Raw genomic sequence first — 264,638 nt, forward strand, 5'->3', positions numbered from 1 at the left:
CTTTCTACTGGTTCTTAGTGTTGTTTATTGATGATAGTGAGATTCATTTTTTGCACCCAGTCTCATTCGAGACTCCCTGGGAGACTCTGGCTTGATGGGTGGTGGAATTATCTGCTGAGAGACAACATTCTGCAAGATTGGGATGCTTGTCCTACAAGACACAATATGTCCCTTAAACCAGTGGCCACCATGTGGTGCCATATGCAGTCCAAGAACCATGGGGTGGAGGTAAGAATGGGCTCTTTCACTACTATTCCTAATAACCCACTAGAAAAATGTTTGCCTCCTATCTCCCCACAACCTTGAAACTGGTGAGCTAAAGATTCTGGTACCCAAAGAGGAAAAGTTGTTACCAGGGAATACAGTCATGATTCTGATGAAATCAGAATCTTAAATGGCCCTAGCTCATTTGGGGCTCTGTATGCCACTGAGTCATCATGAAAAGAAAGGAGTTCAAAAGAAAGAAAGGTACCAGGGTGAAACTGGGTGGGAGTGTTGATCCTGGTACCAAGGTGAAACAGGGTTGCTGCTACTGAATGAGGGGAAGGAGGACAGTGTCTAAAATGAGGGGCCTCGGGCAGCCCTGGTGGTGCAGTGGTTAACGCCACCTGCAGCCCAGGGCGTGATCTTGGAGACCCTGGATCGAGTCCCACGTCAGGCTCTCTGCATGGAGCCTGCTTCTCCCTCTGCCTGTGTCTCTGCCTCTGTGTGTGTGTGTGTGTGTGTGTGTCTCTACGAATAAATAAATAAATAATTTTTTAAAATCTTAAAATGAGGGGCCTCACTTGAGTACCCCTGCATCCAATTGTCCTCATCAATGGAAAACTGGGATAACCCCAAAAATGAGGTAACCAAGGACTCATATCCTGCAAGAATAAAGATTCAGGTCATCCCACTTGATAAAGAACCCTGTCCAAAAAAGTGCCAGCAGAGGCAAAAGAGAACAGAGAATGGGAGCTATAAGAAGGCATTTAGGATTACCTTAGCCTTGGTGGGGCGATTGTCATGGCCATATTTCTTTTTCTCCCTTTCACTCATTACTGGAGTGTCTGAGGAACCAGTGTTTTCAGCTGGAAGTATGACCAGTTAACATTATCCCCTGATAATATGATCACTAGTGGGACAGTGTGGGTCCCCTGTGTTGGAGAGACAATATTTTCACCTAGAAAAAAGGTCTAAGGTGGATGCTGGGGGGTTACTCCTACTAAGGAGTAGACTTTGCCACTGACCTTTTTTTTTTTTTAAGATTTTGTTTATTTATTTATGAGAGACACAGAGAGACAGGCAGAAACATAGGCAGAGGGAGAAGCAGGTTCCCTGCAGAGAGCCCGAAGTGGGACTCGATCCCAGGACCCTGGGATCACGATCTGAGCCATAGGCAGATGCTCAACCACTGAGCCACTCAGGTGCCCCTTATTGACCTCTTCTTTGCCCTCGAGATCCACCCTGATCCCTGTCACCTTCTCCACTCTGTTCTCTGCTCCAGGAGCCCGACCCGTGTGGTCCACATCCAATGTCTTCTGTGTCCTGGGAGAGCCCACAGGAGACAGGAGAGAGTGTGTGTGTGTGTGTGAGGGGATCAGGTTGTTTATACACATGGCCTTGCATGGGCCCTGTCCCTCAACCAAGGTCACGTCTTCTCTCACGGGCCTTGTGGTGCAGCTCCCTCCCTGTGGAGGCTGGTGGCCATCCCCTCCCTCGTCCCTTCCAGCCTCACCATGGCAATACTTGGCCACTACTGAACTTGGGCTGCTGCCCTTTCCCTTGTGGTTCCCTGACACCCACATCGTTTTTGTAAATAAACCCTCCTCATTATCCTATTTTGAATGTGCCATCTGTTTCCTGTTGGGAGACTGACTGATGCGGTGGGTCTTATGCCAAAATTACTCTGCTAACAGTTTCATATTTAAACTTCAACTTGTGGTGTCCTGGCATTTCCCCCTGCTGCCATATCTGGGGGCTGTTTGAGCCCCATAGGAGGGTCTGCCCCATGCCGAGCTAAAGGGTGAAATAAGACAATGTAAGACCTCAGCACAGCCCCTGTACAGACTCCGAAAATGCTAGAAGGAGCCCCCCACCCTACTGCCCCATCGCTGTCTTCAGTGTGCCAGCCTCCGTACTGCACACGAGGCTGTGGGGGTGGGGGGTTGACATATTTTGTGACCTATCATGCGTGTTAACAATTTGAGTAGGAAGGGTTAACCTTGAGAAATTTGGCCAAAAATGACTATCTTATCGAATGATTATTTTGCTCAATTCTTAAATTTTCAGACACTTGCAAAAGGCAAGAAGGGAAAACATATATTTTTTTAAAGATTTTATTTATTTATTCAAGAGGCAGAGAGAGGCAGAGACACAGGCAGAGGGAGAAGCAAGCTCCCTGTGGGGAGCCTGATGCGGACTCGATCCCAGGACCCCGGGATCACACCCTGAGCCAAAGGCAAATGCTCAGCCGCTAAGCCACCCAGGCGTCCTGGAAAATACATATTTTAATACATTTGGAAACAAAGTGGGCTCTAGGCAGGGTGGACCCAGTCCTGGCAGCAAGCAGGGGCAGATTTCCCATGAAGTTAACAACGCTTCAGCCCCAGAGCCCCTCCTGCACGTGAAGCCCCTCTAAGGTCCCATACCTAACTTCCCATTCGTAATTTGATTCTTCTGTCTTAAAGAGAGCTCCTTCCCCAAATTGTTTAAGCTTCTGGCCCCACAAATCTTGGGGACCCACCCTTCAGGGAAGTTATGACATTTAGTGGCCTCTCCAGGACACAGTGAAGTTCTATTTGGCCTTCTCGGCTGCCAGCTCACACCAACAGAAGTCACATGTATTCTGGATGAATCTGAACAAAATAGGGGCCTCTGGCAGATGTGTGCCATGCTATAGGACAGGCAGGGCCACAGCCTCACACGTGACCGCCCTCAGTCTCTCCACAATCAAGAACGTGTGGGATTACAGATGCAGACTCTTGCCTACCTTCCGCAGTGGAAGGGCACGGGCACAGGCACATACTTTCCAGAGCACCTGCAGTTAGCTGACCTGCCCCCCGCCACATCATGACAACCATTACCCACGACCTCTGACCTCTGCTGCTTTACTTCACGGCAGGAGAGTTGTCCTCAGCTACTCAGTGCCAGGGCCAAAAGCCTAAACTTTCTGTTATTCAGAAAGAATGTCATCTAATTTGTATCAAAAGCCTAACATTTGTGAATCCTTTGACTTTGTGATTCTAAGCCTAGGAATCATACTCAGCCATAAGAAAGAATGAAATCTTGGCATTTGTGACCACCTGGATAGACTTAGAGGCTTTGTGCTCAGTGAAATAAGCCAGACACAAAAAAGACAAATACTGTGTAATTCCACTTATATAAAGAATCATAGAGGCATCTGGGTGGCTCAGTGGGTTAAGCCTTCCATTCTTGGTTTCAGCTCAGGTCATGATCTCAGGGTCCTGAGATCTAGTCCTGCATTGGACTCCATGCTTAAGAGAGAGTCTGCTTGGGATTCTCTCTCTCCCTCTCCCTCTGCCTCCCCACTCCTCTCGCATTCTCTCTCTAATAAGTGAATAAATCATTTTAAAAAAAAAAGAACCAAGGGCGCCTAGGTGGCTCAGTGGTTGAGCGTCTGCCTTTGGCTCAGGTCATGACCTAGGGGTCCTGGGACCGAGTCCCTCATCAGGCTCCCCGCAGGGAGCCTGCTTCTCCCTCTGCCTCTCACTCTGTGTCTCTCATGAATAAATGAATAAAATCTTAAAAAGAAAAAAAAAAAACACATAAATTCCCAGAGACAGAAAGTAGAATGGAATGATGGTTGCCAGGGGCTGTGGGGAGGAGGATCAGAGTTATTGATTAATGGGCATAGAGTTTTAGTTTGGAAAGATGAAAAAGTTCTATGGATGGATGGTGGTGATGGCCGCACAGCACTGTGAATGTAACTTGATACCACTGAACCATATGCTTAAAAATGGTGAAAATGGTAAACTTTGTATTATGTATATTTTACCACAATAAAAATAACATGCAAAGCAATACTATACATAGTTTGTAGGTGTATACAGCAAAAGCAGAAAGACACATATGAGAATGGTAAACTGTAAAATCAGGAAAGCAGTTACACAGAGGCGGCAGGAATGCTGGTAGGCATGAGCAGACAGGATGCAGTAGTTGCACCTGGGTGTTTCCATTCTAAAAACAAGTTATGAAGAAAATAGGACAAAGCTAGGTGGTAGGCATACATGTTTCCCATTATCATACTCCAAATTATTTATTTATTTATTTATTTATTTATTTATTTATTTATTTTCAAAGATTTTATTTATTTATTCATGAGAGACAAGAGAGAGAGGCAGAGACATAAGCAGAAGGAGGAAGCAGAAGGAGGAGCAGGTTCCCTGGGGGAGCCCAATGCGGAACTTGATCCCAGAACCCCGGGATCACAATCGGAGCCGAATGCAGATGCTCAACTACTGAGCCACCCAGGCGTCCCACTCTAATTTTTTTTTAAAGATTAATTTTAATTGTTTTTTGGGTGGAGGAGAGGGAGAGAGAGACTCTTCAAGCAGACTCCCCACTGAGTGCAGAGCCCTACCTGGAGATCAACCATGACCCTGAACCCTGAGATCACGACCTGAACCTAAACCAAGGGTCACTCAACCAACTAAGCCATCCAGGCACCCCAATATGCTCTAAAATTTTTAATATGCTTTGAGTTTTTCATAATCTGAAGGGACAAGATATCACATATGCCGGGTGAGTAGGAGTCATGCCGCAGCCCTGTCTGCACTATGCGCACCGATGGCCTCTTTGGAGACCTGACCCTAGAACGAGCACCCACCCTCCTCATGTCATCTGAGTGGCCTCCACTTATCCGCCAAGTCTGGAGCAGAGCCCAGAAGTCATGACGTTGGAACCTCCTTCCAGGCCCAACCTCCGCAGGCTGAGCAAAGCACATCCTTCTTGCAGGAATCCCCGGGAGTGGGAGGACAGGGAAACTACCCTAGGAATCCAAGCTACCGACTGGCCTCGTGTGGGAGCCAAGGGCACTGGGGGCTGCCTTCCATGGGGAAATGGGCCACCATTCCTGTCCCACAGGCAGCCGGGCTCTCGTTATGCCAGCCTCACTGCACCAGGGGCTTGTAGGGACAAAGTCAGGGCATCTAGAGAGGATTTCCATGCTGACAGGGCTGTTAGAGCCCCATGTCACCTGCCAAGCACCACTCCTGGCCCATGAGCCTGAGACAGGCCTATAGCCTGGAACCAACCCTCGTGCTCCTGACAGGGTCTCCCCTGCTGCGCGCAGCCAAGGGCCACTGTGGGTGGGCTTGCTCAGCGCATCGCCCTTGTCCCTCCTCACTTCCAAGCAGGTGGCCAAGCCCAGAGGCTCGCCTGGACTCCAGCCGAGGACAGTCTTACCTCGTTGCCACAAGGCCTGCCTTGACGCTGATCTTTGCCTCTCTGACCACCAGTTAATCTCAGGAGTCATGCTCAGGTGGTTGTCCGCTGTCCTACCTCAGGCTGCACGTCTCTGTCATACACACTTCAGAGCACAAAGGCCGCTGACCCAACAGCCCTGTGGTGACTGGCTGACAGGCAGCTCCCCCAGTGTAGGCCTGGCCTCAAACACAGCTTCTCTGGAGCCCTCGGAGCGTGGGTCAGCTCCGCCACGTGAGGCCTGCACGGTGGAATGAAGGGGACGGTCATTCTCCCGGCCTCGAGCTGCTGGGATGGAGTCAAGTGGGACGTCTCTGCCCATGAACAGAACAGGTGCACCCCTTGCCTGGCTACCTGCACGCCCAAAACTCATCATCCCTAGTTCTTCCAGCAGCCTCTGGAAGACATCCTGTCCCCCACGCACAAACGAAGAAGCTCAAAGAGTTGACATGAGTTGCCCACACTCCTGGAGACCAGATGTGGCAGGACCGCGGCAGGTTGGGGGGAGTGTGTGTCCCTGAGAACCCCCTGCTCCCAAGCAGCCTCAGTCGGCGGGCCCAGAGAGCGGGTCCGGGGGTGGGGGGCGCCCCCGTGGTGCCGGGCTCAGGGCCGGGGAGCAGGTGTCCGAGGCTGGCTGGCAGGCGGCGCCCAGCGAGCCCGGGAGTGGGCGGTGTTCTGTTCAAGGTGGCAGAGGTGCACAGCTGGGACCCGGCCTGCGCCTTACACACCAGATTGTTCCTCGCCTGCCCTTTTGTTTTTTTAAAGCCTCACCACAATAGAAACTGCTTATCTGCAGGTGGGCGGCTATTCTGAGAGCTCCAACAGGCAGCAGCGACAGCGACAGCGACCGGTGGCTGGTGGCTTTGAGTCGGGGAGTCAGAGCAGATCACTCAGCCGCCTGTCGCCCGGCCCACCTGCTCTGGTCTGAAGCCACATCGTGTCTGCTGCTGCTGCTGCTACTGTTGCTACTGCTACAGTCCCAGCCCCGGCCGCCCCAGGCCCTTTCCCCTCCAGTAACCAGATGGGCCACACCAAGCAGATTGATGGACTCTCACTTAAGCTTCCAAATGATCTTATTATGAACTGAAGCACAACACAGGAAAGTGCATAAACCCCGTCTGGCAGTGTACAGATTGTTGTAAAGCAAACAGCTGGTCACTGGGGCACTAAATGGAGCCTTACCAGCACCCCATAGGCTGGACATGTTACTTTCCAGCCACCAGCCACACCTCATGCTGGCCTCCTTGCCTCTGGAGACTCCAGGAATTGTTTTCGTGCACGATGTTGAGGAGTCCAGGGATCTGCAACCATCTCTGTGACACAAGGCTGTGAGGGAGGTGATCGATGCACCAGCTCGGCATCACCTGATATGGATGGATATACGGATCCAGGGAGGGAGGGAGGGAGACAGACAGATGGACCTGTCTGCTCCTCACACCTGAGATTAGGCCAAGCAGGCGGGAGCCCCACGAGACTGCTGGGACATGAGGACGCGGCTGGTTGTGTGATGGGAGTGAAGGAATACAGTGTACTGACAGGAAGGCCTCAGCAGAAGGAACTGGTAGAGACTTTATTTGGCCAGGAGTGATGAAAAACTGAAAACGAGTGGCTTCAACAACTAAGGGGTTTGTTTTCCTCGTATAACGGGGCGCTGCAGGCTGTCATGACTCAAAGGTGCCACTGATGGGCAGCCTGGGTGGCTCAGCGGTTTAGCGCCTGCCTTCAGTCGGAAGTGTGATCCTGGGGACCCAGGGTCGAGTCCCACATCGGGCTCCCTGCGTGGAGCCTGCTTCTCCCTATGCCTGTGTCTCTGCCTCTCTCTCTCTCTCTCTCTCTCTCTTTCTCTGTCTCTCATGAATAAATAAATAAAAATCTTAAAAACAAAAACAAAGGTGCCACTGACAGCCCAGTCTCTCTCCAACTTTCTGCTCTGCACCTTAAGCGTATGGTTCAGCCTCAGGTTTATGCTTCATGGTTGCACGGTGGCTTCTGCCCTTCCTGGGACCTCATCTGTGCTCAAGGCAGGCAGGCAGGAAGGGGAAGAGCAAAGGGCAAAGCCAAGGACTCTTTCCCCTTTCAAGAAGCCCCTTCCTTCCAGTGACCTCCGCTTGCCTCTCTTTTGTCAGAAATGTGTCCTTGGCCACCTCTCCCCGCAGGGGAGCCTGGGAAACCAACTTTTTAAAAAAAGAGTTGGTCACATTGCTACCCCAGAACAGACAGTGAAGTGGGAACTCGTAGTGTTCTTCCTCAAAGACATACTTGGGAGTCGGGGCAGTGAGAACCACCCCCTGCCTCCCCAGTTTGGTGGGTCCAGTAAGTAGCCACAGGGCTCCTGTTCAGTGGGGCTGTGGAAGTCTGGGCCCAGAGCTGGATTATGGAGGATGTGGGAAAAGTCTGAGCCATCTTTTGGGGCTGCTTCTCAATCCTTCTACCATGCAGCCTGCAACCTTACTGCAAAATCGAAGCCGAGTAAATATTTTAAGGTGTTGTCCCCGCCCCATGATGACGCTCCTGCTTGTCTATGTGTTAAGATGAGCTAAGTGTTAAGACCTGAGTGAGGGCATCCAAGAAGTACAGGGCACAGACATCCCGAGAGCAGCCAGGAAGTGCATCCTCGTGGGCTGAGGCCCAAACCAGATCTAGAGAAGAACAGTCAGGGCATTATGCTCATCCACCACCCAGAGTTATTCGATAGAATATTTTTCTTTTTTTTTTTTAAGATTTTATTTATTTATTCATGAGACACACAGAGAGAGAGGCAGAGACACGGGCAGAGACACGGGCAGAGGGAGAAGCAAACTCCATGCAGGGAGCCTGATGCGGGACACGATCCCGGAACTCCAGGATCACGCCCTGGGCCAAAGGCAGGTGCTAAATTGCTGAGCCACCCAAGGATCCCTAAATAAATTAAATAAATAAATATGTAAAACATCTCTCATGGACATTTGCAAATATTGCTAACCCCACTGCTCACAGGGCATCTGAATTTTGCTGCCACCTTGTCTGTGGTTGCGGAATCCCTAGCCAGGCAGGGTGGTGCCCAGGAGTCTGGGTGCGGTGGGAGCCCCTGACCCTGTGCCCTGTTCCCACAGAGAGCGGAAGTCCCAGTGGTTGAGGTGAGAACGTGAGGCTGCCCTGGGTGGGCAGAGGCAGCCACAGGCAGCTGCAACAGACTAGTGCCTGGCCCCGATGCACCCTTATCGCTGTTTCTGCAAAAATTGCTGCCATGTGCAGAAATATAGAAACGTGCAAAGTCTGAGAGCCAGTGCTCAGGAGTCATCCCCAACCCTCCCATGTAGGCAAACGGCCCTAGTGACTCAGCCCCAGCCGAACCATGCACATCTTTCAGGCAACTCAGGGTTAAAGAGAGAGAGAGAGAGAGAGAGGCGTTTTTGATGCACAGATGGCTGTGGTTTGAGCAGGCGAGCAGTGGGAGGGGTCTCGAGGCTCCTTGTCTCCTCTAGGCCTTGGCCCGCAGGTAGGTCTTGCCTTGGGAGGACCAGGGGGTGCTGCCGGCTGGTGGCCAAGCTGCAAAGCAGCAAAGCCCCCGCGGTGGTCTTCCTGGTCTGCTGTTCTCCGGGTCCTCACTGTGCCAGCCCCCCCCTCCTCTTCCCAGGACAGAGCTCTCCCACCGCTGCCATCCCCACAGGCCCCAGCCCCCAGTCCTGGTGTCTCTGTGTTCTGGGGCCTCTCCTGCCCCAGGGATGGCCTAGGACAGGAGGGCCGCAGCAACTGCCTCGCCAATACCTCGGGACAAGTTTCTTCAGCAGCCTTCCTGTGTCCTTATGCAGCCTTGCTGGGGAGCAGGGAGCCAGGAGACACCTGTGCCAGCGTGGGGCCACCCTGCCCCCAGGGCTTCCATGGGCACCCACCTCCTCAGCATCAGCCTCTGAGAGCCGGGGTCCGTCCCTGGCCCTCAAACCAGGTGAACAGCAGGAGCCTGAGAGGCTGGCAGGCAGCTCCTTACCTGGGTCCCCCATAAGGGACGGCGTAGTGATTCAGGACGTAGCTCTTCCCCCCCGAGCTCACAGAGACAGTCCTGTTCTGCGTCCAGAAGTCCAATTCCAAGGCCAGGGTCCCGATGTTGTCCCTGGGACAGGAGCCAGGCCCCACCTCAGCCCAGGCCCACGCCCTGAGGCCCGCCCTGGGAGGTCCTGGGTAGGGGGCGTGCGGGGCGGCGGGGGGACGGGGCGCCCACCGGAGGAAGGCCGTGTCGTTGGTGTGGCTCACGTAGCGGTCCATCATGAGGGTCAGGAGCGGGGGCTGGCTCCGCTGCAGGTAGTACACGCGGGCCCCGTTCGGGACGTGGCCGTAGCTGCCAACAAAGGGGCCTGCTGGGTGCCTCTGCCCCGCGGCCGAGGCCAAGGCCCACCCAGGGCCACGCCCGTGGCCCCGGCTCCTCTGCCCCCAGCCTTGGGGTGCCCGCCCCCTCTTACATTCGCACCAGCTCCAGGAAGTTCTGCAGCATGCCCTTCACCGTCCGGGGCATCTCGGAGAGGAGCAGCCCCTCCATCACCCAGTAGGAGTCCCTGGGGAAAGGGACAGCTCAGCCGCCCCCCGCCACCCCCGCCCTGCACCCCCGGGGCCAGTCAGGGTGCCCCCCCCTGCTCAGGACAGCCTGCTGGCCCCGGGCTCCCCCCTGCAGCCCTGGTCTCTCACCAGTAGTAGAATTCAGTGAAGCGCCCCCCAGGCACGATGAAGGGGTGTGCCGCGTAGATGAGAGAGAACTGCTCCGGGTGGCTGAGGACCTCGGGCTTCACCTGCAGTCAGGGGAGAGGGCACAGGGTGCCCGCGGCCCCCACGGTGTCGAGGCTGGAGGAGGCCGGGCCGTGGAGGCCCTGGCAGCTCTGGGCTCTGGAGCCAGGCAGCCGGGGCATGGGTGCTGGCTCTGGGACGGGTCAGCCGTGTGGCTTTGGCCAAGGCCTGAGCCCCTGGGAGCCCGGTCTGCTCGGCCCCCCATGCTGGCCTCTGGGGTCCCTGCTAACTCAGCCTGGCACTGGCAGGTGCTCACCAAGCAGTGGCTATCATTAGGACCAGGTAGGGGGACCGTGTCCTCCACTGCCATTCCCCATCTCTGCTGACACTGCCAAGCCAGGCCCCAGAGACCCAGGGCCCCCACCCTCCATCTGAGGTGTTGAGTGTGAAAAAGACATTTTTTTAAAGATTTTATTTATTTATTTATTCATTAGAGACAGACAGAGACATAGGCAGAGGGAGAGGCAGGCTCCCGGTAGAGAACCCAGGGCAGGACCCGATCCCAGGACCCCAGAATAACGACCCGAGCCAAACGCAGATGCTCAACCACTACAGCCACCCAGGCGCCCCTGGAGTATGAAAATTAAAAAAAGGACTCAGGAGGCCAGCAGGTGAAACTCTCCACCCTAACACTCCTTTTCAATTGCAGACCTCAACTCACAGGTGGATGCTGCCTTATGATCCCAGCAAGAGGGTAAGGTTTCTTCTGCCCCAGCAACAGCCCAGCCAGTGAGAGACAGCCACAACTGAGCCAATGAAAAGCTACCACACTCAGAATTCCCAGTTTCCTCCAATAGGCTTTTTATTTATAACAACATTCCCAGCATCCCTCTTTCCTCCATAAAAGAGCCCGATTCTCCTGTGTTGTGCTAAGTTGCTCATGGTTTTCATGTAGCTTACTCATCCCAGATCACAGATGTTTGCTATTCCTAAATTAACCCATTTTTGCTGGTGAAATAATCGGCAGTTTTATTTGTAAGGTTATTTTTTTTAAAGATTTTATTTATTTATTCATGAAGTAGGGGGAGGGAGGGAGGCAGAGACACAGGCAGAGGGAGAAGCAGGCTCCATGCAGGGAGCCAGACGTGGGACTCCATCCTGGGTCTCCAGGATCAGGCCCTGGGCTGAAGGTGGTGCTAAACCGCTGAGCCACCCGGGCTGCCCAGTAAGGTTATTTTTAACAGGAGGAAACCCCACGCCTTTTCCCCGGGGAAGCAGACATACCTGATTGTGGCCTTGGGAGAACAACTGTAGGACCAGGATGAGGGGCTTGCTGGGTGCCTCTGCCAGGTATTTTCTCTGTTGGTTGCCTCTTGGTTCTGTACCAGTGAGTGTGGTTTCAGTGAGAGAGGGGTCGGCTCTGTTATTTGGGGGCGGGGGGCAGTAGAACAGAGCCTGGGTTTGTTCCTGTGGGGCTGGGTAAGGAAGGAGCCCAGAGCACCACTCTGTGCCACAGGTGTCACGGCCCTGGGGCTGGCCAGGAGGACAGATGCTGTGCAGCCTTGGGCACACCACTGCCCTCTCTGAGCCTCAGACAAAGGAGAGAAAGAGTCTAACAGACTGTGCTGACCACAGGCCACAATCATCAGTGGCAAGTATTCCTGAGCAGGGACTTGGTCTGACTAGCTCAGGGAAGGAAGAGCCCAGCTGAGGAGGAAATAATTAGGCATGAAAGGTAGGGGGTAGCCAGGAGGTGGCAAGACAACTTAGGTTGGCCTGGGGAGAGGCTGGTGAGGATTTCAGGAAAGAGGTGAAGAGTTAGAAGTAGACTTTGCTCTTTTATCCCCCTGCCACTGCCCATCCCAAATTTCTTTCTAGAGAGCTGCCATAGGGTACAAGGGTTGGGACCTTCTATCTAAACCTAGTTTCACCCCCAGAATACGCCTCCAAAGCCATGAATCACTGAAATTTGCAGAAATTGCGCTGGGCTGTTTTGAAGGCCATTCTATGAAATGAGGAGAAAGGTCCCTGATTTCACTATGACCTTGAACATGGAAGGACGTAGGACTTGACCCATTCAGACACACCTCATTCTGAACAGCTGCTTCTCTGTTCTGGATGTCACGGACAAGGCTCTGAAATATCTGAGGTGAGGGGGGCAGCAGGGCGGGCTGGTACACTGCGGGCAGGACCACCTGCTCTCTCCTTGACTCTGAGCTAGTGACCTCTGGCAAGGGGCAGCCACCCCCTCCTGCTCCACCCCTCGGTCTGAGCCTGCGGGTCCCACTGGAGCCACCAGGGGGCAGCTGCGAGCCAAGAGAAAAGCCCAAGAAGGGGGACACCTGGCTTTAGGGGGGCCCAGCCAGCCTCTTGGCTCCTCATCCAGACCACACCCAGTCATAGAAATGTCTGGAACCTTTCAGGACAGCCAGATCTTGACCTACCAGTACGGGATCCCGACCTCTCTCCAGAACACAGGCCAGCAGTGGGACTTCCCCAACGCCTGGGCCCCCCTGCAGGACCTGGTCATCAGAGGTAGGGAGGCAGGGATGGGGCATAGCCCAGGGCCTTACCCCTTGCACCTTGCTGACCCCTTGGGTCAGCCTCCCGGTGCTGGGGAGGTGTGAACAAAAGCCGTGGGGGCCTTTCTCTGGCTCTTCTGTTCTCTGGTTTCCCACCCAGCAGACATTTGTGTCCACCCTCACCTGTCAGGGGAACCAGCCCTCCTTCCTCCCTCCAAACTCAGGCCCTGGGTGAGGAACACATTGGCTTTTCACAGGGCTCACAAGGGAGGTTTTAGGGCCCGGGCCTCTTTCTCTCTCCTTGGAGAGAGGAAGGCTCAGGCCTCAGCTGCTCCTGGGATGGGGACTCAGGAGATTCAGGGTCCTGCCTGGGGTGGGGTCCAGGTCTGGCCAAGTCTCCCTCACCTCGGGCCCAGGAAGTGGCTTTCCAGCTGGCTCAGAACTGGGTCCGAACCAACTTTGAGGTCTACTCCAGAGACTCAGCCATGTATGAGAAGGTGAGCTGCTCCTGAGCCCAGACCCTCCTGGGGCTCCTCCCCCTGGGGAGCAGGGGTGGGGAAGTGGGGGGCGGGGATCGCCAGGCTTTGCAAAGCCCAGGGACAGTGGTGACGCCCGGTGGTCATTCTCAGGCACTGCAGAGGTGGGAGCTGCAGGCCAGAGCCCCTTCTCCCAAGGAGGCTCACGTGTTGCTCCCCCTGGAGGGCTGGGATGGGGAGCCTGGGGGCCTTGCCGACCTTACAGCCTGTCCTGTTCCCAGTATGACATCAGCAATGGTGGTCAGCCAGGTGGTGGAGGGGAGTACGAGGTTCAGGTGAGTGGCCCACACCCTACAGGGGACTTTGTCCCCACAGCAGGCCATGACCCCCTCCAACCCCCATCTGGGCCTCTGATTCCTCCCATTATGTGGGTCCACTGGGAGGAGGCCAACTGGAGCTCCTTTGTACCCCTGGGGCTAGGCAGTTCCAGGGTGTGTGGGTGGGGATCTCACAGCCCCTGAAGGACACCACTGGCTCTGTCTCTCCAGGAGGGCTTTGGCTGGACCAATGGAGTGGTCCTGATGCTCCTGGAGCGCTATGGTGACCAGCTGAGCTCGGGCAGCCAGACAGTTTTCCTGCAGCCCCACTGCCTCACGGCTGCCCTTCTGCTCAGCCTCCTGTTCGGCCTCCTGCCACAGTGTTGGGCCTCCTTGCCCCATAGGCCTCATCAAACTTCTGTGTGATTCCCTACCTTCTCCTGCCTCTTCATCCTCCACCCTTCATCCTTCATCCCCAGCCAGTCCTGGGGTGGGATCAGGGGAGGGGCCCAGAAGTCATGGGTTGGACCCGTTTCTCTCCTGGGACATTAATAAGGAGGAAATCCTGTTCTGTGGGGACACAGCCCCATACCCCATGCAACCTGGCTTCCCAAATATGTACTCCAAATTCTTTATTGTTCTGTTGAGATGCTTACAAATGCTGAAAATCACCCAGCCCTGGTTTCCCAGCTGCAATGGGCCCCAAGTGCTGTGAAGGAGGGCAAGGAGATAGGATCAGAAAAAGTATTAAATACTGTCTCCCTGAACTATCCTTTCAAAAGAGTCCAAATTTGAATGCATTAGTCTAGATCATTTTATAACCCTGGGCACTTTTGAAAACAATACAGGAATACTGGCCTTTATTTTATCAGCTTTGTGTGCTCAGAGAGGAAGAGAGCCCTGCTACGACCACAGTCACCCCAGGGTGACAGTGTGTGTAAAAGTTGACAGAATTGAAGGGAGTAATAGTTCTATGTTAAGAGTTGGAGCCTTAGGGCAGCCTGGGTGGCTCAGCGGTTTAGCGCTGCCTTCACACCCAGGGCGTGATCCTGGAGACCTGGGATCGAGTCCCATGTCGGGCTCCCTGCATGGAGCCTACTTCTCCCTCTGCCTGTGTTTCTGCCTCTCTCTTTCTATGTGTCTCTCATGAATAAATAAATAAAATCTTTAAAAAATACAAAAAAAGAGTTGGAGCCTTCAGTGCCACTTTAATGGATAGAATGTCTAGATAGAAGATCATAAAGGAGATAGAAGGCCACACCATGAAACAGTTAGACCTGATATATATAGAACTCTGTACCCAACAATAGAATACATATTCTTTTTAAGTGCACATGGAATGTTCTCCAGGATAGATTATATGTTAGGCCACAAAACAAGTCTCAGTAAATTTTAAGAGATTGAAATTATAGAAAGAATCTTCTCCAACTATAATAGAATGAAGCTAGTCATAAATAACATAAGGAAAACTGGAAAATGCACAGATGTGGAAATTGACACACTTAACCTAAGAGTCAAAGAAGAAATCACAAAGAAGGGACATTAGAAAATACTTAACAGATGAATGAAAACAAGGAGACATACTAAAATTTATGGGATGCAGCAGTTTTTAGAGAGAAATTTACAACAACAAGTTTCTGCAAAAGATCTTAAATCAATAACCTGTCTTCATATGTTGAGGAATTACAGGAAAGCAAACTAAACCCAAAGCTAGCAGAAGAGAGTAAATGAAAAGTGGGCATAGAGAAATAATATAGAGAATAGAAAATCAAGAGAGAAAATTGGGGTACCTGGGTGGCTCAGTAGGTTAAGAATCTACCTTCAGCTCAGAACATGATCCCGGAGTGCAGAGTAAAGCAAGTGGTTCTCTATAAAAAAAAAAAAAAAAAAAAAAACCAACAACAACAACAACAACAAAAACATGATCCCAGGATCCTAAGATGGAGCCTCACATGGGCTTCTTTATAGCTACTGAAAAAAAATTGACAAAGACTAAAAGAAGATACAAATAACTAAAATCAGAAATGAAAATGGAGGCAGCCTGGGTGGCTCAGCAGTTTAGTGCTGCCTTTGGCCCAGGGTGTAATCCTAGAGACCCGGGATTGAGTCCCACATCAGGAGCCTGCTTCTGCCTCTGCCTGTGTCTCTGCCTCTCTCTCTGTTTCTCATGAATAAATAAATAAAATCTTTAAAAAGAATAAAATGGCAATACTATTATGACTTTACAAAATAAAACTGAACATTGTATGCCAACAAATTGGATAACCACTACAAAATGGTCAGATTCCTAGAAACCCACAAATTACCCAAACTGATGCATGAAGAAATAGAAAATTTCAATGGATTTATAACAAGTAAAGAGATTGTAATAAAAAACCACCCAACAATGAAACCTCCCCGTGATGGTTAATTTTCTGTATCTACTTGACTAGATGGAGGTAGCACAATATTTAGTCAAAAATTATTCTAGATATTTCTATGAAGGTATTTTTTAGATGAGATTAAATCAGGAGACTTTTGAGTAAATTAGCCTGGTCAACCTTAATAAAAATAGCCAATTCATTTATAGGAAAATGCGTTGATTTGGAAATAGAGGAATTGCAATTCAGGGCATGTAAACCATAGGCAAGTCCAGACAACAAAGGAAAGGAGTGTTATTTTATAGAGGAAAGAAAGATGTTGGGAGGGGCTGTTTGGAATGAAACTCCATTCCAAACAGAGCAGAAATTCAGGGTTGTAGGGAGTTTTCATCAACTGAGTTGTGGTGGTTCTCGTTGGCTGGTTTGTTGCTGGGCAAAGAGAGAACTTTTTCTCCTGCTGAGATATGTAAAGTTAGCTTTGAATTGTGGTACCTCTGTGAGCATGTGCCTTTCAGGACTTCCTTACTGTATCTTGGGGTTTTTTTGTTTGTTTGTTTGTTTGTTTGTTTTCAAATATTTTATTTATTTGTGAGACAGAGAAAGAGAAGCAGAGACATGGGCAGAGGGAAAAGCAGGCTCCATGCAGGGAGAGCAACATAGGACCCAATCCCAGGACTCCAGGATCACCACCTGAGCCAAAGGCAGACACTTAACAACTTAGCCACCCAGGTCCCCCATCCTGACTGTATTTTGAATGAGATTTTCCTTTATTATTTCATACCCTCCATATTGTGAGTGGACCTCATCTGATCAGTTGAAGGCCTTAATAGAAGGCCTTAAACACTGACCTCCCCAGAAGAAGAGGGAATTCTGTCAAGAGACTGCCTTTAGACTTTGCTGTGTATCCAGCCTGCTGACCTATCTTACAGATTTTGGACTTGCCAACCTCCACAATCATATAAGCAAAAAATTTAAAGATAAATCTCATTCTTTCTCTCCACATGCACATGTATTCTCTAGTTTCTGTTTCTCTGGAAAATCCTAATATAGTCCAAGACCAACATCTTCCTTGGCTAACTCTACCACGCACCTAAAGAAAACTTAACGCCAACCCTTCTCAAACTTCCAAAATAGAAGAGGAGGACACACTTCCTAACTCCTCCTATGAGACCAGCAACACTTGAGTCTTGTGCTGTATAAAGATACCACAAGAAAATTACAGTCCAATCTTTTATACATGTAATGCAAAAATCCTCAACAAAATACTAGCAAACCAGATTCAACAGCATATTAAAAGGATTACACACTGTGCAAGTGAGATTTTTCCAAGAATGCAAGGATGGTTCAACATAAGAAAACCAATGTAATGTACTGCATTAACAGAACAAAGGAAAAAAACCCAACATAATTATTAATGCAGAAAAGGCATTTGACAAACCCAACACCCTCCTATGATTTAAAAAAAATTCTAAAAATTAGGAATAGAAGGGAAGTTCTTCAGAGAAATATAAAGAACTTATGAAAAACTCACATGTACTATTACACTCAGTGGCAAAAGACTGAGAGCTTTTCTTTAAAATCAGGAGTGAGATAAGGATGTCTATCTACTTTCACCTCTGCTATTCAGCTAGCCAAAGGAACAAGACAAGAAAAGTGTTCAAATGGAAAAGAAGAATATATCTATTTACAGGTGACATGATTCTATATATAGAAAATCCCAAAGGATCCACAGGAAAGCAGCTGAGTCTGGTAAAAAGATTCAGTAAAGCTGAAGATAGAAGATTAATACTCAAAAATCAGTTGCATTTCTATACACCTGCCAAGAACAACCTGAAAAGGAAATTTAAGAAGCCATCCCGTATGCAATAACATTTAAAAAATAAAATACCTAGGACTAAACTTATGCAAGGAGATAAAAGACTTCTACACTGAATAATGCAAAAGTCACAGAAGGACATGAATTGTATGATTCCACTTCCATGAAATATCTAGAATACATAAATTCATAGTCACAGGAGATAGAATAGTGGTTTCCAGGGGCTCTGGGGAGAGAGAACTGAGGACTTACTGCTCAATGGTTATAGAATGTATCTTTGGGGGACGCCTGGATGGCTCAATTGTTTAGCATCTGCCTTTGGCTCAGGGCATGATCCCAGGGTCCTGGGACCGAATCCTGCATCAGGTTCCCCACAGGGAGCCTGCTTCTCCCTCTGCCTGTGTCTCTGCCTCTCTCTCTGTGTGTCTCTCATGAATAAATAAATAAAATCTCTTTAAAAAAAAAAAAAAAAGAATACATCTTTGGGATGATAAAAAAGTTTTGATGGAGTGCCTGGATGCTACAGTAGGTTAAGCATCTGACTCTTGGTTTTGGCTCAGATTGTGATCTCAGAAAATAAATAAGTCTTTTTTTTTTTTAATTGAAAATAGTGGCAATAGTTGCAAAATACTGTAAATAAAATGTAAATTGAATTCTTCACTTTAAAATGCCAGATTTTATGTGGTATCTATTTAACCATAAGAAAAATATATTTAAGGAGCACCTGGGTGGCTCAATTGGTTGGGCATCTGCTTTCAGTTCAGGTCGTGATCCCAGGGACCTGGGATTGGCCCTGTGTTGGGCCCCTGCTCAGCAGGGAGCCTACTTCTCTCTCTCTCTCTCTGCTATGCGCCCCCCTTGTGCTCTCTGGCTCTCTCTGTGTGTCAGATAAATAAATAAAAAAATTTTTAAATATTTTTTTAAAAGGAAGGAAAGATGCTTATGGATTAGAAGAACAAATATTGTTAAAATGTCTGTACTACCCAGAGAAATCTACACATTCAATGCAATCCTTATCAAAATACCATGAACATTTTTCACAGAGCTGGAACAAATAATCCTAAAATTTGTATGGAACCAGAAAAGACCTCTAAATAGCCAGAGGAATGTTGAAAAAGAAAACCAGGGCACCTGAGTGGCTTAGTCGGTTAATTGTCTGCCTTTGGTCCTGGGATGAAGCTTCATATCCCTGCTCCCTGCTCAGCGAAGAGCCTACTTCTCCCTCTCCTTCTGCATGTCTCTCCCTCTGCTTGTGCTCTCTCTTTGTGTCAAATAAATAAATAAATCTTAAAAAAGAAAAGAAAACCAAAACTGGAGGCCTCACAATTTTGGACTTCAAGCTGTATTACAAAGCTGTAATTATTAAAATGGTGTGGTACTAACACAGAAACAGATACATAGATCAATGGAACAGAATAAAGAACCCAGATATGGACCCTCAACTCTGTGGTCAACTAATCTTCGACAAAGCAAGGAAGAACATCCATGGAAAAAAGACAGTCTCTTCCACAAATGTTGTTGGGAATTGGACAGCCACATGCAGAAGAACAAAACTAGACCACTTTTTTACACCAGACACAAAAATAAACTCAAAATGGATGAAAGACCTAAATGCAAGACACAGGAATCCACCAAAATCCTAGAGGAGAAGAACACAGGCAGTAACCTCTTTGACCTCAGCCACAGCAACTTCTTGCTAGACACATCTCCAAAGGCAAGGAAAACAAAAGCAAAAATGAACTATTGGGACCTCATTAAGACAAAAAGCTTTTGCACAGCAAAGGAAACAGTTGACAAAATCAAAAGACAACCTATAGAATAAGAGCAGATATTTGCAAATGTCCTATCAGATTAAAGGCCTAGTATCCAAGATCTATAAAGAGCCTATCAAACAACACCTAAAAAACAATCTGATCAAGAAATGGGTGGAAGACAGGAACAGATATTTCTCCAAAGAAGACATACACACAGCTAACAGACACATGAGAAAATGTTCAACATCACTTGGCATCAGGGAAATACGGATCAAATCACAATGAGATACCACCTCACACCAGTCAGCATGGCTAAAATGAACAAGTCAGGAGAGGAGACAACACGTAGTGACAAGGATGCGAGGAAAGGGTTCACTGTCTAAGACTGTTGGTGGGAATGCAAACTGGTGCAGCCACTCTGGGAAACAGTATGGAGGTTCCTCAAAAAGTTAAAAATAGAGCTACTCTACGACCCAGTAAATGTATTACTAGGTATTTACCCAAAGGATACATAGTGACTTGAAGGGGCACCTGCACCCCAGTTTATAGCCAATGTCCACAAGAGCCAAACTATGGAAAGAGCCCAGATGTTTGTTGACAGATGAATGGATAAAGAAGACATATATAGATATAGATAGATAGATAGATAGATAGATAGATAGATAGATATAGATATATACACAAAATGGAATACTATATACATACACACACAATGGAATACTACTCAGCCATCAAAAAAAATGAAATCTTGGACAGCCCGGATGGCTCAGTGGTTTAACACCACCTTCAGCCCAGGGCCTGATCCTGGAGACCTGGGATCGAGTCCCATGTCAGGCTCCCTGCATGGAGCCTGCTTCTCCCTCTGCCTGTGTCTCTGCCCCAGTGTGTGTGTGTGTGTGTGTGTGTGTGTGTGTGTGTGTGTGTGTGTGATAAATAAAATCTTTTTAAAAAAATGAAATCTTACCATTTGCAAAAACATGGTTGGAACTAGAGAATATGTGCTAAGCAAAATAAGTCAGAAAAAGATAATGAAATGATTTCACTCATGTGGAATTTAAGAAACAAAACAGGATCATAGGGGGAGAGAGAGAAAAATAAAATATGAAATCAGAGACAAACCATAAAAGACTCTCAATCATAGGAAACAAACTGAGGGTAGCTGGAGTGGGGGAGGGGGTGGCTGGGTGATGGACATAAGGAAGGCATGTGATGGATGAGCACTGGGTGTTATACAAGATGGATGAATCACTGACCTCTACCTCAAACTAATAATGCACTATATATTAATTGAATTTAAATTTAAAAAATAATATATATAAAGAAAAACAAAGGAAGGAAGTATGTAGCATCTGGAGGCAGAGGTGGCTTCCCAGGAGGTGGGCAAACTAACAGGACAGAGGTGGGGAGGGATGGGCCATCTTGTCTGTGGCAGACAAGGCACCACAACCGACACCCTAGACTACAAGCCTGAGTCCTAAGGAAAGGTCACATGGTCACTGATCTCAGACGGTGACCGGCTTATAGCGCACACCTTGCCATGCACAGTTCCTCCCCGCAGCCCTGTGTCATCTCAGGCCTGAGCCATCCGTCCTCCAGCACAAGCACCGAGCACCGCTGAGCCTCCTCATGGGCCCCTGCCTCACGTTGCACCTGGGACAGAATCTGGAGCCACTGTGTCTGAAACATAAAAGGAAAAGGTAACTCTCTGCAGTGGTGATCTTGGGGCCAACGGAGCAACTGGCATCTGGTCCCAGATGTGTGACCTAATTATGCCCCTGACATTCATGTGCCTGGAGCCCCACAGCCACCCCACCATGTGACTCAGGGAAGGGCCCATGCAGTGGCACCTGCCAAGACTAAAAAGACATGGGAGAGGGGATCCCTGGGTGGCACAGCGGTTTGGCGCCTGCCTTTGGCCCAGGGCGCAATCCTGGAGACCCAGGATCGAATCCCACGTCGGGCTCCCGGTGCATGGAGCCTGCTTCTCCCTCTGCCTGTGTCTCTGCCTCTCTCTCTCTCTCTCTGTGACTATCATAAAAAAAAAAAAAAAAAAAAAACAAAGACATGGGAGAAAAAGTACAAGGTTGGGGGGCAGGGGTTGGCCTCTGTGACCTGAGCGCAGGAGTGCAAGCCACTGTGCACTGTGCGTAGACCTGGCCTGGCGTAGACCTGGCATCCGGTCCCTCTGGCAGCCACGCCTCAAACGTGGACTTTGGCTGCCTTGAGTAGGCAGGTGAATCAGGCTGCACCCCAGCAAGCGAGAGGTGTCAGGGATTACTCCACGGCCACAGCCACAGCCACCACCATGCATAGGAAGTCCTGGGAGCTGGGCCTGCTGCTTCTGTTGGGGCTGGGGTCCCAGGGCGCCCTGCCCCCACCCTGTGACAGGTAGGAGTGGAGAAGTCGGAGGGAGGGGGCAGGCAGGAAGGCCAGGGCCAGAGATTGAGATGAGCTCTCCAGCACTGGAGGTCAGCTCTTGGGAGAGAAGGGGAGGGAAGGAAATTAGCTTTCCTTGTGTGGCAGGCTCTGTGCTGGACACCAGGCACCAGACCTCCAGCGCTCGGGAAAGAGCGGGCTGCTGGCTGGCCAGTGTCCTCCCTCCCTCCGCCCCTCACTCTAGCCTCCTCCTCAAACTCTGCAGGGCTCTCCTCTTAGGAAACTTTCTGCCAGTTTTCTGGCTTCTCCAGCCTGTAGGTGAGAGGCAGTATAAGGGCCTGAAAAGCGCTCCTGAGTTTCACCTCTAGGACCAAGAGCAAGCCAAACCTCTTTCAGACCCATAGTTCCCATCTCCAAATGAGACAGATAAATGACCCTGCCCTGCCTCTGAGGCTTACAGGGCATCATCCCTTTCTCACTTAAATGGATTTCTTGAGCTCTCTTGGGCTGCAGGAGCGAACAAGAGAAATGAGGACCCTATCTTCGTGGGCCTTACATAAGTGGTAAGGAAAGTCCTGATAGAAGCATACCCAAAAGTAAAAGGAAGTGAGGGAGCTGCTGGGGTGAGCAGAGGGTGTTTCAGAGAGGACGGCGAGGGAGGGCGTGTGTGTGGAGAAGATGTTTGAGCAGAACTGTGGAGGCAACCGTCTCTCGCACATCTGGAAGACAGTCCAGAAAAGGAAACTGCAATGCAAAGGCTCTGAGGTCATTATTCAAGGGAGGCCTCCATGGCTGGGACAAAGGTAGGAGCAGGCCAGGCAAGAGAGAAGGACCAGGGCTGGGGCGCCGGTGGTAGGACCAGAAAGGTGAGAAGGGGTTCAGTATGGGATATATTTTGAAGGTGGAGCTGATAGGACTTGCTGATGGTTGTGGAATATAAAGGGGAAAGGATTACCTGGAGTGATTCATAGATTTGGTTCTGAGCGATTGTAATAAGGATTTTCAGAGAGGCTGATCACACGATCGGGAGTTTTGTCAAGCATGAGGTTGGTTGCCAAAAGTATAGAAAAACTGTGTCTGGGGTCTGTAACACCACTGCAGCTCCAGTGATTTAGTACTCCCCAGATAGTTACATCCGTGGTGACGTTTATTCCAGTGAAGGATAGTGGTTAAAATCAGGAATGGTAAAATGCTCATAGGGCAGAGTCCAGGAGGGAAGAAACACAAGTTCCATTCATCTGTATGAATAGCACTTAATTTTTCTTTCTTTTTTTTTTTTTTAAGATTTTATTTATTTATTTTTGAGAGAGAGACAGAGAGAGAGGCAGAGACACAGGCAGAGGGAGAAGCAGGCTCCCTGTGGCGAGCCTGATATGGGACTCGATTCTAGGACCCTGGGATCACGCCCTGAGCCGAAGGCAGATGCTCAAACACTGAGCCACCGGGGCATCCCTAATTTTTTCAGCAACGTATGTGACAATATGCATGAAAGATGGCCAACCAGGAAGCTTACCTGAGCCTCACACTCAGGGTTTTCACTGGGACTCAGTGACAGAGGCGTGGAGCATCTGTATGCCCTATCTTACTTAGTCTCTAGGTCTTCAAGTCAGAGTGATATTGGGTGGCCCTCAGTCCCTACCATACATCACATTAGTAGCATAAAATATCTGGCATGGCCCAAGACCTCAGATAAAGCTTTGTCTGGCAGGGCTCCAGCAGATTAGTGCTTATCGCTCAGGAGCTGGGCCCACACCAGACTCTCTCTGAAATGTGTAGGGTTGGAACACAGCAGGCCCACTAAGTTAATCCTTTATGGCACAAGTTACTTGTTGTATAATGAAGCATTTTGTCTGGTTTTCATCCTGGGCTCCTGGGACATAATCTCTAACCTCTTGGAATTTCCCAAGTGATAGAGTTTTGGGTATCCGTGGTGGCACTGATAGTTTATATTAATGGGGTGACTCATGGGAGCCCCTACATGATCATGCTAATAGGATGTCTCAGGATGGGCAAGGCCATACCAGAAAGACTGTGTGAGTAGAGGATTGATGCCTTGGGCCACAGGATGCCAACCCGACCTCCTGACTTCTGGGGCAGAGGGAGCTGAAGACAGCTCAGTCACATGACCAGTGATTCAACCAACCATGTGAATGAGACCCCAGTGCCAAAACTCTTCACACCAAAACTCAGGGGAGCATCCTGTTTGGTGAGCACTTTGACTTACCACGAAGGTGATGTATCCTGATTCTTTGGGAAGAAGATAGGGAAACTTTGCATTCGGGACTGTCCCAGACCTCCTCCTTTGTGTGTCTTTGGCTGGTCCTTATAATAAACTATAATCGTAAGTATAGTGCTTTCCTGGGTTCTGGGAGTCTGCACATTATTGAACCTGATGGGTTGATTGCAACCTCCAAATTTGTAGCCAGTTGGTCAGAAATGGGCGTAGCCTGGGGACCAGGGAACTGGCAGTGCTAGCTGGAGTGAGGCCTGTCTTGTTGTGGACTGTGCCCATGGCCTGAGCTAATTGGTACCAAGATTGGATTGTAGTATTGCAGATGATATCAGAAAATGTGTGATTTGCTAGAATGACCTTGATTGGCTGGAACATGTGGCTCAGGGAAAGCAAGATGAAAGAACAATGGATGAGCATGCTTTGGTTCCTGGATGGCTGTAGGGTCGCCCATGGTTTGGAACAGCAGCTATGTTGTGATCGGTTCCTGGAGGTGAAAGTTATCAATGGAATTTGGAGATGACGGATCCAACTCCCAGAGTGTTGGCTCACTAGGTGCTTAAGAAAATGAAAAATAATAAGAAAAAATTTAAAAATGCAATCCCTGGATTATTATTATCCTATAATAGCAAACATGGAAGCGAGAGATGGGCCAAACTTTGACTCTGACGGGTCCAAACCTCAGCCTCTCATCTCAGGGCCCCTGCCTAAGGAATGTGAGGGGGAGGATCCCACTTCTGGCTGGCCTGAGGTGCAGCCACAGCCTCAGAGCTGTTTGCAAAGGGGAAAAAATGAATCTAAAACAACAATAATGAAGCAAGCTAGACTGATTTCCAAGAGAATAGAATAGACGGGGAGGGAGCCAATGGACTCGTCCCAGCAGGGTGGAATCTTTAAATAGTTACTGAGAAATGGGGTGAATAAAGCAGCTGTGGGTAGAAATGTTAATGCAGCACTTCTTCGAAATTGAGTGGACCAATGGGAGCCCTGGAGGCCCCCAAGATGCAAGGGACCTAAACAAATCTGTTTTAATCACCCTACTTTGAAGGAAATAGGAAAAAACTTTGCAAGGCAAATATGATAATGAGAAACCTGACCTCCCACCTCCTGAGGCAATGGCCCTGCAATTTAATCAAAATTAAGATTGATGAAAAGGTTAGGGTCCCCTAGCTTTGTCTCCTGCTGGGGAGGCAAAGTGTTACACATATGAGCAGGCAAAATGGTCAGAGGGTAGAAAAGATTCTGGACTCTCTGCCCTGGGGTCCCATGTACTATATACCAAAAGCACCAGTGAAGCCATGAAAGGGGCTACAGTCAGACTGATAGGACATAAAAACACAAGAGTTGGTGGGATTAAGGTGAATGTTGGGATGGAAATCGGAATGTTTAGACAGACTATGTGTCAAGGGGTTGTTTCTCCTTCTGCTGAATGCTTTTGAGGAGTGGCTATCACGTCTGGCCCGGGGTGGCACCTACCTCTCCTAGTACTGTAAAACCCAAACTGTCATGGTTAGGAACACCAGGGTCAAAGGGACTGAGGTGAAAGCTTATTTGGTGTTTGAACACTTTTCACGTGAAGTGATTGCCTCTTTTGCTGGATGAGTTACAGGGGCGGACGTTGTGTCCAGAGAGGAATGTTTCCAGTCTCTAGTATTATAAAACAAAAGGCATGTAAATCTACCCATCATGCTATTGCTTCTTGTAATGGATAGGACATTCCAACAGGCACCAGTAAGATTGCCTGAGGTCACCCAGATCACATCCTTCCGCAGAGCCTAGAGGGCACCTTGGGGCCCCTCCCAACACGCCTGCCAGACTTTGGACTAGAAAAACGTCCATTTAAGAGGCAATTACTAGCTTGTTATCAGGCATTAATTGAGACTGCCCCTCTGAAGGACAGATAATTTTTTTTTTTTAAGATTTTATTTATTTGGGGCAACCCAGGTGGCTCAGCGGTTTAGCACCGACTTCGGCACAGGGTGTGGTCCTGGAGACCCGGATCAAGTCCCATGTCAGGCTCCCTGCATGGAGCCTGCTTCTCCCTCTGCCTATGTCTCTGCCTTCTCTCTCTCCCTGTCTCTCATGAATAAATAAATAAAAGCTTTTTTTAAAAAAAATATTTTATTTATTTGACAGAGAGCAAGTGAGAAAGCACAAGCAGAGGAGCAGCAGAGGGAAAGGGAGAAGCAGACTCCCTGCTGAGCAGGGAGCCCCATGTGGGGCTCCATCTCAGGACCCTGGGATTATAACCTGAGTCAGAGGCAGATGCCCAACAACTGAGCCACTCAGGCGCCCCAACATAAGATAATCTTAAAGCCTGAAACACCCACAGTATCTTGGGTGATGTTGGAGAAACGATCTAAGCGGAAGAGCAGTGCCTGGAAGAGTTCCATAATGCAGGGGACATGGCCTATGCAGGGGCATGCTGCTGGGGGAATGTAGAACTAACCCCATACTTTTCCTCTAGAACTGACTTTGGAACCAAGTGAGGAGTGCTGGATTCTACTGCCACTTGGATAGTGCCCTATAGACAGCTCTTGGTTCATGGATAGTCATTTCTCTCTTTTTTTTTTTTCATTTGTTCATGAGAGACAGAGAGAGAAAGAGGCAGAGACACAGGCAGAGGGAGAAGCAGGTTCCTTGCAGGGAGTCCGATGTGGGACTTGATCCCAGGACCCCGGGATCATGCCCTGGGCTGAAGGCGGCACTAAACCACTGAGCCACCCAGGCATCCCTGGATGGTCCTTCCAAGGAACAGACAGCACAGGAAGCCTGCCACCCTGACCAAAGATGATAAAACCAGGGGCGCCTGGGTAGCTCAGTGGGTTAAGCATCCAACTCTTGATTTTGGCTGAGGTCATGATCTCAGGGTCATGAGATCCAGCTCCATGTCGGGCTCCATGCTGAGTGTGGAGTCTGCTCCTTCCTTTCCCTCCATTCATTCGCTCTTTATCTCTCTCAAATAAATAATTAAGATCTTTAAAAAAAAAAAAAAGAAAACAACAACAGATCAGCTTGGTGGGCTGAACTGCGTACTATTTGTCACTGTGCTTCTACCTACTTTTAGTGGTCACCATCCTGGCCATATGGTCAGGCGGAAGGACCATGGAAAGTGGTCCACAGCAACAATGCCTGTGCGTGGCACCGGCCTATGGAAGTCCCTGGAAATTTAAGGGGTTCGTTAAAATAGAACACATTGATGCCTATGAGAAGGACCCCCTTCTCAGCCTGGAAAATAATTAGGGCCAGCAAGTGGGAATCCCCGTGTGTTCACATGAGGTGGCCACTCATATTCACAAACCAATGGGACATCGAGAGGTTACAGACATGCAGAGGTGGGCTGAATCTGGATATACAGCACTTGCCACCTCTGAGGCACAAAATGCCAATAAGAGCTGTCCTGTAAACAAAGGAGATGGGCTACAGGGCAGATTCCCTGGTGAGGATGGCCAGTGAGATTGATGCTGGCAGGAACAGTCACTCGGTGCCAGGTGTAGCAATACATGCCCAAAATACCATAAAAGGACCAGATCAGAAAATACGGCGCCAATTTGGACACTGAGTTACATTTTCCAGACCAGGGAATACTTTCGTCCTCCGATTAATGGTATAATAGAAAGCTGGAATAGACCATTTTTTAAAAAGATTTTATTTATTTATTCATTAGAGACACACAGAGGCAGAGACATAGGCAGAGGGAGAAGCAGGCTCCTTGCCAGGAGCCTGATGTGGGACTCGATCCCCAGCTCTGGGATCACTCCCTAAGACAAAGGCAGATGCTCAACCGTGGAGCCACCCAGACATCCCTGGAATGGACAAATAAAACACTGGTTGTCTGAAGCGGGGAGATGCAGGCATGAAGGGCTGGCTGGCACAACTTCACAGGTGTGTGAGGGGGTCCCACTGGATAGATTCCTCTGCTTTTCTGGGGGAATCTAGGCGAGAAGAGGTAGACAGGAGGCTTGTATGGCCATGAAATTCTTCCCACATGGGAGGAAGACAATGATATGACCATTATTTTCTCTCTTCCCCACGTCACTTCAACCTTCTTTTTTCTACCCCATGCAGAAGGGCCAGGCCCAAGGCAGCAGCTACACGTGTCAGAAGCAGGGATGGTTCCTAGGTAAGAAAATGTAACTTTACCCTTAAACTGCTATATCCGGATTCCTATATAAACTGCTATATCCGGATATCACTGCTGATGCAGTGCGTTGCACCTTCACCCCATCTGGCTAAATGGGAGCGTCACTGGAAGCGGCTGTATTTGGGCCTCACTCAGGCCTATGGGTAGGAAGTAAACCCATGTAACACCATGTGAGTGGGAGGGGACCATGGGGGGCACCTGCCAGACTAGCACTGCTGCCCACAATCTGGGCCAGCGGCCGGACCCAATGTCCTTTCCAAAGGTAGAAAAGTTTGGATATAAATGAAGAGAAGGAGAAACAGTAGCTGAAGGTAAAGAAATGAGTAGTGGAGGAAATCCACTGTTAAACACTTTAAAAGAGGCCCAGAGCAAGAAGTGAAGCGGCCTCATGGTTCAGCTACACCTGACGCCTGAAAGGGTGAACACATGTATTGCCGAGACCACTCCTGCTTTGGAACCTGACGAGAGAAAGCGGAAGCCTGCAAACCTGAGTTGGCCTTGTTAGGAGACATTCTCATCATATGATGTGATACTGGACTAGACTAATCATGATTGTATGAGAGTCTAGTAATGTGCCAACATCTTCTGACTCCTTTTCCAGCTCACATCTACCATAGCGTGATACGGTAAAACACCGGCCTTGTTGGTTAGATTATAATATTAATATTGACGGTCAAATGTATTGGGAAACTTAGTTAAAAGCTTCCTATCCCTACCCTAGCTCTGAATGTTTGGTATATTCTTGTGGATACTATTGCTTTATCTGTTATATAAATGCTACAGGAAATGTAGATGCTCAAGGGATGAATGTTTTGCTAAAAGGGACTGTTTGCCACAGATCAGGGGTAACCTGTTGTATAACAAAGAACATGTCAGTCCTTTGACCCAGTTTCCTGGAATGTAACCTCTGAGCTCTTGAAACTTCCCAAGTGATAGGAGAGCCTTGTGCCTTCCGGTAGGCTCTGCTAGTTTTACGTTAATGAGGTGACTCATGGTGAGTCCTTAGCCGGTCATGCGAATGAGACGTCTCAGGATAGGACCACTCTGTGCCTGAAAGACTGGCCGTGTGATTAGAGGGTTGGTGTTTGGGCCACATGATATCAGCCCAACCTCCAGGGAGGAGAAGATAGCTGAAGATTGAGTTCAATCACATGGCCAATGATTCAATCAATCATACCCATGCAGTGGAACTCTGATTTTAAAAAAAACTCTGCACACCAAGGCTCAGTGAAGTGTCCTATTTGGCGAACACATCAAAGTCCTAGGAGGGTGACAGACATGTCCCGATTTCACCAGGGGGAAGACAAAGAAGCTCTATGTTCAGGACCCTCTCAGACCTCACCCTATATGTCTTGTGGAAATGAACTGAGTGCAAGGGCAGTTTTATTAGAGACTCAGCTCTTAAGCCTACAGAGTCTACACTAACTTGGGGGTGGTTAGCATCAGAACTTGTCAGTCCACCAGCCCACTGGCTTTGGCCTGTGCTCTCTTTCAGCAAAATCATCATATTCAAGCATCTGCATTGAGTATAGTAAATTATGTAATAGATGGATCAGTATATCAGTCTGATTAGGCCCAACCATTGGAGGAGCCAGAGCAGACCAGGAACAGATTGAAACAGCTACTCTAATAAGTAGCCTACAAAGCCTTTATATACATTTTTGTATATTTACACTGATTTGATTATTCACTTCCTTCCTTCATTCTTTTTTATTTTATTTATTTATTTTTTTTTAAGATTTTATTTATTTATTCATAGAGACAGAGAGAGAGACAGAGGGAGAAGCAGGCTCCATGCAGAGAGCCTGATGTGGGACTCGATCCCAGGTCCCCAGGATCACACCCCAGGCTGCAGGCGGCGCCAAACCACTATGCCACCAGGGCTGCCCCCTTCATTCTTTTTTTAAAGATTTTATTTATTTTGAGAGAGTGAGAGAGAGCATGCAAATGAGCGGGGGAGGGACAAACAGAAAGGGAGAGAGAGAGAATCTCCATGGTGTGGAGCCTGATGTGGGGTTGATCCCAGGACCCTGAGATCATGATCTCAGCTGAAATCAAGAGTCAGACGCTCAACCGTCTGAGCCATCCAGGCACCCCCACTGTTTGTATCTTAATGATAAACTTGTGCAGAACTATATAGCACAGAAATTAGCTAAATCCACTTCTTCCTTGGGCCAGTCATTTCCCATTGCTCTTTCATTCTGAGGAGGCTTTAACTCCCTCTTCAAACATATTCAAGCATCAATATCATAATTATCATATGGATTATTTACATAAGGTGGTTGAAGCATACTGATAATACCAGTACTATAGCATATCCTGGCGTGGTCATAGTACAATGGGGTTCCATTACAGAACAAACTGCAAGAGTTACACAGGTACTCTAGGGCCTTCTCTGGATTCAAGCCTTGCCCTTATACCGAATATTATTATGGACAGGCATCATTAGCCATGATCTTATTATTTATTATAGCAAATTATTATTTGTTATTTCTGGGTTCTGAGTCAGTTGGAGGCGAAGGTGGTCACCCTGTCTCAGTTTACAGGCTGGCACTGAGACTGGTCTCCATCATATGCTGTTACACGGCAGGGCAGGCCTCCTTCCTAGGGCAGGACACAGATGGTATTCAGAATAGTTTCTATCCCTGCTAACTGTATGACAGGGCATGTCTTCTTCTGCTCTATTCCTGGAACAAGGGCAGTCAGAGCACATTGGGGTAAAGTAAAAATGTCCAGAGAACTAGATTTGCAGGACTAGAAGATTCCCATAAGCATGGCTCTTGAGCCTCAGTAGCCAGTATAGAAGGCCATTGCCTCATGGCTACTCTGGCTTCAATCCACATTAACAGTCAGGAGGCTCTGGGGTGAGGGTGCAGGCCCCTTCCTGGTGCTGGACCTTGGCATTATCCAGCATTTTCTGTTGCCATGGCCTGACCCATTTCACCAAAGCCTCATTGTCTATCCAGCCTGACTCCAGGCCTTTGCTTTCGTTTTGGACAGAACTTCTAATCTGCTTATTCTAGCTAATATTTTTGCTTCTGAATGCCTCTCCTCATTAAAAGTAAATTCAGTTTGTTCCATAATGGGGGACCTATCTCCCCTAAACCCTTTCCAAGCTTGGTGCAGAGCCTGACACAGGGCTGGATCTCACAACCGTGAGATCATGACCTGAGCCAAAATCAAGAGTCGGACACTTAACCAACTCAGCCACCCAGGTACGCCCCCCACCCCCAGATTTTTCATGTCTCACAGTCCAGTGTTGTTTAATCTACCATGTATGTTGTTGCCATTAGATACTAAGAGCCTGAGTGCAGCTTGGAGACATGTTTGGTACCCAGAAATGGTGGGTCCCCCATATGAGGATGAAATGAGTGATAGTCATGCCTAGATGCAATTTATTTTGAGTATGCCGTAAGGCCTCCCATGGCCTTCCTCATCTCAGGATGAGGCTTTTCCCCAGAGGGATTTGGATGTACTATATGATACCTACTGTTTTCATCCCACAAGAAATCCATGTTTCCCTTTCTGTTTAGTAGTATTCTATTCACAAAAACAAGGGTGATCTACATTTGTGCATATAGCACATGGCACATGCTGCTATGTTTTGTCCATTAAAATCAAGGGATTTTATTTTTTTTATTTTTATTATTTTTTAAGATTTTATTTATTTATTCACGATAGACATAGAGAAAGAAGCAGAGATACATGCTGGGAGCCTGACACGGGACTCGATTCTGGGACTCCAGGATCGCGCCCTGGGCCAAAGGCAGGCGCCAAACCGCTGAGCCACCCAGGGATCCTCGGGAGATTTTTTTTTGGTGTGGAGCCCAGCACAGGGCTTGAACTCATGACCCTGAGATCAAAACCGGAGCTGAAATCAAGAGTCAGATGCTTGGTCCACCTGGGTGGCTCAGTTGGCTAAGCATCTAACTCTTGATTTCAGCTCAGGTCATGATCTCAGGGTCAGGAGATTGAGCCCTGCATCAGGCTCCACACACCACACAGAATCTGCTTGATATCCTTTCTCTCTCTCCCTCCACCCCTCCCTGTGCACACTCACTCTCTCCCTTTATCTCTGAATTAAAAAAAAAAAAAAAAGATGCTAGATGCTCAGCTGACTGAGCCACCCAGACACCCCCCATATCAGCAGCCTTTCTAAGTATTTGATTTTCAAAGTTTATAGTTACACAGCAATCTGCCAAGAGTTATAAACTACCCAGTGAGAGTAGTTCCAGGAAGTTCCTTCCCAAATGATACCTTTGTAGTAGGTGTAGTCTAAAAATTTGATGTCGAAAGACACTGGCCAGTCACTAGGGTTGCCTTTGGTCATCAACAGCGCAGTTCAACATCACATCCTCAGCCGGAATGTCTCCCAGAGCCATGCCAGTCGTGTTCGCAGGCTTCCATTCAACGTCAGCAGGCTCCAAAGGCAGGGTGAACATGGCAGGCACAGGGCATGCCCATGCATTTCAGGCATCCGCTATGATTGTCCTAAGGACCATGGTAACCTCTTGCTCTCCCCAGGCACCCGTGGCATGCTCAATTACCCATTTTCATTGAACACCCACTTATTCATCTCTTTGCCTTCAGCTGCATTTCCTCCTCTCCGTTTGGCATTGATTTTTCACTCCACCTTTCCCCCTTTGGAAGGGACATCAGCTTCGGCCACCCTACCCATCCAGATCTCCAGCAGCACAGCCAGCCTTGCGAGTGTCGCCCCTAGTCCTCGTGCGTCCATATAGGATAGAGTTATGCAGCCCGGAACAAGTGGCTGTTCCCCGCTCCCCCAGGCGGGTACAGCTGAGTTCACTGTTAGCACGGGGCGGGCACAACCCGCCCCATTAGGCCCTTGGGAATTCTGGCACAAGGATTTGAAAAGAGAACTATAGTCTTGCTTGGGGATCATTCATGCTTCTGGCACCGCAGTGGCAGTCAGGTCCTTGGAGGCTAAAGGTAAGTTGAGATGCAGTGGGAAGGAATTGTATAGTCCTGCCACCAGCCTCTCTTCCTGTCCCCCAGAAAAGTAGCCGAATCTATCCAGTAGATAGCCTCCTTTGGTCCCCATCCCATGTTCAGTGTGAGCACCTACTTGTGACATTGTGTAAGTCTGCCCTTCAAGCTTTTCTCTCTCCCTGTTTCAGAGAACAGGTGTTTCTTTTTAAATTTTTTAAAGATTTTTAAAAAGATTTTTAAAATTTATTTATTCATGAGAGACGCAGAGAGAAAGAGAGGCAGAGACACAGGTAGAGGGAGAAGCAAGCTCCACGCAGGAAGCCCGACGTGGGACTCGATCCCAGGTCTCCAGAATCAGGCCCTGGGCTGAAGGCTGCGCTGAACCTCTGAGCCACCCTAAATAAAATAAAGATTTTATTTATTTGAGCAAGAGCAGGGATCCCTGGGTAGCGCAGCGGTTTAGCGCCTGCCTTTGGCCCAGGGCGCGATCCTGGAGACACGGGATCGAATCCCACATCAGGCTCCCGGTGCATGGAGCCTGCTTCTCCCTCTGCCTATGTCTCTGCCTCTCTCTCTCTCTCTCCCTCTCTCTGTGACCATCATAAGTAAATAAAAAAAAAATTATTTGAGCAAGAGCAGGAGCAGGGGGTAGTGGGAGAAGGAAAGGGAAAAGCAGACTCCCCGCTGACTGGGGAGCCTGATGTGGGCTCGATCCCAGGACCCTGGGATCATGACATGGCTGAAGGCAGGTGCTTCACTGACTGAGCTGCCCAGGTCCCCCCCAGGCAACAAATGTTTCAGTTGCCTGTTCTGGTTGTGTATCAAGCCAGCGCTCTGAGGGTGACACCCAGCACACTGTGTCCATTTGGTGTGATATCTCTTAGCCAGAGTGGGAACTACTGACCAGATCGGCACAGTATCTTCTGTTCCGATACAGTATTGTAAGCATATTTGTCTACAATGAAGTAAGCAAAGCTACTTTAATGGGCCCCTTGAATTTGCAGAGTGATTTCCTGAGGCTCATGCCCCATGCGGGCATCTCCTTTCCCAGCCCAGGTTTTCCCTGCCCGAGAGTCAATAAATACCCCAACACAGGGGTGCTTGCGGGGCTCAGTGGGTTAAGTGTTCAACTCTTGATCTTGGCTCAGGTCCTGATCTCAGGGTCATCGGTTCAAGCCCTCTGTTGGGCTCCATGCTGGGCATGGAATCTATTTAAAACAGAATCAACATAGGAGCTTTTTGCTTTCAATTTTCCATCGCTGCAAGGGAAAGAGCATGCAGTGTAGCCCCCTGAGCTGATTTGTTCTTGCAGAGATTCCCAGGAGTCGGTCAGAGTGCAGTGGCCTTGCAGACGAGATACGGTCCGTCCGCCTCGCACTGCCATTGGTAGCAAAGCAGCTTTCTTTTGGTCACGGAGAGCTGCCACAGCGGCTCCTCGGGTGCTTCCCGCAGCCCTGCAGAGGGTGGGGGGAAGAAGGCCACCTGCCCATGTGGTCCCCACGTAGCACCGTCCCGTGTAAACCCTTACCATGTACTAAGGAACTCTTGGGGGAACCGCCTTCTTTACCAGAGTGTTTCTCTGACATCACCCGGGACACCATTCAGGATTATCTGCTGTTCTCCAGTCACAGAAGTGGTTTCCATAAACACCCAATAGCAGGCTAGTGATTGTCTCCACAGTGATTTGTATCATACGCCGCATTCAAGAATTTTCTGGGCCAAGGGCTCAGCAATTGCCCCTGGGTGTAACTTACAGGATTTTGCCTTAAGCCCTCCGGTCAGGTTCACAGGGGCCAGGCTGGCCGAGGCTGTACAGAGTTGGCCTCACCCCTCCTAACGTGTCACCAATTAAAGGGCTCTTGTCCTTTGTCCATTGGGTCTCCCACACAGTTCCCAGTTACCAACCAGTAAGTGGGCTCAGGCACTTGTTCAGGTCCTTTACTGCAGGGGGCGCTCCTCGTTTCTCTCAGCTGGGTAGGTCACCACCACCCACAAACCCCTCCCACACCTGGGCACACACATGCACGGGCACACTCACGCATGGACCCAGTCCGGGCCAGCAATGTGCCCAGGCTCCAGCCTTCCTACTCTCCTCCCCGGCACCGCCTGCAGCCAGATTTACTGCCACGGGGAGCTCTTGCACCAAGTTCAGATGGCCAAGCTCTACCAGGATGACAAGCAATTTGTGGACATGCCGCTGAACTCGGCTCCAGGTGAGGCACCCAGGGGGCACCCGACTTCCTGAACCTTCTACATCAAAGATGACAGAGGACAAGAGCAGGCAGAGAGGGAGCCTCTCCATCAGGGAGGGGCTCCTGGGGTCCAACTGATCCGTCCTTGCCCCCGTACCCCAGACCAGGTTCTGCAGCACTTCCGCGAGCTGGCCGCCACCCACAACCAGAGCATCCCCCCAGAGCAGCTGCGGGCCTTCATCCAGGAGCACTTCCAGGCCGGGGAGCAGGAGCTGCAGCCCTGGACTCCCGAGGACTGGAAAGACAGGTACCACCTAGATGGAAAAACAGGAGGGGACCCTTCAGATAGGCCTGCCTCCCTCAACCCCATGGGGTCTGTGTTCTCCCAGCCCCCAGTTCCTGCAGAAGATCTCGGACCCCAAGCTGCGAGCCTGGGGAGGGCAGCTACACGAGCTCTGGAAGAGACTGGGAAAGAAGGTATCAACATCCTGGGCCTTAGCCGGGGGATGGAGTAAGGAGGGACAGGGAGATGCCAGCTTGGGGCCCACGTTGTCCTTTGAGCACAGACTGGGACCCCACCATCGAGTCCTTGAATGGAACTCTCTGGAAAGAATTTCTGGAGAGGGAGACATGAACATCTACTTCTAACTTCTCATTTCCTCCTGAAGCCCTCACTGTCCTCCCCTCTAGGCAAACCTAGTCTGTCTGCCTCCTCCAGGCTGCCCAGCTAGGCACACTCTTCCTGAGGAAATCAGGTCAGGCCTGTGCTCTGGAAATTGTCGTTGCTGAATGTGGCTTGCGGTCAGCACAGTCTGTTAGATGCTTCTCTCCTTTGAGGCTCAGGGAGGGCAGTGGTTTGCCCAAGGCTTCACAGCATCTGTCCTCCCAGAGGATGGGGGCCCTGGGTCTCTGGGGCCTGGCTTGGTAGTGGCAGCAGAGATGGGGAAGGGCAGTGGAGGACACGGTCCCCCTACCTGGTCCTAATGCTTGGTGAGCACCTGCCAGTGCCAGGCTGAGTTAGCAGGGACCCCAGAGGCCAGCATGGGGGGCCGAGCAGACCAGGCTCCCAGGGGCTCAGGCCTTGGCCAAAGCCACACGGCTGACCCGCCCCAGAGCCAGCACCCATGCCCCGGCTGCCTGGCTCCAGAGCCCAGAGCTGCCAGGGCCTCCACGGCCCGGCCTCCTCCAGCCTCGACACCGTGGGGGCCGCGGGCACCCTGTGCCCTCTCCCCTGACTGCAGGTGAAGCCCGAGGTCCTCAGCCACCCGGAGCAGTTCTCTCTCATCTACGCGGCACACCCCTTCATCGTGCCTGGGGGGCGCTTCACTGAATTCTACTACTGGTGAGAGATCAGGGCTGCAGGGGGGAGCCCGGGGCCAGCAGGCCGTCCTGAGCAGGGGGGGGCACCCTGACTGGCCCCGGGGGTGCAGGGCGGGGGTGGCGGGGGGCGGCTGAGCTGTCCCTTTCCCCAGGGACTCCTACTGGGTGATGGAGGGGCTGCTCCTCTCCGAGATGCCCCGGACGGTGAAGGGCATGCTGCAGAACTTCCTGGAGCTGGTGCGAATGTAAGAGGGGGCGGGCACCCCAAGGCTGGGGGCAGAGGAGCCGGGGCCACGGGCGTGGCCCTGGGTGGGCCTTGGCCTCGGCCGCGGGGCAGAGGCACCCAGCAGGCCCCTTTGTTGGCAGCTACGGCCACGTCCCGAACGGGGCCCGCGTGTACTACCTGCAGCGGAGCCAGCCCCCGCTCCTGACCCTCATGATGGACCGCTACGTGAGCCACACCAACGACACGGCCTTCCTCCGGTGGGCGCCCCGTCCCCCCGCCGCCCCGCACGCCCCCTACCCAGGACCTCCCAGGGCGGGCCTCAGGGCGTGGGCCTGGGCTGAGGTGGGGCCTGGCTCCTGTCCCAGGGACAACATCGGGACCCTGGCCTTGGAATTGGACTTCTGGACGCAGAACAGGACTGTCTCTGTGAGCTCGGGGGGGAAGAGCTACGTCCTGAATCACTACGCCGTCCCTTATGGGGGACCCAGGTAAGGAGCTGCCTGCCAGCCTCTCAGGCTCCTGCTGTTCACCTGGTTTGAGGGCCAAGGACGGACCCCGGCTCTCAGAGGCTGATGCTGAAAGCCCTGGGCGATCCAGGACCCACGAAGGGCGATCCAAGGGCAGGTGAGGCAGCAGGGCTCAGCCTCCAGCTTGGGCTCAGAGCCTCCAAGCACTGGGATGCCCACTTTCCTCTTCCAGGCCAGAGTCCTACAGCAAAGATGCTGAGCTGGCAAACACGTTGCCCGAAGGTGAGCAGCAACAAGGGCAGGGATCGGGGTGGGGCTGGCGCCTGGTGTGGTGTGTCAGGACCTGGGCCCCCTCCCCGGCTGCCTTGTCCTCACAGGGGACCGGGAGACCCTGTGGGCTGAGCTCAAGGCTGGAGCTGAGTCTGGCTGGGACTTCTCTTCACGGTGGCTCGTTGGAGGCCCAAACCCCAAATTGCTCAGCAGCACCCGGACCAGCAAATTTGTGCCTGTTGACCTCAATGCCTTCCTGTGCCAGGCAGAGGAGCTGATGAGCAACTTCTATTCCAGCCTGGGTGAGGGCGCCAGTGGGAGGAGGGAGCAGGGGGTGCTCGTCCAGCTTGGGTCCTGCCTCAGCCTCAGCCATGGGGGAAGGGCCTCCAGCCTCCCAGCCTGCTCTGTACCTCACCCCTAGGGCAGGAGCACAAAGGAAGCCCACTCCCTCCTCGCCCTCCCTTTCTGACTGGGAGGGACTTCTTGGGTCTGAGAGGACACCTGAGTCCACACATTCAAACTCCCTCCATTCTTTCTCCCTAAACAATTGCCCTTGGACTTGTCAGAGCTGGGGGGATACACGTGGCCAGTGCCCTCCTAGGACTGACCTGGGAACTGGCCACAGCAGCAACTGGGACCCCTATGGGGTCACGTGCTCAGGAAATCCTAAGTCCTAGAGGCCAGAAATGTGGGTTCCAAGTACACATGTCCCCTTGGTGTCAGGACTTCTAGCCCTTGGGGAGGACAACAGGAGGAGGCCACAGTACACTTCTCTTGAAGGCATGGGACCCAAGCTCAGCCACCCTGGTTGGTTGCTCAGCCTAAAGACAGTGTCACCTCAGGGAACAGCGTCCAAGCCACAAAGTACAGAAATCTGTGGCAACAGCGCTTGACTGCCATGAAGGCCATCCTGTGGGATGAGGAGAAAGGTGCCTGGTTTGACTATGACCTTGAGAACAGAAAGAAGAACCTAGAGTTTTACCCATCCAACCTCACTCCTCTCTGGTCTGGCTGTTTCTCTGACCCAAACGTCGTGGACAAGGTTCTGAAATATCTGGAGGTGAGGGGGGCAGCAGGGCGGGCTGGTACACTGCGGGCAGGACCACCTGCTCTCTCCTTGACTCTGAGCTAGTGACCTCTGGCAAGGGGCAGCCACCCCCTCCTGCTCCACCCCTCGGTCTGAGCCTGCGGGTCCCACTGGAGCCACCAGGGGGCAGCTGCGAGCCAAGAGAAAAGCCCAAGAAGGGGGACACCTGGCTTTAGGGGGGCCCAGCCAGCCTCTTGGCTCCTCATCCAGACCACACCCAGTCATAGAAATGTCTGGAACCTTTCAGGACAGCCAGATCTTGACCTACCAGTACGGGATCCCGACCTCTCTCCAGAACACAGGCCAGCAGTGGGACTTCCCCAACGCCTGGGCCCCCCTGCAGGACCTGGTCATCAGAGGTAGGGAGGCAGGGATGGGGCATAGCCCAGGGCCTTACCCCTTGCACCTTGCTGACCCCTTGGGTCAGCCTCCCGGTGCTGGGGAGGTGTGAACAAAAGCCGTGGGGGCCTTTCTCTGGCTCTTCTGTTCTCTGGTTTCCCACCCAGCAGACATTTGTGTCCACCCTCACCTGTCAGGGGAACCAGCCCTCCTTCCTCCCTCCAAACTCAGGCCCTGGGTGAGGAACACATTGGCTTTTCACAGGGCTCACAAGGGAGGTTTTAGGGCCCGGGCCTCTTTCTCTCTCCTTGGAGAGAGGAAGGCTCAGGCCTCAGCTGCTCCTGGGATGGGGACTCAGGAGATTCAGGGTCCTGCCTGGGGTGGGGTCCAGGTCTGGCCAAGTCTCCCTCACCTCGGGCCCAGGAAGTGGCTTTCCAGCTGGCTCAGAACTGGGTCCGAACCAACTTTGAGGTCTACTCCAGAGACTCAGCCATGTATGAGAAGGTGAGCTGCTCCTGAGCCCAGACCCTCCTGGGGCTCCTCCCCCTGGGGAGCAGGGGTGGGGAAGTGGGGGGCGGGGATCGCCAGGCTTTGCAAAGCCCAGGGACAGTGGTGACGCCCGGTGGTCATTCTCAGGCACTGCAGGGGTGGGAGCTGCAGGCCAGAGCCCCTTCTCCCAAGGAGGCTCACGTGTTGCTCCCCCTGGAGGGCTGGGATGGGGAGCCTGGGGGCCTTGCCGACCTTACAGCCTGTCCTGTTCCCAGTATGACATCAGCAATGGTGGTCAGCCAGGTGGTGGAGGGGAGTACGAGGTTCAGGTGAGTGGCCCACACCCTACAGGGGACTTTGTCCCCACAGCAGGCCATGACCCCCTCCAACCCCCATCTGGGCCTCTGATTCCTCCCATTATGTGGGTCCACTGGGAGGAGGCCAACTGGAGCTCCTTTGTACCCCTGGGGCTAGGCAGTTCCAGGGTGTGTGGGTGGGGATCTCACAGACCCTGAAGGACCCCACTGGCTCTGTCTCTCCAGGAGGGCTTTGGCTGGACCAATGGAGTGGTCCTGATGCTCCTGGAGCGCTATGGTGACCGGCTGAGCTCGGGCAGCCAGACAGTTTTCCTGCAGCCCCACTGCCTCACGGCTGCCCTTCTGCTCAGCCTCCTGCTCGGCCTCCTGCCACAGTGATGGGCCTCCTTGCCCCGTGGGCCTCATTAAACTTCTGTGTGATTCCCTACCTTCTCCTGCCTCTTCATCGTCCATCCCCCAGCCAGTCCTGGGGAGGGTCCCAGAAGTCATGGGTTAGACCCGTGTCCCTCCTGGAACAATAAGGAGGAAATCCTGTTCTGTGGGGACACAGCCCCATACCCCATGCAACCTGGCTTCCCAAACACGTACTCCAAATGCTTTATTGTTCTGTTGAGATGCTTACAAATACTGAAAGTCACCCAGCCTGGGGCCCAGCAGCCACGGCCCAGTGGTGGGCAGGGAGGTGGGCTTAGTGTTAAGGCGTGAAGGGCCAAAGCCAGGCAGCTGGTGGCCTGGTCCTCTGCTCTCCATTTCTGTCACCCTTCTGATGCTGAAGGGAGGGCAGCCACACCTCAGGATCCTCTCCCTCTGCTGCCTCCTCTCCTGCTCAGGTTCTCCCTGGAGTGTCTGAGCAGCCCTCCAACCCTGTTAGAAACCCAGCCTGTACAGAACCCGTGTAGCCGCCGTTCCCATCAGCTCCCCTCCTCTTCCAGTCTCTGGATGTAGGAGCTTCGTCCCTTCTGGCTCTAAGCAAGGCACGAGTGGAAGGGAGAGGGCTGGGCTGGGGGGCCACAGGCTGTGCATCGGGGCCTGGAGACACAGGTGGAGGGCGAAGAGGGGGTGTCTGGTCCCTTCCCCCGCTCCCAGCGTGAGATGCACAAGGTCCTGGGCTGGAGAGATGGCAGGACGTACCCTCAGGTGGGCCCACAGTAGAAGCATGGGCAGAACCACAGAGCCCAGGCAATGAGTATGTAACCATGGCGGTGAAGCAGTCACTATGGAGATCAGAGTTTGGGATCTGCAAAAAGGGGGTGGGGCTGGGACCTCAAGGATGACACCCTTGAACAAAGTAATAAAATGCAGGAGAGCAGGGTGGAGCAGGGTTTGACAAGTGCACCGCCTGAGCTGGTTCCCCACTCTGGATGTGGCTCTCCTCAGCCCCCGAGGCCCCTGCAAAGGGGGGCTGAGGCAGGAGGGGATCTTTGGCAGATTCTGGTACCATAATTTGTCCTTTGCAAAAGAGAACACAGGCTGGGGAGCGCAGGGCCCGGTCAGAGCTCGAGGCCCCCTCTGCACCGGCTCCTCAGCCCGGGCAGGCCTGGGCCAGGACCCCGAAGGGTTATTGCAAATTCTGAGTTCCCAGGAGCCTCCCCACTTTTTATCCATTGGCCGGTACGTTAGGGGCCCGAGCTCCTTACAGAAGAGCACGCAGTCTGGTACAGGAGCCCCGGTGGCGGCGCTCCGCCCTCCTAGGGCCCCGGGGAGCGCTCCCGCGTGGCCTAGGGCCCAGGGTGCGGCTCTGTCTCCGGGGGCAGCAGGTGGGCTGGCCCCAGGGTCCGGGAGGCCCGCCCACCACAGTCAGTTCATGAACTGAGTGTAGCCCTCCGCTCCCGTGACGATGACGTCCATCCAGATGCGCATGGCCTCTGCAGACGGGGCCACCATGTAATACAGCCGGTCGTGGGTCTTCACACAGAAGGTGAGGGCTGGGTTCGGGCTCTGCCCAGGGCGAGAGGAAGGGCTGAGACGGGGCTCACCTCTGACGCTCCATCTGCCCTTTCCCTCCCCATCTCCAGGGTGCCCCGGCGCTCGAGCCTGAGTCCCAGACAGGCCTCAAACCTGGTCCCCACCAGGAGGCCCCAGGCGGAGTGTTCCCCTCCTCACACCCAAGGCGTCCTGGGACCTTGTCAGAGCCATACTCCGCCCCGGGGGACCCTGTCGTGGGGCACCCCACCCCCCACCTCAGGCAAAAGATTATCAGAGAATGAGACACAAAGGGTTATTGCAGTGAGAACCAGAGCGTCCTCCGGTCACCAGAGGGGCAGATGGAGAAAGCTGCCAGTGGGATGCTGGGCCCAGGGCCCCAGAGGAGCAGAGGTCAGGGCTGCGGCGGCAGAGGCTTGGGGAGAGGCTGATTTCAGGAGGGCAGAGGGCCCGGGCCTCAAACATGTCCACTTTATCGGTCCCCTCTGCCCAAGCCCATCCCTGGAACCCCTTCCCCCCCTCTTTGCCTTCCCTCTACGCTGCCTGCCTCCCCACAGGGGCTCCCGGCAGCCCCCGCTGCTCCTCCCTCAGGCCCAGGGAAGGAGGCTGGGTCAGGGGAGAGTAGAGGGTCAGGGACCAGGAGGGGACAGGAGGCATGAATGTACAGTAGTTCTGGTTACAGGTAGGTGGGGGGAGGGTACCTCAGTCACCACAGAAAAGCTGAAAAACCTCTTCTGGGAAGGGGAGAGGGAGAGAGGAAGAGAGAGTTTACAAAGAGGCCAAGGAATGGGTCCAGGACTCGAGAAGACAGGCTGGAGGCTGTTGTTCCCAGAAGCCTACTGGGTGCGCCCCCCTTCCGCCCTCAGCCCACCTCACCTTGGCTGCACTGCGCAGGTGATCGTAGTACACTTCCTCGATGGCCTGGAAGTAGATGACCCCCTTCAGCTTCGTCTCATGCTTGTCTGCAGAGAAAACAGGGCCGGGCTGAGGAGGCCTGCCCTCCCGCCACTGCTGGAGCCTCCCCGTCTGGGAAATGGGGTGATTCCCAGGCTCCAAACAGAGCCCAACGTGGAGCGCTGAAGAGAGGGTCAGTGCCCAGCCTTGCCCAGAGTCAGGGACGACGAATTAGAACTTCACTCCGATGCCACTTCTCACCGACCAAACAGCACACCGTGGGCAAGTCTGGGGAGAGGTGATCTCACAGGGCACAGGCGGCGTGTATACTGGGGAGCCCTGAGGGCAGATGTGGCCGCGTCCACCCGAACGAGAAAGGCATTTGCCCTTGGAGCCAATGATTACACTTATGACCAACGTTTACCTCAGACATAACAAATTTACGTGGTTCTTCACCACAACAGTATTTATAGTCTGGAAACAAACCATGCGTCCATCAAGTAGAGCCTGGTTAATAAATTAGAGTTTAGCTCACGATGCGATACTACACCTCTGTTAAACGATACGGAAATATCTCACGGGGTGGGGTGAGAAAGAAAAGAAACCTACATAGATTCAGAAATACACCTTCCAAATGAATCAGATATATTTCCTATAGAAAGACCTGACCTATTAGCTGTACAACAAGGAGGGTGTCATATGCCATTTTTTTTGTGTGTGTAAGTAAAGGGGTGAGTAAAGGGGTTTGCATTTCTTTACGTTCTAAAGAAACTACAAGGATACACAAGAGATTAATAAAAACGGTTATCTGTTGTGAGGAGGGGCATAATCCTCAATTTAAACCCTTTTACGTGTTTTGATTTTTGAACCCTATGAGTGCATTTACCTATTCAAGTCTAAGAGTGAAAAACAGAAGGCAGCATGCAGCATCTGGAGGCCGAGAGGACAGGAAGGAGCAGGCCAAAGGCTGAGGTGACTGTGCCAGCGGGGAGCGACAGGGCGCTGCCAAGGGGAAGCGCGGGGCCTGGGCCATCTCGTCGCGTGGCAGACCCTGCCCAAACCCACAGGCAAAAGGCCACAGAGTCACTAGGCTCAGGTGGTGACGGTGAACAGCCTGCCCCTTGCGGCGCACCTTCCCCGCGCGCCTGTCATTGTAGGCCTGGGTCCCGACCAGGAGCTCTGCTGCAGCCTCCTCCAGTGCCCGCCCCCCTGCCCCTTCGACTCCTCTTCCCTAAGGACAAGGGGCTGAGTGAATCGCACCCTGCTGCCTCAGCCTGCCAGCCTCACTGCTGTTTCCCTCACGGGGACCCTGCCACCATCTTGGCTTGGCAAAGGCTATTGAGGGGCCGCTGCCACCCCGTCCCTCCAGGCTGGTCTCACATCCTTCCCCTGCACCGACTCAGTTCTATCTGGCCAGGTGGAGCTTCTCACAGGTGCTTAACCCTACACCCTATCTACACTGGAGTGGTCTCCAGCCCATTCCCTTGGCAAACTCCTAGGTGGGCTTCAAGACCACTAGGAATGTCAACACTGTGGTGCCTGCTGGCGCTCTCCTATGCTCCTACAATACGGATGTTCCTCTACAGCACTTACCCTGCTGAATCTGAACCCTCCTTTACACGTGTCCTAGGTCTCCCTCCTCCAACAACAACTATATTCCTAGCACACAGTAGGGGCACAGTGTTGAATAAATGAGTCCTAGGCCCTGGAATCACCAGCAATCAGAGCTCCTTCCCATAGGAATCTACCATCTAGCGGGGAAGAAAGTGCAGACGTATGGGTATTTATTAGCTATGCGACCCTGGGCATGGCTGGGAACATGACAAGAGCATCTAGACATCACAGGTGGCCAAGGGTGTTAGGTGGGAGCACACAAAGTGTCCAGCACGGCGTCTGGCACCTTATATGGCGTCTGTTACATCATATGCCCTTGGGCTGATGTTACACGGCAGACAGCCCCTGTGTAATACTGTGTAACACAAGGGTTATATATAGCAGCAGGCAGGACTCATTCCCAGTAAGGTGGGGCCAGGGCAGGCGTCACAGAGGTCATATCTGATCTGGACCCTGCAGAATAGAGGAGCTCCACCAAGTCAGTGGGAGGAGGTTCCAGGATTGGGAGATGGCAAATTCAAGGCAAGAGCGGGCACGTCACACCCAGGACCCAGATCAGGCCCCAGGCCCATCTTCCTCTGACTCTTCCCTCTTGGGACAAGGACACAGCCCCACCCTGGCCCCTAGGCCTGGCCATCCCTCCAGTGGTGGTCTGTTCCCACCTCTTCCTTCACTGGCAACAGTATCGGCTCCAGCCTCCACTTCCTTACCACCCACCTCGCCTCATCTTGTGCAATCAGGCTCCTGCCCAGCTCCAATCCCTGAATGGAAGGGCTTTTGGGTCCACATTATTTTCGGCCTTTCTGCAGTGCCCCTCATCACTGGCGACACTCCATGTCTCCAAATGTCTGCTCCTTTGGCTGGCTTCCCTCCCTGCTTCCGCCCCTCATCTGAATCTTCCTTCATTTCACAGACATTAAGGAAGGTCAGGAAAGCCAAGCGCCAGCCCAGCCCCTGGCCTGTGGCCTTGGGCCTCCCGCCCCCTCCCCCTCTGCCAGACCTTCCCCTGGGTACAGGCCTTTGCCTCTTCTCTGCTCTGAGGTCCAACCGCCCGGGGTTCAGTTTTAGCTCTGCCACTTGGCAGCTGTGGGTCCTTCGGGAATTTACTTAACCTCTCTGAACCTCTGACCTCTGTTCCTGGTCCATAAAATGGGTATCAAACAGTGCTTCCCGCACAAGATGATGATGAAAGGTAAACGGGATGATGCATTTGCGGTGCTTAGCACAGCACTGGGTCCATGCAGTGCTAAGTATGATCTGCTATTGCTAGGACTCCAGCACACTCAACTTAAACCCTGACCTTTCTCCTAAACTCAGATGTCTCAGAGGTACTTCATCCTCAACATGCCTAAAATGGAGCTCCTCTCCCCAGGCCTGTTTCTCTCAAATCCCCACAAAGTCCCAGCCCAGCCCAGGTGGAAACATGGGGACACATGCACCTCTGCCTCTCCTGCCTCCCCTTCTCAGGAAGGCTTCTTGGAGGAGGTGGCACTTGGTTAGGGACCAGAAGTTAGAAGAAATGCAGGCACTCCAGGCCTGGGTATCGTTGGCACCAGACACTCAAGCCCTCTCCTTCCAGCCTCTGAACGGGATTGCTCTTCGTGGCTTTACACTTGGGTGGGGCTGGGTGACTGGCTGAGAAGACAGGGCATTTAATGTCAATGTGAGGTGCAATTAGGCTTCTCTTTACACTCTGCCACTGTGGCCAGCCATACTCTAAAAATGCATGCTCTCAAAAGGAACACTGATACGGAGGGGAGCAGAGCCCCCCTGCCCAACCCACAATGTACAAGGACATGTATCGGGTAAGAAAGGAAACTGTGGTTTTGAGGCACGAGGATCTCAGGACTGCTTGTTCCCCCACTCACCCCAGCTTCTCCCAACTTGCATGCCACACAGCCTCCTGCATCTCAAGTGGGAACCATCCACGGGGAACTCCAGGGTGGAGGGAGCAGAGGGAGCGGGCCGCGCCAGTGAGCCTGTCCCCAGGGCTATCCTGAGCGCTCCCTGGCACGCTCAGCTGCTTGTCTTAGAGTCTCCGAGGGAACTTGCCCAAGGCGGCATCCACAGGACTCCACATGCCCACAGAGCCTGCGTGTCCCCTACAGCATGACCCATGATGCATTGCTTTCACAATTTTCTTCACAATCTGCCTCCCTGACAACAGGCTCCAAGGGACAGAGCTGTAGCCACCCTGCTCCTCACCAAGGCCTAGAACAGTGCCCAGAACTTACTCTGTGCTCAGAAATACTGCCAAATGCGTGAATGAACAAAAAACGAAGGCGGACCAAGTACACTCTGTACACTGTCAGGAGGGGAGAACAAGACCCAGCTCAAGCCCTGCCCCCCCCACCCCCCCACTAGTAAGCTTGGCCTCCTTCCAGAAGACCGGCTATCCTGGGTGACAGTCCAAGGGTTATGGGAACTCACCCACATAATAGGAAAGGGTGCGCTTGAGCCGGTCAAAGACAAACCAGCGCTTCTTCCATGATTTAATCTTGCCGCCCATCTTGACCAAGTAGCCGCGGCAGACCTGGTGAGAAGCAGGAGTGAGGAAGGACCCAATCTGCAGCCCCCAACCTCTATTCCCAGAGCAGCATAAAAGCTGTCACCTGTGCCTGTATTGTGGGGGGCTGTGCCCCACACCTCTTCTGGCCTGGACACCACGTCCCGGGACAGAGACCTCTGGTTTAGGCAGGAACTGGGGCCACTATTCCGAGGGCCTAGGAGTTGCCCAGACTACGGGGTCCTCTCCCCAGCACCATACACCCACCCCGTACCTTGCTGCTAAGCACCACGTGCAGGCAGGTATCAACACCATGGCCGGACGACTCGATGTGGGTCTTCAGGTCAAAGTCCTCCTTCCGGATTGGCAGGTAGCGGGTCAGGGGTCGTGCCTGGGAGCAGAGGGCAGGGTCTGCAGAGTCGCCTCTCTTTCCCCATCATTTCCCTGACCAGGTCTGTTGGCTTCAGTGTGGAACCCCCATTCCTGCATCACTCTCTCCCACCCCCAGGGCTGTCACTCTGGTTTCACAGGGTTTGTGGAAAAGCAGAGACCGGGCAGCCCTGGTGGCTCGGCAGTTTAGCGCCGCCTGCAGCCCGGGGTGTAATCCTGGAGACCCGGAATCGAGTCCCACGTCAGGCTCCCTGCATGGGGCCTGCTTCTCCCTCTGCCTGTGTCTCGGCCATTCTCTCTCTCTCATAAATGAATAAATGAAATCTTTAAAAAAATAAAATAAAAAAGAAAAGAAAAGCAGAGACCTAGTGGGCTAGCAATGCAACCTTGGCCCAGGCAAACTGCTGAGTGGCACCATGCCTCGGTTTCCCCACCTAGGACCAAGACACAGCCATCCCTGTCTTATCTCTGCCCCTTGGCTCTTTCCTGGGCTGAACAGAATAAAGCAAGAGGCCAGATGTGAGCACACTTTGGAAAGAAAAGCCCAATCAGCAATCCAGCCTCTGACTTCCCATGTCACAAGGCCTCTCTGGGCCTTGCTTTCTTTATATGTAAAACAAGGGCTTTGAACTAGATAATCACAAAAGCCTGTTCCATCTCAAAAATTCTGATGCTAACTAGAACTCTCAGCTGACTGGATGTTTTTTTCTACTCTTCCTTTCCCGGAAGAATGCTAGAATTGCAAGAAAAGAAAACATCATAAATTATTTAGAGAAAAAAACAAAATGTACAGCTTTCAGGAGGTGCCCTGAGGATGGGCTGGCTCGCCCACACCCACAGCGGACACCGGTGGCCCCTCAGTGATGCCTGAGCCCCTGGACAGGGGGCTGGGGGACAGAGGAGCACAGGGGCCACTGACTGGGCAGCAAAGGAGCTAAACTGAAGTTTCTGATTATTTTTTTCATGTTTATTTTTGAGAGAGAGAGAGAAAGTGTGCTTGAGCGGGCAGAGGGAAAGGAGAAGCCCAAGCAGGCTCCGCTCTCAGCACAGAGCCCGATGTGGGGCTCAATCTCACGGCCTCAAGATCATGACCTGAGCTGAAATCAAGAGTCAGACGCTTAGCTGACTGAGGCACCCAGGCACCCCCTGGTTATTTCTTAATCCCCAAACCCAATTCAGGTGGCCCACCCCTTAGAATTCATGTTGCATCATAAGACATCAGGGAGCTGTGGTCACCAGTCCCTGCTGAGGAAGATCCTAAAGGACCCCCTCCCTGGGAGGGGGTGGGGAGTCTAGAAGATCCAGTAGGAAGGGACAGCCTGTCTGAGTCCCCTAGGCTCTCAGAGTTGGGGGGTGGCCAGGATCTGAGACCAGAGACACAGGTAGAGCTCCTTATACAACCTAACTTCAATTTGCACCTTCAACTATCCTGCTCCAATCTTCTGCGTCAGGAAAAAGCTCAGGATTCCTGTCTCAGAACTAGTACAGTTCTCTCTTGGAGATGCCAACCATCAGTCAGAGCGACACCACCTGCTGGTGGGGGGACTGGAGCTGCAAGTCTGGTGGAGTGAGGGCCACCGGGAAGGCCCTAACACACACACACACACACACACACACACACAGGTCTCCGTTCCTGGGGCTGAATGAGTCCCAAGCAGTCTTTTCTGGAGGAGAACAGGCTTTACAGCCCCACAGGGCTACCCTGGGCTACCCCGAGCCCTCCACGGCCCCACCCTCAAGGACACCCCCAGCACCCGCTTACCTGGGAAAACTGTTTCTCTCGCATCTTGACCTCCTTCTCCACCAGCTGCTGCCTCCTGGCGCTCTCGCTCTGTAGCCTCCGTTCCACCTGTTCTCGCCTCCTCCGTTCCTCCTCCAGGGCCTGCCGCCGGAGCTCCATCTCCCGCTCCTGCCCCCAAAGCAAGGGGTCAGCGCCCACAGCTGCCTTCCTCCTCCCCTTCCCCAAGGCTGGGGCGGGGCTGCAGGACACACCCACTTCAGAGGGGAGCCCGGCCAGCCAGAGGGAGCATCACCCTCAAAACCCACGCTCTGCAAGCACCCTCCCAGTAAGGTTAAATGCTTTGGAGTGACGCCATGCGGGCTTCAGATCCGGGCTCTGCGGCCAGGATGAGGTGTGTGAGCCTGACAAAATCATTTAAACCCCCTGGGCCTCTGCTGTCTCATCTGCAAAATGGGGCCAAGAGTGCCTCCCTACAGGGATTATAGAGAAAATGACATGAGGTCGTGTATGCAAACGCCCATCACTGATCCCAGCAGCGAAAAATACACGGGCTCCTACGCTTTTTACCTGAATGCCTAGACCCGGATCACCTAAGTGACTTATCCTGATACTGAATATATTCAGTAGCTGTTCCCTAATCACTGGGGCCCTATGAAACCAAGTTACAAACATTCGTAGTCAAACTTTAAATTTTAGGGGTTAGAAATGAACTTACAGAAGCCCTTCTTAAAAAACTTTAAAAGTTAAAAAAAAAAAAAAAAACACTTTAAAAGTCATTAGAACAAATCATCAAACACAAAGCACGTCAGTGATGTTTTGTGTCCTCATCAGCAGTAACCTACACCGTCAGCTCCGGTTTGCCATTTCTTCCCAGCTCAAAACTTAGCCGAATCTCCTTTCTCCCTGTTTGCCAAGAGCTGCTTGTGCATTTGCCCTCCTTTGATGGCGGTACGTACAACTGAGAGGCCTTCTTCTCTGGGTGGCCTGGCCACTGCCTCCTGCTCCCCAGGTCTCTCCCTCATCTCCAGAGACGCAAAGCGCCAGAGGGTGGAGACAGAACAGCCCCTGCAGGCCCCCCACCCCTCATCCTCTTCCCCAGGCCTATGCTCCTCAGCCTGGCGGTGCCCAGATCCCCCACTGGTCCCCACTGTGGGCCCGTGGGCAGCAGGCAGGGCCTCCCTCAACCCTTCATCCTCCCTGCATCCTCTCTACCAACATCTCTGCACCAGCCTAGACACCTGCCTGCTCTTCTAGCCCTACACCTCGAGCCCTCCATTCCCACTTTTCCTTACCACCCCCAAGAGGAATGACTGGCCACTCGGGTGGACAAGAATCAGAATTCCTATGGCGGCCAAAACACCCACAGAGGCAAACCTAAGAAGGCTGGGAGTCATCATATGGGGGATTCGTCGTGGACAGCGATTGCAGTGCTGCCTCTCTTCCTAAGAGCCGTGAGACCTGCCACATCAGCAGGCCTCCTCCGCTTGAGAACGCAAACTTTAGAACACTTTCTTCCGGGGCGCCTGGGTGGTTCAGTGGTTGAGCATCTGCCTTTGGCTCAGGTCCTGGGATCGAGTCCCACAATGTGCTCCCCGCAGGGACCCTGCTTCTCCCTCTGCCTGTGTCTCTGCCTCTCCGTCTCTCATGAATATATAAATAAAATCATTAAATAAATAAACAAAACACTTTGTCCCTCGAGGGAAGGTCTCTTGGAGACTAGGGGTGGGACCCAGGCCCCCGGGCAGCTCAGGCCTGCCTCACCCTGGACTCCATGAGCCGGCTCTTCTCGGCGTGTGCCTCTTTCAGCATCTTCTCCATCTCCTCGATTTTGCCCACATCCAGGCCGCTCGCACTGGGGGAGTGGAAGAGTGGTGGCATCAAGGGGCAGGGAGGCGGCTGGCAGAGGCCGAGCAGGACCCCCGCGGGGGCGGGTACCTGGACATGTTGTCGGGCGAGCAGGCCGAGTTGCCGCCTGTGGAGATGCTGGTCTCCATGCTGTCGGAGCTCTCCAGGCTCAGGGTGTCGTAGGCGTGCTCGCCCTCCTCCCCGCGCTCCCGGCCAGCCGGCAGGTGGTGCAAGATGGAGTGGTGCATGAGCGGGGGGAAGCCCGAGGGGCCCGGGGGGAAGGGGGCCGCCCCATGCAGGGCGTCCCACTGGCACTGCGCCTCGGCCGCAGCCTTCTGCTTCAGCTCGGCCAGGCGCCGCCGCTGCTCCTCGATCACCTGCTGTCCTGCAGGAGGGACGGGGTAGGGGATCACAGCGGGCCCTCTGGGAGACACTGGCAGCATCACAGAGGGAAAATGTGAGCAGGGAAAGGTCGGCCGCAGGGCCCACCCCTCAGCACGCCCCCCAGCTTCCCTAAAGCCCCCCCGCCCAGCTCCAGGTCTGGCTGCCCCGCCAGCGTTTCGGTCCCCTGCACAACTGGCCACAGCCACGTAGTCTGGCTTCCAGGCTCCTTCTGCACCCTGAGCCTCATGGGGCACTGACCCTGCCAGGGCAGTGCCTCCGGCTCACAACCAGGCTCACAACCATCGCCTGAATAGCAGGGCAGGATGCATGCACCAACCTGCCTGCCGGGGGAGCGGGGAAGGGAGGAGGGGGCAAGGTCTGTGAGCAGGATGTCCATGCAGCCCCAGCTGTGATGCAGAAGCAAAAGCAACACCAGCAGGAAAGAAGGGGAGACAAGGCAAAGCACAGCTGAGGCAGGAGCCGGCTAGGCTCGAGGGGCAAGGCCAGCCGGACACCCCATCCCTGCTCAGCCGGGGAGCCTGCCGGGGAGGTGTGAAGATCTGAGCAGGATATGTCATGCGGACGCCCAGGCGGGGCTGCCTGACCAAAGCAATGCCCCCAGTGACTAACGCTCTACCTGCTGGGTCGTCTGCTGGGGGGGGCTCTGCAGGAAGCGACTCGCCTGGTGTGGGGGCCCCGGGCAGAGGGTAGGGTGGAGAGACACAGAGGGGATGAGACGAGAGAGAGGCACAGACACAGGCTTTCAAAACAACCAAAATGCACACAGGCAACAAGGACTCAGGGAACCACTTCAGGAGGCCGTCGGGTGCATCCCCTGCCTCCAGACAGGGAGGGCAAGGTCCATCCAAACTCAGGCCAACAGGCATCTCCCTTCTTTGCTGGGCTCTCTGGGGAAGATCGCACGCCCCCAACCCTTAGTCTCTTGATAAATATCCAGGAAGCTCTTCTTCAGATATTGAATCTAAATGCTTTCTGCTCTTGCCTAGAACTCAATTAAAGCAAAAACACCCTGCAAAAGGTGTGGCATCGGGGGTGGAGGTGGTGGTGGCAGATATCCAGGGCCCCCCCGGGAGAGCAGGCGGGCTGGCATGGCAGCCACTCACCCTTCTGCTGCAGGGCCAGCTGGCGCTTGGTCTCAATGTCCTGCAGCGTGGCCGCCAGGTTGCGAGGAAGGCTGCCTGTGCCGTTCTGGGCAAGTAGGGCACTCTGGTGGGGAGGGGGGTAATGGAGCACTTGGACCTAGGGCTTGGAAGACACCCCCCCTTCCCGTCCCAAGGCTTTCCTGGGCAGCTTTGACCTCTCCCCAGTGTCACAGTCTCCAACGCCCTACCACCGCCATGCCACATGCACAGCCCACCCACTGTCCTCAGACCTTTGGGGAGGGGCTCCGGCCCAGAGTAGCCACGCTGAGCTGCGAAGAAGAGGAAGAAGAGCCAGAGGAGGAGGGGAGGGGGCCACTGCGGGTCCGGGGCAGGGGGCTGGTGGCCTCACCATCCATCTTGGAGCGGTAAACCTGGAGGGAAGAGACCCCACCTGGTGAGCTGCGGCTCCCCCACTAGCCGCCACCCCCATGTCACCTAGGCTGGCTGTGATCCAGGTACTGCCCAGGCACCAGGACCTCCAGGGCCATTTCTAGCAGACAACAGCATTCAGCTTCTCAGGCCAGCCCAACAGATGGGTGTTATTGGCAGCTGCCAAGCCTCTTTCCCAGGCAATTCTTCTCCGGGTCCCACCCAAGGTCTCAGAAAAGGTCATGCAAATCGACATTCACATCAGTTGGGCAGAGTCATGCAGGAGACCAACTGAAAGCCAACTGAAGGGTTCCTTCTGATCCCACCTCGGCCACTACCAGGCTGTGTGACCCTGGGCTATGTACCTCCCAGCTCTGGGCCCTGGCTTCCTTATCTGCAAAAGGACGGAGCAGGGCTAGACAAAGTAACTGTCAAGCTCCCTCACAGTCTTCTGTTTGCTGAAATATGGGGTCTGGAGTCAAGAACCCCGGCTCTTGGCACAGGCTCTGGTACTTCCTAGTCATGTGGCCTTGGGGACATGACTTATCTTCTCGGGGCCCCAGTGTTTACTCTGTAAAATCAGAGTTAACTGTGCTGATGATGACGTGAATCAAGGTATGTAAAAATTTCTAACCAGTTGGACCCAAAGTAAAGGTGCCTCATGTGCTGGAGGAATCAAACTCCTCCCAAAGGCAGCAGGGAATTTGAGCTGAGACGACAAACTTAGAGGTGCAGTGCCTGCACACCAGGAGGGGATCTTGAACACTGGGGTTCTGGGCACACCCACAGGCCAGTGGAATGTGCCCTGACACCTGTCCCCACATCATGTCCGCAGCTTGCTACAGGGTCAGGTAGGCCTGTACCCTCCACAGAAATACCAGGGAGGCCTGGATGTGTCCTCAGGGCTGTTACTTCACCCCTGGGTAGACCTGGAGAGCAAAATGCTGGCAGTTCTCCTCGGACACACTAGTTCTGGTTATAACAGGCCCAAAAATGTGTCAGGCCCCCCAAACTGAGTAAGAAACTCCGAGGTTGAGGGCTGCCAGGGACAGAGCAGAGCTACAGTCCGCTGGAGCACGAGGCACCAAACCCATCCCAACCTGACTGCTATTCCTGAACCCCCTTCCACCAGACAGGCAAGCCTGGCTGTCACCCTTAGACTCGGGGGGGTGGGGGACCCTAGCTGCTCAATGTGCTAGGATGGCTGCCCATGAGGAAATCTCGGAGGCCAGAGGCCCCCCTGCTGCCCTGACTCAACTGACCCCCACCATCTCTGGTGGTGCTGTGAGGCTGCTGGACGGACAGGAGGTGCCCAGGGCAGAGAGAGCAGGGCTCGGGGAGGGATGGGCAGTGAGATAGGGCGTTACCTGAAGCTGCCGGGAAGCTTTGGCGGGCAGAGGCGGGGGGGAGGAGCGTGGGGAGGCTGCAGCGGGGCCGGTCCCCAGCCCGGCCATCAGCTCCTGGTACCACTGCTCTAAGTCTACAGCAGGGAGCAGCAGCTCCTCCATCTGGAGTGAGGCGTGGGGAGGGGGCGTGGGGAACAGGTGAGGAGGGGAAGGAAGGGGAAGGGTGGAGGATGAGTAAAGGCCACGATTGGTACCAGGAAGGTAAAGGGAGGAAGGGAAGAAGGACAGCATAAAGAGAAGGAGGAGAAAAACAGTGAGAGAACAGTTGCCATGAACACACCAAAGGCAAAGAGGAACAGTCAGGACACCACTCCCAGACCAGAGACTCGTGCTGTGTCAACCACGACGCCAGCCGGCCAGCGCCCACAGGCACTGAGCACTCCCCGGGGCTGGCCTGGAGCTCAGACGCTGGGAAGCAGCGGTGGCACACGCACGCACAAGCACACACACAGAGCCACGCCAGCAGCGGGCTGAGGGTGGCACAACACAGAGACCACCAACCTTGGGTGAAGGCGTGAGAGAAGCAGAGGAGGAGGAAGAGGGCAGCACGGGAGGAAGGCAGGTGGTGGGAACCAGGTCCCGGGAGGCAGAGGCCCAGAAAGGCAGGCCCGTCGCGGGGGCTGTGGGCACGGGTGAGGTGCCCCACATCACCTTTAGCTGCTCAAGCGTCACGTACTTGGGGGGAGGCCAGGATGCAGGAGGGAATACAAGAGGTTAATGGAACTGCAAACCAGGAGATGGCCCTGCCCATGGACAAGGGAAAGGTAACCATCACAGAAAGCACACAGCAGCAGAGGCTTGCAGAGCCCAGGAAGGCGAATCCTCTCAGGATGACGCCCTCAAGCCAGAGCAGAAGGCCTGCCCCACCTTGAGACCATCAGGAGCTGAAGCTCCCAAGGCCCCAGAGAAGAGAGGGAAGCACTCCCAACCCCCCTTATGCTAGCTGCACTTCCCCCTCACCGCTGAAGACACACCCTATCATCCCCCAAACCCCACCCCAGCCTGAGGGACGAGATGGGCATCCATGAGGCACAGGTGGGCTCACTCAGTGGCTGGTACCTCACTGTCGGGCAGGGGCTGGGCAAACACGCTGGGGGAGGTGGCGGAAGCATGGGGGTCCAAGCGGAAGCACAGCTGGAGAACCTCTGCCAGGCTCACATACTCCTAGGGTGCCCGGTGGGAGGGGCAGGGATGGGCAGAGAAGAGGTTAACAGGGTACAGCCGGGTACCCAACACCTACACTCCATGCCTCGGGGCCATCACTCCATTCAATCAAGATCCAAAGCAGGGGTGGGGAGCCCAGCTGCCTCCTGTGACTGGAGACAAGCAGGCGGTGGGGGGAGAAAAACGCAGCCAGAACTGTCCAAAGGCTCTTCGTGACCTCTACTTCTGAGGTTGCCTGGGTATCCAGGCCCTGCCCCAGGCAGACCCTGAAGGCCTACCCCTGGGTTTGCTCTGGGCTAGGGACAGGAGAAGCCTAGGTAAGGCCTTCCAAGGGCCCACAGAAGATCAAGACCCAGCTCCCAGAGAACCTTCTGTCTCCAACACATCAGGCATCCGCAATGGGGCACGCACACACAGCACAGAACACCAGCTAATGTTTCCAGAGTGTCTCCTCACACCCCATCTGCTGGGGCAGGAGCTGGAAGGGTTGGGAGTAGAGACACCACTAGGGGGTGAGCTAGACGGGCTCCGCGAGAGAGACCCTAGCAGGGAACGGCTCAAAGCCCAAGTGGAAAAATGGGCCTGCTGCCCAAGGGTTAGTACTTGGAAAGACATTAGCACATTAGACTGTGGGGCGGGAGGGCAGGGCCTGTCACATTCCCTGAGCTTACCGAGGTGCTGGGGGCAAGGCAGGCATCCAACATGCACACTGGGTGCACAGGACCCTAAGCCTGCCCCATCCAGGGGGAGCCCCAGCCTGGCCTAGCTGCAGAGAGCGACTGTCCTCCAGGGGTTAAGGAAAAGGAAAACAAGCTGGAGGATCCAGTGGGTTGTGAGAATTGATGAACAGCATGCAGAATACATGCACGTTAATATGCAGATTGGTGCTGATTTTGCACGGGCTGCTCAGGCCCTCTCTGGAACAGCAGGATGGCACACTCACTCAAACTCTCACAAACTCTGGCCAAGGGGTTACGGCCCACACACCCTGCAGCTGGGCCCATGGGAGAAGCTGTAGGCAGAGGCTCAGCAAGCAAGCAGACAGGCAGTGGGCACAGCAGGGCGGGCAGTCGGCTGGGATTACCTCTTGTGCTTTGGGGCAGAGCTGAGTGGAAGCAGGTTGGGTTAGGGGGACAGAGAAGGCCCCGGGCTGAGAAGACCCTGGGAAAGGGACCAGAGTCGCCGACCCCAGCCCCACCTCTGAGGACTCGGAGATGAGCAGTTCAGCCTACAGAGAGGGTACAGGGTGAAGGGCCTCACCCCTCTCGCAGCCCAACCACCCCACCCCAGGCCTCAGTTGCTTGTGCAGTGAGGCAGGGAGGAAGGGAAAGAGCTCAGGAAGCAGGTCACGTCCTGGTTGGACCTTATGCCCCACGGATGCAAAGACTCCAGAAAGACGCTTAAGGGATGTCAGCGCCCACCTCTCAGCCAAGAGCCTAGCTCCAGACTGAAGCCCAAGGAGCTCCGAGCTCAGGACCCTGAGTTTCCTGTGCTCCCCCTCGAGGGGAGTCTGCCCAGCCCTGGCCCTCTCCAAACCTCCGAGCTGCCCATCCTCCCCACTCATGCCGCCTGAATCCCCCAGGTGGATTTAATCACTCAAAATGGCAAGATCTGTAAGCTCCTGGGAGCCAGAAAGGCAAATGAAAAGCAGCAGCTAGTAGCCACAGAAGGTCAAATCCCAGAAGTCAGAGCCACTCCAGCTCAGGAAAACGTCCCCATACTCCACCTCAGCTACTGCGCTGCAGGTGCCCCATGCTGCTCCAGAGCCTCCCGAGAGACCCACTGGGTTGAAGTAGGGCTGAGCCCCACACGTTACCTCTTTGAGGGTGGACGTGGTCTTCGGGAAGGGCCTGCCTCCTGTGAGTGAGTGGTATCTTCCCTCCAACATAGTCAGTCTCTCCTTCTCCTGCGAGCCACAAGTGGCCGGGTCAGAACAGAGTGGGGGCAACGGCATAGGAGATGACCAAGTGAAGGGGGTCCTGTGTGGCCGGGAAAGCGCACCCCCACCCCGCCCGAGCCTCTCTGCACTGTCTCCTGCTTCCCCATCCTGCCCCAACCCTGAGCCCCCCAGCCCACTGGGACTGGGGCCTACCTTCTGCAGCAGCTGCAGGGAAGCATTCTTGTCCCTCGCTAGGCGCTCGGACTCCTGCACGGCCTGGGCCCGGATCTGCCCCGCCTGACTGTCCAGGACTGCCAGGCGCTCCTGGAGGGGAGGGGGATGGTCCGTCAGGCCTGGGAGACCACAGGGCTGAGCCCGCAGTGAGACCCTTAGCTTGGGTGAAGGGAATCAACCAGCTCTTCTGCTTGGCTTCAACTCACTCCAGGAAAACAGGCAACTATGGTCAGCTCCTGCCCTCGGCCCTCCCTGTACCAGTGACTCCGAAGCCAACAGGCACACCAGCCAGAACCCAAGGCCCCAGATGTCCCCTCCCCACTGTCAACAAGTCTAGAACCTCGGACACACTGAAGAGTTCTCCGCCTGCCCCACCCCCACTGCCACCCCCAAGTCCAGGGGGCGCCTTCCCGCTGCCTTCTAGCCTGTACCTTTCATCAGCCTCCTGCTGCCGACTCTTGACTTTCTGATGCACCGCAACAAACACCTTCTTAAAATGGCCTTGGAGTTTTGTTTTTGTTTGCTTACCTGAATTTTCTAACCCACATACATATATGGATTCGAAAAAATACACACACACACACACACACACACACACATATAATTTGAATAATTTTTTAAAAATCCACAGTGAGGTTAAATCACTCCTCTTCTCAAACCCTTTGAGTGACTCACTACTCACAGGCCAGAGCACAGACTCCTAAGCCAGCATTTGAGGGCTCCTGGAACTGGGCCTACACTCTTCCACCTCCCAAGTCCCCCAGGTGCCCCCAGCCTGGCCGTGGGGTACACTAAGCTGCAACCTGCATGCTCTCAGGCCTAACACTGCCCCCTTAGTCCAGGAGAGCTGGCCCTATCTTTCCACTACCCGGAAAGGAGCTCCTTATCCTCCAAGATCAGATGGAGCACTACCTTTTCTCCAACATCTTCCTCAATCACCAATTTCTCTGCTCCTTCCTCTGTGCTCAATTATTCTGTAGCACATCTGCCTCATATTACTGGTACTTCTGACCATGAATCTCCATCATCACCCCACCCAGGCTGTCAGATCCAAGATCAGGGTCAGTGTCTTTTCTATCTCCATAACCCCAGTAGGGCTTGTGAGAAAGAAGGAGGGGGGGGGGGTGTTGGGGGGGGGTTGGGGAAAATGGGCTGGGTTAATCCCAGGAGGGCTTCCTGAAAGAAGTGGCCTTAAACCACCACCTTTAAGAGAAATATGTGAGTGAGGAGGGAGGAAAGAAGGGAGCTGTCCAGAATGTGGGGTCAGCCCAAGGAGTAAACTCTGCTAAATAAATAGCAAGATCTGCTCTTTATTAAGAAACTGTCCCAGAAACTCCATTAAATGCTTTGCATGTTATCTCATTTAATCCTCTTTTGAGGTAGGTGCCTTTATGCCCATTTTACAAGAACACTGACAAAGGGGCAAGCTGGGTGGCTCAGTTGGTTAAGCATCTGACTTCGGTTCAGGTCGTGATCTCTGGGTCCTGCCTGTAATCAAGTCCCCCTCTGCCCACCCTGTGGGGCTCCCTGCTCAGCTGGTAGTCTGCTTCTCCCTGTCTCTTTGCCCCTCCCCCCACTTGAAGGCACTTGCACACACACACACTCTCTCTCAAATAAATAAACAAAATCTTAAAAACAAAAAAACAAAAAACAAAAAAACACTGACACTTAGAAGCTAGTAAGTGCTAGAGTTGGGATTAGAACCCAATCTGGGGATCCCTGGGTAGCGCAGCGGTTTAGCGCCTGCCTTTGGCCCAGGGCGCAATCCTGGAGACCCTGGATCGAATCCCACGTCAGGCTCCCGGTGCATGGAGCCTGCTTCTCCCTCTGCCTATGTCTCTGCCTCTCTCTCTCTCTGTGTGTGACTATCATAAAAAATAAATAAATAAATAAATAAATAAATAAATAAATAAATAAATAAATAAATAAATAAAATAAAAAAGAACCCAATCTGTTGGGACTCCAAAGGCAGTACTCTGAAGCACTCTGAATCACAGTGGAGGCAACAGGGGAGCACCGGGCACCAGGGCAGATAGAGCCTGTGATAGGTGGGATACTGGGAGCCGATGGAAGGGAGGCTAAGCAAGGCTCATGAGAAGGGGAAGAATGTGACTCCCGGGGTCCTGGGGACTGAGCTGGGTTCCTAGAAGCCAGGGTGAGCGTTGGGAGGAGAGAACAGGAGTGCAATACCACTGACCCCTCCCAAACTCCCTGGAGCTTACACCCACCAGGACCTCAAAGGGATGGGATTAGCTGATCAAGGGCTCCCTGATGCATTCTCTCCAAAGGGAAGAGGAGGAAGCTGCAGGAGTGCCAGTGCCCCATGAAGTACAGTGTAAGGAACAGATACTTTGGAGCCAGGCAGGCCTGGGGTCCAATTCTGACTCTGAAGCTTGTAAGCTAAGAGGTTTGGGGCAGATGTGCGGCTTCTCTGAGACCTCATTTTCCTGTCTATATAAAGTGAGGATAAGAGAACTGGCCTGTGACCCCCTCGTTAAGGTTGGCAAAAGACAACCCAAGAAAGCCTCCTGGCACACACGAACACACGAACACACGTGCCAGGGAAATAGCAGCTTGCTCCTTCCTTCTGTCTGTCTCTCATCCTCTGGATGCATTTGCAAAGCAAAGGCAAGCGGATGCATTTGCAAGGCAAAAGCAAGGGATCCAGACACAGGGGGAGGTCGAGGAGCTCCCCACATACCACCAGCCTCAGCCTAGACCCCAGTCACCCCTATTTGATGCCCCTCTGCTGATCTCACTGCCCTCACCTCCCACCCAGTCACTCTACCAGGCAAACTGCGCACGTACCCGTGTGTGTGAACGAACATGCCAGTCTCACTCACCAGCATGTGAGCTGCCTGGACCATCCTCCTCATTCTCCCCCTCCTCCCCAGATTTACTCCCCATACACACACACACACACACACACACACACACACACACACACATCCCTGCCCCAACACCCTGTCCTGGTCGGGCTGAGATCAGGAGCAGAAGATCACAGCATCTGAGCTCCAGGACCGGTGAGGATTCGATCAATACACCTTGTTTTATGGCTCAGGAGGTAGGGCTGAGCTACCCCTGGAACCCAGGGGATGCCCTTTCCAGGACCCCTGGTTGGCTCAAATATCCAGATCTCAGGACCTTACGTGTTTCCTAGCACGTCCACCAGCCAGAGAGCTCTACAAGGGCAGCAGCAGGCCTCTCCCCCAGCTTCCTCCTCCCCCATCTCCACCTTCCATTTCTCTGCCCAGCCAGGGCCAGCTCCAAATGTGAGCCCAGTCCACGCTCCACTGGAGCCCGTGCTAACAGCTCCTTTCTGCCCAGTGCTCCCTACAATCAGAGCCCAAGCTGTCCTCACATGTACCATCTTGCTTCATTCTCTCGACAGACTGTTCTCGTTTTGCAGATAAGGAAACTGAGGCTCAGAAAGGTAAAGTTAGCTTTTATGGGGTCATCAGCTGGGAGCCAAACCTAGCTGGGATGCAATTCATTGGCCTCCAACCACCCTCTTGGCCCTGAGGAACCCCTCACCCCGGAACCCGGCAAGGGGACGCCAGGGTGAGACACACCTTCCTCTTGGTGATGCTGCGGAGCAGCTCTGCCTGGCTCCGGAGCAGCCCCTGGCCTGCCAGCTCCCGCTCCTCCTCCACGCGGCTCTCCCGCTCCAGTTGCTGGAACTCTAAGTCCTCAAACAGCTTTGTCTCCGTCTCCAGGGCCTCGGCCTCCTTGAACGACAGCGACAAAGGGGGTCGGGTGGTGCTCGGGGTGCCCCTCTGGGCCTGAAAGGCCAGGCCACAGAGGCAGGAGTTCCGAGGGCCGGCCCCAGGGAAACTGGGGAAGGGACCTGCCCCACCCAACCCCCTTGCCTCTGCTTGGCTTTGCCCCTTGCACGGGCATCACGGCCTGGAGTAGCAGAAAGGAGAAAATCACTCCCCCCACCATCCTTCCCTGTCCCCTCCAAGCCACAGCACCGACCCTGGTGTCCGGGTCCGGCAGGTACTGCAGGGCCCGGGGTGGTCCCGTCCCACTGCTCTCCTCTCTTCTGGGTGGGTGGCCCTCGGGGGCCAGGGAAGGGGGGCTGGTGAAACTGACCCTTCTCAGCTGCTCCTGTAACTGTTCCCGCACTGACTCGGGGCAGTTATCGAGCTGCGTCTGGAGCTCGGCGTAGAGCGCCTGGCGGGCCTCCAGGTGCCTCCGTCCCGCGGCCAGCTCCGCCCTCTCCTGGTCGGCGGGAGGGGGGGGGAGGGCGGGCACAGGGGAGAAACAGAACACACACTCCTCAACTCCGGCCCGGGGCACTGCGGAGGCCGTGGGGGGCGGGGGGAGGCGGCCAGGGTGGGAGAGAGAGAGCTGGGGAGCACAGGGGGGGTGGGCAGAGAAGCCAAAGCTGAGGAGTCACAGAGGAAGCTAAGCGAGAGAGGAGAGAGGGGGAGATCACGGGGAAGAGGTGAGGAGCTGCGGCGCAGACAGGACACTGGACACTCGCAGGTGCAGGGGGCGGTGTGAGGCGGGCAGAGGTGTGGCTCTCGGGGCAGAAATTTTGGTCTCTCTGGAGTCCCCTGGACTAGAAACATTCGGGGAGGTCCTAAGAAAAGCCCTCTGTTTTCTCCCGCAAAGCAGTCAAGGCCAAAGCTGGTTCCCCATTGCAAACGCAGAGCAGAGGCTCCCATTACTCCCACCTCTTCTGCTGCCTAGAGACCAAAATTTAACCCTGGGGCAAAGGGAAGAAGAGCTGATGAAGGTAAGTCCAGGGGCTGCGTGACTCAAAGCTGGAGATGTTACAGCTATGGCAGGGCAGGGCAGCGGAGGGGACCCCAGCCCAACTCCCTGGGCCTCCCTCCCTCCTGCCCAGGGTGGAGGTGGGGTGCTGGCGCTGTAGGCTGAACTTCAGCAGGATGAGGGTTGCAATTAGTTCGGCCGTTGCCATGGCAATAGGAGCCCCAGAGTGGGTACAGAGAGGCGGTGGATAGCTCTGTCTGGGGCGAGATGACACCTCTGAGGGCGGGAAGGGGGATGAGGGGAGGAGCTGGTGAGTCACCCCTCCAAAGGACAGGCAGAGGAGAAACTATGATTACTGATTCCAAAATCAGAGTGGGGCCATGGGCTGCGGAGGAAAGCCGAGTGAATCTTCCCCATGGCCACCACCTCCCTCCCCCACCCCACCAGCACCTCAAATAACTGAGCCCAAAGAGAAGGCCAAGTCCTGGCCTCTAGGCGATGCCAGGCAGTGAGGTTGGGCAGCTTCCTTCTGAAATGCTGAGCCTACTTGAAGTAAGTCCCTATGCCAAATCCTACCCTGCCTCCCTGACCCCCTCGCCTCCCATCCCAAGAGAGAAGGACCCAACCAGGCCAGTTCCTGTGGTCCAGGAACATCCCCCTCCTTGGACTCAGCCTTTACAACACCCTAGGTTCTCGATGGCTCGGGGTGGGAGAAGAGGACAGGCCTGCTCATTCCCATCCTCTGGCTGGGGTATCTGAATTTGGGGAGCCCCAGGGGGGAAGCAAAGAGAGCAGCCACCGTGTGGCAGAGAGAACCTGTCCAAGCCCTCCACGGGCCATGCCTCCACAGCAGCACCTCCTGACCTCTCCGCTCCAGAAGGGAGAGAGAAGGCCAGCGGATGGCTTGCTGCCTCTCCCTGCTGTGCGGGGAAATGACCAACAGGCTATGGAGGCAGCGCCCCAGGCTTTTCCAAATAGGGGATGCTCTTCAGGCCGAGAAGCTCCTCAGCAAAGCATTTCCCCCAACCTTTACCCTTCCTGCCAATGCACCATTGAGTAAAGTTGATCTGTGCCCCCTGCCCGTTCCTTTCTGATCAAAACCCTGGAGCCCCACGCCAAGAAAGGAAGGAGGCAGAATTAGAGGGGTGGAGCACCCCCTGAGTTAGTGCAAAAGCAGGCGTGGCTCAGCCCTGCCTGGGTGGCACTGGCAGTTAGGGGCATGCGGAGAGCCCAGGACAGTGATTAGAGGGGGCGTTAGTGCAGGCCTGGTTGGGAAGCGTGGAGTTAATTTGGCACAGAATTCGGGAGTGTGGTTTTGGGGGCCAGAGCCAAAGCTCCAAAAAAAAAAAAAAAGGGTGGGGGGTGTCAAAGAATTTTAAGAGTTTCAAAATTGGGACAGGAGGAAGACACTCTCAACAAATTCAGAAGGAAAATTAATTCTTGGAAAAATACTGTCAAGTCCAGAAAGAGATGGCCCCGCTCCACACTTCAGAGCTTTTGGCACGCTGTTGGGCACCTGGACCTGGCTGGCACGGCCCCTGTGGATGGAGCGACCCCTGCAGGCTGGCACGAAATCTGAAAGGGGTGGGGGCAGGAGCTGGGACCACCTGGGATGGGAGGCTGCAGATCCTGAAAGGCTCAGGGGAAGCAGAGACCTGAGGGCCGTCTCCCCAAGATCACATCCTGAGCACACGAGGCATGCTGGAGGGCAACGTTCTCTAGATGGAGGGACCCAAACCCGAATCACTTCCCAACACCAGTCACTCAGGCTGTGCTCAATGCCCAAGGAGAGGCTCTGACACTTCCTAGAAGGGCCATGAAGGATGGGGAATGGCAGGCACCCAGAGATAGCACAGAGACCCAGACAGAGGACATCCCAGACTCCAGGCCCGCGCCTGACATTGCCCTTCAAGCTTGTACCCAACACAGAGGACAGAGCCCCCTGCCCCTGGGGGACACAGACACCACCAGGTCTGCAGGATGGCTAGCGAGCTAAGGGGTAAGAGGCCTAGAGGAGGGATCTCTCCTCTCACAGGCCACAGGCAGCCAGCGCCGGCCAGGCCAGCTGTGGGTTACCTTGTCCCTCTCCTTCTGGATGCCAGTCTCCAAGGTCACTAACTTCTCCTGCAGCTGGTCCACTGCCTTCTGCTCCTTCTGCAGCAGTGCCCGCTCCGCCTCCCTCTCCCCCTGCAGCAACGCCCGTTCCATCTCAGCCTGGGGGCGACACCGAGGTCCACGTCAAGGCCAGTCACAGTGGACAGACTGAGGCCCCTCGGGAGGCTTGCGCTCTGCCTGGGGAAGAGTGAAGCCAGGGCCCTCGGCTCACCTCTCGGGCTGACTCCTGCAGCTGCTGCTCCAGCTCCTTCACGCGGACTTTGAGCTGCTCCACACGCCCCAGCACCTGAGCCCGCTCCTCTTCCAGAGCCAGCACCTCTCCTTGAAGCTTGGTGCTAGGGGCATCTTCGTGCTGGTGGGGAGAGTAGCCATCAGCTGGGGAAGCCTTCCCCTGATCAGACTCAGTGAATGCATCCCCACTCCTCAGGGCACTTGGTGGCTAGACTGAGGGAGGAGGCAAATTCCCTCCCTGCAAGGGAAGCAACACCAGCTCAGAGAAAGGGCCTGGAGGTTCGCCACTGAGCGCCAGGCCTAGAGGAGGCCACAAAGAAAGGCAGGTCCGAAAGCGTATCGATAGCCCAGGAAACGCATCCACATCTCCTCCTCTCACTTCTACACCTCTTATCCCCAATCTCTTCCCTTGCCTGCCCCTTTGGTTGGTTACCTCCCCCTCACCGGGTCCTAGCCTCCACCACACTGGCCTCCTCTGCCTCTGCCCCCCCAGCAGGTAAGACAGGGGAGACCCAGGCCCTCTCACCAGGTGCCCCTCCAGCCCACCTCCTGCTGGGTGCTCTCTGTGCTGCTGCACTCCTCCTTCAGGTTCTCCTCATCTGAGCGCTCCACACACTCCCACAGGCGTGGGGTAGCACCCCCAGGCTCTTCAGTGCTCCGCCCAGAGGCTCCAGGGGCCCCAGAAAGGCCTCGTGAGGGCCTGCGGCCAGCCAGCGCCAATGCCGCAGCGGCCTCCCCGATGCTGGGCAGCTCCCCTGCCTCAAGGCCCCCATCAGCACGGCTGTACTCCGCGCACAGGTTCAGGATGGTCTCCAGGCGCTGGCGCTCCTGGGGAGGAAGGCAGGGCAGGGCATGAGGGGGGCGGAAGGTCGGGTCCTGGTGGAGTTAGAACCAGGCCCGGGGGGCCAGAAGAAAGAACTAGGGCACTAGGGTAAATGGGGCTCAGAAGGAAGTCAGGAGAGCCCCAACCCCGAGGCCTGAGGAGGCAGAGGGAAGGAAGGTGTCCCAGAAGTCAGGAGGAGGAACCAGGCCACTGTGCCACCTGCCTACATGGCGAGCCCCTCCCATCTTCCTGTTTCCTTTCCCTTTGCCGCAGAAGGGCCTTCCTTGTGGACACACAGGCACCCAAACTGGCGATCCAGGTAAAGACCACAACAAGACACAGGTAAACTCTCAGATGCTCATGCTGACGCAGATCCAGAGAGATCTACAGAACCAAGGGTACACCAACCCCCTGCACATATACACACACACACACCGGTCCTCACACACGACACAAGTGCTCTGCGTTTGCGCTAACAGACAGGTACACACACAGACACCAGCCCTGGCATGCACGGATACACACTGGCACACACTCAGCATAAACACAGTCTAGCATACAGACAGGTGGGCCCGGACACAGACAGGGCCTGCCAACAGACCCACAGGCAGAGGGGGATCTCAGGCTCATGCAAAGTTACGCTCAGCATGTCTACACCAGGCCAGCCAGAGCTGGGACACGGTCCTCCCCATGCCCACCCTGGCTCTAAAGTCACTCTCGGGCAGCCCTCCACACCTTTCCAGCCAGGTGAGCTGCTGCCCGCCCTGGAGTGTCCAGGCCCATGTGAGTACTCTAAGGGACAGCCACTTCATCCACCTTCCTCCCCACAAACAGCTCCAGCCAGAAATCTCTCAGGGGCCCATGAGGTGAGGACGGATAAGACGATCATGCTCTCGATCTGGGATCTGGGTCCCCCTCTCTCATTCATAGCCCTCCAGCCTTGAAGCCCCCCTCCCCAGGCTCCCATCCATGGCTCTGCAGGGTACCATTAACCTCAGGTGTCTCTCACTGCCCAGTTTGGCCATCACCCGGGGACACATACCCAGCTTCCCTCCTGCTGCTTGCTCAGTTCCATGTCCAAAAAAAAAAAAACACCAACCAGGAACAGAGTCTCAGCACTCAGGAGGCTGGGCCAGTGCCCCCGCCCCTGCCCCAGGACCCAGATAAGCAGCCTGCTGAAGGTGGGAGGAGCAGGGCAAGCAGCCTTCAATATTTAAAGTGGCAGGTGGGGCAGGTCAGGGCTGGCGTGAGTGTGCCTACGCCTAGGGGTGCGGAGGCTGAAAGGAGTTGAGGGAGGCTGGGCCCATCACGCTGCCTCTGCCAGACTCACTGCTCCCTCTCCAGGATGAGACCCCAGGGTGGTCCAAGCTCGCTCCTCTAGCCAAGGTAACAACAGGGAAGAGAAAATGTAGCAACAGGAAACACCAGGCATCCTGCCTCAGCTCTCCCCAACCCGCAAGAATACACTGGCCTGCACCCTCACCTCACCCAAAGCTGTCCATCCCAACCTCTTCTGAAAAGCTCTCCAGACAAACCTCCTCATTTCTGGATCTCCTCAAACCAATCCCAGGGTCCCTGGGCCTCCCAGCAACCCTGTTCAGCTCACAAGCCATCCTCCCATATGTGTGCTCAGAGTGTCTGCTCACCAGCCGGAGCCCTGTGAGCTCCCTGCGCTATCCGGGGAATCCTGGCCCCCACCCAGCTCAGATGCCGTCTCCAGGACAGCTGCCCAGAGCCACACCCAGGCCCCCCGAATGCAGCCACATGCATGCACGCCAATGCACATAATCACATGGTCCAGCCCCGGGTCAGGCCAGGGGCTGCCCATCTTGTTCTCTTTCTCTTCCCTGCCACCCACATTCCCAGATGATCCCACCTGGGACAAGGTGAGCAGCTCCCACCCATATGGAAAAGACCAAAAAGAAAGCAAGAAAGAAAGACCTTTCCTAAAAAACAAGGTTTGGAAAGACGGACTTGGATTCCCATTCCAGCTCTGCCGGAACTTGCTGTGTGACCTTGGACACGCCCAATCTCCTCTCTAGGCCCTCAGCCCTCTCATCATTAGGACATGCTTCTCAAACCGAGAGGCACAAGGCCTCACCAGAAACTTGGTGCGACTTCCTATAGCTTTGCTATATTTGGGTAAATAATGCAAAATTTAACTTTTACGTTAAAGCAAATGCTGTGCTATAGAATGAAAGCAAAATTAATATGCATTTAAAATAAAGCCTTAGAGACTTCAAAGTTCCTCAGGGCACCAGACCACTGATATGGCTAAGGTGCATCCTGGAAGTAGACAAGCTTGAGAAGCCCAGCCTTCCAAGGGCCCCTGTCACTCTGCCAGCTGGCCTGCCCACGCCCTGGCAGGGACCCCGCTGGGGATGGTGGCAGCCTCCCTGGCATCCGCTCACCAGCCTCTCCATCTCCTGCTCCCAGAGCCGTTCTTGGCGCTGCCGCCGGTGGTACTCCAGGAGGTCGTCCTCATTGTCGCTGATCTCCGTAATGCTATTTTTCCGCTCCCGAGTGACAGGCACCCGCAGGTCCCCACTGGACAGCTTCCTCTGGGCGCGGGGGCTCTGGCGGGGCGAAGCCCCTGTCAGAGAGCCCAGACTGTAGGCCGGGCTCAGCCTGCCACTGAAGCTGCCCTTGCGGGGCGCCAGGGACTCCCCAAGTGTGGGTGAGGGACTCCGAGTCCTACGGCCCCGCGCCCCCAGGGTCAGTGAGAAGTCCTCTGGTGATGCCCCGTGGGCTGCCCAGCGCCGGGGCCGGGGACTCTCAGCCACTTCTCTGGTTAGCTTGGGATCTGGAGTAGTCCTGGTGGGCATCGGGGACAGTGCCCGTCGGGACAGTGATGGGCTCAATGGGGGCAATTCCCGCATACTGTCCAGGCCCCGCCGGCCCAGGCGGGGGCTCTCGGGGGGCTGCAGAGTGCGGGCAACTGACCCATCTGAAAATGTCCGGCCCACCAGCTGGCGTGAGGGGCTGGTCGTCAGCACCCGCTCAGTGCTGGGTAGCTCACGGAAAGGGCTGGGAGGACGGTCCTGGAGGGTGCCAATCTTGTTTCGGGGAGCGGGGACTGGAGGCTGGAACTTGGGGCTGCCAGGAATGCTGGTGGGTTGGCTTCGGGCACCGGAAGCCGGGTACTCACTCAGGCTGATGGCCACCACGGGCAGCTGTCCACCCAGCCGGGGGCTCTCAGTGGCTCTGCGGGCCTCAGCCAAGACCGTGGCTGCAGGGCTGTCTGTCAGCAGACCTCGGAGGCCAGGACTGGGAGGCCTCTCGTGACCCCCTTTCCTGCCCAACCGGGGGCTCTCAGAGGGGCGGGCACCACTCGGTCGGGGCTGTGGGGGCTGCAGAGCCAGATGGTAGCTGGAGGAACGGGCAGGGACCAGCGGGGGCATGGAAGGTGCTGGCTCCTGCCCGCTGGGTGAGTGGCTGGCGCAGCTTCCACTGCTGGCTGGTGAGGAGAGTGGAGAGAAGGCTGGAGAGGTGTTCTCATAGCTGGAGCCCACAGACATGGCACCAGGGCTGGTCGGCGGGGACAGCAAGTAGCGCCCACCGTTAGCCATCGGCGACAGTGGGGAAGTCGCAGCAGGCTTCTTGCCTGCCGCCCCAGGCTCCTCTAGCACCAGTGAGTCCATGATTTCCTGCAGGTCCTTCTCAATAGAGCTCACCAGGGAGCTGTGGCTGGCACAAGCGGAGGGTCCCCGGGTGGCAGGCTGTGGGGTGTGGTTCCCGTTCACCAGGCTTTCTGATTCTGCTGGTGGGAAACACAAAGATGCCTCAGGCCCTGGTCTTCGACTTGGGGAGCTGTGTGTGCACGAGAATGAAAGTGCTCTCTGGCCTTCTCCAGGCAGAGGCTGGGAGATCTGGGTTCCAGTGCTGGCTCTGCCACCAGCCTGCCAGGCAACCTTAAATCACTTGTCCTTGGTTGTCCTTTCTGTAAATGGAAGGGGGTGGGTTCTGCTCTTCTGGCTCTAACATTTTCTGACTGAGGACAGGGTTGGTAACAATGCCAGGCACTTCTAGGCCTAGTGGCTGGGAGCTCACCCCAAGATTAGGTTCCTCCCGCCTTGGTTTCCCCAATGTCCTATACCTCTCCTTTAGGAAGGGCAAGCGGGCATTCTGTGAAGGAGCCAGAGTGGAGCATGCTGCCGTGGAGCTGGCCAGAAGTTCAGGGGCTAGGAGGTGGGTCCTAATAGGACATCAGGGCCTCCCAGCACAGCAAAGCAGACCCAGAGGAAAACACAAACGTAACCTCCAGGGATGGGCAAGAGGCAGGTATTGTGCCACTCTGCAGGGAGAGGCAGGGAGGGCCCGGAACTGATGGGTAGCTGCAGGAAGCCAGGCTGCCCAGCAACGCGGTGCCACTCGGTGCCTCCAATTATTAGCCCATTAGGCCACGCCAGCAAGAGCCTGCCCTTGCCCTGCCCCAGGCCTTGTTGACCAACCAGACGTCCCAGGAACCACTGCCCCAACAGCTAAGGGAGTGGCATGACGAGGCGAGGGTGAGAGCAGGGTAAAGTCAGTCAGGAAGCAGACCAGGAACCCAGGCATCTGAGGAGCTCACCTGACATCCACGTCCACCTGCCCCCGTACCACACAGACACCTGTCATCGCACAACCATCTGAATGCCCATACAGAGTCTCAGCTGGGAGGTTCACTGGCAGCCTCCTGGTCTACACCCTACCCCACCCCCTAGGCAGCTGGGTTGAGGGGGACTGTGCTGGTTCCCTAGAACAATCACCAACTCTCTTCTGGGGATCAATAATTCACATACAAACTGCAGCTGCTCCACTGAGTAATCGGCTGGCATAGTCTCAGGGAGGGGGAGGGCCTGAGGACCCAATCACTAGCAGGTGGGACCCATCAGCACTTGCAGTGGTTAGACTTAATGCTTCCTTCTGCCCTCTAAGGCCACCGTCAAGGGTGATGTTTGCTGGTGGTGACACAAGAGGGTTAGGGTCCCAGACACCGAGGTGGCATCTTCCAGGGCAGTGGGGCTGGCACAGCTCTCTGTCCCTTGGGCACATGATTCCTCTATTCCAGCCAAGCAGCACTTCTTGGATCTCTCCCAGTAGCCAGACTGCCTGGCATTCTCCACCAGTGGCCCATGGCAGGTGGCAGCAAGCCCAGATCATGGACATTGTCCTGCCCTGACACCGTGAGCGTGGCTGGAATGGGTGAGGAGGAGGACTGTCCAGGAGTACCACCAACCCAATCCCCTGCCCCAACTGGGCATCTCTACCTGAGCCAGGACTGTAGGGGGGCCCTGGGGCCCGGCCCCCTGCTGGAATCATGCTCTTCATCCACTTGGCTTCAGCTGGGTGGTTAAAACGGAGGAAGGTGGACTGACCCAGGCACACCATACAGCCTACAGAGAGAGCAAATGCTGAGAAGGGCCGATAGGGCTGAGGCAGCCCTCACCCTAAAGTATTAACAGGTTCACTCCAAGTTCCAAAAAGCCTTCCCCACCTGTACTCAGTGTCTACATAGACAATGCCTAACCCTGCCTGTGCTTGAGACAGGCACCAGCAGGGCTCCAAAGCACAGGGCAGAGTAGAAAGAGCACAGGTTTTTGAGTCCCAAGATCTGAATCTTAGTCCTAACCCTTGTTACTAGTGGTGAGATCTTCAGGTGAAGTCACTTGACCTCTGAGTCCAGTTCTTGCAGTACAAAAATGAGAACGATATTACAGATCTTACAGAGTTAATAAGATAATGTATGTGAAGGTGTCCTGAGAACAGAGTTTCTTCAAAGAACCTATGTCCTCCCAACCTGTACCAGTGATCCATCTATCTGCCCTTTGGGTGGAAAAGTCAGTTTGAGACGCAACAACTTCCAGGATGAAAATAGCTCTGAGAAAGGGGACAGGGGAAAGCCATTAATCAGTTAGATGCCCCCGGAGGAACCAGAATTTGCTTCCTGGCTCCAACTCCTTATCATCACGTGGCTTAGGGAGAACCACCACCCTCTTTCTCTCTGACAACGTACCCTCTGGTCTGACATCTTGCTCCTTGGTCTTCCCTGGAATCTAGCCAAGCCTAGGGCCAATGGGCCCAGCCTCAGCCAAGCACATTCCCAGGCAGCAAACACAAGCCCAGTCCTGCCCAGTAAGTGTGACTACACAGAGGGGAGAGTATGTGGGAGCCAGAAATATAGCCAGAGGCACCAAAAGTCTGCACAGCTGCAGGTGTGCCCACAGGCGCCTGCACCTGGCTAGCAGCACTCCTCCTCCTGGCCACACTACGGGAATCCTGCAAAAGATGCTATGTTGGGAGAAGCCAGAGCCCTGGTGCTCTCTATAACCACCCTCCCAATTTGTCCACACCCCTGCCCCAGCCTATCTACCCAATCTGGTGCCACTTGGCATCCCCAAGCTCCATACCAGTCTGAGCTAAGACTGGCAGGGAAGTCTACATTCCTGGACGCTGAGACAGTTCAGCTCAGGCAAGCCACAAGGGCAAGGGGCATCCAGGCCACGTGGATACCGTGGGAGGGCCCCCCACTGAGCAGCCCAGGAGCCTGTTGCTGGGACCTTACGCACTGCAGTGGCAGGTGGGGAAGGGGCCAGCGGGCTGAGAAGCCCACAGCAAATAACCATAGTGGACAAAGCTACCCATTTCTCTGGCACACCCAGAGATCCTCCGAAGCAGGCGGGCACCAACAATTCTGAAGACTGATGGGTGGTTAGGAGAAAGGGAAGCCTTCCCCGCCAAGCCGCCAATCAGAGGAGCTGATACCAGAGTAATCATAACCGAGTAATAGCCAACCACACTTCCATCTAATTACAACCACAGCTGTTTCAGAAAGAGCCCTGCTGGCCCCTCCCCCTCCTTACAGCCCTTTAACAAGCTAATTAATGATGAGTTCGCAGGGTCTAGACAGACCCACTCAATCCTAGATTGATGGGGGTAGGGTGGGGTGGAGTGGGGGGAGGACCGGAGCCTTATCACACCACCCGGTCTGGGACGACAGAGGTGGGGAATCTGAGTGGATTCCAGCCCATCGTGTCAGGCCCACCCAAGGAGGCTGTGGGCACCCAGGGACCCTTGGCCCTGTCTTCTCCTGCTGGGAGTTCCCTGCCCCCAGCCTCCTCCACAGAGGGGGTGTGGCCTTGCTGCCTCTGGGCTATAAATAGGTGATGCCAGGCAGCAGAGCTGGATCTGTATTAATAGAGCGGGCAGGAGGGCAACAGGAGGAAGAACAGCTCAGTCCTGCCCAAATTAACTTTCTATTTGCACTCAGGGGCCCCAGGCGTTGCCCCAACTCCCGCTCCTACAGCCCCAGGAGCCTGGCTAGCCCGTTTCTGGGAGGAAACCTCCTCTCTGTCCACTCCTGCCCCACACCTCCAAAGGTCAGGCCACTCGGGACACCCAAGAACCTCTTCTCATCTGGACAGTTGTGGTCCGTGCCCCACCCCCTCCCCAGAGGGGCAGAGGGCCCAGCTGTGTGTGTGCAGGTGGGTGGAGAAGCTGCACATCTGGAGGGAAAAACACACACACGGGGCAAAGGAGAGGGTGGATCCTATGTGTGAGAGACACAGGGGAAACACCACACGCACACGCACCCCACACTCTCCTCCAAGCTCACACACAGCCGCTCCCAGAAGCACACACAGCCATACCTGCTCACGCCCTCACGGAGCGACTGTCACCGCTCGGCTGGCCACACAAACAGAATGCACTGGCCAAGGGGAGGCTGGGGTGCGGGCAAGATGGGAGGGAGGGTCCCCGCCCTGCCGCCAGAGACCCCCCTCAGCACCGAGCCCGGCCTCCCCACCCTCATCAGGACCCCAACCCCTTCCGGAGGCGGGCCCACCGAGGGGACTTCCGAGCGCCCGGGAGGATGCGGTCGCCCCGGCCGGCCGCGAGTGGCCGCAGCCCAGACCTCCCACTCACAAATGTGCAGGACACGCGGCCCACCGAGTCTCCCGGCGCCCCGAGCCCCCGAGCCCGCGGAGGGCCCCTCCCAGCCTCCCCCGCCCGGGCCGGCCCCTCGGCGCCCGCTGCCCCGGGCAGACGACTCACCGCCCAGCCGGACCTCCGCAGCGCCGGCCCCCTAGCTCGGCCCGCCCGCCCCCTGCGCCCCGCGCCCCCGCTCCCCGCCCCGGCCCGGCCCGGCCCGCGAGGGGCCGCCGACCTCCCGCGCCGCGGCCCCGGGCTCGGAGCACTCGCCGCCAGGCAGCCAGCAGCCGCCAGGGCCCGGGGAGGGGCGGGCCGGCCACCGGCGGGGGGAAGGGAGCCAGGGAGGGAGGGACAAAGGAGAGGAGGAGGGGAAGAGGAAGTGATGGAGGAGAGGAGAGGGGAGCGGGATGGAGAGGGCGGGGCGGGAGGATGCGGGCGGCCTCGGGGGCGGCCGGAGCAGAAGTGGGGCCGGGGAAGCAAGGTTGGGGAGATGAGGGAAGGAAAGGTCAGAGGTAAGCGGAGGCCGCAGGGCGCAGGTCGGGAGGCAGGAGCCAGGAGCAGCAGGGTCTCGCTGAGCCCTCCCGGGATCGGGGCCCTGGACCTGGACCGGCTGCCTGTTCACCTCGGGCCTTCACACCCTCTGGCCTCAGATCCCTTATCTCCAGAATGAGGAGGTTGTCCTCAATGACAGCAGAGGTTAAGCTCTGACATTCCAAGGCTCCCCGGGTTGCAGCTAGGTCACTAGGTCCAGCAACAGCCCTCCCAGAGCCATCGTGACAAGGTCACTCACTCCTGGGCTGGGAGTTCAGGCCAAGGCAGTGCTCTGTGCAGTGTCAGCATCACTGAGCCCAGCTCCCATCTCCATCCCAAACACCTCCTCCTCTGCCCCTGCTTCCCACACTCCCAGCAGCTCAGTTCAGCTCACCCCACAACTCAGCCTGGACTGAGGCATTGCCCCTTCCAAGCCAGCCCACTTCCCTGGGGCTCTGGAAGCCAACCCCACCTCCTCCCAACAACCACCACCAGTTGTGCCAGTCTCAGCAAAGAGCTGTCCCACAACCCCAGTGAGGCACCTTCCCATCTGGAAAACACAGTGCCACCTGTCTCCAGAGCCCCCAGGGGCTGGCCGAGCTTCTGGGCCAGGTAAGTACCTACCACCTAGCCTGGGCCCCACACAGTTCCTCTTGTTCCAGGGACCTCCCCAGAACTTAAAGGGCCACACTGTGTTCTCTCAGATATTCTATAGGCTCCGAGATCACACGCCTTACCCACTTTCTCAGATACACACCAACATCTGCCCCAGTCACACAGACACCACCTTGGCTGTGACACCGAGTCACATAAACACTCCAGGTGAAAATACCCTCTCTCACACATACTGATTCTCACCCACACAGCACCCCTCTTAGTTACACACTCATTCAGGCACAGACATCTTTTCACTCAGTCCCCGGAAAGACTCTGAAATCAAAAGCCTGTCTCCTTAGAGAAATAAATTATTTCTCCACCCTTGCTAAACACCTACCCAAACTGCGATATTCCACACACGCTCACACACATACATGCACACGTGCATCTCACTCCCCTTCTGAAGGGAAATGGAAGAACCTTATAGGGTCAAATGCAAAATAGGGGGAGGTTTTAAAAGAAAAAAAAAAAGAAAGAAAAATCTCAGGAAGAATGATTCATCAGTCTGGAAACTGTGACGGCCAGCTGGACAGACCCAGACAGACACGGAGGATGCCCGCCAGAGAGAAATAGGGCAGGACACAGGCCCAGAGAAGGGAGCAGCTAGGAGCCTTTGTTTTTTTCCCTCTCCTTCCTGTGATCTTTCTAACAGAGGACAGTTGGAAGCTTCACTCCCATTTTACAGAAGGAATAACTGATAACTGGATAGGAAAGGAAGAGGCTCAGTGTCCTGGATCCAGACAGTTGGATTACCCAGGAATGCCAGCTCCCCAGCCACATGCCAGGGAGCCCCCCACCTTCTGGCCTTCACACAAGCCCCAATGAGTGAAGGGAGTGAAGGAGACGTGGAGATAGGGCTGGCAGCGAATGCTGGAAATGGATGGGGACCTACTGTCTAGACAGCCCGGGCCCTAAGCTGTGTGGCTTTCTGGGTCCTTCCCTGGTTAGTCCCCTCCCGAAGCTTTCATGTGGTCTGGCGCTGTGGTCCCGGGGTGGGGCAGCCTAGACCCGACTGAGATTCCTTGTTTCCTTGGTCACATTCCCAGCTCCACCTCTTGCTCCTTAGAGAAGAGGGCAACGTGAGCTATGCCAGAACACCCATATGGAGTTGGAATCAGGCTCATCCCTGGCTCCATCACCTCACGCTGCCGTGTCCACAGCTTTAGCAAAGGGCTGGCATCTGCGTTCTGCTGCCCCTTCCCCCAACCCCGGCCCAGGCATAGTCCTGCTGGAAGAGCCTGTCACTGCCATCTCTACTCATCATGACGTGTGCCTCTCCAAGTTGGCTATGGCTGGGCACAGTGCCCAGAATGATGCATCTATGTAAGGCCTAGCCCAGACAGAACGGGCTCCTTGTTATTTGTAGGGTGGCCCTCTGTTTTTCAAAGAGGAGGATCCCCCTCTCTCTAAGGCTGGATCTGGGGAACAAGACAGGGGAAATGATCCCCCTGTATGTATGCTCACAGATAGGCCCTTGGCCAGTGACTTCTCAAATACACCTAGGAGTGCACACGTGGACCCTTTGATACCATCAGTCCTGAGTTCACCCCGTCCCCCATGTGAACACGCTGATCCATAAACACAAGGAAAGACACAAACAGAGAGAGACACAAGCCCAGAGTCACAAACACATCCGGAGATATATAAACACACTCCAATTACACAGACACACAGAGATAGCACATGCACCCCCGAGCCACCCAGTTTCCAGGGAAACGTACTCCCAAGAATGTCCGGAGTGGGGCCAGGCAGGGCTGGGCTTGGTGCCTTGCTCCAGAGATGAGACAAGGAAAGCCTCAGCTCCCAGAGCCCAGGGGAGGGGGAGTGCTAGGGAGAACACCCGTTCCTTTGTGCCTCTGCCTACCCCTCCCCAGGCTGCCAAGCTTCTGAGACAGGCAAGCCCAGACTAGAAGGCTATGGGAGTGGGAGGGAGCAAAAGGGAAGGGGGTTTGGGGTCAGAAGAGAGTGGGAGGGTACATACTTGGCAGGGTGGGCTCTTGGCTAGGGAAGAGTTAGGGGTCACTGGGGCCACAGGAAATGCCTAAGAATTCCATCTTGACCTAGGCCCTCCCTCTTCTCAGGGAGCTAAATGATGCTCTGGGAAGACTTGAGCTAGAAGTGTCTTACAGAGCATCCCTTCCCCCACCCTGCTCACTACACACAGGTTCTTGCCCATGAATGCGAGGGATCTGGGGCTGGGGGAGTAAGGGCTGGGCTCTTTCTCTAGCCTTCTTTGAACTCTGCCCGCCCTTCTCCTTACTGCTTTACGATCTCTCTTACACACACCCAAATCTTGGGAAAGATGTTCTCTTTGAGATCGAACGGGACCATCAGGAACCAGATGGCATCACAGCCAAAGCTCCAACTTACAAGAGTGCCTCCCATCATCTCATCTGGAGTCAGAGAACTCCAAGCCCTGGAGAGCCAAGGGCCTGCCTACTGCTGCTGGTGGACCTGCCACTCTGAAGCCAAGTGTCCTCCTCAGTCCCCAAGGCAGGAGGAAAGGAGGAGGGAAAGGCTGGGTCTCCTGGGTCAGCTGTGAAGGGAGTGGCATCTAAAGAGACCCTCAGGGATGTTAACAGAAGGAGAGGAGACAAAGGAATGAGTGGGATTTCCACTGCAAAGGAGCTTCCGGCCAGTAAGAGGCGAGTGTCCCCAGAAAACAAGGGCAGGACCTTACTCCTGCTCAGGGCCAGGCTTGGCCCAAGGCTCCTATCCTCAGGTCAACCCCACCTCTACCCTCTACCCCAAGTCACTTTTCTCAGTCCCCTAACCTGATGATTCACGGGATCAATGAATGCCCGAGGCAAACACACCTAGGCCAACCCCATGACCCCATAACACTGGGTCATGGTCACCATATTACCTAGGGGCCCAGTTTTCAGAACTGCCTAACACAACAGAATGGCCTGTGGCTTTGGGGAACAGGGTGCTAACCATATCACAACCCCAAAGCTACAGTCAACGGTATTTTAACAGGAGTGAGCAGCATCCTCAGCTCTCACCTTTGCTCCATCCCCATCAGAGGGTATTAGGGTTAGTCCTACCTTCCCACCTCTAGGTCTTCTCAGAGCCGCTCCTTCTTGGCCTCATGAAACAATGACAGTTCTCCTCGCTGCTGTTCCAATTGCTCTCCCTTAACCATCACTAATGACCACTGCACGGCTTCCCCTGCCCTTGGAATGCGCTCATCAGAACCTCTCTCTCTCTCCCCCCACCCGCACCCCTGAAGAGGTGACCACAGAAGAAAAGCAGGTTGAAGACAAATCTGGATGCTAGAGGAGTTTGGGATGATGTTGAGGCACCCAAGCAGCCCACCAAGGCTATATGGCCACTCAGGCGGTTACCATGGCAACCACCACAGCAGGCTCCCCTGCCCCCATCACAGGCTTGTAAAGCTTGTAAAGCGGAGGGCAAACCTTACCCTGAGTGAGCCTGGTGGGCTGCCGGATGGGGAGCCCGTCAATACTGCAGGCATTGCCACAAGGGTAGAGGGTGAGGGTGCCCCGCACGTTCTCGATGTAGCAGTGCTCCGGAGCCAAGCCTGGGCCCTGCAGGGAGATGTCCCTGGCTGCGGAGCCAATCACCGTCTTCCCTGAAGACAGAGAGCAAACTGAGTCAGAGGTTGAGGAGGCAGGGCCAGGGCCAGGGGGGTCGGCAAAGGGAATGTAATTCCACCTCCCACTTTGCAGAGGATCCTGCCTGCCTGCCACTGGCCACCCCTTTGGGCCCCAGAGGCTGGTGGAGATGGTCAGCGATAGAAGCTCTGGGCAGGCAGCGAACACTCTGGCTCACAGATGGGAGGACCCAGGGGGCACAGAGCACCCAGCCTCCACAGACGGGAGGAAAGTTCTTGTCCCAGTCCTCCCTTCAATCCTTCCAACTCCTCGTCCCCAAGTCCTCCATCATGTTCCCTCTCTCTGCTCCTCTGAACCTGCCATCTCTCCTTCTTCTCGCCTCCCCCCCTCAGCTTCTCACCTGCAGCCTCTGCCCTCCCTCACCCCGTCTCCTCTCCGCTGCCTCGCCCCACCCGGCTGCAGCTTGCACAGCTCCCCCTGGCAGCGCCCCCGGGACTGGTATTTGGAGAATGTGGGGAATGTAGAATCACCCAGGCAACAAGTGCAGCCAGGAGAGAAGAGAGCGGGCAGAAGCTGTGCGGGGAAGGGGGGCTGTGGCAGGACCTTATCTTGGGAGGTCTGTGCTTCCTCCCACTGCTGCCTTGTCCACAGGTACCTGCTCCCATGCCAGGCATCACCCTGGAAGGGGGCCCCTTTCTTCTCAGCCACACCGGTTGCTAAGAGCAATGTGCTCTCCTGTTTCAGTGCTCTCTTCCTCACCTCTAAACTGATCTTTAATCCCAGTCATGGAGCCAGATTATCTACCAAAGACGGCAGGCAGTCCAGGGGGGACAAGGGAAGCAAGCTGGTAGAATCTGGGGGCCAGCAATTTGGGGGAGGCAAATGTTGCAGACAAATGGCAGGAGGGAGCAGCCTGGGTGGCTCAGCGGTTTAGCGCTGCCTTCAGCCAGGGGCATGATCCTGGAGACCCTGGATCGAGTCCCACGTCAGGCTCCCTGCGTGGAGCCTGCTTCTCCCTCTACCTGTGTCTCTGCCTCTCTCTCTCTCTCTCTCTCATGGATAAATAAATTTTTAAAAAAATAAAATGAAATGAATCAAAAGTGTGATCATTTCAATTAAAAAAAAAAATGGCAGGAGGGCCCCAACACACGCCTGGAAGCCAGGGCAGGAATGCCTGTAAGGATGGAGGGGTGGCACGTGGGCCGCGCCTCCAGACTCACCTTCCTCCAGAGGCAGAGGGAGATAGCCGGGCTGGGAGCCTGCAGGAAGTGCCGGGTCCCTGCAGGAGCCTGCTTCTCCCTCTGCCTGTGTCTCTTGCCTCTCTCTGTGTCTCATGAATAAATAAATAAAATCTTAACAGAAAAAAATAAAGAACAATAAGTCCACTTCACCTTTATCTGTCAAATTTGTCACTATCACCCAGTGAGGCAGTTTTGGGTGTGTTCATTAATTTACACCAAAGAGGACACCGTGGTGGCTCAGTGGTTGAGCGTCTGCTTTTGGCTTGGGTCATGATCCGGGGTCCTGGGAGCCTGCAGAAGTGCCGGGTCCCTGCAGGAGCCTGCTTCTCCCTCTGCCTGTGTCTCTTGCCTCTCTCTGTGTCTCATGAATAAATAAATAAAATCTTAACAGAAAAAAATAAAGAACAATAAGTCCACTTCACCTTTATCTGTCAAATTTGTCACTATCACCCAGTGAGGCAGTTTTGGGTGTGTTCATTAATTTACACCAAAGAGGACACCGTGGTGGCTCAGTGGTTGAGCGTCTGCTTTTGGCTTGGGTCATGATCCGGGGTCCTGGGAGCCTGCAGGAAGTGCCGGGTCCCTGCAGGAGCCTGCTTCTCCCTCTGCCTGTGTCTCTTGCCTCTCTCTGTGTCTCATGAATAAATAAATAAAATCTTAACAGAAAAAAATAAAGAACAATAAGTCCACTTCACCTTTATCTGTCAAATTTGTCACTATCACCCAGTGAGGCAGTTTTGGGTGTGTTCATTAATTTACACCAAAGAGGACACCGTGGTGGCTCAGTGGTTGAGCGTCTGCTTTTGGCTTGGGTCATGATCCGGGGTCCTGGGAGCCTGCAGGAAGTGCCGGGTCCCTGCAGGAGCCTGCTTCTCCCTCTGCCTGTGTCTCTTGCCTCTCTCTGTGTCTCATGAATAAATAAATAAAATCTTAACAGAAAAAAATAAAGAACAATAAGTCCACTTCACCTTTATCTGTCAAATTTGTCACTATCACCCAGTGAGGCAGTTTTGGGTGTGTTCATTAATTTACACCAAAGAGGACACCGTGGTGGCTCAGTGGTTGAGCGTCTGCTTTTGGCTTGGGTCATGATCCGGGGTCCTGGGAGCCTGCAGGAAGGTGCCGGGTCCCTGCAGGGAGCCTGCTTCTCCCTCTGCCTGTGTCTCTTGCCTCTCTCTGTGTCTCATGAATAAATAAATAAAATCTTAACAGAAAAAAATAAAGATCTAGAACAAGTAAGTCACTTCACCTTTATCTGTCAAATTTGTCACTATCACCCAGTGAGGCAGTTTTGGGTGTGTTCATTAATTTACACCAAAGAGGACACCGTGGTGGCTCAGTGGTTGAGCGTCTGCTTTTGGCTTGGGTCATGATCCCGGGGTCCTGGGAGCCTGCAGGAAGGTGCCGGGTCCCTGCAGGGAGCCTGCTTCTCCCTCTGCCTGTGTCTCTTGCCTCTCTCTGTGTCTCATGAATAAATAAATAAAATCTTAACAGAAAAAAATAAAGAACAATAAGTCCACTTCACCTTTATCTGTCAAATTTGTCACTATCACCCAGTGAGGCAGTTTTGGGTGTGTTCATTAATTTACACCAAAGAGGACACCGTGGTGGCTCAGTGGTTGAGCGTCTGCTTTTGGCTTGGGTCATGATCCGGGGTCCTGGGAGCCTGCAGGAAGGTGCCGGGTCCCTGCAGGGAGCCTGCTTCTCCCTCTGCCTGTGTCTCTTGCCTCTCTCTGTGTCTCATGAATAAATAAATAAAATCTTAACAGAAAAAAATAAAGATCTAGAACAAGTAAGTCACTTCACCTTTATCTGTCAAATTTGTCACTATCACCCAGTGAGGCAGTTTTGGGTGTGTTCATTAATTTACACCAAAGAGGGACACCGTGGTGGCTCAGTGGTTGACCATTTGCCTTCGGCTCAGGTCATGATCCCGGTGTCCTGGGATGGAGTCCCACATCGGGCTCCCCACCCTGGAGCCTGCTTGTCCCTCTCCCTATGTCTCTGTCCGTCTCTCAGGAAGGAAGGAAGAATGAAGGAAGAAATGAATGAATCTATTTACACCGAAGAATTCCAAGTGGAGATAGACTGTAAAGGAATAAGATCGATGGGGAACAAGTGATGAGAGGAGAGAGGGAAATAATAAAGTGAAAAGAGAGGGCGAGAGAAGGAGAGGCGCAGGGAGAGACAGAGAAGATAAGGTGTGGAGACATGGCCCCAGCTCAGAAGCTCAAGCCAGGTGAAGTGGAAAGATACCCTGGACCAGCGGGCAGCTCCCGGGCGCGCCCTGACAAAGGGTCTCCGCGCGGCCACCTGGGGGCGCCCTCTCCCCGGACCCCACCCGAGCCCGCGGCCCAGCGGCGCTGCGCGGGGGCGCCCACCGCCAACCCACTTCCGCGGACAGGGCTGCCCACGGCCCGGCGGTAATTACCCACCCGGGCGCCCCGCCCGGTCCCGCTGCCAAAAAAAGGCCCCTGCGGCGCGAGGCCGGCTCCGGGAGGAGGGACGGCAGGGAGGCGCCGCGGTCCCCCGGGCTCTCCGTGGCCGCCCCGCACCTCCCGGGGCGCAGGGGGCAGGGGCCTGGGGGCCGCCGCGCCCCGGAGGGCCCCGCCACGGGCGACCTGCTGGGGCCCGGCCCTCCGGCCTCCTCGCCCCGCGGGGTCGGCCCGCGCCCAGCGCTCTCCGCCCAGGGGGTGCCCGTCGCCGCTCGGGAGTCGCGGCACCGAATCAGGGTGAAGGGGGCCGAGAAGGTCTGCAGGCAGCAGGCACCGGAGGGAGTGCGGGCCCCAGACCCGGGCCTCCGGGCGTCCCGCTCCCACGCGCCGCCTCACCTGTGGCCCAGGGCGCCAGCCGACGCCTCGCCCCGGGCGGCGCATGACCGTGCCCGAGGCCGCGGGCCGAGCGGGACCCTCTGCGCCCGCCGCCGCCTTCGCCTTCCCGACGCACATCCGCCCTCGAGGAAGGAGTCGGGACGGGAAGGAAACTGAGGCCGGGGCCGCGGAGGGCGGAGGGCGGGGACGGGGACCGGGAGGGGTGTGGACAGGCCGGGGCGGAGGGAACTTGACAAGGGGGGGCAGGGGTCTGCGGCGGGGAGGCGGGGAGGCGGGGAGGCGGGGATGGGCTGGATGAAAGACGGAGACGGGGTTGAGGGAAGTGAGAGGTGGGGGTGCACGGGGGGAGGAGCTGGGGGACAGCCCGGGGCACGCAGAGCTGGGGGGCGGGGGGGCTAAGGGGAAGGGGCGCCCGAGGACCGAGAGGCCGTCGAGCGAAGGAGCCCTGGACGGCACAGAGGGCAGTGCGGGGAGCAGCCGGGGCGGGAAGCGGGAAGCCAGGGAGGGGAGACTGAGGCAGGCCGGGCCCAGGAGTTGGGGCGCGACCGCAGGCCAAAGAGCGGAGGCGCTGAGCGGAGGCTGGAGGCGGGGGGGGGGGGGGGGGGGGGGGCTGCCGCCAGGGCGCGGCTGGTCGCTGGCCCGGGGCCCGCGCTGCCCGGGCCGCCAGGTGGGACAAGGCCGCAGTGTTGGGCCGCCCCGCCCGCCGCGGACGCCGGACAAGCGGCCTTTCTTCGGCCGGGCCGGGCCGGGAGAAGGAGCCGCTTGTCTGCGCGGCCGGGGGAAGGGGCGGCCGCCCCGACGCCGCCCGCTCCCCGCTCCCCACGGGGCAGCGGCCTGCAGGGGGCTGAGCGCGCACGGGGGTGCGGGTGCGGGCGCGGGTGCGGGTGCGGGCGCGGGTGCGGGCGCGGGTGCGGGTGCGGGCGGCCGGCGGGCGGGCGGGGGCGGGGGTCGGGGGGGCCCGTGCGCGGCGCGCGCCCCAGGTCGCGGCGAAGGCGGCCGCACGTGCGGCGGCGGGCGGGCGCGGGGCGGGTCCGCCGCGTGGGATGCCCGGGCGGGGGGAGCCTGTGTTTGTGCGCGAGCGGCCCGATGAGTCAGCCCGGAGCCTCCGGACGGCTGAGCTAACGGGCCCAGAATGCGGCCCCGCCCCGGCTCCCCGGGTCCCCCGCCGGGCCGCGCGCCCCCCGGGCCCGGCCCCGCTCGCCCCGGCCGGGCGGAAGCGTCCGCGGGCTCCTCGGCAGCCCCGCGCGGGCGGCCCCTCCCCGGCCCCGCCGCCCGCCTCCCCGGCCCCGCCGGCCGCCTCCCCGGCCCCGCCGCCCGCACTTCCCCATCCCGGAGGAGCCCGGATGACGGGCTCACCCCCGCCTCGGGGAACTCCGCTAGGGATTCGGATCCCAACCCCGCGGGCGTGGCGGGAGCCTGGACTCCCTCCCCGAGGGCGCCCCACCCGGCCTCCCGGACCCCTGAAGATGCGGGGCCGCGGAGGAGGGCTCGGGACGCCCGGGACGCGCCTCCCCCCCCGCCCGAGCCCGCCCGAGGGTCGCTCCGGGGTCCGCACTGCCTCCCGGATCCGCACACACTCCGCGTCCCGCGGCGGCCGGAGGGTGGGAGTGCGGCCAGGGCGGCCGTCGGGGCGCCCGCGGGGAGCCCGAGCGGGGGGAGCGCGAGGGCCCCCTCTGGCGGCGGCGCGGGCGCGGCTCGGGAGGGCAAAGCCCGCCGCGGGCGGCAGGGCGGCGGGGCCCGCTCCCCACAAAGCCCTGTCGGCTGCCGCCCCCACCACCCATCGGGGCGCCCCCTCCTCCTCCAGGCTGCTTCGGGGCTCCCTGCCCAGAGCTGATCCGAGGGCTCCCGCCAGGCCCTGGGACTCCCCCTTACCCAGCCCCAGCTGCGCAAATGGCGAGACCCGCGGGCCAAGGGGGAAGCGCGTCCTTACCTCGCGGGGGCAGACGGGGACACCGGTCCCTTCGCCGGCTCGGCCGCCGGGGCCTCAGGCTCTGGAGGACACTGTTGCTTTTTCGCTGGGAGCCCGCGGAGTGGGAGGAGAGCGAGCAGGTCCCGCCCCCCGTCCGCGTCCCCGTCCCCGCCCCCGCCCCCGTCCCGTCAGGCCAGCCAGAGAAGACGCCCTTGTGGAGCCGGAGCCCAAGGTCCCCCCACCCACCCTCTCCCATAGCAGCACCTCCCCCCACACCCCCTCCTGCACAGCGCCCGCTTTGTTCCTCTCTGCAGCTGGGCTCTCCGCTACCGTCAACACACACACACACCCTCCTCCCTCCTCCCCTCCCCTTCGGACTCCCCTGCCGACTCCCCTCGACCACCTCCACCCCTAGGCCTTAAGGCTCTTTCGAGAAAGGGTGTTCTTGACAATTTCTCACTCTCTCGCCCCCCCACCCGCCCGCTTCTTTTTAAGCCTTAGAGGCCTGAGTCCCCCGTGGCTCCCAGTGAACCTCCTGTCCGCAGCTCTCCAGCATACTCTCAAGATCTCCAGAAAGTACCTGCTGAGGGTACCCCTTCTCCTCACCCTATTCCAAGCCCGACGTGAAGAGCTGTAAGAGGGGTTGGTAATCCTGCACATCAGGCTTCACAGATGTTTTTCTAAGTATAGTATAGGTATAAGACATGTTAAAGCACCATGCAAAGTGTAAAGCACAGAAACGTGAATTGAATCACTATCCTGCCCCCGTCCATGTAGCTCCCCCCTCCACCACCTGCTGACTTACATACAACTAGGGGGGCAAGCTATAGGCAGACCGTCCTTTAGCAGTCAGTGAGGGCCTCTGTAGGAGTAGAGGGTTAATAAGGGAGAAAAGGAAAGACTAAAAAACCTAAGAGGAGTCTAGAAGCTCCTCTGGTTGAAGCCCTTGGTCATCTCAACCCCCACCCTGAAATCCAACGCGAGACAGTGGATCCTTACCTTGCAAAGCCAGCTCTTGCCCCCAAGACTGACTGGAGAGGCCCTAGGGAATGGACCTCAGGAGACTGGATCTCTTTAACCTGCCCTAGAAGGATCCCCTGAGACCCCTCCTCGCTGAATGAGAGAGCAGAAGGCCCCCACGCCTTCCAGCTGGGGCAGATAGCAGAAGATAATTTGCCCTCTCTGGGATGAACATATGTTGTTCTGATTCAGTGGCTTTAGTTTGTGCCCTCTCTCCCTAACCCAGGAACAGCAGGAGGCTGAACTGCAGGAATCTTTGGTCACTTATTGACAGGGCCAGCATTAGCAGCGGCCCCCCAGGGCGGGAGGCTGGGGCTGACTGGAGCCAGGCAGTGGACGGGAGGGGGATGGGGAAAGACACTTTGCAGTTAGCAGCTGTGGCTCACAGAGGTCAAACAAGCAAGGCTCCACTCCAGCCTGCATGGTGGGTACCAAGAAGCCTCAGGATTTGGGGGATGGAGAGGAAGCCTCTTATTCTCCTTCTCTTCATACTGTTTGAGGCTCACGAAAGTATTTTGACTCCGGCCACCTTTTCATGAGGCAGGTCACAACAGCAATTTTTGGACTATTCTGGTAAAAGAAAAATCCAAAACTATTGTATCCTGTGTGCCAAGACCCAGCACTTGAGGGATGGGGCTCTGATTGGGGTACCTCGGAGTCTCTTCACAGAACTGTTTCACAACTCCCAGATCTTCTTTACCATCTCGGTCAGGAGGAATTTCAGGGAATGATGCAGCCTACCACCAGGCAGATGATGCTGAAGGCAGGGGGTTGAAACAGCACCCAACTTCTGTCCTCCCACCCAGGGACCAGCTGACCCCATGATAAAGGCTCTGTGCAATGTGTCCTCATCCTGCTGGGTTGAGGCTCTATGTTCCCACAGTTAGAGCACTCAGGGGACTACAGACCTACCACCCCCACCCTCCACCCCCACCCGCCGCACATCTGGAGCCCATCAAAAAACTCAGTGCTCTCTCACAATTACGCAAGAGGTCGAGCAGCTGGGAGCTCAGGAAAGGGGGAGGAAGAGAGAAGAAAGCAGAAAACAGTTTTCCAAGCATGCTTCAGACTTTCCGAAGTGGAAGCAGGGGGAGAGGGCAAAGGCTGGGTGTGGAAGGAAGAGTGGATTTTTGAAGGCCTTCTGCACTTGGCTGAGTGTCAGGAGTCTATTTCCACGTCCCTCCTGCCTTTGCCTAGGCACATTTCCCACTTCTGCCCCTCCTCTCCAACCGTGCCCCTTCCAGCCCCAGAAAGAGGCGATTATTGCTCAGTACAGCAAGCGACCCCTGTAGCTTCACACCTTCTAAAGCTATCCTTTCTGGCCCCTGTGGATCCTGAACTCAGGCATCATTAGTGTAGGTGTGGTGGCAGCAGTGATGCCAACTAACTTCTCGCTGCATCCAACTTGGGAAAAAGTTCAAACCTTTCTTCAGCAGGAGCTCTCTCCTCAGCTTCTAGAAATTGCACAATCCAGGCTTAGACCCAAAGCTGAGACACAGAAGCTGAGTGGGCATTTTGGGTAGGGCAGGGGAGGGGCGGGGGAGGGAGAAGGGGGGAAGACTGATCTCATCTACCTCCATGGCTCAGGACCTTCCTACGAGCTGATCAGAACAAGCACTGATTTGGGCAAATAATGGGAAACAAGACCTAGATCCACTTCCCTAATTGCCTTGAAATTGTTAATGCCTCTTTTTCACCTAGCCCCTTTGGTTACCAACCTGATCACACAGGGTATGCTTATGGGAGCTTTTGAGAATTGGACTAAGCCCTAAAGAACCATTTAGCCCCTGCCCTGTGAACAGCAAGGCCAAAACCCCGTCTGTCTATGGCGGGTGGGGGGATCACTCCCCAGTGATCCAAGCTTGTGAAAACTGCCCAGTTGCTTGACCTCTTGTGTTGGTAGTACTGTCTTCCTAAAGGTTTCCCTCCATGTAAACCCCTAACCCCAGAGGGTAAGATGTGAGACCGACACTTGTAGAGATGCTTCCTAACCCTGGGTAAGAGCAATGAATGGCAACCAATTACTTGTGGAGCCTCTAAGAGTTTCAAAGCTCTATAGCTGCAAATAGATTTACCAAAGGAGGCAAGAGGGAATAGAGGGAGAATGGGTGCCCTGAGATGTGCATAGTAGAGGAGAGTGGAGTTTTTGCTTTCTTTTGAGAGACTCCTCTGAAGCCTACAAGACAGACACCTCTGCTATCATCAGCTGTAGAAAACACTTGTCTACTTTAGGAAAAAAGTCTAAGTGGGTACAGCCAATTGCTTCTGGTTAGACTTTAATCTTTTTTAAGATTTTATTTATTTATTCATGAGACACAGAGAGAGGCAGAGACCTAGGTAGAGAGAGAAGCACACTCCCCACGAGGAGCCTGATGTGGAATTCGATCCCAAGACCCCAGGACCACGACCTAAGCCAAAAGCAGACGCTCAACCACTGAGCCGCCCAGGTGGCCCTAGACTTTAATCTTGAGGATGGGGGCTTTTCCTATTTTTCTCTTCTTCCAATGGGCCCGGCCCGACCAGATGTGAACTGTTTTAAAAAGCTACTCTATATCAACTCTGGAAATCACTCAGTTGCTACTCAGTGTGAACAACTTCACATTAAGGGCAAAGCTTCCTGTGTCAGAGATGCACGGGTTGATAGATCTGGGGGTTTGGAACTACTGGGAGTAGATGAATTACAGATCTTTTTAAAAGGGAATTCCTGACCACGAGGTATGTTCCCTGCCTCCTCTGTGTGGAATTAATTCAAAGCAGGAACCACAAACCTCCTACATTCAACAGAATGCTCAGTCAGAGCTAATTATTTTGTTAGTCTCCCTCACAAGAGACCAACAAAAAGTCCACTTGATGCCGTGGAGGGATTAGCTGCCAGTCAGGGTGTGGCATGGTTCTGGTGTGCTTCACTGGATTAAGGTTACAGTCTCAGAGAGCCAAGCCACACTTCAGCAACACAGACCAGATACTTTGTATTTCTCTTAAGGAAATAAAAATTCAAAGTCTTGGCTTTCCCCATGAAGATAAAACTTTATCATTCTCAGACTCTTACTATTCATTACAGAGAGTAATTTGTCTTCCAAAGAATTTGTTGACATTCAATAGTTTAAGTTAAATAAAAAGAAAGTAAGGATGGAGTCTTTGCTGAGGAAACTATCAAAACTCCGCAAGCATCCATCCCTCACCCCAGGATCATTTACTTCTTACCACCGTTGTTCTAATGGGGAAGAGAATGCTCTGAGATCTCACCAATCATTGTTATTCTTTACAGATGAAGCCTCATATTTCTGATTCTACAATTGCCGTGACAAAATTAAGACCAAAAGTCTGGGGATGCCTGGGTGGCTCAGTGGTTAAAGGGTCTGCCTTTGGCTCAAGACATGATCCTCGAGTCCCGGGATTGAGTCCCACATTGGGCTCTCTACACAGAGCCTGCTTCTCCCTCTGCCTATGTCTCTGCCTCTTTCTCTGTGTCTCATGAATAAAAATAAATAAATAAAAAATAAAAAATAAAAGTCTAGAAGTAGCATCAAATTCAAAAAGTACCAGTGTCGGGATCCCTGGGTGGCGCAGCGGTTTGGCGCCTGCCTTTGGCCCAGGGCGCGATCCTGGAGACCCGGGATCGAATCCCACGTCAGGCTCCCGGTGCATGGAGCCTGCTTCTCCTTCTGCCTGTGTCTCTGCCTCTCTCTCTCTCTCTGTGTGACTATCATAAATAAATAAAAAAAAAAAAAAAAAAAAAAAAGTACCAGTGTCTGGAGTGCATGTGTACATGTGCATGCTCAAACAGAGAATACACAAGGAGGGAAAGGCAATGAATACTCCCAGATAGAGATTATTTTCTCTTAAAAAAAACATATCATTAATTTTTAAACTTAGATCCTGTTACATCATCTTGAAACAACAGACACCAAAGTATGAGAGTCAAGAGTCTAATAAACATTCATTTTATAATACTCTTTATTTGATTAAAGAATTTTCCTTCTTTGTGTACACTGGAATGTTATATCCCCTATGTATTTTACAGGGTTACAAAATGTCTCTCATTTTAAATATTACCCCAAAAGTAATTTCAGAAAAAAAAAAAAAAGTTGTGAAACTAAACAACTTTAAAAAAAAAATCATATGGACAAGCAACTTTCAAACAAAACTGGATTAATAAGATTTCTTGCCTACTTAACTACATGACAGATTTCTTATCCCAGTCCCCTTCCTCAAAAAAACCTTATGTGGAAACCAAGCCAGAGATAAGGATTCTTCCCTGATGCAGTTAAGGGAAAGGGAAAGGCCAGAAATTTCTTTGGCAAACAATTCCGCCCACGGCCACCTGTGTGTGACTGCTCTGCTTTGAGGACAGTACACTCTTTGCAGGGGAGGCCTGATGTTGTCCCAAGTGGGAGTGGTACTCTCCAGCCAGCTGGAAGTGCAGCAGGTCACCCAGTCATCTGCCTCTCCCCCAACCCCAGCCTGGTGCTGTGGCCTAGCAGCAGCCCCAGCAACCCTACCAAGTGCAATACTGGATCAGAAAGCCGACGCTGGGCTGGCTGGTGTAGCTTTCTCCGTTGCACAAGTCATGGATGAGATGGGGCACAAGGACACCCAACAAAAAAGGCTTGAGGGCCGGAAAGGAAGGACTTCAAAGACTGAGAAAGAGGAAGGGACTGAGAACACAGAAAAGAGCCAGGAAGAAGGAGACGGTAAATTCAAGGACATGTGAATGGATGACAAAGACCATGAACTCTTATGTTGTAGCTGAAGTACCCAAAGTGTAAAGAACCAGAAGTGTGGGCAGCAGCAGACAGGATTACTGGTGGATGTGAAAGCCCTCACTAGACATAACCATTCGCCTCTCAGGCATCTTGCAAGTGGAGGCTGTGCCATCTGGAAGCTGCTTCTCAGCGGTCTTTATTAGTGGCACAAGTGGGATTCACAGTACTGTTCTACACTGGAGGGACATGACTGGAAGGAAACAATGTGAAAAGAAATGGAGGGATGAGTGGACATAGGACAAGGACAAAGCACATCCTTATTTGTTCACTTCCTAGACCTCAACCCACTGAAGCAGTTCACCTGTATAGTCCAAAGATCGAGGATGGATTAGATCAACCAGTTCCCAGGAGTGCCAAATACAGTATCTATATACGGATGATCCCAGTGCTTGACTGAAGGTATAGAGAAAGAGAAAAACTGAAGGTAAAGGAAAGAAGTATGAAAGATTAAAATTTGCAGAGGAAAAATTTAAAAAACTAGTATGAAATGTAACTATGTTCAGGGATTAAAACAAAGGAGCAATAACAAGACGAAGGTAGAGCAATTATTTAACTGGGGGGGTGGGGTGGTTCTGGAGAGCATGCTTTCCTGCTGGCCAGTAAAATGTGCCAAAGAAATCAGCAGCCTTTCCCTTTATGTTTGTGTCTTTCTTTGCCAAAGAATGTCTCTGTGACACTTGAACACTGAGGGTGAGTTGAGGGTCCTTGCACGCAGAGAATCGTGCACTGTACCAGAAAAAAGGGTCTCCAATGGCTTGTAGATTTGGAAAAAACTCTTCAGCCACTGTTGGCTTCTTCTTTATTAATTTGAAAATTTTCCTTTCCAGTTCCCTCTTCTTGGAATTACAGGATTTCATACTTATCCACCAGGAAAGTGGTCTCTGTGGAAAACCTTACGGGGCTATTTCCATCTACCTGGGTCACTTTGGTAACCTAGGGAAACAAACAGAGAGTGAGGTAAAGCAGGAGGAGAGTGAGTCTCTAAGGTGCTGACTAAATTCTCAGGATAGAACAGATCAAATTCCCTTAAAGCAGTATTAAAAATAACTCAAAAACACTAAAAAAAGTTTAATTCACAATTGTAGCTTACAGCATCACTCTTCCCCACCAACATGATTAACTTATTTCTAGACAGAAAAGACAACTGTTAGCATAAGACATAGAGTAGTATCAAGTAAAAGATCTAGAACGAGTGGCCACTACCCAGCTCCCGCCCCATAAAACTGCAAACTTCAAAGACATTTTATCAGACTGATCAATTAGTATTTTGACCCAAAATGAAATATTCTAACTCTTCAATGTCATTTGCCTAATTTGCTCTCCAAGCTGCTCTATCACTTATTTTCTAGATATGGCTGGGTCCTTCTATGAGATCTTTTCTTTTCTTTTTATTATAAATGTCTGATTTAATAAATTACCTATAATATTAGGGCTTATAATGGCATCAACACAATGCTTCAACCACCGATTATAGTTTCTAATGAGGTTTTCAGAGAGTCCTACTCTTCCAATAGTCCCAAACAGGAAAATGTACCCATTTCTATGTCATGTCTTGTGTTCAATCCCATGCTCCCAATATTGATGGGCTTATGCCAATAATTGAGAGTGGAGAGAAAACTGCTTTTTGGAATTATCCAACAGAGGAAGGAAACTGTAACCGCCTAAGCACTTACAGGAGAGATAGAAACCATCTGGGAAGATAAGATAGGGCCACAACAACAAGCAAATCAACAAGTCAGAAGGGAAAATGACCATATAAATTGGGTACTTGTAATGCAACTTCAAAAACTAGAGAAACAATGAGTTAAAAATAATGATCTAGGGACGCCTGGATGGCTCAGCGGTAGAGCGCCTCCCTTCAGCCCAGGGCGTGATCCTGGAATCCCAAGATCAGGATCGAGTCAGATATCGGGCTCCCTGCCTGGAGCCTGCCTCTGCCTCTCTCTCTCTCTCTCTCTCTATCTCTCTCCTGTGTCTCTCATGAATAAATACAGAAAATCTTAAAAAAAAAAAGAAAAAAAAATTAATGATCTAAAGAATCAGTTCACAAATTTCCACTGCTTTGCTTATCTAAAGGACAAGGTCTACAACAGAACTGGCTCATGATTATCTGTATTAATGAAGGGAAGTTGTAACATAAATAATTCCAAATAGTGAGGCTTTTTATTTATTTTTATTGAGGGTTTTTATTTATTTTTTTTTAAACCATTCTTTTTTTTTTTTTTTAATCTTTATTTTTTTTTTTATTTTTATTTATTTATGATAGTCACAGAGAGAGAGAGGCAGAGACACAGGCAGAGGGAGAAGCAGGCTCCATGCACCGGGAGCCTGACGTGGGATTCGATCCCGGGTCTCCAGGATCGCGCCCTGGGTCAAAGGCAGGCGCCAAACCGCTGCGCCACCCAGGGATCCCTATTGAGGGTTTTTAAAAGATATTTATTTATGAGAGAGAGAGGGAGCACGCGCAAGCATGTGTGAGCAAGGAGAGGGAGGAGCAGAGGGAGAGGGACAAGCAGACTTCATGCTGATCGTGGAGCTCAACGTGTGGCTCGGTCCCACAACTGAAACCATGATCTGAGCTGAAACTAAGAGTTGGACACTTAACTGATTGAGCCACCCAGGTGCCCCCCAAATAATCCAAATATTATATCCATTTGTATTAGAATCACTTTTGCAGGGAAACAATTTTGCCTTCCAAGTAAAAAACTTTCTTGGGTCACCTAGGTGGCTCAGTCAGATGAGCCTTCAGCTCAGGTTATCTCAGGGTCCTGGGATTGAGCCACACACCAGATCAGGCTCCATGCTCAGTGGGGAGTCTGCTTCTCTTCCCTCTCCCTATTTCTGCTATCTCTTTCTCTCAAATTAATTAATTAATTTCCTGGGTTCGAATCTAGTGACATAAAAGGCATTACAAAATAAAAAATAAAAATAATAAATGAAAAAAAATATTATTTTAAAAAAGATTTTATTTATTTATTCATGAGAGGCACAGGGAGAGAGGCAGGGACATAAACAGTTTCCATGCAAGGAGCCTGATGTGGGACTCGATCCTGTGACTCCAGGATCGTGCCCTGGGCCAAAGGCAAGTGCTCAACCGCTGAGCTACCCAGGCATCCTGAAAAAAATATTTTTTTTTTATAAGGAAAATGGAAAGCTTTTTGTTTCTTTTTTTTTATTTTTTTATTTATTTATGATAGGCACACAGTGAGAGAGAGAGGCAGAGACACAGGCAGAGGGAGAAGCAGGCTCCATGCACCGGGAGCCCGATGTGGGACTCGATCCCGGGTCTCCAGGATCGCGCCCTGGGGCAAAGGCAGGCGCCACACCGCTGCGCCACCCAGGGATCCCCTGAAAAATAATTTTTAAAAAGGCATTAGAGGGGATCCCTGGGTGGCGCAGCGGTGTGGCGCCTGCCTTTGGCCCAGGGCGCGATCCTGGAGACCCGGGATCGAGTCCCACGTCGGGCTCCCGGTGCATGGAGCCTGCTTCTCCCTCTGCCTGTGTCTGGCTCTGTCTCTCCTTCTATCTCTCAAGAATAAATAAATAAAATCTTTAAAAAAAAAAAAAAAAAAAGGCATTAGAAAACCATGGATTGGTTGTTTTGGTACACGGCTTTTAAATTGTATGAAATTGGGACGCTTGGGTGGCTCAGCAGTTGAGCGTCTGCTTTCACTCGGGGGTCCTGGGATCAAGTCCCGCATCAGGCTTCTTGCAGGGAGCCTGTTTCTCCTTCTGCCTGTGTCTTTGCCTCTTTCTCTCTGTGTTTCTCATGAATAAATAAAATCTTTAAAAAATAATATTTATGAAATTAATTTAAAAAACCGGCAACTAAGATAAATCTTGCACAACACAAAAAGACTGTTATACGTATTCATATTCCATTTCTTTACCAATCTAGAGAGGAAAACTGAGTTAAAGCAGGAGAGGAACTGAAACCAAGATCATACAATGAGAATCAATAATGGAATCCACATGGAATATCAGCTTTTCTGATTTTTTTTCTCTTTAAAGTAAGTTCTAGGCCAAGATAGGACTTGAACTCACAATTGTGAGATCCAGAGTCACATGCTATATGGACTGAACCAGCCAGGCATCCCAGCTTTTCTGATTTTTGATGCCATTTGTTTATCTGGCATCCATCCTACCGCTTTCCCCGTATGTGCTCTCTATTAAAAGGGGATACCTGTATGTTACAGTAGTTTCTTTTGGAGATGAAGGAGACTTGAACAGGGAAGAAGTCGTTGGGCTGCCCAGCAATGCTGAACTCAAGGCTGCCGCTCTTATTTTTGGCATCAATCACTGGCAGGCACCACTCCAAGGTATTTCGTCGGCTGTCGTGTCGATACTCACCGTCAATCTCCCCAATCACTGGTGCGCCCACGCCAGATCTGTGAAGAGAAATACCTGTGTCACCTGAGCTGTCCAGAGCTGCAAGAACTCTGCCAAGGAAAATTAGCCCCAAATTTGATCATGCTTCTCAAATTCAGCCCCATTTTCAGTCCTAGAAAAAAATGAGGCTCCCTAACAACTTCAAGGATCAAAAAAAGTCCTAGCGCCTGGACTAAGGCTCTCACTCACTGCTTTATAGATAAGATACACACAACCAGATATATTCATGGGCTGCTTCAGTTTGTGGGTTAGATCTGGACCTAGCAGGGGACTAAGACTGACAAATGTGAGAAGTGGGATATATCTCCAAAAATCCCGCAGCAAGGGTTTGCTGCCTTATCAAGACGGAATTTTAACATAACGCAGCTCTCTTTATAGGTCAGTGGGGGGAAACAGGTTGATAGTAGTGATATAAAACCTTATATACAAAAAATAAAAATAAAAATAAAACCTTATATACTATTACGTGGTTATTTAGAATGGAGATGAATTTGGCCCTTAGAGAAGATGTCTTCAAAAGATTTTAGAATGTTTCAAAACCAAGGGGTGCCTGAGTGGCTCAATCCGTTAAGTGTCTGCCTTGAGCTCAGGTCATAATCCCATGTCAAGCCCCTGGAATCAAGCCCCATGGAATCAAGCCCCATGTCAGGCTCCCAGCTCAGTGGGGAGCCTGCTTCTCCCTCTCTACCCTGCTTGTGCTGTCTCTCTAATAAATAATAAAATCTTTCTTTCTTTTTTTTTTTTAAGATTTTATTCATGAGAGAGACATAGGGAGAGAGGCAGAGACACAGGCAGAGGGAGAAGCAGGCTCCATGCAGGGAGCCCAATGCAGAACTCAATCCCGGGACTCTGGGATCATGCCCTGAGCCAAAGGCAGACGTTCAACCACTGAGCCACCTAGGCATCCCTAAATGAATAAAATCTTTAAAAAGTTTCAAAACCTGTAGTTGATGCTGGTGGATCTGATTTACAATCCAGTCAGTCAACTTTTATGTGATAAGTGAAAACATGATCACTCCTGCCCAGAGAGTGAACATGATGGGACAAAGAGACACATGGCTGTCCTTAATCTGTCAGAGAACCAGGGCTAGTTAGGATGTACTTTGCACCCTCACACATGGCTGATAGGCAGTATCACCTTCTCCTAGACATTGCAAATTTACCATCTTTTCATTCACTAGTGCCATTCAGTGCTTCTATTAGGGGCAGAGTAAATAAGGAAAGACAAAGAGAAGAATTTAACAGTGATATAACATGATCAGCTCTTCCCTATCAATTGTATGGTCCCAGTTGTATATATGTTACTTCTTTCTGCTCTCTATTCCAATTCCGACTCTGATCTCTCAAATGATCAGTCCTAGACAAAAGGGTAAAATGTTGTGTAAGGGTCTCTTCTGGAGACTTGCAAAACTGAACTAAGACACAGGAAACCACCATAACCACAATTATAGGGTAAATGGAGAAGCCTAAAAATTGTGGCATCCTAAAAATAGTCTAGTAAAATAAATCTTGAAAACAAAACCCACACCTGTCACCAACACCCAAGTCCTACAGTGGTTCAAGGCAGCCATCTATTATTCTGAAAGAATAACCAAGCTATGAAGAATTAAGACAGTCATTCCAATAAAGGAGAGATTGGTAATAAAACGTTTTTTTAAATGGAAATGAATGACTAAAAACCAAACCTGTCTGGGTAAGCGTTTGAATTATCAAAAAGGAAAAAAAAATTTTAAAAGGAAAAAAAGAATTATCAAAAAGGAAACAAGACTACCAATTAAATTAAAACCATTTTCTTTGCAATAATAACTAAACAGTGTAACAGTAAAGATACACCAAGAATACATTTACTGGGGGTTCAGTATTACACCCTGTACTTAATCATGGGGGCAGGTACTGAGAGGAAGAAGAGAGGAGCTGGCCTCACTAGTGATATAATAGAGCACACTCACTGGAAGTGCTAGTGAGAGAAACTTCAGGGCAACAGTATTTCCAGATGACCCTAGAAAGTAGGTCACTTAAGCATATATTAAAAAGTTACTGGACCTAAAAATAAAATAAAAAGTTTTTGGAACTGATTTTCTAGGGGTGAGGGACATTTTCACTATCTTAATTGTGGTGATGGTTTCACAGGTGCATACATGTCAAAACTTATCAAATTGTACAACTTAAATACGTGTAGCTTACTCTGTCATTTATACTCAATAAAACTGTTAGAAAACTTATGAAAATGAATGTAAGTATGTGCTCCAGCAAGAATCAATAATTACCCTAAAAACATAATCTCAGGATGCCTGAGTGGCTGAGCAGTTGAGCGTCTGCCTTTGCCTCAGGGTGTGATCCCGGGACTCCAGGATCACATCCCACATCGGGCTCCCTGCATGGTGCCGGCTTCTCTCTCTGTGTCCCTCATGAATAAGTAAATAAATTATTCAAAACAAAACAGAACATACTCTCATCTTTAGATGAAAGTTCAGAGAGCCAAGTAAAAGAAAAATTCAGACTGACAGATTCAATTTCTGAGTTGCAAAACAAAACCAACACCTTTCTTTTTGACTGAGAAGTGGCTCCTCCTTCTGGAAGTCTTCATTACTACAAGAACAGAGGCCCAACATCTGAAAACAGCTCTACAACTACAACTGGCTTTGTTTGAGTTGGCTTTAAACACAGCAAAATCCACTCGTTTTAGAATGTACAGCTCAATGCATTTTGTATGTAATCTTATAAACACCATCGCAGTCAAGTCACAGAACTTCCACTGTCCTCCCTTGTGCCCTGTTGCAGTCAATTGCCTTCCTCTCTATCTCCTGATTTCTGTTCCAAGAGAATTACCTTTTCCAATGTCCTAGGAGAGGAAGTATATAATACTGTGGATTTATCTAACTGGTTTCTTTTATTATAAATGACCTTAAAGGGACCCCTGGGTGGCGCAGCGGTTTAGCGCCTGCCTTTGGCCCAGGGCGCAATCCTGGAGACCCGGGATCGAATCCCACATCGAGCTCCCGGTGCATGGAGCCTGCTTCTCCCTCTGCCTATGTCTCTGCCTGTCTCTCTCTCTCTGTGACTATCATAAAAATAAAAATAAAATAAAAATAAAATAAAGACCTTAAAAAGCAGATATTTTAAAATGGATGACCAACTAAGTGCTGCCTCTAAAACAAGCTCCAAAAAGCTAGTTCTATAAGCCCAGTACAGGGAAAAAAAAAAAAAAAATTATGTGGGGGATGCCACTTACGGGAGTGGGATGGTGATAATCACATCATTCAGTTCCAAATTATCTTCTTGTAGCTCATATTCTATGTTGACATCACAGCCATTTCCACTCTCTGAGGGCCAGCAGTTAACTGAGAAGAAAAGCAAAACAGGAATATTCAAATATTAGAAAAAGAGTTACGAAAATTTAACATGGTAAGTCAAAGCTGACAGCTAGCTGCAGGCCTTAAACATCTTAATATAAACTACTATAAATAAGGTTAAAAATTAAAGCTATTAAAAATGAACGTTCAGGGCAGCCCTGGTGGCCCAGTGGTTTAGCACCATCTTCAACCCAGGGTGTGATCCTGGAGACCCGGGATTGAGTCCCACGTTGGGCTTCCTGCATGGAGCCTACTTCTCCCTCTGCCTGCGTCTCCGCCTCTCTCTGTGTGTCTCTCATGAATAAATACATAAAATCTTTAAAAAAAATGAATGCTCATATTTAAAATATACAAAATGCAGCACCAAGTCCATTTTGAAAGAAAGTCATTCTGTCAAAAAGAATTTTGCTACAGCAATGAAGATAAGCATGTACAAGCCAGAGCTATTTCTAGTTCTTAGTACAGACTAGCTTAGTGGGACTGGCCAGAAGCACTTACTTGTCAGTGGAATAAAAGATTCTTCTGTGGTCTGTAGTCTCCACTTTAGCACCCCTACATCACTGTTGACTGGAAATGACTTCTCCGGATTCTTCAAGCCAATTAGAGATTCTGCAGTGAAAAGTTTTTTATCCACATTTGGATGGGTCTGAAATGAGAAGAAAAAGAAAACTGAGGTTCAAGCATGATAATAAACTAACTCTGGTCTTACCTGGCCCATAATCTAAACACCTAAGATAGAGTACCACAGGGCACCTGGCTGGCTTAGGTGGCAGTGGAGCATGCAACTGTTGATCTAGGGATTGTGAGTTCAAGGCCCATGTTGGGTGTAGAAATTACTTAAAAGTAAAATCCTTAAAAAAACAAATAAAAATAAAATAGAAATGCCAATTCCTTCTCATTTGAAGAAAGACTTCTTCTTTAAAGACTTTTAAAAATATTTAAGACATTAAAAAAAATAGTAATTTGGGGCACCAGGGTGGCTCAGTTGGTTGAGCGGCCAACTTGATTTCGGCTCTGGTCATGACCTTGGGGTCATGGGATCTCACCTTGCACTGGGCTCTGTGCTCCACGGGGAAGTGTGCTTGACATTCTCTCTCTCCTTCTGTCCCTCCTTCCCACCCCACCCCCTGCATGCTCTCTCTAAAATAAATAAATCTTTTTAAAAAATAGTAATTAAAAAAAATAATTTTAATTCCAAGGCATTTTGTTTGTAATTGAACAAGTTAATAATTTTGTAATTGAAAAAGCTGAAGACCTTTAACCAAGTCCTTTCTAAAAATACTTTACAGGAAGCCACATCATGGTAGGGCCAAGCAAGCCAAGTAGAAGACTAGGGTCAGACACTCATCAGATGCCTGGATCATATAGCAGTCCTGGCCTTAGAGTCAGAAGGTAGGAGAGGGAAAAGCTTCTATGGAAAGTTTAGTTGCAATTTTGCCCAGAGCACTGAAGTTGTTCAAACTCAGGCCAAGTAAGATAAACTAACCTTCTATTTTTATTTTTATTTTTTTAAAGATTTATTTATTTGAGAGAATGACAGAGCAAGCATGAACAAGGTGGGGGGGGATGGGCAGAGGGAGAGGGAGAAGCAGACTCCCCTGAGCAGTGAGCTGATGCGGGGCCTGATCCCAGGACCCTGGGATCATGACCTGAGCTGAAGGCAGATGCTTAACCACCTGAGCCACCCAGGACCCCCAATAAACTAACCTTTTAAAAAGAAGTCCTATTAAGACAAAAAAGGGAAAAAAAAATAATTCTTGGACAGTAGCCTACATATACTTTAAGAGCCAGCAAAGCTGTCATCAAAACTACAAGCATTACTCCCAAAAGACAACTTAGTGCTGATTATGGGGGAAAAATAAAGAAGACCAAAAAAATACACTCTTCCATGAAAATGCTTTGTCCTTCTGACAAGAAATACAAGATCAACCATTTAAATAAAATAAAATGTGACAACTGTAATAACACAAAGAAGTTTTATACTTATCCACATAGGTGGAACATACATATTTATTTTGTAAGGATTTTAACTTTTCAAATATAATTAGATATTGCCCTTTCAGGGCAATGAATGACTGAGTGGCTCAGCCAATTAAGTATCCAACTTCAGCTCAGCTCATAATCTCAGGGTCCTAGGATTGAGTCCTGCATCAGGCTCCTGTCTCAGCAGGGACTCTGTCCCTTTCCCTCTGCCTCTCCCCGCTACTCGTTTTTTTTCTCTCTCTCTCTCAAATGTAGTTTACACAATGACAGGATGAGTAAATTTAGTGTCACAATCTATTTTATTTTTTAAAAGATTTTATTTATTTATTCATGAGAGACACAGAGAGGCAGAGACATAGGCAGAGGGAGAGGCAGGCTCTCTGTGGAGAGCCTAATGTGGGACTCAATCCCAGGACCCTGGGGATCACACCATAAGCTGAAGGCAGACGCTCAACTGCTGAGTCACTCAGGCGTCCGCACAATCTGTTTTTTTTTTTTTTTTTTAATTTTTATTTATTTATGATAGTCACACACACAGAGAGAGAGAGAGAGGCAGAGACACAGGCAGAGGGAGAAGCAGGCTCCATGCACCGGGAGCCCGACGTGGGATTTGATCCCGGGTCCCCAGGATCACGCCCTGGGCCAAAGGCAGGCGCCAAACCGCTGCGCCACCCGGGGATCCCCGCACAATCTGTTTTAATAAAATATCTCCTTATTAAGTTTAAAAACATGGCCATTTTTAGGGCGCCTGGGTAGCTTAGTTGATTGTCTGACTCTTCATTTCAGCTCAGGTCATGATCTCAGGGATCCTGGGATCAAGCTGAGCCCCACAGAGGGCTCCACATTCAGCAGGGAATCTGCTTCTCTCCCTTTTCCCCTCCTGCTGCTCACACTCTCTAAATATATAAATAAATCTTTTAAAAACTGCCATTTTTTAAAAACTGTATTTCGGCAATACCTTTAATTATTTTACTTTTTGTGTAACATTAATAAATAAGCACCTATTTGTATCTTTGTTAATGAGTATAAAGTCATTAGATTTTTTTTAAAGATTGTATTTGAGATGGAGGGAGAGAGGGGGAGAGAGACAGAGAGAGAGAACATGAACAAGGAGAGAGGGCAGAGGGAGAGGAAGAGCGAGAAGCAGACTCCTCATTGAGCAGGGAGCCTGATCTGATGCAGGGCTCAATCCCAGGACCCTGGGATCATGACCTGAGCTGAAGGCAGACACTGAACGAACTGAGCCACCTAGGCACCCTATTAATTAGATTTCAAAATGACCTTTCATTCAATTCTACTATTAAAAGGCTATTCTAATACAATTGCTGTCAGTTGCTCTCAACTCACCTGGGAAGAGATTTACTGCCTAAAGGTATCCACTGTATATAATAAATTAACTTCTTTCCTAGGTATCTAGAATGGCACTAGTTATAGAAATCAATTTTCTGCGTTCTGTGGTTCACATGAGAAACTTCAGTCAAGAAAGACTGTGCTAGGCAGAAAAACCGAAGTCTTAAGACTATACTCCCTTAGCCAAAGCCTCCAGCCTCCACACACCTGTAGCTGCACCCCTTTCTTATCTTCATTTTCAACATGGAGACGAATGCGGCCAAATTTATCATCTGAGATCCTAAGCATGATCATGCCATGCAACTCCATATTCTGCAATCCTCCATCCCGTCCACAAGTCAGTGTAATCTTTTCCTCAATCTTCATGTGCACACTGTAGAGAAAAAGTAATAAATCTGTTCATAGAGGTAGAAACCAGAATTCCCTTTCTCCAAGATTTAATGGTGATTAGCCAACAACAATTTATTTTTAGATGCTGCTATATGTACAGAATCTCACAGACAAGTTCCCACCAGTGCAAACAATGTAGTAGTTATTCACTGAAGAATTGTTTATGATAGAAGTTTGGAAATAACTTAAAAATCCATAAATAGGGAACTGCTTAAATACATAAAGGTATAGCCACAAAAATGAATACCAAGCAGTTATGGGAAAAGGGGGTAACAAATGAAATTCTTTTCACTTGAAAATAATTTCAAAAATTAAAAGATTAAAATTATACAGGAATACATTTATACCTTCTTAAAATGTTATTAACATTTTATTTCACCATTTCTTTTATCATTTGCATAACTCTGTGACTATTATTTAATTTTTTCCTGATCTACTTAGAGGCAGGTCATGCATATCATGGCCCTTTATCCCTAAACATGTCAGAGTACATCTTGTAAGAATAGGGATATTCTCTTACATAACCACAGTACTGTTATCAACTTCATAAAATGACATTGATACTTGCCTACTCGATCATCCACATGCCAATTCTGTTCAGTTGACCTAGTAATGTCATTCAAAGTAGTGCAAGATCCCAGGTCACCTGACTGGCTCAGTTAGTCAAGCGTCAGACTCTTGATTTCAACTCAGGTCATAATCTCAGGGTCCTGGAATCAAGCCCCTTGCTCAATGCAGTCTCCTTAGGATTCTCTCACCCTCTCCCTCTGCTCCTCCCCCAACTCACACACATTCAGTCTCTCTCTCAAACAAATGGGTAAGATCTTTAAAATAAAATAAAATAATTTAAAGATTTTATTTATTCAAGAGAGAGAGAGAGAGAGAGAGAGGCAGAGACACAGGCAGAGGGAGAAGTAGGCTCCATGCAGGGAGCCTGACGCGGGACTCGATCCTGGGTCTCCAGGATCATGCCCCGGGCTGAAGGCAGCGCTAAACTGCTGAGCCCCCCGGGCTGCCCTAAAATTAAAAAAATTTTTAAATAAAGTACAAGATCTAGTCTAAGACACAGTATTATGTTTAGATGTATCTTTAGGTTTCAAATAAGGCTTTTCTCATCTCAAAAAAAAAAAAAAAAAACAATTGGAAAATGTGTCTAGTATGCTACCACTGTGTAAAAAGAAGAAAAATGGAATATGTATGTTTTTATTAGCCTACATATAGACTATACCCCTCAGAAGAATATACCAAAAAACTAGTTAATACTAGTTGCCTCCAAAAAGAGAAACTTGCCTGGCTGGGTAGAAGACTTTTTATTTTAATACTTATTTCCTCTGTAGATTTACCTTAATCATTTAAGAGGGGGTGGTGAGGAACAGAAGAAGAAGGATAAACAAACTCCACGCTGAGCACAAGTGCAACCCTGACACAGTGCTTGATCCTACAACCTTGAGATGAACTGAGCCAAAATCAGACATGATTGGGCGCGTTCAGGGTGGTATGGCCGTAGACCTGAACCAAAATCAAGAGTGGGACATTTAACTGACCAAGCCACCCAGGAGTCCCTATAATACTTTTTAAACCTTTTAAATTTTGAACTATAGAATGTATAACCTAATAAAAAAATAAGTAAAATAAAAAGTGCTGCTGTTCTGGGCAATTACTAAGTATAATCTATCCATATTTTCTACTAAAATTATTTTTAACTTGGGTAAACTGCAGATACTAAAAAGAACATTGTGGCATCCTGCTTTATTTCAGCATATAAGTCTTCCCAAAAACAAAAGCTTGATACATAAGACTACAAAGTCATGTATCTTAATGCAGGGTTGGGGCACCTGAGTGGCTCAGTCAGTTGAGTGTCTCTCAGTTTCGCTTCAGGTCATGACCTCAGGATCCTGAGATCAAGACCCACATTGGGTTCCCCGCTCTAGGCAGAGTCTGATCAGGATTCTCTCCTTCTCCCCTCTGCCCCTCCCCCCATTCATGAGTGCATGGGTCCCCTTTACTTTCACAAGAGTTTGTTCCAGGCTCAAGAAGTATTTCATCATTTAGAAGAGTCTCAAGCCCTAATACATGGTGGATTCCAACAACTTTTTAAAATAGTGTCAAGCCTTTGTCTCACTCAAAGCAACCACTCAGAACAGCACAGGAGCTTTAGTGATTTCAGAGATTTATCCTAACGTAACCCTGTCCATCTCATACAGAACAGGACATAGAAAATACTCTTCTTTTATGTACACCTGATAAAAGTATCTTCTCAGACTCATCTTTCACTTGACCCCAAAACCATCAGCAACAGAAGTCTGGGCTTCAAGACAAGAAATCTGAGTCATGAATATGTGAGCTTGCTAAAAAAAAAAAGTTACGAACCAGTCCTGAGATAAGAGACAAATCAAAATATTCTATACTGAGTTCAAGTATTGAAAAGGCAAAAGATAATGTTTTAATTTGCTGTTAAAAATATTTATAAATTTTGTGTTAAAGATTGATTCATCTTAAAGTTTAATTAGGGCACCTGGGTAGCTCAAGCATCTGCCTTTGGCTCAGGTCATGATCCTAGTGTCCTGGGATGGAGTCCCACATCAGGCTCTATGCTCAGCAGGGAGTCTGCTTCTCCCTCTTCCTCTGCCCCTCCCACTTGTGCTCTCCTGCGCACATGTGCTCGCTTTCTCACTTTCTCTCAAATAAACAAAATATTTTTAAAAATATAAAGTTAGAGAGAAATTAAAGAAAAAAAAAAAAAGGAAGTTTAATTAAAAGAAGACATGCCAAGGACAGCCCGGGTGTCTCAGCGGTTTAGCGCTGCCTTCAGTCCAGGGCGTGATCCCAGAGATCCGAGATCGAGTCCCATGTTGGGCTCCCTGCATGGAGCCTGCTTCTCCCTCTGCCTGTGTCTCTGCCCCTCTCTCTGTGTCTCTATGAATAAATACATAAAATCTTAAAAAAAAAAAAAAAAAAAGAAGAAGAAGAAGACATGCCAAAATATAGTGTAGGGGCTACCACAGCTCTAGCCATCTAATTCAAGTCCGCTGGTCATGTACATACTAGGCATAAAGACAAGTTACTTTTATTAAGTTTTATTTTTTTTTTTTATTTCAAGTTTTCATTCATTTATTTACATATTTTAAAGATTTTATGTATTTATTTGACAGAGAGGGAGCGCACAAGCAGAAGGAATGGCAGACAAAGGGAGAGAGAGAAGCAGGCTCCCCAAGAAGCAGGAAGCACAATGTAGGGCTCAATCCCAGGATCTTGGGATCATGACCTGAGCCAAAGGTAGAAGCTTAATCGACTGAGCCACTCAGATACCCCTCAAGTTTTTGTTTTTTTTTTTAAGATTTTATTTATTTATTCATGAGAATACACAGAGAGGGGAGAGAGAGAGAGAGAGAGAGAGAGAGAGAGAGAGAGAGGCAGAGACACAGATAGAGGGAGAAGCAGGCTCCACGCAGGGAGCCTGACGTGGGACTCGATCCCGGGTCTCCAGGATCACGCCCTGGGCTGTAGGCTGTGCTAAACCGCTGAGCCACCCGGGCTGCCCTCAAGTTTTTATTTAAATAAAGTTTTATTTATTTACGTAATCTCTACACCCAAAATGTAGCTTGAACTCACAAGATTAAGAGCCACATACTCTACCAACTGAGCCAGTCCGGTGCCCAAGGCAAGCTACTTTTAGATTTAGCCAGCACACTAGGGTGCCTGGGTGGCTCAGTTGGCTAAGTGTCAGACTTGATTTCAGCTAAGGTTATGATCTCAGTCTTGAGTTCAAGCCCCATGTGGGTGTCTGCACTCACTGGGGGTCTCCCTGTGTCTCTCCTTCTCTTTCTGCCCTTCCCCATGCCTGCATACACACACATGCTCTCCCCCACTCACTAATAAATAAAACTTAAAGAAAAAAAAGATTTGCCTTCTCCCTCTGCAACCCCTCCCACATGTTCTCTCTAAAAAACAAAACAAAACAAAACAAAAACCTCAGCCAGCACAGAGTTAATAAAAGTTAAGTTCTAAACTTCATAGAAAATAGCTGAGCACCCTCCAATCACGGTTAAAGGGAAGAAGAAGAAGAAAAGGCCCCATGTTAAAATCTAGGATGTACTCTAAGTCTTTTTTTAATATTTATTTATTTATTATTTATGATAGACATAGAGAGAGAGGCAGAGACACAGGAGGAGGGAGAAGCAGGCTCCATGCCAGGAGCCTGACGCGGGACTCGATCCCGGGACCCCAGGATCGCGCCCTGGGCCAAAGGCAGGCGCTAAACCACTGAGCCACCCAGGGATCACCTACTCTAAGTCTTTTAAATCTGGAAAAATTAAAAGACGGACAAAAAATCTGTAATTCAGTGAAATATTTTTACACATTATGTGGCCTGTTCTTACTGAAAAAGTTACTGCTTACCTTTCCATATTAATGGGTGGAGCATGCACTTTGGTTGCTTCAGAAGTACGCTTGCCCATATTGGAGGACATGATAGTTTCACCTTCAGATTTCAATTTGTCCACAAAATTATCTACTTCCTTTCCTTTGGCTCCAAGTTTCAAAGCCTTGCTGGGGCCTGAAGGCCTAAGTGGAAGAATAAAAAAATAACAAAATTAAGGGGGGAAAAAAAACCACATATATGACCTTAAAAAACATTAATAACCCATATCATTCAAGCTTTCCCTGAAGCTGTTCTTTAAAAAGAATGTGATGATCTTAAGGGAAAAACTCAAGCATCCTAGGGTTTAGTAGAGCACTAGGCAATTCCCTGCCCAAACTGGCTGCTAAGTCACCATTAATATATAAGCTTCAAGGACCTACAGACCAAAGGTACACTTGTATAAGCATGCATGATCAGATGAAAACTTTGTACTTTCCATCCTGATAAATGCATCTGTACATAAATAAACTCTTGCATATACTTTCAGGTAGTTCACAGATTCTGACAACCACTCACACCAAGATTTTTAAAAACCCAGATTATATATAAACAGTTAAATATCCCCTACTTTCCAAAATAAGGCAACTCCCATGGTACAATTTGTAAAAGAACCCTCTTTTACATACAAAAACCCCCTACCACATTCCGATTTCTCCTTTATTCTTTTATTATGTAGTCAAACTTAGTATTATATCTTACTTTAAGTCAATCATTATTTTCAACTTGCCCAGAAATCAGGTATCACTCCAAGATATACACATATAGCTTTCATCTGCCATTCTAGGGTTGCTAATGATACACTGGATTATACCTAGCTGGTGCAGGTGCCACTTTTGGTTTATCAGTTTCAATGATGGTCTCTGTGATCATGGCAGCTGTGCTGCCTCCAGATACTGCAGAGCTTCCAAATCCTCCAAATCCTGGTGCTTTTTTGCCCTGTCTCTCTGCATCTCTTCGAGCCTGTTGTAATTCCTTTGCTTTACGCCGCATCTCAGCCTTGGCTTCACGTTCTTGAGTCTACAAAAAGAGAGATCCGTGGATGTGGCTTTGAGTACAGTCTATACTAACAAATAAGAACAGGAAAAGAGTAAAGCCTAAAAGAAAGATATATAAGAAGTACCAAAGAAGACCCTATTTACCTCTCTAACTGCTCTGAACACCTTCTCCTCATGAGAATCCATTTCAGTGAAGGTTCTGATCTGTGCCAGGTTAACATTCTCCCGGTATCCCAGGGCAACAATTTCATCAAAAGCAAAAATTAAATCAAAACAGTGCTCTGAGATCTCATTCTCCTCTAAGGCTCGGCAATACTCAGGGATCTGATTGAGGGCAGCAATGGAAAAGAAAGATTTAATATGTATCAGCATTTATGTTTTCCAAATCTTATCCTTTAAAATATACAAATTTCAAATAAAATAAAATCCACAAATTTCAATAAAACCTGAATCCCTCTGTTAGCTCCTCTACTCTTTTAAGCAAGACTTCGGCATAAAGTCTGTGTATTGTGTCTCTATCAGTAAGCCTTAGCTAACAAATATTATCTAAAAATATGTACACACAAGAGTCAGAACCACCAAAACAGACTGGAGCAACCGCTCAATAGCTAGGAAACAAAAGGTCAGTTTGTACATTCTCTTCTGGGATACTTACAGTCCAGGAGGACACAAGTGTATGCTGAAAGAATAAGGAGCTATAGCAATAAACTGCTGTGGTGGAGGGTATGCAGCATGCAAACTGATAATCATCAGCTGCCATGGGGAAAAAATAGTTTCACAGTGAAAATTTAAAGCAGAAAACTATGACCCACTATTACAAAAGGACTCTTACCACTCTTGAGAAAAGCCTTAGGGTCTCCAGATCTTCTAAGATGTTACTGTTTTTGGTAGTGATCAGCACCATGTACAGTTTCTCCATAGGCTGGTAGACATATCTTACACTCTCTGTTTCAACAAATGTATGTTGTTTTCCAGTGTTCATGAGCTTTGGGAAAGCTGCTAACAAGCCCTCAATCCGAGTTCGGGTCATCTCCACAAACTGTCGAGAAACAATAGCCTTTCCTGCTTTTGTGCAGACCGCTGCTGCCAACAGCACCTGCCAGGAACACATGTGTAAGTACTAATTATTGTAAGATGTAAGACAACATCTGTTTTCTTAGCATACTCAGATCTTCCATAGAATGACACACCCAGTTAGTGACATGACTATTAGATGCTAACTTTCAAACTCTACTTCATTGCTCTTTTAATTCTAGTATGTAATTCATAAAGTACAGCTATAATAAAGCAGAATGGAACTATGAGTCCTATTTTTCAATAACCTACCTTAAGAAAATGTTAAAAAACTTTTGCCAAGTCTACAAATACATTTAACAGATTCCCTGACTCAGAAATGGGTTGCTCTCTGCTTTGGCAGCCCAGTAAAGGGTAAACTTTTTCTAAGAACAGAAATCTCCACAGCCAACACAAAGGTCTGACCAGGCAGATTAAAGGTTTGTAAGAAGCCCCTGACCTTTCCTATCTTATTTACCTGGAACACGGAAATAATCTAGCGAGTCCAAATTTATCTTTTGTTCTTTAATAACCTTTCCATCTCTACTATCCTACACCTCTACATATGTAAACAATCTGTAAAATGAAAAACTAAATGACTCATGTTTCACATGGGTTTTGACACTGATCAATGATTAAGACCAACAGCCTTTTTTCATAGTCTGGCATTCAGTAAACAAAACCAAGCACCAAAGGAAGAACAGAGACCTCAATTGCCATTATAGGAGTAAGAAAATTAAGTATATGGGATGCCTGGGTGGCTCGGCAGTTAAAGGATCTGCCTTCGGCTCAGGGCATGATCCTGCAGTCCCCAGATCGAGTCCCACATCTGGCTCCCTGCACAGAGCCTGCTTTTCCCTCTGCCTGCATGTCTCTCATGAATAAATAAATAAATCTTAAAAAAAAAAAAAAAAAGAAAGAAAGAAAGAAAAGAAAGTTAAGTATAGTGTTAATCATCTCTGCAGTACAGGATCCCAAGAATTCACAAATACAAGTAGCAAAAAGACTATATGCACATTTTGGAAGCCTCAATGCTAAGATACAACCTCTGAAATATCAACATCCAAAAAATTTAAAAAATGAAATATCAACATCCTACTGGTCAGGCTTCTCAGCTTTATAGAATCCTGTCCTCCATAGAGGTGAGCAACCTGAAGGAAAAACAAGTAAGTCAATTCCAATATTCTCATAGTTTGAGTACATCAAAACAGTTCTGTAATAATTATAGGAGAACGCAATGTCCTTATCTACCAAGAATAAGTAATTAGGGTATTTGGGAGATAATCATCATCATGTTCATTTCCAAGCAGCTAGGTAAAAAAAATTTATATTGGAAAGGTGTTTGATCTATATCTTGTACAAATCATTTCATTCTATCAAATGGATTTTTATTTTTACTATCAAGTCTACATTGAAACCGAATTATCCCAGCTTAAAGTTACGTTCATGTTGCATTGAATTAAAAAGTTTTTAGGGGATCCCTGGGTGGCACAGCGGTTTGGCGCCTGCCTTTGGCCCAGGGCGCGATTCTGGAGACCCAGGATCGAATCCCACATCAGGCTCCCGGTGCATGGAGCCTGCTTCTCCCTCCGCCTGTGTCTCTGCCTCTCTCTCTCTCTCTCTGTGACTATCATAAATAAATAAATAAATAAATAAATAAATAAATAAATAAATAAGTTTTTAGCTATTCCACTAAGCAGCCTGAGATGATCTCTGAAAATGATTCACTATTCACTTGTCCCAGACAACCCAACATAATCATGCAAATCAAGAGGTTCAAATCTTTGTGTTCCTTCCAGGCCATAAAGGTGTGTATATCTGAAAAGCCACCAAGTATCTGAAGGATGTTACTTTATAGAAGCAAAGCGTGCCATCCTGTGACTACAATGATGAAGTTGGTTAAGTATATGCCCAAGCTAAACAGTGGGGCTGGACACAAGCTCAGTGGCCCAAAGAGTGGTGGATTTTTACTGCAGAGACTAATGCTGAACTTAAGCGTTTAGATGGATTCTCTGGTCATTGAGCACATCCAGGTAAACAAAGTCCCCAAGATGCAGCAAGAATTTAAGAGCTCACAGATGGATTTACCTATACATGAATCAACCCTGCCCCACTGAGATGATCCTTACTGAAAAAGAGACTGTTCCTAAACCAGAAGAGGAGATAGCACAGATGAAAAAGATATACCGGAAGAAACTGAAGAAACAAAGACTTATGGTCTGGGGGTAAATTTTATATAAAATAAATGCAAATGAAATTAAAAGCGGGGGGGGGGGGGTAATGTCCTAAATCATAAATACTCTTAGGGGTTATTTTTTTAAAGAGATTATATATATTTATTTGAGACAGAGAAAGAGAGAACATGAGCAAGGGGAGAGGGACAGAGGAAGTGGAAGAATGAGAAGCAGACTCTGTGGGGAGCTTGACATGGGACCAAAGGATCAAGGCCTGAGTCATGCTAAAGGCAGATTTTTAACCGAATGGGCCACCCAGGGGCCCCTGAACAATATTCCATTGCATAGATATACCACATTTTTTTTTACCCATGCATCAGTCAATGGGACTTTTAGGTTTTTATTTTTAAGCTTATTTTCATTATTACGAAAAATGCTGCTATGCACATTCATGTACAAGTTTTTATTGTACAGCTATTTTCTCAGAGATAATTTTGGGGCAAAAATCTTACCTTATTTGGACACATGTGGCATGTAAACCTTCAGTGAACCAGTACAGAGACTTACCTGCTTGTCATTAGTAAGCCGAAAACAGTGACAACATTTTTATTTAAAAATTAAAATAGGAAAAAAAAAAAAAGAAAAAAAAAATTAAAATAGGGATCCCTGGGTGGCGCAGCGGTTTGGCGCCTGCCTTTGGCCCAGGGCACGATCCTGGAGACCCGGGATCGAATCCCACATCAGGCTCCCGGTGCATGGAGCCTGCTTCTCCCTCTGCCTGTGTCTCTGCCTCTCTCTCTCTCTCTCTGTGACTATCATAAATAAATAAAAAATAAAAATAAATAAAAAAAAAATTTTAAATAGATAAATAAACAGCTTAGTTGGTACAGCTTGTGACTCTTGGTCACAAGACTGGGGCACCTGAGTGGCTCAGTCAGTTAAGCATCTACCTTTAGTTCAGGTCATGATCTCAGGGTCCTGGGATCCAGCCCTATGTCTGGCTCCCTGCTCAACGGGGAGTCTGCTTCTCCCTCTCCCATAAAAAAATTATGCTTTGATTACCTGAGAGATTTGAGTATGTGAAGATGAAGAAACAATGGGGTAAAACAGTAAGACCTAAGCAGGAAAACTTAGGAGACTCTCTTTGAGTCATTCTATTACGCAGGTAATAGTGCCCCACATTAAGTATGGCTTTAAACCTCAAAACACCCAAGACCACAATCAGAGGGTCCACAAAGCTGACACGTGTGTCTATTCATTGTTATTCATGTCACCTCTAAGCAAGGTCAATTTAATCTATTCTAAATTAACATTCATTTTCTTAAATACCTTGAAATAATAAAGCTTCCCTTCACATAAACGTTTAGCAATGTTTAACAATTGTTAAAATACAGTATACACTAAAAGGTAAGTTAATTTTTCCAACTGTAATTTGATCTGATTTTCTCTGGAGAAGAATGAAGAAGTAAGATTCTCTATAAAATTGTTTTATTTATTTATTTTTTACATTTTTGGAAAAGAACATTTAGATCTAACAGTGCCCTTCAAGGGCCCTAGATTGTTTTTATAGACGTAAACACCAAGGGCCCAAAAGTTAGATGATCTCTTCAGGATTGTTTTTTTAAAAAAAATCCCCATTAACTTGAGCTTTGTCAAACAACTTTTAATAATATTCACAATGGTTTGAGTATATCAGGATTTGTGTTTGGATTAAATAACAACTCTCTTCTACCCAGATTTACTACATGAATCAGAAAGTTGAGTAAAGAAATCTAAAGAATTAGGTTTCTGTTCTGCTTCTGTCACCAATTATATATTGCATAAGTCACTTACTACTTCCCCCAGAGTTTAGTTTATATGAAATCTAAAGTGCCTTTCCATCTTTGTGACTCTGCAAGTTAAGCATCTGAAAACTTTATAGCAACTAAAATGTACAATACCTCCACTTTACACCCACTGCTCTAATAGCAACTACTCTAGAACAGTATTTTACATTAATACTAAGCTGCTAAAAGGCAATTGCCTCATCAAAACAAATCATGCATGTGCACAGTATCTGTGTGAGATAAGCTGGAGTACCATCTCTTCATCCCCACTAGTGACAGAGGTCCAAGAATAACAGGCAATAATTCAACATGAACATGCATAATTCTCTTAAGAAAAAAAGCCAAAGATTTCCTGGAACCTCTAAATGATTTCATATTCCTCACGTCCAGAATTAGGCAGTCACTTACTCCTTTGTAATTCACTGTAATGATGATCTGCATTGTCATATACAACACACACACACACACACACATATATATTCATATACATGATTCATGATATTAAGGCTAGTTTCTACAACTGTCATAGAAGACCATTTTATCTTTCCTGTTTGCATGAAGTAATTACAGAGAACCAGAGGGAAGAGTACAATAAAATCTAGATCACATACAAAACCTAAAACTTGAAAGGTTACTCAGTGAAAGTTTTAACCTCATCACAAGTTTCTTATAGAGAATAAAAATAAAAAGACAGTGTTCTCGGTTTCTGCAGTAAACTTTCTATTTGGAGAATAAATAGATGGCAAGTCAATGGAAACTCAAGAAAATCATTTTCTTTCTTAGCTATCCTCTCAAACAACAATCAAAAAGATCTATAAAGAAAACAAAAGCTGTGCAGCTGCTGTATTATATGCAAAGGAAAATAAAAGCAGTAATAACCCTCTAATTGGAGACTGATATTACTGTGTAGGATTTCAGTTTCTCCCTCAGTATGTGCAGATCATCCACACAAACCCAAATCTAGCTTTCTAATAACTACAACTTTGGGAACTGAATGTCATCATTTATATTGAATGTGTCCACACTAGTTTACTCATTGCTATACTGAGTAAATAAGAACAGAATTCTGTAGGTAAGTAACGATCTTACAGATTGTTGCTACCATGGGACTTTATATCTTTTATTCAAATTTAAATTTACTAAGACAGAGAACTTACTATAATACTTAAAAATTTTAAGAAAATAAGAACATGGGGGCATTTGACTGGCTCAGTTGGTTGAATGTGTGATTTTTTTTTTTTAAGATTTTATTCATTTATTCATGAGGGACACAGAGAGGCAGAGACATAGGCAGAGGGAGAAGTGGGCTCCTTACAGGGATCCTGATGTGGGACTCAATGCCTGAACTGGGATCACACCCTGAGCCAAAGGCAGATGCTCAACCACTAAGCCACCCAGGTGTCCTTAAATGTGTGACTTTTGATCTCAGGGTTGTGGCTTCAAGCCCCACATTGGGTGTAGTGACTGTTTAAAAATAAAATATTTAAAAAATAAAAATAATGAAAGAAAATATAACACGTTCTTATTAATTTACAGAAAACTAGAAAAAAGATCAAATCAAAAGATGCCCCCTTTTGTACTCCATTTTAAGCCATTTGTTTTTGCATTTGTTCATTTACTCCCTCTACTAGGACTTCTTCTTCTTCTTTTTTTTTTTAAGATTTTTATTTATTTATTCATGAGAGATACAGAGAGAGAGAGCAGAGACACAGGCAGAGAGAGAAGCAGGCTCCATGCAGGGAGCCCGATGTGGGACTCGATCCCGGGACTCCAGGATCACGCCCTGGGCCAAAGGCAGATGCTAAACCGCTGAGCCACCCAGGGATCCCCTAGGACTTCTTAATATAGGACATTTTGCACTAACTTCAGTAACTAAAGACAAAGGAAATTTATTTTTCAAAAATCAACATTTATTACACCTGAAATTAGTTTTTTTGTCGTTTTTTTTTTTTTTCAAAGATTCATTTGCACCTGTGTGGCTCCGTTGGTTAAGCATCTACCTCTGGTTCAGGTCATGATCCCAGGCTTCTGGACTCAGGTCCTGTATCAGGCTTCCTGCTCAGCAGGCAGGAGCCTGCTTGTCCCTCTCCCTTTGCCTGCCACTCTCCTTGCTTGTTCTCTCTCTCTAATAAATACATAAAATCTTAAAAAAATTTTTTTTTAAAAGATGCATTTATTTGAGAGAGAGCACATGCAGTGTGGAGGAGCAGAGGGAGGGAGGGAGACAGAGACCCAAACACTCCACACTGAGCATGGATCCTGAGACGGCTCAATCTCAGACAGTAGAAACCAAGGGTTGGACACTTAACCAACTGTACCACTCAGGCACCCCCATCTGAAACTAATGTTAACACTGTGTACCAATCTGAAAACTCTGAAATGGAGGAAAATGATACACCTACAACAAAACAAAACAAAACCAACATTTATGTACTGACAATGTGCAACTTACTCTGAAATGCATTTTAAAAAAAATAGATGAAAAACAAATTAAAAAAAAAAAAAGATGAGAGCAGGCTGGCTGGTTGATTAAATAAGTGATAAAAAAGTATAGTGATGGGGCACCTGGGTGGCTCAGTGGTTGAGCATCTACCTTCCACTCAGGTCGTGATCCCAGGGATAGAGTCCAGCACTGGCTCCCCATTGGGAGCCTGGTTCTCCTTCTGCCTGTGTCTCTGCTTCCTCTCTGTCTCTCATGAATAAATAAATAACATCTTAAAAAAAAAAGTATAGTGAAATGTCAATTATAGAATCCAGCTGCTGGTCATATGGGTATTCACTGTGAAGTTGTTTCAATTTTTCTAGATGTATGAAAATTTTGTAATAAAACGTTAAGGAAAAAAAAATCAACTCTCAGAAGTTATTATTTTTTTAGATAGGCTTGAATTCATGATCCCGAGATCAAGAGTTGCATTATCTACTAACTGAGCCACTCAGGCGCCTCCAACTTTTAGATCCAAGAAATCTTACAAAATGTCACCCTATTTGGACAATTCTACTGTACAGGGGTTTCTTTGTAAAGGAATAAAACCCAAAAACGTTATTCAGAAATAATAGTTAATAATTTATTGAGACTTGGGACGCCTGGCTGGCTCCACGGTTGAGCATCTGCCTTCGGCTCAGGGTGTGATCTTGGAGTTCAGGATCCAGTCCCACGTCGGGCTCCCTGCATGGAGCCTGCTTCTCCCTCTGCCTATGCCTCTGCCTTTCTCTGTGTCTCTCATGAATAAATAAATAATATCTTTTAAAAAAATACTAATAACTTCTAAAGACTCAACAGAGCAGAATGTACTAAGATTTTCTCCAGAGTAAACCAAACTGGGTATTTGGATCATGCCAAGTCCCATATAATTTTTAAAAATGCATATGTAAACATGACACAATTCTATGCAGATACACATGTCCAAATAACATGCAAAACATATTTTCTGCTTATCTCTCAACACCTGGGGCTTTACCGTCTCTCAGTTATTAATGAACTAAAAATATTAAGTTTCAAGAACTTTTCAACAAGGAAGATTTTTGTAAAGGCCATCCATATTTGGTTTATATAATACAAGGGCTTAATTTCACTAATAAAATCATAATGTAAAAATAAAAATTATAATGTGCTTCAAAATGCACTACAAATACAAACTGGGCATAAATAGAGAAAGTTTAAAAAAATCACTATCCAATTCCTGAGCCTCCTAGTGGAAATGAACAAAGGAGTTTTTGAAAAGTTTACACCCAAGAGTAGTTTTTGTGAGGCATATAGTTGGGATGCAATTTATTTGCCTGACGCTGAAAACAAAAACCTTTCAGTGGCTTAAAGAACAAGCATGAACCCCACCCCTCCATCCCCACCACCCTCCGAGTTCTTATCTAAAAAAGCTGTCAGCAGAGCTTAATATGATTGGCACCAAATCATACTGTCCTATCAAGTGTGCAGGGAGATGCTTTAAATCAATTACTGGGACGCCTGGGTGGCTCAGGGCGCGATCCTGGAGTCCCCAGACCGAGTCCCACGTCGGGCTCCGTGCATGGAGTCTACTTCTCTCTGCCTGTGTCTCTGCCTCTCTCTCTCTGTCTCTCTCATGAATAAATAAAATCGTTTAAAAAATAAATCAATTATTAATCTATTAACGAGAAAAGAAAAAAAGAAATCCTTCGGAAGACTGAAGGGCATAAAATATACTAAGGAATACATTACTACCTCATTTTGAACCAACGAATTCCTCCTACTTCATAAATGTCCACAAATCGTAGTGATAAAGCAAGATACAGTGGAGCCGGCACTGTGTTTTGTGTGTCCCGTCCTCACACGGTCATGCTCCTTGTCTACCCCGGATGGGAACACAAAGATCACGCATCTGAAGGCAGGTAACAGGTCGCAGGGTATACCTCCGCTCACCCCTCCTGGGAGACTTCTGATTACCATACGCCAGCAACACATCCGACTTCACCCGAACGGTAAGTTCCTTGAACACAGAAAGCCTGTGTTCTCTACTACGCGCTCACATTCCCCCCGACGCTCCCTACACCGCATATGCGAACACTGACAAATGGACACACCTAAATTCTGTAGAAGTAGTGGAAGGTTTCAGAGACGCCTGGGTCCTCACAAATCAGTGTTAGAAGTTGCTCCTTCCCGTTCGATGCCTCTTTTCGAACTTCCCTCTATTGCCCCCTTCCAGATAAACAAAAGAGGTCCCGAACACCAACGGATTTGGATTTCGAGTACCAAGGGCCCACCGAACGCCGCGGGCGAGAGGGAGCTGATCCCCGAGAAAGGGAGCCCCCCGCCCCCGAGAGAAGCCCGGCCGGTGGAGCCCGGCACCCAGGGAACTCGCTGGACACCAGCGCCGAGGGCCGAGGGCCGCAGCGCGAGGGTCCAAGCCACGCCACTGCGAGGTTCTCGAACAGCAAACACCCCGGGCCCAGCGGAGGAGGGTGGCCAGCCGGGGGCGGGGGGGTGCGGGCGCAGCCTGAGAGGGGCTGCAGGCAGGCGCCTCGGGCCTCCCGGGAGCTCGGGCACAGCGCTGGGAAGGCCGCGCTGCTCGCCGAGCCCCGAGGGACGCGCCCGGCTGCAGGCCCTCGGGGCGGGACTCCTCGGCCCCAGCACCAGGCCGTCCGGCAGGGGCAGCGGCGGACTGAGGCCGGACCCCGGGAATTCGGCCCGGCTCGGATCTTACCATGGTGAGGACGGTGGTGGGGCTCACCCGCGCTCTCGGCTCGGCTGGGGCTGGGGTTAGGGGAAGGGGAGCACCGGCCGCTCCGGACCTGCTTGCCCCCCTGTCAGGAGCCGCTACTGCTTTGCCTCTTGCCAAGATGGCGGCCTCGAGCCACGTCTCCAACCGGAAATGGCGCGGGTCAAAGGGCGGAGGGCGGGGCGCCGTGGGGTGGGGAACGTGGGGGTACCCGGCTGCTGGGCAGGTTTTGCCGAGGAGCTCCGGGGGCTCGTCCTACAGCCGTGGAACCCCCTGTTTCTGTCGGTTCGCTGATTGTCAGCGCCTTCATTTCATTAGTGACCCCTCTTACAGTTTATAAAGCTCTATGTTATTTAATACATAAGCTAACTCATGGGCATATGGGACTAGTATCCAGAATACATAAAGAACTCTTAGAACTCAACCATTAAAAAACAAAAACAAACAAACAAAAAAAACCCTAATATTAGGGTGCTGAGGTGGCTCAGTGGGTTAAGGATCTGACACCAGCTCGCTCAGGCCATAAGGATTAGCCCTGTGTGGGGCTCCCTACTGAGCAGAGAGTCTACTTTCCCTCTTCCTCTGCCCTTCCCCTCCTCGTTCTCTCTCTCTAATAAATAAATAAAATCTTAAGCATTTTTTTTTTAACGGGCAAAAGAAGCCAGTGCTTGGCTGGCTGAGTCTGTAGTGCATGTGACCCTTGATCTCAGGGCTGTGAGTACAAGACCCATGCTGGGTGTAGACATTACATAAATAAATAATAAAAATGGGCAAAATAGACATGTCTCTAAAGAAGGTGTACAAATGACAAATAAGCATATAAAAAGATGTTCAACATCCTTAGTTCTTTGGGAAATGCAAATCAAAACCACTTCAAAACCACTAGGATGGCTATAGGTGTTGGTGAGAATGTGGAGAAATTAAAACCCTCTCACAATACTGATGGAAATGTAAAATAATGTAGATGCTTTGGGAAAAAAGTTTGGTAGGTTCTCAAAAATTAAACATACAATTTCTTTTTTCCCCCCATATTTCTGAAGTATGTTGAAGAAATTATCACTTGTGGATGAAAAAATATATATACCAATTAACAAACTTGAATGGTAGCATCGGACATGTAACAAAATTAATGAGCTACAAATTAACTATTATGTACAGGTTTGATTAAACTGTAAGTTTGTATAAATTGACATAGAGTTCTTCCATTTCCAAGAACCTAGACATGCTTGAGCCTTCCTTAGTGATTATAGCAGAGGATTTTATGTAGCATATTTTTTTATTGGAGTTCAATTTGCCTGGGATCCCTGAGTGGCACACCGGTTTAGCACCTGCCTTTGGCCCAGGGCGCGATCCTGGAGACCCGGGATCGAGTCCCATGTCGGGCTCCCGGTGCATGGAGCCTGCTTCTCCCTCTGCCTATGTCTCTGCCTCTCTCTCTCTCTCTCTCTCTCTGTCTGTGACTATCATAAAAAAAAAAAAAAAACAATTTGCCAACATATAGCATATCACCCAGTGCTCATCCCATCAAGTGCCCCACTCAGTGCCCGTTACTCAGTCACCTCAACCCTCTGCCCACCTCCTTTTCCACTACCCCTTGTTTCCCAGAGTTAGGAGTCTCTCATGTTCTGTCATCCTCACTGATATTTTCACTCATTTTCTCTCCTTTCCCCTTTATTCCCTTTCACTATTTTTTATATTCCCCAAATGAATGAGACCATATAATGTTTGTCCTTCTCCGATTGGCTTATTTCACTCAGCATAATACCCTCCAGTTCCATCCACATCGAAGCAAATGGTGGGTATTTGTCGTTTCTAATGGCTGAGGAATATTCCATTGTATATATAGACCACATCTACTTTATCCATTCATCTTTCGACGGACACTGAGGCTCCTTCCACAGTTTGGCTATTGTGGACATTGCTGCTATAAACATTGGGGTGCAGGTATTCCGGCATTTCACTGCATCGGTATCTTTGGGGTAAATGCCCAGCAGTGCAATTGCTGGGTCATAGGGCAGTTTTATATTTAACTCTTTGAAGAACCTCCACACAGTTTTCCAGAGGGGCTGTACCAGTTCACATTCCTACCAACAGTGCAAGAGGGTTCCTGTTTCTCCACATCCTCTCCAACGTTTGTTGTTTCCTATCTTGTTAATTTTCACCATTCTCACTGGTGTGAGGTGGTATCTCATTGTGGTTTTGATTTGTATTTCCCTGATGGCCAGGGATGCACAGCATTTTCTCATGTGCTTGTTCGCCATATCTATGTCTTCCTCTGTGAGATTTCTTTTTTTATTATTTTTTTAAAGATTTTATTTATTCATTCATGAGAGATACACACAGAGAGAGAAAGAGGCAGGGACACAGGCAGAGGGAGAAGCAGGCTCCATGCAAGGAGCCCAATGTGGAACTCGATCCCAGGTCTCCAGGATCACCCCCTGGGCTGAGGGCAGCGCTAAACCGCTGAGCCACCTGGACTGCCCCTCTGTGACATTTCTCTTCATGTCTTTTGCCCATTTCATGATTGGATTGTTTGTTTCTTTGTTGTTGACTTTAATAAGTTCTTTATAGATCTTGGATACTAGTCTTTTATCTGATATGTCATTTGCAAATATCTTCTCCCATTCTGTAGGTTGTCTTTTAGTTTTGTTGACTATTTCTTTTGCTGTGCAAAAGCTTTTTATCTTAAGTCCCAATAATTCATTTTTGCTTTTGTTTCCCTTGCCTTCATAGATGTATCTTGCAAGAAGTTGCTGTGGCCAAGTTCAAAAAGGGTGTTGCCTGTGTTTTCCTCTAGGATTTTTTTTTTAATTTTTGTTTACTTATGATAGTCACAGAGAGAGAGAGAGAGAGAGAGAGAGAGGCAGAGACATAGGCAGAGGGAGAAGCAGGCTCCATGCACCAGGAGCCCGACGTGGGATTCGATCCCGGGTCTCCAGGATCCGTGCCCTGGGCCAAAGGCAGGCGCTAAACCGCTGCACCACCCAGGGATCCCTCCTCTAGGATTTTGATGGATTCTTGTCTCACGTTTAGATCTTTCAACCATTTTGAGTTTATCTTTGTGTATGGTGTAAGAGAATGGTCTAGTTTCATTCTTCTGCATGTGGCTGTCCAATTTTCCCAGAAACGTAGAGTTTCTATATGACCCATCAATTTCACTTCTTGAGATATATATACATATATATTTTTTAGATTTCCTTTTTCTTTAAGATTTTATATATTCATTCATGAGAGACACATACAGAGGCAGAGACACAGGCAGAGGAAGAAGCAGGCTCCATGCAGGCAGCCTGACGTGGGACCCGATCTTGGGTCTCCAGGATCACACCCTGAACTAAAGGCAGATGCTTAACCGCTGAGCCACCCAGGCATCCCTCCTTGGTATACATTCAAGAGAATTTATTTTATTATTTTTATTTTTATTTTTTTTAGTATTCAAGAGAATTTAAAACGTATGTTCATACAGGGATGCCTGGCTGGCTCAGTTGGAAGAACATGAGACTCTTGATCTCCAAGTGGTAAGTTTGAGTCCTATGTTGCATGTATAGATGACTTATAAATAAATAAAATTTAAAAAATATGTTCATACAAAATTTGTACCATGATGTTCTTAGAAGCATTATTTATAATAGCCAAAAAAATGAAAACAATGCAGATGTCCATCAATAGATGAATGGATGACAAAATATGGTATATCTGTGTAACGAAGTATCAGTCATAGAGATACTGATACGTGATACAATATGGATGATCCTTGAAAACATTGTTCTTTTTTTTTTTTTTTTTTTTAAGATTTTATTTATTTATTCATGAGAGAACGGAGACACAGGCAGAGGGAGAAGCAGGCTCCATGCAGGGACCCGACATGGGACTCCATCCTCAGTCTCCAGGATCACACCCCGGGCTGCAGGCGGCGCTAAACCGCTGCGCCACCGAGGCTGCCCTGTTTGGTTTTTTTTTTAAAGATTTTATTTATTTATTCATGAGACACACACACATACACACACAGAGAGAGGCAGAGACACAAGCAGGCTCCATGCAGGGAGCCCGACCAGGGACTCAATCCTGGGTCCTCGGGATCAGGCCCTGGGCTGCAGGCGGCGCTAAACCGCTGCACCACAGGGGGTGCCCTAAAGATTTTATTTTTAAATAAACATGGGGCTTGAACTCATAACCCTGAGATCAAGAGTCATACGCTCTACCAACTGAGCCACTTAGGTGCTCCTAAATTGTATCCGTCGAAAAAGTGTGCAGGAGGGGCAGGAGGGTGGCTCAATCAGTTAAGCGTCTGACTCTTGATTTCGGCCCAGGTCTCAATCTCAAGTTCCTGAATTCCAGTTCCATGCTGGATTCGACACTGGGTGTGGAGCCTACTTTTTAAAAAAATGCACAGGGCATCCCGGGAGGCTCGGGCAGCCCGGGAGGCTCAGCGGTTTGGCGCCTGCCTTCGGCCCAGGGCGTAATTCTGGAGTCCCGGAATCGAGTCCCACATCAGGCTGCCTGCAAGGAGCCTGCTTCTCTCTCCGCCTGTGTTTCTGCCTCTCTCTCTCTGTATCTCTCATGAATAAATAAATAAAATCTTAAAAAAAATGCACAGGAAGCAGGGCACTTATGCCCATTTTATAGATGAAGACAATGATGACAAGTTTAAGAAATTTACACAAAGTTCTAAGCCAATATATAATGGAAATAAAACTCAAATTCAGTCTTCTGATTCTATTGGCAGTTCTCCCAAGCCAAAAGTCAGACTTTGAGTATACCTGGTTCAGCAGTTCTTCCTGACATGTTATATCATTTTATCCCATATCACTGGCTCAACTCTACAGCACTCATCCACTGTTGCAATGGATAAACAGCATTCTTTTATTGAGTGTTTATTTTGTGTCAGATACTTTACACATTATCTTGAATCCTTTACAACAATCCAGATAAGGACACTGAGAATCAAAGAGGTTAAACACTTGCCCAAACTCAAACAGCCTGTAAATGGTAGAGCCAGGATTCAAAGCCAGCCTTTCTCATGATGACTCTGCCTCTTTTTAACTCTTGTATGTTCCTTACTGCTTACTGAACGCTTATAATGAGTCAGACATTACTCAAAATTCTTCACATAGATTATTTCATTTAATCCCCACAGGACTCTCTCCCCTAAAAGGAAAGAAGGTTAGGGGGAAGAAGAAGGAGGCCAAGAAGATAGTTGATCCAAGAATTCTGGCATCAGACAGGACATTCATCCCAAAATGGACCTCACCCACTTTGTCAAATGGCCCCACTACATCCGGCTGCAGCAGCAAAGGGCTATTCTCTATAAATGTCTAAAAATGCCTCCTGTGATTAACTAGTTCACCCAGGCCTTGGACCACCAAACAGCTTCTCAACTGCTTAAGCTGGCTCACAAATACAGACCAGACACAAAGCAAGAGAAGAATCGGATATTATTGGCCAGGGCTAAGAAGAAAGCTGTCAGCAAAGGGAATATTCCCACTAAGAGGCTGACTGTCCTTTGAGCCGGAGTTAATAGTGTCGCCACATTGGTGGAAAACAAGAAGCCTCAGCTGGTAGTGATTGCATATGATGTGGATCCCATTGAACTGGTTGTCTTCCTGCCTGCCCTGTGTCATAAGATGGGGGTTCCCTACTAGCATTATCAAAGGGAAGGCCAGGCTGGGGTGTCTGGTCCACAGGAAAATCTGCACCACTGTTGCCTTCACATAGGTTAATTCAGAAGACAAAAGAGCTCTGGCTAAGCTGGTGGAAGCCCCCAGGACCAATTACAATGACAGATATAATGAGATTCACTGCCATTGGGGAGGGAACATCCAGGGTGTAAAGCTGGTGGCTCCCATTACCAAGTTAGAAAAGGCAAAGGCTAGGGATCCCTGGGTGGTGCAGTGGTTTAGCGCCTGCCTTTGGCCCAGGGCGCGACCCTGGAGGCCTGGGATTGAATCCCACGTGGGGCTCCTGGTGCATGGAGCCTGCTTTTCCCTCTGCCTCTCTCTCACTGTGTGCCTATCATAAATAGGTAAAAAAGAAAAGGCAAACGCTAAAGAACTGGCCACCAAATCAAGCTAAGTGTGTACTTTTGAATTTTCTGTACATAAAAGTAACATAGAAGTAATAAAGGGGATCCCTGGGTGGCTCAGCGGTTTGGCGCCTGCCTTCAGTCCAGGGCCTGATCCTGGAGACCCCTGATCAAGTCCCGCGTCCGGCTCCCTGCGTGGAGCCTGCTTCTCCCTCTGCCTGTGTCTCTGCCTCTGTGTGTGTGTGTGTGTCTCTCATGAATAAATAAAATATTTTTTTAAAAAAAAGTAATAAAAGTTCTTTTTCAGCCAGTGTCAAAAAACAAACAAACAAACAAACAAAAAAACCTCCCCACAAGAGTTCTCTGAAATAGGTACCACCAATATCTCTATTTTACAGGTGGGAAAAACAACTGTATAAAGAGGAAATCTAGGGGCACCTGAGGAGCTCAATTGGATAAGCATCTGAGTCTTTATCTCAGCGCAGGTCTTGATCTCAGGATCATGAGTTCAAGCCCCAAGTTCAGCTCTACACTAGGCATGGAGCCTACTTAAAGCAAAACAAAAACAAAAAGAGGAAAACTATTCTATCACAGATGTCAGGGCTAGAGAGTAACAAAGCCAGGATACCAACAAAGCAAAGGCTGCTCAACTTCAGAACCTGTACCCTTAAGCACTGCATTATAGAAGTTTACATATTTTATTATTTTTTATTTTTTATTAAGATTTTATTTATTCATTCATGAGAGACAGAGAGAGGCAGAGACACAGGCAGAGGGAGAAGCAGGCTGCATGCAGGGAGCCCAATGCAGCACTCCATCCCGGGTCTCCAGGATCACGCCCTGGGCTGAAGGCGGTGCCAAACCACTGAACCATCTGGGCTGCCTGGAAGTTTACATATTTTAAAACTCTGTATGCCTAGAAGGATATATGTCAAGCTTTATAACAAATTTTTGTTATAAAAATATATTGTAAAAAAGACAATTCTTCATTTAAAAAAAAAAAGTAAAAAATGTTGCCTGGAATTATTGTTTGATTGTGGCAGCTTCCAGGAGCTTTTGATATGGACCACTGAAGCTCAGCCAAGACCAATTGATGCTGATTCTTTGGAACTATGACATTAACTGAATTACACTGCATAAGAAAAACATCCTTGCAAATGTGCTTCCTGAAGAGTGCCTAAGAGGCAGTATGTCATTATGGTTGGAAGCAGAGACTTGGGAATTTGACCTGTGTATGACCCCCATTTTGACCACTTACCAGCTGAGTGACACTAGGCAGGTAACTTTATCTAATCTGTCAATTGGCAGGAACATCTATCTCATAAGGTGGTGAAGTTAGATCATGTATTAACAAATAGCATTATATAATCTAAGTGCTCCTACATTGTAAGTGCTCAACAATACATATGCATTATTATTAGCAATAACAGAGGACATAAAAACTTTAAAATGTTTTGCAGTTCCATTTTTAACCCGAAGCGTCTCAGAAGAGCTGTCTCTCATTTCCCTTTTTAAAGCCACATCCCTCTTTCCTCTGGTAAGTTTTCAGGGTCAATTTTCAATACTTTTCTTTGTTTCTCTCTGACTCCCCAACCAAGTCTATAGTTTTGAAATATTTGTTCCTTACATCTTCACTCACTCATTCCTTCATTCACCCACCCAACGAACATTTCCAAAGGGCCTAATTTTTGCAATCCACTGCTACTATAGAGAACTTAAAAATTAGGCCCTGCCTAGGCAGTTGAGTCTTGTTCAGCAAATAAAAATATAGGAAACTGGGGCGCCTGGAAGGCTCAGTCCGTTAAGCATCTGCCTTGGGCTCAGATCATGATCTTAGGGTCCGCGGATAGAGACCCACATCCATAGGGCTCCCTGCTCAGTGGGGAGTGTGTGTCTCCCTCTTCCCCCTCAACCCCTCTACCCCTCCTCAATGCTCTCTTTCTCGCTCTGCACTCTTTATTTTTTATTTTATTTAATTTTATATTTTATTTAATTTTATTTAATTTTTTATTTTATTTATTTTATATATTTTTATTTTATTTTATTATTATATTTTATTTATTTTATTATTTTTTTAAATTTATTTTATTTTATTTTTTATTTTTTCATGAGAGACACACACACATACACACAGAGAAGCAGAGACACAGGCAGAGGCAGAAGCAGGCTCCATGCTTGGAGCCCGACGGGGGACTCGATTCCGAGACTCCAGGATCACGCCCTGGGCTGCAGGCGGCGCTAAACCGCTGAGCCACCCAGGCTGCCTGCACTCTCTCTTTCTAATAAATTAAAAAAAAAATTTTTTTTTAATATAGGAAACAAAATTTGAATCTCAACGAATAATTTCTCAGTATAAGCATGTCCCGTGCAATCAGCGCGGAATGGACGGACTCTAAAGTAATATAAATTCTATAAAAGGACGTGCAAAGTGCTGTGGGCACACTCCCTCGAGTCGGCCTAAATTCTGATCGGGCTGATTTAGGAAGAATCGCCCTGTCCTGGGGGGAGAAACGTACCCCCGGACCTCCAGATGGGAAGGCTGGCTAAACCGACCGATACGCCTCAGCCGCCTTCGCCAGCCGCGGTCGCTAGGTGCCGCCACAAACACATTTACGGGAACCATAGAAAAACGGGGGACTAGACTGCCTAGAGAGGCTTCATCCAAAAGCCCCCGGATCCTCCTCGGATCCCATTGCGGCTGAAGAGATGCAAAGCGCGTGTGGAGAAGGTCTCACGAGACTGAAACCAAGTCTCGCGATCTTTTCTTCCTTTTTTTTTTTTTTTTTTTTTTTTTTGCCTAGCGACTGACAACAAGGCCGGTAGCTCTACGTCGAAGCCCCTCGAGTGGCCTGGCCTAATATTGGGTGAGACCCTGGCCCTAGGCTGGGGTTCTTTCTATACAGGGGAGACGGATTCAGAAGGGCTACAGGTAATTCGCCCTCACGCTAGCAGAAATAGCACTCCCTTCTCCCCGCCAAGAGGGACCTAAGGGACTCCCTTGCCTCCAGCCCTCCCAGCTCTTCCCATCGCCCTGACAGCCGTTCCTGCCCCTCTCCCTTCACCCACTAGCAACCACTCTGCTTCCTTCACTCCCCAGGAAGCTTCCGTGGGATCCGACCTGCAAGACGGGGGCGGGGGGGTGGAGACGGGGGTGATGCTCTTGGGATTATTGGATGAGACCCAGAGACTGGAGTTTACCATCTCTTCAGGTAAACAAGGTGACTCCGGAGACACAACATTTTCTAGAGCCTCTTCATCCTCACCGCCCCTGCCCCGAAATACCCCAAGAGCCTTGGGAAAACTGACCCACCCTAAGGAGAGAGCTGCCGTCTAAGACGAATACTGCTCTGCCCCCGCGCGGTGTCCACAGCTTGGGGGAGCAGCTGCCTAAGTTAACTGTTCTTTCCCTCCTTCCTCAGCCAGACTGCCCACAGTTCCTAAATAAGCCCTGCAGCAGAGTGAGCTAACCCCTTGACCTGGAGCCGAGAAGCCTTAAGGGATTCTTAAGGCTTGGCTAATTTGAATGGGTGGTGGTGGTGGTGGTGGTGTGAAGGTTTCATGTAAAACTGGTGGCTGGGGGGCAGCCCCGGTGGCGCAGCGGTTTAGCGCCGCCTGCAGCCCGGGGTGTGGTCCTGGAGACCTGGAATCGAGTCGCACATCGGGCTTGTTGCGTGGAGCCTGCTTCTCCCTCTGCCTGTGTCTCTCTCTGTCTCTGTCTCTGTCTCTGTCTCTCTCTCTCTCTCTCTCTCTGTGTGTCTCTATGAATGAATAAATAAAAAAATCTTAAAAAAAAAAAAAACCTGGTGGCTGGGGTAAGGAAGAGGAACCAGCGCTGGTTTGGAATCAGCTCATATCCTGTGATCGTGTCTCCTTTCACTTAGACCAAGATTGTTGAAAACCAGACATATGATGAGCGTCTAGAGATTAACGACTCTGAAGAGGTTGCAAGTGTTCATACTCCAACCCCAAGACACAAAGGTAAGAGAGGAATAAAGAAGAAGGAAGAGAAAGGGTTCTCAAAACAAAGACCAGGATGGATCCATGATGGTCTGGTCTCCAAGAAGTTCCTATTTTATAAAGGAAATGTTGCCTGTCAGAGTCCTGTTTGGCAAACATTTGCCATTGTTTGTGTTTTCTAATTAGTTAAGCGGGGAGAAACATAGCCCCTCAGATTCAGGATTTTCCTCCAACCTGACCAGTGGTCCCTGTCACCATTTGCTTCATGATACTGCTCTGCTCACAATCTGCCAGGGATTCGTGGTTTGTTTGTTTGGATTTACCAGAACTGTTTACTCAGTTGTTTTTTTTAAAGGTTTATTTATTCATGAGAGACACTGACTGAGAGGGAGAGGCAGAGACACTGGCAGAGGGAGAAGCAGGCTCCCTATAGGGAGCCCCATGTGGGACTCGGTCCTGGATCCCGGGATCACGACCTGAGAAGGCAGTCATCCAACCGCTGAGCCCCCGCCCCCCCCATCCCTGTTTACTCAGTTTTGAAGATGCTTCAGTAACCTGCCCTTAACTTGCATTCCCAAGCAAAATCTCAGTGGAATCTTTCTTTTTTAAAAAAATATTTTATTTATTCATGAGATGCACACACACAGAGAGAGAGAGAGCGCACTAGAGACACAGGCAGGGGGAGAAGCAGGTTCCGTGCAGGGAGCCTGCGGTGGGACTCGATCCCGGGTCTCCAGAATCACACCCTGGACTGAAGGCAGCGCTAAACTGCTGAACCACCCGGGCTGAGCTCAGTGGAATCTTTTAACAGGACTTAACACCGTCATTTACTCAATAAACATTTTTTTAAAGATTTTATTTATTTATTCATGAGAGACACAGAGAGAGAGGCAGAGACAAAGGTAGAGGGAGAAACAGGCTCCTGCAAGGAGCCCAGTGTGGGATTCGATCCCAGATCCCGGGATCACGCCCTGAGCCAAAGGCAGACACTCAACCGCTAAACCACCAGGTGTCCCACTCACTAAACATTTTTTAGTGCTTACCATGTGTCAGCCTTATGCTTGGCACTAGGTATACTGTATTAAAAGAGACATTGACTCTGCTGCCCCAATGCTTGTAACCATGGGAGATTGGTGACAGATGAGTAAACAGATATAATTACAAATATGGGAAGAGCATTGATGGAGGCAAAGGGTTTGATGTGATGGGGAATAATGGTGAGGCGTGGGGTCTACTTTTTTTTTTTTTAAAGGGTTTTTCTTTTTTTTTTAATTTTTATTTATTTATGTATGATAGTCACAGAGAGAGAGGGAGAGGCAGAGACACAGGCAGAGGGAGAAGCAGGCTCCATGCACCGGGAGCCCGACGTGGGATTAGATCCCGGGTCTCCAGGATCGCGCCCTGGGCCAAAGGCAGGCACTAAACTGCTGCGCCACCCAGGGAATCTCTGTATAACCACATTTTGTTTATCCACTTGTCTGTTGATGGTTACTTGGGTTTTCTACCCTTTGGCTATTGTGACTCTGCTGCTATGAATGAATATTTGAGTTCCTGCTTTCAATCTTTCATATATATATATATGTATATACACATACACATACACATACACACACACACACACACACACACACACCTAGACAAGGTTTTTATTTGAGCATGTATAGAATCTTGCCTGCAATGGGCGTTATTTGTTTTCAGTTTGGGCAATGTAGTAGGTTGAAAAATGGTGTTTAATTGGCATTGATTTGATTTAGAAATCATTGAACACAGGGTGCCTGGGTGGCACAGTTGGGTGAGCATCTGCCTCTTGGTTTTGACTTAAGTTGTGGTCTTGGAGTCATGAGGTCGAGCCCCAGGTTGGGCTCCACGATCAGTGCAGAGTCTGCTTAGGACTCTCTCCCTCTCTGTCTCTGCCCCCCCCCCAAATAAATAAATAAATCTTTTTTAAAAAGCAATCATTGAACATGGTTTTCATGCCAGTTACTATCTTATATCTGATTATACTTTAATTGTTCAGAATATTTTTTTTTAAATGAAACATTTTTTTTTTAAATTTTTATTTATTTATGATAGTCACAGAGAGAGAGAGAGAGGCAGAGACACAGGCGGAGGGAGAAGCAGGCTCCATGCACCGGGAGCCTGATATGGGATTCGATCCCGGGTCTCCAGGATCGCGCCCTGGGCCAAAGGCAGGCGCCAAACTGCTGCGCCACCCAGGGATCCCTGCGCCACCCAGGGATCCCCAGAATATTTTTTTATTGCTCTTATTGTCTGGACACTGATTCAGTTTTATATTTATTATTTGCCAGGAGCTGGGTCAATTCCTTTCACTTGAGTTTTGTCATTTGATCCTTACAACAGTCCTGAGTGATAAATATTACTGTCTTCCTTCAGACCTGGGAATACCGAGATTCAGACTAAGTCATTTTGTCCACGTCATAGAGTTGTTCTTCAATCCCAATCTTCTATTAATCCAGCCCTCTTGTCACTTTACTAATTACTAACTTCATTTTACCAATGTGTAAACTAAGGGCAGACTTTATATGATTTATAAAACAGCAGATAATCAACTGGTATAACGTCTAACCTAATGCCTTATGCACATCAATGCTTGGTAAATATACCCTGAATTGAGTCAACAGAGCCATGACTAGAATTCAGTCTCCTTTAACTAGATGTTTATAGGCCCTGTTCCATAAATAGAACATAAAATATTATAAACTAGAAATGCTTGTCTTTAAAAACCATCTGAATGATCTAAAGGGAAAATTTTTCTTCCAAGGACTTCATTCCACCCATCTTCCTAACAAGACTATGGCTGACAACAGCAGTGATGAGTATGAAGAGGAAAACAACAAGGTGTAGTACAACCCACAGCTTCTCGTGGAGTTTCTTCCTTTGAGCTGTTGGTAGTTAGTCTGAGGTAACAGTATTCAGTAGTAAACATTTCTTGAATACTCACCTCCAGGGGTTGGGTTGGGTTGGGTACCTTTGAGCTCGTGTAGGAAAATCAGGAGCAGAGTCTTAAGATTTTGATTCCTTAAAAAAAAAAGAGAGAGAGAGAGAGATTTTGATTCCTTAAAAAAAAAAAAAAAAAAAAAAAAGATTTTGATTCCTTCAGGAGTAAAGCCTACTCTTAAACTGACTTTTTTTTAGGTTTATTTATTTATTTATTTATTTATTTATTTATTTATTTATTTTTATTTATTAGAGACAGAGGGAGGGAGGCAGAGACATGGATAGGCAGAGGGAGAAGCAGGCTCCCCTAGGGCAGCCCGATGTGGGACTTAATCCCAGAATTCTCAGATCACTGCCTGAGCCAAAGGCAGATACTCAACCACTGAGCCACCCAGGTGCTCCTACAGCTGACTTTTTGTGAGGAATTTCATATAATACAGGCCAGTGTTTTGCAGACTTCACTGATTGTAAGAATCAAGTAGGATACTTATCTTTAACAATATATATTTCCAGTAGTTCCCACCTAAATCTACTGAATTAGAATCTTGAAGGTAAAAGCCTGAGTGTTTATATTTTTAGCAAGCACTCCAAGTAATTCTTAGGATAAAGCAAGTTTGGAATTTTTGGTCTAGACATCTGTTCATTGTCAACATTTGGGATACCTCCAATATTTTATGAAAGAGACTTTAATTTTGAAGTTTTAAGACCCAGATGTCATTTTGTTGTTGTTCTGTGAACCTAGAGAATTACTCTGTTTCTGTATGAAAGATGGAGAGATGCCTACAGCTCTAGGCAGGACCTTGAAACTGTGCACGTGTTCTGCTTAACAGCCATTGTGTTCAGTCTTAGCACGTAATCCAGCAGTTACTTTTTTTTAAAAAAGATATATTTATTTGGGGGGCTGCAAAAGGAGGAGAGAAGCAGACTCCCCACTCAGCAGAGGACCCCACACAGGGCTCCATCTCACGACCCTGAGATCATGACCTGAGCCTAAGAGTTAGAGGTTTAACATACTGAGCCACCCAGGAGCCCCGATGGTTACATTTGAATTGTCCTTTAAGAACAGGAGCTTTGCAAATATATGAAGAATGATATTTGAAGTAATGCAAAAAGCTGTAGTAATGTAGATTAATTGCATAAAAAGCCAAAAAGGTCACATTTTATTTTATTTTATTTTATTTAAGATTTTATTTATTTATTCATGACAGACACAGAGAAAGAGAGGCAGAGTCACAGGCAGAGGGAGGAGCAGGCTCCACGCAGGGAACCCGACCTGGGACTCGATCCCAGGTCTCCAGGATCATGCCCTGGGCTGAAGGCGGCGCTGAACTGCTGAGCCACCCGGGCTGCCCCGCCCCCATTAAAAAAAAAAATTTTATTTATTTATTTATTTATTTATTTTTTTAAACATTTTTTTTAATTTTTATTTATTTATGATAGTCACAGAGAGAGAAAGAGAGAGGCAGAGACACAGGCAGAGAGGGAAGCAGGCTCCATGCACTGGGAGCCTGACGTGGGATTCGATCCCGGGTCTCCAGGATCGCGCCCTGGGCCAAAGGCAGGCGCCAAACCGCTGCGCCACCCAGGGTTCCCTATTTATTTATTTATGAGAGAAAAATATAATAAATAAAGTATTAAAAAAATAAAGTAGAGGTACCTGGATGGCCCAGTCAGTTGTGTGTCTGATTCTTGATTTTAGCTCAAGTCACGATCTCAGGGTCATGAGACTGAGCCCTACTTCTGGCTCCTGCTTAGTGGAGTTGTCTTCTTTGCCCTTTCCCCTCACTCAAGGGTGCATGCTGATGCACTCTCTCCTATTCTGTAAATAAATAAATCTTTTTTAAAAAGTAAATAAAGTAGTCCCATTTTGTGACTAGTATGCTGTTTTATTTTTTTATTATTTTTTTTTAAGATTTTATTTATTTATTCATGAGAGACACACACAGAGAGGTAGAGACATAGAGAAGCAGGCTCCATGCAGAGAGCCCAACGTGGGACTTGATCCCAGTACTCCAGGGTCACACCCTGAGCCAAAGGCAGACGCTCAACTTCTGAGCCATCCAGGTGTCCCTAGTATGCTGTTTTAACATTTTATGCACAAAGTAGTTATTTAGGCATTTGTCTGTGGCATATAAAGCCCCTCTGCCTTTAGATTAGAGATTTTGCAAAGCATAGCTTTGAAGAACCAAAGTAAAAGTGAGCAGTTTCCTAAACTGACCTCCTAATTTTGTACATTCACCCTAAATTTTTCTAGTCTCCATCATGCTGTGGCCAATGTTCAAGACTCATTTATCTAATTCAGTGTGCAACCAGAATCAGCAGAAAGGATCTATTTTTGAATGATCTTTAAATTGACCATCAGTATTCTTAAAAAGCTCCTTTCCCTAACAAGGATAGCTTTGGCAGATTTTGAATTAAGAAAGAACATTCTGTGGGCAGCCCCAGTGGGCTTTAGTGCCGCCTTCAGCCCAGGGCGTGATCCTGGAGACCCGGCATCGAGTCCCACGTCAGGCTTCCTGCATGGAGCCTGCTTCTCACTCTGTGTCTCTGCCTCTCTCTCTCTCTCTCTCTGTGTGTGTCTGTCATAAATAAATAAATAAATAAATAAATAAATAAATAAATAAATAAAATCTTAAAAAAAAAAAAGAAAGAAAGAAAGAAAGAACGAACACTTTGGGGCACTTGAGTAGCTCAGTTGGTTAAGCATCTGACCCTTGATTTTGACTTGGGTCAGCAGGGTGTGAAATCTAAACACTTCCCCCACCTGCCTGCATTGGGGTCACACTGGGTGTGGAGCCTGCTTAAGATTCTCTCTCCCCCTCTCCCTACCCTTACCTCCTTTCTCTAAAAAAAAAAACAAAAAACAAAAAACCCACACCACTATAAGAGATTCTTATCAATGTATACCAATAGAGCATAGTCACTAAATAAATTGTGCAACTTTGTGTCATTTGTCACACACATATTACGGATTAGTTAAAATATATCCTAATCCATGTATAATAAATCCGTTATGCTTAAAAGAACACATGACCAGAAGCATTTTTGATGTATTTAATGTCACATTTTTTTTAATATGCTAATGGTTGCTTTACTGTAAGAGAAACGTTAAATAATTTTTAAAACTAGAACCAAACATCTCTTAACCTCAGTATAAGCCATATGGCAGGGCACCTGGGTGACTCAGTAAATTAAGTGTCTGCCTTTGCCTTTGGTCATGATCTCAGGGTCCTGGGACTGAACCCCACATTGGGCTCCCTGTTCCACAGAAAGTCTGCTTCTTCCTCTCTGTCTGCCCCTCCTCCTGGCTTGTGCTCTCTTTTCTCAAATAAATAAATAAAATTTTTAAAATATATTTTATTTATTTATTCATGAGAGACACACAGAGAGGCAGAGACACAGGCTGAGGGAGAAGCAGGCTCCATGCACGAAGCCTGATGTGAGACTCAGTCCCAGGACTCTGTGATCATGCCCCAAGCCAAAGGCAGACGCTCAACTGCTGACACCCAGGCATCCCATAAATAAAAATCTTAAAAAAGAAAAAGCCATATGGCATATGGAAACCAAGCTTTCAAAAACCTACTTTTATTTTTTAAGTTACTTATTTGTTTGTTTGTTTGTTTGTTTATTTATTTTTAAGTAAGCTCTGTGCCCCACAACGGGTTTAAATTCACAACCCTAAAAAATAAATGAATGAATGAATGAATGAATGAATGAATGAATAAATAAATAAATAAATAAATAAATAAATGGATTCACAACCCTGAGATCAAGAGTCACATGCCCTACCAACTTAGCCAGTCAGGGGCTCCTCAAAACCTACTTTTAAAGGGTGCCAATTGGGTATCCTTCAGGTCATGAGGGCATACCATAGGCTGCAGGCCACAAAGGCAAGGACATGGACCTCATCCCAATGCCCCTGCAAGTCCCCAAACCAGACTCCACCTCATACACTTGAGAGGAGAGGATGATACTTAAAGAACCAGAAGCTCAGAAAGGTAGATTTTAATGCCAAGAGCGGGAGAGTCTCTTATCTTTAGATATAATATGTCATTGCATTTAACTTTCGAGGAAGGGAAGGGAAGTATGAGTAGGTCAGGTTCCTACCAAAGAGAAGTGTGACTGAATGGAAGAAGACCCACAGTCTGGAACTGCTGGTCGGAATTCAGGCACAGGGTTAATTATGAACCTTCTTCAGATAGTTAGAAGCAACTTATGCTGGGCCATCTTGCAAATTAAATGCTAGATTTCCTGTGATCCTTGTGAGTATGAAGATTCCCTAAATTTGTCTTCCAACTTCAGGGTCCCCCATTTCCTTCCAAAATAACTCATCACAGTTACCTTCTGCTTTTTTAAAAGCCCCTAACTTTTGGAGTTGAAGCTGAATAGATAAGTTTATGCATAGTTTTGAGGGTCTCCTAAGTAACAGACAAAATAGATAATTATTGGATAAAATTTATACCGAAGCCTCAAGGAGAAAAATAGAATATGGTTGTAGAAAGTGAGGACCCAGTTTGTAGCTAGGCAGGAGTAAATGAAAGTCCTTTCTGGGGAGCCTTTCTGGGGAGCGCCACCTTCTCTTTCTGGTGAATTGGTGCCAGGCGGGAGGGTGTCTGTGGGAGCAGTAGGAGGGCTCAGGGCATGGGTACACTAAGCTGCTTTTTATGTGGTGCCTTCTCTGCCTGCCCTGCCCCATCTCAGGAGAAGAAAAAGACCTCACAGCTGACACCTCAACGAGGCTTCAGTGAAAATGATGATGATGATGACGACTCATCTGAGACAGATTCTGATGAAGATGATGATGATGAAGAGCATGGGGCCCCTCTGGAAGGGTGAGGAAAGCCCCCTAGCTGAGGATCCCCCAAGCCAGGGAGGAATACACTGGCCTGGGAAGAGATGAGTTGGGAGTGAAATTCTAGCATCTCTTGATCTCCCCTACTTAGTAGGATTTTCAGATGTCTCAGAAACCAACAATGAATTTTCCTCCTTTTTGGGCTGCACTGCTTCACTGAGTCCTGTGATGTCATTTGCATCATCTGAAACATTTTTGGGTTTGGGGGTTCATGAGGATTTGCTGAGTAAATCTAAAAGATGGTCCCTGCCTTCAAGGAGCTCTCATTTTGGGAAACGGAAAATAAAATGTATGTACATCCCTAAACAATTCTTTTTAGCAAGGAAAACATATCTGCACAGGAGCATTTCTGCTTTAGGCTCAGCTCCTTTTTGGAGGGGTGGAGAATAAGGACTTCAGGAGCCCCACATGGAGGCAGATGTTCCTGGGTGATGCTTCAGTAAAAAAATCTCCTTACCCAGGGGTGCCTGAATGGCTCAGTCAGGTAAGCATCTGCCTTTAGCTCAGGTCATGATCCTGGGGTCCTGGGATCAAGAAAGCACCCCACCACCACCACCACCACTGTGCTTTGTCTCTCTCAAATAAAAGAAAATCTTAAAAGAATAATAATCTCCATATGCTGTTCCAGCCCTTGTGCTAGTTGAGTCATGACTCACCCCTAGAGGTTTAGATAAGTGGCTTTTAAGGCCCATCCATTTCAAATACCATTACTGGTTAAACAAAGTAATGATGGTGTAGCCAATCAGTAGAATTCCATCTGGCCATTAAAAAGTATAAGGCAGGAGATCCCTGGGTGACTCAGTGGTTTAGCGCCTGCCTTCGGCCCAGGGCATGATCCTGGAGACCTGGGATCGAGTCCCACATTGGGCTCCCTGCGTGGAGCCTGCTTCTCCCTCTGCCTGTGTCTCTGCTTTCTCTCTCTCTCTATCTCTATCTCTCATGAATAAATAAATAAAATCTTTAAAAAAAGAAAAAAGTATAAGGCAGCACTCCATACACTGTAAAGAACAATCTCCAAGAGAGTAAAATTTTAAAAATATATAAAAGAATGTTTATGCTGTGCTACCATGTGTTTTAAAACAAGTATTACAGAGACTCTTGCTAAGAAACACTAGAGGCTAATAATAGAGATTACTTTGGAGGGGGGACCTGGTGGCAAGGGGCCAAGGGTGGAAGTGAGCCACAACTCCTCACTTTATACATTTTGTACTTTTCCTTTTATTTATTTATTTATTTATTTATTTATTTTTGTACTTTTCCTTTTATATCTGTATGTATCACTTATTTAAGTAGTTTAATAAAAATAAAAAGTTACCTGTGGATCTTCCACCTGCAGGTAGACACTAAGTAAATGAGACAAAGGTTTCATCCCAGACTGACTTCATGCTTCCCAATTTACATCATGATCATATCCTGCTTTCTTTTCTTTTTTTTTTAAAAAGAAAAGCCTGACAGAGACACAGGCAGAGGGAGAAGCAGGCTCCATGCAGGGAGCCGGATGTGGGACTCGATACCGGGTCTCCAGGATCACGCCTTGGGCTGAAGGTGGCGCCAAACTGCTGAGCCACCTAGGCTGCCCCATATCCTGCTTTCATATATTATAATCTGGGGAAATAGAAACTTCATATTAATAATATATTTAATTTTTTTTTGTTTTTGTTTTATTTATTTATGATAGTCAGAGAGAGAGAGAGAGAGAGGCAGAGACATAGGCAGAGGGAGAAGCAGGCTCCATGCACCGGGAGCCCGATGTGGGATTTGATCCCAGGTCTCCAGGATCGCGCCCTGGGCCAAAGGCAGGCGCTAAACCGCTGCGCCACCCAGGGATCCCAATATATTTAATTTTTAAGCTACTCTCCCCAGAAGGACTTTATTAATAACTTTCCAAGTCACTTGTGTACTTTGCCAATGTTCATTACATTTTACTTAATTAATGTGTTCTACTATTTTTTTTCTGTATACATTTCCTATATCAATACAAGTGCTTTTTAATAACTATACAATATTTGAGGCTCCTAGCTGGCTCAGTGGTAGCATGTACAACTCTTAACCTCTGGGCTATGAGTTCAAGCCTCACACTGGGGATAGGGCTTACTTAAAAATTAAAAATAATAATAACTACACAGTATTCAACTAGATATGCCTAACCATCTCTCAAGTGTTAGATATTTTGTTTCTTATTTTTCTCGGAGCAAATTATTATCATGTCAGAAATTAAAATCTCATGTTATGTCAATTCTACCTCAATTAAAAAAATTAAAATTTCATGCTGTACTTTTTCCTCATCCCTTTCATTCAAAAAAAGGAAACAATTTATGCTATATTCTGAATTACTTAAAAAACGTTTTGAATTTTCCTCAGCTCTTTTATTCTTTGTCAGAGATAACTGAGCTAATTATAATCCATTTTTATTTATTTATTATTTATTTATTTTAATTTTTATTTATTTATGATAGTCACACACAGAGAGAGAGAGAGGCAGAGACATAGGCAGAGGGAGAAGCAGGGTCCATGCACTGGGAGCCCGACGTGGGATTCGATCCCGGGTCTCCAGGATCGCACCCTGGGCCAAAGGCAGGCGCCAAACCGCTGCGCCACCCAGGGATCCCTATAATCCATTTTAAAGTGGCCTTGCGAACCACCCAGGAAAGGCAGACGTGCACGGGGCAGAAACCAGGTTCAGAGTCACAGGGTTTGGTCAAAGTGACCAGGGGGCTAAACCGGGGCTCAGCCACATCTGCTCTTCTCTGGCCACCAAGAACCATATTTTCCTTTCCCCAGGGCCTATGATCCTGCAGATTATGAACATTTGTCAGTTTCAGCTGAGATTAAGGAACTCTTCCAGTATATCAGCAGGTGAGCGCTAGGCCCTCCTCCCATGACCCCCACCCCTTTCCCACCTCTAGTCTAAAACAGGCCCATCCTAGATTTTTTTAGGCTGAACAGGAAAGTCCATTTCTCTGATTTTCTCTACCTTCCCTTGGCAATGTCTCCTAGGTACACACCTCAGTTGATTGACCTGGACCACAAGCTAAAACCTTTCATTCCTGATTTTATCCCTGCTGTTGGGGATATTGACGCATTCTTAAAGGTACAGCTGGAACATCCTAAAAATTCCTAGGTGTTTCCTAGGTGTTTCCTAGGTGTTTCCTCAGATCCCTCTAATACTGTTAACAATTCAATGAATTTCCTTGGCTAGCTCTGGGTACCTTGATATATATACTTCATTTCCCTGGAGTTCTTAACTTTGCTCTTCAAATTCTACTCATTGCTATTTAGGTAATACTTGATTATTACCCATTTTTTACTCTTTGTTCCTTTCTCTTCTTAACCAGGTCCCACGTCCTGATGGAAAGCCTGACAACCTTGGCCTGTTGGTATTGGATGAGCCTTCTACAAAGCAGTCGGACCCTACGGTGCTCTCACTCTGGTTAACGGAGAATTCCAAGCAGCACAACATTACAGTAAGACACCAGTCTACTATGGGCCCCAGCTGGAGAGGGCCAGGAGCTGAGGCCGTGCTGCTGCCTGTGCGGTTGATTTCCTGCCTATCAAAAGGAATGGCTATGGTTTCAGGCCAGCCCTATTTTTAAAAGAGTTTCATTGAGAGATACTTACCATGAAATTTGTTCTTTCCGATTTTACATTTCTGTGATTTTTAGTGTATTCACAGAGCTGTGCAAACATCACTGCTATCTAATTTAAGAACACTTTTATTATTGTAGAAAGAAACTTCATACCCACTAGCAGTCACTCCTCATTCCCCACTCCTCCAAACTCTGCTAAATACTTCATTTCTTCTTTATTTTCTGTTTGAGTAGAGTTGACATACAATGTTAGGGTAGTTTCAGGTGTACAACACAGTGATTCGACAAGTTTATACATTATGCTGTGTTCACAAGTGTAGCTCCCATCTGTCACCACACAGTGCTATTATAACACCATTTTTTACTGTATTCCTTATGCCCTTTTATTCCCGTGACTTACTCTTTCCATCATTGGACGCCTGTATCTTTCACTCCCATTCACCCATTTTGCCCATCCTCCCACCCCCCCTTTCCTCCAGCAGACACTCAGTCTGTTCTGTGTATTTATAGATCTGATTCTGCTTTTTGTTTATTTTTTATCTTTTTTTAATTTTTTAAAGATTTTTAAAATTTATTTATTCATTCATGAAAGACACAGAGGGAGAGAGAGAGAGAGAGGCAGGCAGAGACACAGGCAGAGGGAGAAGCAGGCTCCGTGCCGGGACCCTGATGTGGGACTCGATCTCAGGTCTCCAGGATCACTCCCTGGGCCAAAGGCAGGCACTAAACCGCTGAGCCAGCTTGGGAAAATAAAAAATTCCCCAATTTTTTATTTTTTTTTAGTAAAATCTTCCCTCACTCCTTTTTTTATGGCTGAACCATATTCCATGGTATGGACATACCACATTGTGTTTACCCATGCTCCAGGTGTTTCCACTTTTATTAATATGCTGCTATAAACTTGTATGTATGTACAAGTTTTTGCACCGGCATATATTGTTATGTAGGAGCACGTATGTAGGGGTAGGATTGCTGGGCCCTGTGCAAACTGCTTCACATTTTGAGGAACTGCCAAACTGTTTTCCAAAGTAGATGAACCATATTACACTCCCACGAGCAAAGAATGAGAGTTCTAGTTGTTCCACATCCTCACCAACACTTGTTATTGTCCATCTTTACTCTAGCTGTGCTCGCGGTGTGACATACCATCCCACTGTGGTCAGTTCTATCCTCTTCACCTGCCCCCTTTGCATGGCTCCAGCCATATTATACCAGACCTTCCTCTCATCTTCATTGCCTGCTGTCAGGCTTCCCCATTCAACAGCTACCTGCTGTATACAGAATAGCAGCATTTGAGCCATCCTGTTAGAATAAGGGAGCTACTTTAATGCTATCAGCCAGGGTTTCCCTTATTTTTCTAGCAACATATGAAAGTAAAGAGCCTAGAAGATGCAGAGAAGAATCCCAAAGCCATTGACACATGGATTGAGAGCATCTCAGAGTTACACCGTTCAAAGCCCCCTGCAACCGTGCACTATACCAGGTAAGAAATACCACCCTCTTCCCCACAGTAACCCCTATTAACCTTTACCACCTGCAGACCCATTGCTTCTGAAAGGAAGGCCCACAGGCTGAGGACATACTGGATTAACCTCAGGTCCTATGGGTCCTGGCAGCTCCTGGCTGAGACTGCAGATGTAAAGACTGATTTATCTGATATTATTGCTTAGCCATTCCCCCAGACCCTAGACCCTGGATAAGTCTGTCAGGTTGTGTTCTGAAATCCTGTGGCTGACCAACCACCACCCTCCCTACTAGAATCTCCTGACCCAGGGTTGCTGATGTCTTTGCTCCACGTGCTTATTTATACTTACCTCTGTCCATGCAGGCCTATGCCTGATATTGACACGCTGATGCAGGAATGGTCTCCAGAGTTTGAAGAGCTCTTGGGCAAGGTAAGCGGAGGAATAGGAGCTACAAAAGTATGGCCTTTGCTTGAGGGCCCAGTGTTGGCTCTCTTCCTGTGTCTTTTTTAGTTTTTTTTAATTGATCACCTTTAAATATTTTTATTTATTTGAGAGAGAAAGAGAGAGGAAATAGGAGCATGCAAGCAAGGGGAGGGACAGAGGGAGAGTGGGAGAAGCAGACTCCGTTGAGTACAGAGCCTGAAGCAGGGGCTCGATCCCACAACCCTGAGATCATGACCTGAACCGAAATCAAGAATCTAACACTTGGGATCCCTGGGTGGCGCAGCGGTTTGGCGCCTGCCTTTGGCCCAGGGCGCGATCCTGAAGACCCGGGATCAAATCCCACGTCGGGCTCCTGGTGCATGGAGCCTGCTTCTCCTTCTGCCTGTGTCTCTGCCTCTCTCTCTCTCTGTGTGTGACTATCATAAATAAATAAAAATTAAAAAAAAAAAAAGAATCTAACACTTAACTGACTGAGCCTCCCAGGAACCCCTTAAGTTTTTCTTTTTTGAAGATTTTAAACTCCCAACATGGGGCTTACGTTTAAAACCCCAAGATCAAGAGTCATGTGATCTACTGAGCCAGCCACGTGCCCCTCTCTTCCTGTATTTTTATTATCATTCGCTTTTTAACTGGAGTATAATTCACAATCAGAGACATACATAATAATTTTCAGCAACTGAACACCTTTGTCTAACTAACACATCAGGTCAAAACATAGAACATCACTAGCATCCTAGAAGCCCACTGTGCCCATCTCCCAACATAATCACTCCTGATTTCTAACAGCATAAACCACCCTTGCCTATTTTGTGTGCTGTCTAAATCTAATTGTACTCTTTTGTGTCTTTATTTCTTTTGTTTTTAAGAAACTTAAAAGTCACAATGGGGAAAATGTGATAGTTTAGATTCAAAAATAGAGTTCTAAGTACCAATTGTTACCATTAAACAAACTTGGGACACCTGGGTGGCTCAGTGGTTGAGCGTCTGCCTTTGGCTTAGGGCATGATCCCAGCATCCTGGGATCAAGTCCCACATCGGGCTCCCTGCATGGGAGAGAACCCTGCTTCTCTCTCTGCCTGTGTCTCTGCCTCTCTCTCTCTCTCTCTCTCTCTCTCTCTCTCTCTTTCTGTCTTCCATGAATAAATAAAAAAATAAAATAAAAAACCCACAAAACTTAAAAGAGTGATGGACTAAAAAAAAAGAAATTTAAATGTGTATTTACATATGACAAGATTACTGTCCAAGCAAAGAGCTCTTCCATATCAAGAAAAGGAAACGGAGCAAACACAATTAATAGGTTGTTGGTCATCCTATTTAAAATCACTACACCAGCCACACCATGTTCCTTACCCTCTTTCTCTGCCTTTTCTAATACTTACCTTCTGACATACTCTATCCCTTATGTATTTTGGTTTTTGTTTTTCCTTATTAAAATATAAGCTCCATGAAGACAGAAGTTTTTGGTACATGTTTATTTAATGGAGGAATTGTTGTAAAAGCAGAGAATTTGAAAACAATTTCTTTCCTTAGCATTTTAAAGCTGTAGGTGAAAAATGATTAGGGAAGTGAATAGATTATAGTACGTTCATTTGGTGAAATATTTAAACAAAAGAATGTTATTTGACCTTATTTTCCTCTGATATGGAAAAAATATCAATTACATATTAAGTGAAAAGAGGAAGCTGCAGAACTACACACACTCTAATTTTGGTAAAAAAGAGAATTGTTGACAAAGCCAATGGTTTTTAATTTTTTTCTTTTAATTTATTTATGATAGTCAGAGAGAGAGAGAGAGGCAGAGACATAGGCAGAGGGAGAAGCAGGCTCCATGCACCAGGAGCCCGACGTGGGATTTGATCCCGGGTCTTCAGGATCGCGCCCTGGGCCAAAGGCAGGCGCCAAACCGCTGTGCCACCCAGGGATCCCCCAAAGCCAATGGTTTTTAAACTTACAGTATGACTTGTTTAGATCCAGAGCCTGTCACCTAATATGTCATGTCCATTTTTTCTGTTCCTATCGTTTCCCAGGCCCATTAGGCATTGTAACAGCAAGCACTCATAAATACTTGGCCAGAGCCTAAGGTCAGCTCCTTCTTCACAAATACACACAGAAAGATAGCATGGCAGTGTAGTTTACTTACAATTTTTTTGTCCTTTTAGATCATCTGCTACTATGGTGGTTAATGAATGTGACCGATTCCTTTTTACTGATCCAAGAGGGGAAAAAAGCATCTTGTGTTATTTGCTAGGGCTTCCATGACAAAGGAGCACAGACTGGGTGGCTTAAACAACAGACATTTAGCTTCTCACACATCTGGACGCTACAAATCCGAGGTCAAGCTGTCGGCAGAGTTAATTTCCTGCGGGGCCTTTGCCCTGGCCGTCTTTCCTGTGTGTGTCTGTGTCCTGACTTCCTCTTCTTACGAGGACACCAGTCATACTGGATTAGGGTCAACCCTAATGACTTCATTTCAGCGTAATTATCTCTTTTAAGACTGTGTCTCCAATACAGTAATATTCTGAGGTAGGAGACATTAGGACTTCACTATGTGAACTTGGGGGGATTCACCCATGACACGCCTCATGCTAGGAGCTCTCTTCCTTCAGAGAGAAAGGGATTGGGGCTGACCCCTCTGAAACGTTAGCCACCTGACTTTGGTCTGTCCCGTGCCCCTCCTAGGTGAGCTTGCCCACGGCCGAGATTGACTGCAGCCTGGCCGAGTACATTGACATGATCTGTGGTAAGCCTTCCACCCCTTCCTTGTCCCCATCTCTGGACAAATACATTGTGGGCTTTGCTCCTTTGCTCTGAGAAAGATGGCATCTTGAGTTATAATTGTCGCTTAAAGACACTTTGCAGTTTGGTGGCACTGAAGGTGGTATTTGGGCTTTTGTGACATACACACACACACCCCGCCGAGTCAGAGCGGCACATCCCATCTGGGAGAGGCGTGGCTGTCCTAACCAGGAACACCCCATGATTCCCAGTTGCCTTTGGTTCTGTTCACGGGAGCTCTTGGTTTCAGCCATCCTAGACATCCCCATCTACAAGAGTCGGATTCAGTCCCTGCACCTGCTCTTCTCCCTCTACTCGGAATTCAAGAACTCCCAGGTGAGACTGGCGGAAAGGGTGCCTTCTGCTGTGGTGCGGAGCGTCTCCACTCCTCCCAGTTGGCTGTGATTTGTCCTTAGACTAGGGAGGACGTTCCTGCAAGAGTTACCGTCTTTCACAGAATGACCCTTCCTGTCATTCACAGAACAGCAAGCAGGAGGGGTGGGGCTTTCACAGGAAGCGGAGCAGAAGAGCTGTGGGCCTTGGGGGTGGCCAGGCCTGGGAGGGTCTGCGAGGGACGCTCATTCTTATGGGAGAACCATGTGGCTCAGTGAATGGAAGCAGGGCAGAAGGAAAAAAGGGGTTCATCTTGGAAGGAGGTGGGGCAGATTCCTAGCTGTTTTTTAAAAAGAAAACACCAAGGAATTGTTCTGAAAGTAGAATGGGGAAAAAATCGGGAGTTTCACAAGTTGTAAAGAGGTTAGTTTTTGCTCAGCTATAGCAGCCAGCACACCAAAAATGCCATGTACCCTCTCCTCTTCCCTCACAGCATTTTAAAGCTCTAGCTGAAGGCAAGAAAGGATTCACCCCTCCATCCAACCCCTCTTCCCAAGCTGGAGATGCAGAGACATTAACCCTCAGCTGAGACACCCCCAGGTCTCCCCGTTCTGAGCCTGAGCTGGCTCCTGTCCCCCAGCTGAGGAGAGATAGCCACCAGCCACACGGCGGCCACACGGCGGCCATGCCGCACCACAGCCTGTTGCGGGGACGCCGACGTCCTGCTGCCCTCTGCCTCTCTGTGTGCCTTCCGTGAATGGCTTCTCATCTCAGGTTTTCTTGCCACGGGAATTATGTATCTATGCTGCTGTGGGGACTTGAGTTAGAAAATAGAAGGATTGGAACGTGTGGGGTTCCAGGGTGCTCAGGCTGGGAGGAAAGCTTAAAAGATGTTCTCTTTGAGATAGCGATGCAATTCTTTTCTTTCATTCCTAAAATTAGTTGGCAGAGATTTTCCAAATAAAATGCTCTATCTTTCGGTTGTCCTGCTGTTCCATAATATGAAAGAGAAAAGACAGACTAAACATAAGGTGGAGATAAGGATCAGGCCCAGTGATGGCATTAAGTGAATAGTAGCTTCAGCAAATCAGTTTTGTGAAAGATCACGTCTCGCTCCTCCAGGGTTGGCAGTAGAGGGCAGTCATCTTCTGGAACCTGTTTTTCCTGGGGGTCTCTCACCAGTTACTGCTGGGACCTTACAGGCTACCTGCCTGTCCAGCTCCACTGGTCAGGTTGTGGTTTCCGGGTGAGGGGTGATTGTGCCTTGGCCAAGGGTGGTAGTGGTGGTAGTAACAGAGACAGGCAGATTCAGGAAATCATTGGAGGCTGTATCAGCCAAACTCCAGTCAGGAAGTCAGAAGCCTGCTAGTTTTTTCTTTTCTTTCTTTCTTTTGGGGGTGGGGGGCGGGGAAAGGGAGAGAGAGAATCAAACAGACTCCATACCCAGCACGGAGCCCCATCTCACGACCCTGAGATCATGACCTGAGCCCAAATTGAATCAGACACTTAACTGACTGCACCACCCAGGCACCCCCATGCTAGTTATTTCTAACAAAAGATGTTAAATATGGGAAATTGGTCACAAAACGTTGGGAGGGCTGACAGAGCAAAAGGGGGAAGGGAAGGTGTGCTGCAGGAATGAAAGGTTCAAGGGGCGGTATCGACGGCAGGTGCCGGAGCTAGAAGGGGTGCCGCAGAGGCCTTGAGTTGCTGAGGGGACATCACGGAGCCACTAAAGGCCACACACCCTCACCCCACTGCTACGGCAACATGAGTCATGGCTGCTGTGTCCTTTCTCCCGCCTTCTCCTGTCTTGCTGCTGCCTCCCGTGGGCAGAAATCAACAAATGGCCAGGGGGTCCGGGAAATCCAGCAGTATCAAACAGAACGGAAGGGAGGGCGTGGGGCTGAGAGGCAACAGTAGAAAACCAGGGGACGTATAATCACAGGACTTGCCGACAGACAGGATGTGGGGGACGGAAGGAAAGGGATTAAGGATGACACCCAGTTTTTTTGGCTTAAACAGCTGAATAAGTAAAGTATCCAAGTGCTGATATAGGGGGAAGTGGGACAAGAACTGATTGGAAGGAGAATTACCTTAAAATGCTAGTGTCAGCCTCGTATAGACACAATAAACACACAGATGGGAGGGGAACTGTTGCTGACAGACTCCGAGGCCAGGCGTGATGTTCACATCATGCTTCAGTTTGAGGAGCAGGAGCACTCGTGCTCAGGCCTCACTTTGGCATCCTACTGGAACCAGGTGCTCTGCTCTCAAATGGATACCATCGACGCTCACCTTTAACTCATGGGGGAAAAGACTCCATTACATTTTCAGGGAACACTCAGATTGCCTCCTTCGGCAAGAGCGGAGAGTCAGCGCTAATAAACACCATTGATTCTTGTCATCTGCAGTAGTTGTTTGTTTTATCTTGTTTAACTATGCTCCAGGCTTGAATGCACAACCCTGAGATCAAGGGTCGCATGTTCTACGGACTGAGCCAGCCAGGCACCCCGTTACCCACAGTAGTTCTTTCTATAAAGCCGTGACAGTCACCCAATCAGCAAACCCTGAACCATCGTTCCTAGGGAATACAGGGTTAGGTTTCTATGTGCCCCTGGTCGTGCTGTGTTCATCAACCAACCGTGGACTCACTGAGCTCACACCCACCAGCACTGGAAGTCCTGCTGGACTGAAGCTTATCTAACACACATCATGGCCCTCACGCAGAGAAAACGCTAGACAACACGTCAGCTGTACTCGGAGGTTTTTTTTTTTTTTTTTTTTTTAAGGTTTAATTTATTCATGAGAGACACACAGAGAGAGGCAGAGACACAGGCAGAGGGAGAAGCAGCCTCCATGCAGGGAGCCCGATATGGGACTGGATCCTCGGTCTCCAGGATCACGCCCTGGGCTGAAGGCGGCGCTAAACCGCTGAGCCACCCAGGCTGCCCTCGGAGGTCATTTTAAATAGAATCACCAGCAGTAAGAAAACGAAGCAATACCCGGAGGGCGCACAGAGCGCTTGTTCACAGTATGAGAGCTGAAACCAGAGGCGGAATGTCCCCGCTTTTCAGCCTCAGCAGGGAAGGTAGGTGTTGACTGACTTAAATTTTTCACTGCTCTGAGCTTGCCAGCAAATAACTGTGAAACACTGCATGGGGGATCCCTGGGTGGCTCAGCGGTTTAGCGCCTGCCTTCGGCTCAGGGCGTGATCCTGGAGACCCGGAATCAAGTCCCGCGTCGGGCTCCCCACAGGGAGCCTGCTTCTCCCTCTGCCTGTGCCTCTGCCTCTCTCTCTCTCTGTGTCTCTCATGAATAAATAAATAAAATCTTTAAAAAACAAAAAACACTGCATGTATTGATTTGGGATCACACACATACTTCAGTGCCTAAGTGGATTCACAAAGGCAGAATCTGCAAACAACCAGGATCCAGTGTGCTTCCTGCTGAAGCCCGTCAGCCCGGCGGAGCGCACCCCGCTGCTTCAGCACGTCTAGCGCAGCCATGCGGTGAGCATCCCGGACAGCGCTCGCAGTGCGCTCCTTGCTCCTCCTCCTCAACACCCGTGGTTACTCCCTTTGGTTCCTTGCTCTGTGGCCCTAGAAAAAAAATCCAGTAACATCTATACCTCAGTTAACCTAGCTATGAAACTGTTACTATAAATGCTAATTAACTGTTAGGCTTGTTGTGTGGGTAAAACTATGTGAAGAGATTAAGTGCCACAAAATGTAGTATGTAGTGATGAATTTACAAAGTTTTCCACTAGGCCTCTTAAGACTTCATTTGGCTACTTTCTCCCTACCCCAAGATCCTCATTTTCTATAATCCCCCAAGTTAAACTGGAAAACCAGTCTGCTTGCTGTGCTATATCCAGGATTCCAGAAGTCCCTCTTCTTCTTTTAAGATTTTATTATTTATTCATGAGAGACGGAGGAAGAAGCAGGCTCCTTGGCAGTTGGGATCATGACCTGAACCAAAAGCATACACTTAACCAACTGAGCCGCCCAGGTGCCCAGGAAGTTCCTCTTCTAACTTTTATGCAGGCTGTTTCCCTTGCTTGAAGCGTCCCTCACCTTTTCTGCTGATCCTAAGCTCTCAACACTTCGAAATAAACAAGTATTGAACACTGTATTTACACCTTCATTCCCTCCTTTAAACCTATACAATGACAGTATCATAATAATTTTTAAAAATATTGTATTTACTTGGAAAGAAAGCACGAGTGGGATTGGGGGCAAGGGGCAGAGGGAGAAGCAGGCTCCCCATTGAGCAGGAAGCCTGAGGCAGGGCTCAATCCCAAGACCCTGGGATCATGACCTGAGCCAAAGGCAGATGCTTAACTGACTGAGCCACCCAGGTAGCCCTAGGAATAGCAATTTTTTAAGAAGACATAAATCAGCAAGGATAATAGGAAAGAGAATGACATGAGACTAGGCAGCAACAATTCTGGAAGATAGTAAGTGGTAACTGATTTAGTGGGGTGGGGGGATCTTGAAATTTGGGTGTAGAGGAGAGACAGAGACACTGATAAGAAGTGAGCCACGGGGGCACCTGGGAAACAAAGGGAGCCTGCTTCTCCCCTTGCCTCTGCCTCTCTGTCTCTCATGAATAAATAAATAAAATCTTAAAAAAAAAAAAAAGTGAGCCACGTACACTAGAACCCTGGGAAGAATCAGGGATTGAAACTGCCAGGTATTTCTTTGGCATGCGGGCAGGGTAGGGCTGAAAACAGAGAATTGGTTGAAGGTTTGCAGGATTAGATCCCCAAAAATGTCCCCATCCATGCTGCCCACCTCTCTATCCCAAGAAGATAGTCACCTTTGAACCAGGGAGGCTCTGGACATGAGAATACCAGGGTGTGATCCTGGGGTCCTGGGATGGAGTCTCACATCGGGTTCCCCGCAGGGAGTCTGCTTCTCTCCCTGCCTCTTCCCCTCTATGTCTCTCATGAATAAGTAATGTCTTTGAGGTATTTTTTTTTTTAAGACGTTTATTCATGAGAGACAGAGAAAGAGAGGGAGAGAGAGGCAGAGACATAGGCAAAGGGAGAAGCAGGCTCCATGCAGGGAGCCCGACGTGGGACTCGATCCCAGGACCCCAGGACCACACCCTGAGCCAAAGGCAGGCGCTAAACCGCTGAGCCACCCAGGTGCTCCCAAACCTCATTTCTAGTCTTTTTTCCCCCTTATGATCCTCCAGATTTTGGGGGGAGGGGAATCACAGCCTAGTCTGAGCCTCCTGTACCTCTCTAATCAGAACAAGAGCTCAGCATGGTTTAGCCACACTCTTGAGAGACGAGAGACGGGGAGTCTGCCAAGTGAGACTCCGACACCAGGTGGAGAGCTAGGATCCCTGCTCTGCTCTCCCCAAACAGAAAATGCCAGCCTAGCTATTGAGAACAATGTAATTAAAGAAATAACATTACTTATTTTTAAAAATAAAAGATCTGAAGCAAACAAGGTAAAGTGAGAAGATCCAACAGAGTAGTGGGACACCAGTGTTTCCTCTATTCACTGTGTGATTCAAAGATTTCATTTTGGGACTCCTGGGTGGTTCAGTGGTCGGGCCTCTGCCTTGCTCAGGTCATGGTCCTGGGGTCCAGGGATTAAGTCCCATGTCGGGCTCCCTGCAGGGAGCCTGCTTCTTCCTCTGCCTGTGTCTCTGCCTCTCTCTCTCTGTGTCTCTCATGAATAAATAAATAAAATCTTAAAAAAAAAAACCCTCATTTTTATTTATTTTTAAAGATTATTTATTTTATTCATGAAAGACAGAGACAGGCAGAGGGAGGAGAATCAGGCTTCATGCAGGGAGCCTGATGCGGGACTCGATCCTGAGACCCTGGGATCATGCCCTGAGCCAACTGCTGAGCCATCCAGGGGTCCCTCAAAGATTTCATTTTAAAACCATATATAAGAAATGAGACAGACACGTAACATTCACTCAGTCGAGTTTATTAAATTTACTGTGTGCTCAGCACTGTCCTAGGCAGGAACATGAGAAGGATTATAAAACATATCAACAAGGGAAAAATATACTTTGTGCTATACTAGTTTGCTATCATTTCCATGTTGCTTTCCAGAGAGTTTTTAGATTGTTTGGGGGGTATGTGGTCCCCCTCTCTCCACGTTCCCCTAAAGCTTCTAGTTCTGTCAAATAACACGCCGCTCTGACCATCCCCTGAAGAGCAGAGGGTGAAGGAAGAGCGGCTTCCTGCCCATGTCACAGTCAAGGGCTGGTCATGGGCACCCATGGTCGGGGAGACTTGTTGAGAGGGAAACTGCCAACCCCAGGGTTCAGGGCACTCACAGTGAATCATAGGAAGGCCAAACTTGGGGAGGCCACAGAGAGGGCCCTGGGCCCTCACCCCCTCCCCAGGGGATGTGCTTAAAGTGCTAACACTGTAAAAAAATGATGCATAGCTACATGCTGTCTTGGGTGCCCTTCCCACCTTCCTCTTTTTCTCCTGACTTGTGCTAATGCCAGGCACTGACACCACTGGGGGCTAGGCCAGTGGGCAAGTCTTGTGCCCAGTGAAGAAATGGAGAAGGTCTAGTATCTAACCTGTGATGCCCAAGAGGAGGCAGAGACAGAGAAGGGCAGAGAGGTATGCAGCAAAAGGGACTAGTTTGTGCTCGGCCACTGCCCCTGGGCCAGGCCTTGGTTCCTGGGCAAAGGGCAGTTTGATTCTATACAGCTATCAGGGTCCTAGATTTTCCCTGAGGGCACAAAGCTGCATAGCACTGGAAGCAAGTGAAGACGTGCAGGCACCCCCCCCCCCCCCGTCCCCCATCCGGGCATGCCCCATGCCTGCTGTGCAGAGTGCTAAGAATACCAGTGTGTGGCACAGAGCAGCCCCAGGCCAGCAGGGCCACACCACACCCAGACGCTGGAGGACCTGCAAACACGCGGACAGAGAGCTCCATCCGCCGGGGCACAAGCAGTGAAGGCCCCCAACCCGAGTCAGAACAATAGGCTGAGGTCCAGCTGGTGGCTCTGCCAAGACACCTGTGCTCCTGAGGGTCAGGTCCCACATGGATGACACAGAGGGCGCCCCAGCCAAGAGGGCAAGCTAAAGTAGGAGTGGCATGACCTCTTCACAATGGCAACAGGGCCAGGCAGGGGATGCCTTAGAGAAGGGGGGGGCCCAGAAGCCAAGAGGGCACCCCCCCCAATCTCACCCTGCTCAGAGCCAGATCTCATCACTGCTCACACTGGACACTCGATAGATATAGCCCAGCATCGGGAGCCGGATGAAACCTGCAGGGTCAAGGATGCCCGGGACTCAGTGAGCATCACTGCCTAGAAGGCGGGAAACCCCTCTCTGCCTCTTGGAGGCTCAGAGGCCTCTGGCAGAAGCACAAAGGCTGGGGAGCAGAGCAGGGCCGAGGGCCCACATCCCGGTACCTCGGCTGGTTAGGAGGCCACCGGGCTCCGGGTCCAGCAGCTCTGGCCGGCTGTTATTCTGAGCCGTCTGCCGGTCAGCTGGTTTCCCTGCTAGGAGACAGACAGAGGGGGTGGTGCCCAGGATGAGGGGCTGCCTGACGGGGCCGAGCCCCTCCCAAGTACCAAGGTGTCTCTCTTCCTCCTAAGCACCTCTGAAGATAAAGGCAGGGCAGACAGAGGCCGGCCGTACCTCTGGAATCCGGAGTGAGGTCGTTGAGCTGGAGGTTGGACGGGAGGGACATGTTCTCCCGGGGCAGGCGCACGTTGTTGAGTTTCAGGTTGTTGGAGTCACTACAGGGCAGACAGCCTGGGATAGGCCCCGGCTCCGGCAGGCACAGATGCCTGCTTTGGGGCCCAGTCCAGAACTAGGGAGTCCCCTGGTTTCCAGTGTCCCCATGCTGCATGCCGGGTCGGTCCAGTCAGCCAGTCAGGGGAACAGTTACCTAGAGATCAGAGACGGGCGCCGGGAAGGGCCTAGGGGAAAAGAAACCACACACTTTCTCAGGGAGCCCGCCCACGCTGGGCTCTGCCCCTCTGCCCTTTCAGACCCACGGCCCTCAGGCAAGGGATCCCTCCAACGCCCAGCTCTGGCTGTGGGACAGACGGGGTTCCCAGTGCCCAGCCCCGCTGCCCGAGCCGCATCTGGTTCCCCCCCGGGGACATGCCCGGGAAGACCTGACACTTGTCAGAGATGGCTTGTTGCACCATAGCCCTGTGTGCTGTCCTTGCTGCCCCTCCCTCCCCTGCCCCTGCTGCTCTGCCACCCTCGCTCCCCACCCCCCCACTCCACCCCTGCCTTGGCCCTACCTTTGGTCTTCTTCTCTTTCCTGCAGACCAGGCAGGCCACCAGTGTGCTGAACCCCACCAGGGCGCCCAGGGCAAGCCCTCCGGCCATAATGATGCCCAGCAGTGGGACTTCCACTCGGGTGGCCAGAAGCCCTGCAAGTTGTCCTCTGGTTAGGTTCTCAGTGGGCAGGGCCCCCCAACTCTGAGATGACACAGGGACTACTCTGTCTTCCTTGCCCAAAGTGGTCGGCACTGCTCACTCGCAAGACTCACCCAAAGGGCAACCAGTCTTTTCATTTCGGTACTGTGATCCTGCACCCACCTGAGGCTTTGCTGGGCCAGCTGCTGGCAGTGCTCACCCGGGGCGGGAAGCGAGGCGCTGGTGACACCCACGTCGTTGGTGGCCACCACGGAGAGGTTGTGTGCCAGGCTGCGGAGCTGCAGCTGCACGGTGTGGTTGGTGAGCCAAGGGTAGTTCTGGGCATCCAGCACCAGGAAGTCGGAAGTGTTGATGGTCACCGGCCCATCCTGGTCGATCCAGGTCACATTGGCAGGTGGGTTGGCACGTACCAGGGCAAAAAGGACAACCAGGAGGCCTGGGCCCTGAGTATCCTGGTACTTGGCCCCGACCTGGGCAATCTCTGGTTTAACTGGTGCAAAGCAGAAGCCAACAGACTCTCACCACACCCCTCCTACTCCTTGCCCTTTCTTCCCAAACCCAGAAGGGAGCCGGGAGCCTGGACCTCTCCTCAAGGGGGCACTGGGAAACAGGACAGCTGGGTCTCCTGGAGACGCAGCATCTCATACTGACTAACAGTATCAACACCAGAACCAAAACGTTTGGATTTGAATCCTGGCTGTGCTTCCTGGCTGTAGGACTGCAGACATTACTTAACCAATCTGTGGCTGCGTTCTTGTTTGTAAAACGGAACCAACAATCGTAATCACCTCATAGGATTGTCCTGAGGATAATGTGCGTCAGTATTTGCAAAGTGTTTAAGTGTTATTCAACTGGTCTATCAGGCCACCTGCCTGGTGGCTGCTGGGGGTCCCTGGGCAGAGAACCCCTGTCCCTGCCCACCTCAGGGGCACTCACATTGCACATTGAGGATGACAGAAGCGTTGGCTGACCGGCCACTGCCGGGGTCCTGCAAGGAGCAGTTAAGCTCATGCTGGGCCCTCTGGGCAGTAACAGTGAAGGTGCTGGTGCCTCCAGAGAAGGCCTCCCCGCCAACGCTCAGCAGTCTCGAGGTGCTGGCCTCCTGCAGCTGTCCGTCCAGGTACCAGGCCAATCGCGGGGTTCCAGAACCCCCTGCCACGCGGCAGGTGAAGGCGTGCTGCTCATTCTCCCGGAGAGCCCGCTCGGCCCAGGTCTGCCCATCAATTTGCGGTGCCAATTCCCCCAACCTGGAACACAGCAGGGGTTCTGGGGAGAGCTGGGGGAGGCGCGGAGCTGCTGCCTGGGCAGGGGGCCAAGGGCCGCGAGAGCACCTAGGTTCGCTCGCTGGGAACCGGCCGGACCTTGGGTGGGCGCGGGGAACCCGGTGCTCTGGGGCCGGGTGCGCGGAGACAGGGGGGCTCGGCCCGGGCAGCGCCGGGCCAGGGGGTGAACGGGGGCGGGTACCTGAGCTCAGAAGGGCTGGCAGGAGCAGCAGCGAGCGCGGGAGGGCAGCCGGGCCTGGGGGCGGGCGCCATGGCGGCTCCGGCCTACGCCGCAGGCTGCCGAGAGAAGGGGGCGGGCCTCGAGGTTAGCCGGGTGACCGCGGGCGGGCTCGGGAGGTCCTCGGGGTTGTGCTCTCCGGGAACAAATACAAACTGTGCACCGACACACACACGGGCACTGCCCGCAGCGGCGAGGGCGCCGAGAGCGCAGGCCGCGGGGCCGGAGCCCGCCCGCCCGGAGCCGCCCGCCAGGCGGGCAGAGAACACCGCGCCTCCCGGGACCCACGGGCGCCCGCCCGCGCCGGGCCCCACACGCATGCGCACACGCAGGCCCGCGGCGCGTGCCCCTCCCCCCAGGGGACCGTCCTCCCGGCCGTCTCCCCCTCGCCCCTTCCCCCCGCCATCTGTCGCCCCGCGCCCGCCTCCCACCCCCCGAGGACTAGGCCGAGGCGGGACGCAGCGGCGGCGTCCGGGCGGCGGGGGTCGCGCGGGAGCCCCGCCCCCGCCCCCCGGGGGGCTCACCTGGCGCCCGCCCCGCGCTCCGCACCAGCGGCTGCTCAGGTCTGCGGGGCGCCGCAGTCGGCGGGGCGGCGCCAGGCGGGACCAATCAGCGCCCGAGCCCGCCCGCCCCGCCCCGGCCCGCCCCGGCCCCGCCCCCATCCCGAGCGCGCCGGCCCGCGGGGTGGGCTGCAGCGGGGGCGCGGGCGGCCGCACGCAGACACGGGAGAGTCGGGGGCAGGCGGCAGCTTTATTGGCGCGGCTCAGCGGCCGTTGCGGGGGCCCGTGCAGCTGCTGCATCACGTCGGCCAGCATGCGGTTGCACAGCGCGGCGTAGGGGTTGAGCAGCACCAGCTGGCGCCGCGCGAACGAGCTGCCCAGACGCGCCGCCCGCTCGAAGTCCCCGCGGGCGTCGTCGTCCCGGCCCTGCAGCCGCGCCAGGAGCCCGCGCTGCACGAAGCCCTGGCGGGCGGCGCGGCCCCGGCCTCCGCTCAGCGCCACGGCGCGCTCCAGGTCCTCCAGGGCGCCTGCGGACGGACGGGGGAGGGGTCAGGGCCCAGCCACCTGCCCTTGCTCTCGCCCCTCCGCTTGGGGATCGCGACTCTCCCCGCACACACGGCGGCCTGGACAGCTTGGCAGGACTCGCCCCGGGCTGCCCCGCAGTCTCCAGTGGCAGAGTGGGCACTGACCCCCCCCTTTTACACCCAAACACGGAGGTGCGGGGCGATTCTGGACTCCCTATGCTCATGGGCTTGGCCGTTTATTCCACTCGTTTGCTGTTAAGCGTCTACCCTGCGCCGAGTGACTGACTCTGAATCTCAGAGTCTGAAAAAACTGCCATGTACTGATAACCACTTCTTAGAAAGACCATCAAATTCATTTCTCTTAATTTTCGTTCTAGGGATCCGTGGGTGGCGCAGCGGTTTGGCGCCTGCCTTTGGCCCAGGGCACGATCCTGGAGACCGGGGATCCAAACCCGTGTCGGGCTCCCGGTGCATGGAGCCTGCTTCTCCCTCTGCCTATGTCTCTGCCTCTCTCTGTGTGTGTGACTATCATAAGTAAATAAAAAAAAATTTTTAAAAATTTCGTTCTGAAGGCATTTCATTGTATGCTGTAAACCTGTTCTTCCCGCTGACTGCCTTTCCTCATTCTTTATCTCCTGGATCTTCGTTATTCTGTATTTTCATGAAAGGAGATCTTGGAAACCAGAGCTGGCCCTGGACATTTGCATGTTTATCCTTGTCATACAAAATACTTGGAGTAGGCCTTAGAACTCAGCGCAACGTCAGACAGCCGGCTGGTAGCACTTTAGCGCCCAGCTGGAATGTTTCTGGGCTCTGCCTCAGTTCACTCATGCTCTCTCGTCTACAGGGCTGTCAGGGTGCTGGAGGAGCTCCTGCATCATCCTACAGAGAGGCCCATCTCTGTCCTGTTTCTGTGTGTTTTGATCCCAGAACCCAGCAGGGGCTATGCTCCCCCGGGCCCTTCAGATAACAAAAGCTTTTTTGATCACAGTGTTTCTGGTTTCCTTCCAAAGGGGCGTCTGGAGGAATCAAAAGCCTTTTTCCCGGCAGCATCACTTCGTTTCTCTCGGGATTCTGGTCTTTGTTTTTTTTTTGTTTTTTTTTTTGTCGTTTTAAGATTTTATTTATTTATTCATGAGAGACGGAGGAAGAAGCAGGCTCCTGGCAGTTGGGATCATGACCTGAACCAAAAGCATACACTTAACCAACTGAGCCGCCCAGGTGCCCCGGAAGTTCCTCTTCTAACTTTTATGCAGGCTGTTTCCCTTGCTTGAAGCGTCCCTCACCTTTTCTGCTGATCCTAAGCTCTAACACTTCGAAATAAACAAGTATTGAACACTGTATTTACACCTTCATTCCCTCCTTTAAACCTATACAATGACAGTATCATAATAATTTTTAAAAATATTGTATTTACTTGGAAAGAAAGCACGAGTGGGATTGGGGGCAAGGGGCAGAGGGAGAAGCAGGCTCCCCATTGAGCAGGAAGCCTGAGGCAGGGCTCAATCCCAAGACCCTGGGATCATGACCTGAGCCAAAGGCAGATGCTTAACTGACTGAGCCACCCAGGTAGCCCTAGGAATAGCAATTTTTTAAGAAGACATAAATCAGCAAGGATAATAGGAAAGAGAATGACATGAGACTAGGCAGCAACAATTCTGGAAGATAGTAAGTGGTAACTGATTTAGTGGGGTGGGGGGATCTTGAAATTTGGCTGTAGAGGAGAGACAGAGACACTGATAAGAAGTGAGCCACGGGGGCACCTGGGAAACAAAGGGAGCCTGCTTCTCCCCTTGCCTCTGCCTCTCTGTCTCTCATGAATAAATAAATAAAATCTTAAAAAAAAAAAAAAGTGAGCCACGTACACTAGAACCCTGGGAAGAATCAGGGATTGAAACTGCCAGGTATTTCTTTGGCATGCGGGCAGGGTAGGGCTGAAAACAGAGAATTGGTTGAAGGTTTGCAGGATTAGATCCCCAAAAATGTCCCCATCCATGCTGCCCACCTCTCTATCCCAAGAAGATAGTCACCTTTGAACCAGGGAGGCTCTGGACATGAGAATACCAGGGTGTGATCCTGGGGTCCTGGGATGGAGTCTCACATCGGGTTCCCCGCAGGGAGTCTGCTTCTCTCCCTGCCTCTTCCCCTCTATGTCTCTCATGAATAAGTAATGTCTTTGAGGTATTTTTTTTTTTAAGACGTTTATTCATGAGAGACAGAGAAAGAGAGGGAGAGAGAGGCAGAGACATAGGCAAAGGGAGAAGCAGGCTCCATGCAGGGAGCCCGACGTGGGACTCGATCCCAGGACCCCAGGACCACACCCTGAGCCAAAGGCAGGCGCTAAACCGCTGAACCACCCAGGTGCTCCCAAACCTCATTTCTAGTCTTTTTTCCCCCTTATGATCCTCCAGATTTTGGGGGGAGGGGAATCACAGCCTAGTCTGAGCCTCCTGTACCTCTCTAATCAGAACAAGAGCTCAGCATGGTTTAGCCACATTCTTGAGAGACGAGAGACGGGGAGTCTGCCAAGTGAGACTCCGACACCAGGTGGAGAGCTAGGATCCCTGCTCTGCTCTCCCCAAACAGAAAATGCCAGCCTAGCTATTGAGAACAATGTAATTAAAGAAATAACATTACTTATTTTTAAAAATAAAAGATCTGAAGCAAACAAGGTAAAGTGAGAAGATCCAACAGAGTAGTGGGACACCAGTGTTTCCTCTATTCACTGTGTGATTCAAAGATTTCATTTTGGGACTCCTGGGTGGTTCAGTGGTCGGGCCTCTGCCTTGCTCAGGTCATGGTCCTGGGGTCCAGGGATTAAGTCCCATGTCGGGCTCCCTGCAGGGAGCCTGCTTCTTCCTCTGCCTGTGTCTCTGCCTCTCTCTCTCTGTGTCTCTCATGAATAAATAAATAAAATCTTAAAAAAAAAAAAACCCTCATTTTTATTTATTTTTAAAGATTATTTATTTTATTCATGAAAGACAGAGACAGGCAGAGGGAGGAGAATCAGGCTTCATGCAGGGAGCCTGATGCGGGACTCGATCCTGAGACCCTGGGATCATGCCCTGAGCCAACTGCTGAGCCATCCAGGGGTCCCTCAAAGATTTCATTTTAAAACCATATATAAGAAATGAGACAGACACGTAACATTCACTCAGTCGAGTTTATTAAATTTACTGTGTGCTCAGCACTGTCCTAGGCAGGAACATGAGAAGGATTATAAAACATATCAACAAGGGAAAAATATACTTTGTGCTATACTAGTTTGCTATCATTTCCATGTTGCTTTCCAGAGAGTTTTTAGATTGTTTGGGGGGTATGTGGTCCCCCTCTCTCCACGTTCCCCTAAAGCTTCTAGTTCTGTCAAATAACACGCCGCTCTGACCATCCCCTGAAGAGCAGAGGGTGAAGGAAGAGCGGCTTCCTGCCCATGTCACAGTCAAGGGCTGGTCATGGGCACCCATGGTCGGGGAGATTTGTTGAGAGGGAAACTGCCAACCCCAGGGTTCAGGGCACTCACAGTGAATCATAGGAAGGCCAAACTTGGGGAGGCCACAGAGAGGGCCCTGGGCCCTCACCCCCTCCCCAGGGGATGTGCTTAAAGTGCTAACACTGTAAAAAAATGATGCATAGCTACATGCTGTCTTGGGTGCCCTTCCCACCTTCCTCTTTTTCTCCTGACTTGTGCTAATGCCAGGCACTGACACCACTGGGGGCTAGGCCAGTGGGCAAGTCTTGTGCCCAGTGAAGAAATGGAGAAGGTCTAGTATCTAACCTGTGATGCCCAAGAGGAGGCAGAGACAGAGAAGGGCAGAGAGGTATGCAGCAAAAGGGACTAGTTTGTGCTCGGCCACTGCCCCTGGGCCAGGCCTTGGTTCCTGGGCAAAGGGCAGTTTGATTCTATACAGCTATCAGGGTCCTAGATTTTCCCTGAGGGCACAAAGCTGCATAGCACTGGAAGCAAGTGAAGACGTGCAGGCACCCCCCCCCCCCCCGTCCCCCATCCGGGCATGCCCCATGCCTGCTGTGCAGAGTGCTAAGAATACCAGTGTGTGGCACAGAGCAGCCCCAGGCCAGCAGGGCCACACCACACCCAGACGCTGGAGGACCTGCAAACACGCGGACAGAGAGCTCCATCCGCCGGGGCACAAGCAGTGAAGGCCCCCAACCCGAGTCAGAACAATAGGCTGAGGTCCAGCTGGTGGCTCTGCCAAGACACCTGTGCTCCTGAGGGTCAGGTCCCACATGGATGACACAGAGGGCGCCCCAGCCAAGAGGGCAAGCTAAAGTAGGAGTGGCATGACCTCTTCACAATGGCAACAGGGCCAGGCAGGGGATGCCTTAGAGAAGGGGGGGGCCCAGAAGCCAAGAGGGCACCCCCCCCAATCTCACCCTGCTCAGAGCCAGATCTCATCACTGCTCACACTGGACACTCGATAGATATAGCCCAGCATCGGGAGCCGGATGAAACCTGCAGGGTCAAGGATGCCCGGGACTCAGTGAGCATCACTGCCTAGAAGGCGGGAAACCCCTCTCTGCCTCTTGGAGGCTCAGAGGCCTCTGGCAGAAGCACAAAGGCTGGGGAGCAGAGCAGGGCCGAGGGCCCACATCCCGGTACCTCGGCTGGTTAGGAGGCCACCGGGCTCCGGGTCCAGCAGCTCTGGCCGGCTGTTATTCTGAGCCGTCTGCCGGTCAGCTGGTTTCCCTGCTAGGAGACAGACAGAGGGGGTGGTGCCCAGGATGAGGGGCTGCCTGACGGGGCCGAGCCCCTCCCAAGTACCAAGGTGTCTCTCTTCCTCCTAAGCACCTCTGAAGATAAAGGCAGGGCAGACAGAGGCCGGCCGTACCTCTGGAATCCGGAGTGAGGTCGTTGAGCTGGAGGTTGGACGGGAGGGACATGTTCTCCCGGGGCAGGCGCACGTTGTTGAGTTTCAGGTTGTTGGAGTCACTACAGGGCAGACAGCCTGGGATAGGCCCCGGCTCCGGCAGGCACAGATGCCTGCTTTGGGGCCCAGTCCAGAACTAGGGAGTCCCCTGGTTTCCAGTGTCCCCATGCTGCATGCCGGGTCGGCCCAGTCAGCCAGCCAGGGGAACAGTTACCTAGAGATCAGAGACGGGCGCCGGGAAGGGCCTAGGGGAAAAGAAACCACACACTTTCTCAGGGAGCCCGCCCACGCTGGGCTCTGCCCCTCTGCCCTTTCAGACCCACGGCCCTCAGGCAAGGGATCCCTCCAACGCCCAGCTCTGGCTGTGGGACAGACGGGGTTCCCAGTGCCCAGCCCCGCTGCCCGAGCCGCATCTGGTTCCCCCCCGGGGACATGCCCGGGAAGACCTGACACTTGTCAGAGATGGCTTGTTGCACCATAGCCCTGTGTGCTGTCCTTGCTGCCCCTCCCTCCCCTGCCCCTGCTGCTCTGCCACCCTCGCTCCCCACCCCCCCACTCCACCCCTGCCTTGGCCCTACCTTTGGTCTTCTTCTCTTTCCTGCAGACCAGGCAGGCCACCAGTGTGCTGAACCCCACCAGGGCGCCCAGGGCAAGCCCTCCGGCCATAATGATGCCCAGCAGTGGGACTTCCACTCGGGTGGCCAGAAGCCCTGCAAGTTGTCCTCTGGTTAGGTTCTCAGTGGGCAGGGCCCCCCAACTCTGAGATGACACAGGGACTACTCTGTCTTCCTTGCCCAAAGTGGTCGGCACTGCTCACTCGCAAGACTCACCCAAAGGGCAACCAGTCTTTTCATTTCGGTACTGTGATCCTGCACCCACCTGAGGCTTTGCTGGGCCAGCTGCTGGCAGTGCTCACCCGGGGCGGGAAGCGAGGCGCTGGTGACACCCACGTCGTTGGTGGCCACCACGGAGAGGTTGTGTGCCAGGCTGCGGAGCTGCAGCTGCACGGTGTGGTTGGTGAGCCAAGGGTAGTTCTGGGCATCCAGCACCAGGAAGTCGGAAGTGTTGATGGTCACCGGCCCATCCTGGTCGATCCAGGTCACATTGGCAGGTGGGTTGGCACGTACCAGGGCAAAAAGGACAACCAGGAGGCCTGGGCCCTGAGTATCCTGGTACTTGGCCCCGACCTGGGCAATCTCTGGTTTAACTGGTGCAAAGCAGAAGCCAACAGACTCTCACCACACCCCTCCTACTCCTTGCCCTTTCTTCCCAAACCCAGAAGGGAGCCGGGAGCCTGGACCTCTCCTCAAGGGGGCACTGGGAAACAGGACAGCTGGGTCTCCTGGAGACGCAGCATCTCATACTGACTAACAGTATCAACACCAGAACCAAAACGTTTGGATTTGAATCCTGGCTGTGCTTCCTGGCTGTAGGACTGCAGACATTACTTAACCAATCTGTGGCTGCGTTCTTGTTTGTAAAACGGAACCAACAATCGTAATCACCTCATAGGATTGTCCTGAGGATAATGTGCGTCAGTATTTGCAAAGTGTTTAAGTGTTATTCAACTGGTCTATCAGGCCACCTGCCTGGTGGCTGCTGGGGGTCCCTGGGCAGAGAACCCCTGTCCCTGCCCACCTCAGGGGCACTCACATTGCACATTGAGGATGACAGAAGCGTTGGCTGACCGGCCACTGCCGGGGTCCTGCAAGGAGCAGTTAAGCTCATGCTGGGCCCTCTGGGCAGTAACAGTGAAGGTGCTGGTGCCTCCAGAGAAGGCCTCCCCGCCAACGCTCAGCAGTCTCGAGGTGCTGGCCTCCTGCAGCTGTCCGTCCAGGTACCAGGCCAATCGCGGGGTTCCAGAACCCCCTGCCACGCGGCAGGTGAAGGCGTGCTGCTCATTCTCCCGGAGAGCCCGCTCGGCCCAGGTCTGCCCATCAATTTGCGGTGCCAATTCCCCCCAACCTGGAACACAGCAGGGGTTCTGGGGAGAGCTGGGGGAGGGGCGGAGCTGCTGCCTGGGCAGGGGGCCAAGGGCCGCGAGAGCACCTAGGTTCGCTCGCTGGGAACCGGCCGGACCTTGGGTGGGCGCGGGGAACCCGGTGCTCTGGGGCCGGGTGCGCGGAGACAGGGGGGCTCGGCCCGGGCAGCGCCGGGCCAGGGGGTGAACGGGGGCGGGTACCTGAGCTCAGAAGGGCTGGCAGGAGCAGCAGCGAGCGCGGGAGGGCAGCCGGGCCTGGGGGCGGCGCCATGGCGGCTCCGGCCTACGCCGCAGGCTGCCGAGAGAAGGGGGCGGGCCTCGAGGTTAGCCGGGTGACCGCGGGCGGGCTCGGGAGGTCCTCGGGGTTGTGCTCTCCGGGAACAAATACAAACTGTGCACCGACACACACACGGGCACTGCCCGCAGCGGCGAGGGCGCCGAGAGCGCAGCCGCGGGGCCGGAGCCCGCCCGCCCGGAGCCGCCCGCCAGGCGGGCAGAGAACACCGCGCCTCCCGGGACCCACGGGCGCCCGCCCGCGCCGGGCCCCACACGCATGCGCACACGCAGGCCCGCGGCGCGTGCCCCTCCCCCCAGGGGACCGTCCTCCCGGCCGTCTCCCCCTCGCCCCTTCCCCCCGCCATCTGTCGCCCCGCGCCCGCCTCCCACCCCCCGAGGACTAGGCCGAGGCGGGACGCAGCGGCGGCGTCCGGGCGGCGGGGGTCGCGCGGGAGCCCCGCCCCCGCCCCCCGGGGGGCTCACCTGGCGCCCGCCCCGCGCTCCGCACCAGCGGCTGCTCAGGTCTGCGGGGCGCCGCAGTCGGCGGGGCGGCGCCAGGCGGGACCAATCAGCGCCCGAGCCCGCCCGCCCCGCCCCGGCCCGCCCCGGCCCCGCCCCCATCCCGAGCGCGCCGGCCCGCGGGGTGGGCTGCAGCGGGGGCGCGGGCGGCCGCACGCAGACACGGGAGAGTCGGGGGCAGGCGGCAGCTTTATTGGCGCGGCTCAGCGGCCGTTGCGGGGCCCGTGCAGCTGCTGCATCACGTCGGCCAGCATGCGGTTGCACAGCGCGGCGTAGGGGTTGAGCAGCACCAGCTGGCGCCGCGCGAACGAGCTGCCCAGACGCGCCGCCCGCTCGAAGTCCCCGCGGGCGTCGTCGTCCCGGCCCTGCAGCCGCGCCAGGAGCCCGCGCTGCACGAAGCCCTGGCGGGCGGCGCGGCCCCGGCCTCCGCTCAGCGCCACGGCGCGCTCCAGGTCCTCCAGGGCGCCTGCGGACGGACGGGGGAGGGGTCAGGGCCCAGCCACCTGCCCTTGCTCTCGCCCCTCCGCTTGGGGATCGCGACTCTCCCCGCACACACGGCGGCCTGGACAGCTTGGCAGGACTCGCCCCGGGCTGCCCCGCAGTCTCCAGTGGCAGAGTGGGCACTGACCCCCCCCTTTTACACCCAAACACGGAGGTGCGGGGCGATTCTGGACTCCCTATGCTCATGGGCTTGGCCGTTTATTCCACTCGTTTGCTGTTAAGCGTCTACCCTGCGCCGAGTGACTGACTCTGAATCTCAGAGTCTGAAAAAACTGCCATGTACTGATAACCACTTCTTAGAAAGACCATCAAATTCATTTCTCTTAATTTTCGTTCTAGGGATCCGTGGGTGGCGCAGCGGTTTGGCGCCTGCCTTTGGCCCAGGGCACGATCCTGGAGACCGGGGATCCAAACCCGTGTCGGGCTCCCGGTGCATGGAGCCTGCTTCTCCCTCTGCCTATGTCTCTGCCTCTCTCTGTGTGTGTGACTATCATAAGTAAATAAAAAAAAATTTTTAAAAATTTCGTTCTGAAGGCATTTCATTGTATGCTGTAAACCTGTTCTTCCCGCTGACTGCCTTTCCTCATTCTTTATCTCCTGGATCTTCGTTATTCTGTATTTTCATGAAAGGAGATCTTGGAAACCAGAGCTGGCCCTGGACATTTGCATGTTTATCCTTGTCATACAAAATACTTGGAGTAGGCCTTAGAACTCAGCGCAACGTCAGACAGCCGGCTGGTAGCACTTTAGCGCCCAGCTGGAATGTTTCTGGGCTCTGCCTCAGTTCACTCATGCTCTCTCGTCTACAGGGCTGTCAGGGTGCTGGAGGAGCTCCTGCATCATCCTACAGAGAGGCCCATCTCTGTCCTGTTTCTGTGTGTTTTGATCCCAGAACCCAGCAGGGGCTATGCTCCCCAGGCCATTCTAGATAACTAAGAAGCTCTTTGATCACAGTGTTTCTGGGTTTCCTTCCAAGGAGCTCGTCTGGAGGAATCAAAAGCCTTTTCCAGGCAGCATCACTTCTGTTTCTCTCTGGGATTCTGGTCTTTGTTTTTTTTGTTGTTGTTGTTGTGTTGTCGTTTTAAGATTTTATTTATTTATTCATGAGAGACACACAGAGGGAGGCAGAGGCACAGGCAGAGGGAGAAGCAGGCTCCATGCAGGGAGCCCGATGTGGGACTCGATCCTGGGACTCCAGGATCAGGCCCTGGACAGAAGGCAGGTGCTAAACCACTGAGCCACCCAGGGATCCCAGATTTAGGTCTTTGGACAGTCCCTGGCTGTTTTTACAGCCTGGCCCAGCCCTGCCCTGCACAACCCAGGTAATAAAGCCTGGGAAAGGGACCCTTGGTTCCCCACTGTTCCCAGAGTGGAGGCCAAACTCCCTGGGACTGGTATTCCTGGCCTCAGGAACACTTGATCACCCTCTGGTCTCCAGCATGGCCTTCTCTGTCCCATTGTCCCCATTTTAGTGTAACCCAAGTGCAGCAGCTTTGATCCAGTCAGTCCCCAGTTCAAATCCTCTGATGAGTCCCCATATTTTCAAGACACAGTGCAACCTGTGCCTATCACCCCCAGTCCTTCACCATCAGACCCTTATTTACTTCTCCCACCATTCCCCATTCCAGCCAGTCTGGAGATCTGTAGTTCCCTGTATCTTTTCATTCCTTCTGGGTCTCTACAGGCTGTACTGCCCCCCACCCCCTCCATCAGCTACCTCCACCTCTGGGCAGCCCGGGTGGCTCAGTGGTTTAGCGCCACCTTCAGCCCCGGGTGTGATCCTGGAGACCCGGGATCAAGTCCCGGTTGTTGTAGGCGGAGGCCCTCTCGGGCAGCAGGTCAATGGCTTGGCCAAACCTCTCCAGGGCTGTGCTGAGGTGGCCGGCCTCCGCGGCCATCACCCCCTGGAGCTCCAGGGCCTTGGACTGCTCCAGCTGCGCTCGAGGAAAAACCTCATCTGTGTCAGGGAGAGAGCCGGGAGGGGATGGTGTGCAGGTGGGAGCAAGGAGCAAAAGCCACGCTGGGCTTTGGAAAGCCGCGGCCTGAGCCGGAGCCGGCTGGGCCGGGGTGTAGGTCACTGCAGGAGTCAGATGCCGGGTCATGGCCCGGGGAGCCGAGGTGGCCGAGGTCGCAGGCATGTCTACGTTCTGAAGGGACCCGGAAAGGGGCTTCGGCTGCTCATTGCCATGGGAATGAAGCCCCGACTCCTTAGCTCAAGGTCACACGACCCTAAATCGCCCAGCTGGGACTTGAACCCAGGTCTTTCTGGCTCTTTGGCCTGTCCCCATTTTGTTCTACTACACCGCCTCCAACACGGAGACCGCCAAGGCCGGCGGGTCATGAAAATCACGTGGGACCTATCCCTCAGCTTTTCAGACCGCAGTTTCAGTGAGACCGAGGCTTCTCTCCTTTAGAAACAAAGGTCATCAAAAGTCCTGATGGGGGTGGGGTCGGGGGCTGGCGCCTGGCCGACTCAGGCTGAAGAGCAGGCAACTCCTGATCTCAGGGTCCTGAGCTCAAGCTCCATGTTGGGCACAACAAAACCAGGGCACCTAGGTGGCTTAGTGGTTGAGGGGCTGCCTTCAGCTCAGGCCGTGATCCTGGGGTCCTGAGATCGAGTCCCGCATCGGGCTCCCCACAGGGAGCCTGCTTCTCCCTTCTGCCTATGTTTCTGCCTCTCTCATGAACAAATTCTAAAAACCTTAAAAAATAAAACCAAAAAACTCCGGGTGGGGGTAGAAGGCCTCATTAAAAAAAGAAACTCCAGGTGGGGGTGTAAGGCCCCATTAGAGGCTGAAGGAAGGGCCGGTGGGTGCATTCCCTCTGTGAAGGGCTTAGCTCAGTGCTGGGCTTGCTGAGATTTGTGTTGAGGTCAGTACCCTTCATCTGTTGAGCCACCCCTGCCCTTCCATTCTCTGTGTTGAGAAAGGCCCTGTTGGAACAAAGATGTGAGTTGAGCATTTCCTACCCCCCCACCCCACCGCCCCTTCCCCCCAGCACAGCTGAGCTGGTATTATGGGCTGAGTTACGTGGTGAGGTCAAGTTCAGAAGTATGAGGCCTGAAGGACAAACCGTGACTTTCTCCTTTGGGCAGAGATGCTTGCCAAGCCTCTACCAGCGCACTAAGTGCATGCGGACCTCTGGCATTCCAACCTCATCATTACCCAAGGGTCATGGAACAAGGGGTCTTGTGAGACCACCGTCCTCTGCCGCCCTGGTGAGGCCAGCCAGCATGGCACGCTCTAGTCCAAGGTTGAACTCACCTTCATCTACTTCTTCCTTCTCCACCTCCTCTTCCACGTCCAACCCAACAAGGTCTCCAAACGGGGTGTCGGGGTTGAAGATGGCCCGCAACACTGCCTGGTCATTTGGAGTCCCCATGGTGCTCAACTCCCAAATCCCAGAAGGTGACTCAGGATAGAGAAGGGAGGAAGGAGGGGGGCTGAGCCTCGCAGCCAGCTGATCTAGAGGGCAAGGTTCTGTTTGAGGCTCGTCCCTGTGAGGAGTGTCTTCCATTCCTGAGCTGTACTGTAAACTCAACCTCATTTGGCCTGGGGTTAGCAACCCTGGCTTGCAGAATATTTACAAATAGTGCTCAACTGCCTTCCCACCCCCACCCCAAGTCTTAGGGGAACAGAGTAAATGAATCCAATTTCTGCCGTAAGGTGGAATGAAGCAGAGAGGGTGCTGCTCAGGTTCTTTCTGAAATGCTTGCGTTTTAATATATTCATAGACCAAGAGAAAATCCTTGGAAGCCCTCTTGACAGCCCATGGATTTTAAAAAAAGACGGGGCGGGGGAGGCTTACGGGAGATAAAGCTCTTTCATTGTCCTCTTGACTCCTTTTCCATATCCAGGAGTAATTGGGTCCTGAACACACACCACTGATGAGTAGGGTTAGAAAACACAGTTCGGACAATCAGTGTGGAGTGGGGCCAGAGGAAGGCAGGGCAGGGTAATTTAACAAGTTAGCTTTAAAAGAAGAGAAGAGTCGCAGGTACTTTGCAATCAGGTCACAGGCCACTTGCTGCTGCTCTCCCCTCCCCCCCCCCTCCATCCCACCCAAAGCCAAAAGAAAGCTCGATCATGTGCAGCAATAAACTTGACATGTTTATTAATTAAACTATCACTTAAATAAAAAAAAGTGCATAGAAAATAAACATGTTTAAAAACTCCTTTTTTTTTTACAACTATGTACACTTTTTACTTTTACATTCAGTCTTTCGTAGAGAGCTTTCAGCATTATTATTTTTTGAACTATTAAAGTATTTTCCTTCATCCCTGTCACAGGGAGTTAACACTGATGGACTTTAGACACATTTTTTTTCCTTTTTTTTTTTCTCTTTTTCTCTAACCAGAAGCTTGGAAGAACACAAGGAAAAAAAAAAAAACAAACCCAAAAGATCTGTTATACATGATAAAGTTGTCAAGAAATGTCTTATTTCTAGAAAAGAAGCTTGTCATCTGTTGAGCTTTTGAAACAATTATTCAACTACCTGTATTTACTAAAGAGACTGTTAAAAGTTCAATGAAAGAAACACCACAAGTCTATTTTCTTGGTTGGAAAGACAGAACTAGAGTACCTCGGAAACAAGATACCAAGAAAGCACAGAACACAATTTCCCCCTAAATGCAGGTGGTAACCCCAACATTCATAACCAAAAATAGAGAAAACAAGGCGTACAGGTACGGACTGGGACATTCATGGGCAGAAAAAATCCGGGTGACACCGTGTCTGCGTTCCTCTCTGATCCTAGGAACGGACTGCTTCACCGCCCCCTCTGTGGTTTGGGTGTCCCCTCAACTCCGGGGGATCAGAGGGGTGCCAGACTGACATTTTCCTGCCACTACTAGCAACTGTAACACAATCCTTATCTATAGTGTTAAGAGAATTAAAAGCCATGGACTGAACTAGGCTTTGTTACATGGTGCATTATTCTATTAGTTCCTATATATATCATATTTATATTTATTTGAAAACCAAAACAAAACAAAACAAAGTTGAAAGTTTTCAGAGTGTGAGACTTGACTGGTGTATTCATGATTCGGCACAAAAACCATCTGCTCAAATAACCTTGTATTGCTTTAAAATGAAGGAAATGAAACATAAAATTACACCCAGCCCTTTGCAATGACCCGCTTTTCCTTTAAAAAGAAAAAAAACCCAAAAGACCCCACAAAACCCCCAAACTTGATTTCTAGTTAAAAAAAAAATCCCAAATCAAACTTAAAAGTTAACATCTGATAAGGTTTTGACCTTTAGTCTTTTCAGATATTTGATTGAACGTCAGTCCTTTAGAAAGATACATTCATTAAAAGATTTTTTTTGTTTTTTTTTTGTTTTTTGTTTTTTTTGTTTTTTGTTTTTTGTTTTTTTTTTTTAATGTTGTTGTAGATTTTAAATCAAAGGAGCTGCATGGTGCTCACTGCATTGGCCGGGGGAAGGGGGTGTGTGGTTTGACAGAGGCAAGCGGGGTGGTGGACTGTACCCCGGCAAAGGAGTCTGGTTGAAAACGTGTATATATATATAGCTGCCAGGGCTTCCCCCTTAATTCTGGTGATTGGTCTAAAAACCGGAGGGGCTGTGCTGGAGGTGGTGGACGGGAACAGAGGGAGCCCAGGGACCAGGTTCCGGCCGTAGGGTCAGCGCCATGCAGCTGTTCTGGTTACACAGTTGTCACTGGCCACCAGGAAATGCAGCCACAACAGGTTCTAGCAGCAAAGCTCTAAGTGAGCGGGCTCTCTCACTGAGAACTGACCAGGCTTGCAGCTGTTACTCCTTAGGGATTCGGGATGCCCCTTGGGGGGATTCCTGGGAATGACCCACCACAGTTCCTCGGTCTGCACTTTTTGTGCGGAGATTCCCTTGGTCACTTTCAAAACAAACTCAGGTGTTTTTGGAGACAGATATGCCGGTTTGTTTTTGTTGTTTGTGTGTGTGTGTGTGTGTGTGTGTGTGTGTGTGTGTGTTGCCTTCTTTCCCTCTTGTAGGGAAACAGCTTATTTCCCCAAGTTGCTGGCAGGTATGCTGAGTTTTGGCAATGGACTCAAGGCTGAGCTAGAAGAGGAGTTACTCAGTTTCTATGGTTGACAGGGAGTGAAAAGGCAAGGCAAACCATCTGCAGCTGGCAAGAGAAGGAGAGATGTAGGTCCCTCCCCTGGCCTCAGGGGTCGGGACTGGTAGAAAGAGAATGAGGAGGGGGCTCACAGTACAGCATGGCCTAGCAGGGCAGTAACTAGGTCTATTTAGCTGAGTTTCCCCCACCCCCTGACTGGCCTTTGGGTCTTTCTCAAGGTGAATTCATGACCCATCAGTGCATTATCATTTCAGTAACAAATGCAGCTTAAGGTTTTTTTTCTTAAAAAAAAAAAAAAAAAGGAATAAAAGGATTTACAAAAAAACCTCACACAGTGCAATAATAAAGGAAACCAGACACTAGTGGAACCCCTAGGGCCACAGTATCTTGTTCACGGGCAAAGGAGGAGGGAGGCGAGGTCTGGGTAGAGTGTTTTTCCCCAGGCCCCTGCTGGCACTTCTCCATGGTGACAAGGAAGTCTCTGCCATCCTGGCCACAGTGCTGGGCTCCCTGCACGACAGCGAAAACAGTGACAATGTTCCAGCAAAGCCACCAGACACAGTTCTTAAGGTCACGGAAGAACAGGAAGCCCAGGGTGGAAGGCACAGCAGAGCCATGAGTCCTGGGGCAGAGAGCGCAGGGCTGAGTCGTATTGCTTTGCTAGACTTCCGTGGGATTGGGCTTCTGGCAGGAGGGAAGGGCGCCCCGCCCTCTACTGGACTACACTGCTCTGAAACCCAGTGGCCGAAAAGGCAGAGGAGGATCTGCTTTATCGTGAGTGGTCAGACTGTGCTTCAGTTTCAACGGGCTGCCCCAAAAGAGGGCACGGGGGAATCCGTGGGTTCTTTGCAGGTATGAGGACTCGGTGGGCAGAGGGAAAGGGGATGAGGTGACAGATGAGGCAGATGGTAAATGTCAGGTTGCCATTCAACTGGGTTGTGATCTCGGAAGTAGGGCAAGATGGGGGAAAGGGAGCCCACACCGCTCACCACTCCGAGCTAATCCCTGGAGGGATGGAGAGAGTGCGGGAAAGGACAGGGACACTGCTGTGTCAGGATACTACCACAGCCTCTTGAGGAGCTTCAACACGGGGAGGAGGGGAGCGGCCCGATGGCGTAGGGTGACCTTCCTTGTCCGTTTATTGTCAAAGAGCAAACCCAGGACACGTTTATGTCAACAGGGCACAAACAAGCTACACATTAAACAACAAAAGTACACCTTCCAGGGGGAAGTTGGGCAGGAAAAACCAGACTTTGTGTGTACAGCTGAATATTTTTCTCTAACTTCATCCTATGAAAATAAAAAATTATTAAAAACCGATCTTCTTTTAAATTAGGATAATACCGCGGTTTAAAAAATAGCCTTGTCATAAGTGCTTCTCCCTATGAAGTGCTTCTCATAGAAAAATATACAAAATATATTTACATTTATAAAACCTTAAATAGTAAACTGTAAACAGAACAGAGTAAAATCCAATGACTTAATTTAACAGGTTCAGGACACCGTCTTGGGGAAAGGAAGAGAAGAAACATTTGATGCTGTTTTGACCACATCCTAAGGAGTAATCAGGGCAGTAGTGTCATTTAATTTACTTCATCTGTGGATTTTGCCAGGTGGCCGAGGTCCCTCGGTACAAGGTGGTCTAGTTCCCAGGTTTTGGGCCTTGAAATCTGATTAGTGTTCTGCCTTCAACTGGACACCGACCGTTTAAAAATTAAGTCTTCCTATGTCTTAACAAGGGGAAAAATAAAGTTACCATGTCCTAGGAATGGGACCCAGGGGTCATCCTGGTTGTGATACTCTGGTTGTTGCATGATTCAGATCCTATTTAAATAATCTTCTGCTTCTAAAAAATCATGCTACATATATTTCTTTAAAACTCTCCATGGAGCTTTATGAAAACTCCAAATTCTGTCTGGTTATGGCCAATGGCTCCTGTCCACTTCCCCACTGGGAGTGCTTACAGGCTCAGGGATCGTCTTGTGGGCATATATGATGCCCGACCGGGAGTGTCCTTGCGCAGGGAGTCACTCCCCTCTACCACCCAGAAAGAACGGGAAAGCAGTGGGATGAAACAGGGGGAACAAAGAAAGTGGAGGGAGGAGGAGGAGGAATGAGAGGGACACCGCTCCTATTGTCAAGAAAGGTAATTGGCTGAGATAAGGCTCATGGGGGTAACACTCCCACCTAAAGCCCACAGGCTCCGTGTTTGGTGATTAATTGGCACAACCCCAAGACAGCCTTTTGACACCAAAGGTGCTCAGAATCCTGTCTCCCAGCCATAAGTGAACTCTCAAGCAGGAGGATAGTAGGGAAACCACCAGACCTTCTCTGTTTGTTCAACAGATGGTGGTTACAGGCTGGGCCGGCTGGCGAACTATCAGGTATCCAACCAACTCTGTATCAGGGGCCCTGGCTGACCCCTCGTGTATAGTGCTTGGGAAAGGGCCAAGGTGAGGATGGAGACACTCAGGCCCAAGCTCCCAACATACCTAACCCTCCACAGGCTCCTTCCAGGCAAGTCTGCTAGCGACCCCATCTCCCATGCTTTAACGGCATCCAACCAGAGGGGCCCCAGTAGGAAGCCGGTCACAGATCTTTTCTTCGAGACCTCATCTCTCTCTCCAGGACTGTGATCACATGTATAATGTGAATATGGGACGCAAGGGGGCCCAGCCGTCACGGAGGCCCCTCAACTGTGCCCACTCAATCCTGGCACTCCTGGCTGCTGGCAAAGGCCTTCAGCAGTGCTTTGGGTGGCCCTGGGTCCTAGCACTCCAACGCTGGGGGACAGGAGCACAGGAGCAGCTTCAGTTGAGGAACTTCCGACATTTCTTGGCACCACAGTTGCAGGGGAGCTTGTTGCTGGCATCCTCGATGGGGAACTTATAGTCGTAGGTGAGCTCTTCCCCGCGGTAGATCTTGCGCATGGCGAAGATGACAATGTGCTTCTGCCCGTCAATGTTGATGACCCGAGAGTAGCAGTTGGGCTCACAGGAGTGATTGATGAAGCGGGCCGCATTTCCGTGCATGGTGGCATCCACCACCTCCGAGTCATCGATCCGGAACATGTAGCAACCGATGCCCTACACGTGAAGGAGAAAGGGAGACCCCCTGTTATTGAGCACAGCTCGGGCTGGAGAGCATTGCCCATCCTTTTCCTGGTGTGGCCTACAGCTGCGGACGAAAAAAAAGTTTCTTCCGGTAAGATGTCCAGATTTCTCCCATCTTTCAAGATGCTTCTGTAGCAAATTCCTACATTATAGCTACTAGACTAGAGGTTTCTTAATGTCTCCACAGGAAAGAGAAACCTAAAACATCGTGTCATTAGGTGCTTTTGATCCTGGGATCCACTCAGACAAACCTTCAAAGAGTTTCCCTGTGTACTAGTCCTGAGGGTGGATTCTGAGCTTCTCCTGGGCCCAGCACAAAATTTAAAGATGTCAAAATGTTTAAAAAAAAAAAAAAGGGAAAAAAGTATGTTTGAATTAATAAAGTATACTATTTCTTTTGGGATATAGGGATCATATTTTAGGTTGATGGCCCCTTTCTACTTCCAACGCCAGAAGTGGGACAGTGAAAAGTGAGACACTCACCTTGCTGTCATAATACTTCTCTCGCTTGTCAGTCTGGATGGAGCGGATGACATTGCCAGCATATTCAATCACCATCTCACCTGCATCAATGTTTCTTTTACAAAAAAGACCCCGGCCATGGATGGGAGACCTAAGACATAGAGATGGAAAAGAGATTGGCCACCGATTTCGCAAATCAGGTTAACTGTGTTAAATAAATAATGAATAAATAAATAAAACCTCCTGGACTGTCAGTTTCCCAGTAAGCACAGACCCTTGAAAAGAAAAAAAGAACCTGGACCCACTCGATTTGAGTACTTTACTTGTTCTAACAAAATGGCCAAAAATGAAAGATTTCTCCACTCTGTAGCCCACTAGAAGTAGCAATATTCTAACATTTACTATGTTAAAGCCCTTGTTCAATGCAAGGAGGGGCAGGATCCCAGGACATCAGGTCCCATTAATCATAGCTAGAAAAACCTCACTTACTGAATGTCACTCCAGCATTTAGCCCACTTTGCTTTTGGAAAGCGATTAGTTTTCTATAATTCTTTCTACAATTTTAGCCATACCTGTAGACACCAACTGCCTCCTTAGAAGTCTTTTTTAAGTGCCGGAAACGCATGGGCATTGGCAGATCCATACTAGTTGCCCGCCTAAAGAGACAAGGCATATTATTAATGAATTCTCTTCAGGAAATAATCAATTTTGAGTCTTGGATCGAAGGTTTCTAGAGAATATAACTCTATTATTCTCTTTGTTCAGTGCCAAGCATAACAAGTGTCTAATAAAATGAGGCCTATAATATATACAGTACTTTCCGACCATGGTAACTATGGTGACAGAGTATAATTTGGTTAAAGAAAATAAAATGTACATCTTATAGTTATCTGAATGTCTCCTCTCCTCTGCCAGCCAGCTACTGCTACTTTAACACACTACACGTCAAGTCTTCTTAAATGTTATCTGGTAAATTCTGATCCAAGCAAAACTACACAGTGCCCCGAACAGCCAGAAGAGAGGGAAGCAACGAGTGTTCCTAACGACCAGCTCCACCCAAGACTTACCGAGCTGACTTCAGCTGTACCTCCTCCTCTTCCTCATCATTGGGGTTGTATTCAGGAGGCTGCCGATGTTTGGAAGCCAGGAAGTTAAACATGTCAAATGCTGACTTCCTAGAGCCAAAAGATTAAAATATGCTTTAATAAAAATCCTTTTAACAGAAGCAATAAAGGATCTCTTTGACAATGGAAACCTCAAAGGTTACGTGGGAAAATGATCCTATCATTAGATAATAAAAAACCCAAAGCTGCTTAAGAAAGAGAATGGAACTTGCCTCAGGTGAACTTCAGCCCTGGCTGAGCCATGTGGGTTCAGGGGGGGTTCGTTGGCCTCCTCTGGTTTGTGGAAACGGAATTTGTAATTCCTACAGTGCTTGGCACCAGAGAGCTGCTCAATCAGGAACACAACTGCATCGTGAAGAATCCCCAACATCCTCAAACCGTTAACACCTGTTGGATATAAGGCACCAGGGTAGCGAGGGTGCAGCTGAGGGTGCAGCCAACAGGAAGCTGCCTGGTACTAAAGAAACGTCCGAGCTGGAGAAGAGCTCTGCCAGAGGCTGCTCAAGGGTGAATTGCATTAAAGACTAGCCAAAAATCAGCATTAGCTAGTCGTGGAGATGACGCAGACACAAGTCTATCAATATGGAAAATGTTCACAACAGATTGAAAAACACACTCCATCAAACTATTTTCTATGTCCTGTATATACCAGATAGGGCTATATATGATTTCATTTCATGGTCATAATGTCCACAGGAGGCAAGAAATGCCAGCTTCATTACCACATCTTGGGGCACCTGGGTGGTTCAGTGGTTGAGCATCTGCCTCCGGCTCAGGTTGTGATCCTAAGGTCCTGGGATCAAGTCCCACATCGGGCTCCCAGCAGGGAACCTGCTTCTACCTCTGCCTCTCTCTCTGTGTCTCTCATGAATAAATAAATAAAATCTTAAATAAAAACCACACCCAAGGTCACACAGCTAACGCAACAAGGTTTGAACCTTAGGCTGTGGAACACTGACCATGATCCCATTTTTGTTTATAGATTAATGGGGTACCTGGGCTTTGTAACTTCATACATAAGTATCTCACTAAAACTTAAATGTATGTAAGCTGCTGGCATAGATAAATGTACGTAAGCTCCTGGTGAAATGCTTTCTGAAATGACTGGCTTCTTTCATTGAAGGGATGGGGGCATTCCAACAACTGCCACACCACTTTGACACTAGAAGTAGCAATGTTCCAGGTGCTGGTTGGCTCAGTTGGTACAGCATGTGATTCTTTTAAGATTTTATTTATTTATTTGAGAGAGAACAAGAGAGCGCACAGAGGGAGAAGCAGACTCCCTGCTAAGCAGGGAGCCCAATGAAGGGCTCTATCCCAGGATGCTGGGATCATGTCCTGAGCTGAAAGCATACGCTTAATCAACTGAGCCACCCATGTGCCCCGCATGGGCAAGTGCCCTGCATTTTTTACTTCTTTTAATTTTTAAAAAAGATTTTATTTAGGGATGCCTGGGTGGCAGAGTGGTTGAGCTTCTGCCTTTGGCTCAGGGTGTGATCCTTGATCCTGGGATCAAGTCCCATACTGGGCTCCCTGCAGGGAGCCTCCTTCTCCTTCTGCCTCTCTCTGGGAGTCTCTCAAGAATAAGTAAATATTTTTTTAAAAATATTTTATTTATATGAGAGACAGCGTGCATATATAAGCAAGGGGGAGGGGCAAAGGAGAGGGAAAAGCAGATGCTTAACTGACTGAGCTACCCAGGTGCCCCATAGCATGTGATTCTTGATCTCAGGGTTCTAAGTCTGAACCCCATGTTGGGTGTGGAGTTACTTAAAAAATCTTAAAAAAAAAAAAAAGAAATAGCTAATCTTCTTTACATTTTATCAAGTCAACAGTATTTCACTTACAAATATTGTTATCGGTATTATTAACAGATAGCAAAACAGTGTCTGTTGTGGACAAGATACGTATGCCATAAGCATAACTGTGCTTGGATCACTCCAATAGACGTACACTTTGCTATGAGGCATAGTTAGAGATGCAACCTCGGTGTCATCTGGGGACCATGTGTCATACCCAGGAGGATGTCTATATTTACATGTTAATAATTGTTCCTTCTGGGAGGTGGGATTCTGCCCACCTTTTAATTTGTTAGCGTAGTTGTTTGTTTTTTTCACATTTTAAAATTCTTCTAGATCTTGGATAATTTTTTTTAGAAGAGTAGAAAGTTACTATTAGATGCCTGATTTTTCTCTTAGAGAATTTTTATTTTTTTATTTTTTTATTTTATTTTTTTTAAAGATTTATTTATTTATTCATTCAGAGAGAGCGAGAGAGAGCGGCAGAGACACAGGCAGAGGGAGAAGCAGGCTCCATGCAGGAAGCCCGATGTGGGACTCGATCCCGGGTCCCCAGGATCACACCCTGGGCTGCAGGTAGCGCTAAACCGCTGCGCCACCGGGGCTGCCCTGATAATTTTTATTTTTAAAGATTTTATTCGTTCATTCATGAGACACAGGCAGAGGGAGAAGCAGGCTCCATGCAGGGAGCCCAACGTGGGACTGGATCCCAGGTCTCCAGGATCACGCCCTGGGCCAAAGGCAGGCACCAAACCGCTGAGCCACCTAGGGATCCCCTCTTAGAGAATTTCTAAGGGAGATCATTTGATTTCAACGGGAAGCAAAAAGGTTAGTTTTCAGATCCATAACATTCTTCGAATACAACCGTTGTTCCCATTAGAATTCACCCTAAGTATATAACCCAAGTCCCCCACAGAAGAGTTTAAAAGCCAAATCAGACAATGGCAAACATTTTTTTCTTTCCTACACAACACTGATTATCCCCAAGATTTTTTTCCTAGGACTTTTAGACTGTTGTGGATTCCTAAGTGGAAAAAGACGATGAAAAAAACATTAGTCACTTCCACAAAAAGTTCATTTTTATGTTTAGGCTGAGTGTTCAACTCTATCTGTCCTGGAGGGCTTATAGTGGGATTAGGTGCTGTGTCAATAATGGGAAAATATACATGAATTATACGTGATCGCAAGGAGCTCCTGGCAGAGGGAGGCAGATAGGTACACAAACCACACACTGTGGAAAGTATCCAAATAAAGGTATAGAATAAAGTACTGTGGGAGCTCTCAAGAGGAAGCAATCTCTTCTGTTGTGGAGGATTCACTTACTCATTCCACAAATATTTACTGAGCACCTACTATATCCCACACCTTCTTTCCATCTCTCTGTGTCAGACAGAGCCTGGGAATACAGAGGCAAACGAGATAGGCAAGGTACCTGTATAGATGGAGCTTTTATTTCATGCAAGAGACAGACGATAAACCCACCAAAGATATTCCCACACTAGGCCTTTTTCATCTGCTATTTCTTCTGCATTGAGGACTTTGACTCTAATTGTTGAATGGCTAGCTCCTTCTCATAATCACTCAGGTGTCAGCTTTACTGCCACCTCTTCAACAGACTTCCTTCCTGACCACTCTATCCAGAAGAGGTTCCCTGCTGCCAATGACCCACATTTGTGTCACTCAGTTTCATTCTTCAGAATACTTATCTGTGCCACCAGACTATAAAGCTGTGAGGCAGGGACCTTACTGTGAAGGGGCCAAGGGACTGGACCTTGGAGAACGGGCCTGAGGCTGCTTCTATTCGGCAGTTCTTTCCTAAGTGGCCAACGTGGTGCCAGGCACATGACCAGGTTTCAGTAGTATTTCTTTTCTTTTAAAGATTTTATTTATTCATGAGACAGAGAGAGAAAGAGAGAGAGGGACAGAGACACAGGCAGAGGGAGAAGCAGGCTCCATGCAGGGAGCCCGATGTGGGACCCGATCCCGGGACTATGGGAGGGATCATGCCTTGAGCCAAAGGCAGATGTTCAACCGCTGAGCCATCCAAGCGTCCCCAGTAGTATTTTCTAATAACAAACATTGAAAGGTTGAAGATTTTATTCTATAATAAGCAGGTAACACTAAAAAGTTTTTGAGGTACTTCTGGTGACACTGAGGATTCGCTACAGCAGGAGGTGGGGGACTCAGGGACCAGTTATAAGGTTTTTTGGTATTACTGGAAGACAATGACAAAGGCTATTCCTGAGGAAGGAAAGGGAGAGAAGAAGGGACTATGACTCAGACTTTTGAGGGAGAATCAACACCAGTGACCAACTGGATGTGAATGACGAGGGAAAGGAAGGAAGTCAAGATTTATTGGACTTTTTTGACCTGAGATATGGGGGATGTTAGGAGGAGTGGATGACTCATAGAAGTGTATATGGGAGCAGAGCGATGGCTGCACAAGCCCAGGGCAAGGGCAGAATGAGGGGCAGAGGCTGAGAACCCAAGAGAATCTTAATACTCCCCACCCCCTTTCTTTCTGTCAACATACAATGTTCTATTACTTTCACGTGTATTGTATAGCTATTCAACAATTCTATACATTACTGAATGCTCATAGAATCCTCTTTTTTTTTTTTAATTTTATTTATTTATGATAGTCACACACACACAGAGAGAGAGAGGCAGAGACATAGACAGAGGGAGAAGCAGGCTCCATGCACCGGGAGCCCGACATGGGATTTGATCCCAGGTCTCCAGGATCGCGCCCTGGGCCAAAGGCAGGCGCCAAACCGCTGCGCCACCCAGGGATCCCGAATCCTAACTCTTTTTAAAAGTTTATTTACGGAATGCCTCAGTGATTCAGCAGTTGAGAGTCTGCCTTCAGCTCAGGGCGTGATCCTGCGGTCCCGGGATCGAGTTCTGCATTGGGCTCCCTGCATGGAGCCTGCTTCTCCTTCTGCCTCTGTCTCTTTCTGTGTCTCTCATGAATAAATAAATAAAATCTTAAAAAAAATTTATTTGCCATCTGCTTTTCAAAAAAGTATAAATACATTCAAATTAACCCTTTAAAAAATTTATAGGGGATCCCTGGGTTGCTCAGTGGTTTAGGTGAGCAACCATCAGCTCAGGGCATGGTCCTGGAGTCCCGGGATCGAGTCCCACATCAGGCTCCCTGCCTGGAGCCTGCCTGTGTCTCTGACTCTCTCTGTCTCTCATAAATCAATCAATCAATCAATCTAAAAAAAAAACCTTATAAAGTGACACAGTATAGAAAGTAAACATTGCCCATTCGAATTCCCTAGGTCTTACTCCTCTGAGGCCACTATTCTATGTGTGTGTATGTATAATACAGAAATATCTAAAGAGATTATCGTGATCATACCAGATACATACTGTTACAACCTGTCCTTTTCAATTACTTTGGACCTCTTTCTAAATTTCCCTGTTGAAGAGTATTTGCCTTGCTTCTAGTTTTGTGCTAACACATGTCGGAATGAACACCCTCATATATTTTTTATGACCTGACTTGAAGCTACCTATACGGTAACTTCCTAGAAGTGGAACTGCTGGAATGGAAGGGCATGGGACTTGAAAAATTTCATAGCTATTGCTTAACTGCTCCTCCAAATAGTTGTATTAGTAATTTATGTACCTGCCATTAATGTAAGAGAAAGCCTGTTTCCTCCATTTGTACCTAGATTATTTCCAAATTCTGAAACTTTATTATTAAAGGCTTTGTTAATAAATCTGTTAATAAAACAGTTAATCAAAAAAATAAATAAAACAGTTAATCATGTTAAAATATGCATTTTAAAAATTATGAGTGGGGTGCCTGGATGGCTTAGATGGTTCAGTATCCGACTCTTGATTTCAGCTCAAGTCATCATCTCAGGGTTGTGAGATCAAGCCCCACATTGGGCTCCATGCTGGGTGTGGAGCCTGCTTAAGATTCTCTCTCTCCCTCCGTATCTTCCCTTCCTCTAATAAATAAAATTATGAGTAAGATTGAATTATCTTCATGTTATTGGCCATTTGTATTTTGTGGGGGATAAAATGCCTATTGTGTCCTTTGCTCTCTTTTTTGTTAATTAAAAACAATTTGGGGTGCCTGGCTGGCTCCATCAGAAGAGCATGTGACTCCTGATCTCAGGGTTGTGAGTTTGAGCCCCATGTTGGACGTAGAGCTTACTCAAGGAAAAAAAGAACGAAAGACAGAGAAAGAAAGAAAGGCAGACTAAAAACAAACATCTGAGAAAATTTAAAATACACTTAAAATGTTTTCTAATACATCAAATATTTTCTCTCTCCTACTTTTTTTTTTAGACATTTTATTTATTTATTCATGAGAGACAGAAAGAGAGAGGGAGAGAGAGGCAGAGATACAGGCAGAGGGAGAAGTAGGCTCCATGCAGGGAGCCTGACGTGAGACTTGATCCTGGGTCTCCAGGATCACAGCCTGGGCTGAAGGCGGCGCTAAACGGCTGAGCCACCCAGGCTGCCTCTCTCTTATTTCTTAGAACGAGAACAAAACCATATAAACTGGGATGCCTGGGTGGCTCAGTGGTTGAGTGTCTGCCTCAGCTCGGGATGTGATCCCAGGATCCAGAATCAAGTCCTGCATCGGGCTCCCTTCGGGGAGCCTGCTTCTCCCTCTGCTGGTGTCTCTGCCTCTTTCTGTGTGTCTTTCTTGAATGAATGAATGAATGAATGAATGAATGAATAAATCTAAACCAAAACAAATCAAAACAAAAACCATATAAACTTAAATTCCTCTAATTACTCATTGTTTCCCTTCCCAGGACCAATAAAAGAGAGATAAACGGATATGGAAAAAACACAGTCAGTGGGAGGTTTCTACCTTAAAGTAATTAAATCTTTAATGTTTGCTCGAAATAATTGTATTAATGACATGTTTTTTCACTGCCTAAATTTAATTTGAAATCTAGTGACAATGTGAAACTGTATTAGTTTTTTTTTTTCTTTTCTATTTCTACTTTGAAAAGAATAAATAAATAACAGGGGTGCCTGGGTGGCTCAGTTGGTTGAGTGTCCAACTCTTTGTTTTTTGCTCAGGTCATGATCTCAGAGTGGTGAGATGGGAGCCCTGCCTCACTCTACACTCAACAGAAAATGTGCTTGAGATTCTTTCTCTCTCTGCCCCTTCCATAGTCCACATGCTCTCTCTCTAAAATAAATAACTAAAACCTTAAAAAAATAAAGTAGGATTTAAAAAAATAATAAAAACAAAAGGAAGATATAACAAAAGCATAATGAGATAGCATTTCATACTCACTAGGATATCTAAAACAATAAGACAGCCAATAACAAGTGTTGACAAGGATGTAGGTACTGCATCAAACACTGTTGATATCAAATAGTGCAGCTATTCTGGAAAAACAATTTGGCAGCTCCTCAAAATTTTAAATATAGAGTTACCATATGGCACAGCAATTCCACTCCTAGGTATAGACCCAAGAGAAATGAAAACACAAAAACTTGTACAGGAATATTGATAGCAACATTGTTCATCATGGTTAGGAGGTGGAAAAACCTCAAATGTCATCAGCTGATGAATGGATAAACAAAATGTAGCATCCATACAATGGAATATTCTTTGGCCATATAAAGGAATGAAGTACTAAAAAAGCCATATGTGAAAAACCCACAGAGAATATCATAGTCAATAGTGAAAGATTGAAAGCTTTCACTCTAAGATCATGAATAAAGCAAGGATGACCACTCTCACCACTTTTATTCAACACAGCACTAGAAGTTCCAGCCAAGACAATTAAGTAAGAAAAAGAAATAAAAGCCACCCCAACTGGAAAGGAAGAAGTAATGTTATGTTTGTAGATGATACTATCTTATATGTAGAAAACTTTAGAATAAATAAATAGTATAGAATTTCTATATACAAACTGAAAAATCTAAAAAGGAAATTACAAAAGCAACTCTACTTAAAATAGTACCAAAAAGAAAAAAACAAATTAACTTAATCAATTAGGTGAAAGACTTATACAATGAAAACCACAAAACACTGCTGAAAGAAATTAAAAACATAAATAAACGGAAACGTATCTTGTGTTCATGGATTAGAAGATTTAATATTCTTAAAATGTCAATAGTACTAAAGTATCCATAGATTCAGCGCAATTTCTATCACTATCTCAAATGACATTTTTTGCAGAAATAGAAAAGCTCATCTTAAATTCACATGGGGCTCCTGGGTGGCTCAGTCGGTTAAGCATCCAACTCTTGGTTTCAGCTCAGGTCATGATCTCATGGGTCCTGAGATTGAGCCCCGTATCAGGCTCTGCGTTCAGCATGGACTCTGCTTGAAGATTTTCTCCCTTTGCCCTCCTCCCACTCACGTGCTCTCTCTCTCAAATAAATAAATAAATCTTTAAGAAAAATTCACAGAGAATCTGACGGGATCTTGAATAGTCAAAACAATCCTGAGAAAGAACTGGGCAGCCTCGGTGGGTCAGCGGTTTAGCACTGCCTTTGCCCCAAGGTGTGATCCTGGAGACCTGGGATTGAGTCCCGTATTGGGCTCCCTGCATGGAGCCTGCTTCTCCCTCTGCCTGTGTCTCTGCCTCTCTCTGTTTCTCATGAATAAATAACTAAAATCTTAAAAAAAAAAAAAATCCTGGGAAAGAACAAAAATGGAGGACTCAAACTACCTGATTCCAAAGCTTACCACAGATCTACAGTATTCATCAAAACAGTGTGGTACTGACATGAAGACAGTGGAATAGAAATGAACCCTTCCATATTTGATCCCATGATTTTTTTAAAGTGTTATTTTTACATAATCTCCATACCCAATATGGGGCTCGAACTTATAACCCCAAGATCAAGAGTCACATGTTCTGCAGACTGAGCCAGCCTGGTGCCCCTGGTCACATGATTTTTGACAATGGTGCCAATACCATTTAATGGGGAAAGATTTTTTTCAACAGTGTTAGGAAAACCAGATATATCCACATGCAGAAGAATGAAGTTGACTTTTACCGCATACCATATAGGAAAATTAACTCAAAATGGATCAAGAAGCTAAGTGTAAAAGACCTAAAGCCATAGAACTCTTAGAAGAAAACATGTAACAAAACCCTCATGATGCTAGACTTGGCAATGATTTCTTGAATATGACACCAAAGGCACAAGTAAAAACAGAAAAAATATAGACTAGACTTCGTAGCAATTAAAAAATTTTGTGCGTCAAAAGACACTATCACTCCCCACTCTCCCCGGCCAAAGCTAGTATTTGATTTCTCTGAATTCTGTCTCAGATCCTTTCAATTAGGATAAATGTCTTAATTTGGCATGTTATGTCTATTAGGATATATAAATCACATTTGTATAAATATACATCAAGACTCAGAGAAATAAATTAGCTTGCACTCAATTTAATACTGGTAGCAAAAGAGCAGAAATGTAGCTTGTACTCAGTTTTTTTGCCTCCAGAGCTCATAGTTTCTTACCACCATTCCATGTGGCAGTAAAGGACATGGATAAATCAAAGGAATTTCTGTCCTGCTGGCAAAAAAAAAGAGCTGGCTACTCAGTTTGAGGCTGAGAACAGAGTTGAGAACACTGGCTGATTCCAGGAGCAGGATTTTACACATATTTGCAGTAATCAGTGACTATTGGGAGAGGCCACGTAGAAGTTATACTTTCTTGCCCCCCAGATATCACCCTCACCAATCTAAAAAAAAAAAAAGAAAAGAAAAAGAAAAAAGAGGCAGCCCACAGAATGGGGAAAAATACTTGCAAATCATCTCTCTGATTAATATCCAGAACATATATATATAACTCAACCATAACAACAACAACAAAGCCAAGGCAAAAGCCTTGCATAGAGATTTTTCCAAAAATGATCTATGAATGACCAGTAAGCACATAGAAAGATGCTCAACATCATTAATCGTTAGGGAAACATAAATTAAAACTATAATAAGATACCATCGCACATCCATTTGGATGGCTTCTATCAAAAAAAAAGCAGAGACATGGAGAAACTAGAATGGTGCAGCCAGTGCGGAAAATAGTGTGGCTGTTCTAATTACAAATGGAATTACTATTTTTTTTTAAGATTTTATTTATTTATTCATTACAGACAGAGAGAGAGAGAGGCAGAGACACAGGCAGAGGGAGAAGCAGGCTCCATGCAGGGAGCTCGATGTGGGACTTGATCCCAGGACCCTAGGATCATGCCCTGGGCCGAAGGCAGGCGCTAAACCACTGAGCTACTCAGGGATCCCCTGGAATTACTTTCTTTTTAAAAAAAAGGAATTACTGCATGATCCAGCAATTCCACTTCTGAGTATATACCCCCCAAAACAAAAAGCAGGGTCTTGAAGAGGTATCTACACTCACATCGACACAGTACAATTATTCATAATAGCTAAAATGTGGAAGCAACCCAAGTATCCACTGATGGATCAATCAACCAGCAAACTGACATATAAATACAATGGAATATTATTCAGCCTTAAAAAGGAAGGCAATTTTGCAATATGCTATAACACAGATGAACCTTGAAGATATTATGCTAAGTGAGATAAGCCAGTTTGCTTATTGAATTCCACTTACTGTGTAATTCCACTCACATGAGACACTGAAAGTAATCAAAATCATAAAGACAGAAAGAATAATGGTGGTTGCCAGAGGCTGGAGAGAATGGGGAATAAGGGAAATTTCAGTTTTACAAGAAAAAAAAAGAGTTATGGGATGGATGGATGGTTGCTCAACAGTGTGAATGCATTTAACAACACTGAACTGTACACTTAAAAATGGTTAGGATGGTAAATTTTATAAGTATTTTACCTCAATAAAAAAACTCATCTGTTCAGAAAAAAAAGAAAAGAATAAAGTCCCAATGCAATATTGCAGCAAATAGAAAGCTTGAAAGCATTATGCTAAAGCTGTGAAAAATTATTATTATTTTTTTTTAAATTTTTTTTTAAATTTATTTATGATAGTCACAGAGAGAGAGAGAGAGGCAGAGACACAGGCGGAGGGAGAAGCAGGCTCCATGCACCGGGAGCCTGATGTGGGATTCGATCCCGGGTCTCCAGGATCGCGCCCTGGGCCAAAGGCAGGCGCCAAACCGCTGCGCCACCCAGGGATCCCTGTGAAAAATTATTTTTATTTTTTTAAACATTTCCAACATTTGTTTTTAAGATTTATTTATTTATTCATGATAGACAGAGAGAGAGAGAGAGAGAGAGAGAGAGAGAGAGAGGCAGAGACACAGGCAGAGGGAGAAGCAGGCTCCATGCCAGGAGCCTGATGCAGGACTCGATCCCGGGACTCCAGGATCGCGCCCTGGGCCAAAGGCAGGTGCCAAAGGCTGAGCCACCCAAGGATCCCCAAATTATTTTTAAAAAAAGGTTGAGGAGATCCCTGGGTGGCTCAGTGGTTTAGCGCCTGCCTTCGGCCTAGGGCATGATCCTGGAGTCCCAGGATCGAGTCCCACATCGGGCTCCCGGCATGGAGCCTGCTTCTCCCTCTGCCTGTGTCTCTGCCTCTCTCATGAATATATAAATAAAATCTTTTAAAAAATAAAAAAAATAAAAAAAGGTTGATACTTTTGTAGAATCAACTCTATAGCTTTAGACCAACAAGTTACCAGAATACTCTTGAGACAGGACTAACATGACCACTGTGGCTATTACCTGCAAATGAGAGCTGCTTTAGGCGGGCATTTGATCGAGCTTCCTGGACTTTATCTGTCAGTGACTTCCAGGCATCTGTGAGGAAACAAAATATTCAATCAAAAACCTCTAACACCAGTGGCAATCAAAAGCATTGAGCTTAGAATCCCTACAAGGTGAAAACACCCTACTAAAATGGCTTTTTCGTTTTTTTCTTTTTTCAAGGAGTTCCGTGTTTAAGAAAGTGGCTGAGAAGGTATGTGACACAACAGTGCCTCCTATTAGATTGGAGGCTCACATCTTCTGAAAATGTCCCCTGAATCCCCAAAGCATTCACATCCCTTGATGGTAGTCTGGGTCTCAAACCTGAATTTTGGGTATCACTTCTATTCCCTATGCCCCTAAACAAAATAATACTAGCATTAATGATTTAAACTGGACTGTGGGGAGATCTTAACCTCTGATCCTTAAAACTAAGGGGGTGTGACTAGAAAATCTTTATAACCCCTCCAGCTCCAACTTAAGGTTCTATGAGGGATCCCTGGGTGGCGCAGCGGTTTGGCGCCTGCCTTTGGCCCAGGGCGCGATCCTGGAGACCCGGGATCGAATCCCACGTCGGGCTCCCGGTGCATGGAGCCTGCTTCTCCCTCTGCCTGTGTCTCTGCCTCTCTCTCTCTCTCTCTCTCTGTGACTATCATAAATAAATAAAAATTAAAAAAAAAAATTAAAAAAAAAAAAGGTTCTATGATCTCTTACTGTGTGTTGGACTCAGTACCACGTGGCACTTCACACTCAGTGTGTTATATGTGCAACTCATACACTCAATCACTCAATGTAGTCTTTTTGTTCTCCTTCCATATCTTTCTTTTTTTTTTTTTTTAGTGACCCAGGCCTGAATCTTCAGAGTCACCTTGGGACTCTTCTCTCTCTATTCTCCATATCCAAGCAGTCATGAAGAGTGTCTGTTCTTTCCTCTCTTTTCCTGCTGGGAACAGGCTTTATTACCTGACACTTCTACTGCAGCTATGCTCTCATTAGTGACCTTTTGCCACCTCATGTCTACTGTTCAGTCCACCTTAAAGAGAGCTACCATGTTAAGCTTCTTGAAAATCTGCTTTTATTCCACTTCCCCAGATTCTCAAAGGCTTCATGGTTTGGTACCAAAGGCCCTCAGAAACCAGTGCTGAATCCACCTCCGCAAGTTTCTCTCTCACTATCTGACTGGGATTTCGATGTCCTCTCCCACCTGAGGACACTCTTGAACCCACCACGTGCAATCCTGTCTAACTCTGCTTATGTCCCTTTTTAAAAAACCTCTCTCGGGGATCCTTGGGTGGCTCAGCAGTTTGGCGCCTGCCTTTGGTCCAGGGCGCGATCCTGGAGTCCCGGGATCGAGTCCTGCGTCGCCAGGAGCCCACTTCTCCCTCCTCCTGTGTCTCTGCCTCTCTCTCTCTCTCTCACTATGTCTATCATAAAATAAATCAATCAATCTTAAAAAAAAAAGAAAAGCCTTTCTCATTTCTCTTTTCCTAATCTAAATTCTATTACCTCCTTTAACAGGATCTTCTATTCTATCATTCTTCCTGGGTTGGATAACCCTAACTGACCCCCAGGGGTCTTTCCTTCAAATTCCTCTAATACTCACAGCCTAGGAAACATTCACTAGTCCTACAACAGCTAGCTAACACCTATGTGCTTGGGATTCAAAGTGGAACAAGAGAATAAAATGCCCGCCTTCCTAGGAAGTTCCCTGTTGAGTAAGACGTAAAAGAAAACAGACATTTATAAAAACAAATTTTAAGCTACAAGAAAAGCATTTAAGATCTGAAAAAGGAGCAGAAGGGAGGGAATGGGAGTGCTTATCTTCCTCAGAAGGTCAGGGAATACTTTCTAAGCCAAACCTTGAATAAAGGTAGAGTTCACCAGATAAATGAAGGTAAAGAGAAGATTCTGGGCAGAGGGAAGAAACGGGTGAAGGCAAAAGGGTGAGAGAGAATGGCATTTGAGGCACACAAAGTAAAGGTAGAAAGCAAGGCTGGAGAGAGAAGAGGTCTAAGTGCTCTCAAAGTTATGCACTATTTCTCTAATAACACTAACTTCTTAAGGACAAGTTAGGTGTATGATGCCATCAAGTATCTTCCAAAACAACTAGCACACAACCGCCCACATCAATGGTACTAATATATGTAAGCGTGGATCTGGCTGAGATAGAGCCTGTACTGATGAGACAACCTCCTATTTTTTTAAGTAAATTCTATATCAAATGTGGGGTCCAGCTTATGACCCTGAGATCTAGTCAGAAGAAGCTCTACTGACTGAGCCAGCCGCACACCCACCAACCTCCTCAAATCCACTCACCTTCGATACTTTCTGCACAGATCTGAAAGCCATCATCACTTGAAATTTCAAAAACAAGTCCTTTCTTGGGCTTTTTCTCAGCAATGCTTTCCTTCCTCTTCTGTTCTTGCTGGAGCCAAAGCATCAACGGAGAACTGAAGTTATTTTCTTCCTCTTCCACTGTTTTAGGTTCTATGAGGGAGAAAACAGATAGGGGCCATACTGGTTGGATTAGTAAACACTGATACATGATCTCCAAGCCTACCAACAGTCCACAGTTGGCAGGATCAATCACTCTCATTTATAGATAATGAAACTGAGGCTCAAAGATGTTGGAGCAACTTGCCCTGGGTCATAGCCAGAACGTGACTAAAACTGGAATTTTTTTTTTAAACCGAAGTCATGCTAAGTGGTAGTCTCTGGTAGGACAATTTGATAGCTTTTCAATAAGCAATTACCCTCAATAAGGTCAAAGCTAAAAAATAATAATGATTAAGATGATGCACAATGCATGAGGCACTCTTCTTGGAACTTCCTGTAGAGTAATCCAGATAAACCTCACAATGACCCAGTGAAGTGTTATTATTCTGTACACTTTAAAAATGAGAAACCTGAGGCGGAGAGATGATAAGTAACCAGCCCAAGTTCATGTAATGAGGAAGTGGTAAGCTGAGATTTCAACTCATCTGGCTGAGTCGGCCACCAGCCTGCCCTGCCATCTTACATAAAGAAGTGCCTCCGTCCTCTTGAGGAATCAGCCAATCAGCAGAATGTGATTATATCCCAAACGTTACACCTGAGCATTTTTTCTCTACTTGCCTTTCTTTTGCAAAGTTCCCCTGAAGGAAGTGGGCAAAGCCTTATATCCAGATCTCTCCAATTTTGACGTGGCTTGTTCTTTACTGATCAAACTCAGTAGCACAGATGGGAAGTGCTAGAGAGATGTATCTGAGGTTGTGACCAGATACATGGTTCTCTTCATCAACAACTAAGGCATGAGGTCAGGTCATCACTATCTATTAAGATCACAGTGCTGTTAAAGCAAGTAGAGCAGAAGTATAATCGACAAACGATTACAGACTATGGAGTAGAGGGGGAAGGGAAGGGACCAGACCAGGGGAGAGATGCCCTGAGGGTTAGTCTACACCTCTGACCAATCACTTAACCTCTATGGAGCTTAGATTTTTTTTAAATTTAGAAAATTAGTAGATAATGTAGGAGATTTTTATGGTATTTTTGGCTTTGAAATTTTAATTCTAACCTGTTACCCAACCACATACCTGTACTTTCTTGCTCATTTGCTGGATTTTGTGTGGTCTGAACCTCAGGAAGAATTTGCCTAAATGAGAATAAAATCCAATGTGAGACATAGCATCAGCTGCTCTTCAATTCAAAGACACAAACTGTTCACAGTCTGCCATGCCACTGTACTGGTTACATAAAACAACTACTAGATATAGACCACAGGATGTCTTGTGTATAACCTATTGGATAAACACCACCCCACTACTGTATGGTACATAATGTAAAACTCTCTTTTATAAGATACTTTCCTAAATACTAACATTAAGTTTGGGCTTTCAGAGTTTGTAGATCACGTCCTTGAAATTTTCTCATACCCTCAGTATTATTAGAAAATGAAAGGACACTTGTTAGTAGCAGTTCTGGAGTTCCTCTCTTTAATAAATAAAATCTTTAAGGGGGGGGGTGGCGGCGCCTGGGTGGCTCAGTTGGTTAAGTATCTGCCTTCCCTCGGGTCATAATAATCCCAGGTTCCTAGGATTGAGCTGCATGTTGGTCTCTCTGCTCAATAGGGAGTTTGCTCCTCCCTCACAAATAAATAAATAAAATCTTAAAAAAAAGAAGCAGTTCTGGAGTTACTTAAGTAAATTAACAGATTTTACCAAAAAGAAAGGCACACTGCATGAGCTGGTAAACCACTACCAATTTTCACTTTTGAAAATTAAATAAATATTGGAAACAACCCAAATACATATGAATAAAGGGCTGTTTGTATTACTTCCATTAAAAAACAAAACAAAACAAACCTTGGTAACAAAAATAATACATATCATGGGACGCCTGGGTGGCTCAGGGGTTAAGCGTCTGCCTTTGGCTCAGGTCCTGATCCCGGGGTCTTGGGATCGAATCCCACATCGTGCTCCCTAGAGGGAGCCTACTTCTCCCTCTACCTGTGTCTCTGCCTCTCTCTGTGTCTCTCATGAATAAATAAATAAAACCTTAAAAAAATACAAATCAGGAAGAATTATTTTTTACATGAGGTGGACAGAACTGAGGGCTTAATTTTAGAGAAATGATCTTTGTATTTACCCTGTGGGCTGCTCACACTCCTTTTGTGATGACTGTTCCACCTTAGCTGTGTCCTGCTGCTCAGCCTCTGCTCCTGGAGTCCTAGAACAGAATCATTGTATCTTTTCAAGAAAAGCCACCAGCAAATATGTACTGAATGTGGAGGTCAGTCTAAAGAAATGACTCTTATTAGGATCTGATAAAATTTATGAGCTGGGAAAACTAATCTGTGCTGATACAGGTTAGCAATGGTTACCTTGAGGGCATTCATTCTGAGTAAGAGAAGGCACAAGGAGCCTTTTGGAACACTGATCTGAATGGTGGCTTCCTGGGTGCACACATGTATATCACTGTGCTCTATGCATGTTACATCTCTATGCTAACATTTTCAAAGAGGATTTCACGAGGATCTACAACAGGTGGTTTTGCCCTCCACACAAGAATAATCATCATCCTTCAGTATCCTAAGCCTTAGCAAAAAAACAAAACAAAACAAAACAAAACAGAAAACCCAAACAACAATAAAACACCCCCAAAGCAACAAACCCAAGAGCAAATGGGTGCCTCAGTTGGTTGAGCATCCAACTCTTGATTTCCGCTCAGGCCATGATCTCAGGGTTGTTGAGATCCAGCCTTGTGTTAGGCCCCACACTGGGCATGGAGCTCGCTTCGGATTCTCTTTCCCTCTGCCCCTCCCCACCCTCCTTAAAAAAAAAAAAAAATCAGAGCAAAGAGTAATTAGAGATGTGGTTCTATCCAAGAGACAAACTGCCCACGGATGATACTAAATTTTGCTCTATAAATCACCACTGTGAGGGGGAAAAAAAAAAAATCGGTCAAAACCCAGAACAGCCCTGAGTAATGCAACGTGGACAGAAGAGCATCCCTCCCAGGAGACTGCCACTTCAACAGCCTCTCGTTCAGAGCAGAAAATCCCACCTACTCAGTGTAGCTATTAGCTAATACTTAGATCTCTCACCCTGTGACTGGGGTCAGGGATGTCGTGTTGGCTTCTTGGTCTGGAATGTGTGCTTCAGAACTGGTCCGCAAGTGGGAAACTTTGTGCTTCTTGCCATTCCCTTTGTCCAAAGGCAGCTGAAACCGTTTGATTTTTTGTTTGGGCTTAGTGGGACCGGGCACTGAGGGGCTCGCTGACTGCTGTCCAGAGGATGGAGAGCCCCCAGGAGAGGCCGAGCTGGCTTGCATAGCTGAGGATAAAGCCTTATTCTGCTCTAGCCCCATGCTATTAGGAGCATCTACTGTCTGGGTAAAGTTGGATCCCTGGGTCCCTGGAGCAGAATCAAGATCGTGCTGGGAAGGGAGAATCCCAGTTTTGCTGGCAAGGAGTTGGTTCACGTGCTGAAGCTGATAGTGTTCCTCTGCTTCCCCAGAGGGTGAAGCAGCTGTTATGCCCGTGGTCTGAGCAGAGGGGAGCACACAGATGCTGGATGCCGCTGTCATTGTAGCAGCCGGAGTCTGTGATGTCCCCAGCTGTGGAAACATTCCCGAAGTTGGTGGTAAAGCCACAGGCTGGTCCTGCATCCCCAGGCTCTGCTGGCTAGCTTTGATTAGAAGGTTGCTTATTGACCCAATATCCGGGGTACCGAGCAACCTGGGGTTGGTTAACGCGACATGTCCTGGAACAGATGCACTACTTGTAGGGGTTGTTGTGGTTTGCATGGATACAACATTCAGGACGGAGGAACCGGATGCCAAGCCGGACACAGGCCCCGCGGTGAGGTGGCTAGTATCCTGGCTTATTGTTGATGTGCCCGCCGCCGCGGCAGCAGTGCCTCCCACACTCTGTGGCAACAGGGGTGCCTGTTCAAAATACATGATGCCAGATTTAGACCTTTTTATGATGTTGGGGACAGTTCGGTGAGATGAAGTATTAAGTGACCCCAAATCTAAGAGATTGGGATGGTTTGGCAGCTGGGAGGGTGTGAAGTTAATCAGTGTCATGTTAGAAACCACATCGGAAGGGGCAATGTTTGAAGGGGTGCTAGAGGGAGCGAGTTTTTTATTCTTTCGGGTCTGCAGACGAGATATGGGTCTTTTCTTGAGTCCAGAGGATGGAGTGGCTACTGTGGTACTGAGGTCTGTCCTCTGGCTGGCTTCTGAAACCAAAAGTTGGGGATCTGGAGGAGGCTGAACCCCAATAAGGAGGCCTGAAGGACTGCTGATGTTAGGTGGGAAACTACTTTGAGCGGCTGCAGGGAAGGAATGTAAGTGCTGGTGATGAGGCATGGGGAGCAATCCTTTGCTAGCAGGAGGGAACAGAGATGGAGAAGTTGGCAAGCTTGGATTTAGTCCCGTGGCTAGGGTGAGACCACTTCCCATGGGCCCCAATACTGAAGTATTTGTCTCCATCACATTGGGTGTAGAACTAACAGAAGAGGTCAATTGGATTTTTTGGGTCACTCCATTTGGAAGAGTTTGGAGAACATAAAGTGGCTGCATGTTCTGGTTAACCACAATGAGTTTCTCAGTGGCTGGTTTCAGGTGGGGTGGAGTGGTCTGGACAGCTGCATTGGAAATCTGAGATGGGCCAGGACTCTCAGTAGAATTGGGCACATATTTCTGGTTCTGGATAGGAACAGTGGGGGAAACAGGTACCTGAAGGCCAGGGGTGCTACTGTTTCTAGTTAAATCCTGACTGTTGCCATGACCCTGCTCCACTGAACCACAAGGAGGACTGGAGATGTGGTCTGCGTCCATGTGTCCTTGGATAAAATGATCGGGAGTCATGTGGCCTTCGGGAGTGGGATCCACGCCTGGACTCAGCAGTGCTGAGTCACCTTCAGAGGAGGCCACAGATTTCTCTGTGATGGTGACCCTCTTCTCTCCTGAGTCGGAGATGACAGCCAGTCTACTGGGATTCTGGCTCGGGACGGTGGGACTCCGGGTGGTTAGGACAGACAGGTCTGATGGTAGCTCCAGGGGCAGCTCAAACTGCTCCTCTGCCGAGATGGAGGAGGAGACACTACTGTCCACAGGTTCCGCTGTTGGCAACTGCTGAGAAAAGACCTCGAAAAGGCCCATGTCCTTTTCCCGATTACTGTCAAGACCCAGGCCTTCACCAAGATTCAGGAGTTCCGAAGAAGAGGACTCTGGGCTCTCGCCCAAAGCCTGCATGGATGGTGTATTCTTCAACACAAAGTCCATGATGTCTGAGGGCAGGATGTTCCCACAGTCATCGCTATTGTTGTTATCAGAGTCCGATTTCAGGAGCTCGGTATTGTAAGTGTCCAGCAGGTTCTTATCTGACGGGGTGCTTGTGTGGACTCTGCGGCTCGACTCCAATGAGCTGAGCTGGGCCTCCAGGGAATCCTGTCCCTGGGCTTTAACTCTGCTTACGGAGTGGCAGTTGTCCATCTTTGGCTCATTTTTGTGGCCAACAGAACTCTTGATGACGTGTTCTTTCTCCCCAGCATCTTCAGGTCGCTCAATTTTTAGATTCTCTGTTCCGTTTTCTTTCCCGTTTCTTTTTGGGATCTGGCTGCTTTTCCTTGTTGTGGCTGTGACGCTAGTGTCACTCTCTGTGCCATCATCGACGCCATCCAACTGGGAAATTTTGGGAAGGTCACACTGCTCCTCCTCCCGAAATAAATTATGGGATGCCAGCCGCTCGTCTCCGCCTGAGGAAATCACCGTTCTGGTGAAATTGTAATAGTATAGGTCATCCTCATCTGAGGTGCTTAGGTCGTCGGCCCCATCCACCTGTCCTTCAGCAGATCTCTTGCCCCGCTTCTTCCCAGTGGAGCTGCTGTAGAACGGAATGTCTTCTTCACCATAGGATCTTACTCCGTAGAGAGGGGTGAGCCCAAAGAACATGTTAGAGCGGGCCCGGGCACTACGACGGGGGTATCTCCTCTTGAAAGAGCCATCCTCCTGAGGTTTGGGGCCATCTGGAAGCATCAGGTTTCTGTCCTGTACTGGAAGATTCTGATAGCTGTTACTCTGAGGATCCTGGGATGAGGTATTATTGGGGCTTGGCTGGGCCACGGGACCATCTCCTGGGCTTTCAGAGGCTGAGACTGGTTCTGTTGGAGATGCTGATTCCATTTGCAAAGGGGAAACAGGACTCCCTTCTTTTGGGGTATTCTTGGACTGGCCCTCACTTTCCATTTTTAGAGGTGTCAGTGTTACTTTGACCGTGCGTTTCCGGGGTGTCTGTAATTCCTTAGTAGATCCTTCTACCTGCAGGGATGGAGCTTTGGGGGCTCCTGGGAGAGAAACTTTGTCTCCAATCTTATCAGAGGAAACATTATTGCATGGTCGTTGCCCCATAAACTCAGGAGTCAGAACCTCATCCACAAACTCCGGCTTTAGGTTTCCTTCCTCACCGGTTGTCACCTGACCGGGTTCCAAAAAAGATTTACTGGAATGTTTTTCTTTGAAAGTTTCTTTACAAGACTTTTTCCCTTTCTGTCTCCTGTCTCTGGAGCTAGATCCCACGTGTTCATTGATGATGGATGATCTGTTGCTTACCCCAGATAGCTTCAAGGTTTTCACTTCCGTGTCTTCCTCGGAAGAGGGGTTTACTGACTGGTTAGAATCTGTGTGCTGGTCTCGATCGTTCCTCTGCCCTCTCAGATGAAGTGGGGGGAAGGAGAGAGCCTCTTTAGAAGAAAATGGCCCTGAGGAGAGGTCCGTGAAAGTGCCAATTTTGCTAGCATTTAACTCTCCAGATGCTGTATTGTGGACCTGTGGGGCCAGTTTGGGAATGCCAGGATAAGCCATGGTATTTGCAGATCCCTCTGAACTCTTGGAACTTGGCCCTTTGGTCTTCTCTCCCTTCAAAGAGGAGCTCTTGGGTGCCAAGTCAGAAGCACTGGAATGCTTCAGTTCAGACAATGAAGATCCATCCATGTGACTACTTTTAGTGCCCAGAGTAACCACTGTCCGTTGCAAACCTGAAGAGGTGGGAGTGTTTTGCCCTAAGTTAGTATTTGAATTCAGTGGTCCTAAGACCTGATCAACTGCTCTGGCACTTGACTCAAGATCTGTGGCAGTCCCGGTGGTGGAGACCGAGGGGGCACTATTCCTGGTGTAAGTACCCCCTGTTCTCATTGGAGACATTATCCGGAGCTTAGACCGCTGGGGTGACAAGGAAGAAGTGCTGTGACGCCTGGAGCCAATGCTTCGGAGTCCAGAGGAGAGTAAAGGGTCTCCCACCGTGACAATCTCATGAGTGGTTGGGGTAGGACTTCCTGAACAAGAGAGAAAAGGTATTAGAGTCTATTATAGAGAGAACAAATGCGCAGTAGCCACTGCTTTCAATAACTTGGCAATGGCTTATAATTGAAAACTGCAAATCAGGATTTTCAATGAGCAAAAGCCACTAAGGTAGAGTAGCCTGAGAAGATCACAAGCGAACTTCTGAGCTGACCTTTTCAGGTCAAATTAGTCAGTAAGTTGGTCCTTTACCTGCAGAAGGCAATGGCCGACAGCCAGGAGATCTCTGTGTTGGAGAATAACTAGGTGTTCGAATCCTAGGGACCTTTGAGATGACATGATAGAAACAGGAACCAGAAGTTTGCGAATGAGGTCGGTCTGGTGAGGGAGGACTTACAATGTCAGCTGTGTTTTGACTTTCTTTAGATGAAATTTCTGTGGTAGGAAAGAAAAACTCTTCCTAAAAAAGGTTCAATGAAAATATCAAACAAATGAACCAATACAAAGCAACCTATCGGATAAAGATCACAATAAAGACAGATGAGACCTCCCAGAGAGAGGACTTTCTCCCTACCTTTAATCACAGTACTTCCCCCACATCTAACGTGGGTCCCACCTTGATTAAAGACTTACCTGCAAAAGATGTGGGACTGTGAGCAATGGTCCTGTTTTCATCATGCTCGACAGTACTGTTGATATCTGGCTCTACGACCGGAGGACGGCATTCCACTATCTTGCATGTGTATACACAGCGCTTGCGAGCGTCTGTGGTGCTCCAGTACACCCTGGAACACCTGGCAAACAGATTGATAAAAATCACCATAAACGAAGAGTACAGAAGCAGGGACTAACATTTGCCAAAACCCCTTCTCGTCCTAGGTTCCCTGGGCTGCTGGATTTACAGAATTTAGCCTTACTTCAGAGTCTTATTATAGATCCCCCTAGCTAGGGTGTTCCAAGCTTTTTGAAGTTCTTGGTTTTTCCTAGCCTCTCAGAAAATAGCACCAAATCTTTTTTTATTGTAGTGTAAGCAGAGGACAAAAATAGTAAAATAGCCTCAAATGCGGAGAAAAGAAAACACTAACAACGACTACGAGAAATAGTTACTGGCCTTCAGGAAGGACCTACTGCCCACCCCACCACCCCAAGGTGTACACAGCAAGAAAAGAGCAAACCCGAAGTGTCCCTTTTGGGAAAAAAGCCCCACAAGACAAGAGAAATGTAACTGCTCCAGAATCTGCTGGATGCTGATGGAGCCTGGTTTATACAAAGAGCTGCCAGCTAAAAGTACAGACTGTGTTGCCAGAATTGGAATGCAGAATAAATTGGAGTATAGATAGCAAAATGAGACTCTGAAATGGGGAGAGACAGAAAGGGAGTTTTAAATTTATACTGTCAGCCTGCTAGAAGTTTAAACCATTTGCTTCACTTAGGAAAGATGATAAATGTTCACTGGACAAATATGATTATTATTGTGGGGGTTTATATTTTTAGGCTGAGGACAGAGGCATGAGGTATTTGATCCACTACAACAATCTGGACTTTTGAATCCATATAGATGGAATTTAGGGGAATCTTAAGAGACTGACCCTGTGTTTTTTAAATTTTTAAAAAATATTTACTTTAACAAAGAGAGAGACAGAGAGAGCACAAGTAGGGGGAGCGGCAGGTAGAGGGAGAGGGAGAAGCAGACTCCCCGCTGAGCAGAGAGCCCAATATAGGGCTCAATCCCAGGACCCGGGGGTCATGACCCGAGTAGAAGGCAGACACTGAACTGACTGAGCCACCCAGATGCACCTGACCTTGTGGGGGTTTTTTGTTTGTTTTTTAAAAAAGATTTTATTTATTTATTCATGAGAGACACAGAGAGAGGCAGAGACATAAGCAGGCTCCGTGCGGGAAGCCCGATGTGGGACTCAATCCCAGTATCCCGGGATCACAACCTAAGCCGAAGGCAGATGCTCAGCCGCTGAGTCACCCCTAGGTGTCCCTGACTTTGTGTTTTTTTTATTTAAGTTTTATTTGGAAATGATTCTCAAAGTATGCCAATAATACTTCCGTTCTGTAACTGGATTTAGTGGACATAAAATGATATTTTAGTCCCAATCTACACAAAGTAGCAAAAAAAGTAGTTAGTTTCCAATAGCAATTAAAAGTAGCTAACAAGTATGGCTCTCCAGTCAAGACCTGCTTGTTGTTGAGGGTGCTCAAGCTGTGGGGCCTGGTGTCTTAGCTCTACGGTGCTACTTACTGATATCCAATAGGAAAAAGCTTATCTTCACAGTCAGAGAGATCATTCAGAATTCCTAAGCAGTCAATTGTCATGGAGCCTGGCCAAGAAAAGAAGAACTGATTAGAGGAGGTAATGAGAAGGCTCACTTTATAGCCAAAGGCCAGGAAATACCCTAGCAATACATGGAGACCTCCCCCCACGTCATACCAATCATCATGTGGATATTTTCTGGTTCTAAACCATTGAGAAACTTTCTTCTCAAGCTGATTCCTTCAAAGTCCACAAACACTCTTCTAAAAACTTCAAATCCATTCTCAGGAACCACCTGAAATGAAAACCCAACTGTTAATAGGCTGCCCCTTTACACGTTACATGCATGATACTGATTTTCTTGGAGGGCAAGTACGGAGTGTATCTCCAAATCACCCAGCTATTTCATAGGAGGACTGCCATATTTCTAAGAAGGTGATTCTAGGAACACACAGTAGGGAGGTAAAACAAAGCTTACCATCTTGCTGTTTTCAGCCTATTTCACCTGAACTCCTATAGAATTTGAAAAGCAACAGAAGCTCTCACCTCGCCTTTGATCAAATCCCGATGTCGTTGGCAATACACCTTCTTATCATCCAGAAAGACACAGTTCTTGGCTCGAGAACACATGAAGTGGTAGTTGCTGGTGCAGGATGTAAGGCAGCAACCCACAGTGGCTCCTGGCTTTTGGCAGAACTCACATCTCTAACCACCCAGAGAGAACAGAGACCTAAGTCAGACTTTCAGATGTTTTAGGCCATTTTCCTTCTCCTCTATAGAATTACCCCATTCAAAAAAAAAAAAAAGAATTACCCCATTCTGGGTTTCCTAGAATTCATTTTTTAAAAATTGGTAATCAGCTGAATTACAGAGAAATTATATAAACCCTCCTCTATAAATCCTTTCTCTCCCAGTGTCCCTGAGGCCCTGCACTTATTAAACTTAAATAAATATTACACTTTGATTTAGAACTGAAACCAAAACATAGTTTTGTTTCTAGGATGCAGGATTGATTTAGTGAAGATAAAACTTTGAAGATCAATACTAAAAACATCATTTTGCTAGAAAGCTACCATATCCATAAGAACTCAGTTCTAGAAAGATTATACCAGTCAGAAACATAAGAGTTCTCTAGTTACTAGACTTAACAGATTAAATTTATCACAGAATTCAAAGATTTCCTTCAAATAGCCTTTATGTCACCACCTTAATCTGTCACGGTCAGTCTGGGCTCCTATATCCACAGAAGAGTTTTTGTTTGTGCTCTCTACACAATTTACATGGGCTGTTTATTTCTTTCTCGCTCTCTCTTTCTTTCTGAGAATCCTTCATCTTCTCCTCTTCTTCATAACTAGCTTTAAAAATTTTACTTCTTCCTGGCCTTTTCTTTCTTTCTTTTTTTTTTAAAGATTTATTTATTCATGAGAGAGAGAGAGAGAGAGAGAGAGAGAGAGGCAGAGACACAGGCAGAGGGAGAAGCAGGCTTCACGCCGGGAGCCCGATGCGGGTCCTGGCACTCTAGGATCACGCCCTGGGCCAAAGGCAGGCGCCAAAACGCTGAGCCACCCAGGGATCCCCTTCCTGGCCTTTTCTGACTACGCTTAGCTTCTATCTACCAATCATTTCCCACATCTCCTCTTCATGTGTGCATTTATGTGGGTTTATTTTATGGAATCATAGAGTGTTTATTCAACTAGGACCTTTGAGATCATTTTGTCTAAATCACTTAATAAATTAACACTTTTCTTGCACTTCAAATTATCTCCCAAACTAGATAATACTTTGTCTTCTATTTCTTTTGCACCATCCCCCAGGGATCAGAGTAGTAATCTACCTACAGTACACACCAGTATTTGATGACGGCTAACCATTGTGAAGGTATTATAGAAGCCTCAACGAAGTAGCATGTAGCCATAAAAGAATACCTGGAAGCTGAGGGGAAATCTTTTCCGTAACATTTACACAAGGTCTTACCAGCTGCTTGCCCCTGATCACAGCCATGTGCACATTCTTTAGTGATCCATCATCGTCTTCAAACACTTCTGCTGACCACAAAGCGCAATTTACATGTGTCCACTCATTTTGGCCAATGTAAAGCAAACGGCCAGCATCCTATGAAATCAAGAGATTTCTTTTTTCTTTAAAGAATATACTGTCAGAGAAGGCTTTCCTTGGTATTAACTCTACCTCAGTCAAGATAATATCAATAAAAATTCTTTAACTTAGGGATACACACAAAAATCAAAATTCATTTCTCAATGTTTCTGTGTCCACCTCTCACCTTTCTAGGTTCCATAGCCGAGAAATATTTTATAAACATAGTGAATCAAAATGTAAGCATATGTGGCAAGTTCATAAAAATGTGCACTGACTTCTTAAAAATCGTTATTCCAAAGCCAGGTCTCTCTGCTTGCATTAAAAAACTTTTTTTTAATTTTTTTTTTATTTTAAGCTTACTATGTGCCTAGCACTAAATAAAGCTTTGTAAATCTTATTTCCTTTAGTCTCACAACCATTCTGAGGTTAAGTATTATTATCCACATTTTAAAGATGAAACTGAGCGTCAGAGAGGTTAAGCTCCTTGCCAAGGTCAACAAGTAGGCAGGAGAGCACAGGAATGAATCCAGGCAGCCTGCCAGGCTTGGGTCTTCACCATGCTGCCATCCTACATTAAACACAAGCCTTTCATAAGCAATTTAAATATTTACTGACTTTCATAGAAACTTTCTGAGAAATCTCCTTTAGAAATTACTAGACACCAGCAGGTTAATTTAAGGCAAATAATTTTTTTTTTTTTTTTTTAAGCAGGCTCCACGCCCAGTGTGGAGCCCAGTGCAGGGCTTGAACTCACCACTCAATGATTAAGACATGAGCTGAGATCAAGAGTCAGAAGTTTAACCCTCTGAGCCGCTCTGGTGCCCAGAGGCAAATCATCTTTAAATCCACTAAATCAGTTATAGGAAAAAAAAAAAAAAAAAAAAACCCAAGTGTCACAGCTAGCTGACAAACATTCACTAAATAAATGGCACCCAGTCATAGAATTTAGACACACAGGACCAACAGTTCACATGAGCATCTGCTAAGTAGGACCCCATTCGCCAAGATACTTACATTAGCACTGTCATCACCATATGTCAAACACAATGCACATTGTCTATTATCTTCTATGCCCGGGGGTGGGTTCAGTTCTGGACTATCTTCTCGACTCCTATCAGTACCTTAGAGCCCAAAAGACATCCAGTTAAAACTGGCGATACTAGGTCTGATTTCCAAGAAGGAAAAAAAAAACAAAAAACCAATTTGGTTTAAATAGCCTGCAGCTTATAAAATAAACACTTTCATAAAGTGTTCAAAGTTATGCTATCTCACCATCTGTTAAGAGTATTTATATCGATTTCTTGTTACCAGTCCAAGCTAAGTGAAAATAATGACTTTATTACATTTAAGGATGACCTGAAAATTTCTTTCCAATATGCAAGTATATTAAATTTAGATTCACAGAGTTAATCATTTGCATCTAGAGAGAAATGGATAATGACTCATTTGGTGCCTTACTCAAAATTGGTGGTGTAGGAGGATGGAGAGGAGTTGGAGAGTCTGGTTCTCCAGGTCCTTTAGGTTTGGGAGCTGGGATGATTTTCTTCATTAAAGGAGGCTGCTCAGTGTGGCTGTTTTCCTCCCGCTCCTGCCACTGAGCATAATTATGGTCAAGTGAAGGTGGAAGCACTGCGTTTGGTAACATCCCACTGCTGAAAATAATTGATTCAACAAGTATTTATTGAACTCCTACAATATACCTAGAACTATACAAAATAATCAAATTCTTGATATCATCAGGTCATAGCCCCCATGCATGAGACATTCACAGAATGGACAAGCCACAGAATTTGGAAACTGCCCAAATATATGGGATTTTATTATTTAAAAAAATATATAGTCTCAATATGACGCCTGATTAAACTCCCAGAAACAAGTGATAACTATCCAAAAGGATTTGCTGGAATAAAAACTTAAGGTTAAATATGGATACTCAAGAGTGGTAGAGAGCACCATTTGAATTAAATAACACAGAACCCAATTATAACAAGTCCAAATACTGAGCTACATATAGAAGCACATGTACTGTACATATGCCACAAGTTAAGCCAACTTGCAGAAAACATAACATAAAAGGAAAAAAAAGGGGCAACAGACTACATTCAGTATCATCTCTAAATCAGCACTGAAAAGGCATTCAATCAACTACTAATTTTTATCTTAAAACCTAGTCCAAAGAAACCTTAATCTAGAAATACAAGAACTCTCAGATTTCAAGCTGATAAAGTGGGAGAAAAAAGTAATACTGAATTTACTTACTTGCTTGATACTTTATTTGGCTCCCAAAACCTAGACTTTTTGACACTGAACCATGGAAAAACACGTTCCATTTGCTAACAGAAAAACAAACAAACGAAATGTGAGCATGTGGACGTTCATTTGGAAACCACACAAAAACCAACAACTTCCACCAGCTTCTCTGTCAATATGAGGATGATTTCAGGCCGCCAAGGGAAAGATCCATCCACTCTGGCCACCTCACCAACTTCCCCTCAAAGAATCAGAGTTAAACCAAAAGATGTTTTATACACATGGCAAAACAGAACGGAGAGGGAAATAAATCCGTTCTGTTCATGGAGTAAATTTACCCATAGATAAGCATTGAAAACATGAACTATTAATATCATTCACCCGAATAAAGAAGGACTTGACCATGCTGTTGGCTTTTTTAATCTCTGGCTGCCCTCCATCTGAATTAATGGCTGCTTGAATGATCTTCACGATATCATCACTGAACTCCAACTGTATACAAAAAACAAAGTATTAATTATTCATAAAACAGTGTGCTCTCAAAACCATTTCCTCTCTCTTCCTAAACTGCACAGCCCAGAGATCCAACAGAAAATGGATACTCTATTTTAATGCAGTATAATTTCTCTTTAGCAGAGGCCTTTGGAATTCAGTTCACAATTAACTTGTGGAGGTCAAGGGAAGCCAAGCTAATAAGGCAAGAATGCAAGTAAATTAGCTGTATCATGGTAAGTTACCCAAATAGGGCCATAATTTTTTTTTAAAGATTTTATTTATTTATTCATAGAGACACACAGAGAGAGGCAGAGACACAGGCAGAGGGAGAAGCAGGCTCCACGCAGGGAGCCCGACATGGGACTGGATCCCAGGTCCTCAGGATCACACCCCGGGCTGCAGGCGGCGCTAAACCGCTGCACTACCAGGGCTGCCCAGGGCCATAATTTTTTATGTAGATTAAAATAAATAATCAACTGAATAGCTTAAGATAGCATAAGATATCAAGTGATCATTCCCATACATTTTCAAAATGATAAATTTATTTATTTATTGTTTTTTAAAAATTTTATTTATTTATTCATGAGAGACACAGGGTGAGACACAGGCAGAGGGAGAAGCAGGCTCCATGCGGGAAGCCCAATGCGGGACTCGATCCCCGGACTCCAGGATCACACCCTGGGCCGAAGGCAGGCGCCAAACCACTGAGCCACCTAGGGATCCCCTCAAAATGATAAATTTAAAAAGACATCTATAAATGAATATCCTATATGGAAAGACATTATTTAGACATGATTTCAAAAGGGGCAAAAGTAATTTCACGTTAGCATTTTTCCATAAGCAGTTCGAAAACAAAAATAATTTTAATACAAAAATAATTTTCAGAGAATTCAGATGACAGCCAAATAAAAGAACCATTTTTGAGACACTACTTTCCCATTTTATGAAACACAGATCTAAAAGAACTCACAGATTTTTAGGTATTTAAATCCACACGACATTTCTAAATAAAATACAAACCATCTTCTAGTGCTCACTCTCAGCCTCATACTCTAAAAGACCCAACGGAGCTAAGTTGGCACTTGCAATGTCGGTAGTTTGCTGTAGAGACATACCACAGAAGTGTAGTTCCCTTGGTCCATTTTCCTTTTGACTCCTTCCAGATCTAAAGGCTGTTGATCTTCCTGTTTGCTGACCTCAGTAAGCACTGGTGGATCAGGTCCTTCTGGGGAGCTGCGGGAAGGTATACTCTCCTCTGTCTCAGGATTTAAGTCTGGAGGCTTGGCAGCCTGTTGCCAAGAAAGATAGGTTTCTTTTATCTAACCCTGAAAATGAGGCATCTGTGCACATTCTACTAAAATTAATAAAGATGGTACTGAATGATTTATATTATAAAACCTAAAGAACATGAAAATAACCAGAGACTTCTTAAATAATAGAAAAAGAAATGAGCCGGTTCTCTAAGAACCGGTGAACTTAGGAGAGCTGCTTGATAACTTCCAAACAGAGTATGAAGACATAGAAGTTGTCCCATTCCTTCTGAAGGAGACAGAGATAGTAAATCTTCCTATTCAAAAAATGGAGATTAGGAGACAAAGCAGCAGCCAAAGCAGGTCCAGTTATCTTTGAGGTTCTTCCAACATTTTACCTTGTGTTTCCAGTGACTACTCTACAGGTGTACCATCTATAAAAGTAGTGGATGGTGGGCAAAAAGTAGTGGTTTACAAATTGTGCCAAGGAGCCCTAGGGATTTCTCCCAGAGTGACAGCCACATGACTGTCAGATTAGGCCAACACTCTCCCTCTCACCCAGATTACTCCAACTACCTCCTAACCACCATTCCTGCCTCCAGCCTCTCCAATCCTTCCTTCTTCTCATCAGAATCTTTTTTTTTCCTTTTTCTTTCTTTTTTTGAAGATTTTATTTATTTATTCATGACAGACACACAGAGAGAGGCAAAGACACAGGCAGAGGGAAAAACAGGCTCCCTGCGGGGAGCCCAAAGCAGGACTCGATCCCAGGGCTGTGGGATCAGGACCTGGGCCAAAAGCAGACGCTCAACCCTGAGCCATCCATGTGCCCCTCTTTTTTTTCCTCCCTAAAAAGCAACTCTGATAGGGTTACTCTTGGGTGAAGCCTTTCATTGGCACTCGCTAGAGCCCTCAGAGCATGAAGTCCAAATTTCTTATTATAACAGCAAAGAAGGCCCCCGAAGAAGGTCCTACTCTTGTTCCTAAAGATTTTCCTAACAGTTGAAAGGCAAAGCAAGTTAATACTACAGGACTACATGAGAAAGAGGCAAACGAATGTCCCATCACTGGGTAAAACCCACCTAAGAACAAAGTCTTGGGAAAGCAGACTCGGGCCTACCTGCCGGTAGCGAAGCAAGTGGCTAGTGGTCCGCGAGTTCAGCAGAGCGGTCAGGACTTGCTTCAGAGAGAGCTGGAGCTCCTTCTCCAGGGCCAGCCGCCACTCTGCCGGGTGCCGCTCAGTACAGTTCACACAGGTGTAGGCCACACTCTCTGGCAGATTAGATAGAATCTCATACATCTCGTCTAGAAAAACAAAAACCTGCAATGCTGAGGTGCTCTCAAGAGGGGCACAGAGGGGAGGGCAGCTTCATACGAAGCCACGTACTGGGGACAGCGGCTAGACTCTGGCATCCCCTGGGGAACCCCGCACGCACCCATCTCCATGGGGTACTACGGACACCAGCACCGGATCTGGGGCTGGGGGGGTCTATAGGTTAAAGTGCCCACCAAACACAGCAAATAAAGATCTTAAAGGGCTAGGGTCCCGCTAAGTGAGCATCACTTGACGCATTACTCTGGGGGCTCTAACTGTACCAAGCAAGAAGGAAACCATAATAAAAAGACTCCAACCTTCTGTACCTGAAAGATTCTCACATTTGGAATGGACCCAGCGATCACACTTCCCACACTGCATCATCTTACTCTCGTAGTCATCATCGTCGTAACACTTATCACAGAGAGGGCAGAAGTTCCCTGAAAGCAAAGCACACTCTTCAGCAGTGCTCTGGCTCACACCCCAGTGCCACTCGGGCCCTGACTTCCAGGTGCCAGCTCTCCTCTGGAACTGCTTACAAATGCCGGCATGGATCTACTCTGCAATGCTCACACATCTGTGAAGTGTCAAGATTATTCTAAGCTCTTCGAATATGCCACAAATTCTATTTAGACTCATTCTTAAAGGTCACAAGGTAGAGTTTACAAATAACACAGTAGAAAATGAATAAGAGACTTTCTCTCTTACACATTTCAAAGAAAGATTTATTTATTTATTTATTTTTAAAAAGATTTTATCTATTTATTCATGAGAGACACACAGAGACACAGAGAGAAGCAGAGACACAGGCATAGAGGGAGAAGCAGGCTCCATGCAGGGAGCCCGATGTGAGACTCGATCCCAGGTCTCCAGGATCACACGCCCGGCTGAAGGAAGGCACCAAACCACTGAGCAAACCCAGGGATTCCCCAAAGAAAGATTTAGATTTTTAAAAAGGAGGTGAGGACATGAGAGTAAAAAAACAGTTCATTTACACTTTCTCTTTATTCCTAGCACTTTAAATTAGAGCTCAACACATCCTAAACTTCAGCACAAAGTACAGACTTCATCAATTTGCTTTCTCCATGCACCTCCCTATTACTCTTTACTTAATAAACTTAAAATTGATTGGTTACTTTCAATGTCAGTACTAAGCTTTGTATCATTATTATCCCAAGTCAGTAAAATGAATTTAATGTATTAGGTATAATTTTTTTCTAGTGTAACTATTAGAATGAAATGGTTGACTTGGTAACACCTATAATCATTTCTGAAATGATCTAATGTCTATGTACCTCACTTTAAGAAATACTGGCTTAGAGCACTTCTTTGTAGTTGGTTATTACAAAAAGTCCCTTTAATTCTTCCCGTATAAGCTAACAAAATATTTCTAGTTGCTGTAATGCTCTGTGTAAAGAAAAGAGCAAGATCAGGAACTTAGTAAATGGATCTGAATGGTATCCTTGGCAAGGTGTACACAGCTTTTTAGTTTGTTCCACTGCAGTGTCCAGTTTGCCGTCAAAACACCAAATATAAGCCTGACAAGTTGACAAAACTGGCTTTTTTGAAGTACCTTTAGCAAAGAGTTTGGCACAGTCGTGGCACAGTGAAAAATCATGAGACCACTGCGCATCCCACCCTTTGCCTGGAGTCGTGGATCCACAGCTCTTGCAGCGAACACACTTGGTGCAGATCTGGGAAAGACAAGAAATTCAACAGGAATTTCTTATTTTTAATATCTCGTCTCATTTAAAGACATCAGAGGTGATCCATTTCTCAAGTTGACCTCTTTTGGGATGGTTCTTCCTAATAATGAGACCGACAAATGGCTACAGGGACATCCCTTGTTCAAGCCCAAGAATCCATGACAGTTCTCTCTGCTGCAGCGGGACATGTGTACTCACCCAAACTTTCTTTTTCTTGGTGGGCTTGGTGGGGTAGTTTGGTCCCAGGCACTCGGGGTGATAGCTGTTTCGGCACTTATTACACTCCAGCAGCTGCTGTAAAGGACACAAAGACAGAGGATGAAGAGGGACATGCTTCCAGTAGAAAATAAACAAGTCAGGGAGAGGAAAGGACAGCAGAGGGAGTACAGTCCATGAGATTGTAATAATGCTGTGTGACAGTGGATGGTGACCGTGCTCCTTGTGGTGAGCCCTGAGTCATGTACAGAAGTGCTGAGTCACTAAGCTGTGCACCTGAAACTCACATCAAATCATATGTCCGTTATACTTTAATTAAAAAGAAAGAAGAAAGAAAGAAAGAAAGAAAGAAAGAAAGAAAGAAAGAAAGAAAGAAAGAAAGAAAGAATATATAAGAAAATATAGAAGGCAAGAAAACATATAAAGAAAATATAAAGGCAAGAAGGTGGGTATCACATAAAAAAAAAAAAAAAAGATCGGGGATCCCTGGGTGGCGCAGAGGTTTAGTGCCTGCCTTTGGCCCAGGGCGCGATCCTGGAGATCCGAGATCGAATCCCAGGTCGGGCTCCCGGTGCATGGAGCCTGTTTCTCCCTCTGCCTGTGTCTCTGCCTCTCTCTCTCTCTCACTGTGTGCCTATCATAAATAAATAAAAATTAAAAAAAAAAAAAAGATCGGTATTACATTCGACTCACTTGAAATACCTCTTATTTGGTAATCATTTCATACTGACTTTTAAGTAAGTATAGCACATCATTCAAACAGTTTAAATTTTCTCCCGAATTATTTCACTCTCAAAGAAAGCACTGGGATTTATGTCCTGCTAAAGGCACTCAGTGATGGATATTCTTAGGTAGATTTGGGTTATTGGGGAGATTTTATCCAATATTCCTCAAATTAAAACACAAAAATAGGCAATGAATTGTACTTAACAGTCACGATAGACTAAACCAACAGAGAAAAAAATATAGGTACAAAAGCCTAAACCAAAAGGCAGAAACGGAGCTAGAGAGTAACAGCCTGAACAGTCGTGACTTTGTTTCCTACCTTTGTAGCTTGATGCTGCCTTCCACAAACGTGACAGAACTTGCAGCGGCGACAACACCAGTTCTCCAGCTGGTCCTCCAGGGGGCGCTCGTTCTCCTCCAAACAAAACTTGTGGAAGGGCTCACAACAGACTTGGCAATACACAAACTAGGGGGGAAGAGGGGGAACACATCGTCACATGACACGGAGAGACCTCAACCAAGTGCTATTCACAGACTTCAGGCTTTAGGAGTCCAGTGGTATATATTTATTTATTTTATTTAATACATAAATCATTTAGCAATGACTATGTTAAAAAAAAAAAAGCACAAGATTAGGCACTGCAGGAGATGCAGGGGCCTAGAGTAATAACGGTAGAATTTTAAAAGTGTCAAAATAAATATAATTCCAGATTCACCAAAATGCACTAAGTGCCAAAAGCGAGGTACAAGCAAAGAGCTGTGGGAAAGGGGAAAGAGGGAGGGTTTTAAGGGCTTCCTACAAGATACTAAAGACAGATGTAAGCTCCGGTTTGTCCTCTCCCACTCTAATTGTAGAAACAGTATTTTCATGTAGGGATTTTTTTTTTTTAATTTGAATGAAGATGACCCACACATTTCCTTTGCCATAAGAGAATTATTGGGACAACTGGCCAAACCTAAATAAGGTTTATAGATTAGATAACAGTAATATAGCTCTGTAATGTCCTGACTGACAACTACACCGTGATTATATGAGAGAATGTCCTTGGTTTTAGGAAATACACACTAAAATATTTAGACATAAAAGGACACATCTGCAACTTCCAAATTTTTAGAAAAAAATGTGTCTATAAAAAAGTGCCTAGGGGGATCCCTGGGTGGCGCAGCGGTTTGGCGCCTGCCTTTGGCCCAGGGCGCGATCCTGGAGACCCGGGATCGAATCCCACATCGGGCTCCCGGTGCATGGAGCCTGCTTCTCCCTCTGCCTGTGTCTCTGCCTCTCTCTCTCTCTCTCTCTCTCTGTGACTATCATAAATAAAAAAAAAAATTAAAAAAAAAAAAAAAGTGCCTATATATAAAATATGTCTATATACAAAATGTATGTACATATTTTATTTCTCACTTTGTAAAATACAGACACAGAGGAAAGGATAAAGCAAATAAAAAATATGAACATTTGGGAAATCTGGGTGAAAGGTATATGGGAATTCTTTGTACTACACTCTTGTAACTTTTCTGTAAATCTGAAGGTTTTAAAAATTCGAATGTCAGGGGGTGCATGGGTGGTGCAGTTGGTTAAGTGTCCAACTCTTGGTTTTAGCTCAGGTCATGATCTCATCATGGTTGTGGGATTGAGCCTCATGTTGGGCTCTGCACTCAGTGCGGTATGGAACTTGCTAGGGATTCTCTCTCTCCCTCTATCCTTTCCCCAATGCATGCTCTCTCTCTCAAATGAATAGATAAATCTTAAAAACAAACAAACAAAAAAACCCAACTCAAATGTCAGAATTCATCAAGCACCAGTTATGCTTTAGGGTTATAATACAGGCAATGAGCTATTCATCCTCTAGTTCAGTTTTTAGGAATCCTGTGGGATTGCTGTGCAAAACCACACAATTTAAATTAAAGCAATTATACTCTGAAAAAATTATACTCCCCATTTTATCACAGAAGTTGAAGGACTGGTGCTACCAGTTATTCCTCAGGCAGTAGATGTGTGGATGTAAAGCATTAAGATTATGTGCAGAAGAGATACAGTGGACCCTTGACACTTACAGACTGAATATTCTTAGTCTCAGTAGTATCTAAAACAGCCTCGCCACTTAGAACCATATTATTGTTCATAATAGGCACTAAAATATTTTTGCGTAATGAATGAATACCAGAAAATAATTTGTAATTTTGCTACTGTATAATTTAACATACCAAGTGGGCAGGACTGAATCTCTTAGCTAGTGAGTGAGTCTCTCAGATTACTCAATATCCACATTATTAGCTGGCTTTGTAATTTCTTCATGACCTTAAAATACATATGTGATAAAATAACAAGCTAAGAAGGCATTCTGGAATTGAGAATTATATGAATGACAAACTACTGCTTCCTAATCAAAGTCTTTTTACTTCTTTCTTACTGTAAGGGTGGCAAATACTCACTGCAAAAGACTCAAAAGGATAAAGAAAAATAAAATGAAGAGAAAACAAGGCACCATAATCCAATCACTTTTAAGATTTTGATGTAAATCCTTCCACAATTTTTCCTGTATACACATTTTTAAAACAATATCCAAACCAAAATGGGGTCACACTTTATATCCTGCTTTGTAACCTGCTCTCTTAACTCAGTAAGAGAGTGTCTCCATGTTATGAACACCTTCTCATGTCAATATCAATCTATGTTATTATCTAGGACTTCATATTTGCCCTTATATACATGTCCTATGATTATTGTAAGAAGACCTTGCCCCTTATTGACAAACTTTTGGTGGTTTCCTATTTTTTATTACCATAAACAATACTGAAATAAACCCTTCTGTTTATTATACATCCATATAGAGAAGGGTTTATTATATATATATATGTATGTATTATACACACACACACACACATACATACATACATACATACCTACCTATCAGCATATACCTATTTGTTGATTTATCTAATTATATTCTTAGGATAAATGCCTGGAGCGCCATTACTGGGTTAGACAGTATGCTTGTTTTAAAGACAAATACACATTTCTGAACAAGCCTCTCAGAAAGAAAGATCGCAACTAACTTAGTTTCCACCAAGAGAAAGTCCCTATTTCCACATATCTTTTCTTCCCCATATGATTTTCTTAAAGATTTTATTAATTTACTTATTAATAAGAAAGAGAGTAAGCGAGGGGCAGGGGAGGAAGACAGAGAATCTCCAGCAGACTCCATGCTGAGCATGGAGCTGATTCGGGGCTCAATCTCATAACCCTGAGATCACAACCTGAGCCGAAGTCAAGACTCAGACACTTAACCGACTGAGCCATCCAGGTGCCTCTGAAGATTTTTTTTAAGCAATCTCTACAGCCTACGTGGGGCTTGAACTCACAACCCCAAAATCAATAATCTCATGCTCCACTGACTGAGCTAGCTAGCCAGGCACCCCTTCCCACATAATCTTTTAAATCATGCTTTAATGTCCAATTTAAGGTCAACAGAAGGCTTAAGGACCCCCTCCCACCATGTTTTTATTTTTTTTATTTTTTTATTTTTTTTCCCACCATGTTTTTATTTCTCATTTTGTGAATTACATATTCCTGTCTTGAGCCTATTTTTTTTTACTGGGTGTTCTTCCTTTTTCTTAATAATTGCTAAGAGCTCTTTACAGACTAAGCATTTTTGACAGTCAATATAAGACAGCCATCTCTTTTTCCAAAAGCACACTATATCATTTTTGCCATATTTGAATATATAGCAGAAATATTAGAACTAATAAAGAGTCTGAATTTAAAGAGATGAGACCATTAAACCTTTCACACTCAATAATTCTGCTCTTCTACTAAGGAGTAGATTCCTTTATAAAATCTCTAAAAAACGTCTACAGCATTTCATTAGCTGGCTTAAGGAGGGAACAACAGGGGTGTCTGGGTGGCTCAGTTGGCAGAGAATGCGACTCTTGCTCTTGTGAGTTTGAGCCTCAAATTGGGCATAAAGATTACTTTAAAAATAAAGAGGGGATAGTATCTGCCACATACCATCAAAACAGAATAAATGATTTCTTTCATCACAGCAAAATCAACTACCATTCAACTTTCTGGGGTACCAAGAAGCAAGATCTCTTACCTCTACATGCCCACTGCTGGCACAGAGAAAGCAAACCACTCTGGGTGTTATAGGAACAGACGTCAAGATTCCTAAACCTCCCATCTCCCACACATTTTCTGCTTCACAATCCTCCTGTAGAGAGAAAGACAGATCATTTATGAACATGTTGCAATGACACAGCTTTGGATTGAGAGTGAGGCTGGTAAACATAAACTCAGAGTGACACCAGAGTGGCAAGAAGGCTTCGTTTCGATGGGATCAAGAATAACTGCTGCTTTAAGACATTTTAATCTCAAACACACTGTTAAAAGGCTCACCTACTGGTTCAGTTCATGTGAACGAGAATGCAAAGATACCCCGAGGGTGACTTGTCCTTAGAGTCTGACTCAAGCCATTGTCATGGTTGGAGGGTTTCCGTGTGAAAGAATTATTTCCTCAGATGCTGTTCTCCTCCGAAGGTACGCATCACTCACTTTGGTCGGCAGTGTCTCAATGCCCACGTTCATTAGTCAGCTCATAAATGGTGACCCCAGGACATTGACCAGAACTCTCTTAGACCTGAACCCACCTGTCACATCCCTGACTGGGTGCTGAAATCCCTCCTCTTTCATCAACACCTTTGATAACCCCATTTTTCTGATTTGAAGTCCAGGATGGTTGATATACTACATGACCCTACACACTTTTACCTTAAAGTCCACTCTGATCCTGTGGACTCCATCTGCTGGGATTTTTTGCTTCGAACTATTGCCATTGGAGAGAGTGCTGAGGATATTCAAAGTGCCTGTGTTCTCCTGCTTACTGACTGGAGGTGGCTTTTCCTACAGAGACAGAAGATGGATAAAGAACAAAACCGCATCCTACTTGCCTTCACTTTTTCAACAGATAACAATGCAAACAACGAATCTTATTAATAGCTCTGGAGAACATGTTTCCAATACAAGTATCCTACAGACACAGAGTTAATCTTCAGGTTCTTTTTCCCACTGAGGCATTTTATGTATGTATTACAGCCCTAGAAGAATTCCAGGACTCTCCTGCCTAAGGGTTTTTGTCTTGCTTCTTCGTGGTCCATGATACCAGCTGAGGTTGTTGGCACAATGAAACTAAAGTGACAGCATGGGAGCAGGTTATTCTGCCATTTTTCTAGATCTTTGAGTTGTACATAGACTCTGGGACTGACCATTCCACTCTTGTTTAACCTGTCTAGGATGGTCACAACAAGTGTTCGCAGCTCTGTGACCATCAATCATTTCAATTCATCAGTGTAACCATGCTTTATTACCACAGTCAGAAGCCAGACAATGACCTCAGAGCAAGGCTTAATAAGACCTTGGTATCTGCCTCTTTTTGGCATTGCTGATACTTTTGAGAGCATCAGCCAGGACATGCATGCACACTGTTAAGGTAGCATAGAGAAGCAGCAGAAAGATCTAGAAGAATTCTTTTTTTGTTTTTTTTTAACATTTTAAAAAATTTATTTATTTGAGAGAAAGAGAGAGTGCATGCACAGCGAGAGGGGAAGAGGGAGAAGTAGAGGGAGACTCTGTGCTGCCCAATGAGGGGCTTGATCCCATGACCCTCAGATCATGACCAGAGCTGAAATCAAGAGCTGGATGCTCAACTGACTGAGTCGCCCAGGCCCCCCAAGCCAGAAAATTCTTAAAGACCTCACTCTCTCCACATAATAAACATAGTTGACACAGGGAGGGGGGATTTTTATAGACAAGTATAGCTAAAGGATGTAGAGAGCAAAAAACAATTATAGTAAGCAGCCTGCGGCATCAGCCTAAGCATAGAAGGTCACGAGGAAGGGAGAGCAACAAGGGAAAAGACAGAAAAAAAAAAAAAAAAAAAAAAGAGGTAGAGCCTAAACCTGAAGTTTGTTCATCTTGAAGAAATCATGGCCATCTACAGAGAAGCAGATACGTGGTTTCATTCCCTCAATCACGTAAACGTCAAGGACAAGATAAGGTACCTACAGAATAGAACACATCCCTGAGCAATGGCAGAGAAAGAAATCTCTCCTCACCTTTTCTTTTGGTTTTTGTTTTACAGGAATACTTGGGCGAGGAGCCACTTTTTTCTGCTTGCTTTGCTCTGGACCTAAAGAATTCAAAATAAATTGCAGTCAGACACCACTAACCTCAAAGTACGTGCTAAACAGCAGTGACCACTTCAGGACCCACTGGCCTGTGAGGAAGGGGGCATTAGAAACACAACAACCGACTGACACGCTAAGCTTAACATAGGAAATTAAGACGTCTCCAGCTTAACTGGTTTTTTGCTTCTATTTCTTTATTTTTACATAAATAGTTTAAAAGAGAGCTAATTTTCCTTCACTAGAGGCTTACAGATATACATTTTGGGCTTCCAAATGCTGTTTAAGAAGTGTTCTCTGCTGGTACTTGTGGCTCAGCGATTCCTTCTTGCCTTCCTCACTCACCTGCTTCTGGTGGTGGAGGCTGTTTCTTCTTGGGCTCGCTAGGAGTGGTCTTGGGAACTTCCTTCCTCGGTGGTGCTGTGCTCGGTGGTTGTGGAGGGGTGACTGGCGCTGGCTGGGAGGCCTGCTTGCTGGACTTCCTAGAAGCTGGAGTGGTAACTTGTTTGGATTCCGGAACCGGGGCAGAGGTGTTCCCTTCTTCACTCTTTTCCTCGACGGGCTTTCGAGGAGGAGGTTCACTATTGCTTTTCTTGGGGGCAGGGTCCTCTCTTGCTGATGGGACAGGTTTCTGACCAGAGTCCACCACACATTTCCCAACATTGCTCTCCTTGCTCTCTTTCTTTTCGCTGGTTTTAGACTTTTTCTCTTTCTTTTTCACAGCTGGGGGAAAAAAAACCCCAAGATTATTTATGTATACGTGAGAAAAACTTTATTTAAGGTAGAAGCAGAGGAATATAACACAACCTGATTCACAGTTTCCTGGAGCTAAAGCTGACACTGGAAGGCACAAGTTGATTGGGTGAGAGAGGGATACTTGTGTTGCTCTAGGAAATGTAATGGACTGGAATTTTTATAAGAATTAAAAAATTTTTTTGATTATGGAAAATTTCAAAGTAAAGGGAAGAGTAAATGAACCCTCATGGAACTACCTACCATCCAGCTTCAACAAACACCAACTCGCAAAAAACAAAACAAAACAAAAAACAAACAAACAAAAAAAACACCAACTCGCTGGGGAGAGCAGTTACCAGCATTCTCTTTACACTAGATGTACATGACTACATGGCATTAAGTCAGGAAGCATTTGGGGAAGATCAGTTTTACAACGCTACCTTTTGCTTGCTTCTGAAGGTAGGCTTTGGAAGGCATCCATTGTAGATTCTGACATTTTCTCATCCTAGGATAACAAAGAATACCATAATGTAAATCACATTTAGAAGAAAAGCCATTGAAATAAGTGTTAGTTTGTCTGCAAGAACTAGTGAACCTTTACTAGGGTTCATTTTGAGAGTTGAAAAAGAGTACTGTTCACTACTCAGATTCAATCTGAGCCTCTGAATGCTTCGATCAGCAATTTTACCTACCTCTAGGGTCTATAAAGAGCAAGTATCAAATTATTTTTGAAATGGGACTCAAATTTCTTATAACCCAGTACTGACTAGCACCACACACAACAAATCAGCTAGTGTTTCTTATCCTCAAATTAGTTCTGCTCCTGTATGAGATTAATATTCATATAGTTATCTGAATAAAAAGGACTAAAATTAAGCATCAAATCCTTTGTCTGACACTACAATACTATAGGTATACCTCAGGGCTTTGATATATATTTCACCCCTCAATTTAAGGAAACTGCAACTTAATCTGAAGTCTAAAACTGAGCTACATCCATTTCCACCCCTAAATAAATAGTGCAGGTTTATCCTGCAATCATGTACCTTTCTGCTGATCAGTGAATTGTCTCACTTCTTTCCGCTAATGGGACTGAGACAAGATTCTTGCTTAAGGCCAGACTAAACCAAAGTACAGGATTACTTACTGTCTCCTAGAAACTGGCTCCCCTGAACAATTTCTCCCAACCACATTTTCTCTAAATCACTTTCATATTACCATTCATTCAGCAAATACCTATTGCTAATATCTACTCTTTATGCCAGGCACTTTAATAGGTGCTCAGTCACTAAAATGTGTTTGTGCAACTTTCTTGATCCATTGAAAACAAATTATCCCAAAGAGCAGAAAGTGCCTCCACGAACTCACTAAAACAAGGGAGAAAAGGTTGAGAATCAAACCTTTCAGATCAAAACTTCCACGTGCATGAAAATATTCTGGGAGTTAGAAGGCCAAGGGTCTTTTTTTTTTTTTTTTTTAAAGATTTTTATTTATTTATTCATGAAAGACAGAGAGAGAGAGAGAGAGAGAGAGAGAGAGAGAGGGGCAGAGACACAGGCAGAGGGAGAAGCAGGCTCCATGCAGGGAGCCCGATGCGGGACTTGACCCCAGGACTCCAGGATCACACCCTGGGCCAAAGGCAGGCGCTAAACCGCCGAGCCACCCAGGGATCCCACCAAGGGTCTTATACTAAGATGTCACCACTATTTCCTGAATGCCATAATTTCAGTTGACCTGAAAAATTATAATGCAACTAGATAATATGATATGTATTTAAATTAATTATAAATTATAGCTCAATCACAGCTCAATGTATGTAAATATTACATATGTGTAACTTATATATAATATATAAAATATAAATATATAAATTCATCAATTTTTAAGTAGAAACCCTCCAGAGCTGCACTGATATGGTAGCCACAAGGTACATGTGGCCATTTAAGTTTAAATTAATTGAAAGGAAATGCAATTAAACGTGTCATTCCTCGGGCACACGAACCACACTTCAAGTGTCCTACAGCCACGTTGGGCTAATGGCTACCATACAGCACATGTCTACCACCGTAGGACTTTTCTACTAGATGGGCACTGCCTCAGAGTATTTTGTATTTAAGGACAGCCCAAACCTAGCCACGTCACAAAATCCAACTCTGCAACTGACCTCGCACCTCAAGGAGACTCAACACAACCACATTCAGTTTTCTGATACATCCTTGCAACAGACCCAGGCATAAACACCACCTCCGTGGCTAGGAGGTCGACACCTCAGAGTAAGACACCCACTCACTTGCAGCACTGCTTCTTTATATTTCGGCCACCAAACTTGGGTTTGTCTAAGCAATTAGTACAAACACCACAGTCCTCAGGCACCTGGCAGCCAGGACACTGCCCACACCGCCTGGATCGTCGCCCTTTCTTTACTGGAGGTTCCTGAGGCGCCTTGTTTCTGGTAACGGGTTTAATTGGTTTGATGGGTGGAGCAAGAGGTTCAGCATCTTCTGAGCCAGCGATTGATGACTTGTCTGTTAAAGAAACGTGTCATTAGTTCTGAGGGAGTATCTAATTCCTGGGAGCAGAGGCGGACTTTTTCAAGATCCATTTATATCATCACATACATTCAAGCCTCATTTTAATCGGGACTCCAAAAATGAAATACGTCATAATAAACATATTCATACGCACAAGTCAGAGCCTGTTTTAAATAATTTTTTAAGTGTTTTAAAAGGCCTATAACTTGCAGCTTGATGCAAGCAGAAATCTGAACACTGAGAACAAAACAGTCTAACCTAAAACCAAGAATGTGAATTAAATGCTTACGATTCTTGAAACCTCTACATTTTGTAGGAGCTGTCACCTAGCATTTAAGTCACCCAGCATCTTAATGCAACCAGGAGAATGTGCCTCACGGACCTCCAACCACAGGGAACGTAACTAACTGCCCCAAGGGCCCATCTGCTGTGCTCTGAGTTCCGGTGGCTCACCAAGGCCACACATACCATGCTCCTAGGTAGTGACTGAGCATGGCAGGAATACTAAGGCAGGCCTGTTCCTGGAAGACACAAAACTCCCCTGACCGTGGACTTTTGCTCAAGGACTCCCTGACAGCCTTGCAAACTCTCTGGGAAAATAGTCTAGGAAGATTCTGTCCAACTCTCCTTCCCTCTCTCTTTCATTGGGGTCAGACTTGCAGAGTGGCCTGACAGTTGGCCCAACCTCCCCTGGCTCCCTCCCATTTTCTCTCTCTCAGGCATTTTCTCTCGTGTAATCCTTGCATGTTTAATATAGCCTTCCCATTTGTCTTTTGGAGGACCCAGACTAACACACGGTGCTATGAAGAGCCTACAAGCTATCCCCAGGATGACCAGCAAACAAATCAAACGTCCACTCAAGGCTTCAGATGGACACCCTTGACCTACCATCATTCCCCATGGAAGACAAAATCTTTTCTCGTTCTTCCCATGGTAAGGCACTCAGGGTGGGCATGTCATCAGGAAACACAGCTCGTTTTCGGCCAAGGGCAACAGCAGCTCTTCTGCAGACATGTTTAATGCGGGGTCCTCGCACAGAGGTCTCCGATGAATCACTTTCTTGACCCTGAATGAGAAGCAAGTCAAATCCAACAACAGCAAGCATACATGTTGAAAATGTAGCTAAACGAAGCCAAGGTAGAGTTGGTTAGCTCATTACAATCTAGAATCAACACAGACAACTGTAACTATTCCCAGCTGGTAAGCTATGACGATCTACAGAAATCAACTAGTTCTGTATCCTAAAATTGGCAGCAAAAGAGGGGGCAGGGCTTTTTAAAAATATTTATTTATTTATTATTTATGAGAGAGAGAGAGGCAGAGATACAGGAGGAGGGAGTAGCAGGCTCCATGCCAGGAGCCCGACGCGGGACTTGATCCCGGGACCCCAGGATCGCGCCCTGGGCCAAAGGCAGGTGCTAAACCACTGAGCCACCCAGGGATCCCCAGAGGCAGGGCTTTTAATAAAAAAAAAAAACAAACATAAATCAACTAAGTTTTTATTCCCCGTTATACTACTACTTTGAAATTCCCCTCAAGGGGCACCTGAGTAGCTCAGTCGGTTAAGTGTGACTTCAGCTCAGGTCATGATCTTGGGGCCCTGGGATTGAGCCCCGAGTTGGGCTCCCTGTTCAGCAGGGTGTCTGCTTCTCCCTATCCCTCTGCTTATGCTTACCCTTGCACTCTCTCTCTGTCAAACAAACATATAAAATCTTAAAAAATAATGAAAACAAATTAAAATTCCCCTCAAAACTCAAGCTGCGAGTCTACATTATTCAAAAGTTGGGCTTGGAGTTAACAGGGCTCATCTAATCACAGACTACTTCTATTTCCCTGATCAAGAGAAAAGTAGAGGAAACTATAAATGTAAGCATGAAAGGCCACTGCTCTACACAAAAACATCTCACATTTTAAATTAAGAGCCACTGCTCCGATCACTAGGAGGTTAAACAAAAAACAGCCAAAATGGTATCAGAAATAAATCCCAACATACTCTTGCTGGAACTTTCAACTGGCACAATTACCAAATGTAAATAAGGCTCTACATTGAAAAACCTAAGGGTATGGTCATTGTAATCTAACTTGGTGTGTTGACATAAATATGTATCTACTACACGGAACTTTTTAAAAAGAACCTAAAGATCAGCAAATTGTCTCAGAAAAGGCCAGTGCTTAGCTCCCTCTGGAAAAAAAGAAAAAATAAATAAAAAAGCTAAGATCTCTTTGTAAAGTTTGTCATCATCCTAACGAACTAAATCCTACTGCTTTCCTGTCCGCAACTTAAGGCTAAATGCTTCTCATTTGTGTCCTGCAATGCCTATTATCTATTGCTCTGATCACTCGTTACTCAGGGGAAGAGAAGTCCCCTCACCCCGTTTTCTATAGTAAACAACAGTAAAACAATCCAACTACAAGAATGCACCTTTGACACTAAGTCACAGATTCCATGACACCAAACCTGTGAAGTACATAATACATTTTGGTCTTAATTCACCACCTTCCTGTGCATTCCAGTCTAGCGATCTGTCTTTCCTCTCAAATGTGTCTCACACTGTTTCATCTCTACCCACATTGTGCCCTCTATTTAGAATGTTCTCTCCTATGGCACCTGGAGGGCTCAGTTGCTTAAGTGTCTGACTTTCGATCTCCGCTCAGGTCATGATCTCAGGGTGTGAGATCAAGCCCTGCATTAGGTTCTGTGCTGGGCTCGGGGCCTGCTTAAGATTCTCTCTCTCTCTTTCTCTCTACCCCTCTGCCTCCACCCCCCTTCCTGACCTGCTCATCCGCACATGCACACTCTTGTCTCTCTCTCAGAGGGGGAAAAGAATGTTCTCCCCCCATCACTTCCTATCAAAGTCCTACCTGTCCTTGTTGGACCACTGCATACGCCACCACCTCCTCTGCCCTTCTCTTGACTCCCATAACTAGGTGCGACTAAAACACTTCGCGGAACACTCACTCACAGGAGGGGCTCAGTCAACTATCGTGTTTACCAGGCAAGATGGAAAAGAGTACCTGTGCTTTGGGCTGGTCGGTTTGTTTAAGACTCTTACTCTTCTCAATCTTGCAGAGCTGGGCTTTGGCCTTTTTCAGGAGGCTGGCAACCCTCTTGTCTGTCATAGGAAGCTTGTCTGCCTGAGCCAACATGGAGCCTATGGAGGAAGTGGAATGTTTAACAGTGCTAGATGAAGGAGTGGAAAGGCAGAGGGTTTTCTCCTTCTCCAGGGATGGGGCAGTTGGGCCGAGGTCCAAGTTGTTTTTTTCCAGATTTCCTCTCCCTTTCTTTATAAGTATTTTGGTTTTGACAGCTGTTGTATCCCCAAGAGTCACAGAAGCAATATCAGTCCCAGAATCAATGGATGAGGACTTCTTCCGCCCTGCTGCTTTTTTGGCAGAAGATGAGGCGGCAACGTCTTCAGCGCCAACCTTGTCTTTGGAAACCCTACCCACGGGATACAGAGCAGAGCTACTCTGAATTTCTGATCCCTTTTTCCTTTTCTCTTTCCTCGACTCCCGCTTGTTCTCTTTTTCTCTCTCCCGGTCTCTCTCTCTACTCTTGTCCTTCTCCACGCTCTTGTCAGCATCTCGGTCTTTGGATGGCTCCTCGGGGGCCTTGTCTTTATTTCTGCCTCTTTCCGTCTGGGAGCCTGGGGTGAACCAAGGGAAGAGAGGAGTGGGGCTGCCGGATGAGAAGGGCTCTGCCGGAGTGCTGGCCTGCTTCCTTGGTCTCTGGCTTTTCTCTGCAGATTCCCCAGACTGCGTCAGGGAATGAGAAGGAAAAGTAAAAGTCGGGTTTAAGGCACTAGTGGCAAGAGGGCTAACAGATATGCTTAACGAGGAGGAGACAGAAGACGGCGGGGTGAGAGGTGACAGCTCAGCAGTACTAAGCCTTCCACTTCTTGTCCTCATGGAGTGAGAAGGAGACCTTGGTTCAGATCGAATGGGGCTGAAGACTTTTCTCTTCCTCTTTCTGTTGGATACTCCTGAAGAAGACGTTCCAGCAGAAGTTCGATTGGTAGGCAAGGTGACAGACTCAAATATTCTAGAGTGAGCCTCGCTTGGAGTAAATCTTGGAGCTCTCAGGAGGGGGCTCCGTTTGTGCATATCAAACCTCGTTCCAGAGTGGAGCGGTGAGAACAGTCGGGCTGAAGCAGCGGTGCCGGACGCCGAAAACCCGGACGCGAAGCCCACGTCCTCAGGAGTTAGTGGAGGGGGTCGGAAATTATCAAATATTGGTTTGCGAATAAGACCTTCTTTGGCATACTTTGCTGAGGAAAAGTACTGTGGCTCTGACCTAGAATGCTTTAAGGAAGTCCACCTAAACGTCGGTTCTCGCAAAATGGACTTGCGCTTCCCTTGCATGGGAGCGGCAGAGGCAGGCAGAAACGGTGATGCTAGGGGGATGGTGGGAGGCATGAGCCAAGGTGTGTGGTCAGAGATGCCGGAGGCTGGCTGCAGTGGTGGGGGCGGGGTGAGCAGGGGTGGAGGGGGAGAGGAAGAGGGCTGCTGCTGAGGGGCACTCTGTAGCGTCGATAGTTTTTTAGCTGTCCTAGATCCAAAACTTCTCTCTGACACCGAATACCTTCTGCTTCTCCTGTCACTACTGTCGTTCTCTGGGGACTGGGAGATCGGCAGTGGGGTGTGAACTTCGGGGGTCTCGCTGCGCTCTTCAGGAAGTACCTGAATCTGATCCTCAGAGGCCTGAGAGTCTGTGGAGGTATCGACGCTGGGGCTGCTAGATCGGGAGGAGTCTGAAGACATCTGAGAGGAGTGCTGAGAAGCTGCACTGGATTTTTCAGAAGATCCACAGGACGTGGCGCTGAATCTACTGTTGGGTGTAGACTCTAGTCGGGCAATTTTAATGGGAGGGTCGTAATCCTCATCCTCTATAAACCGCCGGGGGGTTTTGATGATCCGTGAGGAGATGGCGCTGACCACAGGCATGATGAACTGTCGAATGTTTTTGACCTGTGTCTTCACCTTCCTTCCCTGCAGCTGAGCTGCTTCTTTCTCAATTTTCTTTTGAGCCCCCTTCTTGGCCCTCTGCAAGAGCTGCTTTGCGATGGTTGCGTCTGTCCTTTTAGAAGAAGGAATAATCCTCACTGGCTTAATCCTTCGAGGGCTTTGTCGGACTACTGTCTTATCTTCTTTTGTGAGTGGAGGTGTTCCTTCCTTGTCCTTGCGGACCTTCTGGGGCTTTTCCAGGTCGGAGTTAATGAGGAGGCCTGGAGGGGTCTTTATTCTTTCTGTTGATGGAGGCCTTCCTCGCCGTCGGACAATCTGTACCCCCTTCCTTCCTATTTGAAGCTTCCCTGTCTTAAACTTAGACTTGAGAGGAGACAGTTTACCTGCTCTTAATTTTTTAATCTTTGTGGCTTGCTGAAATGTAGCCGAGGGTGTCCGTTTAATCTTTTTCAAGCTCTCTTCTTTGCTCCCCTTGGGTAGCTCTGAAATGTCCTTTCCGTGTGTTATTTTGATTTTTACTCCGGGGAAGGTGGGGGGTCTTCCTCTCTTCTTTTCTATGCTTTTAGAATCCTTCTTCTTGATCTTTTCTCCAGATTTGGTCTCTGATTTATTTAGAGGGGAAAACACAGACGGATCTGAGAGGAGAGCTGAATTTCGGTCAGAGCCACTTCTAGGTCTCCCGCGAGGCTTTCGAGGGCTAGTTTTAACTGTGTATAAAAATTAAACAATGAAGAGCATACATTTAGCTTTGTAGTTCAGGTCGTGACTAAGCTGAATATACTTTAGCACAAGCCATTTTGTACTGACCTCTACCTGGGTCTAGTGAGTCAATAAAACATCTTAATTGGGTTTAGTTTCTTTTCACCAAAGACTTGCCTCAAAGAAATCACGTAAAGAATATTCCATCTGGAACATTCAACTTTTGGGACAGAAAAACTAAGATACACACAGATTTTCAACCAAGCAATTAATATGCAAAACTGACTTTCCTACAACTCCAGTGAGTGAGGAAGGTTTTGGGGACTCAAAAAAATAGTTTTACACAAAAATCTATGCCACCTTTTCCATAACCTAGCCACCAAGATTAATATTTGAGAACATGTTCATAGTAAGTCACCCCATGTTTTCAGTGGAATTTTGGCTTTGATAAATTTGAATAAGGAGCTCTTCAGTCAATAACATACCAACTTTTGTTGGGAAGTTGGGCTGCTCAGCTTCCTATAGTTCCAGTCTGTTTTGTCAAATTAACTAAGAAAGCTTTACTGAAGAGAAAAATGTTCATTCGTGAGACATCAGAGTAAGATCACTGAACTTAGTGTCATGTGAAGTCATCAGTGAAATGACATGATCAAGTGTCCATTAGTCTCCTCCCCTATTTACAGGTCCTTGAACTAGTCAGTCCCAAGTTACAAAAAAGATTTAACCCTAATTGACGGCAAGAGCGAATCAACAATTTATTAAATGAGACCTCTCTATTCTAAATAAAAGGAATTTCCCAATTTATAAATCAGCTCAATTTGCTACTTTATCAAAAAGCTTGAGAAGATAAGGCTGTTTTCTAAAATTATTTGTATAAACCTGTATTTTCTAAATGTATTAAGAGTTCCCTGGTCTACCACGTCTTCTCTTCCTTCATGACTTTCCAATGTCTTATATGACTCAACATTCTTCTGAGATTAAAACCTCTCCTAACAGGCACCAAAAGAGATTTATGCCAGGATGATGAACATTTTAGACTACAGAACCAACTTCCCAACATAAGAGAGACAAAGGTCTTACTCTTAAGCTTTCTAAATATAAATGCTTTATTCACCAATTAATCGAAACTTCCTTTAATAAATTAAGGATTCATAAATCCATTCTCAATAAATACTAATTACAACAAAAGTAATGGGCTAGGAGACAGCAGGAAAACTATGTTTCATTTCTTAAATAATAAAGCATACCCAGATGGTTTAAAAAACAAAAACAAAAACAAGACAACAAGACAATATTCAAGGTAGGCTGATAGCCAACGAGGGAGGGTTGTGAATTAACAAAATAAACTCCTACCCAGAAGTATATCACAAGATTCCTTATCATCATGCTAGCCTTAAACCTGGCCACTCATAGGGCTTTATTAATCTGGAAAACCACTTCTACCTGATTTTTAAAATAATTTTTTGGTGGACAAGGAGAAAAACCAGAACACAGAAGAGTCCAGCTCAATTGCTAATTTCCACAACATATTCTGAGAACTCATAAGCTACTCATGAGCAATTGCATCATGTATTTTCCAGGCCTCATTTTGTCACCTAGAATCTAAGGGTTAGAATAGATGATCTCTAAAATCACATTCCTATATGAAGTTTTAGGATTTCATCGTATCTTCAAGAGAACATGGCCATTGCGAAGTGGCACAAACACTGGGGTACTACTGACTAACTCCTCCCAACAAGGATGGCAACACTCTTGCCATTTGGGAAAAAAGATTCTGTCAACTTACATGTTTGAATTAGATTACTATACAAATATGACAACTCTTAAATGAAACCCAAATGCTAAAAAACATCAAGAACCACGTCACTGTCAAAGAGCAAAACAACCTAACGACATCGTATTTAACTAGACTGTCCATTCAAATCAAAGCATAGCAAATCATACAAGAAGTCAGAATGGTAGCACAGATGGGGAATATTTTTTTCCTCAAAAGATCCCTCTCCTATACAGACTGGAATTCTGCAAGCATGTGATTTCCACTGAGGACTGTCTCTCAGGAAACTGCTCTAAGTCTAGAATTTCAAGACATTCTAGATATTTTCTTGGTGAGAACAATGACAAATATTGCTTATAAATGGAAATACCTCCATATCATTTTTATTTTCTTTATACAGCCTTTCAAGGATCAGATGAAATAGTTTCATACAGTGCCAATATTTTGTTTTTAGTTCTTTGACAACAGTAGACTAAATTTCATCTGCAAAAAACAAGTCAGATTATTCCCAAAGTTGTATATATTGCCGTATCATTCAAAATCTATGAATCTGAGGATGCTGAGTAGGTTACCTTCAATTCAACTACCAGGTTTTTTGTCATTCCATGGAAACTGACCCCACCACCATGCCTCAAGTGGTTCCCACAGAAAAGCATAATAAAGAGTAAAGCAAAAGTAGCCTGACAAAGAAGAGCCCCATCAATAAGAGGTCTGGTTCATAAGCCATCTCCTAGTCTCCTACTTAGTGCCTCCTAGTCTCCTACCTAGTGTGAGAGAAAGGGAAGGATGCACAACCCCCTCACTCTCTACCCATAGTATTTAAGATCAACCTTTACATGCAAAGAAGGCAAGGGGAAGCCATGATTCTCTTAACAAAAGCCACCATGCACTTAATTGGCCATACCTGAAGGAGACCTTGTAGGACTTCGTACTCGGACTTCTTCATCTGAGCCAAAACCTAAGAACTGCTCATCCTACAACAAAGGAAAATTATTTTAAAATCAGAAACAAAAACACAAGTGTGAACATATCCCAAAGAAATGCCCAGAGGAGATACAAATGAATTTGGAAAATTACTCTATATATTAATCATTACCATTTATATGGATAATATAAAACAACTAATATTGAAATAAATGGACCCAGTCATACAGCTTCATTACAGACAAATAAGAGCTGTGTAGTAATAGAACAATGCATTGAAATGTCATCTTTGGTGCATAGAACACAGGGGACAGTCTTAAATTTCAAACCATAGATACAGCCCAAAACAATTAAAGAACAGCTTTAATTCAAGTAAGCAAATCAGTACAATGGCAGAAATATACAGCCCCAATAAAACAAACAAATCTTTTCAACAAGCAGTAAGTTTACACACACATAAGGAATAACATAAACCATAACATAATCTCTTGTCTACTAAATATTAATAGAGACTGAATTGCCATAATTGTCAGTTCCTTAACTCAGGAATTGACATTTAGATGTGATTTCTATACATTTGAGATCCAAAGATTCTCAACATGCATTTTATGGCATCATTTTAAAATGCCCTGTGATAAGAGACTTAATGGTGGGCAGCAGCATTTGTGAAAGGGATCGTGAATTGACCGCATACAGGATGAAATAATGCATTCAAGAACTCAGGGAAGCATCTTATTCTCTGTTATACCTGGAAAAGGCAAAAGCTTCCCTTTACCTCTAACTTTTAACCTGCCCTTTCAAAAATATTCATAAGAATTTAACTTCTTTTGACAAGTTCTCAAGAAAGGTGGTCTAATTAAACAAACTGATTAACAGAAATTCACTGATTCAGAAACTGAGTTCTTTCCAGAAAGAGATGAAAGAATTTCAGATTTCAGAAACAAAATCCACATAAAACAAGAATAAAATAAGGATCGAAAGACAGATTTTTCTCAAACCTCCAATTTATACTGATAAGCCAAGCCTCAAAATTTGTTCTAAAATTAAAGCCCCCAAATTTTCTTCTCAACAGCAAAGACTACATGCATATGGACAACATCTGTGAATTTTCTGAAACATTGTTTCCCCAGTTAGTTTAAAGCTAGAGTCAGGTGCTAATCCGTTTAACTACTTATTAATCAGGAATATATGAAAAGATCCATGCAACCATTTAGACAAATTAGCAGGTTCAGCTCTTAAATTTAAATGCTTTGAGGAGCAAAATGTTTCAAGTCCAAGACCCAGCAAACTATGCAACTGAGAGACAGTTCTTAGATTTTTGTCCTGAAGTTGCTAACATTATTAAAGCATTTAACAATTTAAGAAAAACCTGAAATTATCCTCTTCAAAGAGAACTGTCTGAAAAGCACTATAATTCCAAAAATGTGTAAAACCTAAATTTAAAGAATTCACAGTAGAGTGCTTTTTATAGTCTTTTCTCATCATTAAATTAAATTTAATTTAAATTCTTATCATGAATATTATTTGTGAAAAAGAATAAACCTACGTCTTCATCTTACAAGTTAGGAAAACCTCATATATGTGGGGCTTAACCCCAAATAAATTTCTGGAATGATTTTCAGGGTTTATACTTGCAAGCTACACTACAAAAAGAAAAGCCCAAACTCACAAGACCCAATTAATCCAAAAACCTGTCACAATAATGGAATTCCATACTGTTAATTTTTTTTTTTTTTTACGTGAGCTCTACGCCTAATATGGGGCTTGAACTCATGAGCCCCAGATCAAGAGTCTCATGCTCTATTGCCTGAGCCAGCCAGGCGCCCCCATTCTGTTAATTTTTTAAATGTTTTTTGGGGTAGGAAAAAGGGACATTTAAAATAGTAATCCTACAACACACTTTGAGAAAAAGAGCAGGCAAAGAAAATAGCCCCATGGTAAGTTGCTTCAAACGCTGTAAAAAAAAAAAAAAAAATTCGAGGGGCCCACTCCACAGCTCGCATGTGGGCACATGACATGACTAAGGAGCATTCAGGATTTGACTGAGGACTCAGTTCTAGCACTTGCAGGCTAGATGATATTAGACAAGTCACTTAGTATTTTTATGTCTCAATTTCTTCATTTACTGAAGTGTTGTAAGGAGTAAATGAAGTAATTTATGTAAATTATGTAATTATGTAAAATCACTCTGAAAATTATCCACACTGTAGTTCTTATTGACGTGGTTTCAGAAAGGGATTCTGGAGGGGCCAAATGACTTGGCCAAGATCATATAGTTAGTTACAAAGACTTCCTCCCAAAATAGTTACAATTTAAAATTGTAACTATTTAAAGGAATCAAATAAATCATCACCAGTACAAATTTGCTATTCTTTCAGCTACTGTGAAAGTTAACATCATGCCCATTTTCAGATCCTTAAAGTTTGATTTAATTCATTCTTTTCCTGAATTATCCTCATACAACATGCTAATCCAGACACTTCACAAAGACACCTTGAGGTTTCCTGACACTTTACCCAGGGACTGCACTGCGACATGCATGAATTTTATACTCCCAGTGCTGCGGCAACAGAGTTCTAGCAACTATACACATTAATAACTAACAGGTGAAGTATCCGACAGGTGAGATAATGATTATTAATCCTTAAAAGAAATGTAAGAGACCCACACTCTGTTCACCACCAGCCACCTTAGTGAGTCACTTTTCTCCATTTCAGACTTCCACAAAATATAACTATACAATCCAAATTGCCATGCGCTCCAAAACAGAGTACTACTGAGCTGTCAAACAGTAATTGAACTGCCAATGTTTAAATTTCACGAGTACTTTCCAACATGACAGCAAGCGTTAACTCTTTCCTTAGATCTCGTAGTTGGAATAAGAAAAGAATGAGCAGTCAAAAAATACTCCACTTCCAACTTTCTTTTCACTGAAATATAGGTTGACTTCTTCAAGCTTGCTTAAAAAAAAATAACTACCCATTGTTTAAATAATCCAGACAATTAAGCCAAAAACAAAAGCCAGCACTGTTATGTTAAAGAGCTCTAGCCTTCTGACTCTGAACTTCCAACTAAGTCGTAAAAGAAGAAAGAAAGAAAGAAAGAAAGAAAGAAAGAAAGAAAGAAAGAAAGAAAGAAAGAAATCTAAGGGAGGCCAAGTCGAGAGAAAGTGCTGGGAAAGAGTTGCTCCTGAAGGGTGCTCAGCGGAAATCCTTTCTGCCTCCTGCTCATCTCACTCCCATCACCCCCTGTAACACGTGGGGTTCCTGGAAGATGTCATCAACAAGGTAACAATACGGGCTTCCCAAGGATTTTAAACTTGCCTAAAAATCAAAAAGCTAAGGCAAAATACCTACCCAAAAAGCCAACAAAGGAGCTGCAATTAAAAACACATTTGGCACTGTAGCATCATAAGCCTGGACAGCCCTGAAGAGGGGGACAAGAGACACCATGCTCCACATGATCAAGTATTCCTGGGAACTGGGCCCAAACAGCCATTCATCACACATACTTTTCCTTTCAATATGGCTTTCCCTGATGAGCACAGCATTCCAAGACAGAGTACAGGGAAGAGCCATCAAACCGATGCCTTCTGAAAAGTGATGTCCTTGGAGCCCAGATTGCCAAGATTTTAATACTTTCTTTCCTCCAAACATAGAAAAATAACCTTGCCAACTTGAGCACAGTAAAATACTGTTATGTCATATTTAGCTTCCAGTGATCAAGAATGCAATGAACCTGTCTAATGTCATTTCCTAAATGAAGTCTAATCGTAAAAACAATAAGTGTGTAGAATGTCTGTCTTTATTACCCACATCCCTAACTCTAGGGTAACCAGTTATTTGGTAACTCCTGGCATACCTTTATCAGGTATATACCTCTACTAAATTCTATTTTACACATAAGTACCTTAACATTTGAGGATTTTTATTTTAATGGCAGAATTCTAATTCCTTAGTGTCTGGTTCTATTTGTAAATGATGGAGCAAAAGAAATTTTTTTTTTCCTGCAAAAGAATCTAAGTGAACCCCAAATAAGTATTCAGATAATAATGTTTACATATAAAATATAAGGAAGACATTTGAGACAAAATACATGAAATTCTGTGTTTCAAGGAATTATGTACTACCAAGCCAACTTTCCAAACAAAGCACTATTTCTTTTACTTGTTCATTCATTCAAAAACCATTTATATACTATCTGCTCCAAATGCAAGGATAAGTAAGACAGGACTCCTGCTCCCAAGAAGTATCTAAAGGCAGACAGGCAGGTGCACAATTTCATTCTTCCTTTTAAAAATCAACACTAGGGACGCCTTGGTGGCTCAGTGGTTTGGCTCCTGCCTTCGGCCCAGGGAGTGATCCTTGAGACCCGGGATCAAGTCCCACATCGGGCTCCCTGCATAGAGCCTGCTTCTCCCTCTATGTCTTTGCCTCTCTGATGAACAAATAAAATCTTAAAAAATAATAATGAATGAATGAATACCAACACCAGGGGGACGCCTGCGTGGATCAGCAGTTGAGAGGCTGCCTTTGGCTCACGGCATGATCCCGGGTCCTGGGATCAAGTCCCTCATCAGGCTCCTTGCAGGGAGCCTGCTTCTCCCTCTGCCTGTGTCTGCCTGTCTCTCTCTGTGTCTTTCATGAATAAATAAATAAAATCTTTAAAAATAAATAAAATAAAAATAAAAATCAATACCAGTGAAGGATAAAATACTATGTAATTCATATTCTGGAATAAAAAATTGGCTTACGTCTTGGAACAGTTCATTCTTCCTCTTATATTAGTATTTGGTTCATAGAAAAACATTCAACAAATTTCACAATCCTTCCAAAGGACAGCAATGTGTATTTCCATCTCTCAGTACTCTAACTAGGCACCACTCCAGCATTAGCAATCAGAGTTTAGGTAATAGAGACCTCAACCATCTGCACTGATTAGATGTGACACAGTTCCTAGTAACACCAGTGATCTGATAAACTTTCAACGGATCAACCTCAGCGCCTTTTCCTCCTTACCCCCAACTAAAATACATAGATTTTTAGTTCCTCCCTTAAATTCTTCCAAATTTACCAGTCAGAGCAAAAATTACTCACCTGGAGTTCTTCACTTCCCAGACTAAGATGGAGGTTCCAAGGCTACTTTGAAAACTTTTCTATTAAATAAACAAACAGCTACTTCCAGCCTCAGATAAGTAAGGTCTAGGATCAGTCTGCTCATTCCCTTCTTTCTTCCTTTTTTCTTTTTTAAAAGATTTTTATTTATTTATTCATGAGAGACACAGAGAGAGGCAGAGACACAAGCAGGCTCCATGCAGGGAGCCTGATGTAGGATTCGATTCCAGGACTGCAGGATCACCCTCCCTGCCCCCCACCCAAAGGCAGGCACTAAACCGCTGAACCACACCCAGGGATCTCCGACCCTTCTTTCTTTTCTAACAAGATTCCCTTGCACTTCAGAGCACTGAATTAAGTGGTAGGTTTCTCAGACATAACCCCTTTGCAACCTTATCTTTGCATTTGGTCTCCAAAATGTTTAGTCTTAAGAGTTAGAATAATATTTCTTCAGCTACAAAGGTTTATCAGTGAATCAACTGGAGAGCAACATCAATAACCACAGACAGTATCAAAATCACCCAATACTCTAATTATTTGAAATTCTTGGAAATTTGAAGCTTCTAGGCTTTGGTACCATCATATATGGCTTCATCATATGAGGAGGGCCCAGGAGAACTAGAAGATCACTAAGAGCAACTAAAGAAGAAGAGACATTGCAGAAGCATACTGTGTATCTCAGTTCTAGTTAGATAGAGTAACAGGGCTCCTTTGGGAGTATATTCCAGTTAGCTATCACTTCTGCTGGCACATTTCCCTTTATATCTCCTGCTTCAAGCTCTAAAACCCAAGGTCTTGATGTTGCATTTTAAAGACCTGTACACATAATTACTAGTACTTAATTAGCATAAGAGATTTTTTTTTAAAAAATGTATTTACATGTTTATTTCCTTCTCTAGAGTGTTCATTCTTTGAGGATAGGGACAATGTATTTATTTTTGTTTTCCCAGTATCTGGCACAAACTTGGTATTCAACAAATGTTTGTAAAATGAAAATAAAAGAAACACAATTGTTTATAAAACATTAAGTAGCTACTGTGGTAACAGCACTATAGCAAATAGCGGTGGACTCCAAAGAATTAGACAAAATGGTTCTTCCTTTTAAGAATGCATAGGGAGGGATCCGTGGGTGGCACAGCGGTTTGGCGCCTGCCTTTGGCCCAGGGCGCGATCCTGGAGACCCGGGATCGAATCCCACGTCGGGCTCCCGGTGCATGGAGCCTGCTTCTCCCTCTGCCTGTGTCTCTGCCTCTCTCTCTCTCTCTCTCTGTGTGTGTGTGACTATCATAAAAAAAAAAATTAAAAAAAAAAAAAAAAAGAATGCATAGGGAGAGAACACCTGGGTGGCTCAGTGGTTGAGTGTCTGCCTTCAGCTCAGGGTGTGATCCTGGAGTCCCAGGATTGAGTCCCACATCAGGCTCCTGCATGAGCCTGCTTCTCCCTCTGCCTGGGTCTCTGCCTCTCTCTGTGTCTCTCATGAATAAATAAAATGTTAAAAAAAGAAGAGAGAGAGAATGCATAGGGAGACTGTCCTCAGGCTAGCAGGACAGACTCATTCATTCATTGATTCATTCATCCATTCAAATATGTGTGCCCATTTCTGGGTTGAGGGATGAAGACACCTTATCTAAACTTAAAAGACAACTCTTCTGCCTTCTAGGACTAGGAAACCTGTTAAGAACAGATGATTTGGGGTGCCTGGATGGCTCAATCGGTTAAGTGTCTGCCTTCAGGTCAGGTCATGATCTTGGGGTCCTGAGATGGAACCCCAAGTGGGGATCCCTGCTCAGTGGGGAGACTGCTTCTCCCTCTCCGTGTACACACGCACTCTCTCTCTCAAAAAAATAATCTTAAAAAAAAAAAAGGTGATTAGGGAGAGGCTGGGTGGCTCAATAAGGTTAAGCGTCTGCCTTTGGCTCAGTTTATAATCTCCAGGTCCTGGGAGTGAGCCCGCATTGGGCTTCCTGCTCAGCAGGAAGTCTACTTCTCTATTTCTCTTTGCCCCTCCCCACTGTTCATTCCCTCTCTTTCTCAAATAGATAAATAAAATCTTTTTTAAAATGATTAAATTAGTAGAACACAAGCATGTTGCCTGCTATGCTAGAGGAATACATGTGCTAACGGAATGAATAGGGAAGCACAGCAAAAGGAAAGGAAAAAGGAGTCAGGAAAAGCCATCTCAGAAAGGACAAAAACTTACTCTAACTTTTGAGGGAGGAGAAACCAGGGTCAGGGATGGGGCACCTGGGTGGCTCAGTGGTTGAGTGTCTGCCTTTGGCTCAGTCCGTGATTCTGGGGTCCAGGGATCCTGCATTGGGCTCCCCACGGGAGCTTGCTTCTCCCTCTGCCTGTGTCTCTCATGAATAAATAATTAAAATCTTAAAAAAAAAATCAGGGTCAGGGAGAGATACTGCATATTGCAGGCAGAGAGAATATATGTGAAGGCACGTGGGGACAAGAGAGCGTGGTATGAAATTACAAACAGTATAGAATGGCTGAAGCCCTGGCTGGTGTGGGAAAGCGGCAGAAGACGCTGAAGAGGGAAAGAAGGCAGAGGCGGGTCAGGGAAGGTGTTCAATGCCGTCATGAGTTTTAAGTTGATCTTCAGGGAAGCACAGGTCTTATCCTGAAGGCTCTGCAGCTGGTCAGCAGCACTTTCAGGCAGCAGAGATGAATGATTAGATTTATATTTTCCAGGGATCCCTGGGTGGCACATCGGTTTGGCGCCTGCCTTTGGCCCAGGGCGCGATCCTGGAGACCCGGGATCGAATCCCACGTCAGGCTCCCGGGGCATGGAGCCTGCTTCTCCCTCTGCCTGTATCTCTGCCTCTCTCTCTCTCTCTGTGTGACTATCATAAATAAATAAAAAATTTAAAAAAAATATTTATATTTTCCAAAGATCACCAAGACAGCAGTGGGTAAGTAGAGACTGCCTTTATAACACAGGCAGGAAGCACAGTCATAAAATGACAGCAGTAGTGCTGGGGGTTGAGGGAAAGGGCAGGTTCCACAGACAGTTGGGAGACAAGTGGACAAGGTCTTGATATGAAGAGTTAAGGGAATGTGAAGAATCAATAGAAACTTGAGGGTGTTTGGCCCAGGTAAATTAGGTTTTGTGGCATTATTTACCAAGGTTGGGAATACAAGAAAGATGAAAGGTTTATAAAAGTGGAGAGATCACTTCAAACATTGGAACTTGAAATATTCATCCAAGTTGTAAGATAGGATAATCATCTGGAAAAATATATGATTCCATGAAAAAAATATATATATTTAAAATAAATATAGCAGTGGACTCATACATTTATATGTATATATACACATACATACATATATATGTATACATATATATATAAATGCCAAAACAGTACATAAAAATTCAATCACCCAAGGAGAGAATAACAAAAGGAGGGTCACTGGCAGATGCCTACAGAACACCTATACTTAACAACATAAAAGTGAAAGCCAAGGACTAAGGTGGAGATGGAACAGCCAAGAGGAAGGTCATGCATGGGAGACACACAACAGTCTAGGGAAGGAATATATAGCAAGGGATGGTCAAGTTGGATAAGGACTGAAAATTGTAGAGTGGGAGAACAAAGTTGGGAGGTCACCTTTACCCTTCGCACAGCCAACTTCAATGCAGCATTAAAGGCAGGAGGAGCCAAACTACAGTGGGTACAGGTGTGATTAGAAAGTGACAAAATGGGGGGCGCCTGGGTGGCTGTCGCATGAGCCTCCGACTCTTGGTTTTGGCTCAGGTCATAAGATCAAGCCCCACATCAGGCTCTGCGCTGAGAAGGGAGTCTGAAAGAATCTTGAGATTCTTTCGCTTAAGAGAATTTTCTAATAAAATCTTTAAAAAAAAAAAAGTGACAAAATGGAAATAAGCCTAGTCTTTTGGAAAAACTCATCTATGTGGGAAACAAGAGATAGGGCATAAGGCAGGGAAAGACCAGCTTGGGAGGATTATTTCTTGAGTAGAATATGTTTATATGCCAAAGGGGAACACAGCAGCAGGAAAGAGACTGAAAATCCTCAAAAGCAAAGCGGTTAATAAATGGAAAAAGTACTGGAGGAGGCGCCAGCACGGGAGGGAATGAATACAAAGCACAATGGAGGGAAATTCTCTTCTTTTAGGAAAGGGGTTAAGCAAGGATTTAGCTGCAAAAAAATTCATGGGTAGGGGTAAGCTGAGAAATTTCTCTGAAAGTACAGGAAAAACTTTATTTGGGCACTTGTCAGATGCAACGACTGATTTCTCCAGCTTTTCTCAAAGAGGCTCATAACCTACAGAAGTTTTCAATAACACAGCTCTTAAGGACATAAATCATGGACAATGGCTAATTAAGAATAAATGGGATGGGGTGCCTGGGTGCTCCAGTCAGTTGGATGTCGGACTCTTGGTTTCAGCTGGGGTCATGATCTCGTGGTTGTTGGGTTTGGCCCCACAGGGGCTCTGCACTGGGTGGGTGGGGAGTCTACTTGAATATATTCTCTCTGCCCCTCCCCACCTCAAGAGCGTGCATTCTGTCAAATAAACAAATAAATCTTCTTTAAAAAAGAATAAAAAAATAAAAAGAATAGGAGGGCACAATAACGGGTAGAAAATCAGATGCAAAAGTTAGTAAAAGCTGATCTGGTTGGAAAAGAGTAGCCACAGCAGGGCCAAGATAAGAGATCAATGAAGTGTCAGAACCTTGTTAATTCTAGGATGGTCAAGGTTGATACAATGAACTGCTGGGAGCTACCACTGGTGCTCAAATGTAGAAAAGACATAACTCTGAAGTTTACTCTGGAAAAGGTGTGTACACACACACACACACACACAATTAGAGCAGGAAAGAGACTGAATAAAGGGTGACCAGATAGCAGTCTACAGCCATGATTTAGATGTGACTGGCATTCGTTCACTCAGCAAGTATTTACTGAGAACTGCGAGGCACTGTTTTAGACTCTAAAGATACACTGACAAAATTCCTGCCCCAATAAGGCTACAATCTAGTGGAGACAGAAAATAAACATATAACAAATAAAGAGACCAAGGCAATAGGATCAATGGGAATTAGCTGTGGGGGTTACTTCCTGTGGTCAGGAAAGGCTTCTCCAAAGTAATGGTTCACCAAGGATTGGCAAACTATGGGTCACTGGCTAAATCCGGTCTACCACCTGTTTTTGTTCAGCCCATGAGCTAAGAATGGCTTTTAATGTTTTTAAATGGCTGGAAAAAAATCAAAGCAGAATATTTCGTACAAATGAAAATTATATGAAACTCAAATTTCAGTGTACATACATAAAGTTTTATTGGAACACCATCATGCTCATCCGTTTATGTATGGTCTATGGCTGCCTGTGTACTACAACAGCTGAAGTGAGTGTTGCAACAGAGACCATCTGGCCCTTTGCAGAAAAAAAAACTTGCTGAACCCTGGTTTAGCCTTATATAATGAGAAAAAGACAGACATACAAAGATCTAGGTGGAGCAGTATTCTTGCTTGAAAGCGCAAAGCCCCAGAGATAGCAATAAGCATGGCATATATGGCAGACAAAAAGGCCAGTCTGGCTCTGTAGCAGAATGAGTGAAAATGAGAAGAGATGATGCCAGAGAAGTGGAACTGACCAGAGGCCAGAGCATGTATGGTTTTGATGGCCACTGTAAGGAATGTAGATTTATTCTGGCAGTGGGGGGGGATGGAGGGTGAAGGAAGAGCCACTGATAGATTTAAACAGTGGGAATAATAAGATTTGATTCATTTACACTCGGGAGCATATAGTTACTGTGTGAAGAACAAACTAGTGCGATAAGAACACAAGCAAGGAGATGACAGAGTAGTCCAGCCAAAGGACTATAATGCAGAAGTCAGGGGTTTGGGTGGTAAAATGAGCAGAAGTTAGATTTAAGGTATTCTGGAGGTAGTGCAGAAAGAATTTGCTGATGGGTTATTTGGGATATGAATAAAAGAGAAAGATCAAAGGTAACTTAAATTTTAGGCCCAAGTGATTTAGGCCAAGTGGGTAAATGGCAGAGTCATCCCAAACACAGAGAAAGGAGAAAATCAAGAGTTTCTAGCTATAGTAAGTGTAAAGACACCCATTAGATATCCAAGTGCTTTAATGCATACCTGTTTTCTTGCCTGGGAATAGTAGTGGCTACTTCACAGGGTGGTCAGGATTGGGTAAAATAGTCAATGTAAGGTACTCAGAATACTGCTTAGCCCATAATAAACACTCAAGAAATGCTAACTACTCCTATTTTTATTACCCAAATGGAAATGCCAAATAGGCATTTGGTTATACAACCCTGGGACTCCAAGAAATAGAGTTAGAGACAAAGACTTTCTAGTCCTTGGGCATGTAGCCGAGGCCTGGATGAGATCACTTAGGAAGAGGGTGTAGATAGAGAAGGCAGCCAAAGGTAGCCTCCTAAACAACCCCAAGATTCAGAAGAATGAAGCAGAAGACGGAAGCCATACAGAATACTAAAAATTAATGACCACTGAGTTAAGAAAAGAGCAGGGGAGCATAGTGTTACAGAATCCAAGAAAACATTTCAAGAAGAGAGTGGTCAGCAGATTCAATACTGCCCAGAGGTTTAACAGGATGAGAACCAAGAATTATTTATTCAACCTGACAAGACTGAGCTTCTTGAAGACTCTGATAAGAGCAGAACCAGGGAATAAAAGCCCAGCTGCGTGGCTGAGGAGGAGGAAGAGGTAAGGAAGTGGAGACAGCAATGACACACAGCACTTTTAAGTAGTTTTGCTGTGAAAAGGAACCAAGAACTGGGTAGTGATTGGAGGACAACGTGGGGTCAAGATTTCTTTTCCTTTTTTTTTTTTTTTAAGAATTATATTAAGATTGTTAGGGGGTACCTGGCTGGCTCAGTCAGTACAGCATGCAACTCTTGATCTCAGGGTCGTAAGTTCAAGTTGGACATAGAGTTTATTTTAAATTAATTAATTTTTAAAATATTTTATTCATTTATTCATGAGAGAGAGAGAGAGACAGAGAGAGAGAGTGCCAGAGACACAGGCATTGGGAGAAGCAGGCTCCAAGCAAGAAGCCCGACATGGGACTCAATCCCGGGACTCCAGGATCACGTCCTGGACTGAAGGCAGGCGCCAAACCGCTGAGCCACCAGGGATCCCCTAAAATTAATTAATTAATTAAAAGTTTAAAAATAATTAAAGAAGATGGTTTCATATGTTGATGGGACCAATCCAGAGGTGAGAGAAAAACTGCTGATGCAGGAGAGAGGTGATAATTGGAGGAACAACTCCGAGATAGAAGGGATGCAATCCACAGTACAAGAGTGGGACTTCTTTGATTGTAGGAGGTGGCAGGGAAGTGGTAGTGCTTAAGTTCCCTTCTAACAGGAAGGGAAAAACGATTAGGAACTTTGAGAATATTTTTTTAAAGATTTTATTTATCTATTTGAGAGAGAGAGAGAGAAAACGAGGGTGGGGAGATGCAGATTCCCCACTGAGCACGGAGCCTGACTTGGGGCTTGATCCCAGGACCCTGAGATCATGATCTGAGCTTGAGCTAAAGGCAGATGCTTAACTGACTGATCCGCCCAGGTACCTCACTTTGAGAATATTTAAAATATCTTGATCCATATATTACACTTGGTAGAGCTGACTCAAGAATCAGTAAATCAGTAAATGAATATTTTTTTTTATTTATTTTTTTTTAATTTATGATAGTCACACAGAGAGAGGGGCAGAGACACAGGCAGAGGGAGAAGCAGGCTCCATGCACCGGGAGCCCGACGTGGGATTCGATCCCGGGTCTCCAGGATCACGCCCTGGGCCAAAGGCAGGCGCTAAACCACTGCGCCACCCAGGGATCCCTCAGTAAATGAATATTACTCAAACTGCCCTCAAGGACAATTCTGTAAATATTAGTTGTGAGAGCTCCAGTCTTCCAATAACCAATTTCCAAAGTATCTTGCAAAGTATTATGATTTTACTACTTATATTCATGCTATATTTTAAGCAGAGTTCTGTAAAAAAGTTGTTAGGTAGTAAGTTCCATGAGAGAAGGGACTTATTCAATGCTAGTGCACTAGCATTTGGTCATCTGTCTGTTATATAAAAGGTGTTTTTTGAAAAATGAATTAAAAAAAAAAAGAAAAACGAATTAGAGGAGAGCTTGTGTGGCACAGTGGTTAAGCATCCGACTCTTGCTTTCAGCTCAGGTCATGATCTTGGGGTCATGAGATGGAGCTGAGCGAGGGGTCTGCTTCAGATTCTCTCTCCCTTTCCCTCCCCCTCTGCCCTCCACTTGCTCGCATATGTGTTCTCCGTTTCTCCCACTCTCTAAAATAAAATAAATAAAAGAATTAGAAAAAAAAAAAAGAATTAGATTTTCCAGTGTCTCTCTATTTCTTATTATGTAGAGTGCTACATTGATGAATGCTATTTAGGGGGAAGGTGAGACTCCTTGCAAGTACTTTTTCATCATTTGTAATGGAAGAAAATACAGTGATGTTTGTAACTCATTTCCAAAAAGTGGAATACAACAACGTTGTTGATTCTGTAAGAGGAGAGAAGTATAATATACTCAGGCATAGTCAAATACACAGACATTAAGAGACAAACTTCTTAAGCCAAGATGGTTTCTGAAATCCAACTAATCAATAAACCTATGTAGTTACTGAACTAACATCATAGTCTCTTGTTAACAGATTGGCAGGGGTATAGCCAAGGCCAAATTCTCTCTGGTTTTTGGTGGATTAAAGAGAACAATGGTTATTTAAATATATTAACAGATAGGAGGAGATTTACACTGTTTTAACTACAATCTCTGCCTGATACTGAGAAATATTAATGCAAAAAAGTCACCTAGGACTAAAGAGTGCAAAGCCAAATAACACACTCTTCAATAATAGTAGAATTTTCACCCACACAAGAATGAAATTCAGTTTTCAAATATTTGATTCAATTCTACCTAGGAACTGTCACCTGAGAAAATATTACCCACTCTGTCATTCAAGAAAGTAGTAGTACCCTTCATCCTCATTCCATGTCAGCAAGAGTGAAAAGCAAAGATGCTCAAAACAGCCACTGAAATGGGAAAGGTGAACTCCACCCATCCTGCTTCAGAAAGAAATACTCAGAGTAGCTCAATGGTCTTAAAAAAAAAAAAAAGAAAGAAAGAAAGAAAGAAAGAAAGAAGGAAAGAAAAAGGGCAGCCTGGCTCGGCGGTTTAGTGCTGCCTTCAGCCCAGGGCCTGATCCTGGAGACCCGGGATCGAGTCCCATGTTGGGCTCCCTGCATGGAGCCTGCTTCTCCCTCTGCCTGTGTCTCTGCCTCTCTCTCTCTCTCTCTCTCTGTCTCTCATGAATAAATAAAATCTTAAAAAAAAAAAAAGAAAGAAATTAAGAGAGAAAGAAATTAAGAAAGAAGAGAGAAGGGGAAAGGGAAGGGAGGGGAGGGGAGGGAAGAAGGGAGGAGGTAGCCCGTGTGGCTCAGCAGTTTAGTGCTGCCTTCAGCCCAGGGCCTGATCCTGGAGACCCAGGATCGAGTCCCACGTCAGGCTCCCTGTATGGAGACTGCTTCTCCCTCTGTCTGGGTCTCTGCCTCTCTGTGTCTCTCATGAATAAATATTTTTTTTAAAAAAGAAAGGAGAGCAGAAGAGAGGAGAGGAGAGGGGAGGAGAGGGGAGGGGAGTCGAGGAGAGGGGAGGGGAGGGGAGAGGAGAGAAAAGAAAAAAGAAAAAAGAAAAAAGAAAAGAAAGGGGATAGCCCGGGGGGCTCAGCAGTTTAGCACTGCCTTCAGCCCAGGGCCTGATCCTGGAGACCCAGGATCGAGTCCCATGTCAGGCTCCCTGTATGGAGCCTGCTTCTCCCTCTGTCTGTGTCTCTGCCTCTCTCTCTCTCTCTCTCTCTGTGTCTCTCATGAATAAATATTAAAAAAAAAAAAAAAGAAAGAAAGAAAGAAAGAAAGAAAGAAAGAAAGAAAGAAGAGGAAAGGAGAGGAGAGGAGAGGAGAGGAGAGGAGAGGAGAGGAGAGGAGAGGAGAGGAGAGGAGAGGGGAGGGGAGGGGAGGAGAGGAGAGGAAGAAAAGAAAAGAAAAGAAAGAAAAGAAAAGAAAAGAAAAGAAAAGAAAAGAAAAGAAAAGAAAAGAAAAGAAGAAAAGAAAAGAAGAAAAGAAAAGAAAAGAAAAGAAAAGAAAAGAAAAGAAAAGAAAAGAAAAGAAAAGAAAAGAAAGAAAAAAGCAAAGCACAGAAAATAAGGACACTACATCAGATAGTAAGCTATAAGGATTCATGGCAATGCCCCAAATTATTTCATAGGATCTAAAAAAAAAAAACAAACCAGAACAAATCAATAAAGGTATATTTCCACATTCCTATGTTCCAAGTCGGAAGCAGAAGAAATAAGCCTGATATACTGCAGAAATTACGTTAATCAGCACCATTCACAGGATTTATTCTTCTCTGTTTAACAGGAAAGTACCACAACATAACCAGATTTGAATAGGCTGGAAAAATTAAGCAAACAAACACCAACAGCGTTTTCAGAGATGGTTCTTTTTATTACAAGAGGTTCTGGTCCCTCATATGCCAACTTTAGGTATTCGACTTCTTTTTGAGTTATATGCTCATTCAATTACAAGCTTCTACTACAAAATTTCAACTTTCTTCATCCAGCTCATTGGTCACATCTTGGTACAAAAGGCAGGGTGTATCTTTCCTTCTGGGAGGATAGATGCACTGCTTAATGACCAAGAGCAACTACAATAACATGAGATTTTCACAACTTCCTTCTTTCTGAAGGTAAACATGGTTTATCATTCGGTAAAGTCAGTTTTCTGAAGGAGCAACATGAAGATAGATGACAAAGGTAAACATTCTCCTTGGCAAAACAATAAAGCTACCAAGTCCGCCAACATCATTTTGACCTAGTATTTTTCTGGAATTAATGTTCAATGTAGAAGTTAGGAAGTTTTGTGTTCTTAGTATCTTGAAAAACCAACTGTGACTCTCCTCTGACTACCACATCATATTTGGAAGTTTGCCATCACATTCTGAGAAGCCCACGTTATGTGGCATTAACCTATTAAAAAAAAAGTCCCTGGTATTTTTTTTTTATTACTCCAGCTCTAGAGTCTCTCAAGTAAAATAAAGAATCCTGACAATTATTCTCTGCTTTCATAATCGCTTGCTTTCCGAACTTAAATCTGTATGACTAGCAATTAAAAGTTCCAGGAAGGGGCACCTGGGTGGCTCAGCAGTTGAGTATTTGCCTTTTGGCTCCGGTTATCATCCCAGGGTCATGGGATCAAGTCCCGCATAGGGCTCCCTGCAGGGAGCCTCCTTCTCTCTCTGCCCATGTCTCTCACTCTCTCTCATGAATAAATAAAATCTTAAGATAATAATAATAATAAATCAATAAATAAAAGTTCCAGGAAAAGAGGTGTCTGGGTAGCTCAGTCGGTTAAACGTCCGAACTCTTGATTTTGGCTCAGGTCATGATCTCAGGGTCATGAGATCAAGCCCCACACTGGGCTCCATAGGGATTCTCTTTCCCCTCCTCCCTTTCCCTCGACCTCCACCCCTGCTCTGTTTTGCACTCTCTCTCTCTTTAAAATAAAAAAAATCCGGGCAGCCCCGGTGGTGCAGCAGTTTAGCGCCGCCTGCAGCCCAGGGCGTGATCCTGGAGACTCTGGATCGAGTCCCATGTCAGGCTCTCTGCATGGAGCCTGCTTCTCCCTCTGCCTGTGTCTCTGCCTCTCTCTCTCTCTCTCTCTCTCTCTGTGTCTCTATGAATAAAAAAATAAAATCTAAATAAATAAATAAATAAATAAAATCTTAAAAAAATAAATTTCCAGGAAAAGCATGAATCTCTCACATTTCCAATTCCCAGAGTTTTTTAAGTGACACCCAGTTTTACAATTAGGGACTCCAAACTGTCCTTGACTTGCCACCACTTGCAGAATTCCTGCAAGGATCCAACTACATCTTTGAACTCCAGTCATTTAATGAGATCGTCTGGCCAAGCGTGGACAGCATTTACCTTATGAAACTTAGAAAATTCATTTTATGTATATAACCTTAAATAAATCTCCTATTACTTCACCTAAAAGAATTTATATATAATTTCAGTATTAAATTCCAAAGTCCTAAAGTGTCAGTAACCCATCAAGATTTTGGAACTATAAGTTGGTAGGAAAAAGAGCTGGCTTTAATATCAACTCTGCCCAGACTCTTGGTAATCTATATGAATAATCCCAATTCACAGTTTTCATTCTGACTGTACAGGAAATGCTTTCTGCAACCCAACATATCTAAAAAGGTTTCATTCTGAGTGATGCAAGTCCTCCACATAGCCTCAAAAGCCAAGGGTCAGAGGCCTTTGTAATCCTCATTCACATGAAGCAAGCTTATATTAGATTGGAAAGGATTTACAAAGCACTTGTTATAATACATCCACAAGCAGTGATAACCTTACCAAAGGGCTATTCTGCAGCACATCTCTTTGCAACTGAAAATGAACATAAAAGCTACAAACACTTGTTTGTTTCCTACAGTGAGACCACACCTACTGTTTTCCCTGGTTCCTCTTGATGTTGAGATTTCTCTCTTAGCTCCATTTACTACATTTTTATTCTCCTATAAAACCACGATAATATCGCTTCATAAAGACATTTCTCTGGAGCTTATTACTGAAAATTAATTATTGCCACAAACTGACAATTCAAGTCAAATACTTAGGGAGCCAGCAGGGCCCCAGGACCCCTGCGGTATATTAAGAAGTTATAAAACATGACCCACACCCTCTAGGATCTGAATGAAAATACACTTTTTGGTTCCCAGAATGAGAGGGCAGTTTGAGAGGCCATTTTTAAATATATATTGGCAGGACCATACTTTAAAATTTCACCTCCAGAAAAGATGATAACGTGCTTCTGGTAACTTTTTCAAAAGTAACAAGTTCTTTACGTAACTACCCATTGCTTCAGTGTAGACCTATTTTCTCTTACTCTTGGAACCGCGCAGCTGGAAAGGAGCTGGTTACCATTCCTAGTAATAGACCCTTTCAGGTCTTTGGAAGAGTTAAGTTGCCTCTTAACCTTTCATTCTCCCAACCTTTCCTCACAGGACTGACTTCCAATCATATAATCATCTTTTGAGTCTCCTCAGAACCGCCTCCAACGTCTCCTCATCCCCTTTAAGTTGAGGAACCTAGAAATGGAAACAACACTCAAGTAAGGGGACGGTCAATGCTGGCGTTATCTATATTAAAAGATGATGGTAACCTGTCATGACCCCTCAACACCACTTGTAACACCCACTCAGTACTGTTACAGAAATGTCCTCTGATGGCTATTATACATTCCTCTGCCACATCTGATTTAGTTTTTCTTTTTCTTTTTTTTTTTTTAAAGATGGGGGCTGTGGGACAGAGGGAAAGGGAGAAGAAAATCCCAAGCAGGCTCCATGCCCAGTGGGGAGCCAACGGGGGACTCAATCTCACGACCCTGAGATCAGGACCTGAGCCGAAATCAAGAGTTGGGTACTTAACCCAGACACTTCAGTTTAACCGTTTAAAAAAAAAAAAAAATCACTCAGTTAACCTGCTATTAAGTCTTATACAACATAATAGCTTCTGTAATGCTGTCCTTGCAAATATTCCTAAAAGTTGTACGTGTATCAAATTTTCAATTCAACAGACATTCACTCATCACCTTCTTATATGGAAAGTCACTACTATAAGTAATATAAAACACAAATGGTGACTTAGAAATGGTCCAAGTCTTAAGGAAATCACAGTCTAATGGGGGGAAGACAGACATAATCAAAAGTATTTACACCTAGGGCTCTGGGGTGGCTTAGTCAGTTAAGCATCTGACTCTCCATCTCAGCTCAGGTCATGATCTCAGGGTTGTGAGATGGAGCTCCGTGTGGGGCTCCAGGCTGGGCATGGATGGGAGCCTGCTTGGGATTCTTGCTCTCCCTCTGCCTCTTCCTGCTTGTATGTGCTCTCTTTCCCTAAAAATAAACTAAACATTTTTTGTAAAATGATTTTTTTAAAGTATTTACACCACAAGGTAACCTGGAGTAAATCCTTTTAGGGTAGGTATTATGTACAGTAAGAAAACGAGAAAGGAGAACTGAGTTTCCACTAGTAGTGGTATCTGTAAAAGCTTCTTGCAAGAGGTGGGATCTGGGGATCGGAGCTGAGCCATGAAAGATGAATGAGCCAGAGGTAGGGCAAGAAGGGAAAGACTCTGAGGCAGAGGGAGGCATAAAGGCAAATACACACAGACTATGGAGAACATCTAATACACTGGTGGTCCAACATGGCTGAAGCATATTAAGGGAGAATGTGCGTTCAGGAGATAATGTTCAAAATGTAGAAATGTAGGCCAGCTAGATTATGAAGGGCTGAGGATTTTAAATCTTATTTTATATTCAGTGAGGAGGCAAAGGGTTTTAGGAATAAAGTGACATAATCAGATCTATAATTAAGAAAACCACTGGCAACACTGTATATGTGAAAAGGAAGGCAGGAAAACCAGTTAAGAGATTATGGTAACAATCCATGCAAAGGTAATGGAAATTTCAAGTAGGATGGTAAAAACAGAACAGGAGGGACGGGTTAAACCCTGCAACAGTATCACAGACAAGCCTCACAAAATGAATGGAGGGGGTGTGGAGAGAAAAGAGGGGAAGATAGTGCCAGAGTCTGAATGAGCTTTCCAAACCCTGAATAAAAGGTTTGAATGTGAATTCTAGTTCTGCCATTTACTCACCATGTGACTTCAGGAAAACTACCTAGCATGCCTGTGCCTCAGTTTCTTCATCTATAAATGGTGGGTGTATTCGGTATTTTAGCAAACTTTTTTTTTAAAGAGAGATAAAGCAAAACTGAATGTTTCCTCCTTAAGCGTACTACCCTCTACTGGTTATTCTTAAACTTTAATCTATTTATGACTATTCTACTTGTGGTTCTTTATTTCTCAAGCTAGGTTCCAACCTCCAGGAACTGTAACCTACAACTTAGCATTTCCTCTATAATTAAATTATTAATTGCTTCGCTCTCTGTAGACCAACACTTAATTCTCCCCATGCTGACACTTGAGAGCAAATGTCAACTAGTATAGGTGAATGAGCAGAGGACCCTGAAGGGCCTCAGAATCATTGCAGAGGATCCCCAAGTACTCATACTCATACATAAAAAGGTATGGAGATCAAAAGTAGCAACCCCAACATAGTTGTCTTGGCCTAGTAACTATGCAACTAACTCATGGAGACATCCAATGCCTCGGTGTCCTACCTATTTACTGTCTTCTTTCCTCCCTTTTTGGCCTTATCTCTAATTATGTTCTCACTGGACACCAATGGTACCCACTGTTGCCGAGATGCGTGGCTGGCCATACAATTTGGTTATGCCTAGCTTACTAATGAACTTGACACCCAAGACCCCAGTCAAGAACCTTCTAAAGTCAAGATTATAGCTCTCAGATAGGTATATATGTGTACACATATATGTGCATACATCAGAGTAATAAAACCCAGTTATCTTAATGGGAAAAAAAAAAAAAAAAAAAACGAGATTATAGCCCTCATGGCCTTTCACACTCTGAGTCCTAATAATAATTAGGGATTCTTATGTACCAGGCAAATTGCTAAGTACTTTGCATGCATAATTTCAATTAAGCCTCACAATAATTTTACAAAGCTTGATTACTGCTAATTTACAAATGAAGAAACTGAAGCATGGAGAGGTTAAGAAACTTTTCCAAGGTCATTCAGCTAATAAATGGGGGAGCAAAGATTTGAACCCAGGCAGTCTAAATCCGAGCCTATGGTTTTAACAGCTCTGAATTACTGTGCTATACTATCTCATATTATTACAGATTAGATAATAAGATTCTCACCATCCTTTATAAAGATATTTATATATGCACAAATAAAAAATCCTAGCCAGAGAGATTACAAAAGGATTTTCTCATTAACTAAGCTTAAAGAGATGTTATCCACATGGTTTTACTACTCACAATTAAAGGCAATAATCTAGGAACAATGTTGTATGTTTGCGTTTGATCTAAAAATTAGTCAATGCTCATGGATGGACAGAAGTTGAATACAGACTTGTGTAAATATTTGTTCCTCTGGGTGTAGCTATTTATTGTAGAGATATTTATGATTAACTTCTCCCCAGTTTTCAGAACCAAGATAGTACAAAGGAGAGCTTGCTGAAAAAAAATGTTCTCCAACAACACACCTCACAAGTAATATTACTCTCCTAATTCAAGACAGAAAGCCACAGTTACTTTGATGCTGTAAAAGGAGAATGAAACAATGATGCTTCAGCAAAGCACAGATCATAAGGGATGGATCTCACTAAAACAGTTCCAATGTAGAGAGGTTCATAGCTCTGGCTGCTGAAAGACATCAAAACATCTACACTCAAGCATTCCAACCAAACACAACAACACAAATGCAAGAAAAGAGATCAAATATGTGAAAGAAATTCCAACTCTGGAGATAAATGCCAGTGGAAGAGATCCGCTCCACTGGTAGGACACAAGGCGTTTGCTGCAGTGATAATTAAAGGTAAGTTTTCTGGGGAAATCCCTTCAGCCTATTTGTCAAATAGAAAAACAACTACTCATTTCAAAGGAAGGGGAATTTTCAGAGCCAGAAAACTGCCAACTAACTCTTACATTTCTATCTTTATTTCTTTAAAACTAATGCTCATTAAATATGTCCAACATCTAAAAAGTGAAGCCAAGTTTGGCGTCTAAGAAGTTTTGTGCTAATCCTACAAGGAGACTTGAATCACCACCAACAGCTATACATCACACGACAAAATTTGTCTTGCAAGTGCCTTAGTCTTTAAAAAGCAAGCGCCTGGCAGTGGCTACAGCCTCATGGGTTGGCTTCCCCTGGTGTGTAACCTGACAAGGTACAAAGCTCATTGAAATATTTAACAGTGGTGGTATGGATTTCTTTGGATAGGTCAAGAAAAGCAGCTCGTCCTTTTTAAAAACATAAAGAACCATTTTATGGGATGTCATTCCCTCAGTTCAAGTGTCCGTGCATTTCCTCAGGGCCTTCTCAGAGATCTCATTGATGGGGAAAATGAGAAGGCCAACAAAAGGACCCCTTTTCTCTCCCTGTTCCCAACATAATCTACCTCGGCCACAGGGCCAGTAGCATCCACACTGTCATAAATGCCAGCAATTAGAGAATTAGGCCATAAAACCACCCACTCAGGTATAAGAGCGCGGGCCTCTAGCTTTATTTAATGCATGCCATAAAGATCCTGTACTTCCTTCTTTCAGGCCTTCTTCACAACCAATGAAATGACAACAACAAAAAAGTAGCCCTTTGTCTGCCTGCCTCATACTAATGTGATCAATGAAACCATCTGGGCCCAGGTGAAGGATTTAAGATTCCTTTTTCCTAATAAAGACTGCATTTCCTCTAGCATGCCACAATTAGATCCATTAAAGGATAGCCTGCATTTTGAGCACTAGTATAATGGAAACTAAAGTGAAATGATATTTTCCAATTATTTTGCCTTCTTCTGAAACTACTCTAGAAGCCTAGCCAATCTCTAAACTTCTCAAGAAATACTGGAGCCTACAAAAATATTCTCAACCGGGAGCCTGGGTGGCTCAGCAGGTGAGCGCCTGCATTCAGCCCAGGGCATGATCCTGGAGTCCCAGGATCGAGTCCCATATGAGGGTCCCTGCAAAGAGCCTGCTTTGCTTCTCTCTCTGCCTGTGTATCTGCCTCTCTCTTTCTCTATGTCCCTCATGAATAAATTTTTTAAAAAATATTATATATATATATATATATATATATATATATATATTCTGAATTAACTCAACAATTTCTAGAACCTCTCGAAGTCTTTTCTAATGAAAAAGGTTCACTCAAATCTCAAAGCTAATGTTCATTCAGTCTATGTTTTAAAATCTGATACAATTCAGGAGCAATCAATAATTTATCTTCACAACCTACCAGTCTACAAAAATCACGAATCTGTGATTTACTCCATGACAAAACTGTATTTCTCAAGCTTTAAACCAATCTAGGTAAAACCCGAACAAATTCTTCTTAACAGTGAGCTCTTTAGGCTTTCTCTTTCTTGCTAGTGCCCACAGGGTTAAAAATCTGATTAAAAAGTACAGGTATGTTATGTCAGGCTCATTAGTAATTTAACCTTCCTTAATAATCCCTGAAAATAACATATGCAAACAACGCAAGTACCCATCCCAGCAATCGTGGAATAAATGCCTCCCGAAGTAGTGACAGTCACACAGCTCCCCCTTTTCTCAAAGGTTTATGCCACTGGGCTCTCCACCTTGGCAGAGGAAGAATGGAAAGACAAGATATTCACAAAAGGCCCTACCAAAGGCCTTAAGTTAAGTGCTAGAAGGAAACTGAAGTCCTGTGCCAACACTAGTGGAATGTGGGCAGGCACAAAGAGATCTTAATTAGGAGACCTACAATTAAAACAGTGAGTCTCCCAGAGAGAGAGAGAGAGAGAGAGAAAGAGAGAGAGAGAGGCACACTGCAGTGTGTTATGCCTCAGAGCAAGCAAAGCACTGTCACCACCTCCTCTAGCTACAGGGCAAGGAAGGCAATGGAATGGGTATGGAGTCTGAATCTGCAGATGCTCTGCGGACAGCTTCAAGGTGGGCAAAGATATGGAAATGAAGTCAAGATGGGATTATTTTCTCTTCTCAACTTCCAATCAAAAGGCAAATCACCACTTTGTGAATAATGGTTTCCCAGAGGAGCACTATGCCTTAAGATAATCAAATGGAAAGAAACGATGGGGACATGTCATATGGTTTTCAGTGAGAATAAAGAAAAATTCTGAAGACTACATTTCTGGTGCTCAGTATAAACCAGAGTCCTATATCTCACAGCCTTTTAGGAGCTGCTCCCAGCAACACAGGTACTGTCACTTTGAATTTATCAATTCATCGGTGCACAGAATTTTTTTCATTTAAACATTCACACACCTAAAGGAATACAACAACCTAGGCCGAAAATAACTTCCCTTTTGCGGTTAGGAATCCATAACATGGAAAACATGAAACAAACTTAGTCAACCAAGAGGGCCTCGCAACACAAGATAATGATTTGTATTTAAAAATCTGATCTTCGGGACACCTGGGTGGCTCAGCGGTTAAGCGCCTGCCTTTGGCTCTGGGCGTGTTCCCCGAGTCCCGGGATCGAGTCCCACATCGGGCTCCCTGCGTGGAGCCTGCCTCTGTCTCTGCCTCTGTTTCTGCCTCTCTCTCCCTGTGTCTCTCATGAATAAATAAAATATTTAAAAAATAAATAAAATCTGATCTTCATTTTTCTTATAAATTAGTCAACTTCAGCAAAGAACTTTTTCCATATAGTTAAGTCCTTATATTGTGTCCATACAGTTAAAGTTGTACTAAGGTGAAATTTCTCTTCCCCAAAGTAGCACTGCTTAAACGGGCAAATGCACAAACTAATGTTAAAAATCACCAAAGAGGCTCACCAACTCTGACTCTATTTTAAATAAACTCAGAATAAAAAGTTCTGCCCTGACCAAAAAAAAAGTATATGATAGAGAACAATCAGAATACTGGCGCAGAAAAAGTTCATGAGCTAACACTTAGCCCAAGTGTTTCATTTTATGGATCAGATACTCAAGGTTAAAAGTGAATTGCCCAAGGTCCCATAACTGGTCAATGAGAGAGATGAGCACAAGAAGAGCCCGTGTCCACTGATTTCCACTCTGAGGCTTCTTCTATTCCACTTGTGTTCTCTTGCTTCCTTTTCCTTCTGTCAAGCTCAGGATTAGCTATGAAGGCCATGACAAAACAACTCCCCCTCTTGGTACCTATGTCCAGCGAACACCCAGAACAAAACAAAAACAAAAATCACAGGTACTCTCTAACCACCTTCTGCCTACAGGAAAACCATCTTTTTTAGGCCCAACCAAGAGTATGCCTCAGTCTACCTCAACTAAACTGCCATTTCAAATGAAAGCAAATATAGACCACTGTTGTCATTCAGTTTCGATTTATGTCTCTTTGAAATGTGTCATGCTGTGATCAAGGTGGAAATTTTGAATTCAACATTTTATGAGGTGGTAAGGAAGGTAAGTAGCCTATGAAATTAATAAACAAAGGCTAGTTGCTGATATATAAACATTTACACTTCTGGGGTTTGTATTAAAAACAGCTCAAATTCTCATCAACAGGCAGGATGCTGTACTGTGTTTATTTAGATGGCAAAGTACAGTGGCATTAACAGTACTGGAGACAATCCTCAGAAAAGTGGACACTTATGGAGGGAAAAGGGGAGATGAAGAAGCACACCTCTGTGATTTCGTACTTTGCTCAGTAAAATAAGTAAAACTTAAATTCTACTACCTGATTGTCAAAAAGCCCAAACAGAGGAGACCAGCAACACCTACATATTTTTTAAAAGAATCCCATGCTAATAGAATTTGGTCATGAAGAACTCTTATATGTAGTTGTTACCCAGAGATGTTCATAACAAGGGAAGTTAGCGACCTGTGTCAGTGAAGGACAAGTCTCCTGTGACTGAAGGAGTTTAAACAGGTAAGTGATCTGAAAGTTCTATTACCTTTCAACCACCTGAACCTACTAGTTCTGTAAGTATTAACTTACATTTTGTTATAGACAAGTTACAGTCATTATTCACTTACAGCAGACCAGAATTTAAAGAGGGTAGACTCATTTTAGGTCACAAAACCATTTCTTAATGAATCCTGACAAGACCTGATACAGCTCTGTGAGTGAATTCTGAGAAATAATCTTTAGAATTCTCTAAGTGTGTCTGCCCCGGAGAACCCTGAACTTCCCTTTGGGAACCTTATCATTGATTTGTGAGACTCTGTAACAAAATGCTTGGTTTCTACACTGAGAACTACCAGGTCAAAGGATCTAATCACTACTAAGTGATTTAGTCCTAAGCCATACTATGGGTTAGCACTAATCAACGCATACCATCAGCCCATACTAGACTGCCTCCAACTACCACAGAAAAAGCTTACCCAATGGAACAACAGCTCATTCAAACCCAATTCAGAAAAAATACTGAAGTTTAACGTCAGGAGTCAACCACTCTTCTCAGAGTGAAGTATGCTCAGGCCAAAGTTTTAAAGAAAACAACAACAACATAGGAATATAATCTTATTTGAAGTTAACTGCAGTTCCTTCACAGGCTTTAAGGAAGTGTTAGCACCTGATTAAAACTTTAAAGGTGATTTGTCAAAGACCAACAGATAAAATATTCTGGTGCCCAGACATTAGGTCCCTGAATCCAGGTGACTCTCTTTCTAACCAGTCTCTTGAAAAGCTACGATTGAAGCTGTCAGCATAGAACTTTGCTTTTGAATATGTGATAACAACATTTGGAATGTGAACACTTCGACCCTCGATACAAAATACATAAGCATGCTAAAACAAGAAGAAAATACTTCTCAGGATCCCCCTTAAAATAGACTAACTTCTCCTAATAGAGACTTTCTTATTATACTCAAATATACATGGGGCTGAAATTCTACATATAACCAGGCAAGTCTCAATTTCAAAAATAAGCAGGTAAATGAAATGTCAGTAAGTCTTTTTTTTTTTTTTTTTTTTTTTTTTGCTGCTGTATCTTTTAAAAAAGCAAAATCAACTCACATTTAAGCACCAACTCCATGCAAGTAACCTGAACGGTTCAGTCTTTTTGTCATGTATGAGGCCTTTGGTTCTCCAACTACATGGGATCTGTGTTGTTAGCTTAAAAAATACAGAATTGGCCTTTCAAAAAAAAATAATAATCTACAGCAACCAATAAATAGTCTCAATCAACCCTGCTGACTGCAGCTGCCTTCTGAAGGCTGGGAAAAGGAGGTGGAGAGAGAGCAGAGAGAGGCAGGGAAGAGGGCCGCTGCAGCTAGCTAGCTACATAGCAAGGAACACGCCCCCATCATGTCCTCCTTGCTCTGTCAGAAGGCGGGTTGTTGTCAGTCTCCTCATCAGGCTGCCTTAGATACGATTTTAAAAAGGAGGCAGGAAGACTAACAACTAAAAAATGCCAGCTCCTTGAAAGGAGGGGCCAGGGTCTCTGGGACCTCCTCCCTCCCCTTCTTCCCAGGATCTTTCCGTATATCTAGAGGGGTGCAGGGCACAATAGGGGACAAGGGGTTTGCCCGGGACCAACGGCAGAGCACGCAGGAAACGGCTGGTTGTTATCTTTCCCTTTCTGTTTCAATCAAGAGCACTCCAGAGCAGCAACCCCCTACCACCCCCCCTTCACTTCAGCCCCTAGCAGCTGCTCTTCCTCCTCCTAGCATCCCCCATCTCAGTCTCCCCCCCCTCCCCTACAATTCAAACTCCCCCTTCTGCATCCAATGGAAAACAAATGCGCAACGCCACTGGCTGGACCTGAACTCAACTTCCCTTCCCAGGGCAACTTTCCTTTTCGCTGAAGGGGGTTGAATAACGCCCCTCGAGGCATCTCCCATTCCTGCCCCAGTGCTAATGGGGAAGGAGCAAAGCTCTTGTCCCCTTCATCCACCTCGGGTCCCCCCAGAAGAATCAGAGAGAGAGAGATAACCCTAACTCCTCCTTCTAAGGAATAACTTTGCTTCATAGCCCCCTCTTCCTCCCAACCCAAAGCAACCACCACCACCGGCATAATAAAGTAAAACTGTCCCTCATCTAGCCCTCCTCACCCCAACCCTGCTTCCCGCACCCCTTCCAAGCCCCAGGATTGGCCTAGGAAAAGGGTGGATCAATAGTGAGATGACGGAGAAGAGGAGACGGGCGGGAGGGAGCTAGGGCTGGAGGCTGCGTGCTCTCAGGCTCAGTGGGTGGGGTAGGAGAGCAGCTGCTTCCCCTGGGAGGATGCTGCCCAAGTCCCCCCGCGAACACCTCCCCTCGCAGGGGCCCCCTTCCCCAGAGCTGGAGGGAAAGTCAGCCTCCGCTCCAGGGGGAATGGTGGAAAGCTGCTCCTCTCGGAGCCTGGGGGACAGTGGACTATCCTCGTCTCAAAGATGCCGCTAAGCCTTCATTCTAAGGGAGGGAGAGGGTGGAGTGAAGGTAGAGTGAGTCCCTGCGCCCAGGAGGCTGGAAACTGTAGCTCGGTTAAGATGGGGGAAAGAGCCTGCTGGCGGCAGGAGGAGGTCCCCGTTATCTCCGGAGCGAGAGCAGGGGAAGGGAGGCAAGGTGGAGAGGAAAGTGGATTTTTCCTGGCGGGGTAGGGGAGGGAGGAGGGAGGATCTATCTGCGTGGGGTGGGGTGGGGGTGGGGGTGGAGGATGCAGGGTGGAGGTGAAGGAAGGGGGAGTGGCTGCTAGTGCAGGGACCTGGCCCGGGGATGGGGCGGAGGGTTCGTCAGGTTTTCGGAAGCCAGGTGCGGGAAGGGACGTGGGTCCCCGGGGGCGGGGGAAGGACGTGGCCCCGCGCGAGGCCGTCACCCGAGGGATGCCCAGGAGGGGAAGTGCCCCAAGAGCCCAACATCTGCCCAGAGAGGGAGGCGGGGATGTGGCGGGATCAGGTCTCTAGGAGGGAGGGAGGGAGGAATCTTGCTCGGATGAGGTAATCTGTGAAAGGGAGGAGGGGTTCAGTCCCGGGATGGGAAACCCCGGCGAGGGGTCTGTGCCAAGGGGTTTGGGGCAGGGGCAGGGCCAGGGCCAGGGGCAGGGACCGGGGCGGGGTGGGGGGTGGGGTGGGGGCGGGGGGGCGGCGGGCAAACGCCCGCGGCCAGATGGGTCCGACCCCGGGGGCTGGGGGCGCCCGGGGGTCCGCACCCCGGACGGGGGGTCCCGAGATGGGCGGGCCGTCTGCCCCGGGTCGGGGACCCGGGAGGGTCCGGGGGTCGGGATGCTCCTCCATCCCGGATGGGGGAGGGGAGCGGGTCCGCGAGGGGCAGGGGCAGGGGCAGGGGCAGGGGCAGGGGCAGGGGCAGGGGCAGGGGCAGGGGCAGGGGCAGGGGCAGGGGCAGGGGCAGGGGCAGGGGCAGGGGCAGGGGCAGGGGCAGGGGCAGGGGCAGGGGCAGGGGCAGGGGCAGGGGCAGGGGCAGGGGCAGGGGCAGGGGCAGGGGCAGGGGCAGGGGCAGGGGCAGGGGCAGGGGCAGGGGCAGGGGCAGGGGCAGGGGCAGGGGCAGGGGCAGGGGCAGGGGCAGGGGCAGGGGCAGGGGCAGGGGCAGGGGCAGGGGCAGGGGCAGGGGCAGGGGCAGGGGCAGGGGCAGGGGCAGGGGCAGGGGCAGGGGCAGGGGCAGGGGCAGGGGCAGGGGCAGGGGCAGGGGCAGGGGCAGGGGCAGGGGCAGGGGCAGGGGCAGGGGCAGGGGCAGGGGCAGGGGCAGGGGCAGGGGCAGGGGCAGGGGCAGGGGCAGGGGCAGGGGCAGGGGCAGGGGCAGGGGCAGGGGCAGGGGCAGGGGCAGGGGCAGGGGCAGGGGCAGGGGCAGGGGCAGGGGCAGGGGCAGGGGCAGGGGCAGGGGCAGGGGCAGGGGCAGGGGCAGGGGCAGGGGCAGGGGCAGGGGCAGGGGCAGGGGCAGGGGCAGGGGCAGGGGCAGGGGCAGGGGCAGGGGCAGGGGCAGGGGCAGGGGCAGGGGCAGGGGCAGGGGCAGGGGCAGGGGCAGGGGCAGGGGCAGGGGCAGGGGCAGGGGCAGGGGCAGGGGCAGGGGCAGGGGCAGGGGCAGGGGCAGGGGCAGGGGCAGGGGCAGGGGCAGGGGCAGGGGCAGGGGCAGGGGCAGGGGCAGGGGCAGGGGCAGGGGCAGGGGCAGGGGCAGGGGCAGGGGCAGGGGCAGGGGCAGGGGCAGGGGCAGGGGCAGGGGCAGGGGCAGGGGCAGGGGCAGGGGCAGGGGCAGGGGCAGGGGCAGGGGCAGGGGCAGGGGCAGGGGCAGGGGCAGGGGCAGGGGCAGGGGCGCGCGGGTTCCGGGGAGGGGGGAGGGGGGAGGGGGCGAGGGCCTCGGGGACGGCGGAGGCGGAGGGCGCGGGCCGCCCGCAGCCTCGGGGCCGCGCCGCCGCTTACACACGTTCCCGGGACGCGCTGGGAACCGAGCCGCCCGGGAGAGCGGCTTCCAGTCTAGCGCGGCGGCCGGGCCGGGGGGCGAGGGAGCCTCCTCTGCCTCGAGGCGCGGACGCGAGATGGGCTAGCCCTCACTTAACGCTTCTAGAATAAAAGAGCCCTTGTTGTACCTGATGCAAAAAACGGAAGCGTCGCCCAGCTTACTCTATGCAAAATAGACAGGCCCTCAATGAACGCGCTTTAAAATTTAAAAAAAAAAAAAAGAGAGAGAGCGAGGGAGAGAGGAGAGGAGCCCCTCCCATTTTCATGCTGGAGCTCCCCTCTCTCTCCCTCTCTCCCTCTCTCTCCAGAATGCACACGCCGAGTGGCGGGTCTCCCGCCACCGCCTCGCCCGACCGTGCACTCGGGGCTCAGGAGCCCCTGGCTCTCGTGCCCTTCTGCACAGAGTTGGGTCGTGCTTCTCCAGCCCGGGCACTGGGGCCACGGCGTGCTCCGCTAACGAGGCGGTGTTACAACCAAGCTGAAGCTGGATGGCTAACGGGGCCTGGAGGGAAGAGGCGGGCAAAAGCGCCCCCGCCCCTTCTTCCTCAGCTCTCTGCCTGCCGCTGCATGCAAAGCAGACCCTAATGTATGCATGCGGAGGGAGGGGGCTCGCGAGCACGTTTCTGATTAAGAGAGGGGGAGGAGAAGAGCGTTGGGCATTATGATACACTGGGTGGAAGGGGCCCGCCGGCGGCGAGCTCCGTGCGCGGGGTTAGTAGGCTGAGGGGGGAGGGGGGGAGGAAGGAGGCGGGGGAGGGCGGGGGATGAATATCCACCCGGTTTACTTTATTGCGGGAAAGAGGGGAGGGCGCCTCGAGCTAGGCGTTAGAAGCCTGCGAGGCTGGGAAAGCGGAGAGGGGAGGGAGGGGATTGTGCCCGGAGAACTTGTGTTGAGGCTGAGGCTGGGGGATCGATACACACAGCCTGCAGGCCCCGGGGCAGCCTCCATCCCCCCAGCCGCGGTGGAGTTCGCTGGAAGGTCACGCAGCCTTCCTGGACTCCCGCACGGGTACAGAGCACGCTGCTTGTAATATTACAGCCTGGGGCGGCGATTTGGGGAAGGAGGGGGAGGGTCGTGGTGAGCAGGTTGCAATCGGCTCTGGCCCTCTGGAGGGTGCACTGCACGCCTCCAGAGAAGGTCCACGGCCTCCTGGTGCTGAAAACCTAACGTCCCTCCGCCGGCGAAACGTTAGTGCCGAGCGAACGACCGGGTGGGGGCTAGAGGCGAGCAGAGAAAGGGAGGAGACGCGGGCAAGCTCCAACTCCCCCAACTCGTCCGGGATCGATCGTCGTTCCAACCGCGCAGGATGGAGCCCAGATGGTTTGCAAAGCGCACACTCACAGCGCACACACAGAACCAGATTCCGTTGTTACATCGCGTGGTTTACTGGGTGCAAAAAGGGTGGGAGTAGCGGGAGAGTCTCTTCAGCGGCAGCCCCAGGACTCTGCTAAGGATATAGACACCCCATTGTGGACGGTTTCTCCATTGCAATATATTTGGCGGTAGGCGCTGGGGGTTTTGCTTCAGTGTAGCTGCTCTGATCAGTTACAGATTGGAGACCACGTGGATTCCCTCATGCATCCTGATTTGTTCACTCTCTCACTCTTTCTCGCTTATTTTTCTTTTGTATTTGCTGCCCCCCCCCTTCTTTAATATGCATAACGGTCTGCAGAGGTAACAGGCAAGGGGACCTAGTGAGAGCCTTTACATAACTGTGTCAACAGGATTTCTTCCCGTCCCTCCACCCCTGAGAAAACATAAACTGCCTGGGTTCCCAGTACCCTCAATCCAAGCACACTTCATTTGGCACAGGTGGGAGGTCTGCAGGTTGGGTGGGGGCGGCGGAAAGGAAGCATGTCAGCGAAGATTGTATGAAGTCCCCCCAGACTCAAGCCCCTGAGTAGAAAAACTCCTTGAGAAATCGAGTTTGTCTCTTTGCCTCCAGACTAGTCCAGAAGCAGCCAGAGCAAATCAGAGTTTGGTTTATTTTTGGAGCTTTGAAGGCAGAAATAATAATAACTTACATTTGTAGGGTGCTTTCCGTGACCTGAGTGTTTTATGTGCATTCAGTTCTCGCCAGCCCTCTGAGATTAAGTCTTGATTTTACAAATGGGGAAACAGGCCCAGAATAATGTTCAAGGTCACACAGCTAGTAAGTAGCATCATTCAAAGCCATGGGAGTCTGACACCAATATCCACTAACCATATTGCTGATCCCCAAAGACATACTACGCTACCTCACACCCATTAGGATGGCTACTATAAACAAACAAAGAAACAAAAAAACGCACACAAAAAAGCAAAACAAATGCGGGTGAGGATGTAGAGAAATTGGAACCCTTGCTGGTGGGAATGTAAAACGGTACCACTGCGGTGGAAAATAGTAATGACGGATGCCTGGGTGGCTCTTTGGTTGAGCGTCTGCCTTCAGCCCAGGGCATGATCCTGGAGTCCTGGGATGGAGTCCCACATCGGGCTCCCTGCATGGAACCTGCTTCTCCCTCTGCCTGTGTCTCTGCCTCTCTTTATGTCTCTCATGAATAAATAAATAAAATCTTAAAAAAATAGTAATGAGATATTATGATGGTTCCTCAGAAAATTAAAAATAGAATTACCATGTGATCCAGCAATTCCACTTCTGGATATATATCCAAAAGGATTGAAAGAAGGCTCTCAAAGAGAGATTTGCAGACCCTTGTTCATCGCCGCATTCTTCACAGTAGCCAAAACACAGAAACAATTCATGTGTCCATCAACTGATGAACGGGTTACCAAAATGTGGTATATTCATTTATTGGAATATTAAGCCTTAAAAAGGAAGAGAAAAAAAAAGGAAGGAAATTCTGCACCGTGCTATAACACGGATGAATCGTAGACACGACACGCTAAGTAAAATAAGCCAGTCACAAAAAGACAAATAATGTATGATTTCACTTATGTGAGTTACTTAGAGTAATCAAAATCATAAAGACAGAAAGTATGGTGGTTGCCAGGGGCCAGGGTGAGAGGAAGATGGGGAGTTATTGCTTAATAGGTATAGAGTCTCAGAATTCCAAGATGAAAAGAGTTATGGGGGTGGACGGTGGTGACAGCTGTACGACAATGTGAATGCCCTAAAAATGCATGTGCTTTATTTTTTACATTTTAATTCAATTTATTTTTCTTGAATACCTAAAATATTCATATGGTTAAGAGTTTAAAGGAATTAGGAGTCCCTGGGTGGCTCAGTCGGTTAAGTGATGGGTAAGAGTCCCACTCTTGATTTTGGCTCAGGTCATGATCTCAGGGTTGCAGGATCGTGACCCACAACAAACTCTGTGCTAACCGTGGAGCCTGCTTAAGATCCTCCTCCCCTCCCCCCTCCCCCAGCCTTCCTCCAGCTCATGGCTTTCTCTCTCAAAAAAACAAAACAAAAGAAACAGGATCCCTGGGTGGCTCAGCAGTTTGGAACCTGCCTTCAGCCCAGGGCGTGGTCCTGGAGTCCCAGGATCGAGTCCCACACTGGGCTCCCTGCATGGAACCTGCTTCTCCCTCTGTCTCTGCCTCTCTCTCTCTCTCTCTCTGTATGTCTCATGAATAAATACATAAAATGTGTAAAAAAAAAATTAAAAGAATTAGTCTTCACTCCACTCTTGTTCTGAACTCCCCTCTCCCAGTCATCATCCCACCTTTTCTTAGGAGCAACTAATGTTATCGGTGTCTCATATAGTCTCCCAGGGATAGTTTGTGCCTAGACAAGCAAGTGCGTATAGAAGTTGTCTCATAAATGAGACAGGATCGACCACGCTTCCTGGATCTTGCTTGGAAATCTATATCTCAGAAATAATTCCTATTAGTAGATAGCTCTTCCTCATTCTTAGGGCCTCATGGAATAGATGTTTATTCACATAATTTATTTCACCTCTTCCTCAGAGGTGGCCACTTGTTTCCAAACTTTTGTGATTTCAAACAATTTCGCAGTGTATTACTTTGACCATTTGTAATTTTGCAAATGTGCAAAATCTCTGTAGTATAAATTTCTAGAAGTGGAATTACTGAGTCAAAAGGTACGTACATTTCAGGGTGCCTGTATGGCGCAGTCTATTAAGCATCTGACACTTGACTTTGGCTCAGGTTATGATCTCCGGGTTCTGAGAGTAAGCCCATTGGGCTCCACACTTCTCATCCTCTTCCTCTGCCCCTCCTGCTCATGGGATCTCTCTCTCCCTCTCTCTATAAAAATAAATAAATAATCTTTTTTTTTAAAGATTTTATTTATTCATGAGAAACTGAGAGAGGCAGAGACACAGGCAGAGGGAGAAGCAGGCTCCAGGCAGGGAGCCCGAAACGGGACTCAATCCCAGGTCTCCAGGATCACACCCCGGGTTGAAGGCAGCACTAAACCTCTGAGCCACAAGGGCTGCCCTCTTTTTTAAAAAAGATATGTACATTTGTAATTTTGATAGATGATGTCAAGTTGTCCCTCATAAAGATTATACTAATTTAGGAGAGCCTGGGTGGCTCAGTCCATTAAGCCTCTGCCTTTGGCTTCCGTCATGATATCAGAGTCCTGGGATCAAGACCCACACTGGGCTTCCTTCTCCGTGGGGAACCTGCTTCTCCCTCTCCCTTTGCCTGCTGCTCTCCTTGCCTGTGTGCTCTCTCTGTCAAATTAATAAATAAAATGTTTTTTTAAAAAGTTGATAGGGCAGTCCGGGTGGCTCAGCAGTTTAGTGCCACCTTCGGCCCAGGGTGTCACCCTGGAGACCCGGGATCGAGTCCCACATCGGGCTCCTGCGTGGGGCCTGCTTCTCCCTCTGTGTCTCTGCCTCTCTCTCTCTCTCTCTCTCTCTCTCTCTCTCGTTCTGTCTCTCATGAATGAGTAAATAAAATCCTTAAAAAATTTAAAAATATTATATTAATTCGTAACTCTCGCTGACAATGTTAAAAGTGCTCTTTCCTCCACCCTTCCAGAAAGAATTTTTAACTTCTTAATCTTTGCCAACCTAAAGGAAATGCCCATATTTGACATTTCTTCCAAATGACAAAGGGAAAATTTAAGACAGGAACCCCTAGGGACACCTGAGTGGCTTAGTGGTGAAAGTGTCTGCCTTTGGCTCAGGGCATGATCCTGGCGTCCCAGAATCGAGTCCCGCATCAGGCTCCCTACGTGGAGCCTGCTTCTTCCTCTGCCTGTGTCTCTGCCTCTCTCTCTGTGTCTCTCATGAATAAATAAATAAAATCTTAAAAAAAAAAAAAAAGACAGGAACCCCAAATTATGCCCCTTTTTGCAAGCTTATGAATTACTTCTGTTTGAATGGACCTCTAGATGTTCATTCCCTTTTCCTCTCTCTAGAAGACTTTTCATTGCAAGCCAGTATCATGGTGGAACTAACGTGGGCTCAGAGAGTCACAAATTGGCTTGAATTGCAGGTCTAGGAATTGCAGCTATGTGATCTTGAATCAGGCACCTAGGCTCATTACACCTGTTTCCTAATTTACAAAAATAAATATATTAATAGCAACTTCACAAGAGTATTTTGAAGATTGAATTACATAATCTAGGGATGCCTAGGTGGCTCAGCGGTTGAGCATCTGCCTTTGGCTCGGGGGATGATCCTGGGATTCCGGGATGGAGTCCTGCATTGGGCTTCCTGTGTGGGACCTGCTTATCTCTCTGCCTGTGTCTCTGCCTCTCTCTCTCTCTCTCTCTCTCTCTCTCTCTCTGTCTGTCTCTCTGTCTCTCATGAATGGATAAATAAAATCTTAAAAAAAAAAAAAAGAATTACATAATCTAAGTAAAGTGTCATCTCTCTCATTCAGGTAGACACATTCCACCCTCAGGGATTTCCCTAGGCATTAGTGAAGATGCCCTCTCTCAAATCAGCAATGTCCTTTCTCGAAACAGGCCTCCAATGGAAAACATTGCATTAGTAGTCCTTAAAGTCATCAAACTAAGAAAAGAACAGTGCCTGAGTCATTTAAACTTGCCCATTGGATGGCGTGATCATCACTCAACAGAAGACAGTTCAGAATCTTAGTAATTTGGGGGATGGCTGGGTGGCTCAGCAGTTGAGCATCTGCCTTTGGCTCAGGACATGATCCCGGAGTCTCAGAATGGAGTACCGCATCAGGCTCCCTACAGGGAGCCTGCTTCTCCCTCTGCGCATGTCTCTGCCTCTCTCTGTGTGTCTCTCATGAATAAATAAATAAAATCTAAAAATAATAATCATCATCATCTTAATAATTTATTTTTTTAAGGGTTCAATGTTCAGTTTCCTTTAATGACCCCCATCTCCCTGAAGGGCAGGTACAGGCAGCTAGGCAATCATCTTAATAATTTTAAAACATTTTTTATTTTTTAATTTATTTTGAGAGAGTGGGGAATGGGGAAGGTAGGGGGCAAAAAGAGAGAAGCAGACTCCCTGCTGAGCATAGAGCTGATGGAGGGGCTGCATCCCACAACCTGAGATCAGGACCTGGGCTGAAATCAAAAGCCATGCACTCAACGAACTGAGCTATCCAAGCCCCCCCCCGCCCTTGGTTCAGAATCTTTAGATGCTACTATCTTCTGGGGAAGGAAGGGCCAAGTCCATTACCTTTCTACGCAGGCACCCTTTTTTAAAAAAATTTGTATTTATTTATGATAGTCACAGAGAGAGAGAGAGAGAGAGAGAGAGAGAGGCAGAGACACAGGCAGAGGGAGAAGCAGGCTCCATGCACCGGGAGCCAGAAGTGGGATTTGATCCCGGGTCTCCAGGATCGCGCCCTGGGCCAAAGGCAGGCGCCAAACCGCTGTGCCACCCAGGGATCCCCAGGCACCCTTTTATAAGGAAGTGATGGTTACATTTTGCTACTGCCCTGAATCCATTTCTGAGCTCCAAAAGAATTAGGTATAGCGATGCCTAGGACTAAAAGGACTGTAAATACTGACCCTGGTGTGGACAGTTGGCTTTCTGTAAAAGATTAGGTATAGTCCTGGCCAAAGGCAAGGGCTAGATGATTTTGAGGCCATGAGTTCTTTGAGAACTGGAATCATGTGTTACCTACGGTTGTATCCCCTTGTGCTCAGCAGTGTCTGTATCAGCCCAATTAATGTTTGCAGAATAAATGACCCTTTCCAGCCGAACTCTCAGACCTTGGGATTCATACCCAAAGGGTCTTGTTTTATCAGAAGATTTTGGCAGCATGTACTGGGCAATTTATTTGTTTTAAAAAAAATTTATGTAAAATCAGTTTAATTGTCTCCCTTTGAAATTCTACTGATGATGGTTGCTCAGTCTGTGAAGACTCTGACTCTTGATTTCCACTCAGGTCATGATCTCAGGGTTGTGAGATCTAGCCCCTCACAGGGCTCCATGCTGGGCTCAGAGCCTGCTTAAGATTCTCTCTCTCCCTCTTCCTCTGCCCTTCTCTGCCCCCTGTACAGGTGCTCCCTTTTTCTCAATACATACATACATACATACATAATTGTACCCATGACCAAAATTCACATCTCTCAAAAACAGAAAAATGACAGGAAGAATTATTATTTGATTATTATGATTTCATCTTTTAGAAGCTTGAAGCAAATGTGACTTTAAAGCATTTCCTTTCCCTCTCTTCCTAGGTCCTCTAAACTGCAGTCCTTTTTTCTTTTTTAAGATTTTATTTATCAGAGAGAGAGAGAGAGAATAAGCATGTGCACAAATGAGGGGAGGAGCAAAGGGAGGAGAAAGAGAGAGAGAAGCCCAAATAGACTCCCCACTAAGTGCGTGTAACCCGGCATAGGGCTCACCCTGGGGCACAATCCCACCACCCTGAGATCACGAGCTGAAACAAAATCAAGAGTTGGCCATCGGGGTGCCTGGGTGGCTCAGTGGTTGAGCGTCTGCCTTTGGCTCAGGTCGTGATCCCAGGGTCCCAGGATCAAGTCCTGAATCGGGCTCCCCACATGGACCCTACTTCTCCCTCTGCCTGTGTCTCTGCCTTTGTCTCTGTGTCTCTCATGAATAAATAAATAAAATCTTTAAAAAAAAGAGTTGGCTGGGATCCCTGGGTGGCTCAGCAGTGTAGCACCTGCCTTTGGCCCAGGGCATGATCCTGAGGTCCCGGGATCAAGTCCCACATCGGGCTCCTGCGTGGGGCCTGCTTCTCCCTCTGCCTGTGTCTCTGCTTCTTTCCCTCTCTCTCTCTCTCTCTCTCTCTCTCTCTCTCTCTCTCTGTGTGTGTGTCTCCCGTGAATAAATAAATAAAATCTTAAAAAAAAAAAAAAAAAGAGTTGGAAGCCCAACCAGCTGAGCCACCCAGGTGCTCCTTCCCAGGACTTTTTTTTTATTTTTTAAAAAATATTCATTAATTCATTCATCCATTCATTTATTCGAGACATAGAGAAAGGCAGAGACATAGGCAGAGGGAGAAGCAGGCTCCCTGCAGGGAGCCCAATGCAGGACTCAGTCCCAGGACCCTGGGATCACAACCTGAGCCAAAGGCAGATGCTCAACTACTGACCCACCCAGGTGCCCCTTCCCAGGACTTTAGACTCATATATCCACATGCAGTAGTCCAGGTTATGGGTGCAGGGGCAGGGGAGATGTAGGAATAAGGACAGATTCCAAAGATATTTAGCAGATAGAATGACTTTTAATGTCCATTTAGATACGGAGGGTGAAGAAGAGGGGCTTTCCTCATGTTGCTGGCTAGGGTCAATCAAGCAGATGCTGACACTTCCAACTAAGATAAGAACAACAGGAGGAACATGATTTTGTTCAGAGATGATGAGCTTGGTTTTGCAACAGCCAAGTTTGAGATGCCTGGGAGAGCTGCAGGTGGAGCTGTTTAATAGGCAGCTGGATATATCAGCCTGGAAGCTCAAGAACAGGCTGAAAATCTAGATCTAGGACTTGGAAGATGAGAAAGGGCCACTGAAAGCTTGGGCCTGGGGGTCAGTGGTTGAGCGTCTGCCTTTGGTTCAGGTCATGGTCCCGGGGTCCTGGGATCCGAGTCCCGAATCAGGCTCCCTGCGAGGAACCTGCTTCTCCCTCTGCCTATGTCTCTGCCTCTCCCTCTCAGTCTGTGGCTCTCATGAATAAATAAATAAATCTTAAAAAAAGGGGGGGGGGATAGAACCCAAAGAAACCCAGGTGTATTGCGTGGGCTGATAAAAAGTAGCCAATGAAAGCAAGCGGAGGAAGAAGGCTCCGTGACCAAAGTGGGCAGGAGGGAAGCCAAAGGAGAAAACCTTTGAAACAGAAGAGCTGTAAAAAATGTCCAACATAGCTGAGAGCAAAAGGACTGCAGAGTGTCCCTGGTAGTCCTAGGGAAGTCACAGGCTATCCCTGCAAGAGCAGTAGTGGGGGGCAAAGGTGAAGTGTGAGGTCAGATTGTATTGGGTCAAGGAGGAAATGAAGAGGACAAGGAGAAGCGAGGGGAGGCCACTCTCCAGAGGGGCTTGGCTGAAAAGGGAAAGAGAAAGACTTTAGCAGAGCCCAGCTGGTGAAGAGGTGTTTTTTGTCCTGGTGGTTGTTTTTTAAGCTACTTTTTGATTATTAGAAAAATAATGTATGGGGGCGCCTTGGGTGGTTCAGTCAGTTAAGCATCTGCCTTCAGCTCAGGTCATGAACCCGGGGTCCTGGAATCGAGCTCTACGTCGGTCTCCCGGCTCAGTAGGGAGTCTGCTTCTCCCTCTCCCCCCTGCTTGTGCTCTCTCTCTTTCAAATAAGTAAAATCTTTAAAAATAAATAAGTAAAAGTAATGTATGTAAGGTGAAAATTTTCAAGTAGTATGGAACAATATAAAATTAAAAATCTGAATGTCCCTTCCCTCCTTCAAAAGGTAATCACTGTTAAGTTTGTTGTCTAATATTTCAGAATATACAGAAGCACAGATATATGTACATATTATATATAATGTATATATCTTTACATATGGATACACACACATTTCTTTACTCAATGTGATAACATACAAGCTAATATGCCTGATCCCTTCATCTTATTCACTTAGCAATATATCCTGGAAACCTTTCTGTATCTTTCTGACCTTATCACCTGCCTTTCTCTCTGTAACTCATTGTCCTTCCACTGCAATGACCTCCTTGCAGTTCCTGGAACACACCGGGGCACACTCACACCTTAAGGCT

At 47.9% G+C, this 264,638-nt stretch overlaps 11 protein-coding genes and 1 pseudogene across 17 annotated transcripts; 4 read left to right on the forward strand and 8 right to left on the reverse strand.

The window, feature by feature from the left end:
• Positions 1 to 9,340: 9,340 nt before the first annotated feature.
• Positions 9,341 to 10,311, reverse strand: LOC121500663 (trehalase-like). The gene is made up of 4 exons (XM_041772576.1): positions 10,084 to 10,311; positions 9,861 to 9,953; positions 9,623 to 9,739; positions 9,341 to 9,514 (listed from the first exon to the last, which is right to left on the reverse strand). The coding sequence occupies exons 2-4, from the start codon at positions 9,935 to 9,937 to the stop codon at positions 9,388 to 9,390; spliced, it is 321 nt and encodes a 106-aa protein (XP_041628510.1). The 5' UTR covers positions 9,938 to 9,953; positions 10,084 to 10,311; the 3' UTR covers positions 9,341 to 9,387.
• A 1,972-nt stretch (positions 10,312 to 12,283) lies between these two features.
• LOC121500884 (trehalase-like) lies at positions 12,284 to 13,860 on the forward strand. Its single transcript, XM_041772995.1, has 4 exons — positions 12,284 to 12,654; positions 13,026 to 13,138; positions 13,399 to 13,452; positions 13,666 to 13,860. The coding sequence occupies exons 1-4, from the start codon at positions 12,525 to 12,527 to the stop codon at positions 13,858 to 13,860; spliced, it is 492 nt and encodes a 163-aa protein (XP_041628929.1). The 5' UTR covers positions 12,284 to 12,524.
• Positions 13,861 to 21,583: 7,723 nt separating this feature from the next.
• LOC121499418 (trehalase-like) lies at positions 21,584 to 40,201 on the forward strand. Of its 3 annotated transcripts, XM_041769994.1 has the most exons (16): positions 21,621 to 21,752; positions 28,039 to 28,093; positions 35,180 to 35,280; positions 35,422 to 35,566; positions 35,649 to 35,736; positions 36,501 to 36,601; positions 36,732 to 36,824; positions 36,946 to 37,062; positions 37,171 to 37,293; positions 37,505 to 37,554; positions 37,650 to 37,844; positions 38,385 to 38,602; positions 38,877 to 38,988; positions 39,360 to 39,472; positions 39,605 to 39,786; positions 40,000 to 40,201. In XM_041769994.1, the coding sequence occupies exons 2-16, from the start codon at positions 28,083 to 28,085 to the stop codon at positions 40,031 to 40,033; spliced, it is 1,683 nt and encodes a 560-aa protein (XP_041625928.1). In that variant the 5' UTR covers positions 21,621 to 21,752; positions 28,039 to 28,082; the 3' UTR covers positions 40,034 to 40,201. The 3 variants fall into 3 exon arrangements, with proteins under 3 accessions (XP_041625926.1, XP_041625927.1, XP_041625928.1); XM_041769992.1 differs by lacking the exon at positions 28,039 to 28,093 and having other exon boundaries at positions 21,584 to 21,752; XM_041769993.1 differs by lacking the exon at positions 28,039 to 28,093 and having other exon boundaries at positions 21,586 to 21,752; positions 39,733 to 39,786.
• A 154-nt stretch (positions 40,202 to 40,355) lies between these two features.
• On the reverse strand, positions 40,356 to 85,275 carry PHLDB1 (pleckstrin homology like domain family B member 1). Its single transcript, XM_041772996.1, has 30 exons — positions 85,239 to 85,275; positions 83,854 to 83,938; positions 83,479 to 83,743; positions 81,434 to 82,502; positions 79,072 to 79,110; positions 77,698 to 77,868; positions 70,427 to 70,552; positions 67,589 to 68,937; positions 64,901 to 65,182; positions 64,335 to 64,475; positions 64,085 to 64,222; positions 61,382 to 61,510; positions 60,859 to 61,014; positions 57,266 to 57,376; positions 56,990 to 57,079; positions 56,258 to 56,401; positions 55,069 to 55,173; positions 54,511 to 54,684; positions 53,971 to 54,111; positions 52,465 to 52,605; positions 52,196 to 52,298; positions 51,709 to 51,753; positions 50,778 to 51,072; positions 50,604 to 50,694; positions 48,864 to 49,010; positions 46,986 to 47,102; positions 46,636 to 46,738; positions 42,574 to 42,659; positions 42,399 to 42,431; positions 40,356 to 41,712 (listed from the first exon to the last, which is right to left on the reverse strand). The coding sequence occupies exons 1-30, from the start codon at positions 85,273 to 85,275 to the stop codon at positions 41,572 to 41,574; spliced, it is 6,054 nt and encodes a 2,017-aa protein (XP_041628930.1). The 3' UTR covers positions 40,356 to 41,571.
• Positions 85,276 to 88,791: 3,516 nt separating this feature from the next.
• ARCN1 (archain 1) lies at positions 88,792 to 116,980 on the reverse strand. Its single transcript, XM_041771887.1, has 10 exons — positions 116,726 to 116,980; positions 107,331 to 107,594; positions 106,643 to 106,822; positions 106,315 to 106,520; positions 105,482 to 105,646; positions 100,901 to 101,066; positions 97,859 to 98,006; positions 97,240 to 97,348; positions 93,802 to 94,006; positions 88,792 to 90,551 (listed from the first exon to the last, which is right to left on the reverse strand). Exons 1-10 carry the CDS (start codon positions 116,726 to 116,728, stop codon positions 90,462 to 90,464), a joined length of 1,536 nt encoding a protein of 511 aa, XP_041627821.1. The 5' UTR covers positions 116,729 to 116,980; the 3' UTR covers positions 88,792 to 90,461.
• Positions 116,981 to 120,220: 3,240 nt separating this feature from the next.
• Positions 120,221 to 123,204, forward strand: LOC121500886 (annotated as a pseudogene).
• A 2,350-nt stretch (positions 123,205 to 125,554) lies between these two features.
• On the forward strand, positions 125,555 to 144,113 carry IFT46 (intraflagellar transport 46). The gene is made up of 12 exons (XM_041771754.1): positions 125,555 to 125,691; positions 126,644 to 126,740; positions 129,502 to 129,578; positions 134,379 to 134,509; positions 137,311 to 137,385; positions 137,527 to 137,620; positions 137,865 to 137,993; positions 139,478 to 139,599; positions 139,945 to 140,011; positions 142,706 to 142,766; positions 143,052 to 143,137; positions 143,628 to 144,113. The coding sequence occupies exons 3-12, from the start codon at positions 129,534 to 129,536 to the stop codon at positions 143,721 to 143,723; spliced, it is 906 nt and encodes a 301-aa protein (XP_041627688.1). The 5' UTR covers positions 125,555 to 125,691; positions 126,644 to 126,740; positions 129,502 to 129,533; the 3' UTR covers positions 143,724 to 144,113.
• Positions 144,114 to 149,072: 4,959 nt separating this feature from the next.
• On the reverse strand, positions 149,073 to 153,072 carry LOC121500887 (transmembrane protein 25-like; the record flags this gene model as incomplete). Its single annotated transcript, XM_041772997.1, has 7 exons — positions 149,073 to 150,394; positions 150,542 to 150,631; positions 150,771 to 150,871; positions 151,024 to 151,054; positions 151,388 to 151,519; positions 151,726 to 152,016; positions 152,463 to 153,072. Coding segments are annotated over 7 exons (1,329 nt in total), but the record flags the coding sequence as incomplete, so codon positions are not given.
• On the reverse strand, positions 152,982 to 154,817 carry LOC121500211. Its single transcript, XM_041771755.1, has 2 exons — positions 153,551 to 154,817; positions 152,982 to 153,085 (listed from the first exon to the last, which is right to left on the reverse strand). Exons 1-2 carry the CDS (start codon positions 153,839 to 153,841, stop codon positions 153,074 to 153,076), a joined length of 303 nt encoding a protein of 100 aa, XP_041627689.1. The 5' UTR covers positions 153,842 to 154,817; the 3' UTR covers positions 152,982 to 153,073.
• Positions 154,818 to 157,199: 2,382 nt separating this feature from the next.
• Positions 157,200 to 161,809, reverse strand: LOC121500530 (transmembrane protein 25). 4 transcript variants are annotated; one of them, XM_041772283.1, is made up of 9 exons: positions 161,677 to 161,809; positions 161,119 to 161,212; positions 160,590 to 160,901; positions 159,853 to 160,143; positions 159,515 to 159,646; positions 159,151 to 159,181; positions 158,898 to 158,998; positions 158,669 to 158,758; positions 157,200 to 158,521 (listed from the first exon to the last, which is right to left on the reverse strand). In XM_041772283.1, exons 2-9 carry the CDS (start codon positions 161,186 to 161,188, stop codon positions 158,448 to 158,450), a joined length of 1,101 nt encoding a protein of 366 aa, XP_041628217.1. In that variant the 5' UTR covers positions 161,189 to 161,212; positions 161,677 to 161,809; the 3' UTR covers positions 157,200 to 158,447. The 4 variants fall into 4 exon arrangements, with proteins under 4 accessions (XP_041628217.1, XP_041628218.1, XP_041628220.1 ...); XM_041772284.1 differs by lacking the exon at positions 161,677 to 161,809 and having other exon boundaries at positions 158,669 to 158,755; positions 161,119 to 161,668; XM_041772286.1 differs by lacking the exons at positions 159,853 to 160,143; positions 161,677 to 161,809 and having other exon boundaries at positions 161,119 to 161,669.
• A 74-nt stretch (positions 161,810 to 161,883) lies between these two features.
• On the reverse strand, positions 161,884 to 165,692 carry TTC36 (tetratricopeptide repeat domain 36). The gene is made up of 3 exons (XM_041772287.1): positions 165,477 to 165,692; positions 163,982 to 164,170; positions 161,884 to 162,178 (listed from the first exon to the last, which is right to left on the reverse strand). The coding sequence occupies exons 1-3, from the start codon at positions 165,592 to 165,594 to the stop codon at positions 161,916 to 161,918; spliced, it is 570 nt and encodes a 189-aa protein (XP_041628221.1). The 5' UTR covers positions 165,595 to 165,692; the 3' UTR covers positions 161,884 to 161,915.
• A 617-nt stretch (positions 165,693 to 166,309) lies between these two features.
• On the reverse strand, positions 166,310 to 242,541 carry KMT2A (lysine methyltransferase 2A). Of its 2 annotated transcripts, none has more exons than XM_041770092.1 (36): positions 242,521 to 242,541; positions 224,363 to 224,432; positions 219,036 to 221,692; positions 216,909 to 217,086; positions 215,780 to 216,014; positions 213,930 to 213,994; positions 213,100 to 213,477; positions 212,686 to 212,759; positions 211,343 to 211,474; positions 210,672 to 210,785; positions 206,894 to 207,040; positions 205,831 to 205,926; positions 205,500 to 205,620; positions 204,253 to 204,366; positions 203,732 to 203,916; positions 202,477 to 202,650; positions 201,248 to 201,358; positions 200,876 to 200,949; positions 200,075 to 200,268; positions 199,631 to 199,737; positions 198,494 to 198,631; positions 197,066 to 197,224; positions 196,697 to 196,814; positions 196,508 to 196,586; positions 194,890 to 195,050; positions 194,509 to 194,691; positions 190,058 to 194,291; positions 189,100 to 189,180; positions 188,049 to 188,107; positions 186,790 to 186,960; positions 184,453 to 184,527; positions 173,201 to 173,375; positions 172,932 to 173,039; positions 172,437 to 172,520; positions 171,886 to 172,015; positions 166,310 to 171,375 (listed from the first exon to the last, which is right to left on the reverse strand). In XM_041770092.1, exons 1-36 carry the CDS (start codon positions 242,521 to 242,523, stop codon positions 171,100 to 171,102), a joined length of 11,460 nt encoding a protein of 3,819 aa, XP_041626026.1. In that variant the 5' UTR covers positions 242,524 to 242,541; the 3' UTR covers positions 166,310 to 171,099. The 2 variants fall into 2 exon arrangements, with proteins under 2 accessions (XP_041626026.1, XP_041626025.1); XM_041770091.1 differs by having other exon boundaries at positions 204,244 to 204,366.
• Positions 242,542 to 264,638: the final 22,097 nt, after the last annotated feature.

The sequence above is a fragment of the Vulpes lagopus genome, chromosome 10, assembly GCF_018345385.1.
Source record: "Vulpes lagopus strain Blue_001 chromosome 10, ASM1834538v1, whole genome shotgun sequence".
Lineage (NCBI taxonomy): Eukaryota > Metazoa > Chordata > Mammalia > Carnivora > Canidae > Vulpes > Vulpes lagopus.

What these genes read in the sequence shown, in the direction of transcription:
- IFT46 (XM_041771754.1), top strand. Translation starts at nt 129,534, where the DNA reads ATGGCTGACAACAGCAGTGATGAGTATGAAGAGGAAAACAACAAG. An exon ending in GCAACCGTGCACTATACCAG is followed by an intron (nt 139,600 to 139,944) that starts GTAAGAAATACC and finishes CTGTCCATGCAG; the next exon opens with GCCTATGCCTGATATTGACA. An exon ending in CGGAATTCAAGAACTCCCAG is followed by an intron (nt 143,138 to 143,627) that starts GTGAGACTGGCG and finishes CTTCCCTCACAG; the next exon opens with CATTTTAAAGCTCTAGCTGA.
- PHLDB1 (XM_041772996.1), bottom strand. Translation starts at nt 85,275, where the DNA reads ATGCAGGCTGGAGTGGAGCCTTGCTTGTTTGACCTCT. An exon ending in GTGTGCGGATCCGGGAGGCA is followed by an intron (nt 82,503 to 83,478) that starts GTGCGGACCCCG and finishes CCCCGCCTCCAG; the next exon opens with CCTCCGCTCAGCGCCTCCGC. An exon ending in CTCTCACGCCTTCACCCAAG is followed by an intron (nt 54,112 to 54,510) that starts GTTGGTGGTCTC and finishes GCCTCACTCCAG; the next exon opens with ATGGAGGAGCTGCTGCTCCC.
- KMT2A (XM_041770091.1), bottom strand. An exon ending in GGCAGCATCAAGCTACAAAG is followed by an intron (nt 205,927 to 206,893) that starts GTAGGAAACAAA and finishes TGTCCTTTACAG; the next exon opens with CAGCTGCTGGAGTGTAATAA. An exon ending in TCCCTGACCCCAGTCACAGG is followed by an intron (nt 189,181 to 190,057) that starts GTGAGAGATCTA and finishes ATTCTGTTCTAG; the next exon opens with GACTCCAGGAGCAGAGGCTG.
- LOC121500211 (XM_041771755.1), bottom strand. Translation starts at nt 153,841, where the DNA reads ATGCTGGCCGACGTGATGCAGCAGCTGCACGGGCCCCCGCAACGGCCG.
- ARCN1 (XM_041771887.1), bottom strand. An exon ending in CCACCCATTAATATGGAAAG is followed by an intron (nt 101,067 to 105,481) that starts GTAAGCAGTAAC and finishes TTTTCTCTACAG; the next exon opens with TGTGCACATGAAGATTGAGG. An exon ending in GAAACTACTGTAACATACAG is followed by an intron (nt 90,552 to 93,801) that starts GTATCCCCTTTT and finishes TTGTTTCCCTAG; the next exon opens with GTTACCAAAGTGACCCAGGT.
- TTC36 (XM_041772287.1), bottom strand. Translation starts at nt 165,594, where the DNA reads ATGGGGACTCCAAATGACCAGGCAGTGTTGCGGGCCATCTTCAACCCC. An exon ending in GAAGGAAGAAGTAGATGAAG is followed by an intron (nt 164,171 to 165,476) that starts GTGAGTTCAACC and finishes TCCCTGACACAG; the next exon opens with ATGAGGTTTTTCCTCGAGCG. An exon ending in TCTCCAGGATCACACCCGGG is followed by an intron (nt 162,179 to 163,981) that starts GCTGAAGGTGGC and finishes GTCCGTCCGCAG; the next exon opens with GCGCCCTGGAGGACCTGGAG.
- LOC121499418 (XM_041769992.1), top strand. Translation starts at nt 21,670, where the DNA reads ATGCATAGGAAGTCCTGGGAGCTGGGCCTGCTGCTTCTGTTGGGGCTG. An exon ending in TTCACTGAATTCTACTACTG is followed by an intron (nt 36,602 to 36,731) that starts GTGAGAGATCAG and finishes CCCTTTCCCCAG; the next exon opens with GGACTCCTACTGGGTGATGG. An exon ending in AGGTTCTGAAATATCTGGAG is followed by an intron (nt 38,603 to 38,876) that starts GTGAGGGGGGCA and finishes GGAACCTTTCAG; the next exon opens with GACAGCCAGATCTTGACCTA.
- LOC121500663 (XM_041772576.1), bottom strand. Translation starts at nt 9,937, where the DNA reads ATGGAGGGGCTGCTCCTCTCCGAGATGCCCCGGACGGTGAAGGGCATG. An exon ending in TTCCTGGAGCTGGTGCGAAT is followed by an intron (nt 9,740 to 9,860) that starts GTAAGAGGGGGC and finishes CTTTGTTGGCAG; the next exon opens with CTACGGCCACGTCCCGAACG. An exon ending in AACGACACGGCCTTCCTCCG is followed by an intron (nt 9,515 to 9,622) that starts GTGGGCGCCCCG and finishes CTCCTGTCCCAG; the next exon opens with GGACAACATCGGGACCCTGG.
- LOC121500884 (XM_041772995.1), top strand. Translation starts at nt 12,525, where the DNA reads ATGTCTGGAACCTTTCAGGACAGCCAGATCTTGACCTACCAGTACGGG. An exon ending in GCAGGACCTGGTCATCAGAG is followed by an intron (nt 12,655 to 13,025) that starts GTAGGGAGGCAG and finishes GGTGGGGTCCAG; the next exon opens with GTCTGGCCAAGTCTCCCTCA. An exon ending in ACTCAGCCATGTATGAGAAG is followed by an intron (nt 13,139 to 13,398) that starts GTGAGCTGCTCC and finishes TCCTGTTCCCAG; the next exon opens with TATGACATCAGCAATGGTGG.
- LOC121500530 (XM_041772283.1), bottom strand. Translation starts at nt 161,188, where the DNA reads ATGGCGCCGCCCCCAGGCCCGGCTGCCCTCCCGCGCTCGCTGCTGCTC. An exon ending in GCCAGCCCTTCTGAGCTCAG is followed by an intron (nt 160,902 to 161,118) that starts GTACCCGCCCCC and finishes GCTGTGTTCCAG; the next exon opens with GTTGGGGGGAATTGGCACCG. An exon ending in GAAAGAGAAGAAGACCAAAG is followed by an intron (nt 159,182 to 159,514) that starts GTAGGGCCAAGG and finishes CTTTTCCCCTAG; the next exon opens with GCCCTTCCCGGCGCCCGTCT.